Source organism: Schistocerca nitens, chromosome 10 (assembly GCF_023898315.1).
Source record: "Schistocerca nitens isolate TAMUIC-IGC-003100 chromosome 10, iqSchNite1.1, whole genome shotgun sequence".
Taxonomy (NCBI): Eukaryota; Metazoa; Arthropoda; class Insecta; order Orthoptera; family Acrididae; genus Schistocerca; species Schistocerca nitens.
The window spans coordinates 17,144,090-17,432,447 of record NC_064623.1 but is presented as its reverse complement, the minus strand read 5'-3'; the positions used below and the strand labels follow the sequence as shown (position 1 = coordinate 17,432,447).

Here is a 288,358-nt window from a genome sequence, read left to right as displayed (position 1 = left end):
AGGCATACCTACGTTTCTAGCATTTGTAGACTTAGAGAAAGCTTTTGACAGTGTTGACTGGAATACTCTCGTTCAAATTCTGAAGGTGGCAGGGGTAAAATACAGGGAGCGAAAGGCTATTTACAATTTGTACAGAAACCAGATGGCAGTTATAAGAGTCGAGGGGTATGAAAGGGAAGCAGTGGTTGGGAAGGGAGTGAGACAGGGTTGTAGCCTATCCCCGATCGCGAGTAAGCAACAAAGGAAACAAAAGAAAAGTTCGGAGTAGGTATTAAAATCCATGGAGAAGAAATAAAAACTTTGAGGTTCACCGATGACATTGTAATTCTGTCAGAGACAGCAAAGGACTTGGAAGAGCAGCTGAACGGAATCGACAGTGTCTTGAAAGGAGGATATAAGATGAACATCAACAAAAGCAAAACGAGGATAATGGAATGTAATCGAATTAAGTCGGGTGATGCTGAGGGAATTAGATTAGGGAATGAGACACTTAAAGTAGTTACGGAGTTTTGCTATTTGGGGAGCAAAGTAACTGATGATGGTCGAAGTAGAGAGGATATAAAATGTAGACTGGCAATGGCAAGGAAAGCGTTTCTGAAGAAGAGAAATTTGTGAACATCGAGTATTGATTTAAATGTCAGGAAGTGGTTTCTGAAAGTATTTGTATGGAGTGTAGCCATGTATGGAAGTGAAACGTGGACGATAAATAGTTTGGACAAGAAGAGAATAGAAGCTTTCGAAATGTGGTGCTACAGGAGAATGCTGAAGATTAGATGGGTAGATCACATAACTAATGAGGAGGTATTCAATAGAATTGAGGAGAAGAGGAGTTTGTGGCACAACTTGCCTAGAAGAAGGGATCGGTTGGTAGGACATGTTCTGAGACATTGGGGGTGTCACAAATTTAGTATCGCAGGGCAGCGTGGATGGTAAAAATCGTAGAGGGGGGCCAAGAGATGAATACACTAAGCAGATTCAGAAGGATGTAGGTTGCAGTAGGTACTGGGAGATGAAGAAGCTTGCACAGGATAGAGTAGCATGGAGAGCTGCATCAAACCAGTCTCAGGACTGAAGACCACAACAACAAAAAGCAGTTTATACATTGTTTTTTTCGGTTGTAACACATCCAATCAGTGTACACCGCCATACACTTTGTTTTTTCTACCACGACTTAGAGACCTGTGTGAGCTGCTGCTAAACCAAAATTAACAAGTTTCGATCCTCTGGCTCTCACAGATAATTGAACGTCGCGTGGCATAAACTGTACAGCTACCACTCCACAGGCTGGTAGAAATAAAAAACAGACACAATGTTCCTCGTTGACAAGAATGTGGAAGACATCGCAACATATGGTAACTGGAAGAGTCTGCGGTATTGTAGAGCGCTTCCAACCACTATTCGAAGATGATTACCTGTACAGTTAATCTCGTCTTCCCATCGAAAGGGTAGCGGATGTCTCGGTGCTCTGTTTCGAAATGCATTGTTCCTTCATTTTGCAGTCATGTACATGATTACTGTTCCGGTGTTGAGCATCGCCAGAAAGTGCTGTTCACAACACGTGAAAGGCATCCAAATAAGAAGAGGTACTGTTATCTTATTGGTGAAAAACATGTGTAGGTTTCACAGCATATGTAAGTAGGACGAATCTGTAGCAATGAGGAACGCTTCCAAACAACTGTTTCAGTGATGACCTCTACATTTAATCCCATGTTCCACAGCGACAAGTAGCAGATATCCAGTGTTCTGTCAAGGTCACCTCCATCTCAACCGAGTGGTGTCAGTCAGTCATTATGTGGTAATCAACAGCATACCTAGTGGACGGTCGGGATTGGAAAGATGCCATTGATATGGAGCGATGTACTGTAATACACACTGCAGTTGATGGTGAGATCAATTTTAGCAATTTTATCCAGGAGTCGGAGAGAGCAATATCCACCATATTCTGTAACCTGTTTAGAAACAGAGTGAGCTGAGCTAATGGTATAGGAGGGTGTTTTGACCACTCAGTGGAAGTGGGAACATCTTCTCGTAGCTCCACCACCCGTGAACCATGTGTAAGGTCAGCATCAAATGTAGCCTGCTCCTGCAACATGATGACAGTACGAACAGTTATGGTGGTGTTTCTTGCTGCGAAAACTATTAAGACTCAATATCGAAGCAGATCCGCGTCCCCCAGGATCCATTCACGTCTATCACCCAAACTTTCTATCATCATTATTCTGTACCATCCAGCAGAGAAAAATTACGAACTATCTGCGTGCCAGCATCGAGTACATGATGTAACGATCCTATTAAATATACAGGTATTGATCCTTTGCACAGACCAGTGTAAAGTTGCATCGCCTGTACTGTAGGAGGGTGACCATATCCCACAAACTATACAATAAGTCGCAACAGACGCTCCCTGTGACCCTCTGTCGTCGTTTGAAACATTGCTTTTTCTGCTGTAACACGCTTTGTACACTGCCACACATTTTGTTTCTTCCGTCATGACTTTGAGGTCGTGTCAGGGTCTAAACTGACATTAACACGTTCTGATCCGTTGCCTCTCGCAGAAAACTAGACGTCGCACGGAATAAATCATGTTGCTACTGCTGCTACCATAACACACCACACACACACACACTGGATGATTTTAAATAAAAGACAGTTACAACATAAGGAAACTGGAAGAGTTTGGCGGCGTTGTGGAGAGTTTCCAAAACGCTGACCTCTACGTTTAAACTCATCTGTCAGAGTGGTGGAATAGCTGATGGCTCTGCATTCCGTTTCGACTGATTCCTCATATTGCAGTCATGTACGCGATCACTGTTCCGGTGCTAGCCATCCCCAGAAGGTGTTGCCCCTCCACCAAAACTCTTTCTCCATCTCAAACAAGCAATGTCACTCAGTCATTAAGCCGTAACCAACAGCGTACCAGTGGACGGATGGGGTGGACAAGACACCGTCAGTGTACTGTAATAATAAGCATTACAGTTGATAGTGTGAACAATTTTAGCAATTTTACAGTAATTTCTACACAACCAATGATGCGACAGCATGTTTTCCAATTTCTGTACAATCACTAAACCGTTCCTTCTCTAGTTTGCGAATATCATTGCGAATGTAGATAGATGACTGTGCAGTATGTCCATTCATTGTTAATTCTGGAACATATACATCATCAAAGTATACCAGACAGCGCTCCACATATTTCTATCACCTCGAGCATAGTGTATAATTTATGATCTATGTCTCGTGAATGAATTGGAGCTTGCCGAGTCCTTGCCCATCTAAGTGCACAAGATTTCTCCAGACGCGCCCATGTCGAGGAAGTTAGCATCCCTTATCGGTGCATAGTTGTAGATTTGGAAGTGCTGTGCTGTAATAGCAGACGGTTAAGAAGAACAAGAAACGGATGGTTTTTATGCGTGATGGAACTCCAGATGGATGAAGTTCGAAGAATTTTACATAAATCAACTCCGCCATCAATTTTAAAGTATTGTTGTAGTGTCTGGTATCAGTACCAGGCGGGTATTGGTAAGAGGGAACATAAACACACGCACTCCTGAGGCTACATGGTTCTGCACTTAAAGCAGGCTATAATCTTAGGTCGCTTCAGTTTCTATCAGTCATGTGGAATGGAGTGCTGTTATCATTCCAATGTAAGAAATATATTTCCAGTGCACGACATACATCCTCCCTGCAGGCTTCTCCACGATAAACTGCGGCAATAAACTGTAAAATGAAAAACCACTTCCATAAAATATCGATTCTATGTTATACGTGCACAATGTAGCTTTCCAGAGATGTATAGCGGTCATTGTTCACATCCAATCATGGTTCAGAAATTATACTATGTTCGCATCAGCCCCATATAACATGATCGTTAGCCACGGAGAATACCTATTACAAAGATAAACGCATAGCAGCGGCGTCCGACATGCGAAATAACACATCATGCCACCACTGTAAACATCACATCTGTCAAGCAGATATACAGGGTGTTACAAAAAGGTACGGCCAAACTTTCAGGAAACATTCCTCACACACAAAGAAAAAAAAATGTTATGTGGACATGTGTCCGGGAACGCTTACTTTCCATGTTAGAGCTCATTTTATTACTTCCCTTCAAATCACATTAATAATGGAATGGAAACACACGGCAACAGAACATACCAGCGTGACTTCAAACACTTTGTTACAGGAAATGTTCAAAATGTCCTCCGTTAGCGAGGAAATGAAAGTCAAGAGGGTTGAGGTCAGGAGAGCGTGGAGGTCATGGAATTGGTCCGCCTCTACCAATCCATCGGTCACCGAATCTGTTGTTGAGAAGCGTACGAACACTTCGACTGAAATGTGCAGGAGTTCCATCGTGCATGAACCACATGTTGTGTCGTACTTGTAAAGGCACATGTTCTAGCAGCACAGGGAGAGTATCCCGTATGAAATCATGATAACGTGCTCCATTGAGCGTAGGTGGAAGAACATGGGCCCAATCAAGACATCACCAAAAATGCCTGCCCAAACGTTCACAGAAAATCTCTGTTGAGGACGTGATTGCACTATTGCGTGCGGATTCTCATCAGCCCACACATGTTGATTTTGAATCGAGGAAGTACAGTACATACTGACGAAACGAAAATGTGCTCTAACATGGAAATTAAGCGTTTCCGGACACATGTCGACGTAACATCTTTTCTTTATTTGTGTGTGAGGAATGTTTCCTGAAAGTTTGGCCGTACCTTTTAGTAACACCCTGTATACATGGGGATTGCTGTGTGTCAGAAACACCTATCGTTAACTTAGAATCATCTTAGGTATGAAACTGAAGTATCGATTTTATACCCAAGATACGACAAGGGAATGGAGTACATCGCATAAATCTTCGTTCATTTAGAGGAATGTGTCGAAACAGGATGGTCACGTTTGATCACACATGAGATGGAAGTCCCTCTGATGACGGAGAGGTTTGCTGTTAACGATCGCAAGTAGAAAGTGCTCTAAGTCAAATACAGAACATGTGGTTATATACGAATCGAATGCAGGCTATTTTCACGCGACTGATGCATCCTGACAGAATAGTGGAAAAATTGGTCAAATGACCTGCGCCAACATCTCCCTCCTTCTCTCGGATGCATCATCAGTCTGCCATTAAATCATACCTCATTACAGTTCCATCTCAATCGATCACCCCGTCCATTCTCTGTTATCCTTTAAAGCAGATGCAAGTAAGTGTAGAGGCATATGGTTCTCTGTTTTCCTGAAAAGCGCCAAATATAGCAGACAACTCGCGTGTATCACTGTTACCTCAATTGACATACAGTAGAATGCTGCCTTGACAGGAAAAAAATGACTATTTCCCTGACCCCCTTCGCTTCCATGTCGACATTTTCTAGGATTCCTCTTGCTGTCGCATGCTTGTTCCCATGTAGAAGAATTGTTCTGCGCCAACCAGAAGACGTCTTACACGACAGAAGTCGCTATACACTACCACTGTTTTGGAGCCTTAGCCCCATCATCACGTGTATATGAAATATAATGTAAAACAACAGTTGTAACCTACTCCATTGAACACAACAGTTGTAACCTACTCCATTAAACAATATAGAAAGTGTAAAAATTAAAGAGTAACATTTAGAAACTAAAATATCAAATGAAGTGATTGAAAAAGAGTCTCATGAGTATTTTCGTTCCGTCGTTACAGCTTCAAGAAAATGCATTTTTTTTTTCACCAGATGCATTTCGCTTTATTGAGATAAAGCATCCCCAGTGGTATGTAATTGAAGATATTTACAGACCACTCAGGATGCTTTATCTCATTAAGGAGAAACGTGTGGTGGAAAGGAACACGCATTTTCTTCTAGTTGTAACGACGGAACGACAATACCCTCACGTATTGTAAAGCAACTGAGCCGTTCGTGGCTCGTGTTCGTGCCATCTCTTATTTAACATCCTGTTTTTGCCATACTGCCACCTCGTTATGTTAGTTTAAAGTACTGGTGTCACTGAGTTGCTGCTTTGCCTGCCCGTGAGCGGCACCAGCAGCGCTTATCGATATAAGCCCTGCTGTATTATCTTTGCTGGACTGCTATTACTTCCGGGTCGACGTGTGTCGACCAGTCAGTTGAAGCTGCCAGCAGTTAGTTCGGACCTGGCAGTGTTTGAGTTGGCACGCGGCACGAGTTCAGTCGGGGCGCAGCAGCAGTGAGGTCCGGACCGTCATGACTCACCCGACGGTTGCCGACACACACGATTGGAGTGGCGACGATTTTGGTTGGTTGTCGGTCGGTCGTCTTGCCAGACAACGTGTATTCGGCCGGCGATCGCTTATGGTTTGGCTGCGTGTGCCAACCCGTGACTCATCCCTGTTATTGTACAGTCACTGCCGTTAGCATTATCTAGTTCTTCGCGCAAGTGTTCGTGAAACTGTGTGTAATTTGTGTGCTTTTGAATGACAAGTTATTTTAAATATTGTCGGGGTGCTGGCTCTGGGAAGTCGGTCGGTTGGTATGGATCAGCCAGGGAAGCTCCACGCGGTGCAGTGGGCCGGGACCGCTGGCGGTCTCTACGCAGCGTCGGAGTGTGTGGGGGGCTCTGAGCACTATGGGACTCAACTGCTGAGGTCATTAGTCGGAGTGTGTGGGGGCTGTTCCGATTCCTACGAGATTCGTGGCTCACCGACCCAGGACATCAGAGTTGAGTGGTGATTTAATTACTGAAGCCAGTCTGTTCACATTGTGCCGTTGGTTTTCATGGTTGGCTGTTGGGGGGTATTCCCGTGAGCAACAGCGAGTGTTCGAGTTGGCGAAACTTTGGCCACCATACGGTGGAGTTTAACTGAAGTGCAAGTGCACCAGCGGAATTTTCTGCCTTGTGGCCATTAGCGTTCCGGTTACCTGCCCTGGCCGCTGACGTAACATTCAGGCAGTGTCCTGTCACCGTGTTGTCGCTGTCCAACACGTGTGTGTAGTTTTGACAGCTTATGCATACTTGGTTGTAGGCGGCTACGCCTTTTACATTTTGGCTTTGGAGTTCCTTGTGTACTGGTCGGGTGGAAAGCAAGTCCTCTTGTCGGCGGGTCCGTTCACAGTCTCTTGCTTGAGCTGTCGGCGGATCGGATATAGTTGGGCCGACTACCTGTCTCCTCTAAGCGAACGTTAATATTTCGAGTGCAGACTGACCCCCCGGAAACTTCTGAGTGCAGCTGCCTGTACTGCCTGTTCTCATTGGTGTTTGATTGTGTAGCCGATGGTTTGAATTTGTATGCCTTTGGTTGGATTTTAAATAATGGGCCTTCAGCCTCATTTAAAATATATTTTGGATAAAGCTTTGGGCCTTCTGCCTTTTGAAAATTCATTGTAGTTGTGTTTTTCAATCAAGGGCCTACAGAAGTCGTAAAATTAAAATTCCTTACTTGTCAAGTCTTAGATTGTTTGGGCCTTCAGCCTCATTTGAAATATTATTTAAGGATAAAGCCTTGCGCATGCTGCCTTTTGAAAATCACGAGCCTTCAGCCTTTTTAAAAATTAAAGAGGTTGTACCCTTAAGCCATAAGATTGTGTGACATATTCAATCGATTGATAAGCTCGCCAATTTGAGCTGTAATGTTTGGGCAACTGAATCAAGTTATATGTGTTCCAGTGTAACTGACAGCCGGCCATTTCTGGCGCCTTTCCACAATTCCAACTACCTGTTCTGTCCTGCGGATTTAACCAAGTGTTTCAGCAACTACGAAAAATATGGCCACAAATATGAAGAAACAAAAAAATAGGCTACCTAGCAGTAGTCTGACGTCATGACCGTTTCCAAACAACTAGCAGGAAAACACACAACTAAAATTGAGGGCTGCAAAGAACCCCAACTTTCAAGCGCAGCCTGGCAAGAGACTGTCGTCCCAACCACGCCAGCTGGAACGTACGCGGTGTATAAAAATAAAGCCACCATAGCACATTAGGTGGAAGTCACGCGCTAGACCAAAGTTAAGCTAAGTAACGACCCAGCGCTGTAGAAAGTGTAAAATCAACCTTCAGTTCGATACAGTGAAAAACAAGAAAACGCCTACATTCGAGGCCAATACTGACCGAACGCCTGTGCGATCCGCGTGGCTACGGCAATCGCACTGTGTGAGCAGCGGCGCTAAGGGTCGTTAAGTAGTAAACATCGCAAAGGGGGCGCGTACCACGGCATGCAGAGGAGCTAAAGTACTGGTACGTAAGAACGCCAAAGAAATAAAAATTCTGAAGAAATGTAGGTTATAATCGAAAGCAATGGCAATCGAATACGAGAGATGTTCGCCTTAACAAGCAATTAACATAAAACAGCGTGACTAATAACAAAGTAAGTGCAACAAAGATTTGGAGAATGCTAACATATTTAATAGCTTAAGCCAAAGGCCTAGGTCCACAAAACAGCCAAAATCTGTCTCCAATTGCAGAAAAGTTCAAACATGAATGTCTAGTTGTGAAGCTAAAATTAAAAGGTGCAATATCCGAAACATAAAATTGCCATTATCTGCGTCAAACAGCAGAAGCGTCCTAACGTAACAAACGACAAGTATTTTTCCATATGTTTTCTACATTCTTCAGTGTTAAGTATTTTTCACCCATTCTGCTATTTTTTTAACTCTTCCACAATTTTACGTATTTTGTCCAATAATGCAAGATCTGAGTCACTGTTGTCAGCATCGTATCGGCGTCATGAAGGTTTAAGAAAATCAGAATGCAGTAAGTGCCCAAATTATTTGTCACTGGTATTGAAGCACGCCTCTCCAACTCCACTTTAAAAAAAAAAATGGTTCAAATGGTTCTGAGCACTATGGGACTTAACTTCTGAGGTCATCAGTCCCCTGGAACTTAGAACTACTTAAACCTAACTAACTTAAGGACATCACACACATCCATGCCCGAGGCAGGATTTCTCCTCCTTACACGAGGCATCACAACAACGTTTTACCAGGCAACGCCGGTTAACTGTGTATGAGAAATCGGTTGGAAACTTTCCTCATGTCAGCACGTTGTAGGTGTCGCCACGGGCGCCAACCTTGTGTGAATGTTCTGAAAAGCTAATCATTTGCGTATCACAGCATCTTCTTCCTGTCGGTTAAATTTCGCGTCCGTAGCACGTGATCTTCCTGGTGTAGCAATTTTAATGACCAGTAGTGTAGCTAAATCACCACGACAGGAAAATTCTGCGGACAGACGAAGCCCATTTGCATCTTCAAGGACATGTCAATAGGCAGAACTGCAGAATATGCGCAACGGAAAGTTCTTGCGCACATCAACCGGTACCACTTCATTCTGCGAAGGTGAGTGTGTGGTGCGGGTTGACGGTATCGTTTATCGTATGGCCGTATTTTTTCGAGATGACTCCTGTGGGTCCTGTTACCTGTACTGTGACTGGTAAACGCTGTGAGAGTCTCTTGCGCATCAACATCATTCCACCCCTTCAACAGCGTGGATGTGTGGGTAGCATCATTTTTTAAGCAAGATGGCTCTCCTTCGCACACAGCAAATAAGTGAAGCGGGTGCTGCAGAGGCGTTTCGGAAATGCTAGAATCATCAGCAGTCATTTCCTTACAGACTGGTCGTCCAAGGCACCTGCTCTAAATCCGTGTGATTTTGTCTCGGGGTTTTCTGAAAGGTGTCGTGTTCAGCGCTCCAGTTACGAACGTAGCCGAGTTGAAGGCAAGCATTGCACAATGCATTCTGAACGTGACCTCCGAGGAACTCCGATCTGTTGTGGAATATGCTGTTTCTCGATTTCAACTTGTGGCAGATAACGGTGGACAGCAAGTTCGAACGTACATTGCGCCAGTCTCAGGACGATTATAAATCGATGTCGTTTAGCTTTTTATGGGGTTTTTGGGCCCAAGACAATTAAAAACCCATGTCTTTTGCTGTTTATGTTGTTTTTGACAACCGATATCATTTTGTTTTTTATGGGGTTCCTGGCCTCAGGATAGTCAAAACTCGGATTTTTCCCGTTCGTTGTGCGACGAACTTACCTAACCAACAGCACCACACCTGTTGACTGCCGAATTTGTACTTTCATGCACATTCAACAGTGCGGATGGTTTAATGTGCAAGTCAAACCATAGGTGTCATATTGAGATTCATCTGTCATTTGTAGCCGACCCCACATACGTTAAGGCGCTTAAACCGCTATCTATTGGTAACATTTTCGTTAATTTTTTTCCGATAAAGTTTCCCCCTACGTCAATAAGATGCATTCTAAGCAGTGGTTCACTTTCTACAGGGTTTTGAAACCGGAACTTCAATTATGCACACCCTGTATATATTTCGAAAAAAGAGCACATGTGACAGATGCGAAGGAGATACCGAAATACATGAAAACTGATTACGGGAGATTTAAAAAACACAGAACTTAAATATCTAGGTGAAATAATACAATCAAATGCTTTGGACAAAAAGCTAACTTAGCAAGGGCAAGGAAAATGGAGGTGACTTTTCAACTAACAAAACACGTTTAGAGTAGGAAATTTATTTCCATGAATACAAAATTCCGGCGCGACAACACTTATTAAATCTGAATACGTTTCGTTAAACACAGATGATAAATTAGGTGAAATAGAAAAGAAGGAAAGAAAAATAATCAGGAAAATGTTGGGACTAAAATACGAGAACGGCAAATGGAAATTAAGAAGTAATAAAGAAGTTAATGAACAAATACACATACATCTACATCCAGATACATACTCCGCAACCCATTGTGAGGGTGCGTGGCGGAGGGTACCCTGCATCACTACCAGCAGTTTCCTTTCCTTTTCCACTAGTAAATGGAGCGATGGAAAAATGACGCTCTTTACGCCTACGTATGAGCCCTAATTTCTCGTATCTTCGTGCTCGTCACGCGAAATGTATGTTTGCGGCAGTAGGATCGTTGTGCAGTCATCTTCAAATGCCAGTTCTCTAAATTTTCTCAGTAGTGCTCCTCGAAAGGAACGTCCCCTTCTCTCAAGGGATTCCCACTTGAGTTCTCGAAACATCTCCGTAAGACTTGCGTGTTGTTCGAACCTACTGGTAGCAAATCTAGCAGCTCGCCCCCGAATTGCTTCGATGTCTTCCTTTAATCTGACCTGGTGTGGATCCCAAACACTATAAAAGTACTCAAGAACAGGTCGCACCAGCGTCCTATATGACACCACCTTTACAGATGAACCGCGCCGGCCGTGGTGGCCAAGCGGTTAAAGACGCTACAGTCTGGAACCGCGCGGCCGCTACGGTCGCAGGTTCGACTCCTGACTCGGGCATGGATGTGTGTGATGCCCTTAGGTTAGTTAGGTTTAAGTAGTTCTAAGTTCTAGGGGACTGATGACCTTAGAAGTTAAGTCCCATAGTGCTCAGAGCCATTTGAACCATTTGAACAGATGAACCACACCTTCCCAGAAATCTCCCAATAAACAGAAGTCGGCCATTCGCCTTCGCTACCAGCTCGTTCCACGTCATATCGCTTTGCAACGTTACGCCCAGATATTTAAACGACGTTATTGTGTCAATCAGGACACTGCTAATGGTGTATCTGAACGTTACGGGTTTGTTTTTCGTACTCACCCGCATTAACTTACATTTTTCCACACTTAGAGCTACCTGCCATTCATCACACCAACTATAAATTTTGTCCAAGTCGTCCTGTATCATCCTACGGTCATTCACCTTCGACACGGCGTCATCAGCAAACAACCGCAGGTTGCTGCCCAGCCTGTCCGCCAGATCATTTATGTATATAGACAACAGCAGCGGTCCCATCACACTTCCCTGGGGCAATCCTGATGATGCCCTTGTCTCTGATGAACCCTCGCCATCGAGGACAACGTACTGCGTTCTGTTATTTAATATCTGACACACTGAGGAAGGGAAGAGATGCATTCTATGAACACCTCAAAAGGCTAGATGAAAAGAGGATAACAAAAAGAATGTTTAACTTTTTTGACAGGAACCCAAAAGCATCGATGATACGTATCAGAGAAGTTTAAGGAGACCTGAGGGAAATGGAAGTAACGGAGGAGGAAATAAAAGGATCAGGAAAGTTCAGAACATAAGTAAAAGTTTCAATGGCTTCCAGGATAAAACAAAAAAAAATGGTTCAAATGGCTCTGAGTACTATGGGAGTTAACATCTGTGGTCATCAGTCACCTAGAACTTAGAACTACTTAAACCTAACTAACTTAAGGACATCACACACATCCATGCCCGAGGCAGGATTCGAACCTGCGACCGTAGCGGTCACGCGGTTCCAGACTGAAGCGCCTAGAACCGCACGGCCAATAAAACAAAAAAAAAAAAAGATGGAAAGTAGGAAGGAGAGAAAAACGTAGGGAAAGAATGAAATACTACTGCAAAGAAAGAAGTGAGAAAAGGAATCAATAACAATAAAAAAAGAAGCTTTTCACTAGTGATAAAAAATAACAGATAGGAAAAACGTTGTCCGCGGTTTGAAACAGTGACAAAGAGTTGCGAGAAAGTAAAAATAAACTATTTTTTTTTTCTTTTGCTTATGCCGTTGTCCAACATCGGAGCAGAGTCGGATTTGGCATATCCATTCTCTCGCCACCCCGTTACCCAACGGGACGGAATATGTGCAACACAACTGCCTGCGTGTGGTGCTACTTACGAGATGCGACAATAAAGTAATGAGACTGAAGTGAAAAACAAGTTGCTAACCTTTTTAGTCAAGTTTAGTGTTGTCTCCTTCAAAGTAGCTCCCTTCTGACTGCACTCACTTTTTCAGGCGCTTTTGCCATTGATGGTAACATTTCTGGAACTCATCTTCTGTAATATCCTCCAAGACCCTAGTCACAGGTGATTGGACATCTTGTGTTGTTTGAAAATGGTGTCCCTTGACCGCCGTTTTGACTCTTGGAAATAGAAAAAAGTCGTTCAGAGCGATATATAGTGAATAAGGTGGCTGTGGTAGTACTGAAATTTGTTTTGAGGTTAAAAATTGCTGTACTGACAGAGCAGTATGGGATGGTGCATTATCGTGATGCAGAATCCAATTATCAGCATTGTTGACTCAGATACGAAGAACTCTTTTACGAAATCGTTCTAAAATAACTTTGTAGTAATATTGGTTAATTGTTTGTCCAGGAGGCACCCACTCTTTATGAACAATTCCTTGGAATCAAAGAAGACCACAAGCATGAATTTCACTTTTGACTTTGACATGCGAGTTTTTTTCGGTCTCGGTGATCCCTTTGAGCACCATTGCGAACTTTGGCGTTTTGTCCCTGGATCGTACTGAAAAAACCAACTTTCATCACCAGGGATAACACGACTCAACAATTCTGGATTGATTTCCGTTTGCTCTAACACATCGGCTGCCACATTTTTCCGTGTTTCTCGCTGTTGTGGTGTGAGATTTTTGGGGACCATTTTTGCACAAATCTTTCTCATACCAAGATCTTCAGTTATTATTAGACGAACTGTTTCTCGATTGATGTTCAGTTCTTCTGCAATCATTTTCACGGATAATCTTCGATCAGATCGTACGAGTTCACGCACCCTGGCCAAGTTGACATCTGTCTGTGGGGTTGATGGTCGTCCACTGTTGTCTTCATCTTCAACATTCGTTCTACCATCACTAAACATTTTATGCCAACGACAAACTTGAGCTCTTGACATAACCTCCTCTCCAAACTCTTCAGTTTAACGCAAAAAGAAATGGCATACCGTTGCGCAATATTATGCGGTTCCATTTCCGTGACGAGAGACACAAACACATGTTAACTTATTAAAGCACAACTCACGAATGAGCAGTTGCATCGATGTGTTACTTGGACTAGAAGCAGCTTACAGACCAAGGTCAAAGGTATTATGCCTACACAAGCCTGCAGGGTTGCCACATCTTGCAAAGAAAATCAGTCTCATTACTTTATTGTCACAGCTCGTATGTGAACCTGTGCGAAAGTTTTATAAATGTTTGCGAGTCACGACTGAAATATTTTTTACGTGATTACGAACCAGATTTCGCCTTCTTACAGCGAATTCAGTTTACAACTAAATGCCGCGACCACCAGGAAAAATGATGTGCAACTTACACAGGTATTACTCATGCACATACAAAAGATACACGGAACGATACGATGCAGTGTGTTCACAAGAGAGAGTATTACTTATTTACACTGAATAGCCAGAGAAACTGGTACGCCTGCCTCATATCGTGCAGGGCCCCCGCAAGCACATGGAAGAACCATAGCTCGATGTGACATGGACTCGATTAATGTCTGAAGTAGTGCTGGAGGGAATTATTGCCATGAATCCTGCAGGGCTGTCCATGAATACGAAAGAGTATGAGTGGGTACAGATCTCTTCTGAACAGCACGTTGGCAAGGCATCCAAGATATTCTCAATAATGTTCATGTCTGGGAAGTTTTGTGGCCAACGGAAGTGTTTAAACTTAGAAGAATATTAAACTTCCTGGCAGATTAAAACTGTGTGCCGGACTAAGACTCGAGCTCGGGACCTTTGCCTTTCGCAGGCAAGTGCTCTACCAACTGAGCTACCCAAGCACGACACACGCCCCGTCCTCACAGCTTTACTTCTGCCAGTACCTCGTCTCCTACCTTCCAAACTTTACGGAAGCTCTCTTGCGAACCTTGCAGAACTAGCACTCCTGAAAGAACGGATATGGGGAGACATGGCTTAGCCACAGCCTGGGGGATGTTTCCTCAATGAGATTTTCACTCTGCAGCGGAGTGTGCGCTGATATGATAGAAACTTCCTGGCAGATTAAAACTGTGTGCCGGACCGAGACTCGAACTCGGGACCTTTGCCTTTCGCAGGCAAGTGCTCTACCAACTGAGCTACCCAAGCACGACACACGCCCCGTCCTCACAGCTTTACTTCTGCCAGTACCTCGTCTCCTACCTTCCAAACTTTACGAAGCTCTCTTGCGAACCTTGCAGAACTAGCACTCCTGAAAGAACGGATATGGGGAGACATGGCTTAGCCACAGCCTGGGGGATGTTTCCTCAATGAGATTTTCACTCTGCAGCGGAGTGTGCGCTGATATGATAGAAACTTCCTGGCAGATTAAAACTGTGTGCCGGACCGAGACTCGAACTCGGGACCTTTGCCTTTCGCAGGCAAGTGCTCTACCAACTGAGCTACCCAAGCACGACACACGCCCCGTCCTCACAGCTTTACTTCTGCCAGTACCTCGTCTCCTACCTTCCAAACTTTACACAAGCTCTCTTGCGAATCCTTTTTCTAAAGTTCGATTGTTGATCCATTACAGTGTGGGCGGTGCCTACGCTAATACCCAGTAACCGGTGGATCTCGTCCACAGTAACTCTGCGGTTGTCCCAGACCAAAGCATTCACTTCCGCAACCATTTCCGATGTGATGACACGATGAGCCTGTTGATTGACGACTCCATAGAGTGCTGTGTGCACAACGACCATATACGTGAAATTAGAAAGAAGGTCAGCGTTGGCCGTAATAACTGTGATCGTTTCTAACTTTGGTTACTGATAACAACTTGACACCAGTGCCCATGAGTTTAATTTGGACACCGCAGCACTGAAGATGATCAGTATGTGATTGAAAATCGATTTTGGTGTGAGTAAACCATCAATATTACGGCCAACGCTGACCTTCTTCCTAATTTCACAGTGAGCCTGTCCAGGACGAGCTTCGACTGCCAGTGAGTCGCGCCGCTCGAGGAATCGTTTGCGCCATTCCACAACACTTTAACGACTCAGACAGTACTCACCGTACACGGCCTTCATCCTTCGATACATTTCACGGCCTCCAACTCCCTCTGTTGTGTCGATTCCCTAAAGTCTCGACACAATGAGTGGCTAGAAGCACGCGAAACTAACGCAGACGGGCGTAAATTCTGAAACAGGAGACTGGATGAAAAACTATAAAGAAAAGAAGAGAGATTTTAATATACTTAACTTTACTAAATCCTGGTGATACATCTCTTGTAGATAGTAGTGAAGCTATTAGCACTGATACAAATGGCGCCTTGCTAGGTAGTAGCTAGGGACTAAGCTGAAGGCTATTCAATCTGTCTCTCGGCAAATGAGAGGAAACTAGGTACGTCAGATCGCAAGCTATGTCGTCCGTACAACTGGGGCGAGGTCATGTCCGTGTCTTGTGACCTGCCATGTGGTGGCGCTAGGTTTGCGATTACACAGTGGCGACACGCGGGTCCGACATGTACTACAGGACCGCGGCCGATTTAAGTTACCACCTAGCAAGTGTGGTGTCTAGCGGTGACACCACATTCCTCCCCCGCAAATCGGCGAACGGCCGTGAGATAAGGCTTCCGCCCGCCGTGGGGAGGACCCCATGTTGACGTATGCGATGAGGTGGGGAGCCTAACAACAGGCGAGGCTGTGCCACCCGCACCCGGCCATTCGGTCCGAGGGGAGCTAGGAAACGCCGGCAAACCTAGTCCAGGGTGCACGTCAACATGAGGTGTTTGCGCACGTAATGATAGAGGGTCCGCAGGGTCGACCTCCATGTGGTCGGAGCACCCGACGGGCGAAGACGACATCCGGTCCGGAGCGGGCAAGAGGTCCATGGCGGAGGACGGCTGGTCACGGGAAGCAAGCGGCGGCGCGTGACCCAGGGAGGCGCCAGGCGGCTGCAACGAAGCGTCCGCGGCGGGCGGCGCCGGCGGCGGCTGCGGCGGCGCGACGCCATGCGGCAAAATGGAAGGCATCGTCGGTAACACCTGGGGATGAGGCGAGCCAGTAGATGGGTCCCCAAGGCGCTGACCGGACGGCTCCGTCGCTGAAAGCAGACGGGGAGCGGCAGAACCCAGGCGACGACAGAGGCGCAGCTGATTGAGATGCCGACGCACCTCACCAGAGGCCCCCAAAACCAAATACATCGCGCGGCCGAGGCAGCGAAGAATGCGCCCTGCGAGCCAACGCTGTGAACCGCGATAGTTGCGATAATAGACAACGTCGCCAGGAGCAAAAGCAGGAGTCTGCCGCAGCACAGGAACCTGATGTGGCGGATGCAGCAAAGACATCAAAGTTCGATGAGAACGACCATGAAGCAACTCAGCCGGCGAGCGACCATCGCGAGGCTGAGAGCGATATGAGGACAAAAAGAGCAACAAAGCGTCCTCCCGAGAATGCGACTCTTTTAATTTCAACATCTGTCACGCGAATGTCTAGTTGCACACCGCGGGCAAGATTTCACTGCATTTGCTTGCTTACGCGGCGCACGTGGTTGCAAGCTAGGCGGCCGCAGCGAAGTCGGGCGCGAGGGCCGCTTAGCGTCCCGTGCAGCGGGCCGGGCGGGCCGATTAATGTGACACACTGCTGGCGAAGTTTCAAATGATGCCTGAGCAAAGTCAAGTGTGTCTTGCCTGTCCAATATGTCTATCACTTGTTGCAGGGAGGGATTAACTAATTTCAAAATCTGTTCCCTTATGCGAACATCAGAAACGTTCTGTGCAATTGCATCACGCACCATAGTATCTGAATATGGGAGGCCACATTCACAGGCAAACGCGCAGTCTCTAGTAAGGCCTTGCAAAGTTGCTACCCACTCCCTATTAGTCTGACCGGCCGTACGTTTTGTACGAAAAAACGTATACCGTTTGGCAATTACATTTACTGTTTCTTTGAAATAGGCATCTAAAGCAGACAAAATTTCTTCGTAGGACAGAGTTGCGACGTCGCGTCGGGGAAACAATTTCACTATCACACGGTAGGTAGACACACCGACACAAGAAAGCAAAAACGGCTGCCGCTCGTTACCTTGAATTCCATAGGCTGCCAGGTGGAACCGGAACTGATCGGCCCACTCAGTCCAGCTTTCGCACTCGGCCTCAAAGGGCCTAAATGGCGGTGCGACAGCGTTGTGTGGCTGCGGTAGCGATGAAGCGGCGGGTGCCGCATCGGTTTGCAGCGCACGTTGACCCTGGACGAGCTGTCCAAGGGCTTCCAATAACGCCTGCGTCTGCTGATTCTGCAAGCGAAAAAATTCGGACAGTACATCTGGAGAATGCGGCGAAGCCATGACACAAGCAAATTAGAGCAAATAGAACACAAGAACTGCAACGTGGGCGCGGCATCCCATCCTCGTCGCCAAAATATGTTGTGTCGATTCCCTAAAGTCTCGACACAATGAGTGGCTAGAAGCACGCGAAACTAACGCAGACGGGCGTAAATTCTGAAACAGGAGACTGGATGAAAAACTATAAAGAAAAGAAGAGAGATTTTAATATACTTAACTTTACTAAATCCTGGTGATACATCTCTTGTAGATAGTAGTGAAGCTATTAGCACTGATACAAATGGCGCCTTGCTAGGTAGTAGCTAGGGACTAAGCTGAAGGCTATTCAATCTGTCTCTCGGCAAATGAGAGGAAACTAGGTACGTCAGATCGCAAGCTATGTCGTCCGTACAACTGGGGCGAGGTCATGTCCGTGTCTTGTGACCTGCCATGTGGTGGCGCTAGGTTTGCGATTACACAGTGGCGACACGCGGGTCCGACATGTACTACAGGACCGCGGCCGATTTAAGTTACCACCTAGCAAGTGTGGTGTCTAGCGGTGACACCACACCCTCCGCCGCCACTCCTCGTTATTCCTGCACGTTCGGTGGCGGACGATAACTCGTGTGACCACCTTCTCCTCGGCGTGAAACCACACTGGCGGTATGCAACACCAGACGGTGCGCACGCGTCAGTCTCTCTGCCAACAGATGGCGCCACCATAGCCGCAGTTACGTGGTCCCACCTTACGTATAAGGCAAAGTTCCATTTGAATGAACATTTTCAGAAGTAATGGTCAATATTCAGGGACATGACAGGAATGGTCATTCGAAACAAAAAAGTCAAGTAAACATAGGTCCCAAAACGCATACCTTAAGATCTATGAGCAAGCCCTGATCTTCGATACTGGGAAACAAATCTCTTCTACTAGAAGCTTGTTGATGTCCACATTTTGGAAGTGGTAGAATGAACTAAAACAAGAACAAAACGTCCAGTAAACATATAACCTAAAATGCATACCTTAAGAGCTATGACTGCTTGTTCATCTTCGCTATTTTGAAACATAACTCTTCCAATGAACAAGTGCTCATAACTTTTAAGGTATGCATTTTAGAGCTCATGTTTACTGAACATATTTTTCCTTGTTTTGGTCCATACTATCTGTTGTGCACATAGTTCTGCACAGTCAGCGCGTACACAACTTTCCCACCAGAGCGCGCCCCGCTAAGCACAACAGCGCAGGCGCAGCGCTCGTCCGTCTCTGCACTACGAGATGGCGCTGCCTTAGAGATGGACCAAATTCTGCTTCCGCCGATCCGCGTATTAATATGTAACGCAGCCAATGAGATTGCTGCTACCGTACAACCTTTTCTTCTCACGGATCACACTCGCGCAGTGATACCTGAATGCGCGAGGTATTACAACGAGTGTACAGACCTCTGATTAGTCTGTCTGCACAGTCTGCGCCTAATAAGATTACCATATTCCTGTACATAGCTATGAAGATAAATGAATAGACACTTTGTCAAGAATCAGAGATATGTGAGAATAAGGTTAACGTACCAAGACCAAAGGACCTTCAGATTGTCAATTGTAAATAGCATCCAGAATCAAGTTACGTAATGTTTATGCTTGTTGTTACTTTAATAAATGTGTGTGAAAATTAATCAAGTTCTGTTTAAACTTGGTCACCGTCAATCTGCTACTCTAAGCATGCAAGTGGCATTTCTATCGTCTGACCTAACGGCAGAAGATAAACGCGCCACGATAAGACCACGAGACATATTGCTGGCACTCGTCTAGTTCATTAGAGCGACAAGTCAAATAATCTGATGCTGTGTGTACCGAAGGTCTTACAGTACGCACACCACACTATCACTTCCCAAAATATGGAAAGAAATGAGCTTGCAGTAGAAGAGATTAGTTAATACTGAATATCAAGGATTGCTCATAGCTCTTAAGGCAGGCATTTTTGAGCCCACATTCGCCTGAATATTTTGTTTCGAATGATCATTCCTACTCCCCCATGAACCATGGACCTTGCCGTTGGTGGGGAGGCTTGCGTGCCTCAGCGATACAGATGGCCGTACCGTAGGTGCAACCACAACGGAGGGGTATCTGTTGAGAGGCCAGACAAACATGTGGTTCCTGAAGAGGGGCAGCAGCCTTTTCAGTAGTTGCAGGGGCAACAGTCTGGATGATTGACTGATCTGGCCTTGTAACATTAACCAAAACGGCCTTGCTGTGCTGGTACTGCGAACGGCTGAAAGCAAGGCGAAACTACAGCCGTAATTTTTCCCGAGGACATGCAGCTTTACTGTATGATTAAATGATGATGGCGTCCTCTTGGGTAAAATATTCCGGAGGTAAAATAGTCCCCCATTCGGATCTCCGGGCGGGGACTACTCAAGAGGACGTCGTTATCAGGAGAAAGAAAACTGGCATTCTACGGATCGGAGCGTGGAATGTCAGATCCCTTAATCGGGCAGGTAGGTTAGAAAATTTAAAAAGGGAAATGGATAGGTTAAAGTTAGATATAGTGGGAATTAGTGAAGTTCGGTGGCAGGAGGAACAAGACTTTTGGTCAGGTGATTACAGGGTTATAAATACAAAATCAAATAGGGGTAATGCAGGAGTAGGTTTAATAATGAATAAAAAAATAGGAGTGCGGGTTAGCTACTACAAACAGCATAGTGAACGCATTATTGTGGCCAAGATAGACACAAAGCCCATGCCTACTACAGTAGTACAAGTTTATATGCCAACTAGCTCTGCAGATGATGAAGAAATAGATGAAATGTATGACGAGATAAAAGAAATTATTCAGGTAGTGAAGGGAGACGAAAATTTAATAGTCATGGGTTACTGGAATTCGTCAGTAGGAAAAGGGAGAGAAGGAAACATAGTAGGTGAATATGGATTGGGGGGAAGAAATGAAAGAGGAAGCCGCCTTGTAGAATTTTGCACAGAGCATAACTTAATCATAGCTAACACTTGGTTCAAGAATCATAAAAGAAGGTTGTATACCTGGAAGAATCCTGGAGATACTAATAGGTATCAGATAGATTATATAATGGTAAGACAGAGATTTAGGAACCAGGTTTTAAATTGTAAGACATTTCCAGGGGCAGATATGGATTCTGACCACAATCTATTGGTTATGAACTGCAGATTGAAACTGAAGAAACTGCAAAAAGGTGGGAATTTAAGGAGATGGGACCTGGATAAACTGAAAGAACCAGACGTTGTAGAGAGTTTCAGGGAGTGCATAAGGGAACAATTGACAGGAATGGGGGAAAGAAATACAGTAGAAGAAGAATGGGTAGCTCTGAGGGATGAAGTAGTGAAGGCAGCAGAGGATCAAGTAGGTAAAAAGACGAGGGCTAATAGAAATCCTTGGGTAACAGAAGAAATATTGAATTTAAGTGATGAAAGGAGAAAATATAAAAATGCAGTAAATGAAGCAGGCAAAATGGAATACAAACGTCTCAAAAATGAGATCGACAGAAAGTGCAAAATGGCTAAGCAGGGATGGCTAGAGGACAAATGTAAGGATGTAGAGGCTTGTCTCACTAGGGGTAAGATAGATACTGCCTACAGGAAAATTAAAGAGACCTTTGGAGAGAAGAGAACCACTTGTATGAATATCAAGAGCTCAGATGGCAACCCAGTTCTAAGCAAAGAAGGGAAGGCCGAAAGGTGGAAGGAGTATATAGAGGGTTTATACAAGGGCGATGTACTTGAGGACAATATTATGGAAATGGAAGAGGATGTAGATGAAGATGAAATGGGAGATAAGATACTGCGTGAAGAGTTTGACAGAGCACTGAAAGACCTGAGTCGAAACAAGGCCCGAGAGTAGACAACATTCCATTAGAACTACTGATGGCCTTGGGAGAGCCAGTCATGACAAAACTCTACCATCTGGTGAGCAAGATGTATGAGACAGGCGAAATACCCACAGACTTCAAGAAGAATATAATAATTCCAATCCCAAAGAAAGCAGGTGTTGACAGATGTGAAAATTACCGAACTATCAGTTTAATAAGTCACAGCTGCAAAATACTAACACGAATTCTTTACAGACGAATGGAGAAACTAGTAGAAGCGGACCTCGGGGAAGATCAGTTTGGATTCCGTAGAAATGTTGGAACACGTGAGGCAATACTAACCTTACGACTTATCTTAGAAGAAAGATTAAGAAAAGGCAAACCTACGTTTCTAGCATTTGTAGACTTGGAGAAAGCTTTTAACAACGTTAACTGGAATACTCTCTTTCAAATTCTGAAGGTGGCAGGGGTAAAATACAGGGAGCGAAAGGCCATTTACAATTTGTACAGAAACCAGATGGCAGTTATAAGAGTCGAGGGGCATGAAAGGGAAGCAGTGGTTGGGAAAGGAGTGAGACAGGGTTGTAGCCTCTCCACGATGTTATTCAATCTGTATATTGAGCAAGCAGTAAAAGAAACAAAAGAAAAATTCGGAGTAGGTATTAAAATTCATGGAGAAGAAGTAAAAACTTTGAGGTTCGCCGATGACATTGTAATTCTGTCAGAGACAGCAAAGGACTTGGAAGAGCAGTTGAACGGAATGGACAGTGTCTTGAAAGGAGGATATAAGATGAACATCAACAAAAGCAAAACGAGGATAATGGAATGTAGTCAAATTAAATCGGGTGATGCTGAGGGGATTAGATTAGGAAATGAGACACTTAAAGTAGTAAAGGAGTTTTGCTATTTAGGGAGTAAAATAACTGATGATGGTCAAAGTAGAGAGGATATAAAATGTAGACTGGCAATGGCAAGGAAATCGTTTCTGAAGAAGAGAAATTTGTTAACATCGAGTATAGATTTAAGTGTCAGGAAGTCGTTTCTGAAAGTATTTGTATGGAGTGTAGCCATGTATGGAAGTGAAACATGGACGATAACCAGTTTGGACAAGAAGAGAATAGAAGCTTTCGAAATGTGGTGCTACAGAAGAATGCTGAAGATAAGGTGGGTAGATCACGTAACTAATGAGGAGGTATTGAATAGGATTGGGGAGAAGAGAAGTTTGTGGCACAACTTGACTAGAAGAAGGGATCGGTTGGTAGGACATGTTTTGAGGCATCAAGGGATCACAAATTTAGCATTGGAGGGCAGCGTGGAGGGTAAAAATCGTAGAGGGAGACCAAGAGATCAATACACTAAGCAGATTCAGAAGGATGTAGGTTGCAGTAGGTACTGGGAGATGAAGAAGCTTGCACAGGATAGAGTAGCATGGAGAGCTGCATCAAACCAGTCTCAGGACTGAAGACCACAACAACAACATGATCATTCCTATCATATTCGTGAATACTGACCATAACTTCTGACTCACCCTTTATATATTACATTCAGAAACTCTTCTACGGAGTCTGAGGGCATTTCTTGCAGATATGGCTTAAATTCTTGTATGAAGGTAGTTTCATTATCAACCAAATTCTGTACATCACTTGGTAAGTGGTCGAAGATTTTGTTTTTAATTAATTGAAATCTGTTTTGCCAAACGGCTATCCCAGAACCTGGTACTAGCTGCTGGTTGCCTCTCTAACGGCAATGGGCCAACAAGAATTTGATTTTCAGTATTTCGCGTTAATTACTGACAGGATTTAAAACTCTAAAGTGCTGTCGCAATCTACTCATTAAGATGTACAGTCTTATCTGAAAAGGTTAAGACAACTATTACACTTAAAAGCTGGACTTATGTCTTCAGGCAGCGTAACTGACTGGGCACAAACATCCGTACTACATTTATCCAGTATTTGAGGATGAGAGTATTTAGTGACTTCCAACAGACTTTACACAAAATATGAAACTTTCACGAAACTTTTTCTCTCTAACACCTCCCCCCCCCCCCTCAAAAAAAATGATAAAAGAAAAGAAGTTTATCGCTGTTCATGTAGTCAAACTTCAGCAACAAGCTTAACGTTTTAATTTAGCACTTCTTTACTAACTCAATGTGCAACGCGGGTTGCAGGCAATATTCACATATACCACTGAATTTACGTATAAAATTAGATCATCGTACAACGCGTAGTTCAGTATATATGACGTCATAAACATTGTGAAGTGTCATGATTTTGCTTAAAGTGAAGCGCAGACCTGGACTATATTCATCCAGGGTTTCATAATGACAGCATTTAGCGACTTCAACAAACTTTAAGCATAATTTCAAACACTTCCTAAACTTTTTCTGGCTTACATACTTAGAGTCAAGTATTTAACAGATTAACTCATTTGTAAAATAATCGGGCGTTTGAAGCTTTTCATACATCGTTGATCGATTCTTTACAGAATCGGGGGTTAACTGATCTTCGCTAAGCCGCCTCCGCATTCTGGCGAGGCACGCGCTACATCCTCCGGTTGACAGCCGTTCCGGCGTTGCCTCCTCGTCACACGCAGTGCAGAAGCATTAACCGACGGGTCCGATTTTCTGATACCGTACCAGCCCACCGCCTCCCATAGCGACGGCTGGGGCAGAGGAAAGGATGCTGAGAGGGAGGGAGATTCTGACCGGTGTTTGTAAACCGGCTTTGTTTGGGAGCGGCGGGAAGAGAGAGGAAATGCCGATGTTGGCGGGGCGGCGGGGGGAGGCCGGAGGCACGCAGCTTATTGACTTTACCAGCCGCGAACGCCCTGCGCTACACCTCCTGCTGCCATCTGCCCGCCAATTGCCGAACTCGACGTCGCTAGCGCGACCTGTCGTCGAGTTTGCGAACTCCCTGCCGAGGGGGCCGATGAAAGGCTGTGACCGGTGAACCGGACAAATGCTGCCAGCGTCGACAGCGGCCGCGCCAACTGATAAAACGTAAATTTAAATTCACGTCACGTGAACTGTTGTCTGACACCACCAGTTATCGTTCAGCTTCCAACTGGAATTCAAATAAATATTTTGTGCTGCATAAAGTCAATTTTGTTCGTATTATGTTCGTTAAAAAAATGGGTTTTCCGTGCTACAATGTAGATATTCTTAACACGGATACATTACTTTTTTATTTAAAACGCGCCTGCAGTGAGAGTTCTGAAATATTACACAACTTTCATTTGGTTTACAAAATATTAATGACAAGTTTAAAACACGTCACAAATTGGCGTTTCAGTAAACTGAAGCAGCACTTACTGTTAATTTCTCTTTCATCTTTCCTTATGAACGGCTTCATTTCATGTCTCTTCGATTGTTTTCAGTATGAGCTGATGAGAATAACTCCTCCACTGCAATGCGGAGCGTTTTCCTCATATCTACACTGACATTGTTCGTTCATGTTACCACCACACTTTACGTGTGTAGATTTTAGAAAGCTAGTCATAAAATAACTTCCGACTGGCTACTAATAAAATATAAAGACAGGTAACTTATTTATCTGCATTTTGTGTTTACGTGTTAACACTTCTCCACATAGTCAAGCATTTGTCGTGCCATGACCCCAGTTTCCTTATACTTTTTTTAAAAAAAAAATGGTTCAAATGGCTCTGAGCACTATGGGACTTAATTTCTGAAGTCATCAGTCCCCTAGAACTTAGAACTATTTAAACCTATCTAATCTAAGGACATCACACATATCCATGCCCGAGGCAGGATTCGAACCTGCCACCGTAGCGGTCGCGCGGTTGCAGACTGTAGCGCCTAGAACCGCTCGGCCACCCCGGCCGGCCATACATTTTTCTGGGGCTACCAAATCACCGAGTTTATCTGGATTCCACCCGGTTTTTAATGTTTTATTTTAACCCCTAGTAGCAAATATATAAAACAGTATAAAAAAACATCGACTTCCATGTCAAGTTGTTGCTCGGCGATGTCAAGTTTTATCTGGCGCACCGAAATCGAAACTGGGCATAAATTGGAAAAGATAAAAGCAAGTTGGTAACGCGTCAGGCGATCGTCGACTGTCTTGCCACGGCGACTTAGGTTCGCTCGTATACCGTGGCGTGCGATTGTAGAGAACGTTTCGAATTTGCCGAAAGATTGTTAAAGTAAATAGCTTAAAAATACTGCTAAGTGAGCAGCTTAAATCGGAAACGATAAAAGCAAGTTGGTAACGCGTCAGGCGATCGTCGACTGTCGTGCCACGGCGACTTAGGTTCGCTCGTATACCGTGGCGTGCGATTGTAGAGAACGTTTCGAATTTGCCGAAAGATTGTTAAAGTAAATAGCTTAAAAATACTGCTAAGTGAGCAGCTTAAATCGGAAACAAGATCGACATTTTTAGAGAAAAATGCATTTGATAGATGGTGTGATTTCAGGAACAGTCCTTATGGTGATGAATATTCAGAATTTATGAAAGTGTTGCGATACTTTTTCGCAATCTCTGTCCACACTGCAGCTATGGGAAGGATATTTTCCTTATTAAATATACATTTAACTGGTGAAAGAAATAGGCTTTCTGCATAACGTGTAAACAATTTGCTGATCATCAGTTACAGCTATAAAGATCTCACTTGTTCTCAATACCATGATAACATGAGATCCAAGAGTGTTACTTCAGAATGTGTGAGGGAACGTTCACATACAGATTGAAAAACCCTTGGTTTTTTTTTCATTTGGAAATACGGCAGTCCTACCTTGATTAAACAATGTCGCCGCCCAGTGCATTGGCCAGGTGTTGTTAGCAACCGCCGGCCGCGGTGGTCTAGCGGTTCTAGGCGCTCAGTCCGGAACCGCGGGACTGCTACGGTCGCAGGTTCGAATCCTGCCTCGGGCATGGATGTGTGTGCTGTCCTTAGGTTAGTTAGGTTTAATTAGTTCTAAGTTCTAGGCGACTGATGACCTCAGAAGTTAAGTCGCATAGTGCTCAGAGCCATTTTGTTAGCAACCTTGATCTCATCGTAGGTTGTGAAGTGTGAAGGCAGGCCTTCATTTTGTGGAAGAGATGGAAGTCGCTTGGTGCCAAGTCCAGACTATAGCAAGAATGCTGAAAAATTTGCTCGCCTAAAAGTCCGAGTTTTTCCTTCTTTCGATTCACCGAATGTATTTGTTTGGAACTGCCCATCGCAGTTTTGCAAGAATCTCACTATAAATCTATGATGTGTCAGTATTCTCACGCGTTGTTTTCATGAAATCTGTTGAAATTCCTGTGCGGTCCCATAAAAATTGTAATCATCATTCTGCCGGCCGCTGTGGCCGAGCGGCTCTAGGCGCTTCAGTCTCGAACCGCGCGACCGCTACGGTCGCAGGTTCGAATCCTGCCTCGGGCATGGATGTGTGTGATGTCCTTAGGTTAGTTAGGTTTATGTAGTTCTAGGGGACTGATGACCTTAGAAGTTAAGTCCTATAGTGCTCAGAGCCATTTTTGCGTTCGGAAGTTCCTTCCCTCTTCACCGCAGCACTGAAGAAATGTCGAGGCCGAAACCATTCTTTCAGTTCTATGAACATCGGTTAGACGTTTTGGGACCCATCGTACACGAAACTTAACTATAACGTAAGCTCTCTGCGATAACATCAACGACGGTTGTCCAGGAAATCTGAGGTACATCTTCAAAAAATTCTTGTGGACGTCTCCCATGCACATTTTCGTCACCATGCTGCGGAAGTTAGTCAAATCCGAAAGTCTTCGTCGAACACTTTCATCACGCACATCTGTGCAACCAGCCTTTACTTTTCTGCACCACGCCGTCATACACTTGACACTGCCGTCGTAGAATCTCGTCGGCAAAAATTCGCGCGAACAGCTAACGCTTTGATCACATAACCGCTATTCATGGCAACGGGATGTCTGAATTGAACATCTCACAAATGGACATTTATGACAATTTCTAATGGTTGTACTGAAGTGGGAGTGACAAGGGGGGAGGGGGGAAGAGACTACGTAGAACACCTACAGCAGTAAAATCTCCCACGTAACGTTTCCCTATCTTTTTATTAATCCTCTCTCGAAATTTTTTGGATTGTGGCTGCAGTCACCAGGTGGATTTAGTGCACTAATACGACAGGTATGTTTTGTGTGTGCTACTTTGGGATAACCTTTGTCTCTGTTAGTAGCAGTGCGTTTTGTTTTCGCCTCTTGCATTAGACAGTGCTTCAGGTTATCCCAAAGTCATACACACAACAGATACATGTCGTAATAATCCACCCGATAATGGAGGTTAAAATCTCTGAGATGGGTAGTAAAAATAAAATAAGCTGTGACTGGTTATAGCGATCTTGTAGTTTTAATCAATGTAACAGCCCCGTAAAGGCTCATCGACAATGTTCTCGTTTAAACCACCTTTAAGGGGCTCCGGAAAGGCTCAAAATCATGAAAAGTTCAATTTTTACTTTTTTGCGTTTTCTGAATCTGCAGACCTTTTAATAGATATATAATTTATTCAATTCCGAAGACTACAACTATTTTTAAATTTTTTTTTAAATGTGTTCTACATGGGCGTGACCCACTGTGGCGCTGTTAAACTGCTGTCAAATGGTGTTATTATTAACGTCCGTGTTCATCAGGTACATTTTAGTGATGTGAGATAAAGTATGTGTTGTGGCTAACCTGTGATGGTTCAATATATATCGCTGGTGTGATTGTCGATTGTTTCATGTTTATTTACTCTGTCGTTATCTCGAAAATATTCGTAATTAATTCTGTTTCTTGAGTCTCTGTTTTGTTGAAGTATAATAATGAGTAAAAGTAAAGTTATTAGAAATCCTCTGAAGGCTTTTAAGAAAAGGAGAAATGTTGGAAAGCCAAAGGTATTTAGAAATATGGGAATGAAGATAGGTTGTAACATGGTACGAGCGATGCTTGCTTTAGACGAACGCCTTCGGGCTGCAGACAGGGCTGTAAAGAGTCTATAAATAGAAGCAAGAGTAAACAGGAGGAGGAACAAGAGGAAGCTGGAGGAGGAGTTTGCAGAGGATGAAGATAATCCATCCTATGGACCTGGAATGCACTAAAAAGTTAATCCAATCTTTGTCGCTCGATTCCCAAAACTTTTATTTTCTCATACTAATTACATGATTTCTAAGGATCTTCCAAACATATTTGTTTCAAACCTTCAGTAAATGTTACACAGTACCTTCTGCATAATTTAACACAGCCTTTTTCCAAAAACCTGTATATTTTTGAATATATAAATAAAAAATTGCAAAAAAATGTTGTGAATTTTCATTACAATTGAAAAAAAAATCATCTTTAATAACTGAACTAAAATTTTGTAAAATCCCTGTGTTAAGTTGTAGCCCATATTCCAATAAATAATGTGTAAAATGTTCAACTTCCTACCTCAAATACTTTGTGAGGAAAGATGTAATTTATAAGCGTTGTTTTAACATTGCAAGTATAGGGCGTTCCGGAGCCCCTTAAGTGAGGAATCAGGGGATAATGTCCATGTGTCGTTGTTACAGCGCGCACAGACATTTATAATTTCGCGTGTCTCAACGGCATGATGCAAGGGACTCAACTGGACACCCCTTCTGCGACAGGCCAAGTGCCCCTGAGCCAACGGCACCCAGCGTACGCAGACGGTCAAAGTAATAACCGGGTCCGAAGGCTAAGTGCAAATTGAGACGAGTATAGGACGTGTGACGTGACGTGACACGACAGTACAGCGCGACGCGCGCGCTCCGCACATGGCGAGCTGGTGCTGCCCCTATTGCGGCGCTTACACAATACTTCGCACGCGCCGATAGGCGACGCTCTGCGCTGACACAACAGAGGCTCGCGCATCGTATAATCTCAAACTATTGTACATAAACTATTCAGTAAAAATATTTCATTTTTACCTTGCTTGCAGCGTTATATGTCAGCTTCGTGGCGAAGTGCCCATAATCTCGCTAATGGTCATATTTATTGTGGTATACACATATTAGTAAGACGCTACGCAAAATTCGAAAAGTTTGCAATGAAAAATAGGGGTCGTTATGACTTTGCGCTTGGTGCGTATTACAACATATGTTGCTGCGTATGAAATTTAGCTAACATGCTGAACTTTTGTTTGTACTTGGGAGGAGGTCTCTATCTGCCTCCGATCTCGAGAAAATGGATCTTATGTAGCGCGCTCACTTCCGATCTCACGCCCGCGAGAATGAAATACTCGCAATATCTCTCATATCTCCTAAACCGCTCGAGACATCGAAACGAAAGTTTGGCGATTGATAGCACACATGGGGGAGAGTATTTTGCCAATTCGTAACACACTGAACTTTCTTATCTATGACGATATATCAGAAGTTTTACTTTCTATTTTATTTTTTTCATTTCAGAGACCGTAATTCTTTAAGAGTTATCGACAGCTAGTGAAACAACAGTTTCCTAGTATGAAAGTAAACTTGAAATTTCTTCTATTGTGTTACCGCAAACCGACACAATGAGGTTTTCCGTAAGGTATTTAGCTCTCTGGTCGCCAATTACTTGCTTAATGAGGCACTCTATTTCAGAATTCTGCCACAGTAGGTGCTGTAAAAATGAGTTTGTGAAAATTATACTGTGTTTTGGCAAAAGAAGTACAATTAAACCTGTCTACAACAAAAATGTTATGCTTCTTCGAATTGGAATAGATTAACAATTCATACAAAAATAAATCGCCAGTTCTGTAGGAATTCTGGTTGAATCCCATAACCCATCGTATTTTTAGCACTGGCGTACTGGAATGCAAACTTACCAAAGGATTTTATTCCTTTTCTTCATCTGAGCGGTATTAAAATAATGACGAGCGTTCGTTCAGGCGGAATGACACGCAGATGCCAATTCTGGTTACTCACTCAGTTACGCCTTGCCAAACTGCCAATGTGTGATTCGCGACTAAAACAGTTATTATTGAGAAAAGTAAACAATTGATACGTGGCACAACGCAATGGTCAGTGTATCGTCAGCAGCTGAGAATAATGTGCTTTGTGAGAGGAAGAGTCCATGTATTTCGAAAATCATTGTCATGTAAATCTGCCTTTGTCAGCAGTACATTTCAACAAATTAAATATATCAGATCACCACACTCTTTCAGGATACTCACACTTTCGGAATAATACCGACCACTACTTCATTTGTGTAGTCTGTTGTATAATAATTTTATTAATGCTGATAGTCTGTTTGCAACCACTGAAATGCTTTTTCTCGTCACGACGAGCCGATTAAAACAACGTTATTCGTGAGGGCTTCTCGGCTGTTTCTAGCTTGCAGTGGAAATGTAATGTTCACATGTACGTAGTATAATGTCTCTTATTACATCCATATCCAAATAATGATAGTGAAACTTGTATAGTTCATATCAAGGACGCTTTTTTACCAGGAACACAAAGGGGTCATATCTATGGAAATTACGCCTTTTTGACTTTTTGTAACAGATCGTAGGGATACGTCAGCATAACAGGCAGCAAGTACATAACCTTGTTTTATTTTTCTGTCTTGCTTCTAGATCACATGATTTTGTAATATTCCTTACTTCCCTATTCACTACCCCCACGATGAATCGTCTGTCCCTTCCTACGATCTAAAAACATTGTGGAGGCAGAAGATATAATTTCAATGGCTAATGGCTCTCCAGTTATTGAACTGTGCATTGTTCTTGACAAAAGAATAAACAAAACAAAAAAGTATACGGAGATATATGTAACTGAAAACTATTATGTCCTAATGAAAAGAGATGGACCGCTTAAACGGCATAAAACGAAACACTAATCAGTAAAATTCAGCATACCTAGGGTGACCAGATGCAATTCTTTAAAAAGGAGGATAAACAGCTTCAAAAAGGAGGACAAAGGAAGAAAAAAAGAGGACACATCAGACGGGTCAACTGCAGATGACGATACCAACCGTCAGCTTTGGGCAAGTCATGTGACTGCCGGGAATTACCCGTAAAACTAGTAGTTAATTGTTACTGATGGTCAGGTGGTGGTTAACTGAGCAATATAAAAAAATTAAAAACATTGATTGTGGTGACAGTGTGGCGTCAATTGTTTTGTTATGTCAACAACACGGAATTGTTTACAAATAGAATAACGTAAGACCATTCACCTTCCTTCATTCGACGCACCACTACCAACATCTACAATTCAAGCAGCAGCTGACGACATGTAAACTGCACTTTAACCTTCCGAATACAAATAAACTGAATGACTATGAAACAATGAAATAAAACCATGACAGTTAATCTGATGAGTTATTTCTTACCTTCGTTGGCCACTGAGATGTACGTTCCAGCTCCGCATATCTTACATTCCGCTTCAAATTCATTTCTCCCTACCTTAACGCCGGATATTTGCAGGAAAGGACATCAGAAAATGTACACTTTCGTTTAGGCATAGCCAAATATTTTACGTAACTCACTCGGTTAAAAATTACACTCACAAATCACACGTGCACTACAGGAAGCCAAGCCAATACAAAGCGAAGATACGAAACGAAAATTTTAAATAATCGATATTTGCATTCGTTTATAGGTCGATCAACGATAACATCTACGATCCTGGTGCCACCTACTATCACCGCCTTCGTGCGTGTTTATCACGAAGGCTGTGCCAATAGTTACAGTATTTAAGAAAAGAGCAATAGAACGGGACGAATTGTGAATTTAACTGTATTACGCTCAACTTTGCGAAAAAGCCGGACACTGTAAAAATCCGCCCGGACCCCGGACAAAGAGCTAAAAAGGAGGGCATGTCCGGATAAATCCGGCCGTCTGGTCACCCTGAGCATACCGTAAGGCTGACTTTTGGGATGGGTAATACTTCCGCCGCCCATATGCGGGCAGGACTGCCTCTCCCCGCTGCGGCCTCACCCCACCCGCAGTGCTCGCGTGGCGCGAGAAACTGTGCCACAACCACAACGCCGCGCGACCTGGCGCAGGCGCGTGTCGCGTCCCAGTCGCGTCGCGTCGCAGTTCGCGCCGTCCCATTTGAACCTGTGATGTCACAAAAACGCGCGCTGCGCTGAGCCGCGCCACACGCGCTATACGCTTCTCGATTTGCGCCCTGCCTAAACTTCGGGGATCGGGCGAGAAGTAGCGTTTCTAACGTGGCAAGTCCGTTCGCTAAGGAGGCCGAAAACACTCGAAGTCTTAGTAATCGCTACAATGGGACGTACTGTACCACTGTCATGCACTTCGCAGTGGTTTATTTAGCGTGGGTGTTGATGTAAGTGTGAATCTACAGGGCGTGTCAAAACAACACTGATTTCCAGGGTTGGGGTGCTGCCGAATAAAATGAGAAGAACCCCTGTTTTGAATCGTCTACAACGAAGGCACAGAACGATGCAGTTCTTGGGATAAACGCCACCCATGCGGAACCTAACGTGATTTTGCGCTAACCTCAGTTAAAATCCACATACTACATTTCAGCTCCAGATCTAACCTGGAAGTTACCTAAAGGAAAGATAAAAAACGACAGGTATTATCTTCCTTAGTGCGTTCCAAGAGGTGAATACCCTCTTAAAGGGTTTGTTAACCACTTGAGCACCAATGGTTTCTACGTGAAACCACCATTTCATTAATTTTTTTAGGTAACACTGGCTTTCGAATTAAACTACCATTGCTGTTGCAAGGCAAAAACATCTGGCGGAACACTGAGTACACACTAACAATCTTAGGGTTCAAAGCAATAGTTGGCGCTGAGTCGTGCTATGTGATTGTAAGAGACTGTGACATGGTTTTCTTTTGTTGTGACCCTACTGAGGCGACTGACAGTGAAATAAGTTTATCTAAATTGATGTAACGTAAATTTGAGTTTGTTCAACTGCTTTTATGAGTGGTCCGAAATGAAACGACTGGGGCAGATGTAAATTTATTAAATTTATGGCCTAATTTTGCTTGTTACTGAGTACTATAATTTGTTTTAGGCGTTACGAGTTCCTGAAAGTTTCCAAATGTAGGATCGCGTCTAGAAAAATGCGAAATTCCTCTGAAATATATCACATGAAATGCTGGGTGGCTCAAAACTCACTATTACAGTGGTTTAGAAGTGAAACCACCACCTTAAAACAATTGATTGTCCACATTTTGCCAATTTCTTCTTGCATCCGTTACTTTCTGATAATGATACAGCTTAACTGTGTGAAAAATAACAACATACATTTTTTTTCATGTTGTTGGGGCTCAGGGGCTCAAAAAGGGAAGGTAAAATACACTACTGGCCATTAAAATTGCTGCACCACGAAGGTGACGTGCTACAGACGGGAAATTTAACCGACAGGAAGAAGATGCTGTGATATGCAAATAATTAGTTTTTCAGAACATTCACACAAGGTTGGCGCCCGTGGCGACACCTACAACGTGCTGACATGAGGAAAGTTTCCAACCGATTTCTCATACACAAACAGCAGTTGACCGGCGTTGACTGGTGAAACGTTGTCGTGATGCCTCGTGTAAGGAGGAGAAATGCGTACCATCACGTTTCGACTTTGATAAAGGTCGGATTGTAGCCTATCGCGATTGCGGTTTATCCTATCGCGACATTGCTGCTCGCATTGGTCGAGATCCAATGACTGTTAGCAGAGTATGGAATCGGTGGGTTCAGGAGGGTAATACGGATCGCCGTTTTGTATCCCAACCGGTTCGTATCACTAGCAGTCGAGATGACGCGCATCTTATCCGCATGGCTGTAACGGATCGTGCAGCCACGTCTCGATCCCTGAGTCAACAGATGGGGACGTTTGCAAGACAACAACCGTCTGCACGAACAGTGCGACGATGTTTGCAGCAGCATGGACTATCAACTCGGAGACCATGCCTGCGGTTACCCTTGACGCTGCATCACAGACAGGAGTGCCTGCGATGGTGTACTCAACGACGAACCTGGGTCCACGAATGGCAAAACGTCATTTTTTCGGATGAATCCAGGTTCTGTTTACAGCATCAAGATGGTCACATCCGTGTTTGGCGACATCGCGGTGAACGCACATTGGAAGCGTGTATTCGTCATCGCCATACTGGCGTAACACCCGGCGTGATGGTATGGGGTGCCATTGGTTACACGTCTCGTTCACCTCTTGTTCGCATTGACGGCACTTTGAACAGTGGACGTTACATTTCAGATGTGTTACCACCCGTGGCTCTACCCTTCATTCAATCCCTGCGAAACCCTACATTTCATCAAGATAATGCACGACCGCTTGTTGCAAGTCCTGTACGGGCGTTTCTGGATACAGAAAATGTTCGACTGCTGCCATGGCCAGCACATTCTCCACATCTCTCACCAATTGAAAACCTCAGGTCAATGGTGGCCGAGCAACTGGCTTGTCACAATACGCCAGTCACTACTCTTGATGAACTGTGGTATCGTGTTGAAGCTGCATGAGCAGCTGTACCTGTAGACGCCATCCAAGCTCTGTTTGACTCAATGCCCAGGCGTATCGAGGCCGTTATTACGGCCAGAGGTGGTTGTTCTGGGTACTGATTTCTCAGGATCTATGCACCCCAATTGCGTGAAAATGAAATCACACGTCAGTTCTAGTATAATATATTTGTCCAATGAACGCCCGTTTATCATCTGCATTTCTTCTTGGTGTAGCAATTATAATGGCTAGTAGTGTACGTTTCTTGGGGGCTCTTTCTTTTAATTTCTGGCAAGTATCTCTTAAATCTGGTTTGAGTTTTTAAAAAATCCTGTACATTCAATATTATCTTGCAGGCTACGAGGAAACTTGTGGATGTTTTGCCCACGTAAACCATCAACAAAAACCACGTGTGTAGATTATGTAGTGAGAGAAGTAGTGTTTTAGCTGATCAAATAGTGAAGAGACATGGTTAGAAATGACTGAAACACGTCATACTGCAGACTGTCAGTCTTCCGAGGTTGAAAATACTGAAGAAATTTATAATAATGAAGAATTTTCGAGTTATTGTGCCACGTTTGTCAGTTATCACTGAAAGAAACGCTAGGAACTAAAATTACCTTATCAGTTAAAGATAACGCGGTTCTGAATTGGTGAACAAAAGTGATAAGAAACTCTAATTGGTGAGTATTGTTTAAAAGAAATTTCGCATTGTCCATTCTGAGCACGAATTGTATATCAAGAAAAACGAAGTTGCAAAATGTCCCAACAACTGATCGGTTATAATGGCATCATTTTGATTTTTTTCCCTAAAGGCAGACAAAATTTATTTGGATTCAGCACTATTAAATTTTGTAGCTAGGCTTTATATACTGATAACGATACATGCGCAAAAGAATTTACAGTTTCTCATAGTTGAATAAGTCGCTTCAGAAAAGTTGCATAAAATTGCGTTAAGAAAAATAATGGAATTTCTATCGAATGGTGGTGATAAAGACTGAACTATTGATGATTTAATTATAAACGCAGTCTGTAAGATCCTTAAAAGGACGATTTCGCACAAAAGCGGAGAACCAAACTGAGATAGTGATTCACAACAATGGTCATCAGTCCTGATGGTTCATTTTTACCTGTGCAATATGCTTGGTTTCAAGAATCGGCACTAAATTTTGGAGCACGTGTGAAAATATCAGCATTCTACACAGACTGTCTTGTGATACACGCATCGAAGTCTGGAAAAATGGGAAATGGAAAAGTTACACTTTTCATGTCTCATGCTTATTGAAACATCCCCTTAGAAAAATTATAAATGACTGTGCTTAAACTGACACACAATATTTTTAGCACAACGCAATCTGACTTTCAAAAATCCTACAAAAGAATGGCCCTAACAATAACCTATACCTAGAGGTCTGCGCGGATGCGGATATCCGCGGATATCCGCGGTATTTGTTACTTGGCGGATAAAATCGCGACCGGCGCGGATATCCGCGGGTCATCTGCGGATAATGAGCAAGGCATCTGCCCAGTACGTATGTTGCAATGTTAGTTGAAAACTTCAAGTCTGTTGACATTCTTGGACTCTTGCAGGGCCCGGGTAGAGCGGATGTCTGTTGTCCTCAGCCCCTGGCTACGACCGACGTAGCTGTACCCAAGAGACCTGCGCCTAATTCGTTTCCGCCACCGTGTCTTTTGTGTGGCCTGTGAAGTGCTCTCTGGGTGGCAAACCTGCCCACTGTCTACCAGACAGGTGCCCGTTGCAATTTTCCCCTGCCTTCAGTTAGCGCTTTGTAGTGACCGAGTGACAACGTGCATCGTAGCAAATATCAGTGAGAGTTCTTTCTTCAAATGAACACCATATCGATGGATACAATTTCGTGTAAGGTGAAAAAAGGTGATTTTACATTAGTGAAGGAAAACAAATTGAAATCGCCAATTTGGAAAAAATTCGGATACGTATTTGATGGCAACGAAAAGATAAAAGATATAGCGGTTTGTTTTGCATATAAAAAAGTATATTCCTACACTGGACACAAAAGTGGAACTTCAAATTTGCTAAAACATTCGTGTGAGGCTGGACAAAGTAGCATAATTACTTATTTAAATACCAAGAGAGACATGAAAGTTCCTGAAGTTCCGCCAAATTTGAAGACAGCCGAGACGGCACAGTTTCTTATCGATGTGGGGGCCAAGTACGGTGCAGTGAGTGCTAAGGAACTGCTACCTCATCCAACCACCATATCCAGAAATTTGAAGGAAACGGCCGATCGTCTGTGTGAAACTGTCTCCGCAGAAGTGAAGAATATATTCAGAAATATAGGTGGAGCACTAACTGTCGATTTATGCACTGATTCGTACCGTAAAGTAAACTATATGGGAGTGACTGCACATTATGTTAATTATGAAGAAGTGAAACTTGAGGATCGAGTGTGGTTCACCAGAAACTTGAATTAATTAAGATACTACGGTCGTCCGATTTATTCAGATCTGTGAATAACATCGTGTTCGTTACGGATAGAGGTCCAAATATTGTGGCAGCACTTAGCCAAAATAAGAGGCTCTCGTGCTCAGCACACATTCTTAATACTGTGCTGGAGCACACGGCTCGAGGAGACGCGAATGACGAGAAGAGTGACGTGCAGCGACTAAAAATTCCTGTCGAGCTATCACAACTTTCTTTAAAAGATCTGGTCTTCAGAATCGCCTTCAGAAGTCATTGAAAAGAGATATAGACACACGATGGAACAGTAAATTGGATATGTTTGAGTCTATTAATTCGCAATGGTTTGAAGTTCTGTCAATTTTGTCAGAGAAAAATCAAGATAATTCGATTGATTCTATAGACAAGAGGATGTTGGAAGATATAATAACCTTTCTGACATCATTTAAAATAGCCTCTTGTGATCTCGAAGCCTCCAAAACCCCTACGCTTTATTTGTGTGTGTTGTGGAAGTTAAAACTTCTCTCCTTCCTTGAAAAAAATGATAGCGACAGCCCATTTCTGATAGATTTAAAGAGTATAGCCAAATCTATTTTAATTAGCAAATGGGACATAACAGTAACCCATAAACTTGCAACATTTTTGAATCCAAAATATAAAAACCTAAAATTTCTTAGCAGTGCCGAAAAAGATGAAGTTGTAAAGGAAGCGAAAACTTATATTGCGAGAAATTGTCCACAGTCAAAAGATAAGGAGGAAACAACACCTGGAATTCCTGCAAAAAAACAGAAGTCTGACGTACTTTTTAATGAATTTGAAGATTCCTCAGAAGATGAATCGACGAGAGTTCTTGACTTTGCGACAGATGAAATTCTCAGCTATACGAATGATAAAGTCCAATTTTCGGAAGGCATCGACCTGATAGCTTGGTGGCATGGACGTGAAAACGTCTATCCGCGTCTTTCCAAACTCGCCTACTTCGTGCACTGCATTCCAGCGTCCAGCGCGCCGTCTGAGAGAAGCTTCTCTACTGAGGGACAAATAATGCAGGACCGACGCACGTCTTTGAAGCCACAGACGATTGATGACATCATGTTCCTGCATAGTAATCTTCCAAAGTAAAAAGGTACTTGTACAGCTTCTCTTACTTCACTGTATTTTTTGGGCTTATCTTAATTAGTTACAAATTTTCTCATCTGATTCTTTCTTTTACATAATTTGAATCAGAAGCAAGCAGAAGATGAAAATATTTAATCTGAAGCCTGTGAGTTTTTATTGTAATATTTATAGTAAAGAATTTCCTCGACATACTGTTAGTATTTTTACTATTCCGAACAAGAACATTTAAGTAGCATTAGGTAAAAGAAGGAAATATTTAACAAGCAATTTGTTTTGTTGTAATTTTCATATTAAAGAGCTCAATTTTAAGTTTTTACTCTTCGCAACAAGAACATTCAAAAGCTAACACGTCAATATTATTAAACTAGGTAATGAACTACAGTAATATTTGTAGCCGCCGAGCATTGTCGCTCTTTGTGAACAGTGAAACAGCGCGGCCGGACCGGTGGCACGGCGGGCCTTGTAATTAATTACAAATGGGACTTCAAACTACGGCTCACGACCACCAACAAGCTGTGACTGCGATGGCCCGTGAAAGATTATTCTGATCACATTGAAAACTTACAAAATATGCAAATCATTCAAAATAATAATGTGTCTTTTAATTTACCAGCCAATTAGTAAAGATAAGGGCTGAAATTCGTAGCAAAATTGAACATTTTAACTGTAACTCGGTATTTCTTAACAGGGAACAGTGCCTAACATTTGAAGTAATGGGAGGGTGATTTTTATATAGACATCTTGAAATCGTTTTCAGTTCCATTAAACTCTGAAAAAACATTATTTTTTAACTTTGAAAGTATTAACTGCGAAATCTACTGCAAATTTTGTCTTAGTAATTTAGACCAATGTTGAGGATGTTTTAAAGAGTGAAAAACTATGTTTGGTTGAGAATGAAACAGACATTTCATTTATCGCTAGGTCTTAATTCGATAAATCAGCCAAAAGGTGAGGTTCGAGATTTCAATCGTATTTTTAGCTAAAGCTAAATGGACTCCTAATTTCTATAACCGCTGATTTTGTTATCACTCTTCGGAAGACGAGTTATTTCTTCCTGACAACGTCAATTATTGCTGGCAGTTTAACTTTTTCACAGGTGCGCCAGCGTTTTGCAGTGTAGGCCTAATACTGTAAATATTTTCACCCGGAAATGACGAGGACTGAACGCGCAATCTATAATATAATCATCAGCTGACATGAATGGCTTCAAAATTTGACACATCCAAGCACTGAGTACAAAAAAACTGTCGGTAAATGATGCAATGTGCTAGTAACAGCTTAAAACCATCGTCATTTTCAGCTGCCTTGGCACAAGAGCAGCGAAATATAATTGTTTCTATACACGTATTTTCATCATTTAACATTATTACATTGAATTTTATTTTTTTAAATAGCGTTTCCAATCTCACGAGATCCGAGCCGCTACTGTGTGTGCTCCGGAGCGCCAATGCTTTCCTGTTTGGAATGGTCTGCTTTAGAGTAGGTATAGAGCATTTCCTGTGATTTAAGAAGTCAAAAGTAGTTAAGTTGTCGCAGAAATGGCACCCTAACAATAACTATGTCATTACATACCACAATTCTAAGTACTACTGTCTACTACTATTAATTACTCATTCAAAACTTAAATATATGCGGATGCGGATAAGGAAGTTGCGGATGCGGATTAATTGCTGCGGATGCGGATGCGGATTAGGACCTTGCGGATGCGGTGCGGATGCGGATTACACTTTTCTTATCCGCGCAGACCTCTACCTTTCATGAATCACTTACCTCACAAAAATCTTCGTTACTCAAACTACTGCAATCCAGCGTGCGCCAACACTGCCATCTGAATAAAAGATTGTAACTACTGAAGGCACTAACTACTGACAGGCATAGTAAGCAAATGAAAGATTTTGGTAGACAACAAACTATGTATTTACCTTAACAGTGTTCAAAAGTCATAATATATATATCAGTTCATGATATCCAGTCTTACAAATTTACTGTCTCTGATGGACACACGTCCAGATCATCCGCTCTCAAAACTCCGCCATCTCTCTCCCCACATCCACCACTGCTGGCAGCTCACCTCCAACTGTGCAACGCTACGCGCTGTTCACATCCAACTGCCCAACACTAGAATATTCTAACAATGCAAACCAGCCACAGACTGCACACAGCACAGTCAGTGATTTTCATACAGAGCGCTATGTCCTCTTTCAAAATAAATATTTCTCATTGTACAATACTCATTTTTGCCCAAATTTTTTTCATATAACTTCTCAATGCATTCTTTCCCTATTCTTCATAGTTAGTTTTTTTATATAGTCTACCTCCTCTTAAGCTAACTGAAATCTACTGAGCACAGATATATATACTAAGTAACGAGGCAATGCAGCAGCACAAAACAATTAACATAAACAGCAATGACAAAAAAAATGCAAATTGGCAAAGCTAGCAGCAGTAAATCTAAATTAGCAGAACAAATGCAAGATTACAACTAATATGAGTCAATGTGGAGCAACAAGAAATATAAATCAGTAGTAAAAGCAGCTTAACAGAGTAATATAAAGTAAAATTCAGTAGCACTACGCCTGGCAAACAGCAGCAGCAAATGCTATAACTTATACCTAAACATGACAAAGCTCAAGCAGAAAAAAATATTACAGTAAAGATGGCCATGTCTAATACCTATGTCACATCTTAACACTAGAGTGATGCCTCACGATAACTTACTCTAGCAGACAAGTTACCAAATCGTTAAAAATTATTTATGCAATTCCTGTCAAGGGAAATATCTATTTGTGTTCCCTTTTTTTAAGAAAGTAGATCATAAAATTATTGTTTAATGGATCTGTAAACAGAAAATATTTACATTAGTACATCTATTAAATTTTATTTTAACCAATGCTGCAGAGTAGCTAGAAACTAGATATTAAACAAAATAGGCAAATATATATACAAAGCAAAGCATGAAACATCATTCACTAGCCATATGGCATTTCATAAAGCAGTAAAAAAATCGCTCAAATAGAAAGACAGTAGTCATAATCAGGTGTACAGACATAAAATATTTCTCATCACTTCATTAGGAATTTCAGTAAATATCAGAAAGTATGAGCTCAAAACTGTAATCATATGTTTCAAGTATGAGTGTGTCTCATTTGAAATGCTTTCTACAAAGAAATGTCAATAGCGAGGTTGATGGCCTCTTTTTTTTTTCACCTACTGGCTTTTTCTCCAGGTGACTGGCACAGCTGGGCGCCCATAACGCATTACATCAAGGTCACTTAGCTTTCTTACCGAAATATTTACTACAGCAGTTTGCGCCACAGTGACATTCCCTTATAAAAAAAATTTCACAGGTCAAGAATTTGTGTTACAAATGTGTAGAAACAAAATCCTATAAATATAACAGTGTCTAAAAAATTTTCGCTAGCATTGTGATACAGTCACGCATATACACACATTTCATAACTCTTAAAGTACGATTCTTGGTTTCCAACATCCTTTTTCACAAACCAGAGTCCCTAACCTCTATTCATTATTCATATACATATAAACACGTAATCACATTCCTCATATACGGTAGCATCAGCTCATTAATCATAAACATACCTCAACAGCATAATACACATTGTCATCGTAATAATAACATCACAAAACCTCAGCCAAATCTCAAAAACGTCATAGCTTTCTGCAATAATTTCAAAACCTTAAAAAAAATTCTCTGCTCATTTCAATAGTGTCATCTACCTCAAACTTACTTTAAAAATCATGATCCCATACCAAATACATCATTCAAAGCTTTCATAGTATCACAATGGTTCCGAAAAAATATTAACAGTTCACAAAGTACAGACGAAATACAATTGCATAAGTATGAAGTTATCCAACTGTGTAACTGCTTAAACGTGTGTCACTGATGTAGTAAAAAAATGTTTGTTTCTCTGTTAAATAATCAGATAGCTGTTTAATTATGTGTTAGAGAAATATGGTGCCGATGTGTAAGGTTGTATAAGCAAATACCATATTAGCTAGGGCTCCTAGCGCTCACTACATGCTTAGCACACAAAGTAGGCGTGTACCCCCTGAGGATTAATGTAATTATACATTCAAGTGTTACAGATTACAGCAATCGAATGAAATGTATCACTGAAAACTTTCTTTGTATCTTTGTGATTCAAAAATCTTTAAAAATAAATGTTTTAAGTACAAAATTAATCACTCAAATGCGTGTACTGCAGCGCTAAACTGTGCCTCTTATTGTAAGATAATCTCTGTCATTACTTAACGGTAAAAATGTGCCAAGTGTCGTAATTATCGTCGTCCATAAGCGAAGTTCTATAGAAGTCAATGTACTTACCTCATAATAAACAAAAGCGAAATGCTCCTTGTATAGATATTGTAGTTATTACTTACAGTACCGTGATCATGAAAGTACTATACTGTAACGTATTGTTGTGCTACGAAAAAGGCTGTCTCATTGTAGCTATACCACAAAAGTTACTACTAAAACATGTTTTACTTTCCAGAAGAATTCAGAAAAACTGTGCAGATATAAAACAGATACAACGCAAAAGCAATAATATAAATTGTGTCACTCATTAGTAGCGACATGATATAATCGTGTAGCTGTCAAATAAACTAACCACTATGTCATCTGGTATCTCTCAGAAAGCACTTTAAATCCATAATGTACACTCCTGGAAATTGAAATAAGAACACCGTGAATTCATTGTCCCAGGAAGGGGAAACTTTATTGACACATTCCTGGGGTCAGATACATCACATGATCACACTGACAGAACCACAGGCACATAGACACAGGCAACAGAGCATGCACAATGTCGGCACTAGTACAGTGTATATCCACCTTTCGCAGCAATGCAGGCTGCTATTCTCCCATGGAGACGATCGTAGAGATGCTGGATGTAGTCCTGTGGAACGGCTAGCCATGCCATTTCCACCTGGCGCCTCAGTTGGACCAGCGTTCGTGCTGGACGTGCAGACCGCGTGAGACGACGCTTCATCCAGTCCCAAACATGCTCAATGGGGGACAGATCCGGAGATCTTGCTGGCCAGGGTAGTTGACTTACACCTTCTAGAGCACATTGGGTGGCACGGGATACATGCGGACGTGCATTGTCCTGTTGGAACAGCAAGTTCCCTTGCCGGTCTAGGAATGGTAGAACGATGGGTTCGATGACGGTTTGGATGTACCGTGCACTATTCAGTGTCCCCTCGACGATCACCAGTGGTGTACGGCCAGTGTAGGAGATCGCTCCCCACACCATGATGCCGGGTGTTGGCCCTGTCTGCCTCGGTCGTATGCAGTCCTGATTGTGGCGCTCACCTGCACGGCGCCAAACACGCATACGACCATCATTGGCACCAAGGCAGAAGCGACTCTCATCGCTGAAGACGACACGTCTCCATTCGTCCCTCCATTCACGCCTGTCGCGACACCACTGGAGGCGGGCTGCACGATGTTGGGGCGTGAGCGGAAGACGGCCTAACGGTGTGCGGGACCGTAGCCCAGCTTCATGGAGACGGTTGCGAATGGTCCTCGCCGATACCCCAGGAGCAACAGTGTCCCTAATTTGCTGGGAAGTGGCGGTGCGGTCCCCTACGGCACTGCGTAGGATCCTACGGTCTTGGCGTGCATCCGTGGGTCGCTGCGGTCCGGTCCCAGGTCGACGGGCACGTGCACCTTCCGCCGACCACTGGCGACAACATCGATGTACTGTGGAGACCTCACGCCCCACGTGTTGAGCAATTCGGCGGTACGTCCACCCGGCCTCCCGCATGCCCACTATACGCCCTCGCTCAAAGTCCGTCAACTGCACATACGGTTCACGTCCACGCTGTCGCGGCATGCTACCAGTGTTAAAGACTGCGATGGAGCTCCGTATGCCACGGCAAACTGGCTGACACTGACGGCGGCGGTGCACAAATGCTGCGCAGCTAGCGCCATTCGACGGCCAACACCGCTGTTCCTGGTGTGTCCGCTGTGCCGTGCGTGTGATCATTGCTTGTACAGCCCTCTCGCAGTGTCCGGAGCAAGTATGGTGGGTCTGACACACCGGTGTCAATGTGTTCTTTTTTCCATTTCCAGGAGTGTATTTTCAAGTAAACCAAAATATTGCATTAAAATGTCATTAGCAGTACTGGTGCATGTTCTAAGTATGTGAGCCTTATAGTCGTTATGTAATCGCGCAATTAACAAGCAAGAATGTACAAAGAACAACACTGTGTCGTCTTTTCACTATATCAATGCTTTCGTAATTACTGTCTAAATATGTTCCCTAGGTTCTAGACTGGATAGTTAACTTCAAAACGTTGCTGCATGTTATGAGTTTCTAAGTGTGACAAAGCATACTAGTATCATGAAGTGAAATATTTTATGGCAAAGACTAAGTTAAAAAGCAGATTATCTCTCAATAAACGGTTTTACATGTGAAATGTGGTCCAATCTTTTACGCTTTCTAGTGCGCAGAGTTTCAACTTCAACGCAATTATCATGTTGTATACGTCGGTAAGGAATACTAAAATTTTTCTCAAGGTTAGCGTCTATGTTATTTTTCTCTGAGCCAGCCGGCGCACGTGGCTGCCTGCGGTGTGAGTCATTGTCTCTCTCTTTGTTGGCGCGCATCGTTATTATGATTAGGAGATCTAACTTCTACAAATTCACCTTGTCGAGAGGGCACTGCCCTGTTTGAATCCCGCCAGTTCTGGTTAAATTCAGGTCTGTCGTTACGATCATATCGTCTGTCGTCACGTCGGTAGGTTCCATAGTTTCTTTCTTGTCGGTGACGTGGCGGAGAATTTCTCCCTGAATCGTAACTGAGTGCTGAACTGTTGCGTCTGAAGTTATTCTGTCTCCCTTGATAATAATTGTTTTGGTTCTCATATTGTCTGTTTCTATGGTTATCTCTGTCATATTCATTACTAAGGAAATGCGATCTTTCTCTGTAACTATTATTCTGCCAACGGTTGTCATAAGGGTGGTGTCTGTTTTGGTCACGATTTACGTTGTAAGAAAATCCATGTCGTGTCCAGTTATTATTTCTGTCATCGTGGAATTGTGACGGATGTGACCTGTAATTGTTGTGTTCCTGTTTTCGTGTCCTGCGATTGTCAGTGTCAATTTCCAATTCTAGTAAGAGTCCCTGAAAAGCTTCAGTGTCGTCTTTGCAACGTCCTGCCAAAATAATATGTCGTAAATGTTCAGGCAGTTTGATTAAGCAAATGCGGATGAGTTCTGAGGGGCTGTATGGGTGTGACAGGTACTGATTCTTGTGCAACATGTCTTCAAAATATTTCACAAGACTGGAAAATTCAGATTGTTCGAAACGTTTCGTCATTATGATGCTATGTTTTACTCGGTCTTGTGTAGCTTGAGACCAATATGCTGAGAGGAAGGCATGATAAAATTCTCCTTCACTGTGACAATCGTGAATGACCGATCGCATTCTTTCAGCTGGTTCATTCTCTAAGTAGCCACACATAAATTCTAATCTGTGGTCTGATCCACGCTTGTGGATGAATGTCGTTTCCGGAATTCTTAAATGTTTTGAATTTACGTGTAGTAATAAACAGCTTATAGTCAAAATCATCATGTCGGCGAGTCGCATGTCGGTCATTGTTACGTCGTTTCGACGGTTCCATCTCAAAATTCGGTGTACCTTGCCAATTTCTTTCATAATTTCGGAAGTGCCCTGTGTTATTATTTTGTGGCTGTTCCGTATTTCTATGTCCCTCTTCCCGTATTGGGGGGCGAGTGTCCTCTGAAATATGTAATTCTTGTATTTCCCGTGTCAACTGATCTTGTACTTTCCGGATTTCTCTTTTGTACTGTGTATTGATTTGATTCTGTTTGAATTTTCGAATTTGTTCGCACTCTTCTGTGTCATTAAAGACTACCGGTTTTGTGTCATTCAGATCATCATCTACCTTTGTAGATAAGTTAGTGACCTGATCCGAAAGTTCGGCTACTTTCTCCGATAGTGAACACATTTCCTCAGTGTGTTTTTCTGAACCAAGTTTCAGAGTGTCCATTTGTATTAAAACGAATCTACTGTGTCCTTCAAGTTTTCCTGAGTTTTTGCAAGTTGCGTAACCGAATCGGTAGATGCAACTGAGTCAATTTTAGCTTGCAGGGTCTCATGATTTTGATGAACAATAGTTTGCAGTTCTTTTATGGGTGCTTCGTGATTCTGTAATGCATTTTCATGCTGCGAAAAAATAGGTGAAAATGCTCACAAATTTATGTTTTTACGTCATTACAGACTTTTTGACATTTCGATTCGATGTTATGTAACTCAGTAGTTAAATCTTCACGTGTTTGTTGAAGTGTTTCTTTAATTTGTCTCTGATTTTGTTCCATTGCGTCTAACTTTCGAAGATTTTCTTCCATTGTGTCTGACTTTCGAAGATTTTGTCCCATTTGTTTCTGATTTTGTTCAATCGTCGTGTCTAACTTTTGTAGCCTTTGTCCCATTTGTTGCATTAACTGTAATAACAATGCACTGGTGGCTGAAACATGTTCCTCAGTACTATTCTGCAGTGCATTTGAACCGGCAATATTCGCATTTTGAAAAGCAGAAAATTTGTCTTGACTTATTTGAGAAAAATGTGAGGACGCAAAACCTGAATCTACGGTATCTGCAAAATTTTGTCCTGTCATTTCGGATTCCTGAGGTGAGCTGTTGCCGACCGATCGATCGACAATGCTTCCCTGTTCACTAATTGTTTCACTGTCTACACCATTATTTATTGCCTGGTCCATTTCCCTATGCACAGCTACCAAATTACTATTCTGAATATTTATTAATTCATTACACAGTGGCGCTAACACACTACTCTCGTCTTCACTGTCATTTCTTAATTTACTTTGGAGCCTAGTGTTACGTTTTTCACACGCCATAATTATCACGTATTTCACACGATAACAAGAAAAGCACAATTTGAAAAGCAAAGACAAGAAAACATATTAGCATAGCACTGAAAATAATATCTCGTTAATTGCAAGCGCAGCTGCGAAATACATGGTGCAAATCTACATGCATGCCACAACTGTTTTACTGTACAACAATGAAAAACTACTACTAAAAAGGAAATTCTCTCTATAATTACGCGCTAGCAATAAACAATAGCTACACTAATTACACAAACTACAAGGAAAAAATCAGAAGATTCCAGTGAGGTATCCTCGCCTAAGGGTCGACATATGAAACTTCCCCTTAGAAAAATTATAAATGACTGTGCTTAAACTGACACACAATATTTTTAGCGCAACGCAATCTATCAAAAATCCCTACAAAAGAATAGACGTGACTAACAATAACCTATACCTTTCATGAATCACTTACCTCACAAAAATCTTCGTTACTCAAACTACAGCAATACAGCGTGTGCCAATACTGCCAGCTGAATAAAAGATTCTAACTACTGAAGGCACTAACTACTGATAGGCACAGTTAGCAAATGAAAGATTTTGATAGAGAACAAACAATGTATTTACCTTAATAGTGTTCAAAAGTCATAATATATGTATCAGTTCATGACATCCAGTCTTACAAATTTACCGTCTCTGATGGACACACGTCCAGATCATCCGCTCTCAAAACTCCGCCATCTCTCTCCCCACATCCACCACTGCTGGCGGCTCACCTCCAACAGCGCAACGCTACGCGCTGTTCACATCCAACTGCCCAACACTAGAATATTCCAACAATGCAAACCAGCCACAGACTGCACACAGCACCGTCAGTGATTTTCATACAGAGCGCTACGTAGCGTTACCAACGTAAAAACCTAAACAGCCTACTTACATTATCTACCGTTTGTGGCAACAAATCCATTCTCCCTCTACAGGTAGATGCTTCGTCAGACTATACAAGTTCTGAAGGAATTGATTGCCACATTTCGAGCTCATCCTGACAAAGATCTAAAGACACTTCAAATTCCACCTGTGCTGTGTAGCACAGCAGTGTACGTTCTAGATCTAAAGGGACACACATATGAGAGCAACAGGATTTAAAGGGACAGTAGGATGTAAGTGCCAGCATTGGGCCAGGTAACGATCTTATCACATCCGGTGTCAGGTTACATATTCCACTTGAGCGACTTATATTCAAGGCCACTGCCTCTCCCTTTCCCTAGGTTAACTGCTGGGAATTGATCAAGTTCATCCAGGGGAATCCCCAACTCCTCCCCTCTCGACCAATGAGGATGAAGCACCCCCTCCTTCCCTTCCCTATCATCATCTTTTATAACAGGGACTCTTGATTGGGTGGTGCTCACTCAGGAGCTGGGCAGCATAGGGAGAAGTTGTACGCTGTAGCTATTTGTTAATATCAAATTACGTTAAGTCACGTCACTAGTGTTCTGTTTGTTAATAATGTAATATTGCGTCATTCGTGGCACCAGCAGATCATGTCTGGGCAGATATGCAAGTAAGGGAGATCGGAGCTATTTGTTAGATGAGGCAAATTGTTATTGACAATGAAAATTTAACCGTTAGAGCAGTTTCCTAGTTTCTCCACCAGATAGTAGGACTGAGAGTGTCCCTCTTCTCACCCTTTCCATATCGGCCGTCAGTTGTTAATAAGGCTCTAGTGACGGAAAGCTTGTTTTTCTTATGCTGGAGTAAATTTTTTATGCTGTGTGTATTTCTTGATAGTTGGCAAAATTGCGGATTTCAATCACATATAGTAAGAGTTGGGCGTCCAACATTCACTTACATAGTGATATATGTAAAACTTGCAAACAAATATTTTAGATGAATGTTTTCCACATTCAGACATAATGGCTTAGCTTGGGGTCAGTTGTTACAAAGGGGGCAGGGGCAAATTGTTGCGCTGCAACAAGTGCCAGGTGGCTCATCTTTAAAGCGAAAAGCGGCCCAAAAGTACAACATAAATTATATGACGTTGCAGAGGTTTTGTAAGAGAATGGTAGGTAGCTTATTTTGCATTGTTAACGTCACCCACTGAACGTTGTAGATGATTGCTGTAATATAACGAGCACATACTCGCACATCAGTATATTTAAAGTGAATTAATCCGCTCGATCATAATAGAAGTGCGCCAAAAGCGTGTACGGGCCTGTTAAAATTTTTTCTTGTGCTTTAACTTTCAGAATCGGGAGAGATGCTTGTGTCGAGCATTGGGTATAAGCAATCTCGGCAGGTCTTCTCCGACGAACAGGAAGCAGAGCTTGAAGAATACATTCAGGAAGCTACTAAGCTCTACTACGAACTTTCCACGAAGGAAGTGAGAATGCTAGCATATCAATGTGCCGTGAACAATAATGGCAAATGTCCCGTTAGTGCCGGCCGGAGTGGCCGTGCGGTTCTAGGTGCTAGTCTGGAGCCGAGCGACCGATACGGTCGCAGGTTCGAATCCTGCCTCGGGCATGGATGTGTGTGATGTCCTTAGGTTATGTATAATTAGTTCTAAGTTCTAGGCGACTGATGACCTCAGAAGTTAAGTCGCATAGTGCTCAGAGCCATTTGAACCATTTTTTGTCCCGTTAGTTGGAGTGATGCAGAACTAGCTTCAGCTGACTGGTTTGCAGGATTCCTCAAAAGAAAGAAAACGCTTTCCATCTGCACACCAGACACTACGAGCCTTAAGCAGGACTGCAAGTTCCAACAGGCACCATGTAAGCAGAATTTTTACAAGTCTGAGTGAAGCTTATTATCGCTTACAAATTTCAGCGTCGAGACGTGCAAAATGTGGACGAGACTGCGGTCATTACGGTACACATGCCTGCCGAAACTTTAGCATGAAGGGCGTGAAACAAGTCTGTGCTGTAACCTCTGCGGAAAGAGTGACTCTAGTTACAGTTGCCCTGGATGTAAATGTGCGTGGAAACTCAATCCCGCCTCTCTTTATATTTCCAAGAAAGAACTTCAGGGGTTATTTCCTCTGAAACGGGACAGGAGGAAGCGCAGGGTCTGCAGATAAGTCAGGATGGATGACAGGGCAACACTTTCACTCATTGCTGCATCATTTCATTCACCATTGCAGGGCTACAAGAGAGCGACTGGTTCTCTTTGTTCAGCGGCACCTCGATATTCCAGCGTTAGAGGTAGCCAGAGGAACCAGCGTTGTCCTGCTCTCTCTTCCGCCCCACAAGTCTCATAAATTGCAACATTTAAACAGAACAGTGTCTGGCCCAGTTAAAAAGTATAGTAATTCTGCATCAGACGCATGTATAAAAAACAATGCTCGAAACACTGTGACAAAACATGACGTTCCATTTATAGAGAAGTAACTTTTGCTTAGCTCTGCTACACCAAGGAACATCAAGGCTGGATTTCAAGGGACTAGAATACGGCCATTTAACAGAGACATTTGTACAGACGACGACTGTTTGCCCTCTGCTGTGACGGGCCGGCCACACACAAAAGATGAAACTCCGCTTTCTGTGTCTCTTACGAACTCAGTTGGTGAAACCGTTCCCAGCACAGCAACAAGTGTGGAATCCAGCCCCATGCCCTGCACCTCCACACATGGGCAGCCTTAACCACTGAGACCTTTACCGATGGCTCCTACCCTCAAGAACTCAGTAAGAAGGGGTAAACGAGTAAGTGCTAACCCGACTGATTCGCCAGTACAAGTGGCATTGACAGTTGAGGCAAACAAGCGAAATAAAGCCTGCAAGACGACGAATGGTGTTCTCCCGGAAAAATAAGCAAGTTAAAATAGGAAGACGAAAATGTCAGATCGAGGAATCATCTGCTGAGGAAGACAACTGCTGCTGTACTGAATGAATGGGGCCCTCCACCAGCCACATGGCTACAGTGCACAAAGTGTCAAAGACGGGTGCATAACAGGTGTTCCATGCACTACAAGTTTTTTTTTTTATTTGGAAAAACTGCAAGTCCGATAGTGAAATTGATATTTCTTCATCAGAGTAAGGATAACTTCATAAATATTCTGTATGTCAATATCAGAATTGTGTTCAAGTTTTATCCTTTGTTGCAACCTTAAATTGCTTCTCTTGGATTAAACTTATTGATTGTATAAATATGCTGCAGCCCACATGTATAAAAGGAAATGTGAGATAATGTGTATGAAGTCAGAAGTAAAATCTCAGTATAAGAAGAAAGAAGATGTTGTTAACTGCTGTTATAACACATATTTACAATTAGCTAATACACTACACCCATTCGAACTAAAAGCTGCTGAGGAGTATGTTGAAAGTATTGTAAACAAAATGCAAACTGAAATCACACACACGCACCAAAAGAAATTAGAAGCCATGCAACTAAAACTGCATTAGCAGCAGGACAACCAACCATCCAACAAAACACTGTTTTATGGAAGAGTCATTAACCAAACTGATATCACCCTCAGTGAAAAAGAACAACATCTACTCAAGAAAGGGCTGAAGCATAATGTAAAGCCCAGGGTGAGTAACAAAAACCTAGAAAACCTCATCATACACACTAAAAAAGCAGCTGATTTAGCTGACCTAAATAACACTGAACAGATTGTCCTAACACACAACACAAATAAAATTATTCAGAAAAGCTTAAGTAACCATAATGAAACCTCCAAAGCAGTTTATCAAGAGAGAAAGCTAGTAAACAGTATAAACATGAAACTCAATAATAACGATGCCTTTCTGACAAAAGCAATTCTGTAGTAATTATGAACAAAGATGAATACATCACTAAACACTAACTTTTTTTCTGAAAATAACATAACAGAGCTCAAGCAAGAGCCAACTATAAAATTCCAAAACAAAATCAGAAAAATGGTTATTAATGCAATTTCCTTTTCACAGAAAAACAAGAAAAAACATGCATTTTAATGAATCCCACAGCCCCAAGACTGAGAGCCCAAATTAAGACCCATAAACCCCAAGTTCCATTGAGGCCTATTGTTAATTCTAGGAATCCACCTGCTTCCAAAGTCTCCCAATTACTGAACAAAATTCTGAAACAGTACTATACATTTGATAAATCATACTCAGTTAAGAACACAAAGGAATAAGGAACTAAGATTAAAAACATAAATATTCCTGCCAGTGCCAGGTTTGCCTCTTTTGATGTAACTAACCTATTTACAAATGTACCAACTGAAGAAACAATAAACATAATTTTCGAAAACTTAATAAAACATAAAAAATTGTCAATTGCAGAAATATCAGAAGTCAAGGACATGTTGCAGCTAATATTGTCTCACAATTCCTTTACACTCAATGGGAAAGTTTACCAACAGAATGAGGGCTTGCCATGAGCAGCAGAATATCAAGTTTTCCAGCAGATACATTTCTCAATCATCTGGAAAGTAAGTTCTTTAAAGAAAACAATACATTCAAAAGTAAAATAATATATTATTAGAGATATATTGATGATACCTTGCTTCTAATTGATGAAACAAAAGATGAGATCGAAGAATTACTAGCAGTATTCAATTCTTTCCACAAAAACATGAAATTCACGATAGAACTTGAGGACAACAAAAGCATAAATTTTCTGGATCTTAAAATCACCAACCATCAACAAAAACATAAGTTCAGCATACACAGAAAACACACATACACAGACATAACACTAGACAACTCATCATGCCATCCCACCACACAGAAACATGGTGCATTTAGGTCCATGTTACGCAGAGCACACTCTCTTGATCTCGAAGGAAACACCCTCAAGAATGAGATAGATACAATAAAGAGCATTGCCATAAGCAATGGCTACACAGACAAAACAATTGACAATTTAGACAGACAAATACACAAAAGCAAGACAACGAATGACAGCGCCATGAAACAAGAGAAAATATTCGCCAGCATCCCATACCTGGTCCCCATATCACAAAAATAGCTAGCCTTTTCAAAAAACAAATGTAATAGTTTCATTCTCAACTAATAATAAATTAGGAAACTTATTCATCCGTAACACAAAATCAAATATGCAAACATACAACAACAGTGGAGCGTACAAAATATCATGCCCCAGTTGTCCTGCCTACTATGTAGGAAAAACATGCAGAAGCTTCAAAACCCGTTTTCAAGAACAGGTAAATACTTTCAGGCTCAACCACTTTGAAAAATCAGTCATTGCACAACATATGTTGGAAACGAAACACGTCATCAACAATCTAGAAAATAATTTGGTAGTATTACACAATGAAGCCAATGGTAAGACCCTAAATCTGTTAGAACAACTGGAGATACACCTCCACAAAATCAAAAAACCAGAATCGATGTTACATGAACAAACAGATTTCGCAAGCCACAGCTATTTCTGTAATTTTAAAGATCTGTTCTAAAGTTATTTCCTGCATATGTCAATTGTTTAACAATTATATCTTTCGCACTACAAAAAATTCATCTTTAACCACACCATGTACAAAAACAACTGTGAAGTGTTTAACAAACATGTGTTTCCGAAAGTGCCTCTTGGATGAAGTGATATGCTTGAAAACGATGGAGGAAAAAACTTATACTGTTACTAAAACGTCAAAAACGTTTTTCTTGGATTATTTGGTAAGTTTACACTATTCATTTTTTCCACTCTTTCGCACAATTTTCCGCGTCTGACTTACGAAATTCGTAAAATAACATCAAACCTTTTCGTGACAGGAATATGCATTTCATCTCATTCAAGAAAACAAATAAAGCATGTATTAAGACAAATTACACCTGAAGATGGGACCACAGGGCCCTAAATGCATCGTGTACTGAATAAAACACGAAAAAAATTGTGACTGAAAGCGTTTTTTGTTAATTCATACCTCGAGTGTATTGAGTACAGTCACGTTTGAAGCTGCAAAATATGGATAAAATTAAAAAATATAAATTTGTGCTATAGAACCAAACAATGTGCCCCGTACTGTGGTAAGTTATTACTAGAGACCGAATAATATGCATTTGCATGTTGTACATGCATTTGCATAGTTGGCCCCTTTTCACCAGTTATTGCGTATTTTAATTAAAAACTGGCGACGATGCATATTTTCGCTCTGTGTTTACAATATTTTAAAAATTTAGATAGGCGGTCTCTAGCTCGAACTAGTTTTGATGTCTCACAGATTGACCGCGACCTAGACTTGCGTGCAGTCGCTAATTGATAGGCCATTGCCTAGTGAAAGCATTGCAGATGACAAACCAGGCAGACAGAGTCAATGCTTCCGCCGCCCGCGGCCCCAGTTAATCCCCTCCGCTGTCATACCATACGCATCGGCAACAATTAAATTAAACTACGCAAGCTTTTAGTCGCACACCCATTGCTTCAGTTTGGCTTTCTATTTACTCGTACACAGTTGAACGTGTTTACGACGTGTAGCGTGTAAACGTGTTGTGCGCCATGCCGCCCGAAAAATTAAACTTCGTTTCGTGGAACATTTACATGTGAGAGAATTGTTTTATATTGAATTTGCGAGAAAAACGTTTCGTGCAAAAAAAAAAATGTTCCAAATAGACCAGCATGTCAAGACAAGTCTTCACATCGCAGGACTGCAGAACAAAGGACCACGACAACAACTTCTGACAAAATCAAGTTGCAGTAGCAGGGATTTGCCCAAAGGTAACCAGAAAGGTTGGTTTAACATGAATCTATGTTAAGCATTCATTGCAAGCAACATCGCGTAAAAATTTCATACCGAAAATTTACGTAACTGTTCTGCAAGAAATACGCAGTGAACTCGAGGGCAGCATTATCTTGATTTCAGTTGATAAAATTACAGACACTTGTGGCCGTTACATTGCAAATTTAATTGTTGGTGCTTTAAAAGAAGAGTCTTCTTCTTCCTATTTAGCGTCCTGCAAAGAACTTGGAAAAATAAATCACTCTACGATCGCCAGATTGTAGGTATGAGAAAATATTTCCAGAATCTTCTGCAGATGGAAGGGTGTTTCAGATCCTGCTCCCTGTATGATCAAAGCAGGAGAAGCCCTCCGAGTATTTTATCCCAATTTGATTCATGAGACGTGCTTCGCTCATGGAGTACACCGCCTTGCTGAAGAAGTACGTTCTACTGCATTCATCCACAAAGAAAGTGATTCTAAAGGCTCCTGCTCGCATCAAGACCTACAAAGAAAAACTACCAAATGTGCCTTTACCTTCCGAACCAATGGTAACTCGTTAGGGGACGTGGGTCGAAGCTGTGTTGTTTTACAATAAACATTTCGAGGCCATTAGAGGGGTAGCAAAAGACTTCGATAGCGCAAAGGCTTTGGCAGTTTGCCAGTGCAAGGAGGCTTTTAATGATTCCGGTATTAAAAAAGACATTGCTATGATTAGCACTCATTTTTCCCATATACATGTAAGTATTAAAAAGCTTGAAACTCAAGGTTTGGCACTGAATGAATCTATTCAATTAATGAATAAAATTATTGTAGTGAACTCCTCATTGCCGGAGATATTCCCAAGAAAACTTAGAAGAAACATTTTAAAGAATAATCCAGGCTTTGAACCTTTGTGCCAAATTGATAGTTTTACGAGGTGCATTCAAGTTCTAAGGCCTCCGATTTTTTTTCTAATTAACTACTCACCCGAAATCGATGAAACTGGCGTTACTTCTCGACGTAATCGCCCTGCAGACGTACACATTTTTCACAATGCTGACGCCATGATTCCATGGCAGCGGCGAAGGCTTCTTTAGGAGTCTGTTTTGACCACTGAAAAATCGCTGAGGCAATAGCAGCACGGCTGGTGAATGTGTGGCCACGGAGAGTGTCTTTCATTGTTGGAAAAGGCCAAAAGTCACTAGGAGCCAGGTCAGGTGAGTAGGGAGCATGAGGAATCACTTCAAAGTTGTTATCACGAAGAAACTGTTGCGTAACGTTAGCTCGATGTGCAGGTCCGTTGTCTTGGTGAAACAGCACACCCGCAGCCCTTCCCGGACGTTTTTGTTGCAGTGCAGGAAGGAATTTGTTCTTCAAAACATTTTCGTAGGATGCACCTGTTACTGTAGTGCCCTTTGGAACGCAATGGGTAAGGATTATGCCCTCGCTGTCCCAGAACATGTACACCATCATTTTTTCAGCACTGGCGGTTACCCGAAATTTTTTTGGTGGCGGTGAATCTGTATGCTTCCATTGAGCTGACTGGCGCTTTGTTTCTGGATTGAAAAATGGCATCCACGTCTCATCCATTGTCACAACCGACGAAAAGAAAGTCCCATTCGTGCTGTCGTTGCGCGTCAACATTGCTTGGCAACATGCCACACGGGCAGCCGTGTGGTCGTCTGTCAGCATTCGTGGCACCCACCTGGATGACACTTTTCGCATTTTCAGGTCGTCATGCAGGATTGTGTGCACAGAACCCACAGAAATGCCAACTCTGGAGGCGATCTGTTCAACAGTCATTCGGCGATCCCCCAAAACAATTCTCTCCACTTTCTCGATCATGTCGTCAGACCGGCTTGTGCGAGCCCGAGGTTGTTTCGGTTTGTTGTCACACGATGTTCTGCCTTCATTAAACTGTCGCACCCACGAACGCACTTTCGACACATCCATAACTCCATCACCACATGTCTCCTTCAACTGTCGATGAATTTCAGTTGGTTTCACACCACGCAAATTCAGAAAACGAATGATTGCACGCTGTTCAAGTAAGGAAAACGTCGCCATTTTAAGTATTTAAAACAGTTCCCATTCTCGCCTCTGGCAGTAAAATTCCATCTGCCGTACGGTGCTGCCATCTCTGGGACGTATTGACAATGAACGCGGCCTCATTTTAAAACAATGCACATGTTTCTATCTCTTTCCAGTCCAGAGAAAAAAAATCTAAGGCCTTAGAACTTGAATGCACCTCGTATTGATGGAACAGGTGAACTCTTACCAGATACAATAAGTGGCAAAATAGTATTAATTAAAATTTATTGCTGTCCAAAAAAATTATTGTATGTTGTTTTTAAATAAAATATTACGGAGTTTTTGAGCACGCCCCTCTGTATCTCGAAGTTGGTCCTGTACAAATCGATTGTTTCGCTGCCACTCACTCGCATCACATCCGCTTGATACCGACAACAATACCAAAACAGGAACAATTCTTGAAACACGGTACGCGTCCCCATTTTGCAAATTTTTAGAAAATAATCTCAGAAAGGTCCCCTTCCTAACCTCTACCAGAAAGTATTCAGAAAATGATATCAGCGTTCCAAACGTACCGATTTTTCGCGTTGCCGGCGCTCTTCCTCATAATTGATATGCACAGGCTCGACTTTGAGATATAATGCATGCAGTAACTACCATGTTTTTATTGTTTGATCTTTAACCATTTTTCATACATATTTGCGTGCACATAATCCGGTCTGTAGTTATTACATCATGCAAGTTAGCAAAAAATTTAATATAAAGCTTAATAATTTGAACTCATATAATCTGAACTCATATCTGGGACAAAAATTGTTTTCTGAAGATTAAATGATGTGCTAAAGTTACACACTTGCCCCATAGGCACACGTGTTTTGTGTCGAGATATATGAGCTTTCAAAAAAACTTTATGTATGTTTCCATATTTTTCGTGTTTTCCGCAGTTTAACATATTTTCACTCATTTTGGTATTTTGACTTGGTTTACCATAATATTAATAAGTTTTCTAATTACGCAACATCTGCACCACTGTTCCTCACGTCACGTAGATGTCATGATGCTCTCAGGCAATCACAATGTGTCCGAATTTAGTCATCGCTGCTATTACAGCACATCTCCCCAACGCCATCTTTTATAACTGGAACACTTTGGAACTGTGCAGCATACTTAAGGTTTGTAGGCTACGTATATGTAGTAATAACTAATTACTGTAATTCACGTCACCCAAGGCCTATTTGTAAATAACAATTTAACATGTAGTCAGTAAATGCACCGCCACGCACCACAACTAGGCAGATATGTTCCACAATTTTACACACTGTACCCAATTACATGAGTTCTGCCTCAACATCACGTCAACATCATATCACATCACATCAACTTTGTGACGTCATGTTGCAGCACAACATCAAGCCATATCATAGAGTTACGACATCACGTCGCTATCACATTGTATTGCGTTAATGCCATGATGCTCTCAGCCAATCACAATGCAGCATGGGCCACAATTATTTATTATTGCTAGGCCACCACTCTGTTACTAGTGTGTGTGTCACGTCTTAGAGTATAGTTCGAATGGCTCTGAGCACTATGGGACTCAGCATCGGAGGTCATCAGTCCCCTAGAACTTAGAACTACTTAAACCAAACTAACCTAAGGACATCACACACATCCATGTGCGAGGCAGGATTCGAACCAGCGACCGTAGCGGTCGCGCGTTTCCAGACTGAACCGCCTAGAACCGCTCGGCTACACCGGCCGCCCCATAGAGGATGTGTTAGAAATGAACACACTGGTAAAAATAAAGCCGTCACATCATATAAATGATAACATAGCAAATTCTATAAGCGCTCTTGTTTTCTAACTAAAGATATTGTACGTGTAAGAAATACCACACTGGAATAGATTAACTCCTGCCAAACCATAACTTCATTACTAGATTGTGTGATGTCATAGTAAAATTCTGATGCTGCCAACCAAAGATACAATATGTGTAGCACAGCGCTACAAAATATGCCTGTAGAGAGGTGAGCAGTATCTGCAACTACCTACAAAGAAGCGTGTTGCCCGCAGGGTAGCTCACACCTCGAACTCCAACGTGTACGGAGTAGCTGCAAACACTGCGCCCGCCCCCCCTCCCCCTTCCCCTCACCATCAAACCGCCAATGGCCGAGAAAGCAGCGGTGTTATCGTCTCTGGCCTAGTGACTGACACAAAAGACAGAATCTCCAGCCAGTGGTGATAAGGGCAAACAGACCCCAAGACATCGGTGTAAATATCAAAGACTGTTACAAATACACATTTAGACTACAAGGAACTAAGCCAGGATTCGCAGATTGAGCGAACCGAGTGAGATACTGGTAAGGTACGGAAATCTTGAAGTGGCCACGGCCACCATCGAAGCCCTTGCCGCGAACGAGCCTGCCCAGTGCGAGCCAGAACATCGTCCCAGGCGCGGTAGGGAAATTTGCACAATGTATGTGTAATCATTTCTAGTCTGATGGCTGGCACGAAAGGCATTCAATCACTCAGGGAAGAGGCAGATCATCTAGGCAAGCCAGTCATAACCCACGGACACCTATACGCTCACCAGAGGAAATCTGTGGATGCATTTGCGGATAAACGATTCTAACAGTTTAAGCGCCAAGCACTCCCCTATTCTCCATCCTTTCTCTCTCGACCAATCAGGAGCAAGACCCCCTCCTCCCCCCCCCCCCAACCATCGCACTTTTAAAACTAGCATGGGCGACACCATTTTCAGTCAGCAGCACTCCCAGATGGAATGAGACACGAAATTATGACATCCACACAAAATAAACCATGCAGTATTATCAGTTTGCGGAGCTGCTATAAACCTCGTAAATATAATCTTGCAAGAACACTGAGCTGGCAGAATAAAAAGACATGTAAATCACTGATTATTAGTGTGCGACGTCACTATGAGATTCGTAAATAGATGTGGACAATAATCCGAAGTGCCGGGTGATCAAAAAGTCAGTATAAATTTGAAAACTTAATAAACCACGGAATAATGTAGATAGAGAGGCAAAAATTGACACACATGCTTGGAATGACATGGGGTTTTATTAAAACAAAAAAAGTTCACAAAATGTCCGATAGATGGCGCTGGACAGCAAAACGTCAGTGACTGCGCATGACAATCGTGTATAAAAGGAGCTGTAATGAGAGAGAGAATCAGATGCGCCAGCAGTCGCAGCATGTTGACGTTACCTGTAAAGGCGCTTTTAGAGAAGCTGTATTATCAGAATGGGGAATGTGCTAGTTTAGCGTTACGATCCTATCGCCATAGGAAGGGGATTCCAACGGGTAAAGGTCCGTTGACAAATGCAGCTGTGGCGAGAATGATTTCGAAGTTCGAAGCCACGGGTTGTTTAGACGATAGACCCCGTAGTGGCCGACCGAGCACAAGGCGTAATGCTGCTGAGACAGTTCAGGAAGAAATGGAGACTGTATCGGGTTCGTCTATGCACGGGGAAGTCAGCGCTCGTGCAGTAGCACGTCGCACCGGCATTCTATACACTACTGTTTGGTTGGCACTGAGGCGTACCCTCCGATGCTATCCGTACTAAATCCATCGGCATCATGAACTGTTACCTGGTGATTTAGTGAAGCGGAGGGCATTTGCGGTGTGGGCGTTTCAAAAGATGGCGGAAGACGACAATTGGTTGAGTAACGTGTTGTGGACCGACGAAGCTCATTTCACGCTCCGAGGGTCTGTCAACGCCCACAACTGCAGAATTTGGGCTACCGAAAATCCTAGAACTGTCGCGGAAACTCCATTCCACGACAAGAAAGTCACGGCATGGGTTGAATTTACCACATCTACCGTTATCGGGCCTTTTTCTTCGAGGAAATGCGTGATTCTGGTTTTGTAACTGCTACCGTGACGGGTGAGAGGTACGCCGATATGTTACAGAATCGCATCACCCCCAGCCTGGCTGATAAACACCTGCTGGAACGTACGAAGTTTATGCAGGATGGCGCTCCACCCCATATTGCTAGACGCATGAAAGATCTCTTGCGCGCGTCGTTTGGTGATGGATCATCTGCTCAGCAGCCACTTCCGTCATGCTTGGCCTCCCATGTCCCCAGACCTCAGTCTGTGCGATTATTGGCTTTGGGGTTACCTGAAGTCGCAAGTGTATCGTGATCGACCGACATCTCTAGGGATGCTGAGAGACAACATCCGACGTCAATGCCTCACCGTAACTCCGGACATGCTTTACAGTGCTGTTCACAACATTATTCCTCGACTACAGCTATTGTTGAGGAATTATGGTGGACATATTGAGCATTTCCTGTGAAGAACATCATCTTTGCTTTGTCTTACTTTGTTATGCTAATTATTGGTATTCTGATCAGATGAAGCGCCATCTGTCGGACATTTTTTGAACGTTTGTATTTTTTTGGTTCTAATAAAACCCCATGTCATTCCAAGCATGTGTGTCAATTTGTACCTATCTGTCTACATTATTCCGTGATTTATTCAGTTTTCAAATTTATACTGACTTTTTGATCACCCGGTATATACGTTCTCGCCACTCACAAACCAGCCTGAACAATGGGGACAGTGCAGCAAAAATAAACCTTTCCCACATCCAAAGTCAACGAATCACGGCAGCCATGCTACATCTACATCTACATCTACCTCTGCATCTACACGCGTACTCCGCTAGCCACTGAGGGTACCTGTACAACTACTAGTCGTTTCCTTTGCTGTTCCACTCGCAGATCCCGAATACTCGAGCAGTACTCAAGAACAGGTCGCCCTAGCGACCTGTATGCGATCTCCTTTGGAGATGAACCTACCATTCCTAAAATTCTCCCAATAAACCGAAGTCGACCATTCGCCTTCCCTCCCTACCACAATCCTCACACGCCCGTTCCATTTCATTCTGCTTTGCAACGTTACGACCTGATATTTGAATGACGTGACACTGCCAAGAAAGACACTTCCAATGCCGTATCCGAACATCACAAGTATATTTTTCCTATCCATCTGCATTAACTTACATTTTTATACATTTAGAGCAATGTACCACTCATCAAACCCACTAGAAATCTCGTCTAAGTCGTCCTGTACCCTGCTGCACTCCCTCACGCCTTCCCGTACACCGCAGGGTCACAAGCAAACAGCCAGATTGCTGCTCAACCTACCCGTCAGGTCGTTCCTGTTCACAGGGAACAACAGCGGCCTTGTCACACTTCCCTGACGATACCCCTGTCTCTGATGAACACTCGCCGTAGACAACAACCAACAGGGTTATATTACGTAAGAAATCTTCGATCCACTCCCAAACCTGGGAACCTATTCTGTGTGCCCGTACCTCCAGTAGCAGTCTGCAGTGGGCTACTGTGTCAAATGCTTTTTGGAAATCTAGGAATCTGGAATTCGTCTCTTGCTCTTCATCCGTGGTTCGCAGTACAGTAGAGCACCGGTAAATCAAGCCCCAGTCACGTTCGCTCTTATCCAGCCACGAATGTCTCAAACGAGCCCGTACACGCAAAAAAGAAAGCTTGTCAAATTAACCTTACTTTTGAAGCAGACGCTTTTCGTGTTTGCTGTATTTTGTCGCTACAGAGTGGTCCATTGATAGTGACCGGGCCAAATATCTCACGAAATAAGCATTAAACGAAAAAACTACAAAGAACGAAACTCGTCTAGCTTCAAGGGGGAAACCAGATGGCGCTATGGTTGGCCCGCTAGATGGCGCTGCCATAGGTCAAACGGATATCAACTGAGTTTTTTTTTAATAGGAACCCCCATTTATTATTACATATTCGTGTAGTACGTAAAGAAATATGAATGTTTTAGTTGGACCACTTTTTTCGCTTTGTGATAGATGGCGCTGTAATAGTCACAAACATATGGCTCACAATTTTAGACGAACAGTTGGTTTTTTAAATTAAAATACAGAACGTAGCTACGTTTAAACATGTTATTTCGGTTGTTCCAATGTGATACATGTACCTTTGTGAACTTATCATTTCTGAGAACGCATGCTGTTACAGCGTGATTACCTGTAAATACCACATTAATGCAATAAATGCTCAAAATGATGTCCGTCAACCTCAATGCATTTGGCAATACACCCCTCTCAACAGCGAGTAGTTCGTCTTCCGTAATGTTCGCACATGCACTGACAATGCGCTGACGCATGTTGTCAGGCGTTGTCGGTGGATCACGATGGCAAATATCCTTCAAATTTCCCCACAGAAAGAAATCCGGGGACGTCAGATCCGGTGAACGTGTGGGCCATGGTATGGTGCTTCGACGACCACTCCACCTGTCATGAAACACGCTATTCAATACCGCTTCAAACGCACGTAAGCTATGTGCCGGACATCCATCATATCGGAAGTACATCGCCATTCTACCACGCAGTGAAACATCTTGTAGTAACATCGGTAGAACATTACGTAGGAAATCAGCATACATTGCACCATTTAGATTGCCATCGATAAAATGGGGGCCAATTATCCTTCCTCCTACAATGCCGCACCATACATTCACCCGCCAAGGTCGCTGATGTTCCACTTGTCCCAGCCATCGTGGATTTTCCGTTGCTCAATTGTGCATATTATGCCGGTTTACATTACCGCTGTTGGTGAATGACGCTTCGTCGCTAAATAGAACGCGTGCAAAAAATCTATCATCGTCCCGTAATTTCTCTTGTGCCCAGTGGCAGAACTGTACACGACGTTCAAAGTCGTCGCCATGCAATTCCTGGTGCATAGAAATATGGTACGGGTGCAATCGATGTTGATGTAGCATTCTCAACACCGACGTTTTCGAGATTCCCGATTCTCGCGCAATTTGTCTGCTACTGATGTGCGGATTAGCCGCGACAGCAGCTAAAACACCTACTTGGGCATCATCATCTGTTGCAGGTCGAGGTTGACGTTTCACATGTGACTGAACACTTCCTGTTTCCTTAAATAACGTAACTATCCGGCGAACGGTCCGGACATTTGGATGATGTCATCCAGGATACCGAGCAGCATAAATAGCACACGCCCGTTGGGCATTTTGGTCACAATAGCCATACATCAACACGATATCGACCTTTTCCGCAGTTGGTAAACGGTCCATTTTAACACTGGTAATGTATCACGAAGTAAATACCGTCCGCACTGGCGGAATGTTACGTGATACCACGTACTCATACGTTTGTGACTATTACAGCGCCATCTATCACATAGCGAAAAAAGTGGTCCAACTAAAACATTCATATTTCTTTACGTACTACACGAATATGTAATAAAAATGGGGGTCCCTATTTTTTTTAAAAAAGCGGTTGATATCCGTTTGACCTATGGCAGCGACATCTAGCGGGCCAACTATAGCGCCATCTGGTTTCCCCTTTCAAGCTAGACAAGTTTAGTTCTTTGTAGTTTTTTCGTTTGACGCTTATTTCGTGAGATATTTGGCCCGGTGACGATAATTGGACCACCCTGTATAGTGGGAATGGCCACAAATGCAGATAAACGTTTCTAACATTGACTCTGGTGCTGCGTTTAAAGAAGAGGAAACCAAGATGCTGTTCCAGGCAATGGTTTAAATTGAGAAATAAATATAAAAACGAGAACTTGTTGCTGAAAATGTTACACTCAGAACCTGCCCATAATTCCTCTTCATCCATCTTACTGAACTAAGTGATGCCATTTCACTGTCTAAGTGAGGTTTAATAACTGCTTATCTGCTGTATCTAGCAGGCACACCCTCGTAGCCTTCTTGACTGATTTATTATCTTTGGTAACAGTAGTCGTTATGATGACATCACGATCACTAATCCCCATCTCTATACCGACATCATCGATAAGGTCCGGCCTATTTGTAGCTCCAAGGTCTAAGATTTTCAGTTGTCTGTGGGCTGCTGAACTAGCTGCTAAAAACAATTTTCAGAAAACGTGTTCAAAGGTACTTCTCCAGAGTGTCTACCTGCGCCCCCTACAACGAATACATAGACGTCCCAGTATACCCTCGGTAGGTTAAAGTCGCCTCCAATTCGTATTGCTTCATCTGGGCACCTACGCACTACACATTTGAATAACTCCAGGACTGTCACCGCAGAATCGGGTGGCCGTTAAAAACATTCAACAATTCACCTACACCTGTTATACACGACGAGAAACTTCACCGACACATTCAATTTCAACATCAGTGCAGAGAATATTTTTGTCTACATCAATGAACACTCACCCTCCTATGGTGTCTAATCCGCCCTTCCGATAAACATTCCATGACTCGCTAAATATGTCTGAGCCTTCTCTCTTCAGGTTTTAGCCAGCTTTCGGTTCCAAGAATAATTTGAGCACGAGAGCTTTCCTGGCGGGCAGTAAATTCCCGAACTTCGTTACGAATAATCCGACAATTTACTGATAAAATTTTGACAATCAAAGTGTCTTTACTCTGAACTCATTCTAATCTCCCTGTCTGTGAACCGGCTGGTGAGTGTACGTTAGAGTATTTCAGAACTACCTCCTAGCCTAAAAAAAAAAAAAAAAACAATGTGGATTCCAAACACTCTGATATCCGAGCAGCTGCTTCCTTTGTGTAGTGCACCCCTGACCTGCCAAGGGAAGCCCAACAAATCGCAACCCGATAACGCAGGTCTAGAAATCTGCAGCCAAGACCATTACAGAGTCGACCTAGCCTCTGGCCGAGACCTTCCACTTGGCTCCAAACCACAGGACCCCAGTGAACTTCGGGAACAACGCCGCTTCCTCCCACATACAAGGCTAGCAGCCTTCACCACCCCACCAAATCCCTGTATGAACCAGCCTCAGAACCAAGCGACAAGTGTCACTGGTGCCGACGTGAGCCACAACTGCACCTTGCATACTCGATAGCTGCAGGCAAGGCCGCCTCAACTACTCAGACGGGGGCCCCCAACAGACATACTGAGTGCACATTGGCAGCCTTTCCAGCCCTGAACACTATCTTCCTAAGACGTTCCATAATGTGCTTAACGCTGTAGCTGCCCCCGTGTGTCTCCTCAGCTCCTGCTGAAGGAGTGGCCACCCATTCACTCCCAGGGCGAACAGGTGAAGCCAGACACCCAGCGTTTACATTGGCCCTCCGCCTCTACCGACACGAATGTGTCACCCTGCTGCGATGGCAGATCCACCGTGTCAGGTGCACTAGGAGACGCCTTGGCAGCAGAGCTCGTGGACGAAACGAGCGACTCCTGAGGTGTCCCACGAGATGCACCAGATTCTCTACCACTGCTACATCCCAAAGCAGCAGAGTGAAAGCAGCTGACCATAGCCAGAAGCGCATTCAACTGTTCGCAAACAGCTCCTCCTGAGTCTGCACGCAGCATGCACACATCCCACTCATCCTAGCAAGAGTAACTGAATAAGTAAATTATAAAAGCTGACAGAAACCTAGATACAGAACTTGTTACCCTTCTGACATAGTGAACCGTGATTTATTTTCAAAGAATATTCTTAAGAATTTATTTTATTTACTAGCGATTCATCAAGAAGATTAACACATTTAATCACACTATGTAAGAGTGGAAGTAGTTGCCAGGGAGTAACTGATGAAATCCTAACCAAATTCCTTTTAACAAATGGGAATTTTATTCACTTTAATAGTGCCTAAAAGTATTTTTTAAAAGAAACAGATTTAAAATTATAATCAGAAAGCACCCTCTAAACATCAAAGTTACAATTTATTCAGAGGCAGAAAGAAACAAGTTTTGACTATGAGATTTCGGGCAGAGAACCTTGCCGCTCCCTTTTGACACGGCCGTAGTTATGACCGCTCACAACAGCCTCTGAAAGAGTACACTGGTGCAAATCTGCAGCATACCAGATTACTTTAAACTAAGAGTTTTAACAATTTACATAGGCACACAAACTATGCAACAACCCCCCTTCCCCCCCCCCACCTGTAGGAGGGATGGAAATGGTACAAAACACTAACAATTACAATATTAACCTTGCCAGCGAAGGTGCAACTTGATTTTAACTTCTAAGAAAAGTCTTATGGTGAAAGGGTGGCAACTTTATATACTAAAATGATCATTTAAATAAAAGCCCATGAAACGCAATCTTATATAAAAGTCTACAAGGTAGGCCGAACAATAGTTTAGATGCTCTACAGTACACAGATACCGCCTCTCAAGATCATAGGCAATAATATCAAAGTTTCCAAAGATCAAAACATATTTCAGGTATTAGGCCGTTACACTCCAAGCAATAAATTCGTTAACACACCAAATCCGACAAACATGATGGAGGCAGCTACTACCGTACCGTAGATTGATACGGAGATTACCGAACAACTCGAACCGCAGGTTGCTCTAACCCGCCCTTACTCCACAAGGGAAAAACGTACCACCCAATTTATAAACAACCACCTTCCCGCAGGTGGACAAACGGAGAAGAATGGTGGGACGACCCCAAAGCAAAACAGCTGGTGACCTCACCAAGAAAACAAGTAGAATTTAACAAGAGTAAATCAAACAACCTATCACCAATCACTTAACTTCTAATAAACTGCGATTTATCGAGAAGACCTGGCGCAGCACCCCCAAATCGCTCTCCCGAACCGTCCGCTGCCAGCCGCTTCAAAGCACGCAGGAAGGCGCGCCGATCTCCCGTCTCACGGCGTCGCAGCTCGCACCGGCCAGTCCGATGTCGTGGGTTGACTCATGTTGCTCTCGTGTCGGCCGCGGCCCACTGGACTCAGGTGGCGACCTCACATGCGCCGACGTTCAAGACGGACAAGTCATCTCGTGTCTCAGTGCGCGACCGACCAACCGATCGATCCAACCGCCAATGACCATTGCCTGAGCAAACTCGAACAGACTGGCGGCCTAAGGTGCAGACTCAGATGCAGGAACTAAGCTCCAACCGGGCAACCACTCGCTGAGTTCTCTTACTGGCGGAATGGAAAGGCTCATTTTGCCGGATTTAGAAGTTGATCCGAACGACAGACATACTATCACTCCGAACGACAGACAACACTAACTGCCTAACAAATGCGGACGAGAGACAGACTAGCAAGCTGGGGACGAGAGACTGACCCTGACTGACTGACTAGCGAGCTCATAGCGCCCCTTAAATCACGTGAACAGACAACCATTCCGCTTTCCCACCAGGGGGAGACACCAAAGCTGCGATTGCCACAGCTGCCCCACCGCCAGAAGCGGAGGGCGACTGCTTGACACTACGCGCTGCGGCCCGCTCTCCAAAACAGCAGTTTTTAACACGGCTCACATAGCACCAATGGATACTGATGCCTTAATGAACTGTGGAGTTGGCTCTTCAGAAGAAATTGTGCTGGCATACGCCTTCGCCAACATACCGGTCGGCACTAGGAAACGTTGTATAGCAGGCGCTGAACTAAGCGCGCCTATGACGAGAGAAGGCCAAGTAGCCTACACACCCCCAGGCTACGCGCCAATGACGCCCCCTGGGCAGCGAGGTGGTTACACGCCGCCGCCGCCGACCGCGCTGTCTCAATCTCGCAAGCTCAGTACACCAGTACGTAGCATTGGGACACAGTTCGCATTGCACCTCAGTATGTCGCACTGTGCTCTAGCCTTCCGCAGTGATAGTCGTCGCCTCGCTCCTTAGCCAGCTGTGGCGAAACGTTAGTCAATGTATACAGGGTGTTACAAAAAGGTACGGCCAAACTTTCACGAAACATTCCTCACACACAAAGAAAGAAAATATGTTATGTGGACATGTGTCCGGAAACGCTTACTTTCCATGTTAGAGCTCATTTTATAACGTCTCTTCAGATCACATTAATCATGGAATGGAAACACACAGCAACAGAACGTATCAGCGTGACTTCAAACACTTTGTTACAGGAAATGTTCAAAATGTCCTCCGTTAGCGAGGATACATGCACCCACCCTCCGTCGCATGGAATCCCTGATGCGCTGATGCAGCCCTGGAGAATGGCGTATTGTATCACAGCCGTCCACAATACGAGCACGAAGAGTCTCTACATTTGGTACCGGGGTTGCGTAGACAAGAGCTTTCAAATGCCCCCATAAATGAAAGTCAAGAGGGTTGAGGTCAGGAGAGCGTGGAGGCCATGGAATTGGTCCGCCTCTACCAATCCATCGGTCACCGAATCTGTTGTTGAGAAGTGTACGAACACTTCGACTGAAATGTGCAGGAGCTCCATCGTGCATGAACCACATGTTGTGTCGTACTTGTCAAGGCACATGTTCTAGAAGCACAGGTAGAGTATCCCGTATGAAATCATGATAACGTGCTCCATTGAGCGTAGGTGGAAGAACATGGGGCCCAATCAAGACATCACCAACAATGCCTGCCCAAACGTTCACAGAAAATCTGTGTTGATGACGTGATTGCACAATTGCGCGCGGATTCTCGTCAGCCCATACAAGTTGATTGTGAAAATTTGCAATTTGATCACGTTGGAATGAAGCCTCATCCGTAAAGAGAACATTTGCACTGAAATGAGGATTGACACATTGTTGGATGAACCATTCGCAGAAGTGTACTCGTGGAGGCCAATCAGCTGCTGGTAGTGCCTGCACACGCTGTACATGGTACGGAAACAACTGGTTCTCCCGTAGCACTCTCCATACAGTGACGTGGTCAACGTTACCTTGTACAGCAGCAACTTCTCTGACGCTGACATTAGGGTTATCGTCAACTGCACGAAGAATTGCGTCGTCCATTGCAGGTGTCCTCGTCGTTCCAGGTCTTCCCCAGTCGCGAGTCATAGGCTGGAATGTTCCGTGCTCCCTAAGACGCCGATCAATTGCTTCTAACGTCTTCCTGTTGGGACACCTTCGTTCTGGAAATCTGTCTCGATACAAACGTACCGCGCCACGGCTATTGCCCCGTGCTAATCCGTACATCAAATTGGCATCTGCCAACTCCGCATTTGTAAACATTGCACTGACTGCAAAGCCACGTTCGTGATGAACACTAACCTGTTGATGCTACGTACTGATGTGCTTGATGCTAGTACTGTAGAGCAATGAGTCGCATGTCAACACAAGCACCGAAGTCAACATTACCTTCCTTCAATTGGGCCAACTGGCGGTGAATCGAGGAAGTACAGTACATACTGACGAAAGTAAAATGAGCTCTAACATGGAAATTAAGCGTTTCCAGACACATGTTCACATAACATCTTTTCTTTATTTGTATGTGAGGAATGTTTCCTGAAAGTTAGGCCGTACCTATTTGTAACACCCTGTATAGTTGTCATATGGACACGGACAAGAGACAAGAATTAGTACATGTTAGTTGACTGCTGTTAACCACAGCATCACTGAAGTTAAATACTCAATTGCTTACTCTTATAAAGTGTATCTTAACCACGTGTGCATTTTGTGTTGCAGTGAGAGGAAACTGGCCACCGACCTGTCATACCACCCTCTCCTCATCCACCCAGGAGCCACGAAACATTACCGGAGGGCACAGCCACAACAGAAATGGCAACTGAGCTACAGACCACCTGAATTTACACTTATAAAACGGAGGTTAAACACGTTAAATACACAAAAATGAAGAAATTTAAGCAGTATATACTAGTAAGAAAACATAGAAAAAACTAAACGCCTAACTCACTTCCCTGGAGATGTGTCACGGGGACAGCTGGAGCCAGAATAAGTGGCTAACTAGGCTTAAACGAATGCTCACTAAAAAAAAAAAAAAAGAGCAACTACTGCGCTACTGACTGCCTGAATACATAAGTACAAAACGCGAGAATACACCCCTTGAACACAAAACACACACAAAATTCAAGCTGTACAAACTACTACGAAAACATCGGAAAAACTGAATACATAACTTGCTGCCCTGGAGATGTGTCAAAGGAGACAGCTGCAGCAAGATCTATCTCGCTCTATGATAAAAAATGTCACCTTAGAGACTGAGCAGCGTCTGTCGAGAAGCATATCTTCCAAAGACCAGTAACTGTAGCAACAATGTGATTCAAATTGCAAACAACATACTCACAATTGCTGCTGGAAAAAATGGGCTGCACATATCTCGTAACAGTATAATCATCACCATTTCTTCCCGATTCCTACGACCTCAAAAGGCTCCGGGCAGCTGAGAGGTGTAACCGGAACATTACTCTAAGAGTATATTAAATGTGTCGAGCTGGAACTCACAGCCTCAAGGTGAGGACGGAAACCGCGGGAAATACCCGGCCTATGCAAGCTGATGAAGGGGGGAGTTACTGTAGCTGCAGTGTTCGTGTGCACCTTCTGTTGATAAACCGATTCTCCAAAGACTCAGTTACAGGTCACCAACATGATTCAAACTGCTAACAACACACGAACGATGATTACTCGAAAGAAGGGCTGCACATACCTGACAACAGACAATCACGACCTCTGTCAGTGCTACCAACTCAGGGCCACGGGCAGTGACACATGCGGAAACCAGTCCTGGAATACAACCCGACAGCGACGACCATCACCCCTCCTGCTTAACCTGGAGTAAGAGCCAACTCGTTGTCTCCAAGTATCCACGGGAAAAAGTCGTCCTACACAAACTATTACAGGGTGGATTCACCATTGTGTGCGCCCGATCAGATGACTGCAACAAAATTCCTCCCCCCACCTGAGGTAGTGGCGTACACAAGACTGGCTGGAATTCGACCGTTAAGAAATGATACCTCAGCAGCGCACACTCACTAGCGACAGCGGCAGGGACCGTTTTGATAGGCCACCAGCATGGCATCTGTCAAAATTCGAGGCACCCAGAGGAAGCTTCATGAATAAAACGCTCTGATATTATTTTTATTACATGTCTGTGAACTGCTGGATTTACCCACACAGTTTCTTCAACAAAAAGGAATTATTTAGCAGCAAAAACACGGCCTACTTGTACTGTTACAGTAATATCATCAGATGTAAAGCATTGCATGTTAAGATTTTTTCCACGAACCTCTCCCCGGGTCTCGACTGTGGCATAGACACTGATGACAAAGCGCAAATTAGCTAATGTCAGAGTCAGGTTCAGATCCTGCTCTTTCTGGGAGGAGAAGCCCGTACAAGGGATATTACTACATCTTCTTATCGTTCTCTTGTAAGGAAGTAAATACATTTTGTTTGGAAAAATATCCATAATCCTTGCACGTCATATTTTTCTCTAATAGCATTATGCTGAACAGTTTGTTTATGGATAATACATTTAAGACATAGTGCGTGATGATTATATTCCACATTTATTAACTTGTTCTGGAATGGCTCTCTCACTGGTGAGCAAATCCCATAATGTGGTTTTATAAGCTTGCTGGCCACACTTCACAGCAGTGAACCTTTTGTTGCTGTAACACACACCTTACTAAAGAGGCAAACTCTCCATGGCGCCCGTCCCTTAGTTTTAGTGGCACAGCTCGTCACAAACTGAACACAGATCAAGCATGAAAACAGGAAGAAGCTGTACTGGACTGTGAAAAAACCGTTTGTTGATAAGGCGACAAGTCAACCGGAAAACACACCTGGTGTGTCATACACTGCATTAGTAACAGAACGTGTGTCATATGATAGGGATCTCTTATCGACGCACCAAATTTGTACGAGGGTAGGTCAATTATTATCCGCAATTTAGATGTATTTTTGTTTATTTCGGCAGTAGTGTCGTTTTACGTTGATGGCGGATGCTTTGTTTATTTGTTGTTATATCTTTGCAATTTTCAAGCTGCTAGGTTAGTTTCGTTATCGCTGCCGTGCTGTTAATCATGGCTGCTCCGCTGTCTATTTACACCAAAGAAGAGCAACGTTCAGTGATCCGTTTCTTGTGGTCGGAAGGCGTATCAGGGACCGAAATTCATCGAGGACTTTCGGTACAGTACGGGAACAGTGTTTTGCCACAACAGAGTGTCTACGAATGGATCGAAAAATTCCGAAATGGTCGCACAAGTGTTACGCACAATGAAAGAGGCGGGCGACCGTTTACCGCCACAAATGAAGAAACCATTGAGCGTTCACGTGAAATGATTCTCTTAGACAGACGATTAACTATTGACGAAGTGGCACATCGTCTGCAAATTAGTCACGATTCTGCCTACGAAATCATCTACAACAGACACACAGCCTATCTTTTCCAAAACAACTCACACAGTTGCACAAACAAACGCTCTTGGACATCTGCAAAAAACATTTGGATCGCTATTTTAACGAAGGGGAGAACTTCTTACACAAGATGATTACTGGTGACAAAACAGGGATCCATCATTACGAGCCGGAGAGTAAACGGCAGAGTATGTAATGGAAACATCCAAATTCGGCGTGCAAGATCGAACCGTCCGCAGGAAAATTGATGCTAACGGATTTTTGGGCCGCACAAGGTCCAGTACTGGAACATTATGGAGAAAGGGGCACAACAATAAACGGTGTACGTTACAGTGAGATGCTTACTGCCAGGCTAAAACCTGCAATTCGAAGCAAACGCCGAGAATTGCTGTCAAAAGGTGTTGTGTTGTTGCACGACAATGCCCGTCCGCATACTGCTGCCCACACTGCTGAAACGCTCCAGAAACTCAAATTTCACGTACTGGATCATCCTCCATATAGTGCCCATCTTGCCCTTCTGACTATCACTTGTTTGGTCCACTCAAACAGGCGTTAAGGGGCCGTTGATTTGCCTCGGACGAAGCAGTGAGAGAAGCGATGCATTCCTGGCTCGCAGCTCAAACGGAGAACCTTCTTTTATAAGGACATCAGGAAGCTTGTATAACGATGGACCAAGTGCGTTGAAACGCAAGGAGACTATGTCGAAAAATGATGCTCTTGTAAGTTTCCAATTTGATTACAATAAAATTTTATAATTACTTGGCGGATAATAATTGACTTACCCTCGTACGATTGGTAATTGGTGAGATATGCCCCCTTGCCCGACATAGGTATTCGTGTGATCACTCCCAAGGAAATGATGAAAACATAATAGTTTGTCACATAAGCTGCAACAAATGAACGCAACAGTTTCACAGTCACACAGTTTTCCCTGTGACCATCAAAGCGTAAATTTTCGACGTTTTGAAGTTCCGGCCCGTTTTGGAAGTCTTGAGTCTTGTATTTCTTTGTTGTAACATAGTCCGCACCTGTTTATTTGTTTCAATTTCTATGAGAGGTCTGTGATGTATCTCGCCAGCTCTCACTATTCATCACATTTACTTTCGACGGTAATATGTTCGTACCACATGACTGATGGTCTATAACCAATGTATAGTACGACAACTGCCAAGACTACAGAAAGAGAACAAACATTTCAATGACCAGACAGACAGTTCATAATCTTGTGAAAAAATAAACAAACAAATGGCACGAGAGTGTGTTGAACACCGCTCGCTCACCTGGCAGTCCAACATCACGACCACTTACCCACAACGCCACTGTTGATTTAGGCTGCTCCTTATTCCTCTTCTTATTGGTTCAAATGGCTCTGAGCACTATGGGACTCAACTGCTGAGGTCATTAGTCCCCTAGAACTTAGAACTAGTTAAACCTAACTAACCTAAGGACATCACAAACATCCATGCCCGAGGCAGGATTCGAACCTGCGACCGTAGCGGTCTTGCGGTTCCAGACTGCAGCGCCTTTAACCGCACGGCCACTTCGGCCGGCCTTTTTCTTATTCTTGGACCGTTCACTGTATCTTTTTTTTGCAGTTCAGTACACCTTCTTCCTGTTTTCGTGCTTGGTCTGAGTTCAGTTTTTGATTGGCGAGGGGGGGGGGGGGTGTGCGATGGTGAGTTTCCCTCGTAAGTAGAAGAATTTTCCCAAAAAACTAATAAAGTAATGCTGGACGTAATCCCAGTTGTTTCAGTCAACATGCTAGTGTTACGTGAACTCAAATCAGACAACCCTCTTTTTTCCATAGACATTATTGAGGAGTGATATTCATAGACAGTATGATACTTTATGCCACACAAAAAGGTTGCTAGAGAAGAACGTGTCTATCGATCCCTAATTCTCTTATCTTACACCAAAATGTAAGCACTGGACTGTCAGTAAAATACACGCATATGGAAGTAGTTCTTGTGACAGTTACAGCCAGCATCCAGTAAACCAACCTGATAAGTGTTCTGACACTTTCGTCAGACATCAGCAGAAACGCCTGTGAGTGCAGAAGCATCTATAGGATACATGACTGGGGTAAGGAGTGGACCCTTATTCTATGACAGAGCACAACGGTGTTTAAGATGTACACAAATTGGTTTTAATGCAGAATTATTGTCGAGGAAATACACGAATTTACGTAGGTTGTAATGTGACAATGTTAGGACAGTTGTTAAGATAACGCATTTCGTCCTGAGTAATCGAAATAACTGTAAACACAACAATATCAAATTTCTTACCAGAAGTTTCTTTATAAAATTATTCTTACTACTATGTCGTGAAGTTGGCCAATATTACGATAAATCATGCGATTCTGGTTCTAAGTTCGGTACTATTTAAGATGACAATCAATTCGATGGAGGATGGTTAGTTTTTTGTGATAAGCTGAGCAAAAGATTACTCAAGGTTGCTCGAGTTCACAGTGGACACAAGCTGGTGAACCAACAAGTTTACACCTCTGCTCACGGTATTTACCTTAGCTGCGATGAGCTGTTGGCTGCATGTCTGCTCTCATCCTCTGGAATTCATATGAAAGCTAATCAAAACCTTTGCTGATTTTATCAGCAGAAACTCTCCTATGTTTCTCGTTATGCGAGACAACATGCATTCATCCCTAGTCTTGAAATATGGCGATATGTACACGCATGGCTGGAGCAGTGTACATATTACAGAGCCGTCTCAGTTCTCGCAAGAACAATTAACTATGTGGCTGGTTTGTTTCTCCGCTGTCGGAGCTCAACGATGCTACAGCTAATATCAGCCGCAGTAAACGCAGTGTTCACACAAAATTACTCCTCTGCATCGTACAGAACGTTATGTGTACCATTCTGCAATTGACACTGGTTCAGAGGAGAGTCCCTGAAATTTTCGGTCTTGTCTCTCTCGTAGCCAAACTGCCCCCCACCTGGCTCCTTTTGTGCTCCACGTCACAGCTTTTTCTGACCAATAGGAGCATTCCTCATATTTTGTGGAAACCCTCTCTGCCAATCGCAAAGGGCCTACCATTAAACTGTGTCGAAATTTCAACACTGGGTCCTTCCAATCGGACATTTTGTGCCCGCTCCAGATACCTAAAAGTTACAAGCGTACATCACACATGCAGTTCACGTGACTGACTGCATCACTGGTTTTTACGTATCCATTTGGAAATTCCCCAACACAGTTTTCTAAAGCTTCCTTCCGTACCGCTTGCCTGTTCGTTGTCTCTCGCCGGAGGTCGCTTTTAAGAGCTTTCCGTTGTACCCGGCCCGTGACGCCACCACTCGCTTCTGCTTCCAAATGAAACGTTTCCTCCAGCAGCTTGTTTCATCTCTTGCTCATCGACATGCAGGATATAGGTTCGGTGTGTTAATACCATCGATTGAATGTCATCCCTTCGCATTGTATACTCTACATTTTTATAGGCAAATCGGCTCATTTTCGTCAAAGTATGTCAGGAGACAAATTCACCTACCCGTTATGATGTATAAAAACTCTCATGTAAGGTGCGAAATTGACCTTCATTTAATCTGCCACCTTACAGTGTCTCAGACCGACAATAAAATCCCATATTTTGTCGTAACATACCACAAAAATGCCTAACAAACTGCGTATGTGACAAATAGTTATAAATCAGATGAACAGTCATAGGTATTTATTTACAACACCATACTCACATTAGCACTGCACAGTGATGCCGTAATGCATCTGAAAAAACTGTTTCTGCCAGCCATAGCTGCGAGAGCCTGATAAAACATTTTTCCCCATTTTGGGTCTATAGGAAGTAACGGAATAGACGAAATGATTTTCAGTCATCCAGCAGAGTAACTTTGAATTCCACCATTAGATTGACTGCCAGTATTGCTCTTTTCTGTAATAGGTTTGCTGGCCATGGTGACCGAGCGGTTCTAGGCGCTACAGTCTGGACCCGCGCGACCACTGCGGTCGCAGGTTCGAATCCTGCCTCGGGCATGGATGTGTGTGATGTCCTTAGGTTAGTTAGGTTTAAGTAGTTCTAAGTTCTAGGGGACTGATGACCTCAGAAGTTAAGTCCCATAGTGCTCAGAGCAGTTTTTGTAATAGGTTTGCTTGTTAAGACTAAGTTTTAAAAACTAGTGTAGATTATAAATACGTTTTTTAAGTCGAGCATTGAGGTATTGCATCCTGCCATTACTGAATAATCCATTAAAACTACACTCTTCCACAACATATTCACATCCAACTAAAAATATAACACTTATGTATTCGAATTTTAGGATCCACAATCAGAAAAGACATCATAATCAACAACTTCTAAGCTACTAGTATTACTCCCTCAGTAGACAGATTGTAGAACGATCTTAGGGTTATGGATACGATAATTTTAATAGATAACAGTCTAAGTCTGCTCGACGTGCATTTGATCCTTTATCTATCAGGAAGATATAATTTGTTCTATATCGCTGCCTACAAGATAGAATGACAGACCCCCTAGAGATGTGTAGTTCTGTGCATTCTCATATTTACAGTCATTAGAATGTTGCATATCTCTAACACTATGAAAAAATTCTGAGAAGGTATCGTATCCCATATTGATTTGCTTACAACAAATACATAGTCATCAAAACTACATGCACTCCACAGTACAATTGTCAACATCGCTGTTTGGTGATTCATGTTATCGATTCCCACTCATGTTATCGATTTCCAAATGGTTCAAATAGCTCTGAGCACTATGGGACTTAACATCTGAGGTCATCAGTCCCCTAGAACTTAGGACTACTTAAACCTAACTAACCTAAGGACAGCACACACAGCCATGCCCGAGGCAGGATTCGAACCTGCGACCGTAGCAGTCTCACGGTTCCGAACTGAAGCGCCTAGAACCGCACGATCACCGCGGCCGGCTATCGATTTCCACATTAAAGAATTAAAACTATAGTCATGCATTCCATAGCCTTATAATCAATTATCGGGTATGATTACATGAAATGTGTGCACAGCCACACAAGTCAACAGTAATTAATTTTCCAGAAGATCCATTTTAGACCTCTCATTAGTCTGCCTTAGTATTCATAAAAGTATAGGAAAGCAATGAATTGTGTCATAGTAAGGTGATGTGAGCGCCAATAGCAAATTCTTTTTTACCAATGATGCCTGTTATCCAATGAAGCCAAAAGAAACCATCGGGTAAAGACCGTGATTGCAACACGTCCAATCACATGATCTTCTAAATGTGGTTGAACTTGCATTACATTGTGTGTCGTGACGTGGATACCCCAGGGTGATTGGGCGAGGGGCGTTCAGTCCAGCAGTAGCGTAGCAAGTTGTTCTGAGCGAACGTTAGTTTTGGGATAGCTTGCTGCATGTAACTTTGGGGGCTGACATCTAGCGGCCTAACCGAAAGACACACGAGCGTCTGTCACTGCCTGCTGTGGGAAAGCTATTCAAGCTCTCTTACTGGACGCGTACATTAACCACCTATAAGAAACTAAATAAATGATATTAAATACTATTCAATCTTTTTCAAAATCGGATCACTACCTTTCGTTATTCAGGAGAAGATTGCATAAAAATTTCAACATTGTAACTCTAATAGTTTCGGAGATTAAAAAAAAATTACTAAAAATTAAAAAACTGACAATTAGGAAACTAAATTCAGTTAGTAAATATGATAGTTTATCTTGTGGGATAACTGGAAAACATAAACCTAACTCTCAGTGTGCCGAATTAATATATTGAGATTTTCACATTAAAACTTTAATTATTTTTCGTTTTCGTAATATACAAATCAAAGTTATTACTTGTGCCTAAATTGATTGTGGTAGTAACTGTGAGTAAATGAGAGCGTGTATGTGGGGCATTCGTTTAATTTCAGTGTTGCATTATATACCGTCTTAAGTAAGCTGCGAGAGTTAACAAAGCCTGTCGTGGGAAAGTGAGCCTAGGGGATTTACTCACTTTGCTGATGATGTATGTCTAGGTGTGATTGCCATTGTAACAGAGCAGCCAGAAAGTCAGCTGGAGTAAAAACGGTATCTAAATTATTGTCTTTTCGTTTTCTTTTTTTAAACGTTACTTTAATATTTGCGTGTCAGATTGACACAAAAGCGTCTGTGTATAAGGATTGGTGCAGGCCAGTTTTGGCGCGAGTATGATCATGAGCGAGCATTCTGATTGGCAGCGAGTGTGGTCAGCCAATCAGAATTGAGACGGTTCCCGCTCGTTACCTGATAGTTATACTGGGTGTGAGGCTGGAAGAAGGGACTCGGTTGCTAGCTTTGAACGCGGATCGTCATGTTACTAATGCCAGTCAAAATAATGAGTAAGATGAAGAATTTCTTAGTGTTTGAGATATTGGTGAGCTAAGTCGATAGCAATTGCTGTTGAGGACTGCTTATCGAAATTTCAGAGATTTTGACTAAATCTATTGGACAGATATTTGCGTGTGAAATATTGGCCTTCCATAGTATCCACGTGGTGTGTTTCAGTATTCAACCACTGAGCATTTTTGGCGAGCAGCTTCTTTTTTAGAAATCCAGAAGAATGACTGAATGTAATAACTAAATTTAGTGGTGAAATTAATGACTGGGAAAACGTTGTGTACTTCATGTCGGGTTTGGACAGATCTCTGGCTCCTGTGCGTGTGAAATGTATGTATGAGTTGTGAACTGTAAGACAATAGCCAACAGTTTAAATGTGGACTGAATAGTACCTTTTTTTTGGCTATCAAGGTCAGAATAAACATTTTTGTGTGGAAATTTCGGACATTATTTTCCAGAAGCCAATCCATTTCTTACTGTCCGATAAAACTGAATGACAGTTTTTCGACAGAAGTTTCTTTCATAACTAGAGTTGCGGTGCCTCAGTAGCTGTAGATATTAGATGGTGTTTTTTATTAACGCTGCTTTTACATCATCTTGTAAGTATCTACGTTAATGACTGGCGTATTGTGACGAGCCAGTTGCTCGGCCACCATTGACCAGACGTTTTCAATTGGTGAGAGATCTGGAGAATGTGCTGGCCAGTGAAGCAGTCGAACATTTTCTGTATCCAGAAAAGCCCGTACTTGACCTGCAACATGCGGTCGTGCATTATCCTGCTGAAATGTAGGGGTTCGCAGGGATCGAATGAACGTTAGAGCCACAGGTCGTAACACATCTGAAATGTAACGTCCACTGTTCAAAGTGCCGTCAATGCGAACAAGAGCCGCGCGGGTTTAGTTGAGCGGTCTAAGGCGCTGCAGTCAGGGACTGTGCGGCTGGTCCCGGCGGAGGTTCGAGTCCTCCGTGGGGCATGAGTCCTTAGGATAATTTAGGTTCAGTAGAGTGTAAGCTTAGGGACTGATGACCTTAGCAGTTGTCCCATAAGATTTCACACACATTTAAACATTTTTTGAATGCGAAAAAGAGGTGATCGAGACGTGCAACCAATGGCACCCCATACCATCACGCCCGGTGATACGCCAGTACGGCGATGACGAATACATGCTTCCTATGTGCGTTCACCGCGATGTCGCCAAACACGGATGCGACCATCATGATGCTGTAAACAGAACCTAGATTCATCAGAAAAAATGACGTTTTGCCATTCGTGCAACCAGGTTCTTCGTTGAGTACACCATCGCAGGCGCTCCTGTCTGTGATGCAGCGTGAAGGGTAACCGCAGCCACGGTCTCCGAGCTGATAGTCCATGCTGCTGCAAACGTCGTCGAACTGTTCGTGCAGATGGTTGTTGTCTTGCAAAAGTCCCCATCTGTTGACTCAGGGATCCAGACGTGGCTGCACGATCCGTTACAGTCATGAGAATAAGATGCCTGTCATCTCGACTGCTAGTGACACGAGGCCGTCGGGATCCAGCACGGCGTTCCGTTTTACCCTCCTGAACCCACCGATTCCATATTCTGCTAACCGTCATTGGATCTCGACCAACGCGAGCAGCAGTGTCGCAATACGATAAACCGCAATCGCGATAGGCTACAATACGACCTTTGTCAAAGTCGGAAACGTGATCGTACGCATTTCTCCTCCTTACACGAGGCATCACAACAACGTTTCACCAGGCAACGCCGGTCAACTGCTGGGTGTGTATGAGAAATCGGTTGGAAGCTTTCCTCATGTCAGCACGTTGTAGGTGTCGCCACCAGCGCCAACCTTGTGTGAATGCTCTGAAAAGCTAATCATTTGCATATCACAGTATCTTCTTCCTGTCGGTTAAATTTCGCGTCTGTAACCAGTCATCTTCGTGGTGTAGCAATTTAAAGGCCAGTATTGTAGAAGACGTCTGCAGGTTAGGAGGGACCTTGGTACCAACACGATGGCTGTTCAGCCCCTAGTGCACGAAGTATTAAAGCATGTCTAACGAACTGCTTCCAAATCGTTGGACTAGAAACGGAGGACCTGTACGTTGGTCGGCCTGTTCCCTGCATTTGACGTATACTTTTTTGCTGTGGGGGAAAGCTGAAAGGCGTTATGTACAAGGACATACCAACTACACCCGATGATATGCAAACGTATTACTGCAACCTGCTCGGACATCGCCACTGAAATGTTAGGACGTGTGCAGCAGTCATAAAATACGGTACCTCCTAGAAGACTCGCGTAAGAATCCTGCGACAGACACCAACGACATTCTAATTTACCATACTTCCAGTTTGTTAATGTCAGTAGGCATTGTTCCATTTAAAAAGTATATGCCTGCACAGAAAATACATTTTCTAAGTATTATTACAATCTGTTTATTGACTGACAATACGAGTCCCTGACTACCAATCCATTCTGTGGTAATCGCTCATCAATAGCACTTTCCACTTTCGCAAAATTTGCGGCGCACGTTTTAGGTAATTCACTATATGTTTATTTCACACACAGTTTCAGTTTCATAACAACATGAGTTGCCTGTGTGTAACTTGTGTTTACTTTCTGGCATAGCCCGGCGGTCACGTTAATATTTCTGACCGCTGAGGAAACATTCCAGTCGCTCGTCTACGCATCAAGAATTTCAGCAAATTTGTTATCTATAATAAATAACACCGGCGTCTCTTAAATTAATAAAAATTACCCTTGGCACATTCTTTTGACACTGTGGACCTCGAAATACTGAATTCCCTCACGACTTCCGAAATGGAATGCCCCACGCGTCTCTCTCCATCTACCATCCCGTGTTGAAAATCTGTTAACTCCCGTCGTGCGTCTACAATCATGTCGGAAACATGTTCACGTGAATCATCTGAGTACAAATGACAGCTCTGCCGATGTACTCCCTTTCATACCATGTGCACGCAGCGCTACCGCCATTTGTACGACAGGAAGTCAAAATGTAAACGGACTTTTGAGAAAAGGAATATTTATTCTAATGATAGAAAACGGAAACATACATTTTTCTACATAGCCTCCCTGCACTTCAGCGCACTTCGTTTTTTGATCCCACCGGGAAATAAGTTTTTTGGTTGCGCCTGTAACCAATTTTGCATCGCATCATCAATGACTTCCGCATCGGCTACAAGTCTTCTTCCCCTGAGCACTTCCTTCGAAGGTCCCAACACACGGAAATCACTTGTAGCCAGGTTTGGACTGCATGGCGGGTGTTCCAACTATTAGAATCCCAAATCATTTATTGTTTCGGCCGTCCGTTTGGCAGGAAGTGTCCGAGTGTTGTCTTGCTGCAGAATGACACCTTTTCGCAGTTTTCAGCGACATTTGGATATGACTGCAGGTTTCAGTTTAGCTCGCAACACATCAAAATAGTTCTCACTGTTCACAGTTTCGCCCCTTGGCATGAAACTAACGGCTACGACACCTACCATGTCGCAGAACAGTGTCAGCATGATCTAATCAGCTGATGGTTGGCGTTTAAATATCTTAACTTCTAGTGGTAATGAGTGTTTCCAGATCACGCTCGCAGCCTTGCTTTCCAATTAGTTCAAAAGGCTCCGAGCACTATGGGACTTAACATCTGAGGTCATCAGTCCCCTAGGCTTAGAACACCTAATTAACTTATGGACATCACACACATCCATGCCCGAGGCAGGATTCGATTCGAACCTGCGACTGTAGCAGCAGCATGGTTCCGGACTGAAGCGCCTAGACCCGCTCGGCCACAGCGGCCGGCTTCCAATTCGTACTGATGCACCCACGTGTCGTCTACAGTTACGATCTGCTGTAAAAATACATCTCCCTCGCGATAGTAACGGGCCATATGTTTACGAGGGACACAAATCTTTTGGTACCCATCCTGCACACACTTCCGAAGATTTAGCCTGTCGTGTAAGATGGAATACACTGAACCATGACTGATATGTAAAGTATTGGCGATTTCGTCCAGTGCGATACGTCGATAAACAGCAGTCACCATACTGCGATGCATTCGATGAATGATTTTCACAGGTATAACACCGTCTGCAAACAAAAAGCCAATCACTGCCCCTATTTCCTCCTTGCTTTAGATTGACAATGGAGCTGCCATGTTTCACGGTCTGCTACAATGCGATGACTAATGTGGAATAAAAGTAACATACTGTGTAACACTGTTGCAGGCAGCAATACCTCGGCGCTGGGTACTAGCAGTGTTAGCAAGCCCTATGGCGAGAAATTGCAAAAGCCCCTTTACTTTTTGACTTCCCATTGCATACCTTTTAGGTACTAAACTAATCTACTTTCAGAAATATATTATTGTGATAGTTTTTCCCGATCAGTATAAGGAGAAGTATCGAGACTGTAAACAAGATGATATCGAGTAATAACAATTACGACATCTGCATTCATACTCTGCAAACCACTGTAAAGGGCATACATAGCAAAGGGTATGTCCCATACCCGACTTCAAGGCAAAAGCCAAATTTCGTCTTTTAAGTGTAATTTAAGTCTACTTCAAACCCAACTGAAGTCAGGCAATTACAACCATTTTCCTAACTGCAAGAAAGTGCCTGAAAAGTTAAATCCCAAATTTTGTAGTACAGTGATGAAAAAGATCATTAACTTGATTATCAACCTACAAGACTCGTTTCACTCATTTTCACAAGGTAAAGATGTCACTAAATATATTTAGCACCCTGTTTGCATCAAAATACAGCAGAACTGGTGCACCTCAAAATTACCGACTTGAAAACCATGTGACACCGTGAAATGAATACGATGAAGGAAATCTGTTGGACTTCTGTCGTCGTGCACATAGAGACAGCTGTAAAATGAGCTAGCATCTTTATGTGAACGTTTACCTGAGAACAAACTTTCTCCATAATTAATACCGACAAATAAAGAATAAGGCTTGACTATTTAGAATCAAGCAATATATCCTCGATTCTTTAAACAACTAAACTCCCATGTTGTACAACAGCTTCCAACTTCTGATTACTTTACATAATGAATTGAAGTGTTAAATATCTATTTGATGTTAAACATGGTAAGAAAAGGTTTGTAAGTGCTCTCATTAATGAAACACTGGATGAATGCAGTCTACTTAGTTACTGCTCAGTTTTATGTAAAAGTGAGTTTTTTTCACACATCTCAACGTTTATGACTGGATAACTCATGAAAAATGTGTCTTACAATAATAAAATTTCACAGGTACATTCAGTGATATATGTAGATACTGTCTGTAAAATGTGTTGTCAATATACGCAGTAACAAAGTAATAAATTAAAACGTCGTGCCTAATATTAAAAGTTTTTAAGCACCTAAATGTTTTGATGTGTCATGTTCTCAATTATATATCGTGCATTGATATAATTTTGCAGCAATGTGGATACTGTCTGCAAAAGGTGTTACGAATGGAGTTAGCAGTAACGAAGTAATAAATTAAGACATCTTGTCAGAGATTTTAGTGCATGAACAGCAAAAATGCAATGAGTGATGAACTGCTTTCTTTTCTTGATTTTGACGGCGGTATCAGTGAGAAAAAGTTTCGTTAAAGGTTGAAAATATATGTAACATATGTTGAAAGAATCTAAGTTTCGTTTTAAGGGGGCAAAAACAACTGGGGTCATACGCACCCTAGTCAAAACCATAGAACACGAAGACACAGAGGAGAAAAAAAAAAAAAAAAAACCAACCAACTATACGTCAAGAATGTCTGAGGTAATTAATTAGTAAATTAGAGACAAAAGTGGTAGATTAGACTTGCTATTTGGGCAGAAAAATAACTGACGATGACCAAAGTACATAAGATACAAAATGCTGACCGATAATAGCAAGAAAAGCATTTCTGAGAAGGAGAATTTGTTAACATGTATTACAAGTGGTAGGAAGTCCTTTCTGAAAGTATTTGTCTGGAGTGTAGCCCTGTATGGAAGTGAAACATGGAGGATAGCAATTCAGACAACAGAATAGAAGCTCTTGAATTATGGTGCTGTAGAAGAATGATGTAAATCAGATGCGTAGACCAAGTAACTAATGAGAAGGCACTGAACTGAACACGAGGGGGGGGGGGGGGGGGGAAAGGGGACTGTGCAAACACCGAGTGATGAAAAGAAGGGATTGATCAAGAAGACAAATCCTGAGGCATCAAGGAAACGTTAATTTGACAATGGAGGAGTGTGTGTATTGGGGGGGGGGGGGGGGAACCAAGGTATGAATACTCTGCGCAGGTTCAGATGGAGGTTGCAATAAATATGCAGAGATAACAAGGCTTACTCAGGACAGACAAGTGTAGGGAGCTGCATCAAACCGGTCTTTGGACAGTTTGACAGTAATGGAGAAAGTCCATTCCGTTGTCTCATCAAAGTTTTGATGGTGAAAGGTTCTGAAATTTTTCATGTGAATTTTATTTGCAGTTTCTTGTTTGTTAGTGCCTGGTTGGTATTTGCAACAAACTTGTTATCTAAACCCTGTTTTAAATTCAGAGTAAGGACATGCAATCAGTTGAAATAAGGCAGCTAAAGTACACAGATTCTGCAACATCTTAACCCAATGACTGCAACGAGGCAGCAGCTGGTCACAGCAGAGCCTCACATCTGATCCTGTGGCCTGGCGGTGAAACACCAGTTGTCATGCGTGTGGCAGTCGACGTGTTAAGATTTGTTTAAAATTCAGAATTCTGGATAAGACTTGTCTGGCCTAAATCCTGTTTAATATTCTCCTGCTTTTTATGTCACAGGTAATACTGCCATTTATCTGTAGTTATTTATGTCAGTCCTTTGTCCTTTTTGTCTAGGAGGTAAATTAATGCTACTTTGCACGTTGTAGAATGTGTCCACCCCCTTTTTAAATTTCCTTGACTGATGTAACTGGTTAACACATTTCTGCTACCACTCTGTCCTCTCCAGATGCTTTCTTACTTTTTCAGCCTCTATTTTTTTTATGGAAGTAAGGAATAGCTGAGTTTTTGATGGTTTTATCTTTTTTTGGAGGTAAGGAACAAAATGAGATTATCTCGTCAGGTTCCCAAGGCTCAAACCTGTATGTTACATACGACAACTGAAGCTTTTTTAAATAATTTTCAGTACACAGTAGTGTTTTTTGTTTTATCTCTTACTGTTAGCCTACCTTACCAGTCTTATTGCCTAAACTTCCAAAAATATTTTGTGATTAATTCCTGTCTTCCTCCTGTTCCATTGGTCATGTGGCTGGTGTCATGATTGAATTATTATTTGTCTCAATTAGATACCTTGCAACTCAATCTCTAGAGTCACTACTTCAGAACAGTTGAGGATTTCTAAATGTGTGTGTGTGTGTAAGCTACAGTTCCAGCATTATTCTGGTAGCATCAACACCCAAAGTGTGACACAGTTCATAACTGCAGTTCCATGTTAGAAGCATGGTACGCCAAAGTTTGGCAGCAGCCTTAAACAGAAAACTGTAATACTATAGTACGAAGATCACAAACTAAGATTTCATCTTTGGAGTTTTTAATGGAATGGAATGAGCTCTCTCTCTCTCTCTCTCTCTATCTCTCTCTCCTTTTTTTTTTTTTTTTTTTTTTTTTCATGTAGTATATCTGCATAACTTCAAGAAGAATTTTCATTACCAAAATACTTGTTAGAAGATAAATAACTAAAGCTACATTCGATGTGCAACAGCAGAAAATTTTGGGTGAACAAAGTTGTATATTTTCATGTTAATATTATTTCAGTGTTACATAACTGTCTACATGGTGGAGAAACAGTTTGCAATGCAACCCTTGCCTTCAGCAAATGACTGCTACAGATGTTGGTTAGATCACAGCAAAACACGGATGTACCTGTACACCATCACTAAAATGATCAGTGAGAGCTTACCATAAACTGAAAAAAACACATCCACTAGTGAAGGTGTACCGTCACTGCTCCTGGGTTATTAACGGTGCGTCCAACAATGCTACCAAACATCAGCACGAATGTAATTGTAGTCAGCTCATTATTGTTATGTTATTCAGCAGTGCAGTTATGGTTGACAGTAGTGCAGCTGTGGTTGGCAGTAGCGCAGTTACAGTTCACACCAGTGCAGCTATGGTTGAATCAGTGAAGTTCTACAAACATCTTAGAGTGGAACGGGGAAATCTCAGTTATAATTCTATCTTCACGGAGAGAGAAAAGTAAGAGTCCGTTATCAGCATGGCTGAATCACTAAAACCTGGACGAAAGAGGGACGGCAACGACTACAAGTTTTTGAAGAGATATGAATGGAGTAACCAGATTAATACAACCTGTAACTGGAGAAGGTAAGATTAAATACTATGTTTATGATGATGAACTGTATGATATACTGCATGATACTCACGTAATGACTGGCCACTGTGGATGCACCCAAATGATGAAATGCTCTAAGTCAAAGTTCTGTAATATAACATACAGAGATGTTCAAATTTATCTTAGTCTGTGTGAGCCTTGGGTTTTTTATTACAAACGAATAGTAGTGAAGCCAATGCTGTTCAAGGAGCTAAAAATTCCAGACGTCAAGTTGATCTCATTGACTTCCAATCGCAACCAGACGGACATTACAAATTCATAACGGTTTATCAGGATCACCTCACTAAATTCATTATTCTCAGGCCACTGAAGTCCAAAACAGCTGAAGATATATGCGATAACATTATTGACATTTTTACATTGTCAGGCGCTCCCTCAGTCTGACAATGGTAGAGAGTTTGTCAACAAAATAATGAGCAGCTTAACTGAACTAAGGCCCAATTTTAAGATTGTACACGATAAAGCTAGACACAGTCAGAGCCAAGAGAGTGAAGAGTGAGCAAGACATAGAAGATATGCTAACTACACGGATGCAGGAGAACACACTGCGGGTGGAGCTGTGCATTAAGATTTGTGCAGTTAATGAAGAATAGCACTTTACATTTTGGAATTAAAAGATCTCTGTACGAAGCTATGTTTGGCTGTCCTCTTAAGCACGGTTTGCCTTCAACAAGTTTATCTCCTGAAGCATCGATGAATCAGCTGAGTGTTAGCAGTGAGACAGGGACTGAAACTTTGCACAATAATGATCACAGTAAATCTCCACTGCAAGAGGATAACATACCAACAGGAACAGAGGTTGAGAGCAGAGAGAAAGAAAGTATTCTTGACAATAATGACTACTGCTTGACTGATTTAGACGAGTCAAGTTGTGCTATTAAAAAAAACAGAACTGAAGTGTACACGTGCTTAGAAGAACAAACGGAAAGAATGCGACAGTGTTCAGATCGCTGTTTTCCAACAGTGGAAAAGGGCTGTACTGCGAGAGTTCGAGTTCCCGACTTTTATAGCGGAAGAGGAGATGCTAGGTTGATCTCGGGATTTGTCCTCGAGACAACAGCCGATGGCTTCTAGCAAATAGGGATGGTGTGCTGAGCCAACTATATGCATGGTAATAAATCGTTTGCTTTTAAATATTTATGGAAGAAATGATACGATATGCCACTACGACTACAACATTTTGTTTCAGGTCCCAGTTCAGTACTTGCACTCTAAGAATAATCTCAGCGGAGGAAGTTCCGGCAGAGAAAACTGTTGCACCAAGGACAGCTGCGATGTCTCAGTCGATGGGAAGTGACCAGAGGTTCTTCAAATGCAACTGCCAGCAAAAATATCTGATTCTGAGATGCTTTTACAATATGAAAAATGGTTTGAGCAACTCGAAGTGCCACGATGCTTATCATTGCTGCAATAAATGAATTTTACATAATATGACCTTGTTTTCGAAGTATGACTGTTTTGTTATTACAGCCATGGTTCACATTCCTTACCTCTTGGCAGTGAAGATATACATTCACCATTCAGTAGTGATAGTGCACTATCACCAGTGATGGTATACTTTCCCTGAAACTTTCATTATACAGGGTGGTCCATTGATCATGACCAGGCTAAATATCTCACGAAATAAGAGTCAAACGAAAAAACTACAAAGAACTAAACTTGTCTAGCTTGAAGGGGGAAACCAGATGGCACTACGGTTGGCCCGCTAGATGGCGCTGCCATAGGTCAAACGGATATCAACTGCGTTTTTTAAAATAGGAACCCCCATTTTTTATTACATATTTGTGTAGCACAAAAAGAAATACAAATGTTTTAGTTGGACCACTTTTTTCGCTTTGTGATGGCGCTGTAATAGTCACAAACATACGGCTCACAATTTTAGACAAACAGTTGGTAACAGGTAGGTTTTTTAGATTAAAATATAGAACATAGGTACGTTTGAACATTTTATTTCAGTTGTTCCAATGTGATACATGTACCTTTGTGAACTTATCATTTCTGAGAACGCATGCTGTTACAGCGTGATTACCTGTAAATACCACATTAATACAATAAATGCTCAAAATGATGTTCATCAACCTCAATACATTTGGCAATTCGTATAATGGCATTCCTCTCAACAGCAAGTAGTTCGCCTTCCATAATGTTCACACATGCATTGACAATGCGCTAACGCATGTCAGGCCTTGTTGGTGGATCACAATAGCAAATATCCTTCAAATTTCATCACAGAAAGAAATCCGGGGAAGTCAGATCCGGTGAGCATGCGGGCCATGGAATGGTGCTTCGACGACCAATCCACCTGTCATGAAATATGCTATTCAATATCGCTTCAACCGCATGCGAGCTATGTGCCAGACATCTATCATGTTTGAAGTACATTGCCATTCTGTCATGCAGTGAAAACATCTTGCAGTAACATCGGTAGAACATTACGTAGGAAATCAGCATACATTGCACCATTTAGATTGTCATCGATAAAATGGGGGCCAATTATCCTTCCTCCAATAATGCCACACCATACATTAACCCACCAAGGTCGCTGGTGTTCCACTTCTCGCAGCCATCGTGGATTTTCCATTGCCCAATAGTGGATATTATGCTGGTTTACGTTACCGCTGTTGGTGAATGAAGCTTCGTCGCTAAATAGAACGCATGCAAAAAATCTGTCATCGCCCCGTAATTTCTCTTGTGCCCAGTGGCAGAACTGTACACGATGTTCAAAGTCGTCACCATGGAATTCCCGGTGCATAGAAATATAGCATGGGTGCAATCGATGTTGATGTAGCATTCTCAACACCAACGTTTTTGAGATTCGCGATTCTCACGCAATCTGTCTGCTACTGATGTGCGGATTGGCCACGACAGCAGCTAAAACACCTACCTGGGCATCATCATTTGTAGCAGGTCGTGGTTGACATTTCACGTGTGGCTGAACACTTCCCGTTTCCTTAAATAACGTAACCATCTGGCGAACGGTCCGGACACTTGGATGATGTCAGCCAGGATACCGAGCAGCATACATAGCACACGCCCATTGGGCATTTTGATCACAATAGCCACGCATCAACACGATATCGACCTTTTCCGGAATTGGAATACAGTCCATTTTAACACGGATAATGTATCACGAAGTAAATACCGTCCGCACTGACGGAATGTTACGTGATAACACGTACTTATACGTTTGTGACTATTACATCGCCATCTATCACAAAGCAAAAAAAGTGGTCCAACTACTACAAGAATATGTAATAAAAAATGGGGGTTCCTATTTTTTAAAAAATGCAGTTGATATCCATTTGACCTATGGCAGTGCCATCTAGTGGGCCAACCATAGCGCCATCTGGTTTCCCCCAAGCTAGACAAGTTTTGTTCATTGTTGTTTTTTCGTTTGATGCATATTTCGTGAGATATTTGGCCTGGTCACTATCAATGGACCACCCTGTGTGTGTGTGTGTGTGTGTGTGTGTGTGCGTGTGTGTGCGCGCGCGCCTGTGTGTGTTTGTGTGTGTGTGTGTGTGTGTTTTTGTAGCGTAGATTGTTGGCTTCTGAATAGTCCAATTAAAGGTCAAGTTTCATGAAACATCACGGACACTTACTGTTGTGTTCATTTCTTGCTTCTACTTGCTTGTTTCTGTGGAGGAGTACACAAAACACTTATGAAAACTCCTCTAAAATAATGTGTGCCTGTCTAAAAATGTTAATCTGTTTAGTTGACAGAGCATCATTAATAGAAGGCACCCAGAACTTAATTGGTGTAAATATTACATCATATTGTATTAAACATCTCCAGTCCCTGCGAAACATTGTCAGTTCCACAACTAATTAGTTTTGCTTTCATGCATTCTTAGTGTGACAAGAATTTGTGAATTAAAGCAGTAACAAAAACATAAAAGTTGAAACTCAGGTAAGTACAAGCACAATCTACAATCACTTTAGGCTAGATGATTGATGGCACTAGCCAGTTTGATAGAAATCAAATTAAATCAAGAGATTTCTGTTCACTGCCAATGTTAGCAAACAAACAACACTGTTTAGTGCAGATCCATTTACCACCCCCTCAATATAAAAAAGCAAAAGGAACACACAGAGTTAGTGGTTGCTGACATGTTATGCACAAATGAGTTTTAAATTATATTATTTATGTACACAGGAGACCCATTAAGTACTGTGTTCTCTGCCATCTAAACCCAGTAGCAACCACATTCAGTACCAATCAATTTGTTCCACTGAGACAGCAATATACAATTCCACAGTCCACATAATAGAGTCTTTAAATAGTAAAACGTCGCCAGTACGAATATTCTGTGACTTATCCAAAGCATTTGATTGTTTGAACCATGACATTATGTTACAGAAATTACAATTCTATGGTATAAATGGAACAGCATATGAGTGGTTTAAGTCATATCTACAGAACAGGAAGCAAGAAGTCTATTTATATGCTTCAAGTGATTCAAAGGAGTTTGCCACTTCATCTAACTGGGGTGAAATTACATTAGGTGTTCCACAAGGTTCGATCATGGGTCCCCTCCTGTTCCTGATATATGTGAATGACCTCCCTTCTTATGTGAAACAAGATGCTGAACTGACACTGTTTGCTGATGCTACAAGCATAATTATTAATCCAGTAAAGGAAAGTCCGACTGAAAATGATACAAATAAGGTCTCTGGAAAAGTTATTAATTGGTTTTCTGCGAATGGGCTTGCTCTGAACTTTGAAAAAACTCAGTACATCCAATTTTCTGCTGCAAAAATTATAATTCCTTCAATAAACATAACACATCAAAAGAAGTCAGTAGTCAGGGTAGAGCATACTAAGTTTTTGGGTGTACATATAGATGAGAATCTTAATTGGAAAATTCATATTTTGGATCTCCTAAAGGGACTAGGTTCAGCAACTTTTGCAATGAGAATAATTGCCAATTTTGAGGATGTAGAAATTAATAAGCTAACATACTTTGCATACTCCCACTCTCTGATATCATACGGAATAATATTCTGGGGCAACTCAACACTTAGCCAAAAGGTATTCACTGCTCAAAAGAAAGTAGTTAGAATAATGTGTGGGGTTCATAGTCGTACATCTTGCAGGCATCTGTTTAAAAGGTTAGGAATTCTTACAACCACAGTACATTTACTCAGTAATGAAATTTTTTCTCAACAACATGGACCAGTTTAAAATCAGCAGCAACATTCATGATTGCAATACCAGAAAAAAGAAAGACCTACACTATCCTTTACTTAACCTATCTTTGGTACAGAAAGGGGTAAAATAGGCTGCTATCAAACTTTTTGATAAATTACCAGATGAAATAAAATGTCTGACAGACAGCAGTAACAGTTCCAAAAACAAATTGAAATCATACCTCCTTGACAACTCCTTCAATACCATAGATGAATTCTTGAATATGCATTTTGTGCCATTTAAGGAAATGGGATAGATAATAGAAATATTTAGATATAACACTATAATGGGCGGAAAAAAAAATGTTTCCTGTACGCATTTCTTGTGCATTTGACACATTCCACATCACAACGGTTTTCCGTGCTATTGATCAATGGAACACGTAACTAACTCTAGATACTCCAATTAGATGCTTCATTGAGTACTCTTATACTGCATATTTAGAAAGTTTCTACTGTGTATTTAGTCATATTTGACTAAACAGGAGAGGATTGTAAATATAAATTTTAGCTTTCACGATGTATCCAGTTCAGTGACCAAAGCTATACAACTCACAATGGCCAATTCAAAGCTCCAGTACCTCAGTCAGAACACCCTAATGACAAACCCAGAAACTAAGAATTTAATGGCAGGGCCCAAGTGCCACAAAATGATGTCAACATTGTCCATTAGCAAGAGTAATGTGGTTCTGATTGCTTAGAAAGTGATGAAAACACTATTACAACTCTGCTCAAGAATTAGAAGCGATAATTTGACAACTGAGTCATTCTCCATTATGCTCTAGATGCCAGCCTTGTCTTCTGCACACAGTAGACAACAAACCAAATGAATGACTTACCAAAAGCGACAAGTTCAGATTCCGTATGGAACCTTTCTTATCGTGTCTGGTAAATGATATACCCTCCCAATCAACCTGAGGGCTCCTTTTCATTACGCACTTTTTATGCTGCTCACAGAAACACTTATTATATCAGAAACCTTAGGCTGAACAATTTTCACATTGGAAAGGAATTAAATGCATTGACATGAAGTCCAAACCACTCTGATCTGCTGAACATACCACATGATGATTATGTAGTGATAACAGAAAATTTGTGCCAGACCTGGACAGAAAAGCATATTTCTTGCTTATTGTGAGCAGTATTCTGTTTAAGCATCCCCCAAGATCTGACTCTGACCTTCATTGTATAGGTCTAGCACAATTTGTTTTTAGTGTCACTCCATAGTCACTCCAAAGATAGGATAACTTGGACCAGATTCATTAACTTATGTGTCTTTTATGAACTTCCACAGCTGCGACTCTGCAAAATTTTCCCACAACTTTCTTCAAGACTGAATACACCACTCAAGATTCACAACAAACAAAATACACGAAAGTAGTGAGTACCCTTGAAGATCTGATCCAACTTCTTGACCCATCACATGAAAATGGGAGCAACTGAAGTGTATGTTTGATATCTTAGTTCCTGTTACAACTTGCAAACTATACATGAGCTACACAAAGTGAAAAAAAAGTTACCACACAACTATTTAACTATAAGGTAATTCATATTGCTCTGATTAAATGAAACGCTCAAATTTAACTCCTAGTTGAATGGCCAATTTTAATATCAGAGATAGTCTGAGTGTTCACTTCAAGTCTGTCCCCATATATAGGTCTGTGATGCACAGAAAGTGAAACATAGTACATCCACTACCAAAAGCAGATTATTCTTCTCAAACTAACTAGAATACTAACAAGGGAAACTCCCCATCGCAACCCTCCAAAATCAAAACAGTAAACGATTCAAGCTCAAAATGTGCATATCGAGCAAATCTGAATAGCCACTGTGTCATGGTTATGCGGCTGTGGTATTGGACTGCAAAGCTGAAGATCAAGTTCAACTCTCCCATGTTTCCTTGCCATGTCATATACTGTAACTTCAGGAAAACACCTCCAACTGTTATAATGACCAATGGTACTGCTATTTGTACCACATCAAGCTAATATGCATGCAATGTAAACTGGAATTTAGCATCCCGAAAGTCGAAATAAGCCTTCAACAAACTTTACTTTCCCAGGGAAGGTGGTGTATCAAACATGGACCTGAGTTTTTAAAGAACCAGAGGTGATGTGTGAAGGTAAATAACTTTAGGTAGTCATGGCACAGGGTGTATACATCGCCCCGGAAAAAAAATTCCCAGATTTTTCCTGGATGTCTCAATTAAAAATACACTTTTTATATGTTAAGTGACAGAATACATTATCTCAGAACCATAAAACTTATCAACCCTTTGAATGGTTAAGGTTTTATACACCGTAGAACTTCCTGGCCCGTTGGAAACAACCCCTCCCTCAAAAGAAAAAAAACGACACCCCCCCCCCCCACGAAAAAAAAAGGAATACGTGTTTTGGAAAGATCTTCAATGTGCAGCAGCATGTACACTGCATATTTTCGTATTATGAAACTATATATTTGAATTCCACCGAACACAGCACATTTGTTTCCGGAGCAGTGAAATCAAGATCGCGATTCACTTTAGTAAGCCAATCATAGCTGATGTCACGTCATCTTACCAGACGATAACAGCAGATAATCAGGGCATAGGACACGTGACGTAGTCAGCCAATAGCAACCTACATCACTGTTCAGTAGTGTGAACACATAAATAGAAAAAGTTGATGGTTTAAATTACTATACACAGTGTAGCTACAAGATAAGATAAGCTTTCACATATAACATTGGTCTTTTTTGTATCTGTTACACTTTAATATATATCACACAAATGTGCCAGTAACATTTTAAACAAAACATAAACGTCGAGGATCGAAATTTTTCCAAGTGGTTGGTCCTCAGAGTGTTAAGCTTTAAATGAGAATCAAATGCTCCGTGATTTAAGAAATTCAAAGCACATTCTCACGTGTACCGTATTGCACCTTACAAAAATGAAATTTATTTTGAAAGCAACACTTTTCAAGCACCATTCACAATATTTTACTGTGATTTGTTAGAATTTGTTTCAGTAGTTGTCAGAGAGTGCCAGAGAATGGTGTTACTTCACGTGTGCAGTTACGATGATGTAGAAAGCCCGCATGTTCATACCTATATAGCATTAAGAGATCTTACATTACGTCATACATGAAACAGAACATCAGAGGGTATTCCAAAGAGCATCAGAATTTCGTAAACCAGACTAAAATGCATAATTCAGTTGAAAGTGCTCATTCGGATGTCCAGATTCACAAAGAAGTAAGCTCCAATCTGATATAAAGCTTTTATTGTGGTTTTTGGACCGCGAATTTTATTGGGAGTAATAGTACTGTATTATCTCACGTTTGGTTCTTTATTATGGCGTAACACCATATGTGGCAGGAGATAGAAATGGGCACTTGTAATTCAGCAAACAGTTGACACTAGCCAGTACTGTGGAATGAAACACTTCGTTTCAAATAAATTGACTACCTCTGTGGAACAGATTTAAAAAAGCCAAATTTCTTTAGCAAATCAACAAAAATAACTTCAGTATTCTGGAAGGCAATTAATGCTTGACTACCAAAAACCTGTAAATAAAATAAAATCAGGAAACTAAAACTAATAACATATTTTAGCCTTCCATAAATGAGTGAATGTATTTTAATTCACTTGCTAACTCTCGACTGCAGAAATCCATTTTTTGAACGACATCATCTTTACGCCAGTGACTGTTATAAGTTTTTATTACACTATTGCAATTTCAGCCTTAGACCATTATCAAATGATATTATGGCTTTAAGCCATGTCAACGTAATGTTAGCTGACACACTTTTATGTCGTTGTCGGTACTGTTAAATACGTTCCTGACGTCGTTACACAGTGCAAGCACACATATTCAAACATCGTAAAACAACATGTTGTATCACTTGATATTGGCCTAAGGCCAAAACTGAAATAGTGTACTAAAAACTTATAACAGTCACTGGCGTAAAGATTATGTCCTTCAAAAAATTTTTCATGACTGTGAATCCCAGCTACAAGTGAAATCCATTTTGTTTTCATTTCACGTGAGAGTTGTAAACGAAGAAGGAACAGCAAAATCACTAACCCTTAATTTGGGCCACGTGGAGACTATCACCCTCTCCAATGCAACTTAGAATGCTCTGTGCATGTTCGAATCTGACAGCTTGGGCTCGCCAGAAGAATTTTTCTGGCTAGTGTCTGGCTGCTTGTTGCTACTGCTGATACAGCTAACAGCCGTACTTCAAGTAGTCACAAGTGGGAGCAGGTATTGATCATACGCGACTCAACTGCACATGTGCATGAGCCCACTGGCATCTGCTCAAACAAATGTAATGTAAACTGTTGTGATGTCACTGTCATCAGAAACAGTTTGTTGGTATGAAATATTGCATAGTCTTCATCCCAAAGCCTTTGACACACTTTGGTGTTGGCAGACACTTGTGTATATGCACTGTGTTTTGTTGTTGGAAATGGCGCATTTTCTTTGCAACTTAAGTTTATTTTACTTTTCTTTCCCTCATTTATGTTTTATCGCTGCAGTATTATTTTGCAGTAGTGGGCCAAAGTAAAATTCTTTGTTAGAGTATCAGTTCTTATCAGTCAAAATTACAAAAATTTAACTGAAAACTAAAACAATAAAAAATTTCCGGTTTTCTCCCAGATGAAAAAACTCCCGGGTTGTTCCTGGTTGTCCCAGGGCGTATACACCCTGTAACAGAAATTTTGTTGCTACAATTTACAGAATTTTATTGCAAACGTAACAGTTTTCTGAGATTGACACTGTGCAGAAACAAAGCTATACTACTACTGATTCCCCTGCTGAAAGCAACTCCTGCGAGAAAAGCCAACTTATACTGTACACATAGTACATTGTGCTTTTCTTCTACACAGCACCATGACTGAAAACTGGATCCTACAATCTCTAAACTGAAAGAAACTAGACTAATGTTAAGAGTTCCATTGACAGTTGTCACATGAGACAAAGAAAACACAAATATGTCAAGAATAGGAAAGAGAGGCAAACACATTTTCAAATGTACCAAACTGGCGTTCACCCACAGAAGACCTGCACTGGATTGCCAGATAGGGATTTGAACCCTACACCATTTGATCACTATACCACTAGCCCTGTGATATCTACTGCAGTGGAAATCCTCTGCTAGCGGCCCATGTCAGCTGCCTACTAGCAAAGCCTGGATTTGCCACTTTCCAGTTCACAACAGAGCCACTAAAAGCGAACCTGAACACTTGTGCCAACTGTCTGTTTCCCACAATAAAGCTCTTACTTCTCACCATTAAGTTATACTGACAGAAAAATGAGTCAACAATGTTGCCACATTGTGAGACTGTATTCTCTGGTTTGTTTTGGGACATGGGCCGATCCATGCATTTGTAAATGGACGCGGCATCAAAACGGATGGTCACACTATAATTGCATGATAAAGGTGGCTTGCTCAGTATTTGTGTTTTAACAGATATGTTGAAAGAGGTTTAGTAAAAAATGTAAGAATGGTCACACAAATGACAGTTGAACAACCACAGTTAGTGAAGGTGTTCATGATGTCAACAACAGATGACAGTAAGGCTGATGCTGCTGAAATTTTCACATGTCCTAGGTATGATCACATATAAGAATGAAGGTTAACGGAGTTCGAACCAGCGTTGTGCTTCCACTGCATACATTTTTCAAAAGTTGAAGAGTATGTATTGGTATATAAATACAACTAATTAAGATCAATAGCAAAAGTTTCTTCACTACAAAATTAAAGATTTTTAGCTCAGTTTTCCACATTCAGCTCATCACAATGTTGATCTAGAAGGTGTATTTGGCAATAATTTTACATATATTATCTAGCACACGATGTTTATATTATTATTGCTGAAAAATTAAGGTATTTAGTTAGCATACTAAACATTTATGATTGTATCTCTTTCACTGGATACTCTGTATAAGGCAGATATTTAATTCATACAATGTTACAAGAAGAACGCAAACTTTTGATAGTTTGCTCAGAGATGCTTTTTCATGATGAATGATCTACAAAACTTAAGGTATGTAATGAGGCTAAAAAAAAGATTCCGTGTGGTTTTTGAATTGATGAAATATTTACTTCACCTAATTAACTCCTCTATATTTACACTGTAAAATTATCTATAAAAAGTCTGCGTCATATTTCACACTTATGTCAAATAGCTACACATCCAAATCTTATGTGCTACATGATACCTGATCAGAATAAGATTCTCTACTTGCACTTAAATGTTAACCAAACGTGTTAACTGCGTATCCACAACTGCTCTTTATGGAATTTTGGTGTCATAATTCTGATGAGAAAAATAAACAGTATTGCAGTGATCTATGACATAAAATGCCCATTAAAAAAGTGTTTAGTCTAAAAGATATATAATTATATATATAATATATATATATATATATATACAAAAACTTTAAAACATGCTTCAGGTACTTCTGAAACAGGAAGCCGGGAGTGCTTAGGCTTCAATGATGTATAGTATGCAACAAGAAGACTTCCAACAATTAGTCACAAGATCAATGAGATTCTGTTCCTATAAGTGACATTTTAACACTGTAATTAACAAAACACAAATCACTAGTTATATGTATGTCTGCTTTGAAATAATCTATAAGTTTAGAAAAGAGTCACATTATTGTTACACACATCAATACTGTATTCCATATACATTACACTGATTTAAAACTTCTCAATACAGTTACATGATGAAAGGAGAAATAAATTTTTCTACTTCAAAATAGATAATCTCTCAACATTAATTAAAAAAAGATACAATATGAAGGTCCAGAAATTTGTACATGAAAATTGCTTTTTATCAATCCAGGTAAGCATGTTCCCAAGGAGATGGATTCCAAAACAAAAAAATTAACTTGTTCTATTTCCACTGTCATTTGCAAACAAAATCTCCATTATCGGAGAGGAAAGCACATCAATCATGACTGCCTAAAAATTGCAAAAAGTTCATCATAGCAGGTAATATATTCACTTACAAAGAGTATACATTAAATCATGAGTAAAACTACAAAGAAACAGGAAAAATTGAAGAAATTGAAAATGATTTATATTACTTAACTATTCTTCACAAATTATGCACTAAATGATGGCTCAAGTTGAAGCTTCCTTTTATGACTAATTGCAAGAGACAGAAAAAGAAGTGAAAATGCGTAATATTTACACAGGAAGAAGAGCACTGCATTCTCACAGAATGCAGCCCATTCTTATCAAGTTACATTCAGACATACGACAACACAAACATGCCCAACACTCACTCGTAAATGGATACAAATCTGCACACAGCTCCTCAGTCGTAAGATCACTGACAAGAAACCAAAGTACTTATGAACACTGTACAGTAATCTTTCAGTACTGTATCCTGTGCTACAATTCCATCACCCTCATTCAAACATTAAATTCAAAATCCACACTCAACTCCTGCAACTTTTTTCACTCGCAACACTGCAACACAGTTACTGCACCAGCACATCTATTTCTCCTCTGCAGGCAGAGAAGTGCTCAAGCAACTTACAAAACCGTCACACACCAAACATAACAATTCAAATGGCACTAGCTCAGTTATTTTCCAACACATTACACACACAACAGTGTTTAAGGAATGAGACATGAAAGACACAGGCTTTCCCCGACAAGTAAAATGGCTTTCTGTTGAAGAGATCCACACTGGTTGAACTTTCCGCAATGTGGGCGATAGCACTGGGAAGCTCAGAAGGCAGCTCTAGCCCCCGGGAGCCGCCTCCCCATAGCCCCCCATCAGAAATCTGTCTCTGATATGTACTGCCGCCACGTCGCTTGGAACGCAACTTTCAGAATCTTTATCTTCGTATTCGGTAGAGCAGTTGTGAGCATCTTCTGTAACTTCGTTAGTGGAAGAATGTCCACCTGGCAACAACAGATTCATATTTTTAAATTTTCATTGGATCACACTACGAGCACGTATAGCTTAGTTTTCTACAATTATTCAGGGAAATCCAAGATAAAAACAAATAGACCAGAACATTAATAGGTAACGTAAGAGGATCGGGTTGGGCAAAATGAACACACTTGCTTGTGAGGCTTTTCTATCATATCTGGAACAATTTGCAGGGATGTATCAAAAGGAAAATTCAGTTGATGATTCTAAATTTACATGGAAAGAGAATGGCTTATTATTATTTACCACATTTAGTAGATAAAATTCCAAGTACTGCTGATACGAACAATTATCAGTGGAAATTATACCCACCTATAGGTACCGTTAGTTCTTTCCTCAGGGAGGAAAGAGCCAGTAATTTCATGTTTCTCACACAGCATTAAAGCAGTGCCACATTGGCTCTCACCTGCACCAAAGCTAAGATTCAGATAATAGAAAGCAGACTGCACAAGGATAGGATGTGTTTTCAGCTTCTGCAGCTCGTGACAGTTAAATGGATTGCTGGCAGAGTTTAAAGATTTTTCATGTTCACCACACTTCTCAAAAACTGCAAGTAACCAATCACTTCATTGTGGAGAACTGGCAAGCTCTGGCAGTGAAGTGTGAACTATCAACTAATTAGTAATTTAATTAGGCTATAGTAACACTGCCCCCCCCCCCCCCCCCTTTAAATGCACCCATCAGCAAAACTTTGAATTTCACTTCCAGAACATAAGGACTGACCAGCCATAACAACACAGCCCCCCCACCCCTTCAATTTTGACAGTGACAACCTTGGAAATTTTCCGCGCTGCAACCACATCAACGATCATATATGTTGCAAATTTTCATCACACAAAAATTGTCTGCACTCAGTTTAATTGATGTACTGAGAATAACAGTCCTAAGCTCACTAGTACAACAGAGTTACCAGGGTGTATACACAGACAAGAAAAACTAATACCCAGTTTTTCCCAGTTGAAAATAATGTCAAGTGACAATATACTTTCCCTTGGAAGTGTAGAGTGTAACATCCTTTCAATGGTAAAGGTATTACATACCGCCATGGAACTTCCCAGCACCTTAAGAAATGAAACCCAGCAAAACACAACGCATTTTGGAACGGTCTCTGATGTGCCGCAACATGTACCCTGCATATTTTCATATTATCAAAGTATCAATACAAACTGCACCAATTACAGCATGGTAGCTTTCAAAGCACTGAAATCAAAGACTCCAGTGAGTCATATTCAAAGCATAGCACTTGTGACTTCGTTGGCCAATAGCAGCATCACTGTTAAGTAACGCGAACACACAAATAGGAAAAGTTATGGATTAAATTGATACACATTCATTATAGCTATGTGATAAGCTAAGCTGTTATCTCTTATAATATCGGTCACCAAAATTTTTTTGCAATTTTTTCCGAGGGTGTGATTAGATAGAATTCTTAGAGCACAGCTTAAATTTCAACAGCTGAATATTTATGACATGCAAATTATAAATTTCACTGCCATGCACCGAAAGTTTTGTGGACTACCTGGCTGAATCAATGTTCTGACAACGACTTCAACTTTTCCACATAAAAGTCAACTGAGTGTGAAGTTGCTGAAGAGTTCACTTCGCACTTTTTTTTGTAAGGATAATTATAATTTTTGCCACTGTTACTGCATAATTTGTAATCATTGAAAGATCTAAAATAAATATGAAAAAACTAGTGTACAAGCTTTGAGTTTTTTAGCATGTTACCCTTTAAGATATATCAAACACTGATTGGTTGGCAAGTTTTCAATAATTGCATAAATGGCTGGTCTTCTGGGCCCAAAATTTTTCTATGCTGCTAGTTCTCAAAATATTAAGTTATGAATGAGGGTCAAATATTCCACGATTTAAGAAATTAATCGCATATTCTCACGTGTAACATAAATCATCTTGCGTGAAAGGAAATTTACTTTGAAAGTAACGCTTCTCAATCAACCAATCGCAATGTTTTCCCATGACATCTTATAAATCTAAACAGCTGAGACCTCACGCTCATTGAACGCAATTTGTTGTTACACAGTGTTGCACAATCTTTGTCCTAAAATCTTTGACTCATTTCGCTGTCGGTAGACAGCTTGTGTGTGCAGTTCATTTTGTTGTAAATGCCGCATTTTCTTTGCAAATGAAATTTTATTTTGATGTTGACTTCTCGTTTGTGTTTTTTTGCTGCAGTATTATTCTGCAATAACAGGCCAAAGTAAAATTCTTTATTAGAGTATCAGTTCTTAGCAGTGCATATGACAAAAATTTAATTGGAAATTAAAACAATGAAAATTTCCCCAAATTCTAAAAAATTTGAATGTTTTTCCTGGATTTTATGGTTGTCCCGAAGTGCATACACCCTGGTTACTGTATCTGATGTCACAACAGCATACACTATCTGATCAGGAATACTCAGACAGATTTAGTGGACATCAGTATGGAGCATGACAGCCCTTCAGCTTTATGCACATTGAGGTGTCTGAATGTCTATGAAGGAACAGCAGCGATTTCTTCCTCAAGAGCACAATCTAGTCAATGCAGTCATGGAGAATGCAATATGGAGTGAAGTCAATGTTTTAACTCATCCTAAAGGTGCCCTCCTGGATGCAGGTTGGGGCTCTTTGCAGGCCAGTCCATTTCAGGAATGTTACTGCCTACAGACCACTACCTCTCAGATGCTGCTGTATGACAGGGTGCACTGTCAAGCTAATACAAATGGTGATCGTCTCCAAACTGTTCCTCTGTCATACACAGTACTCAATGCTGGAAAAAGTGTTCCTATCCTTTCACACTTTGTTTTTTAACAATAATAATAATAATAATAATAATAATAATAATAATAATGGGACCATACACAACCTGTAGGAAACACTCCCAATCCGTAACACCAACCCCTCTGTACTTCACTGTTCACACTACACATAATGGGCAAGTAATGTTCTCCGCACATTTGCCAAACCAAAAACCTTCCATGCGACTGACACAGGGAATAGTATCATGATTTGTCATTCCAAATCATTTGTGGCCAGTCATCCACTTTCCAGTGGCATTGCCCTTTACACTATCTCAAGCATGGTTTAGCACTGACAACAGGAACGTGTTGACGTATGAGAAGCTGCTCGACCATTGTACCCATTCTTTGAAACTAATAAGTGATTCTTTCCAGTAATTTCACATTTTTTTACAACACACTCCGCAATGCTCGAATGCCTCTGTCCGTCAGGTCTCAGTTTAGCTGTGATTGTTCCTTTGCGTTTCCACTTCATAATCGCATCACCAACTTGGCAGCTTTAGAAGAGTTAAAATGTTCTCAATAGATTTGTCACTCAGTCGACATCCAATGACAAGTCCACATTCTAAGTCATTTAGCTCCGCTGACTGACCTGTTCTGCTGTTACTGCTCCTCTACTAAGAGAACAATAGTCCCTACTTCCTTTTATACTAATCAGTACACCTCTCTGTAACATTTGGTGGTCAATTCGAGATTATGTACAGGCATCTGGATACTTCTGATCATACAGTGTATACAGGATGTTGCTGAAGGATTTTGATGTTGAAGATACCTCCTGAAACACGTTACACCCTGGCAGTTCGCATCAGAAATTTCAGACTTACATTGAGGTATTTAATATCATCATACTGTCACGGCCACCTGCTGAGGAGAGTGCCCGAAAAAATGGCCACAGAGAAAATAGGAAGCTCATAGAATTTTCATTAGTAAATGTCTGATGGTTTCTTTGAAGAACTTTGTGTAAATCGCATACAGTGGAACTCGATTATACATTCTCTGATTTTATGTTTTTCACAATTCCGCGCGATAAATTCGTATGCCCTGGACCGCACAAAAATGTAAAATTGGGGTTTCACTGTAGTTGGAATTTGTTTGTCCATTTTATCTTGCACTGAACTGAAGAAAATATATGGTCACATCACTTTGAACAATTATTCACATAACACTGCAAGATAAGAGAGATAAGTGTGCACTTACAATGTTTTTGTGAAATGATAGACAGAGGAAGAGAATCTTACACAGAATGCCAATCAAAACCGTGTAATGTGAATTCCAAAACATCAAACACTATTGGTAGAGTTGTTATCTGATTTCCAAGAAGATAAAAATCTCAGATGGCACTGGAAATGAGCAAAACTGGTTGACTGAACTTGAGAATGAAATAACAATCTATCTTGACCTTCACATTCGACAAATTTGAATGTTTCCACTGCTGTGGTCTTGTTGGAGAAACATTAAAGGACCATTGCCCCCCTCATGAAACTCTCAAGGAATTTTAACAATTTTAATAGAAGGAACCGTATACTATCCCACTGATAGCAATTCAGTAATTATACAACCGACCCCTTGGAAAACGTACGCTTTTTCTCTGATACAAAAATGTGGCTCTACACCACATTTATTCAAGGGTTTATATTTTGTCCAACCCGTGTACAGACTTTTACTTCCATCAATAAACACAGCCTACATACCTCTAGACGAAACAAGAGTGTGCATCAAAATGTATTTGCAATAGAAACAATCAATTACTGATAAAATTATTTAATTCGATAGATAAAAAATCTACTCACCAAGTGGTGGCAGAACACACACATGAAAGACTGTTGATTGGCAAGCTTTCAGAGCCAGTGGCTCCTTCTTCAGGCGCAAGGATTGAAGAGGAAGGAAAAATGGTAAAGGAAAAGGATTGGAGAGGTCTAGGAAAAGGGGTAGACTTTGGGAAAGTCACCCAGAACCCCGGGTCAGGGGAGACTTGCTGTATGGTATGAGAAGTAAAGTCTGATTGTTGGGGACTGCATCAGACGACATTTGAAAGCCTGAGAGCTTATAGGTGGAAGATGGTGATATGCAAGACAGAAATTATTACTTAAACATTGTGCACGAGTTAATAAGAGTGAAAAGCTGAGAGCATTGTATGTAACAGAGGTGGAGGAGGTGGTGAAAAACAGACAGGAAAGACAATGAAAGATGTAGGAAACTATAAGGGGCATTCAAAAAGAAATGAGCCGAGCCGAGCCGGAGCCATAATTACAGAAACCAGTACCCATATGTTAGAAGTATTGACCCTGGCTGTTGAGACAATTGTCCCACTGTGACAAGGCGGTGAATGGCCGCCTCGTAAAAATCCCAGGGCTGTGATGTTAACCAGTTTCGCATGTACAGCTGGACATCGTTGTCCGAGGTGATTTGTTATGCTGATTTTCTTCTTTGACCAAGATGGCCCCCTTCTGACTCACTTCCTGCAGCACAGGACAACAGTGAATGGCCAGCATTACCCACAAACCTTGATCACACTTCGCCAAGTGATCAAATCAAAACGACAAGGCAATCTCACCTGTGGGGTCATTCTGCTCCATGACACTGCAAAGCACTCCTGCAGAAATTCAAATGGAAGGTTCTCGGCCACCATCTATTTTGTCTGGACCTCTCTCCCTGTGATTACGCCATTTTTGGTTCCCTTAAAAAGGCTCCGAGGGGCAAACAATTCACCTCTGACGACGATGTCCAGCTGTATGTGCGGAACTAGTTAACATTGCAGACCCGGGAATTTTATGAGACAGCCATTCACCTCCTTGTGTCACAGTGGGATAAATGTCTCAACAGCCAGGGTCAATACTTCTAACATACAGGTACTGATTTCTGTAATTATGCCTCTGGCTCATTTCTTTTTGAACACCCCTTATAAAACGGAGTGAATCGAAGAGTATTTACAGTGCAGAAAAGCTGAGATGGAAGAAATTAATATAAATTAAGACCAGGTGGGTGGCGAGAACCAAGGACATGTTGTATTGCTAGTTATTTTTGTTGTTATATTAGCCCATGTAGCCATCATTCCTTCTCATTTAATCCTCTTGTCAGTCTTTATTGTCGTCTGTCTTGTTCAAACTGTGATCAATTTTCTACCTTACATGCTAATCCATTCATTTATTTATCTATATCACAAAGATTAATCAACACTTTGCCCCTACATCTTCTCCAATACCGATTTCCGTGCTTGTAGGTAGGTCCATTTTCATTTTTATTTGCAGATAGCAATTCCATTGTCATTTACGAATGTACATACAATAACTTACGGTTCATCACACTGCATGGCCTTCTCCTGATTGTCTTTCGCCAATTTATTCACAAATCTGAAAGCTATTTTCTTTTCCACCATCCACTTATCTTATTTATACATAGTTCTTTCACATTTTTGTGCGATTGTTTTTTGGCAAACCATTCCGATTGACTTTTATTGCTTTTTCGTATGTCACTTTAATTGCCAAGCTAATTAGTTTACATTTTCTCCTATGACTTTCGCTTTCTGTTTATCCAGTTTCTAAAATTTTGTCTGTTTTCATGACTTTTCCGATCAATTTTTTTCTTTTTATCATTTTTCATATCAATACAGATTGACCACTTATTAAAAATTTCCGTACGAATTTTTCTAATTTTTCTGACGTTTTTCCTTACTTTTTTGTTTTTCTATCTTTTCCACCCTCTGGTTATTTCTTTATTTTTTTGTGCCACTCTCACAATTTCTAACTCTCCAAATTGTCCTCTCTTGCCATGATATATCCCATCTCATATTACATCAGTTCTTTTCGAAAACATGCCTTTGCACTATCAAAACTAAGGTCTCACATTCTGTTTCTTGAAACCTGAGTTACTCCAAAAGGCCTAACATTGAAAGTCCCAGTTTCTGGATGCAATCCTACCCTACACCAGACTCTTCTACACTTTCAAATACAGCAATCTCTTGCTCTTACCTGGTTAACCTGTGAGCTGTATGCCTCATCATCAGCAAATTTCCACTCTACCAGACTTCTCTCCTTCTACAAAATCCTGCAGTTATCCGCCACTCATGTTTCCTTGAATGGTATCATCTACCAAGCCAACTTCAAACTGCATCAACATGCCCGACTTCACTTCAAAAAGTTATCCCACATTCTTCTAAACTACCTTAAAAGTGGTATTTCCTTTCCTATCCCTCTGGAGCTCCCTAAACAGCCACGCCATCAACCACCACTCCTCTCCTACAAACTGAGCTTGGCCAACCTCCTTAACATCCCACAGCCTTTACCACTGCCTCCCACACCAAGAATAACTCGTAGTCCTAAGAACCAGTCACAACAGTACAGTGTCCTTAACCTCTCATCTAAAGCACTCTTCCCTCCTGAATTATCTGTATTATCTAAGGGCATCACTTTCAGCCCTAAACCTGCATTTGATCACACTGCTTTGGTGAATTACCGTATTTACTCGAATCTAAGCCGCACTCGAATCTAAGCCGCACTCGAATCTAAGCCGCACCTGAAAAATGAGACTCGAAATAAGGAAAAAAAATTTTCCCGAATCTAAGCCGCATCTGAAATTTGAGACTCGAAATTCAAGAGGAGAGAAAAGTTTTAGGCCGCACCTCCAAATCGAAACAAAGTTGGTCCATTGTAATATGAAACACAATTTAGGTCGAATGAATGACTATACAGTTACAGTAGTTTGGTTCGAGTCGTAAGCTTAGCAGTTAAGCTTTACCAGGTAGCCATTGCTATGTGTCAGGTGCTCCGTCCGTATTTATACGGGTACCCTTCCTTTTTCATGTGCTTCGTTTGGTTTGAATTGATTGCATATTTTTCTTTGATCTGATAAGTGCCGTTCTCTTTTTTATAGGTGTTTACGTCACTCTATGCTGAAAATGCATTACTGTACTGTGTCATGCATTGTTTGTTGCATTCTCATAATGAGTGTTTACGACCTGTCGCCGCTCGCGGCATGGCTTGCTTTTGTGCGCGCTACCGCTGCTTACAATAAAAAAAGAGGAATCGTCTCATTCACGAAACAATGGCAAGAGACTGCTATTTGTTGTTACTTACACTGATGCTTTCTTTGATAATGATCAACAAGAACCAAATAGTAGACTGCGTATGATAGAAGATGTTCTGAACGAGAGTTTAGCGAAAATTTTTCTCTGTTTGAAAATCTTTGCAGACGCCTCCTTAGTACGTTACATTCTGCACAGAAATTAGTCATCTTTGATTTAAAAATCTAGTAAATTGCTGTGCTTCATTTCTGACTGTATCACTATTAGGCATAAGAATAATACGAATATAAACATGACATGATATGCATATTCTTCCGCGTTTGCTGTTGTCTTGCTCTAGTTTCGTAGTTTATTAGGCAGACAGGATTTAAATGAGATAGCAGCAAACACGAAAGAATACATGGCAAAATGTTTATATTCGTATTATTCTTATAGTGAAGAGAATACTGCATGTGATTCACAATTCATAAAAGTTCCTATTAGAAACCATCTCTTCTCACAGGTAGGAAAAAATTCAGAATGTAATATTGACAAACATCCCAAACAGTATTTCCAGTCGGATTTTCGTAGTACATTGAAATGCTGCTACTTTCGAAGATGAACAATACGGAATTTGTAGTTACTTCGTTTTTTTTTTTTTAATTTATTTACTGAGGTTCTGGCGGCAGTATTTATCTTTGTGCCCGCAAAGCATGCCTGTGTAGTGCTACATATATTCGACGGCAGAAGTTAGTTGTGGCGGCACCTACCAACATGTTTCAGAACTTCCGCTTACTTTGCACTCGATTCTAAGCCGCAGGCGGTTTTTTTGATTACAAAAACCAGAAAAAAGTGCGGCTTAGATTCGAGTAAATACGGTACCTCCTTTCCTTCACATGTAATATCCATTGGAAATATCACTTTGCAACCCAACCTCAAAACCTGACATTGAACCCTGTGTTGAACAGTTCAGAGCACAACCCCAACTTGATACACCACCACTACCTCAAAATCATCCCTTACAAGTCTTCAAAGAATTCCTCACATCCAGCATTGCTTCACAACCCTTCCTCAGGTCCCTACAACATGACCCTAACCTGTTCTCTGCAGAGCTCCAGGCTTTAAATTCCCTAAAAGCTGATGCCTCCATCATTATCCTCCCAGCAGACAAAGGATCTACCACCACTGTAGTACTTGCCCGAAGGGAGTATGTTAGTGAAGGTCTACGCCAGCTGTCTGACACCTCTACATATAGCATCTGCCATCAAGATCCCATCCTTGTGATTCAAACTGATCTGCAGTCCCTACTAACACCTCAATCCGTAGAACTTCTCACCCCACCCACACCATGCACCCCACCTTTTACCTTCTTCCTAAGACCCACAAACCCAATCATCCTGGCCATTCTATAGTTGCTGGCTTCAAAGCACCCACCGGATGTATATCTGCCTTAGTTGATCAACACCTGTAACCCATAGTACAAACACTCCCCTCCCATATCAAACATACCAACCATTTCTTAGATCGTCTGAAATCCGTGTCTGTCCCACTCCCACCACACACCTTTCTTGTCACCATTGATGCCACCTCCATCTATACCAATATCCCCCATGTACATGGTCTGTCTGCTGCTGAACATTTCCTCAGTCAGTGCCCACCTGATTCCAAACTTATGACATTGTTCATACTCAAAATTAATCAACTTTACATTTACCAACAACTACTTCACCTTTGAGGGGCAGATGTACAAACAGATCAGGGGTATGGCCATGGGAACCAGGATGGCTCCTTCCTATGCCTACCTTTCCATGGGTCACTTGGAAGGGGCTTTCCAGGGTCCAGAAGTCTTCAGCCCGTGGTCTGCTTTAGGTACACTGATGACATCTTTAACCTATGGACTCATGGTGCGGCCGACCTGCTAAAATTCCTGGAATCTCTGAATACCTTCTCCCAATTAAATTTCACGTGGTCGTATTCTGAATGCCATGCCACTTTCCTTGATGTTGACCTCATCCTCACCAAAGGCCAGATACACACTTCTGTCCACATTAAACCTACCAACAACAACAGTACATACATTTTGACAGTGCCATCCTTTCCATGTCAAACGTTCCCTCCCATACAGCCTTGGCATCCGAGGAAAACGTATTTATTTGGATGCAGACTCTCTACACCAATACACCACCATTCTCACCTCAGCCTTCAATGCACGTAATTACCCCAACAGTCTAGTTAAAAAGCAGGTTTCCCGGGTCATCACATCCAATCCTGGTATTGCTGATCCCACCACAAAACAGCTACGGAGCACGCCATTGGTGATTCACTATTATCCTGGTCTGGAATGTGTTAATCAGCTACTTCGGCAGAGCTACGAGTTCCTAAAATCGTGCCCTGAAATGAGATCCAGTCTGCCTGAAATTTTGCCCACCACACACAGAATAGCTTTCCATCGCTCACCCGATCTCCACAATATTCTTGTCAGATCCTATGCTCCTTCTGCACCGATCTCCCTACTCTATGGCTCCTACACCTGCGACTATCCCACTGCAAGACTTGCCCTATGCACACTCCTACCACTACCTATAATAGCTCTGTGGTAAAACATATACTATCAGAGGGAGAGCCACTCGCGAAACGACACGTCATATACCGGCTATTATGTAAACACTTTTCTTCCTTCATCGACTTGACTACTACCAAATTATCAATTAGGATGAATGGGCATAGGCAGAGGGTATATACGAACTCACAATATCCTGTTACAGAGCATGCTCTACAACATGACATTCCTGACCTCGGCACCCATTTCTCCACACGTGCCATCTTGATTCTTCTGCCAGTGGGAACTAGCACTACAACATGTCCTTGGTTCTTGGCACCCACCTGGCCTTAATTTTTGTTAATTTCTTCTGTCTCAGCTTTTCTTCACTGTAACTACTCTTTGATTCACTCTGTTTTAGTTTTCTACATCTTTCATTGTCTTTGCCATCTATTTTTCACCGTCCCATCTCACCTCCGTTACGTACAATGCACTTAGCTTTTCATACTTATTAACTGGTAGACGATGTTTTAGTAGTAATCTCTGTCTCGCATATTAACCTGTCTTCCACCTTTACGCTCTCAGGTTTTCAAATCTCGTCTGATGCAGTCTCCAACAATCAGTCTTTCCTTCTCATCCCATACGGCCAGTCTCCCCAAGGTGACTTGCCCAAAATCAACCCCTTTTTCCTAGACCTCTCCAGTCATTTCCCCCACCCGTCTTCTTTTCCCTTCAACCCTTCTGCCTGAAGGAGGAGCCACTGGCTAGGAAAGCTTGCCAATCACAACAGTCTTTTATGCGAGTGTTCTGTCGCTGTTTGGTGAATAGATTTTTTATCTATCCAATTAAATGAAAATATATATTACACTACATTCATAACTCAACAATACAGTACAAAAACTTACCTGTGGCGCCCCCGGTGTTGGTACAGCTGAAGAAGAGTCAGAAGTTGGCGAAGAGCCTTCTCCTCGAGTTCGAGAGTCTGTACTTTTGTTTCCACCGTCATCTGGCGGTATGCTTCCCGGCACTGGTCTCAGGACAGGAATGCTGTCCCCTGCACCGGCACCAGGTAATGGTGGTGTATACGATTTCTTTTTCTCCTTGTCCTTCCCAGTGTGGCTGCCAGGAGGACCTTTCTGGTCTTCGCACTGATCCACAAACAGCTCAGTGACCCGCAGCAGCTCGTGGGTCACACCCCAGACAAAGTGCGTCAAAGAATCGCCCAATTTTGTGACCCCACCTAGTACCATATGGTTTGTCGTGGCAGACTGTAAAAAGTACAAAACACAATGAAAGCAGTATTTCTACACACACATTAATTGGGAATCAAAAAACTATAATCCACGAGTGAAGTGGTCGGATAACACACAACTGAACCTACACAGAGTAGAATGGTTCCTCTACGGACACAACACTTACGACTTCTCAACATTACAAACAGCCCACACATTAAATAACAAAGCTTGTGGACAAATACAGAGCTCATAAAACACACACAGACACTCGTCAACACTGACGTTTCATCTCGTGCGCACAAATAGTAGTACTATGGTGTTCTGCCTTATGGCAGGTCTTGTCATGGGTTGAGCCTCTTCCACTTTTGTCTGTCTATAGCCAGTCTTTTCATTTCTGAATATTTGTCTCCTTTGATATTGTCCAGCATTTGGTATCTTCCTTTTCATCTTCCCCCTTTTTCCTCCACCATTCCTTCTATTCCTTCCTTCAATAAACAGTCCCTCCTCAAACAATGTCCAATCCAGTTCCGTTTTCTCTTTCTGATGACTTTCAGCATGTTTCTTTCTTCTCCAACTCTTCTTAATACTTCTTCATTCCTTACTCGGTCTTTCAATTTCACATTTTCCATTCTTCTCCATATCTACATCTCTAGTGCCTCCAATCTTCTTTCATCTTCCTGCCTCAATGCACGTAACTGGACACAGGAATTTCCTGCCTTGGCGATACCCTGCCCAGTTTCTGAACATGCTCTACAGTGCAGTATGAACAGCCATTTTGATCCTCCCACTTAATACTGGTTTCCTTGATCTACAGAGATGGGGCTTTCTCTTCAACCTCACTTTGCGTAACTACCATAACTGTCAACTTTCGAAAAGGGATTTCAGTAAAACCCATGCACGACAAACACACCCCCGCTAGATGAAAACAATAATATTACTGGGCTGCAAAATACAATAATTCATGCTTTAAACAGAATACTTCAGTGAAATCCCATCTACTTACATCATAGGCCAATGATTTGTAGAGGAACATAACAATAAAGAAGAAATACATGTTGAACAGCAGCAGGCGTGGTGATACTGGTTTGGAGCATACATGAAAGGACTTCCTTTCACCAGACACGGATGATCTGAACTATGGCCTATTTTTCTTTACAAAGCTGAAAACACGTTCACACTCTTCGCTGCTATGGGGTTGGGTGAGAATTGACAACATTATTCTGGAAATTCGGTTATACTTAAAAAGTCCATCGGCTCCATGAATTCGTGACATTTGTGCCCAACTGGAATTACTTGCAGGAACTTTATTTACAGCCATAGTGTCATCTACCTGAAGAGGAAGCTCAATCACTACCTCATTCTGTAGTTTTACTCTCTTCCTTGCATAACATAATACAAAAGTTTTACACTAAAAACCAAATGGAAGAAAACTGTGAATCTTCAATTTTGTCTAGTCTCGCAACTTGAGCATGCTTTGACACATCATCATTGTGTGGAAACTTGCTGATGATGTAGCCACAGGCAGTACAAAAGTAGTTTCTCACTAACGAAAAGAAAAGGGATTTATCTGTTTGCTGGAGATCATTCACTATGTTTGAAGTCTGACTGCCAATAACAAACTCATCATCGCTTCTTTGATTTTGAATCAAGTTGTATTTAACTTCAGGTAATGAGGAGCTTTTGACAATTTTGGGATTAACAAACTTCATGAACATCTGCTTAGCAAATCCATTAGAAGTTCTAATAAAAGGTGGACTTGTGGGGAAGAATTTGTCAAATACAGGAATAGTCACATTAAGCAAGGCACAAAAGGCCTTGTTCAAGTTTGAGGACAGGAACAAACAATTTTATCCTCATGTGTTATAGCAGAAAAGTCTTACTTTTCAGGATGAGTTTCTCAATTTGGAAGAATATGCTATTCTTTTAGGGGCACGTGCAGTGGCAGAATCAAGAATTCTCTTCTTCTGATACTCTTTGGATCCACTGTTTTCCACTCTAAGTATTCTGAAAGATGTCAAGCTTGTGAAGATTTTTAGGTACATAATAATACTTCCTCTTTGAAAGAAAGAAGGGGATTTCACTGGTCCAGTAGTCTATCCAAACATCTGCCTAAACATACCCACCTAGTCCATTAATCGTGACCGGGCCAAATATCTCACGAAATAAGTGTCAAACGAAAAAACTACAAAGGACGAAACTTGTCTAGCTTGAAGGAGGAAACTAGATGGTGCTATGGTTGGCCTGCTAGATGGCGCTGCCATTGGCCAAACGCATATCAACTGTGTTTTTTAAAATAGGAACCCCCATTTTTTATTACATACTCGTGTAGTACGTAAAAAAAGTATGAATTTTTAAGTTGGACCACTTTTTTCACTTTGTGATAGTCAAAAATATATGGCTCACAATTTTAGACGAATAGTGGGTAACAGGTAGGTTTTTTTAAATTAAAATACAGAACGTAGGTACGTTTGAACATTTTATTTCGGTTGTTCCAATGTGATACATGTACCTTTGTGAACTTATCATTTCTGAGAACGCATGCTGTTACAGCGTGATTACCTGTAAATACCACATTAATGCAAAAAATGCTCAAAATGATGTTCGTCAACCTCAATACATTTGGCAATTCATGTAACGGCATTCCTCTCAACAGCTAGTAGTTCGCCTTCCGTAATGTTCGCACACGCATTGACAATGCGCCGACGCATGTTGTCAGGCGTTGTCAGTGGATCACGATAGAAAATATCCTTCAACTTTCCACACAGAAAGAAAACCGGGGACGTCAGATCCGGTGAACGTACGGGCCATGGTATTGTGGTTCAACGACCAATCCATCTGTCATGAAATATGCTACTCAATACCACTTCAACCACACGCGAGCTATGTGCCAGACATCAATCACGTTGGAAGTACATTGTCATTCTGTATGCAGTGTAACATCTTGTAGTAACACTGGTAGAACATTATGTAGGAAATCTGCATTCATTGCACCATTTAGGTTGCCATCGAAAAATTGGGCGCCAATTATCCTTCCTCCCATCGGATACATTAACCCGCCAAGGTCACTGATGTTCCATTTGTCACAGCCATCGTGGATTTTCCGTTGCCCAATAGTGCATATTATGCCAGTTTACATTACCGCTGATGGTGAATGACGCTTCGTCGCTAAATAGAACACATGCAAAGAATCTGTCATCGTCCCGTAATTTCTTTTGCGCCCAATGGCAGAGCTGTACACGACGTTCAAGTTGCCGCGATGCAATTCCTGGTGCATAGAAATATGGCACGGATGCAATCCACGTTGATGTAGCATTCTCAACACCAACGTTTTTGAGATTCGCGATTCTCGCGCAATCTGTCTGCTACTGATGTGCGGATTAGCTGCGACAGCAGCTAAAACACCTACCTGGGCATAATCATTTGTTGCAGGTCGTGGTTGACGTTTCACACGTGGATGAACACATACAGTTTCCTTAAATAACGTAACTATCTGGCGAACGGTCCGGATACTTGGATGATGTCGTCCAGGATACCAAGCAGCATACATAGCACACGCCCATTGGGCATTTTGATCTCAATAGCCATACTTCAACACGATATCGACCTTTTCCGCAATTGGTAAATGGTTCATTTTAACATGGGTAATGTATTACGAAGCAAATACCGTCCACACTGGCGGAATGTTACGTGATACCACGTACTTACATGTTTGTGACCATTACTGCGCCATCTATCACAAAGTGAAAAAAGTGTCCAACTAAAACATTCATATTTCCGTACGTATTACACGAATATGCAATAAAAAATGAGGGCTCCTATTTTAAAAAAAGCAGTTGATATCCGTTTGACCTATGGCAGCGCCATCTAGCAGGACAACCACAGCGCCATCTGGTTTCCCCCTTCAAGCTAGATGTGTTTCGTTCTTTGCAGTTTTTTTGTTTGATGCTTATTTCGTGAGATGTTTGGCCCGGTCACTATCAATGGACCACACTGTATACATGCTTCAGAACTTTCTGAAGGTGTCCTTTTCTTGTAACACTCTTCTCTAAGAGATAAAATATATCAACAAGGATCTAATCCACACTTTTTTCAACTGCTAGATTAATCAGCTGGCAAATGCAACTTATGATGGCAATACCTGGTTGAACTTCATTCAGAACTGCTGAAACCCCATTTTTGTGTCCTATAATAACAGGAGCATTGTCGGACCAGAAAGCCACACAGTTTTTAATTGGTATGTAATGAGAATTCAGCTGTGATAACATCAGGTTACCTAAGTTTCGTCCTGTTGTGTCGCTGTCTAGTGCTGGTATGTGTAGCACTGTGCTCACTATTTATCTCCACAGAATATCAGAGAATGTAACAGCAACAGAATACAACTTGGTATCTGTATCATTGCTTTCATCCATTGCCAAAGAAAATGGTTCGTTGTTAACAAATTCAGATGATGCATTTTTTGCCATGTCATTTTCATGCAACCACTACCACACTTCTTTGTAACTTCTGATGTGGGAAACATCATCTTAAATAAAGCAAGAGCATTATCAGCTGCACTTAAGGGCACACGTGGGTAAGTGTAAGTGTGTGTGTGTGTGTGTGTGTGTGTGTGTGTGTGTGTATGAGAGAGAGAGGGGGAGGGAGAGAGGGGGGAGAGGGAGGGGGGGAGGGAGGGGGGGGAGAGAGAGAGAGAGAGAGAGAGATTGTCACTGGCAACGTTTCCAGACTCGGCAAAAAAAGTTTCTATTTCCTTGTTATCTTCCTTCAATTTAACCTAACTTACATGTTTACCGCACTTCACATGAGTTAAATCATTTCTTCCACTAAGTGCAATATTAATATCACACCCAAATACTGCACAAAGGAAAATTTTTCTCCCTTTCTTGGTTATTGGTATGCTCGGAAAATCAACAGAACAATTTTTTAAATGTCTGTTAAGTGCTGTTTCTTGTTGGATTTATTCATGAATCCTACAATAGGAATATAGCATATGAAAATGTCAGAACAAATGTCTAGATAGGTACTGAACATCAAATGGAACCTGGATCACTGATGTTACATAAAAACACTTCATGGAAACATATTAAAGTACACAGAGTATTAAACTATTACATGAACATGACGCCAACCCTGTGAACAAAGAATATGCACATGGTAAAACACGCACGCACGCACGGACGCACGCACGCACGCACACGGAACAAATGTAATTAGTCCACCCATGGTCAAAAAATATGGGTTAAATTACAACAACCAAAAAGAGCGGAACAAAGAATTTGCAGAGCAGAGCCTGTTGACACCTAAGACACATGGAAGAACTGCCATCCCAGTTTTAAATTCAATTCCAATGACGGAACAAACATCACGGTTGAAAGTACCAATCAGATCAAAGAACGAGTTAGTGACTATCATAGACTTGCCTTCGACCCAGGCAAACAATTGACTGTATGGAAGCGGGTTGGTTATCGAATGTTAATGTTTCAAATTTTTGCCTGTGAAGTTGTAAAATGACATCGTCCATCCTTAAAACTGTAAAATGCTGCAATTCCCATAAATTTTTCGGATAAACTGTAGAAGTTGGCAGTTTTGCACTACACTTTATCTCTTTCTCTCATTTTCTTCAGTTTGGATGTTGTTTCTTTACTTCTTTAGTCAATAATTTACTCTCTTACTATTATCTTCATGTTTCTCTCAGTCTATCTTTTTGGTTTATCCCCATCTCCTTTTCCACTCTTTCCTATTAATTTCAGGTCTCATTTCTCTTCCTGTAACTTCATTCTTTCCTCTCACTCTGGCATATCAGTAGCTGAGCATCTTCAATTTCATTTATATTTCAAAACTCTGCTCTTTTACTGATGGTGAATCTACCTGTAAGTCCTAAAAGCTAGATATTCAATTGCTTCTCCACTTTTCCTCACAAAGTCCAAGTATCCTTCAATTTAAAATATTTCTGGCCGAAGAACAATGATAAAGACCAGTTAAAAAGGATGTTGAGTTATGGTTCTGTGTTTATTTCATTCCCACAATAGTCAAATCAGAAAATTACCACACAATCATACAAGAATGTGACATGAAACCTTACCTGAGATATGTATGTAGGAATAATCAGCAGGCGGCGGACATTCTGACAACGCGCAAGAGCAGTATCAAAGCCTGGTTTGACATCGAAGTTGACGAGTTCCAGCGTAACAAGCGAAGGGAGCGTCCGAACGCTGGCCAACAGAGCGAATGTGGGGCAGCCGTCGCCCTGCCCCTTCTCCAGCCTAAGCCGCTGCAGTGAGTGCAGTTGCGATAGCGTCTGGTTTCCGAACGATTCTGGCAGGTCACAGCACTCTCCCAGCTCCAGCGTCTCCAAAGTCTGGAGTGAGCCCAGCACTCCGCAGCCAGCGTGGCCCAGGTTTTTGACCATCGTCAGAGACTGCAATGGGCAAATGGAAAATCGTATAACAGTGTATGTGCAAGGCTCTCTAACATTATCTCACGATGTTTATGAACAATTTGCCTCCATCTTGATCTGTCCTGTTACTGTTTCCCAGTTTTTTCCTTTAGCCTTCAGATCTGTAGTGTGATCCAGCCTTTTTTCCCTAGATTGTTTGTCCACCTCTAATTTACAAATAGCTCACTAAGACAGTTACACAGAAAACTATGTGCTGAACATGGAATCTTAACAACAGAGTAACTCAAGACTTTTTTTTTATAGCTGTCCATAAATATTTTACAGGGAATTAGCTTACGAAGCTGCGATGCAAAACAGCTACAGCTACATCTACTGGACACATATATACCCCTGTGAATAAATTTGTTAAGATACATGTTTAGGGCAACTCGAAGTTTTAAGTTGAGAGTAAATCATAAGGAAACTACAGAGACATTCTTAGAAGAGGATTAGAGGGTGGAGGCAAGAAACAATCTCCATCTGGCAGAGACTGCTAAAAGGAAAGGGTTGTTGCTAAGGTAGTAGCTTGTGTCTTCCTTACTAATTTCAGATATAAAATAATTTAATAATTTCTCCTAAGACCATACCTAATCCTAACCCCATATAAAATGTCCTGAAAATTTGTGACTGAGCATTTTTAATAGCTATAAAATACCTGTAAGATTTAAAACAAAAAAATGTGGGGCACATGCAATACGTAATCAATGCACATGTAGTTCATCAATTGATTTTTAGGACCAGACTCAGTACCTTCAGTGCGGGAAGATCTGGGTTCGATTATCAGTACCTTTGCTGATTTTTTCTGAGTTAGGGCTGTCTGGTACAGGCTCCACTCAGCCTTTGAGAGACCGAGTGAGGTACTGCTCAAATAAAGAATCAGCGGCATCATCAGGATTCATCTACAGGCAATAATGGTTGGAGGGCCTGGTGATACACTGATCATATGTCCCACGATAATCGAGAGCTTCTCGTGTTGCATTGTAGGCAGCTGTCAGCCAGACAGAACTAGCCTGATGCCAAATCTGTGGGTGATGTTCATTGCTAATTTAAATAATAATTCTTATTTGAGAAGGAACTTAATGACACATTCCAATATAAACTGGCTGGACACACTGCAGTTAAATAAACTGAGGTGTTAAACAATGGCCCTGGCAATGCTAATACTGTTATGTTTGCCCACCAAGTGTGGCACTTCTGGGATGAAAATATTGGTGATGTGAAGATTTAAGCTTTCTTTCAGTTTGGATCTAGGGAGCCAAGCATTCAACAGAAAGTTTATAAATTATACTTGGCATGAATCTCTCTTACAGCACTTTTAGAGATAAAAAAATTCTTCATTAAACCAGAACAATAATTGCACAACCAGGTGGGGCATCACATGATGGTTGATAAAACAATTACACTCAAGAAATGGGGGAAGGGGAGACAGAGCTTGATAAAATCAAAATACACATGCATTTTTTACTGCTGTTTAATTCAATAAAGAAGTTTTTGGATATGACACATAAGCAGTATTTATTCTCTTCAGAAATTTTATAAAGGCTGTGCTGAATCAATAAACTCCTAGATGTAAAAAATACCTTGGGTATCAGAGCAACAAAACGGCCTTGCTGTGCTGGTACTGCAAACGACTGAAAGCACGGGAAAACTACAGCCGTAATTTTTCCTGAGGACATGCAGCTTTACTGTATGGTTAAATGATGATGGCGTCGTCTTGGGTAAAATATTCTGGAGGTAAGAAGTTCCCTATTCGGATCTCCGGGCAGGGACTACTCAAGAGGACATAGTTATCAGGAGAAAGAAAACTGGCATTCTATGGATCAGTGTGTGGAAAGTCAGATCCCTTAATCGGGCAAGTAGGTTAAAAAATTTTAAAATATGGATAGGTTAAAGTTAGATATAGTGGGAATTAGTGAAGTTCGGTGGCAGGAGGAACAAGACTTCTGGTCAGGTGAATACAGGGTTATAAATACAAAATCAAATAGGGGTAATGCAGGAGTAAGTTTAATAATGAATAAAAAAAAAAGGAGTGCGTGTAAGCTACTACAAACAGCATAGTGAACGCATTATTGTGGCCAAGATAGACACGAAACCCATGCCTACTACAGTAGTACAAGTTTATATGCCAACTAGCTCTGCAAATGAAGAAATTGATGAAATGTATGATGAGATAAAAGAAATTATTCAGGTAGTGAAGGGAGATGAAAATTTATTCATCATGGGTGACTGGAATTCAACAGTAGGAAAACGAAGAGAAGGAAATTTAGTAGGTGAATATGGATTAGGGCTAAGATATGAAAGCGGAAGCCACCTGGTAGAATTTTGCACAAAACTTAACTTAATCATAGCTAACACTTGGTTCAAGAATAATCAAAGATGGTTGTATACATGGAAGAATCCTGGAGATACTAGAAGGTATCAGATAGATTATATAATGGTAAGACAGAGATTTAGGAACCAAGTTTTAATTTGCAAGACATTTCCAGGGGCAGATGTGGGCTCTGACCACAATCTACTGATTATGAACTGTAGATTAAAACTGAAGAAACTGCAAAAAGGTGGGAATTTAAGGAGATGGGACCTGGATAAACTGACTAAACCAGAGGTTGTACAGAGTTTTAGGGAGAGCATAAGGGAACAATTCACAGGAATGGGGGAAAGAAATACAGTAGAAGATGAATGGGTAGCTCTGAGGGATGAAGTAGTGAAGGCAACAGACGATCAAGTAGGTAAAAAGACGAAGGCTCGTAGAAATCCTTCGGTAACAGAAGAAATATTGAATTTAATTGATGAAAGGAGGAAATATTAAAATGCAGTAAATGAAGCAGGCAAAAAGGGATACAAACGTCTCAAAAATGAGACTGACAGGAAGTGCTAAATGGCTAAGCAGGGATGGCTGGAGGACAAATGTAAGGTTATAGAGGCTTATCTCACTAGGGGTAAGATAGATACTGCCTACAGGAAAATTAAAAAGACCTTTGGAGAAAAGAGAACCACTTGTATGAATATCAAGAGCTCAGATGGAAACCCAGTTCTAAGCAAAGAAGGGAAAGCAGAAAGGTGGAAGGAGTATATAGAGGGTCTATACAAGGGCGATGTACTTGAGGACAATATTATGGAAATGGAAGAGGATGTAGATGAAGATGAAATGGGAGATATGATACTGCTTGAAGAGTTTGACAGAGCACTGAAAGATGAGTCGAAACAAGGCCCCGGGAGTAGACAACATTCCATTAGAACTACTGACGGCCTTGGGAGAGCCAGTCCTGACGAATCTCTACCATCTGGTGAGCAAGATGTATGAGACAGGCGAAATTCCCTCAGACTTCAAGAAGAATATAATAATTCCAATCCCAAAGAAAGCAGGTGTTGACAGATGTGAAAATTACCGAACTATCAGTTTAATAAGTCACAGCTGCAAAACACTAAAGCGAATTCTTTACAGACGAATAGAAAAACTTGTAGAAGCCGACCTCGAGGAAGATCAGTTTGGATTCTGTAGAAATGTTGGAACATGTGAGGCAATACCGACCTTACGATTTATCTTAGAAGAAAGATTAAGGAAAGGCAAACCTACATTTCTAGCATTTGTAGACTTAGAGAAAGCTTTTGACAATGTTGATTGGAATTCTCTCTTTCAAATTCTAAAGGTGGAAGGGGTAAAATACAGGGAGCGAGAGGCTATTTACAATTTGTACAGAAACCAGATGGCAGATACAAGAGTCAAGGGGCATGAAAGGGAAGCAGTGGTTGGGACGGGAGTGAGACAGGGTTGTAGCCTCTCCCCGATGTTATTCAATCTGTATATTGAGCAAGCAGTAAAGGAAACAAAAGAAAAATTCGGAGTAGGTATTAAAATCCATGGAGAAGAAATAAAAACTTTGAGGTTCGCCGATGACATTGTAATTCTGTCAGAGTCAGCAAAGGACTTGGAAGAGCAGTTGAGTGGAATGGACAGTGTCTTGAAAGGAGGATATAATATGAACATCAACAAAAGCAAAACGAGGATAATGGAATGTGGTCGATGCTAGGAAATTAGATTAGGAAATGAGACACTTAAAAGTAGTAAAGGAGTTTTGCTATTTGGGGAGCAAAATAATTGATGATGGTCGAAGTAGAGAGGATATAAAATGTAGACTGGCAACGGCAAGGAAAGCGTTTCTGAAGAAGAGAAATTTGTTAACATCGAGTATAGATGTAAGTGTCCAGGAGTCGTTTCTGAGAGTATTTGTATGGAGTGTAGCTATGTATGGAAGTGAAACATGGACGATAAATAGTTTGGACAAGAAGAGAATAGAAGCTTTCGAAATGTGGTGCTACAGAAGAATGCTGAAGATTAGATGGGTACATCACATAACTAATAAGGAGGTATTGAATGGAATTGGGGAAAAGAGGAGTTTGTGGCACAACTTGACAAGAAGAAGGGACTGGTTGGTAGGACATGTTCTGAAGCATCAAGGGATCACAAATTCAGCATTGGAGGGCAGCGTGGAGGGTAAAAATCGTAGAGGGAGACCAAGAGATGAATACACTAAGCAGATTCAGACGGACGTAGGTTGCAGTAGGTACTGGGAGATGATGAAGCTTGCACAGGATAGAGTAGCATGGAGAGCTGCATCAAACCAGTCTCAGGACTGAAGACCACAACAACAAAAACAACAACAACAACATCACAGCACATTTAACCCAGTGTATTCCATTATCTATACTCTATGTTTCATTTAATATGTGACCATTAATACTTGAAAGGATGGTTCCTGGAGCAGGCTGACTGTGATCACGGCAAAAAATGGAATTTAAAATAAGAAAACATGGTACCATTAACATTACCAGTTGTCCCAGTGTGTTTGCTTATCTTAATTCACAAATCAGCATCTTCTATTCGCTCATTTGTTCTGATGTGTCCCTCACTTGTTTTCCTTATTACTGGATAAGGGAGGAAATTTTACACCAAAAACTTGTAGGTCCTGTCATTATTTGTGACCACTTTCACTTAATAATCCAGCTAACAATGACAGAAGACTACTCTTCGTCACTGTCTATGGATCATCCTCTTTTTACATCACTTAGTACTATTTCATAGTCGATGTTTCATCATATTTCTGTTTTGAGTTTACGGAATAGATTTAAATTGCACTACTGGTGTAAACAAAAATAGCTAAATGAATAACTACGGTATCACTCACCAGATGCTTCAGATTCGTAAGCTCCTTCAAGCCATCCAAATTGCCATTCAGGTACATGCCTGATAAATTCCTTATACGCAGTTCTTGCAGATTTTTTAACTGACCTATACTGCTGAGGTTAATAGACTGATCTCTGCAAAAAAAAGTACAATATTAGAAAAAAAAGTCTTAAGTATTTATGTGTCACAATTTAATAACTGCAACAATTACCCATTCTTAGTTTCACTTCCCAGATTCTTAATAATGGTAGAAATAAATAAAAGAGGAAATTCAGAAATAGGTAGGTGGCAATACAATAGTCAGTGCTCTCATGATACAGGATGAGTGAGGTGTTCAGAACATTACTGATTTGCTACCTCCTGAACAACCTACCTCATCCCACAATTTTATTTTCCACACTCTCTATTTGCTCCTGGCAAATTAACACCTAGCTTTGAATTCAGGAGATTAATCAATTTATACGTAGGTATCGTTCATCCACTGGTCAGTATTGCCCTGGTGAGTATCGTAAATACCCGAGGATAATACAACTCTGAATATAAAACGACCTCCCTTCCCCCACTTTTTTCAGAGCTTCCTTGAGAACAATTTATTTTTAACACATTCTAACCAAAATTACAAACTTTTTACTGGCATGAAGTATCTGCCTGAAACGTTAACATTATATGTATTATTAACTTAGGCTGCTTACTGACTGCCTACAATTTGATAATACAAAGAGAAATAAAATAGGTCCTGAGAACACAGCTGTTTTTTGCCACATACAAATAGAATTTCACTTCTATTCTGACTGGAAAATTTTACAATGTTTCTTGCTTCCAGGCATACTGTCTGTCCGCTCCTCTCTCATTGGCTGCATAGAACCAGCAGCTGACACAACCCCTTTCATTTCCACCATACCTCACGGTTAAATCTTCACTTTTACCGTCTCCGCACAAATGTCTACTACTGTTGCACATTTGTTCAATTTTGAAGTCGATTCAAATGGATTCGGACAAAATGTAGTTTTAGCATGGTTTGTTGTTGTTGTGGTCTTCAGTCCTGAGACTGATTTGATGCAGCTCTCCATGCTACTCTATCCTGTGCAAGCTTCTTCATCTCCCAGTACCTACTGCAACCTACATCCTTCTGAATCTGCTTAGTGTATTCATCTCTTGGTCTCATTCATAAAAAGCCAAAGTACACGGTAAAGATTCCGTCAGTTGGCAGAGCGACTAAATTTGCTGCCTGCTCACCATTCCCCATCCCACACTCGTCCGAGCTGGTGTTACTGCCCCCCCCCCCCCCCCCGCCTCTAACGCTTATGCAGTGCTGGGCTTGAGCAACTGAAACACAGACTGCAACAAATCTTCTAGGATGCAGGTCACAAGCAACAAGCCAACTAACACATACATAAAATATCACAATCACAATTCAATTCAATTCTCAAACTTTTGTTCTTCTCGTGATCTGTGATGTCTATTGGTACTATCTCCATGACTGGTCTTGCAGGTGCAATTTATTCTCGTGGTAACAATCACAGTCAGTTTAATTTGATTTGTTTCTTTTTTTAGAGATTTAATTCAGATGAAATCTCATTTCATCTGAATATCGCCTTCTTGTTCTAAAGCTGTTAAAAGGTGGTAATGCTTTTACCTGGTGTTCTAATACGCGAACACCGGCCACATTTCTTGTTCACAACCCATTCAGTAAACATTACAATCTCTCGTAACCAAATAAAATATTGACCTCTGTTCGAATCAAGCAAAGTTTTTTGAAGGAGAAAATTTTCACCTTTGAATATTACTGTTTCTTAAAAACCATGATAAATGTTTGTATATGGTATCCATACATGTATGAGAACTTTTATTGCAAACCCGTTCAGTTACAACAAGAGTTTATAAGATGATAGAATTTAATGCTATGTTCTCCTGTGTTTCACAAAAATTTAAGCAGAGCAATAGTTTGTTGTGGCTGCTAGTTCCTAGTTTCCCGGGCATCCCCTGCACTAGCGCCACGCGAGTCAAATGTGTGTGTGTGTGTGTGTGTGTGTGTGAATTCACAAGGAACCAAACTGGTGGGTCATCGGTCCCTAGACTTACACATTACTTAAACTAACTTATGCTAAGAACAAAACACACACACACACACACACACACACACACACACACACACAGAAGGAGGACTCTAATCTCCGGCGGGAACGGCCGCGCAGACCACGCAAGTCAAATTTCACATGATTGTTCGAGCAAATATCTACCCCGCCTGAGCATGAATATCATTTGCTCGACCTACTCTTCCAAATTCTTAAAAATAAATCTGCATGAGATGTCAATAGCCAAAGCTTCATTTGTAAATGTAAAACAACCCCTACATCAATTTATTAATCAAAATAAAAATGATGATTTCAGCAAGCATAGATTAATCTGTGAATATAAGACTGCCCTTTATTTTTCGACTGACAATTTTAGGAAAAATTTTGGAGGAAAAACACCATGTGTAAACTGTAAGAATACAGTCCTGAAAACTTGTACAATGCAGATGTGACGGGATTGTTTTATCAACTGATGCCAGAAAAGACCATGGCCTCTCGAGGAGGAAAATGTAAAGGGGGAAACAAGTCTAAAGTACACCTAACCTAACGGATGATTGGCAAACCCTTGGTGCTTAAAAAATATAAGAAGCTTACCAAGTAAGAGGATATATACATTTTATTTTACCTTCCTTTATTTATAAGTTAATTTAGTACAGTATAGTTTCAGCTGTAATGTTCTGCTACAAGCATATTGTAAATATGATTTTTTTTATTGCAGTCCATTAAAAGACAAATCGAAAAGCATGGATGACATCTACTCTTTTTAGTGAGTGGCTGCTTTCACTTGATAAAGAGATGTCAATGAAGAATAAGAAAATTGCACTGCTGGTGGATAATTGTAGTGCGCATAACAACTTGTCAGTGTTGAAGAACGTTGAACTATGCCACTTCACACTGATCTGTACTTTGATTCTTCAGCCACAAGATATGAGGATAATTAAGAACTTTAAGACAAACTACCATTCACGTTTAGCGCAACATGTGATCGCAAACACTAAAACGAAGGTGAGCAATCTCTACAGTTTCAATGTGAAGCAGGCATGTGACACGATTGCTAGTTCCTGGAACAGTGTGCAGCAGAATGTGATTGTGAACTGCTGGCAAAATGCAAAAATTCCAGCAAGTGAAGATGTTGGTGAGAATGTAGTAGTGGATGAAATAATGCAGGATGATATTCAAAGTGATCTGGAGATTTATTCAGCAGTTATTGGTAAAACCATAGATGACAAACTGCCTATTGGCTTCTGTCTCGGGTTCTTCGGCCGACGTTCATCTAATGATTTTCCTGACGTTTCGCCAGCACGAGTGGCTGGCATTGTCAAAGCTTCATTCTCCACTGCCGGAGGTGAAGCTTTGACAATGCCAGCCACTCGTGCTGGCGAAACGTCAGAAAAATCATTAGATGAACGTCGGCCGAAGAACCAGAGACAGAAGCCAATAGGCAGTTTGTCAACAAGTGGCCACGAAAGCCTTAACAATTTTGTAAAACCATAGATGCTTCAGTATTTGAATACTTGTCAGTGGATGATGACGCGTTGGTGTTTGAAGCATATACCGACGAAGCTATCATCAAAGAGTTAAAGGGTAATTTGCCTGTTGAAGATTCTGATGATGACAATAATGTGGTAAGTGCGAATCCCTCTTCTCTGATGGAGCTAATAGGTTCAAATGGCTCTGAGCACTATGGGACTTAACATCTGAGGTCATCAGTCCCCTACAACTTAGAACTACTTAAACCTAACTAACCTAAGGACATCACACACATCCATGCCCGAGGCAGGATTCGAACCTGCGACCGTAGCGGTCGCAGACTGAAGCGCCTAGAAGCGCTCGGCCACACCAGCTGGCAGCTAATAGGCAGTTGGAAACCATGCAGTAAGTAGCATCTTCAATCCCCAGTGTTTCAGTGCAGCAACTGATTGTGTTAGAGGAAATAAAGACAATATTCACAAAAGAATCTCGAAGAAAAAAGAAACAAAGGAAAATAAGTGAATTTTTCTGTACACGAAAGTAAGATATTCTACAGGTACAGTATTAATAAAAGAAGTGAACAAAATGTGTTTCATTATTTGTCTTTTAATGTTATTTTTCATCAGAAAAGTACTACAGTAATGTACTAATCATCCACGAAAACATGACTCTTTGCTCAGAGTCATGATAACAAAACCTCATTATAACAAGAGCCCTGGTACAACAATTTAATTTTCATGCCCCATGAAATTCGTTATATTGAGGTTTGACTTTATACGAACGAGTGCAACAATGTTCTGGTGTGCTTGATGGTCTGTGCAACATCAATTTGTGGGTGGTATCCCCACATGCCATGCAATACAATGTAAGAGTCAGCTGTGGGAGCAAGCATCTCGGGACAAAGAAAGGAGTATATTTGCCTGCTAGCTACAGTTCAAAAGTTAATCAGATTATGTTTACATGCTACTCAACTTCCAGAAGTTAAAAACGGAATATTGGAAAAAATTCTTCAAAATTCTTCATTGTTATGTTTACATATTAAGGGCTGAAACATTTTTGCTGGATCAGTCAAACACTGCATCTGCAAATCAACTATTCCGATTCCTGATTTAGTCAGCCCAATGGCTGATTCTCTTCAGTTAAATATTAATAGTTAGACAATTTCACACTCAGCCTAATATTTCTACTTCTGCTTCCCTGCATAAAAAATTATTCCATCCACATTCTGCAAAACTTTTTAACAGCAAGACGTAATTTGAAAACAGAACCATGATTCAAAAACAGTTGTGCACTTACCAGGGGGCAAAAATAGATGGTGGAAGTTGCAGTCTGGCAAATAGAACCGCATCTCTAGAATCGATATTGGAGTGTGATTCTTAAAATTAAGAGTACTCTACGAAGTTTCGGGATTGCAGCTGGATAACGTCGACCTCTTGCCATGTTATTTTGGCTGAGAACAAATTCAGCCTTCTTCAGGTGTTCGTGCTGTAGATTGCTAGTTCGCATCGCTAAATGTATACCAAAAATTGGCGTGAAGGCGCATGCGCAAAGGCAGCTACTACATGAGCAACCTCTGTCGAATTTTGCATCCTCTTCGAATATTGTTCTATCTATGGAGCACAGGCACATGCACAATGAGATATTACACGTGTGCTCCCGGTCAGAATATGCACTCACTTATGCACTCACTGAGTTGAAATTCAGTGGCAAAATTAAATGTTGCTGGAGGTGTCACTGGCTGTGAGGTGTTTTCTTTCTGAAGAAATCAAAGAAATCACTGGGTCCCATGCCTTATCAAGCTGAAAGATGCCATCACAGTTAATAAGAGCTTGTGCTAAACATACTTCCACTAATTCCTAAATAATTGAATCCCAGAAGGATCTTGTCAAGGCCAAGGTTTCCATGGCAGAATAATCCATGGAATGTCCCATGGAGATACAATGTCCAGCATGCCGAGTTAAATGGGCTGTGAACGATGAGTGTGGCGGTCATGTCCGATTCATCTTCACGCACTGTTTGACCAATGTAAGCTTTGACACACTGGCACAGTATTCTGTAGGCTCCAGCCTTCTTTCTGCAATCCCAGATCACTGTGACATGATGTTTACTTAATATTCAGCCTACTTTCGATGATATATCGGAAACTTTATGGAAGACTTTGAGGGGAGAGCACCTGATTCAGCAGAACTTTCTGAAAATATGTGGATCATACTGGCACAACAGTGAAGAAGAACTTTCACAATTTTTGAAGTACATGAATTCTATCCATGAGAATATCAAATTTAAAATGGAAGTGGAGAAGGGTGGCTGTCTTTGTCAGTCATACAGTGGATAGACTATTGGGAAATTTCTTTTACCATAGGCCCACACATATAGACATGTATTTGGAAGTACCTAGCTGCCATCACCCATCATCACAAACTAAGTGTTTCCTTCGAACATTGGTGCAGTGGGCACATGTTGTGTCTGATGGAGACAACCTTGCAAAGAGGCTGGAACACCTACAATCACTGTTCAAAGATAATGGATATTCTCCACAACAGATCAGTATAGCTTTCAGGAGGAAGAAACATTAACCATCACAAGATCAGTAGGAAAAGGAGAGATTCACGTCTGGAGTGTTCCTCACGTTAAGTCGGCAGTATTTTGTCGAAGTTGGGCCAAATATTAAGGAAACATTATGTCAAAGTAATCTTCCACCTTCCTACAAAAACTTGTGATCTCAGTTCAGCAAAGGATGATATGGGATTGGAGTCTACAGAATACCTTGCCAGTGTTGCAAAGCCTACAATGGTCAGACAGAGAGTATTCCAGTCAACATTGTCGAAAGCTTTCTCTACAAATGCTAGAAACACAGTTTTGCCTTTCCTTAGCCTATCTTGTAAGATATTGATATAAGAAGTATTGTCTCATGTGTTCCTACATTTTTAAGGAATCCAAACTGATCTTCCCTGAGGTCGCCTTCCACCAGTTTTTCCATTCATCTGTAAAGAATTTGTGTTAGTATTTTGCAGACATGACACCTGTCACCACCTGCTTTCTTTGGGATTGGTATTATTATATTCTTCTTGAAATCTGAGGGTATTTCACCTGTCTCATACACCTTGCTCACCAGATGGTATAGTTTTAACGGGGCTGGCTCTCCTAAGGCTAGCAGTAGTTCTAATGGAATGTTGTCTACTCCTGGGGCCTTGTTTCGACTTAAGTCTTTCAGCGCTCTGTCAAATTCTTCACACTGTATCTATTCTGGATTTTTTCCCAGATTTCCCTGATTAAAAATACACTTTTCCCAGGTGAAAATACACTTTTTCCGAACTAAGCGACAATATACTTTCCCTTGGAGCTGTAGAACTTGCAAATCCTTCGAATGTTAAAGGTACTATATACCATCATAGAACGTCCTGGCACTTCAGGAAATGAAACCCAGCAAAAACACAACATACTTTGCAATTATCTTTGATGCGCAGCAGCACATACACGTCATGGTCCATCACATTTCGGGCTTGCAGCCGGATCACGTTGACATCTTGGCACGATATTTCGGCTAACAAACATGCAATCATCTTCAGGTGAGTACGAGACTGAAGATTACTGGTGCGCGTCGTTCTATATATACCGAAAATTAGCGCGGCGGCGCCTGCGCAGTGGAGAAGGCTAATACCGCGCCCCCTATCTAATTTTGGCGCGCTCTGCAGCAGAAGCGGGCCGCGCATGCGTAGTGGTGTACCTACATTTGCGCTATCTGTCGTAAAGCACCTTCGCGCAGCTGAGGCGCGGTAGTCAAAAGTATAAAATCAATTTTCGTCAGCCGCCGCACTAGATGCAGACCCATGTCTCTGTGAAGCGATTAAAGAAATTACAGGATCCCATGCTTTATCCATCTGAAAGCCGCCGTCTCGATTAATAAGATCTTTTGCCAATCGTATCTCCACGGACTCCTTGATAATGGATTCCCAAAAAGATCTAGTTGTCGCTAAAATTTTTGTTCCACAATAATCCATGGAGTGTCCTGTCGAAGTACAGTGTTCTGCTATGGCTGATTTGTTGGGCATCTTTCCTGTACTGTGCGAGTAGTTTGGCCAATGTAGGATTTGCCACATTGACAAGAGATCTTATAAATACCCGCCTTCCTCAGACCCAGACATGATTTGCCAGCCAATGACAGCAGATATTCAGAGCATAGGACTTGTGATTTAGTCATCCAATTGTGACATCACTGCTTGGGAACAACAAATACAAAAAGTTGATAGTTTGAATTAATATACATTCATTACAGCTGCATGACAGGCTAAGCTTTCACCTGTAATACTGGATGTCAAAACTTTTTGCTGTTTTTTTCTGAGGGTGTGGTAGGCAGGATCCTTAGAGCACAGCTCAAATTGCAGCAGCTAAATATTTCTGACAGGCACAATTAAAAATTTCAGCTGCCATGCACCGTACATTTTGTGGGTTACCTAGCTGAACAGCTGTTCTGACAATCACTTCGACTTTTCTGTAGAAAAAATAATTACGTGTGAAATTGCTCAATAATCTATGAAAGAACTAAAATAAATATGAAAATAACATTGAAGCTTGGTCTTTTTTTGGCATGTTACCCTTTAAGATATATAAAACACAAATATGTCAGTTATGTTTTAAATAATGGCACAAATGGCTGGTCTTCTGGGATCAAAATTTTTCTAACCAGCTGGTCCCCACGGGATTTAAGAAATTAATCGCACATTCTCACACGTAACATAATTTATCTCGCATAAAAGGAAATTTACTTTGAAACTAACACTTCTCAAACAATCGCACTATTTTCCTGCAACCTGTTTTACATGTAAACAAGTGACACACAAGACTCATTGAAAGCAGTTTGTTGTTACAAAGTATTGCACAGTCTTCATCCCAAAGCCTTTTCACTGTCAGCAGATGCTTGTGTGCACAGTTTGTTTCGTTGTAAATGGCACATTTTCTATGGAAATAAAAATTTATTTTACTCTTATTCTCTCGTTCATGTTTTCTTGCTGCAGTATTATACTGCAGTAGTGGGCTAAAGTAAGATTCTTTGTAAGAGTATCAGTTTTTACAAATAGAAGTAACAAAAATTTAAGTGGAAACTAAGACAATGAAAAATTCACCGACTTCTAAAAAATTCCTAGGTTTTCCCCAGATGAAAAAATTACTGTTTTTTTTCCAGGATTTCCCATTTGTCCTGGGGCATATACAACCTGGAGTATTTTATGATTAAAGAGACTGTCTCTCTGGTCATGTGCAAAATGATTTGCTCATGCTATTGTTAGAATAAGACATGGGATAAACATTAGGTTTTGCCAAGAAACAGGCACGAATTTCGACTAAAATGACGCTCGTTTTCTGGTTCCTAAATACAGGATACAACACTAGTATTTCTATTCCTCTGGCATATGTCCAGATTTTTGACAATAGTTTAAAACATTTGAAAATTTATGTTTCAGTTTCTTTATACCAGCTACATTTCCCTCTCCTATTCCATTTTCATTCATATTACTCCAGAGATCACTGAGGTACTGTTACTGTGCTTTTTCAGGTATGGGACTGTAGGCGAGTTTATCTCAATTCCCTCAGTACTCCGTATGCTCTTTTCATTGTTTTGTGTACTTCTCTTCCTGATACAACTGTTTGCTTTTATAGTCAACCAGTGGAAAATACAAGATGGAATGGTAACAATATGAAAACGATAGACTGCTACTCACCATATAGATGAGGCATTGACTGTCAGACACAACTGCTAAATATTACTGGCTATTGAACTAAGTCCTCCTCCACATATGGGCATAACAAAACAAAAATTCTGTTTTGTCTATGTCTGAGGAAAGACTTAAAAGGGAATGGTCCAACTGGACATGTCAAAGCCTACCCTCAAGTTTTTTATGCAGGAATAATACACCAAAGGAAATGCAGTCCGTATTATAGCTGCTAACATGCACTGGGGAAGAAAAAAAAGGTGTTATAGTTTCTCTACTTTTCTGCATGAAGAACCAAAGCTGTACAGCCCTAGCGCATGGATCAATGAATAAGCAAAGGCAGCAGTGACAAGATGACGTAGCGCCGTGTAGTGCAAAGTCCAACGTGCACACATAAGTGAATTTTAAGCACTTAAACCATACCAAAAGCATCTCAAATTATTTTCTAAATAATTTGTAGTTCATATCGACAACTGTTGAAGATGCAATCATTACAAAAGTCACTAGCAGAAGAAAGAAAATCAAGGCTGTGTATGATGGTACATTACATACATCAATTGGGACTTCAATTTGTTGACATTAAATATTTCATAACAATTCCTGCAGCACATTTCTTATAATTTTTAAATAATGTATATTTTGCTAACAATGAAACAGTCCTCGTTTATTCCCTGTAGTCACCACAAACATGTGATGTGTGTACTAGATGAGGAAAACATTCTGCTTACACCTGACAAAATTAATGCATTTGGGCACTCAGAAGTTACTAGTTTTATTTAGACAGAACTGAAATTGAGTAGGAAATGCTCGTGGCTGTTGTTTTGCAGTTGTGCTGTGTACTGGGCGTACTTAACACATTTCGTAATATGTGGTGATGCAAACTGCCAATGCAGATATGCCTGAAGTTTAACAATGCTGTTCCACTAATAAACCTGAAATGTTACAGAGGTATCGGAAATTATAGTGCCCTCCCTGCAATTTTTTGAAAAAGGCTTTACGCTGTCGAAATTTTTCTCATCGAGAGGCTGAATCACGCACCATTAGTTCTGGGTGGAATCTGACTTACATTAACAGTCTTCTTGTCATCGTCCTAAAGGGGTGTCGTAATGTCCAGGCCAAGAGTCTAACAAAAGCAAAGAATTATTTTCTGCAAATGGTAAGCAGACATTTGAGATGGAATACTTAAAACTGCTGTCTTCCATTTTTCGAAATTTTGCTATGTCAATCACAAGACTTCTGCTAATAAACAGTCTTTTTTTTGTAAATTTTTAACCTAATATGCCCTGATATTCCTGAAGAAAGAAATAAAACTATGGAAACAGTAATCCCCTGATAGGAATCACTGGCATTATTATATTACTAATGTGTCATAGCATTATCAACTGCACAACTTACTGTCTATCTATCTTCTTTTTTTTTTTTTCTTTTCTTCATTCTAAATGATAAGGTGCGGTTTGCAAATTGTTCATTCATGAAACCTGATTGACTGGCTTCACACACAGGATTTTAGGGGAGAAAAGAAGTTTCCTCTTCACTTCCACTACAAATTTCTCTGCACTATGTGATCAAAAGTATCCAGACATCTGGCTGAAAATGACTTAAAAGTTCATGGCACCCTCCATTGGTAATGCTGGAATTCAGTATGGTGTTGGCCCACCCCTAGCCTTGATGACAGCTTCCACTCTTGCAGACATACATTCAGCCTTGATGAGAGCTTCTACTCTTGTAGGCATACATTCAATCAGGTGCTGGAAGGTTTTTTTGGGGAATGGCAGCCCAGTCGTCACAGAGGGCTGCACTGAGGAGAGGTATCGATGTCTGTTGGTGAGGTCTGGCACGAAGTCGGCGTTCCAAAACATCCCACAGATTCAGGTCAGGGCTTTGTGCAGACCAGTCCATTACTGTCATGTAACCACTCTGCCACAGGCCATGTGTTGTGAACAGGTGTTCGAACGTGTTGAAAGATGCAATCGCCATCCCCGAATTGCTCTTCAACAGCGGGAAGCAAGAAGGTACTTAAAACATCAATGTAGGCCTGTGCTGTGATAGTGCCACGCAAGACAACAAGGGGTGCAAACCGCCTACATGGAAAACATGACCACACCATAACACCACGGCCTCCAAATTTTACTGTTGGCACTACACACACTGGCAGATGGTGTTCACTGGGCATTCGCCTTACCCATATACCCTGCCATCGGATCGCCACATTGTGTACCGTGATTCGTCACTCCACGCGACGTTTCTCCACTGTTCAATCGTCCAATGTTTACACTTCTTACACCAAGTGAGGTGTCATTTGGCATTTACCGGTGTGATGTGTGGCTTATGAGCAGCCGCTCAACCATGAAATCCAAATTTTCTCACCTCCCGCCTAACTGTCATAGTACTTGCAGTAAATCCTGTGTGATGGTCTGGATGAATGTCTGCCTATTACACATTACGACCCTCTTCACCTGTCGATGGTCTCTGTCAACAGGCGAGGTCGGCCTGTACGCTTTTGTGATCTACGTGTCCCTTCAGGTTTCCACTTCACTATCACATCGAAAACAGTGGACGTAGGGATGTTTAGGAAATGTCACGTACAAGTGAGACCCAATCACCAGACAACGTTCAAAGTCAGTGAGTTCCGCGGAGCAGCCCATTCTGCTCTCTCACAATGTCTAATGACTCATGTGGTCACTGATATGAAGTATGTGGCAGTAGGTGGCAGCCCAATGCACCCGATATGAAAAACGTTTGTTTTTGGAGGTGTTCGGATACTTTTGATCACATAGTGTACCTATTAATGCCATCTCTATAGAGGTTTACTTGAGGTGTCCTTCATAATTTTGTGACTTTCTTTTTGTATAATTTCCTAAATCTATTCAACCACATTGAGAAATCAGTAATATTATCTTCTTTGTAATTCAGAGTACCATAAACCGTTTTGCCATTTATGAAATTTACATTTTACAAAATGAAACAGGCTTTGTACACTGTTCCAATTTAAGCATTTTGTCCTTCCTCTGGTTAACCAAAATATTTACAGCATTGCTTTCTCCATGAAAGCTGTTACTATACATGTTTTCTTTGGGCTTGGAAAATACTCTTATTTCTTTTGTGGAATTTAATTACCACAACAATCATCGTTCGAAAAGTCCGAAGATGCCAAATTGCAAGCAATATTGGATGAAGATGATACTGCGTCAGAAGCAAATGGCAGCAATGCTAAATGTTCAGTATTTAGTATTCAGTTTATTCACCATTGACCACTTACAGCGGAATAGGTCTGAACATTAAATATACAATTAACAGTAACTTTACAATAAAGTTTTTACAATTTAATTCCTTTTCTTTTAGGAATATTCTTATATGCTAATGTCAATGATTATTTCAAAATATTCTGTTATCTTATAAAATGGGTATTTGAGTAACCAGTCATAAATCTTACGTTTGAAAATATTACTGGTCAGTGACCGAACAGATGCTGGAAGTTTATTGAAGAGTTTTAAACCCATTATTTTGTGTGAGTTTGCAGTGTTTGTGAGTCTGTGTCTTGGTACGTCGAAGTCCTGTTTGTCTCTGGTGTTGTGGTGATGTATGTTCTCTCTGGTCTCAAACTCATTTAAGTTGCTTTTGACATAAAGCAGAGCTGTGTAGATGTATAGATTCACAACAGTTAATATCATGTGCTTGATAAAGAGGGGGCGGCAGTGTTCCTTGGGCTTAACTTTGCTCATTATTCTGATTACTTTTTTTTTTTTTTAATTTTCAGAATTTCACTGACAAAGCAAGAATGTCCCCATAACAATATGCCGTAGGAAATGTGTGACTGAAACAGGCAAAAATATACCACCTTTAGATACTCATCAGTGACACAACATCTGTCTGTCTCCATTTGAGATAACACACTCTTGCTATTCTCTTGCAGATATGACTAATGTGTTCCTCCCAGTTTAATTTTGAATCAATGTGGAGTCCTAACAATTTGACTGACTTGCTTTCAATAGCTGTCGTTAAACCGAGAATTAGTTCTCATGCAGGATTACATAGGAGTTCATTAGAACAAAACCAATTCATTACTAGTTCTAGTTTTTCCTGTGTTGCCTGATGCAGTTCTGTTGCATCATAGTGTGTATTGAACAATGTTGTGTCATCTGCATCACACACAATTGAATTTGCTCCTACATGGTAAGGTAAGTCATTAATTGCAATGATGAACAGAAAAGGACCTAGGACCGAGCCCTGAGGCACTCCAGTCCAAACTTCCTTCAGCGAAGAGTATCCATGTTTAATTGACACAAACTGTCTCCTGTTACTTCAGTATGATTCGATTACATCTAAAGATGGTTTGTGTATGCCATAAAATTTCAGTTTTGCAAGTAGGGTGTTAGATGGTATGCAGTCGAAGGCTTTGCTAAGATCACAAAGTACAACTGATACTAGATCCTTATTTTCGAATGCAGTTAACATCTGGTTAACAACTTCAGTGACAGCAGTAGTGGTATTTTTACCATGTTGATATGCAAACTGTCTGTTGGAGAGGAGATCATGCTTTTCAAAATAGTTATTTAGTTGACCGTACATTAGATATTCAAAAACTTTAGAGAAAATTGGGACAATAGAAACTGGTCGATAGTTTTGGGGCAGATGCTTATCTCCCTTTTTAAAGACTGGTATAACTTTAGCAGTTTTGAGTGCATCTGGGAAAACTCCAGATTCTAAACACATGTTAAAAATGAAAGAAAGAGGCTGACAGATAAGGTGAATTATTTTTTTCACTGCATAGTTAGAAAACCAGTAACAGTCCATACTTTTGGAGTAGGTGAAACTTGTCACAGCTTTTACAATATCCTCTGGGGTGACAACTTTCCAGTGGAAAGTATACCTCCTATGGGGCACAGCACCAAGATGATGTAGTGCACAAGTGCCATTTTGCTTGATTTTGTTTTTCAGCTCACTCACTGAGGTTAGGAAGTAATTATTTACTTCTTCTGGGACCAGCACTGCATCTTGTGTATGGGTTTGTGAATTAAATTGGTTGATGATGTCCCATGCTGCTTTACATTTGTTGGGAGCACTTTCAATGTAATGTTCACATGCCTGCTTTTTGGCGAAGGACACTTTGTCTTTGTAGATTTTTTTTACATTTTAGATAAGCTCTATAAGAAGTATTATCTAGCTCAGGTCCTTGTTTACAAGAATTTTTATATATTCTGTACAGTCTGAGCATCTCCTCCCTAGTGAGAGCTAGCTCATCTGTATACCATTTTAGCTGTTTGTTTTTCTGTTTATGCTTAGGGCTACTTTTGATTAATGGTGAGCAGGAGTACCATAACTCTGTGAGTATTTTCAGGAAGTTGTTAAACACCATTTCACCAGCTCCCTTCTCAGGTTGTGTGTTGTATACAAAGTCCCAGTTAACATCAGATAATCTGTCAATAAATAAATTAATATATTCATCTTTCTGTCCTCTTACGCATGTGGCATTAGACTTGATTCTGACTGATTTGTCTGATTTAGGCAAATGATCACAGCAGAATGTTAAAATCAATGGTTGATGATCAGCTAGGGCTCCACTGGCAAGTCCGACATCATACATATCTCTAGAAAAATTTACTATAATATTATCTAAGCACGCATTATTCCATGTTGGTGTGTAATTTGTACATTGTAAATTTAGTGATCTTAAGATATCAAAAAATGTTCTAGTACATGTTAATCACTGTTGGCCACTTCAATGTTGAAATCGCAACAGATAATTAGTTTTATTTTAGTATTTTCCTCATAAGCACCTCAAATCTTTCGAAAAATGTATTTACGTCTCCTCCTGGTGATCTATATAAGCTAACAATTACAGTATTCTCTGTGTTTGGTCTTATACAGCTAAATTCTCCATCTAGTTCTGCACAGTAAGAGCTAACATCTATTTTGGTAAACATTATACTATCTTTAACAAATATTAGGACACCTCCATTCTTTCTTTCACTTCTACACATAATGTCTCCAACAGCATACCCTTGAGGAATAAAATATTGTACTTGATCTTCTGTCAGCCAATGTTCTGAGATACAAACAACATCAACGTTTTCAATACTGCAAAAATGTTCTAATTGTAATACTTTGTTCCTAATGCAGTGAATGTTCATTTGCATCACAGTAACAGATTTATGTTTATTGTTTATTGTCTGTGAACAATCTCTCATTCGAATGTCGCTTTCAGCATCTAGTTCAAGTACAGGAGGGTTATTACCCGCCGATTCACTGACTTTTATACTAAAATATGACGTACATTCCAGGTATTACTCAAACCGCTACTTTCGTAGATTGTTTTATTCCGTGTGAGTCTTTCTTTAATTGTTTCGTTGACACGTTCGCACACAAACTTTTTTCCTTCATAGTTTAGGTGGTGGCCATGTCTGGCGTGAAGGTTACACTGCAGTTTACTTACGCCGATCACAGCACAATTTGCTTATTCAGAGCACAGTTACTTTATTTTAATATTTGTTCTTCGAATTTCTTTATTAACGCACGAACTATAGATTAGATCGTGCCTATGAGGCAGTGTAGCAACAACTGTATTCCCTGATTTATTTTTTTCTAGAAAGTTCTGAAGCACTTTTAGACAGACATCTGCTTCATTTTTCACATCATCATTTGATCCCGTTATGCATACGACAAAGTCATCATCTTGCGTGGATTTTGTTTGAATGCAATGGTCTAAAACGTGTTTAGTTCCCGCTCCAGGTTTAACAACACTAGTCACTGCTATGTCTCGATTTATTTCTCGAAACATACTAGATATATTCCTGCCATGGCTGTCTGTTAGAGAAAGTACACTGTTCTTTTTACCTGATGTCCCCCGTTTATCATCATTTTTCCCAGAGTGATTATTCGTTTTCAGCGCATTGTCTTTTGAATGGTCTGGATCATTTACACTGTCTTCAACACCGTCACTGGACTGCAGAACACCGTATTTGTTTTTATCCGTAAATGTAACTGCTGTTGCAAAGTTCGTTGTTATTTTTCCAGCTAAAGTTCTACCTTTGTGTCTCCCTTCTTTCCACATGGACGATTTGTATCTTAAGTCAAGTGCCACTTCACTTGATTTGTTCTTCGACCGTAGTTCCTGATTTTCATTCCTGAGTGTAGTGAATTCGCTTCTTAAAGTGTTGACTAAGAATTGTAGACCTGAAACTCGTTCTCTTAAATTTGTTATTTCGATGTTACAATTCGCGCAAACTCCCTTTTTTAGCACACAACTGTAACTTTTTCTCGTATTAGAGTTACACACTTCTACACTCGCGGCCATCTTGAATAAATCAATGAAAACAATTTCTGACCGTTTGAAAGCTATGGGAAAGATCCAAAGGTGTGGAAAATGGGTACCACATGAATTGAATGAAAGACAGATGGAAAGCCGAAAAAACATTTGTCAAATTTTGCTTCAAAGACATGAAAGAAAATCAATTTTGCATCGAATTGTTACTGGCGATGAAAAATGGATTTATTTTAAGGATTCAAAACGGGAAAAATCATGGGTTAATCCGGGACAACCATCAACATCGACTGCAAAACCAGATCAATTCAGCGAGAAGACAATGCTCTGTGTTTAGTGAGATCAGAAAGGTGTGGTGTATCATGGGCTTCTAAAACCCGGTGAAACTGTGAATACTAATCACTACAGACAACAAATGATCAATCTGAACTATGCATTGACCGAAAAAAGACCAGAATGGGCCAGAAGACATGGCAAAGTAATTTTTTTACAAGACAATGCACCTGGACACAAAGCAAAACTGGTTCAGAATACAGTCAAAACACTTGGCTGGGAGCTGCTACTCCACCGCCGTATTCACCAGACTTGGCCCCTTCCAACTACCATTTGTTTTCATCAATTGACTGAGGAACACTTCAATTCCTATGAAGAAGTCGAAAATTGGGTATCTGAATGGTTTGCTTGAAAAGACGAACATTTCTATTGGCGTGGTGTCCACCAATTGCCAGAAAGGTGGTAAAAATGTGTAGAAAGCAATGGTAAGTACTTTGAGTAAAATGTTTTTACTTTTCAATTCAAAATTAGTGTTTCATTTTCACAAAAAAACACACATTTCATACCGGTACACTTGGTAGGTATTCAGGAGAAGTAGGTGATTTCGAATGCACACCATGTTGTTGTTCTTTCATCTTCGCAAGGTTGAAAACATCAATAGGGTTTCACGTTACTGTGAAACTCTGGAAACTGCACAAGAACGATGATATTAGGAAGCATAGACTAAGAAATCACAAAGAAAATTTATTCAGTTTTATCCCCATTGTTAACACTTACGCAATACTGCAAAGACAACTGGTAATTGTTATGGATATTGAATGAACTGCAAATTCAAGTGAATGGTGACTGAACAATTGTGTCAGAGAAACTTTCAACGGAAACTGAAGTTCACACCATGGCAGCGGTGTACATTTTGCCAGCCGCCTAGTGAGCTACAAATTTGGCAAACTTCAACAAGAAATATAGATAAATACAGTTGCAGTATGTCTTAGCAGCTAATACTTTGACAGTGTTTATTAATCAGCATATTCTTGCTGTATAAAAACAGTTTATGGCAGGTTTTGACATGTTGGATTGGACAGTTCCCTTTTAGTCTAACAGCTAACAATATCTTGCTCTCTTTCTCCACGGTGTCTGTTTGCCACTCACTGTCTATTCTATGAGGAGTAGCAATCTATCCTTTCCATATTATTTTATAGTCAGTTACATTACTTTGTACAACTTCTTTCTGGTCTCTTCACGTATTACATTCTTCAAATGATTATGGATTGTGTCACCTATGTGCTGAAACTTAGGCCTTCTCCACACACACACTGGTAGCTGACGCCATATCTGAGATGTCCAAAATGCAACATTTTCATACATCTCTGCCTATTAACTATAATTTTACATCCAAAAGCTAGTAATTTTGTTCTTCCTACTGACACACTGAGATTGTATTTCCTACACAATTCATCTAAAATACACACATTTTTGCAGTTTATCTTCATTATTATGGATGACTGTTATGTCAACAGTGAAGAGCAAGAAGTTAACACAGCATCTTCAATTCAAAGGCATTTTGAAATACACTATACTATCGCTAATCTGACCCTCAGCAATCTTGCGTCTCAGTAAGCTGGCTTACATCCCCGCAAATTACGCATGCATGACAGTTAATTATTGTACACAACAATGTTTTTAGTTAATTATAATGTTAAAACAATGCTATACGTATTTAAAATTGTGACTGTCTTTATAGACCAGTGTCACGGCTCCTAAAAAGATAAATGTTACGCTATACCTCAAGTAGAAACTCGAAATTTTAGGTAAGTTGTACCAAGGTTCTCTGCAGAAAGCTGCAGAGTACAATATTGGATGGGCAACAACTTATGACATCGAAAAGAAAGAATATGTTATGTGACAGTGCACAGCCCAAATAGATAATAAGTTGGGAAAATGCAAGGTAGTGTGAAAGAGTGCGAAGGAATAAATGGATGCAGCTGTTTACAGATGATTCATACAACATAGTAAATGAATTCCAGTCAGTGACCCATAAACAGAGGAAAAAGCATTTGCACTTAAACAATTTGGCAGCAATAACTTGTTTGGGTTGATATCAAACCAGAAAAAATAACACAGCATGAAGCAGCCAAAAGTCCCTGGGGAAAATTGCCCAACTAGCGAAAAATATGCAGAAGAGTTTGTAAGGAAAGTAAGGAAGATAACACAGGAAGAAGATTTAACTGGTGATGCCTTGTACAAGGCTGATGAAACTGGCCTCTTTGATAACATGTTTCCTTGAAAAAACAATTAGCTGCCAACAACGAGAAGGAATCCCATATGTACAAACAACAGAAACACAGTGTAATATTATTAGCGTGTTGTAGCACAAATGGCAGTCATAAACTACTGTTCATGTTGATTGCTAAATCTGAATATCCACTGTTTTCAACACAGCAAAAGAAATACTAACAATGCAACATTCTGCACATAAGAAAGTGATGATAGAAAGAGAAATGCTCTCTCAGTGGTTCCACATCACATCACATTTAGACCAGCTGTGAGGAATGAGCTGAAGAAATTTTGCAATCAATTAAAATGTCATTACAGACATGCACTTCCTGTCTCCTTGTACAATGAATGTGCAGCAGAAGCATGGGGTAAAGTGCAGAATTCTACCATAATGAAGAGCTGTGGAAAAGTATGGCCATTCACTTATGCACAGCTGGAGCCAATAATGAGCGCAGCAATGGGCCGGTCACTGTGGAATCAATTGCCAACACTACATTAAGATGTTTCACAAGCTTCCAGGAAGAGGAGAAATTTATGAGTAAGACTATGTTAAGTGGCTGAATCAAGAAAACTGAGACCACACATTAACAGTTGAAAAAATAATCGGAAGTGTGGAGGAAAGTAATCAAGAAGAGGACATGGGAGATAGGAGCTGCAGACACCTTTCTGGAGTACATCATGCAGCAACTAGATACTTGCAGTACCAATGTAATGCTCCTAAAGTGGATGCCACCATCAAGTATCATCATTTCAACAAATATAAATTCAGGACATTTCATAGAGAGTGATACTACTGTATCAGTACACACTTCAGGACTAAGTTTTCTCTGGAAATGAATGTATGTTTGGATTAAAGAAAGTACAGTCCAAATGCTGAAACTAAATTTCATACACTTTCAATAATCTGGCACTTGTGCTGATCTGGCGTGCATGCGCGCACACACACACAGAGAGAGAGAGAGAGAGAGAGAGAGAGAGAGAGAGAGAGCAGCCATATCATCATGACCACCAACCTAATATTGATATAAACCCATCCAAGCGGTACCAGAGTCACCTGGCGAGGAATGACTGCTGGTCAGACACATGCACAGAGCATGCAGTATCAGGGAGTGTGCTGTCCGTTTGTAGAATGGGGAAGGTGGGCGATTGATCTGAGCTTGACTGAGGGCAGATTGTGATGGCTCGAAGGCTCGGTACGAGCATTTCAGAAAGTATATGACTTGTCGGGTGTTAGAGTAGATCTTGGTGAGTGTCTTCAACACTGGCAAAACCGTAGTGAAACCACGTTCAGATGTCGTGGGGTTGGACGGCCACCTGTCATTACAGACTTCAGACACTGTAGACTGAACAGACTGGTAGAACAGGACAGGCGGAGAACTGTGACAGAACTGACATCAGACTTTAATGCTGGCAAGAGTACAAGTGTGTCTGAGCACAGAATGCACCGCACACCAAACGATGGGCTTTCGCAGCTGACAATTTATACATGTGCCAATTTTAACACCATGACATCGGTGACTATGACTGAAATGGGCATGTGATCATCAGCACTGGACACTGGCACAGTGACAGATCGCTGCATGATCTGATTGATCCCATTATCTTCATTTTCCAGGGAAACTGCTTCTTGACACCTGTACTGCAAGATGGAGACAAACTGGTGGCAGCTTCATCAGGCTCTGGAGAACGTTCACGGTGGCATCCACGGGTCGAGTGGAGCTCATGCAAGGCACCATGACAGCCAAGGAGTATCATACATTACTTGCAGACCATGTACACCCTTCATGACAATCACGTTTCCCGATGGCTGTGGCATTTTTCAACACAATAATGTGCCACATCACAAGGCCTGGAGCATAATGGAGTGGTTTGAGGAACTCAGTGGTGAGTACCAATTGATGAGATGCCCCCCCCCCCCCCCGCCCTCCAAACTAGCGAGATCTGAACCTAATCAAACACATCTGGGATGTGATTGAACATGACGTCAGAGCTCCCCTCCCCAGAATTTACAGGAATTGGGTGGTGGTGGTGGTGGTGGTGGTGGTGGTGTGTGTGTGTGTGTGTGTGGTGCCAACTTCCTCCAGCAACCTACCAGGGCCTCATTGCTTCCATGCCACAACACATCATCACCATTGTTATCCATGCCAAAAGTGGACGTACCAGCTGTTAGGTATGAGGGTCATAATGTTCTGGCTGATCAGTGTACATACAAAGAATGGCTATATTAACGAGAGTGTAGAGTATACAAACAAATATTCTAAAACCTTTACTAGGTATCCACAGGCGTATTTGGCTACTGCGAAAAAGCTGCGAACATGTCAGTATGTAAACAGTGAAGTACACTGTACATTACTGTAATCATGCTTTTCCCAAATTATTGGGAGCTGATACAACATTTGAGGCACTGTCATTTATATTTGAAGATCAACCAGTTTACCCAATGGTGCAGCCAGAACAGTATGCTACCTTCAGGACCAATGGAGAGAGACCGTTAACTCACTTAATGGACAGCGCGGACAGTGTCGTGAGCTGGGGGCACTGCTGAGCCACACGCTCGACGACGGCTGCAGGGCAGCGGCAGAGCTCCACTGACTCCAGGCAGGGCACGCGGCCTATGTTGGCACAGAATGCTGCCCACCACTCGTCAGCACGGCCCGCCGGCACCAGCATCTTCCTCATGTCCAGGTGGCGAGTGCCACGCTTCGCCAAAGTAGCCACACATCCTTTCCAGTCAGCGACAGGCGAATTTTTCAGCCGTACTGTCTGCCACTGCAAAAGAGGAAACGAGGAATAATGGCAGCATGGACTACTAAAAAATGCAGTGCTTCTGTTAAGTGTAATTGTGACACGTTACTATAAAAAGGTTGCATCTTTCGATGACACACAAAATTTTCTGTAGCTGCACTCGAAATTATGTGGACATTTCATGAAAGAGCTATCACTTTCACAGATTTACTAAAACTGTGGTTCTTTAAGTTCTAATGATGAAATGAATGTCCAACCAATTTTCAGGCGTACAATTGAGCCAAGATTAACTATTCTTTTGATATTTCAGCTAAAATCCTTACAGCAATCTGTGTAAGTTGATGCTATCCAGCTACACATCCAAAAACTGACTGAACATTTCGAATACTGCTCATGGCATAACTGCCAACTTTCAAAAACAGAAATCCAGAAGATCCCAAATCAATAAAAATTTAACGGGTGCATGCGTTGCAAGGTGTTCAAACATAGCATGAAAAGACTACACAGAAAGAGATTACAGATAATGTTAACACATATAATGTAGGTTACATTTTAAGATCACTATTTTCGAACTCTGAACTAGGTACTTACACAAGTTACTTGCTGATGAGGGTTCATTTTTTGTCACTTAACACTGGGAACAGTTTACACACTACACAAAAATGAGCTTTTCTGCTATTACACATTGCACAGGATAGATGAAGATGAGTAGCTTTCTTCAAGAATTTTGAAGGAAAACTATTCATGTAACATGGACTGCTGATTCTTGTTTTCAGAACAGAAATGGATCCCAGAGTTTCATTCTACATGGAGGACCTGAACTGATTGGGATTCTTGTTCACCAAGGAGAACACACGCTCACACTCAGCACTGTTGTGTGGTAGAGTCCAAACAGAAAGCATTAGCCTGGATAACCTATCCTACTTTGGAACACCATCAGCTCCACGAATGCTCATAAAGCGAGCCCGTTAGGTACAGTCTGTCAAGTTCTCACTCTCAATAGTAGCAGAGTCATCAACCTGCAAAATGAATCCATTTTCCTACTGCTATCCTTCATTTTCATATTGTAGATGTGTTTAAAGGATTTAATATTATTTATTAATTCAGTTCTTCCTCCGTAAACAATGATTATATCACACGAACACATGGAACAGAACACGAGTGTTTCATCTTTCCGTGATTGCATAACATCCGGAAATTCAGTAGAATATGAATCCCTGAAAGACTGATGATATCGTTTCTTAGTTTAACTCATCATGAAAACACTAAATCACACCAAAATTCGTCACACAATTGCACGAATACCAGAACAAACAGCAAACACCGCATAGAAGTGAGCATAAACAAACCTTTCCCACTAACATGCAGTTGAAGCACAAAGAGAATGCAGCAATAAACTGTGAGACTTGATTATCGATAGAACGTTCGATCAACTTTCACCAGCAGTGTTTCAAACACATAGAGTTAGCGACAAAAGCGCAGCAATATTCTGGGAGAAGGGATTATCGATAATATTGTCGGTTGACATTCCGTCGAATTTCAAACGCTTGCATCTCAGAATAGCAGCTATTATCGAAAGTCAAACCTGGAATGCGACGGGTGGGAAATAGCCTGGGAGTCGAACATCTGGGAAAAAAATTATGTTCATCTGGAAAACCTCAAGACTGCCCCAAAATCTGGAAATCTTCTGGGAAAACTGGCAGGTATGTCATGGTCTTCCCCAAAAGTATGGCACCAAGCAAGTATTCGAACTGTAAAGGTTCTCCTTAAGCTATACCTGTAATTTATTGCACCAGCTACCTTCAAACTGATACAGAACTAAATTAAATATTTTCTGAAAGTATTTTTTTGGCATATAGCTTTATACAGAAGTGACACTTGAGTGGTAAGCAATGCAGACAAGAAGAGAATAGCTTTTGAAATGTGGTGCTGAGATTAGATGGGTATATCAGATAACTAAAGAAGAGGTAATGAATGGAATCTGGGAGAAATGAATTTTGTGGCACACATTGAGTATAACATGGGATCAGTTGCAGGACCTTTCTTGGGTATTGAGGAATAGATAATTCGGCAATAGAGGGAAGCGTGGGGATGAAAGTTGTAGACCGAGGAAAAGGCTTGACTACTGTAAGTAGTTTGAAATGGGCATAGGCTGCAGCAGTTATGCAGATATGGAAAGATTTGCACAAGATAAGACTAATGTGGAAAGCTGCATCAAGCTGGTCTTCATACTGAAGACAAAAACATACTGAATACTCGTACATAAATTCTCAATAATGGCCTTCAATGACTTCATAACAACTCCCACCTTAATTAAATGTTCACAGTTCAATTAGTTATGTCAAACAAATACAGTAACATCAACAACAAATTCTGCACACAAACATGGGTCAATTAATAGAGACGAATGGCCTCAATATCTAAATGACGATACTGATGAAACATTTTTGAGCTCCTGAAATAGTTAACCATCTGTGTTCACTGATAATCATGGGAGGGAAAAGGTCATCCTGTTGATCTACCTGGCATATGCCAACTTACGGCTGTCTTATGGTATAATGTTCTGTGTAATCCCTTATGAAATAAGTATTTTTTTGCAACAAACAGTGCAGTGTTATCACTGTCATCTGTTCAATTTAATAATGAAATTTTATAAAAAATTAAGAAAATGACAGGTACAACATTAGATGAAGGATTTAGGGGTTGGAGGGGAGGGGGAATCTGTTACTAATCGTAAGTGTGCAACTACTCAGAAAAGTGTGCAATATGTGGCAAACAAAAATTCTTATTTTTTATCCAATATGACAAAATTTTCAAAAAGAAGAAAAGTAAATTTTAAATCTGAATTGACATCCTTTCCACAGACAATTATTTAAACAGCGAGCCTGTGAGCATAAATACAAAGGTATCATGCATTCATAGGTAATAAACTGACTGGTTCCACATTATTTTGAACAGAATCACATGAACAATCTATAGCAGATGGAATTAACTGAATGACTAAGATATCTTTCAATAGCCAGAAAACAAACTTTCCCCAACAAGTGTAACATCCACAACACATGCCGCTACAGGCTCCCCAACTGACGATAATTTATGACAGGAAGTGAAAATCATAACGCACTTTAACTTAATTAGTTCCACTATTTTTCAACATATTTCATGGCCTGCAATTAACAAGGGCAAGGCAGTCTGTTAGATACATCAACAACTATAAACCTCAAGAATCACATGTGAACAAAATGAGGTACACCATTAAAGCACCTTTATAAGTACGAACAAAAACCCGGGCTCAACGGACCTCAGTAGCGATTCTTCACATAAATATAGCATGAAAGCAACTGCAATTTGGCAGGTGTGTGAGTGGGGTGTAGTGAAGCTTGTTTAAGTTGTTGCTTTTTTCCCCCTTCAAAATCTTGTAAAAAGTATCATTCATACATAAAAACCAAGTTATAAGATTTTCATTCGTTTTCTTGTTCCAGCCGATGACTCAACACTTCTGGTATTTGGTGAATTGTCAAGCTGAAGTTGGTAGCCTTAATGAACAATTCTCAAAGAGTAATTCAATTATTATGTTGACAACAACTGAAGGTTCTAATGACCTCGATTGACCCCCCCCCCCCCCCCAATACGATTTCTCGTTCAGTGAACTGAGATACAGTTTCATACATGGTATCTGAGAGCTTGAAAAGCAAAGGAAATCAACTGACTTTCATATAACAACAGTTATTAACAATCTTGAGTGGTAAATGAGAGACATTTTCTAAGGGGAATTCAGAGGAATGAGTAAATTCAATAAAATTACAATGGCTGATTCTCACAGTATTTCAACTGTCCACACGCAGTGTGCTTTCAGTTGTCCGAGACTGCAGTCGTGTGTGTGTGTGTGTGTGTGTGTGTGTGTATATTGCTGATAAAGGCCTTAATGGCCAAAAGCTACAATTGTGAGTCTTTTTGTTGTGCCTATCTGCGACTCACCATTTCCGCTGTATGGTGAGTAGCAACTTTCCTTCTCATAATATTGTTACATTCAATCCTGGATTTTCCATTGTTTAAGTGTTCTGGAAAATACATGCCAATAATAATACCCCCCACAAATTGGTGGAAGAAAAAGGTAAATTGCTTACTACATTTTTGCTGTTCACGCAGTCAAATTTCATAATCAGGCATAATGTTTTAATTTATTACTTCTTTACTACCTATTCACAAAACAGTTTGCAGATAGTATCCCCATATACCTCTGAATGCACCTGCAAAATTGTATCTCTGTAAGACAAAGAGTTCAGGAGACACGACATCACAAACATTGAGATTCACGAAAAACTAGCTTTTGCTTAAAATGTAGCATAAATTATATATGCCACATTCTTCCAATGTTTCATATTGAGAGCACTTAGTGACTTCCAAAGAACTTTAAGCATAATTTCAGCCCTTTCCTGGACTTTTCCTCACTTACATCCTTAAAGTCAAATATTTAACACATTATCTCATTTGTAAAGTAATCAAATGTTTTATGCTGTTTTATACATGGGAATGCAATTCTTTACAGAATCAGGGGTTTACTGGTATTACATAAAATAAAAACTGCTGTTATGTTGTGAAGATGACAAAAGATCTCCATGACGACTGATCTAGGCCAAATCAAAATTACTTTGATGTTTGTAACAGATTTCTCATTATCCTACCCTTCATCACACTTTACTGGTCCAGCAAGACATTAATGCTTCACTCTTCCTGAAGTCTTCATCTTCCACATCTAAGGATGTTAAAAGTTTTTAACGAATCTAATCAGCTGTTGATTTCTTTTCTACATCAGTTCAGCAGGTTAGTGAAATCACAACAGTTCAATGAGAGCCAAGCAGAGGAAGGTGGGCACACACTTATTTGCTGATTCAGTCCTTAAACCCTTCTCACTACAACGATGAACAGCGCTCAAAATACATTGCAAAATGTCGAGCCTCATTTGACACAATTTTTTGTAATTCTCACATGCTCCATTCTTAAATCTTGCTGTACTAGGCATCAATGTTTCGTACTACTGCCATCTATGCCAACCTGTGTTAACTTGGGTATTTAACTGTAGCAGTTGTGTTGAGAGAATGGATGTAATTATTACGGTGAAATTAGTGGGTGCGAAATGGTTAGCTGTTGATGCACAGTTCTTTCTGTGGGAGAGATTGTAGAGCTTTTAGAGGAATTTCTAAGTGAAATCAAGAGTGACAATGATTTTGATGATGACAATGATTCATTTGTAGACAATTCGAGTGAAATGAGGATGGAAATAGTTCACCCTGCAGAGTTTCAAAAGTTTTGTATTGTAATGCTTATGTAAATATATTAGAATGAAAACAGTGATGTCTTAATGTATATCCTAATTGTTGGTCAGTGACCTCATTAGTATCACAAAGACATAATTTTCTGTGGCCCCGAGTGGCAGTGATTTTTAAAAAAGAACACAGAGACACCTTTGGTCTGCTCTCTGGAGTGTAAGGGGTAATTCCCAACACTTCGTATATTTTGGAGTCTGCCATGCCTCTCGTCATCACAATACGCTCTATTCCTGAAAGGAAAGTGATTATTCATAAAGGATGCCAATACCAGGGAAGATCTGTCTCAGTTCCATAGATGTGTAGCAACACATGAAACAATACTGACCACCTTACAACTTAAGATAGATTGAAGAAAGATAAACCCACATTTACAGCATTCGTAGATTTCGGAAAGATTACAGAAAATGTTACTACTCAAGTTGCTGCAGTATAGAAAGCCTATTCTTCAGAACCTTTCATTTAAGAAGACACTTTAGAAAGTGATTCCAGGCCCCACACTCGCTAAAAGGAGCTCTAGCATGACCTTTGGTTGTTTAAGAACTGCTTTTCAATGTTTTAGCGGTATGCTATTGACGCCAGAAAGTTTTACAGTTGACATGAACAGTGAGGCACATTTCCAAACTTTGAAGTCAACAAACAAACAAGAGATATTCTAGTCACTCAATTTTACGCATTGTGTTTCTTAGTTTATTCAATTTCTTCTCCTGCTATCTTTTTGCAAATTTCACTGATTAATTTTTGATATGTATTCCTGAAGATTTAAATCTCAAGACACGAGAGTACATTAACATATTATATGCATCACTTGTAAGCTCAACTTTATTTCAACTGGTGGTGTGGGCGGGGTGACACGGCGACCACTACTATCTACAAACTGACACTTGCAGTTTCTTATTTGCTTTGTACTTACCAGTGAATCATGCGTAGCTACGCTACACCAAAGTCGGCAGACCCTCGCAGCGCGTAGCACTTCTTGCACCTTGAGATACTCAAATATGTGCAACATGGCATTGTATGTTTCACAGACGTTGGCCATGTATCTCGACATGAATGCTTGCAGGGGTTCGGCATCACCGTTGGCAGCATCCACCGTACGTGGCTTCTTTGACACTCCAGCTGCTTCCTCTGGTGGCGAGGCGGCGGCCTTCCGCTTTCGACTCTCTGCTGCGGCATCCCTGTAACAATTTGCACACACAACTTGTTAACAGATTGTCATCTTCCTGTATGTGTGATTAGGGTTAAATATAATGGTTCCACAGACAAAACTAACTGCACATATGTACAACGAGAAATTGCATGCAGTCTGGTACATCAACACTGTGAGCAAGTTACAGAATATTATTGACTTCATTACTTCCTGACTGCAAATACACTTGTACATTCCTCTGAATCTCTGAATGGTATACACTTTGCTAAGCCTGTACTACAATGCTTTCAGTAGGAGTATGATTCCCCCCCCCCCCCCCCCCCCCCCCGTAGCCTTTATATTTTCTCGACAACATACAGTGGGTAATTGTTTTTTGATTCGAACACTATAAAATTACATTTTTTAAATGTTTGTAAAAGTGGATTTATAAGTTATGTTTTCAGTCTGGAGGATGATGATCGCTATTTAATTATACACAGTTATAGTTGTTACAGCCATGTTGTTAAACCTATATGAATGCAGCACAAATAAATAACTGTGCCACATATGAAAAAATCTTGGCACAATTGTCACTACTTGAGAAGTATATGGTTTTTTCTATAGATTTGAGAGTACATATGTACAGATAATTGTAGATTATTTCTACTTTTACAGTTAAATCACTACACAGAATTACTGTAGCTATGTGGAAAAAAAACAACATCAGCTGCAGATGTTAGTTCAGAGTAATTCTTCAAATTTTCTATGATCACTAACTGAACAGGTCTACACATATGTACAAAGTAATGTTATCATAAAAGAGTTATCTGGAATAATGTTCCCCCAAAAAGCAGCTATTCACTTTACCTCCACTACTGTATTCGTCAATGTATAATCAAGATAACTCAGTTACAAGATTTGAAAGCCTGGATTTTTAGAGGTTTCTGTAGTAAGAGAAGAGTGAATACTAAAACATCAGAACACCAGTTTTAAATTATTTTTCTAAATATTTGTAGAGCTCAATAATGCTCTAATTTGTGACAGTCACAGAAATGGTATCTACCTTTAATCAAATTCCTGTAATGGATTACTGCTGAAATCTGTGCTCAAGAAGCGTCAACAAAATGAAGTCCAAGTTGTTAAGTGTGTGAACGTGCCCCATATCAATCAGCCATAGGTGAGTGGGCATGGAGACAAATCTTTCTTGTAGCCATCATGGACTTTCCATTGTAATATTTTCTTCACTTTTCTTAACCGCTAACTGACTTCCTCTCAACTACGGGACTACCGAAGTTCTCAAAGCAGAGAGTTGACCTTTACTTGTTCATTTTTGTATGTGCCTCTCTCAGGACGACAATTCCCACAATTCACAAATGCTCATCTACATCCAAAACTGTACTAAATTGTCTATTGCCACCACCAGACATGTTACAAGGAAAGAAACACCGAGTAATTACACCCGCTACACATATTCCACGAGAGTTTAAAATTGTTTGTGACATACTGCAGATTTTCAAACCCCAGTTGCAGTCTTTTCTCCTGACAAACTCCTATTCTACGGTTACATATATTTTCAGAATATAAATCCCTATGGAATTGTGAAAATACTGCCTTATATGTAAGTTATCTTGGGCTACTTATTTTTGGAGATAGTAAATGTAATTTACTGGCCAAATAGACTAGTAAAAATTCTGCTCAAACAAAAAAATCTTAAAATTTGTTTATCTGGTCCAGCCACAGTGATTTGAGCACTTTCTCAAATCATTCCAGGTAAACACTGCGAAGATTCCATGTGAAGGGTCAGGACCTACACCTATTATTTTCCATTAGTACCATTAGGATTAATGATGTGATATTTTTACTGCTCCTGTCTTCATTATTAATTCTGCTCTGATTTTTTACCTCATAATGAAGATTTGACATGTAATAACTTGTCTGTCCATGCCAATATCTTAACAACAAACACCCAGTTCAACAAAAATACATAAAAACTAAACACAACTCTAAATGCATTAATTTAAGTGTAAGATGACTGTTATACAACAGGAGAAAAAAGTTTCCACTGAAATTAAATACTAGCCTCCTTTCATGAAGTATGCCAAGCAATATCACTATTAAACAAACTGTACTTTCGTGTACAAGTTCTAACCACAGAAGCAATATTACAGCTTTTATTCTTAAAAATTTCCTTCATACGAGTTCTTCATTTCACGGTATTTTAACCATCAATATCTGGCTGGCTGAAGACTAATGCAGGAAGTATATTTTAATTCTCCAAGCAGTTCTGTAAAGTTTTGCTTATCATTGTAATACTTTGGGCAAGAACAGGATATGGCCTCTGCCACTGCCTCTATGAGAATCAAGTTTTTCAAACTAATATAATTTTCAATACAGACAGACTACACATGAAACACACAGGATGAAATGCTCTCCATCTTCAGACTGTGTCGACAGTTAAAATTCTAAATTTTTTTTTTTTTTTTTTTTTTTTTTTTTTTTTTTTTTTTTTTTTTACGGACAGAAATTCTGTGCACTGTTGCTGCCTTGCACATACAGGACAGAACCCTTGACTCATCCTGGCAGTCAGAAGTTTTAACCCCTAATGATGGCAGAGACAGTTGCTGAAAAATTAAGAATTTTATCTCAATTGAGGCAGCATGGAAACCAAGAACATTTTATGCAGTTATGCTGATGACAAACTCAGAGTGCATGCAGAAAAATCATTTTTTGTGCATCTCTCTAAATCATTTTTCCTCCAATTAAATCAATAAAAGCATTAAAGGAAGCAGTCCAAACTTTGGATATGGCCTAAATTTGGGCTAACTAGAAATTTGGTGCTGCAGTCTAGCACAAACAATGTAAAACAGTGTTTCAGGCCACTTCAGTTGTTCTATATAACTGTCACAACAGTTCACCATCCCACAAGATTGTAGTCAACATATACTCTATTTGGATCATCCTAAAACTTTTGCAGTTAAGCATTCATTATTTTTTCATCCAATTTCTGTGTTTATGGATAGTCCTCTCTAGTATGCAGTGTTAAGGGTAAAATCTTTGCTTTCAGAATATTTTCAGTTTTAATAGCAACTTTTTTTTCACTGTTTTCTAATTAATCTAGAAATTATGTACTAGTAATGGCCTAAATTCAGGCTATTATGTGTAATCTAAATTTGGGCTGTAGCCGGATTTTGTACCATTTTGTCAATTCGACTATCCTGTGCTGTTTTCTTCCTAAAATTCCAAGGAAGAAGCTAAAATACGTCCCACAGGACATGAAGAAGAAATGGTATGAAACAGGTGTGAGCAAGGTGATTCCCCCAGCCAGTGGTAAAACTATTGGGACAACCTTATTACCTTTATATGAAGATGGTATCTGTTCTTTTGGACATGTCCAAAAGAACAGATACCATCTTCATATAGATAAGGCTTACTGGCCAATGATCTTCTTCAGTGCATATGCACTCACATTGCCCAAACTCTTATGGGAATTGGTAGACTGACTGCCACGAGTAATGAGTATGGCAGGCAGGGGCACTACAAATGTAGTGTATGGAAAGTAAGTTGGAAGTGTGGGTCTCACAGGGAGTGTGCCTGAGATAAGTCCCTGCAGCCGCACTGTCTTCTGTGTCCTCAGTGGCTCAGTCGGATAGAGCATTTGCCATGTAAACAGTAGATCCCGGGTTCAAGTCCCATTAAGGGCACACATTTTCAACTGGCACCATTGATATTTATCGACGCCTATAAGCAGCTAAAGGTCTGGATTTCATTGTAATTTCATTATTACATTCAGTCTACTTTAGATAGTCATACGCTGGGTAAATCCCATTCATTAGCCTCAACCCAACAGGTCTACATCAGCAGTTAGCCCATACAACACTGCTCCTATGCCCACGTCAAACAAAGTAAATAGCAACCGAGGACATAAAGCTGTAGGACCTATCCTGATAACTAATGCTCCTTACAAAAAGATGTCACAAAAGGTTTTTACCAAAGAAGAAATTTCTACTAATCCTTCCAAATGAAATGCTGCAAAGAACATACCGAAGTTTGAAAAAGAAAGTGACATCTCATTCAAAAAGTGGAGGTTGCGAAAGTATAGAAATAAATAAATGATACAAATGGCAATGATAACAGATACAAATAGCAATGAACAAAAAAAGCAAGAAGATAAGATGAATCCCAGGCAGATGAATCAACTGCACCACTTGATAACAACCTGAGTGATTTAGACTGCCCTGCTGAAAACAACAAGATAGACACTAGCTTTTTCACTTATATCTGAATATTTTAAGATCTCAACACTCTGTTGTGTCAACTTACCAATATTTTTTAAAATAAAAAAAATAGTGAGATTATGTTACATCTCGCCATAATAGTTTAAATCAGGACATTTCAAAGTATTCGTTACTACAACATACTTAGACTTATTTTTCTATAGAATGTAAGTTCTGCCTTAAATGGCAAATAGCAGCCCAAATTTTGACCACTTGCTCTACTGATATGTCTTGTACACAAAGGGATGCATCTAATGAACAAGCAGGTATAACTAACATCTTTATGTGGAACGTAAATTTGCAACACAGGAACAATGTTAATGCACAGCCACTTCAACCTTAAATCCATACTGTCAGCTGCTAAGTATCAATGTGCTGGGCTTTGATACATAATTCAATTGCAATATATGGTATTGCAAATAATTAACAAAAGACTTATATGTACATGAAATAATCTTCCTCCTTTAAATGCAGTTGGGAACCACATTCATTCACACTAATCTCTGCCATTGGCTTTATAATCAACAACACTGTTGCAGCACTAAACAAAAATTTTAACTGGTCTGATTAATAACAGACTTTTCTGCAAAATACTGAAAAACTGTTTCCAAAATAAATAGCCAGTAGATGATTTCTAACTGTCACATATAACATTTACAACTATGGTTAAGGTATGTTGCAGTTCCTGATCACACTGCAAACCACCAAACTGGAAACAAATTACAGTCTGAAGACAAACTTCATCCTCATTCTTAGTCCCAATTCAAGGTTCAACAACACATACAAAACAAATGCCTAACTGGAAAGCCAAGGATTATCTCCTACAAAAACAAATGAATGTACATAACAAAGATATAAGCTACATGGAGTCACAGAATATGAGTAGTAACAGAGAAGACTCATTTATCACTTTTTTCTGATGTAATGAATGCAGGCATTCATCAAACTTTGAGAGCAAAGTATCACCTGTTTCTTAAACATAAAGTTCCCTGAGCACAGTGAGCATGTGGCTAGAAAATGTTGTTATACTAGTTGTGTCACATATTTTAAGTTGTTTTACATTTGACAATTAAAAACTGCTTTACATCACCCAGTGGAGAAAATTCTATTCATTTCTCAACCCTGAAATAAAGGCAAAAGAGGTTTTTGTCAATTATGTAAGAAATATGAAAATCAGCTTCACATTCACAGTAAACTTTGAATGATAATCTGCAAAATATACAGATGTCAGAAAATGTAATGCTTTTTTTGTATCATCCAATGCATTAACTATAAACAATGGATAGTTCAAGATGGAACAACAACAATATGAAAAGGATAGATTCCTACCCACCACATAGAGAAGGTGATGAGTCACAAACAGGCACAAGAATATTGGAAATACATGAGCAGCACTCTAGCCTGTATGTAGTGGGGGCATGGATGAGGTGTGGAGTGGGGGAGGATAGCAGGGTCGAGGTGGGAGAATACGCTTGTGCTACCAGTACGAAGGTGTAGGGATGTCGTAGAGGCAGCATAGGGCTGCTATGTGTGGCATTGCGAAGGCTGTGCTGGGGAAGGAAAGGAAGGAGAGAAGTAGAGAAGGATAAGTAGAGAAGGATACAGGACTACACAAGTGTGTCCGTGGGATAGAAGACATGAATAGTACTGGAGTGGGAGCAGACATGGGGATAGACAGATGAAGGACAAGGACTAGCAACATTTGAGGCCCAGAGATTATGAAAAAGAAGGATACGTTGTAGGGAGGGTTCCTACTTGCCCAGCTTAGAAAAGCTTGTGTTGGTGGGAAGAATGCAGACAACATAGGCTGTGAAACAGTGGTTGAAGTGAATTCAGCAAGTAGGTGGCAGTGACCATTCATGTGGACAGACAGCTTGTCAGTTGTCAAGTATATATACAACACAACACAGTGATTGTAGCTAAGACGATAGATCACATGGCTACTTCCACAGGTGGCTCTGCCTTTGGCAGGTAGAAGATGACTGTGACAGGAGTGGAGTAGGTGATTGGTGGAAGCTGTACGTGACAGGTCTTTTACTTATTTCTATTGCAGGGATATGAGCAATGTGGGTACGTGTTGAGAGCAAGGGTGTAGTAGGGACAGACAAGGATGCTGCGTAGCTTCGGTACGTCGCGGAATATTGCTGTGGGTGGTGTGGGCAGATTTCAAATTTCAGGGCACAAAATATCCTCCCCACTTTTCCCACGGTGGTATTCTATCACCCACCCAACATACACAATATCCTTGTCCTCCCTACTTCACCTCTGCTCCCAACATAACTCACGGTTCATATACCCGCAATAAAACGAAATGGAAGACCTGCCCCATACGTTCTCTCACTATCACCTACTCCAGATGTCACAGGTGTCTTCTACTCCATCAAAGGCAAGTCCACCTGTGAAAGCAGCCGTGTGATCTACAAACTTAGCTGCAACCACAGTTCCACACTAAACGTTGACTTGAAAACTGATGAGCTTCTCTTCATTCTTCAGTTTCAACATTTTGTTGACAGGGAACAGCAATTTTATTTTAATTCCTTAAAGTGTTTCTTAATGTTTCTGCCAACAGTTGCAATTATTTATTAGGCAACTAGTTTCGAGCCCTTACAGGTTCATTTTCAAGCACGGACCACAGAGGCTGCACTGACAGTGCTTGATCTTAATAACATTGAGTGCCAACACATGCTCTGTAAATGTTAGCATGAAGAATGCCACTATACACATACACATGTTAGCAAGTCAAAATCAAACTGTGATTTTGAATTGGTGACAGGCATGTGTGTATTGTGGAATTCATCCTGCTAACATTTACAGAGCATGTGTTGCCACTCAATGTTAGTAAGATCAGGCACTGTCAGTGCAGCCTTACTGGGCCAGGCTTGAAAATAAACCTGTAAGGGTACAAAACTAGTTGCCTAATAAATAACTGCAACTGTTGACAGAACCAATAATAAACGCTTTAAGCAACTGGCAAGCTGTTTGTACGCATGAACAGCCACCTCCAAACTGTAGCCGAGAAATAGCTGAGCCACCAAGTTGCTGAACATGTAACCCAATGCAAAGTAATTCACTTAAATGATTGCTTCACAGCTTGTGATGTCTGGATTCTCCCTGTCAACAACAGCTTTTCTATACCAGGCAGGTGAGAGCCCTCCTTACAACATATCCATCATTCCTGTAACATCCCTGGCCTCAATATTTGCTAGTTACGGTCCTCCACCTGCCTATTTCCATGCCTGCCCCCACTACGGTACTAGTACTACACTCACCTTCTATCCCACCAATGTCCTTTCTGCTTCTCTACGTCTTCCTTCTCACCTTCCCCCTTCCCCACCCACTGCCTCTTTGATGCTACGCCTAGCAGCCCTATCCCCTCCTCTCCACATCCGTGCAACCTGCCACAGGCTGCAATAGCAGCTTTTCCACCACTATCCTGCCCTCCTCCCTTATCCACACTTTTTCCTTACCCTCAATACACACCCCAGACTGCTACTCAAATGACACAAAGTCACAGTACAGCCTTCACCCCGGACACAGTGTGTGTGTGTGTGTGTGTGTGTGTGTGTGTGTGTGTACGAGAGCGAGCGCGCTTCTGGATGAGGACTCCGGCTGAAAGCTGAAATATTTCTAGTATTCTTTTTCACTGTGCCTCTGAAAACTGAAATATTTATGCTATTTTGTCAAAAAATGACATTTTGAGCCCATGGCTATGTACCAGCAACCAGCCACTTTTTACAATACTATTTATTTATTTAAACAGCACCATTACTGGTTTCGAACTGACAGGTTCATCTTCAGACGTCTAGTTCAAGTTTCGCCTTTTGTTTCCCCACCTGATGGAACTTCTCTGGGGTGGTGGTGCCCTACAACCAAAACAAGATGTGAGACAACGTCTTTTGAACTGTAATTGTGCCTCACAAAGATTTTAAGTGATGTAAACAGATCATCATTAAAAGGAAGATGTTTCGGTTACTTACGATGAAGAATCTGCGCCATTATGTTACTGTACTGGAACATAATGGCGCAGATTCTTCATCATAAGTAACCGAAACATCTTCCCTTTAAAAATAATTTGTTTTTGTCACTTAAAAACATTGTGAGCCACAGTTACAGTTAAAAAGATGTTGTCTCACATCTTGTTTTGGTTGTAGGGCACCAGCACTCCAAGGAAGTTCCATCAGGTGGGGAAACAAAATGCGAAACTAATGTAAAATGTGAACTAGCCGTCTGAAGATTAACCTGTTGGTTCAAAACCGGTAATGGTGCTGTTTAAATAAATAAATAGCATTTTACAAAGCGGCTGGCTGCTGTAACATTCTGTGTTAAGAGTCAACCTGTTGTTGTTGTTGTGGTCTTCAGTCCTGAGACTGGTTTGATGCAGCTCTCCATGCTACTCTATCCTGTGCAAGCTTCTTCAACCTAAAAAATGAAATATTTCTTGTATTCTTTTTCACTGTGCCTGTCTGAGTCAACGCCTACTCTATGTGGTGTGTAGCAATCCATCCTTTCCATATTGTTGTTAGTACACTAATTACAGATGGCTAACTGGTGAATTCTCAAAAGCGGTTTACGATAAATTACTGAAGAATGGTATGAAGTGATGGGATAAAAATCCATTTTGCGCGTAATGCCAAGAGGAGATGAAAGAAAGAAAAGTGTGAATCCCGGTACCATTTGAGATCATTGCAAATGGTAAACAACTACCTTTACATATAATGGTGCTTTGTCTCTCATGAACAGCAGTCCTGTCTCATGTTATCCAAACCATTTCTTCTCTATTTTGCCAGAGACAGAGGTCACAAATAAACACATTCACTCACACTTGTTTTGGTATAGGGCACCACCATCCAAGGAAGTTTCGCCATTTGGGGACACAAAAAGTGAAAGCTAATGTACAAAGGGTACTAGGAAAATTTTGTAATAAAGCTTTAGTTATTTAATTTTTTTGAAGTAATTTTCGTCACACTGAATATACCTCTTCATCCTCTGAAACCAATCACTAAACCAGTTCTCCCAAGTTTTTGTAAAGAGAAAAGCACACTCATTGTCCACACCCTCAGGAGGTCCTCATCACTTGCAAACTGCACTCCTTTCAGATTCATTTTCACATGCAGAAGCAGTACAAAGTCTCAAGGAGCAAAGTCTGGATTGTAAGGAGGGTGCTCAAGAAGTTTCACTCCTGTACCCCACAAATATTTGTTGCATGCTTTGGCACAGTGAGCTGGAGCATTGTCGTGTTGGAGGAACCAAGTGTCCATTCTTGATTCAGTCGCACGTTCTTCAAAAATTGGATGACCTTTGGCAGGCACTGCTCAGTGTACCTCTTAGCTGTGACTGTCTTCTGTGTGTCCAAAACAACACACTCCACTATCACTTTCTTCTTCAGACAGCAACAATAAGCCTCCTGTGACTTATTGCTGCATCGTATTACCAAACTTTCCTAGTACCCTTTGTAAAAGGTATTTTAATGTGTACGAGCTGTCTGAGATGAATCTGTCAGTTTGAAAGTGGTAATAGTGCTACTTCAATAAATAAATAGCATTATAAAACTTGGCTGGTTGCTGTCATCATATCTGTATGAGTCTACTCTATATAATGGAAGCTAATTTGTAGGTTAGTTCATGTATCTGCCAGTCTGCTGCAATATTTGAAAACAGCAGTTTCCACTTTGAGGAAGAATAAATAATTTGCATATGTTTATGTTCTGCGTGATTTTAAATTGCAGTTTAGACTATGAACTCATGATTTGCTATCACATCCTTTCCTCATCTTTTAAAGACCCTTCAACAAAATTTTCTTTTATTGAACTACTAATCTGTACTGAAAGACCTGAGCCAAATCGTCACAAATTATACTCAGTTAGTTGAAAGACTGCATTATTTCTGCAATGACCATATATTTGTGTTTATATCAAGCAATACTGGTCAAGTTTGGTTGCTTTCAAGTGGCCAAGTCCCTGAATATATGTCATTTGATATACAAACAGTTTCTCAGCATGAGTGAGAACAGGTACTGAGCTCCATTTTGCAGTACTCTGCTTACATGTTCACAGACTGTTCACAACGCAACAAAATTAGATGCCCAGGTTGTTGTTTTTATGTCATATGAAATGCATGGGTTAATTTAGTTCTAAATGGCTGTGGTTTAAACAAACACAAATCTGAATAGGTTAAAAAAAAATCAGCCAACCAGTTGCAAAACAAAGGTTTATTTGCCCTTGACCTACGTTTTGGTATTTCTAAAAATCTTCTTCAAGAGTGGGCCCTAAAATGCATGTAATCGGTAACAAAATTATTTTTACAAACATATAGTTGGTGACAGTTTTTAATTAATGGGCAGACATATATTTCAAAATCTTAAACGTGGCTGGGATACAGCAACCCTGTATATCTGAAGAGATTGAAAAAAATTAGCCGACCAGTTGCAAAACAAAGGTTTGATAGCCCTTAATCTAGGTTTTGATATCTCTAAAAATATCTTTTTTACAAGCACACGTTTTTAGAAATATCAAAACCTTGGTCAAGGGCTAATAAACCTTTGGTTCATAACTGGTTAGCTGATTTGTTTCAACCTCTTTAGATTTACACAGTTGCGGTTTCGCAGTCGTGTTTAAGATTTGCAACACAAATATACACTCTCAGTAAAAATAATGTTGCCCTTATAAAATTTCAAATGACTATGGAACCAAACCTAAAGAAACTAATCATATTTAGATACAAGAATCATCCATTTACATTGTTGCAACACAAAACAAACGCACCTGCTACAAACAGCCAACAAATATATCTAAATTGAGGGAGCATTATTTTTTACTACATTTTTATATAGCGTACATTACATATTACCTGAATGATTTCCCCCCCTCCCCTCCCCCCCAGAGCGATAATTTATTTCACTAATTTTTCAAAAAATTGTGTAATTGAAGACAGTACATGCCTCATCACATACGGGGATTCAAGAAAAGAAAACTTCTGCAATTTATTCCATATCTCAGCACAGTGAACACATGTAACTGTGTGTGTGTGTGTGTGTGTGTGTGAATGCCAAAATACGGTTGATTGATTCACTTTGTCACAACAGATCTTTTTCTACACTGTACCACAGAACCTATTAAATTAATAAAACATAACAACAATGGTGGGACAACATGGAAATTGGTACCGCCACAAATTTCAAAGAAACATAAATATCTGAAATACTATGTGGGTGATGCAAAATAATTTGTAAAATGCGGTCCATATGGGGACTCTTGTGTCATTGCATTCACGTTTCTAAAGTTATTCTACAATACGAATATTCTGTAGAGTCAGAACAGGAAAGAAGGGAAGGCCTAAAAAACTATTTTGGTTTTCTCTCATAGTATTTTATCACAGACAATTATGGAAGAAATTCATTTTTGAAAAAGTCTCCTTGCGCTACAATCTAATATATGGAAGAAAATAATTACTCTTCTTAAGAGTGCGGTATAAGCTGTTCCTATACCAGAATCTGGTTTTCAAATCTCATCTAGTGCAGTCCCCAAAATCAGTCTTTCCTTCTCATCCTGTCTGGTAAGCCTCTGCTGACCCAGAATTCTGGTTGACTTTTCTGAACTGTATTCCTTTCCCTAAACCTCTCCAGTTCTTTTCCTTCACCCCTCTTCCTTCCCCTTCAACTCTTCTGCCAGAAGAAGGAGCCACTGGCTCCGAAAGCTTGTAAAAGCTAAATCCTTTTGGGTATGTTCCCCTGCCACCACTAGGTGAGTAGATTTTTTATCTATCCATTTAAGTTATATTATCAATAATTGATTATTTTCATTGTTATAATGTGCAGAGATAGGTAGTATTTTCAATAATAACATATGATGAGACTGAAAGTCTTGGCACTGAGTACATCAAATGCATTGCTTCACATGTTCATTTACTAACGGAGTTCACTGAACTCAACTCAGTATCTCTAACACTGTTCAATTACTCCACAGCTGTTGCAAGTTATTTAGGAGGCCATTCACTTCTAGCAATAATGTATTTTAACATCACCAGGCTATGAAGCACTAGGCACTAAATTATCCCTCAAGACCATGAACTATGTCTCAGATACAGTGGATTGACAAAAATATGGAAAAACCAAAAGCACAAACATTACCGTGCATTCATCCTAGTGCTCACCAAACCAGTCTTGGATGATATGAGCTGAGTGAACTGGGGCCCTGCCATCTTGGAACACAGCCTCACCATTGGGGAACAAACATTTTACCATAGGAAGAACCTGATCAGCCAAAACGGTCACATAATCCTTGGCAGTAATGTGACCTTGCATAGTAGGGTCTATTGAATACTATGATATGACTGCCCAAATCATCACTGAGCTCCCATCATGTTTCCCTCCTGGGGTGTAAATTTGGCCAGAAGTTGGAAACAGTGTGAAATAAGACTCAATCGAACAAATGACTTTCTTCCATTGCTTCCAGCTTTTATGGCTTTGGCATCACGTTTTCCTGTTCTGGACATATGCATAATTGATGAGTAGGTTTGTAATTCCAGCTCACCCTGCTTATGTTTCATCACAATCCTCTTCAATGACCTTCGATCACAATCCCTCAAAACACACTTTGGATCCGTTGTGATGATGTTATTCTGCTTTTCTGTATGTGGTATAAATCTTCGATACAGTAGCTCTTGAAATGCCAACACTTCGACCACCTCAGTTATGAAAGCTCCCACCATACGAGCACCAACAATATACCAACATTCGAATTCATGTAGCTCCATCGTAACGCACTTGCAACTACACAGAACACTGTTCTGACACTTACAACATTTTGCAGATACTGCACAGATGTCGTTTGTGGTCAAATACAACAGCACAACCAACAGGCTCGGCTAGAAACTACATTTATGTTCGAGCACGCATTTCTTGTAGTATTTCCATGTTTCAAACCACTCCCTGTATTCAGTATCACAACGTGAATAAATGTGAGTTCCGAAAGAATGCAATCCAAAGTTTCCAATATAAAATTTCGTTTTACTGCAAATAAACATTTTATCATTTGAGTGTACTATGCCAAAACTGTTCTGTAACATCTTGGGCAAGTCACAGTAAATGTCCAAAACATGTGTAACAACTTATTTTTAAGCAGTCAGAATTTTCATACTTGTAAAATACAAAAGAAAATGTATATTACACAGTATACACATCATCTGCCACAAATAATTATCATTTAGTCCTTGAAATCAACTAGATGCTCTTTCACTGCAAGACTGTGACTGAATTAATGCTCTTAATGGTAACATACAAAACTTCAGCAAACTAATGAGATTTCACTATACAATGGTGGTCTCTGGAATTAATTCTTAAATTTAAAGAAAATTGCCAACATATTTAATCACTTACAGTTTATACAATTACAGGAAGCATAGCTTATAAAAAATATACTGCCTGTGTACTATGCCTTGAATACGAAAGTATTCTGTAAGTCACTATCCATATATAAAACACCAGAAACAAAATTTCAGTGCCAGATATCAAGCTTCTTCCTCTATACCAAAACTAATGACAGAGGTATCTTATTTTTAAGTCTACAATGTGTCCTTTTAACACTGCAGTTTTCATAGACATGGCTACCAGTTACAATTAATCAGAACATATTGAGAGTTATTTTGCAGGAATGAGAAAAAGAAAACAAATACTGTTGCAACAACAGAGAGGTAGTGACAGGTTGGTTGGATAGGGAAAAGGAAAACTGTAACCACCATTCATAAACATTTGGGAGTATCTGTAAAAATAAAACACACAAATTAATACATTCAAGATAGCAAAACATCGCACAAATAAAAAAAAAGTTGTTCTCATTGCTAATGGAAAGATGCTCTGGAAGAGAATGAATTACTAACAGTATTGATACTCTTCAAGGTACACTCCAGGACTTCACAAATAATTTGGCGAGAGAAAACAAATGTTTTTTCCTCTCTCACTGGTCACTTAAGAATGCCTATGGTACCTGGTATATTCAGTGCCATGTCAACAGAAACAGACTGTCATGACACGACTGTTGGAAAGCTGTCCAAGTTTTCCCTCTGTGAAAGGCAAATAGTACTACCCAATATTACAAAACCCTTCTACAATGCACAAAATATAAATCTGGAACAATTAATTTTCATTTGTTATCCCATCCCCACCCGAAAAAAAAAGATGTAAGCCATTGACCAACTATCACTGCAACATTTCTGCTTAGTACATTTTATTTGTTTTACTTTACGAACATATGTGCAATGTTGAAAGAAGCTGAAACTCCTAAATTATTTTGAAATTTGTGACATACTAATCATATCCCTACCATTAATATTTTCATTTTAACTACATGGTGTACATAATCATATTAATGGTGTCCTGGCTGCAAGTAATTGGATGATGTCATAAAGCTATATTTCCACCAAAACTTGAGATAAATACAGGATCTTACCACCATCTTAATGACTAAATATTGAAGAATTTTTTAATGTGTGATTTCTAACTGAATTGTGACATTTCATGAAAGCACAGGTTAATGCCATTCTTTACAGTTACACTGCCAAACTCGACAGGGAACATTAGGGCAACCACCAATAACATCACACAACCTCATTGGGCATGGTGGTTGGAATAGAACTACAGCATTAGTGTATGTGTTATTACAAATAAGAGTTCACAATGAGTGCGTCACAGGTTGGAGTAAACTGAGATAATGGCAAATTATATTAATTGTTGGTATTAACATAGCCTTGTGAATTCACTTAAATTTTTAAGTTCTGGTTTGTAAAAACTGCAATGCTAAATATGAAGTAGTAAGAGTAATCAGATTTATTATACAGTGTACGTAAAGTCCGGGAACACTTTCAATTATTTATTACACAAGAACCAAACACTGTACAGACATCATACTTACGTCATTTTGAAGAGAAACCCTGAAAGTTTGGTTTCATGTATACCACCACAGCGTAGTTTGGTAATTTGCCGATAGTCAGTGCTAGTCGCAAACATTGCAAGTTCAGGTGCAGAGTGAACTTTCCGTGTGTTGAAGTTCAACAAAAACAAGTGTGCTACAGCTGTTCAACGGATGTTTAGAACCAAGTACGGTAAGAAGCCACGAACAAGGAAGATAATTTACCATTGGCACAACAAATTCGTTACGACGGGTCGCAAAGAGAAGCGGATACCCCAGTGTGAGTTAAGTGAATGTGGAGGGCGTACAAGAGCCAATCATAAGGATTCCAAAGAAATCGGTGAGTCGTGCATCCCGTGAATTTGAAACGGCTTCAGTGACTGTGTGGAAAGTCCTGCGACAGAAGCTGTCTATGAAACCATTCATATTGGAGCTAGTGAAGAAGCTCAATGACGACGACAAAGACAAGCGTTTTGAGTTTTGTTTGCAGTTGCAACAACTGAATGAGGATGGGGATGGCATTGCTGATTGCTTAATTTTTAGCGACAAAGCCACTTTTCTCACTGAAGGAAATGTGAACAGCCATAACTGTTGAATCTGGGGTACAAAGCATCCACACAAATGCATTGAATTTGAGTGTGATTCCCCCAACGTAACTGTTTTTTGTGCCTTGTCACGTCGAAAACTGTACAGGCCATTCTTCTTCGCCGAGAGCACTGTCACTGGATATTCCTACCTGGACATGTTGAAGCAATGGCTGATGCCTCAAATGCAATCAGACTATCCGTTCATCTTTCAGCAGGTTGGGGCTCCACCACATTTTCATCGTGCAGTTCATGAGTACCTGAACAAAATGGCCTCCCGTCTCACCAGATCTCACTCCGTGTGACTTTTTTCTGTGGGGACACATTAAAGATCTGGTGTATGTACCGCCTCTACCACATGACGTAGCAGAGCTCCGGGAGAGAATACAGGAACTGACTGACTGTCACAGTCACAGTCAAGGACGGGTATGGCAAGAATTCGATTATCATACTGACGTCTGCCGGGTCACTCCTGGTTCGCATATCGAATGTTCATAAAAAAAACTTTCAGAATTTCTCTTCAAAATGCAATATGTATGACATCTGTACAATGTTTAGTGCCTGTGCAATAAATAATTGAAAATGTTCCCGGACTTTATGTACACCCTGTACAGACTACAACAAAGTACGCATTATTGTATCTTCAAAAGAAAGGAATTATGTACAGAAACACATGCAAGATTGCTAAAATTCTTCCTATAATGACAGAGCGCACACCACTTATGTCAGTCTGTCAGCATAACACATACTACAAATATTCACACCATTCAGTCATTCACAGACTACTGTATGTTGTGCAGGTGTGATAATGTATACAAGATGAAAACAGATAAAACACAATCTTTATGTAACAGGAAAAAGCTAGTTTGCATTCAGGTTTTACTGTGACTGCTACTTGATCCCTAATTGCACCCTTACAGTATGACATACTATATCAGTTGGTCAACTCAGTGACATAACTTACAACTTACTCCATATCTGTCCTTGTGCTGTGCAGGAAGGCAAACACAACAAAGGAGCACCTGTGCAGCCCAATGGAAAATGATTTGTATGTTTTGAGCAATATGACAGATGCAGATTTGTGTGGACTCAAATGGATCTTATTTTGAAGGTAACCATAACTGGAATGTAATTAGTAACAACACACACTGTCAGCCTCAGTCTTGTATCTGTTGTCTCACATATTACATACAACTCTTTCTGGTGGAGCACAGGGAAAGGTCTGTATTTTCATGAAACATGTCACAACATAAAGATACCATATGTAGTGTGAAAGTACAAGAAGTGGCCACTACTGATAGATAAATCACATCTGTTTTGTAGGAGTGTACTGGGCCTCACTGTAACTTGTGGTAGTAACACCATAAAAGCGTTGATTAAGTTAGTATTATAACTGACCACTTTATGGTCAACAACTTCCCTATAAAACACCATGTTTCACAGTACAAACTGCGCATGCTGCAGTAGCTTGTGAAATTTGATTATGCTTAATTCCCACATTTGTTAATCCCACCAAACGCAACTGGGTGTCACTGAGCACCAAATCAGAGATAAACAAACTGCTAACTTGTGATACACAGCAATTGTGTTCCCGTGTATTGGTATTTGATGCTATATGGCTGAGACCAGATGCCACATACTACTACAATGAAGTGGAGCTTTACTGAAAGTACTACACATGGACAAAGGCACAATGTCTGGTCCACGTGCTATTATGATCAGGCTGATCAGTGTAGACTAGCCACAAGGTTAGTAAGATTGCCACAGTGCACGGTTACAATGGATGTAGTATGCCCATGAACCAACTCACCAAAGCCATAACATAATTCAGCATTCTCCAGTCATATAGCTTGCCCAGAGATACAAATTACACATTAAAAAAATGTAAATGCAATAGCTGCAATTTTTTTATTAAAATCCTAACACAGGACTCTCAAAAAGATGGCAGAAGGGCATATTAAGCTTAAATGATAGTCAAATATCTCAAGGGGATGCCATGTACACAAAATGTGCTACATTATGCTCTGCTGTATGCCCAAAAGTTCATGCCCCCCCCCCTCTCTCTCTCTCTCTCTCTCTCTCTCTCTCTCTCTCTCTCTCTCTCTCACACACACACACACACAAAACGAAGCACAGTATTCTTGTTTTTAAAAATTAACTAGCAGAATCAAGACCAATAACAGGAACATACAGATACCACCGCTACAGTTATTGAAAATTGTATTTGACAACTGGAAGAAACTAACACTTAAAAAGCATGTCAAATACTTCACTACCACATCCTGTTTTTGAATAAAAAAAGATTTAAACTTGGAAACAAATTTTGGTGCTTAATAATGATACAAATGTGCTTGGGGTTCCCATTAAAAATTATGTTTAGGGCACAACCACCACCACCACCACCACCTCAAACAAGCCATACATACACCACAGTACCAAGTCACAGTGGGTTTGACACTTTCATCTTGGGTTAAAAACAAACTGGGTAGGAATGACGGAAGGCTCTCCACAATATGTATTAGTGTTAGGATGCAGATAAATGTGTTTTTGGGACATATTTCAACTTATCTAAAAATAAATTTAGTGAGCAGATGAAAATAAAAGTAACCAATTTATTTTACACAGCCACAGTGACAATTCAACAAGTGGTATGAGGTCTTCCTTCGTTTTTGCACAGGAAGGATGAAAAACATTGGATGACCAAGAGGATAAGCTGGGTTTAAACCTAAGATTGCATCAACAGTAGTAATGTATCTGATATAACAATATCTTTACAGAACACAAAGAAAGTCTTACACCAATACAAGGAAATTATATTTTTATTTCTGGTCTGTTCATCCAGATATATACTACGAATGTAACTAAACTTACTACTTACAACATGTGCAAATATTGTTTAATACTAAGAAGAGTTATGATTCCAACAAATAATTGTGCGACAGGCGACAGAAGAAACTCTTAAACAATGTCTGTGGACACTCACATGCCAGTGGCCGCTGTCGCCGACAGGACAAATCCTCCAGGACTTCCGGCAGGAGAACCATTCACCAGGAGGATCTGCTGCTTGTCCTGGTTCATGGGCAGGCTCGCCCCCATGCCCGGAACACTGGCCCCCGGCGACCCCAGCACGGGCACCAAAAGCACTCCGGGCGGATTCTGGGCTCCGATCAGGTACGCCGTCTGCGTCGAAGGGGGCAACTGCGAACGGATGTCGCAAAGGGGGGTCATGCCCCGGGAGGCGGAAAATGCCGTGACCGCATCGGGGCCTGCTGGACGGGTGGTCAGAGTCGCCCCGGCAGGAGACACGGAGAGCACATTGTGCTTAGGCAATACGATGTAGCGTCGCCCGCCGGCTCTCATCAGCCCTTGGGAGACAGGGGGAGGGGGTGGCGGGCAACCGGTCAGTGTCGCAGCAGCGGGGGACACCGCCGGGAGTGGGGGCCTCAGGCAGCCCCCAGGTCCTGACACGCGTATCTGGGACGAGGGTGGCAACCAAGTAGTGACAGAGCCCACAATGGACACCGTAGTTACCGCATTCGTCAGTGTCTGCGTAGCTCTGTCGGCCTGGTCCAGTTTGACATATGTCGGCACCATGACTAACTTCGGAGAGGGAGATTGGGAAGAAGCGGCCCCCACGAAGGACGTTGTACCAGTCGTACCCGTAGGAACGGACGAGCACAGGGAGAGAGAAGCCACATTAGGAGCAGCGATGCCCACAGGCGCAGTCTTACCATCCTGCCTCGGCAGTCGTGCGAGTGGGGGCGGAGCACCGGGTCGTGCCGAGGACTGTTCGGTCTGCACGTATGTCGGCACCATAACGAACTTCGTAGAAGCCGACGTGGCCGAGGTGGGGACGGCGCTAGTCATCGTTCCAGTCGTATTAGTGGATACAGAGCAGCACAGAGGGGCACAGGCTGCAGTAGGGGCAGCAAATGGTGCCAGTGAGGTCTTATTGTCCTGTCTAGGAAATCGTCTCAGTGGGGGCAGTACGCCACTTGGCTGTGCACCTCTCATTGTAGAACTGTTAACAGAACTGTGACCATTTTTTGGGCCTTCTAGGGAACTGATGGGTGTTAAAGGAGGGGGTGCAGCAGTCACGACTGTCGTGGTCACGGAGGTCGACTTCTTATCCTTCTCGAGCTGGCAGTTCTAAATTAATGAAATAAAATAAATTAGCAACATTCACTGGCATAGCACAACACCATTAAAGTAAAGCTGTATTAGATAAAAAACTAAGAGTAATCTGCATTTTTATTTTCATTTTTTATTTTTGATTACATTTAGTGTTAAGATATTAAGAAAAAAGGGGTCTATTTGCTGCTAAAATATTCATCACAAATTGCAAATGACAATAAAGCTTTTTTCGGGGGAAAATAATGCTATATTTTCTGTAGGTATACAGCAGTCAATAAATGAAATTTATCCCATTCTGACGATTGAATAGGTTTGTCTGAAACACACAAACACAGACCTGCTATTGCCACAATGGTTTTCTATGAAGACTAAAGATTGAGTAATAAGACCGGCACAATACAAAATGCTCCCAAACTGGGTCATGCTCATACTACACAAATCCTGCATTACATGACATATGTTCATATAAGTGATTGTATGGCCTGAAGATGGGTTAGTGTATCTAGCACATAAACCAATAGGAACAAACAGCCTTCTGCAACAATGCACACCTGTTTGTCAGTCACCACAAGCCTAGGTATACTTTCACTTGCAATCTGGAGGATCAATCACTCTCAGATACACTTCATAATATAAATATATTTATCTACACACACACACACACACACACACACACACACACACACACACCTACGGTGCAGCCAGAATGCGAGAATGTAAAACTGAATGATGGCATCACATCAGCACTTCTCTTTAAATCTACAGTAGATACAGTCATTTCAAATTATATACCGTTTAAGAACTATGCATGTAGCAAGCTACAATTACATCATTATCAAAGAAGAGCAACCTATATGTGGTCCATTATAAGAATATAAAAAGTAAACACTAAGCTAAGCTTAGAAACTTACTGGACCCTCCTGACAGATGACATGTGCCAAGCTCAGTCTAATGTACAATACTAAAAGCTATCTGATCTCACATTACAGACGAAACCAAAGCTATAGTCACTTGTTCTCTCATCCACTTCCTAGGCCTCAGCCTAGCACATCCATTTAATATCAGGAAGATAATACATTCTGGCACACCTTTCAGTGCTAAATGAAAGAATAATATTATTGCTTCACACTCAAAACTACAGTTTCACTCTCAAAACTACACAACGTAAAGAGTAAGGAGTCTTAACTAACCTTACAGATGTAGTTACGCATGCTGGTGTTAATAGACCCGAGGCCCACACACTCCGAGTGGTACAGGCAGAGACAGAGTTGGCACTGCAGCGATGGCACCGTCCCCAGCAAACCTGGGCACTGGATGGTACAGACTCCGTACTTCTTTGCCGGTCCCAAAACTGTTTCACCGGTGGTCACACTCACCGTCGCTGTGGCTGTCGCTCCTGCATTTACTGTGCAAACCCTGTAAACCGGGGGTTCTGTTCGGCGCTGGCACGTCGCTGGTCCGTTCCCCTGAATTTCAGATCTCGAGGGAACGTAGGAATGAAAGGTGGAAACACGGGGGATGAGTGTGAAAGGATAACTCTAAAAAGAATATGTACACTGAGCTAAACATAACCGACCCAATACTTTTTAATGCGCGTAGGAAAGACCACATTTTCCATGCAAAGTAAAATTGGACCGTTAAATAATGCACACGTGAATGAAAGGAACTGGAAAGTCACATTCGACAAAGATACAGAACTGAGGCAGTGGACTTAAACAGAAAGCAATTCTGTGTTATAACAACAGGTCTGATTAGCTTTGGGCATGGAGAAATCAGCTGATATGCAGTACCTCATTTATTTACCAATCGAGTGCCAGTAAATACAAATAAACACAACCTACTAAAAACTTACTGGTAGTTTTTAAATATACTTAAAGGCAGAAGAGACATTTTAAGACAAAAATCATTCAGCATTAACCATCAGACAAATGCTATGGTAAATTGTTCACACATATAGTATTATCATACTTCAATATAAAATGGCTGTCTTTATAATTTATTTATATCTTTACAAGTGAAGCTAGATATCTACTGTTAGTCTCACTATGTTGGCAATTTTCTGCTATGAAATTTTTAAATCTCACAAAACTTTCAAAGAGAATGCAGCTACAAGAGATTCCACTTATATTTGTTCTGCATCAAAGCTGTACTAAAGAATTTAACAAAAGGGTTACCACCATAACTGATGCATCCAAAGGAAAGGGAACGATTTGTATATTATTTCACCATGTGTCAGTATGTACGAAATCATTCCTAAGCACAGTATGCACCCATATATCTGACAATAGTTGATCGCCTACTGCATACAGAGCTCAAAATATACCATAAGTCTATAAATTTAGTAAAACAAAATTGGTGAGACTTTTAGTCAAAAAAGGAAGTTCTGTTTTTATACAACAGCCACACTGAACTTTTAACAGTTATCACAACTCTCAATTTTTTGTTTCATGCCAAAAATGTGTGTGGTAAACAATCTCAAATTTATACGCTGGACAGGATGCTGAAACATTTGAGACTGAACTTCATACCAAGAAACTGTCTCTGACAAAGAAAAAATGTTGACAGTGTATTTTTTTTTAATTACTGTGTTCAGTGTATTGAACTATACAAAACGTCTTTAGAATGTAAGCAATACAGCTGATATAAAACAAAAAGAACCAAAATTAATCACCGAGTTAAATCTAACTATGAATTATGAGAATATTTGTAAATTAAGACTGCATGACTTATGAAACTTTGGGTAGCACTGATCCACTTACACAATAACAAATATAATCCCACACTAAATACTATCAAAAGCAACACTGGCACTTCGTACACTCTAAAATCTGAAGTGTAGAATGAATATGCAAAAGGCATTGTACAACATGCCTTCCTGTATATAGCATTCTCTACTAACTGTGTTTTATCACCTGACAAATATTTTCAGAACCAAAGTGTGCATAATTTCAATGTTATGGGTGTATTTTCTGCTGGCAATCTGAATTAAATAATGCTCTACAAATGAAATTAACTACCATATTTTAGACATCAATAAAATGGTCAAAAAACTAATGCCTACAATGTATTAAATTGCTGAATATACAACTAGTAAACTAGTATTCACACGTATCTCCTCCTTGTAAAAAGGCGAGGGAAGCAAGCACAGCTTATACTTGATGGGGCACTATGTATCCTACTGCAGCAGTGTTTATATCAAACATTGCAATTCTCAATTTGGTTAGAGAAAAAATATTCATCACTAGTATTTGTAAGATAATGGGAGGAAAAGTGGCACTCGATCATCAAACTATGCACCAAATCCCTACACTAAATTTCAAACCTGTCTTCATTGTGTACTCGATCAAACAAGTTAAGACACTGTCAACTGCGACTGGTCAGTGAGAGAATTGCGAAGTTCAGCTACGCTACTCCGTGCTATATGAGGGTAGGCTATGGGTTTCACTCTTACACTTCCTTTCATTCAACAGCCCTCCATAATAAGACAACAACAAAACTAGACTGCAAAGGCACTCATCACAGTTAACCACGCAAGACTAATACATGCTCGACACACGGTTTAAAATCAGAGGGGGCAAATGGCAAACAACTTCTGTGATGCGCTTGCGGTCATGTAGCATTCCCACAATGTCCTCCTCGATGATCACTTACAACAACAGCACAAACTAACTTTGAATGACACACATTCAAAATTTAAAGCGAGAGTCATAACGTGCAGAGACAAAAATCTGCAGCAATGTATGCAGATTAACAATGTTTTCATTGCAACACACTGTTCTTCATTGAGTAATTAGAGTAAGTCAGTTATAAAGGACATGTAATGGGGGAGTTTGTGGTTTAGTGCCACAGTTGCATAAAGTAGTAGAAGAAGCAGACTATGAAACATAACCAGAGTGACAACAGTAGGAACTGAAACTCTCACACTTGAATGATTGTTTGGGCATAAGGCAGGTGTTCTGCAGGACATGATCGTGGACGGAAGATCTAGAGGATACTTGCAGGCTAAGAATCAGTGTTCGAAAAATGGTGGAGAGTTATGATTAAAATTTCATGTGACTAGAGATTCAGCACTGTTACAGATAGCAGAAGGATGCACAAAGAAAGTATGATGGTCGAGCAGTAAAGTGAATCTCTCCCTCCCCCTTCTTTTAAAAAACGATAAGTTTAGTATTTTAGCTGTCTCACTGGTGTGAACAGATGAAAAGCAAACTTTTTTTTTTTTTCACCAGGAACAGCTCTGCAAATACGGGTGACCCAAACAACGAACAGCACATCTACCAGAGCATAAGAAGAGTCAATACAAGGCACTGAACATGAAAATGACATATCTCTCACATACAGGCCACCAACAACTGTGTACTGCACTGCTGATTTATCTTAGAGTCAATTCTTTTGTAAGAATAAGCTGAAATTCTGTTTTTCCTTTTCTAAAATTTGTGCATTTTATGAACGCATGGGACATTCATCGTTTGTGTGTCCGTTAAGGAACAGATAAGTGAAATCGTGTTGAATGTTACCTTTGTGATGACTTAGGCAGAAAAAACTACAACTCTACTCAATAAAAACACAAAAAGCACAACACAGAAGCTCATTTATGAATTGTCACACAATGTGCAGCATCTATTAAAATCCCATCCCCTCTTCATTTTTAGTCATCTCCTACAAAACTACTATGACAGATGTAATGATAACTAGCACATTACAAACATGTTACAATTTCACATCCCCACACACTAATTCACCAGTCTCTGGTTGAGAGCTGCACAGTACGTGTCCAGCAGCCCACCTACAGATTATTTTACACTGATACATATAGAAGAATCAGATAACACAAAGGTACTCACTTTGGAGGGACCGCCACCTGGCCACCGCCCTTGCCCCCACGCGGTAACCTGCCGGGTCCCCTCGACGGTGTAGACTGGAGTGCAGGTGCGGCTCCCGGGCTGCTGAGGACTTTTGTAGTGGAAGCCCCGTCCTTGTCTTTCCACATTGGTGGCAGCATGCCTATTTCCATGTTTCCACCACTGCCACCTGCTTGTGACGTCACACCTCGGTTCACACCGCCCCCTCTGGGAGAAGTTTGACCTCTGCCGCGGCCTGACCTCGGTGACGTTACCTGTTGTGGAAAGTCCTCGTTGAGTCAGAGATGTGAACATTACATTTACTTAAACCCCTGGAAGACAGCCGTAACGCAATTACTGTTGCCACATGTTCGATGAATTCTCACATGATACACTGAAAGCACAAACAGTGGTCACTGCTCATAATTAAAGCATCATAACTGAGTCCAACAGAGCTGCAAAAACAGGATGTACAATAAATGAAATATTCAAAAGTATTACTAATCAGTGTCTCGGCAAATGGTCCACCAATCATTCAATTCTGTACAAGACCTGATACACCACAATCAGTAACACAGCACCAGGGGAAAGGAAATACGTGACACTAATTCTACAACTACCTGGGTGCACATATTGATGAGAACTTGAAAATCATATATTATACATCATCTCAAGCACTTACTTCAGCATCAATAACTCTACATGTCATTGGTTATTTTGGAGATGAAAACATTAGAAATTTGTTGTACTTTACATACTTCTATTTATTTTCTGAGGCAATCCCACAAAATGTACTCATCACAAAGACCTAGTTCCATCAGTTCTTTGTATCTACTAGTGCACCCAGCTTTACTGTTATTCTGGCGTTTTCATTGCCAGAAAATTTTACAGCAATACTTCTGACGTCCTTCATGTTAACAGTAATGTTTTACGGCATATCAAAATAGGCAGGTGTCTGATCTCCATTGCACATACAGTCTAACAAATAGTCATGCTGTTTGTACAGATCCATTACATGAGACCGAAATTCAAATAGTTTCTCATAAAACAGATCTGGAAGTCACTGAGCTGGTGTTCTGCACCATAACGTAAACCCAGCCCTTTTCATTTTCCTCACATACAGGCATTCACTGTACCTGCTTTGAATTTCGTGACACATACATGAGGAGAATGCCTCTTATCTCCAATACCTTCACTTCGGTAGTTCATCAAATATTCAAGAAATCTTCACTGTGTTTCTCTTGCAAGTACTGACCAACACGGCACTCCAATTCAGGAAACCTACCCTGCTTTTATCCCCTGATCCCCTCTGGCTGGCGTGTATAACTGGTTTTATTTAATTTGTTATTTATCTAATGCCATCTATGAACATTCACATCTGTGACACTGAATGTCATTCCTAATGCACAGCTGTCTGTGGCCTCTGTTTCACGAATCACCAGCAACTTAAGATTAATGTCCTATTTCCTGCGCGAACAAACTGTGTGTCACAAACTCATACAGCTACATTTCTCAACAGTCATGGCTGTAATTTGCATCCATTATAAATTACAGCAACTTACAGTTCTTAAGTGCTGATAACGTAAGCAAACTGAATGAAAACAATGTTAGCCCTCACAGCTCCCTGTGGCTGACTTGAGAAACTCTTACCACTTCGGATTAACACTTTAGCCAACTGAAAATAAACAGTGTTGTAGAATGATTGAATCTCACATTTTATTTCTCATTTGTTATGCTGCATTTCAAGTATTCTGTGCGAACTTATTTTTGTTAGCATAATTTGTCTCCTGTAGAAATGAGTACTATTGTTGAGTATTTGTCCATTTTAGAGGTGATTCAATTCGACTACAAATAGGGAAGGGGGTAGATCTATATATTATTATTCATCAGTCTTTCCTTCTCATCCCGTCAGGTAAGTCTATCCTGACCCAGGGTTTTGAGTGACTTTTCCGAACTCTACTCCTTTTTCCTAAAGCTCTCCAGTTACTTTCCCTTCACTCCTCTTCCTTCCCCTCCAACTCTTCTGCTGGAAGAAGGAGCCATAGGCTCAGGTTGCTTGCATAAGTAAAACCTTTTTAATAGATGTATGTGTGTTCTCTTGTCACCACTTGGCGAGTAGATTTTTTTATCCATACTACTAAACCTTATTGTCAAATTTATTTACAGACTGAGCACTGAAGCAGCAACGCAAATACTATGATTGCGTAAAAGTATGTTTCCCTAAAGCTACAAACAGAGGAAACATAGCTGTTACAAATACTGTTCAAAAAACAAATGCAGCAACCTCTCACCTACTTCAATATATTATGCCAAAAAATTGAAACATTCACAACACAATTCGTACAAGTTTTGTGCAGTCTGCCTGCTATGTTTGAAATCGGCACATGAAAGGCTTACACAATCTTTCAGCATTGCAAGTATGTTGACCAAACAAGGGCTTCTGCAGATAAAACAAGATGGAAACTGGAGCTAGCAAAATCAGCATAATGAGATACACGGCCAAAAATTTCCAAATGCAATGGCTGCAGAAAATTTATTTGTTGGTGAACAGTATATAGCCAAACAATGAACTCAATTAGGTTAACTGTGCTGAAAACTCTGAGCCTTAATCTGAAATGTCTATTGCAATTTCCCCGACCAAGATACCAGTAGGAAACAACAACAACTGAGTCTCACAGTTCTTTGCTTTCACAGAGTCGCCTGCACACTACTTGCTTGCTTATCACACCCTGTATGCGTGATGATGAATTTCAACTGTTGCTGCTTCCTCTGACATCCTGTATGTTAGAAACCTTTTCATAGACTGTAGAAAAAATTGACATGATATACATAAACAAAAAGAGTCAGATTTTGAAAATACAATGTAATTGGATTGATTAAAAAATCTACTCACTCAGCAGTGGCATGAGAACATACGTATAAACGGTATTACAGTTTGTAAACTTCTGCAGCCAGTGGCTCCTCCTCCTAGCAGAACAGTTGAAGGGGAAGGAAGAGGGGTGAAGGAATATGTTTGGTGATGTTTAGGGAAAGGATAGACTTCAAGAAAGTCACCCATAACCACGGATCAGGGTAGACTTATTCACCAGAAATCCTTTTCCTTCGCCCCTCTTCTTTCCCCTTCAATCCTTCCACCAGAAAAAGGATCCACTAGCTCCAAAAGTTTGCAGACATGTTATACAGAAAGATTAGGCACAATTTTAGATAAGGCAAAAGTAAAGGTGCCAATCTATGACATGCAGATGGGAAACACCTTAAATTAGCAACTACAAAGAAGGAATGTGTCAAATGCCTGGATGACAGAGAACATCTGCCTTGAAGTGTGATGAGGTGGAAATTGATGGGAAAAATGTGTGCTCTAGAAATGAAGCCAGAGTTGGAGAGGGCAATGAATGATCTGAGATCAAGCAATTCAGAAGTCAATACACACCTTCAGAGCTTCTGAAATGTGTGAAAGACACAAGAACTAGAAAATTATTTGAGCTAGTGTCAAATATCTATGAAACGGGTAGATTATTATCGGATTTACAAGGAAAGCCATCCCATTACCAAAGAAGTGAAGTGAGTAACTGTCAAAGCTATTGAACACTGACCATCATATGACACTTCTAAAGCACAGTCCAGAGAGCAGAAATAAAAAAAAACTTAAGACATTATTGGCTTTGGTGACTGTGGTTTCAGGACAGGAAAATATATTTGAGAAGTATGAGGGGCATGCAATAAGTAATACAACACCTTTTTTTCTCAGTCATTTTGGTTGAAAAATGTGGATTTTGTTGGGGACATCATGAAATATTCCCACTTCAGCCAATATAGTTTCATGAAGTTCTGACTGGTGGTGGCACTATATGTAGCCTTCAAAATGGTGTCTGTACTATAGGTGCTCCAAGCAGATAGCTGTAACTGAGTTCCTTTTGGTGGAAACCAGAGCATGGCAAGTATTCATAGGCCCTTGCAGGATGTCTACAGGGAGCTGGCAGTGAGACATTGGGCCAGGCACCTATTATCATCGCAACAAGGTCACGCAAACCTGTCTGATCTCCAGCATGATGACCAGTTACCACAGCTGTGACTCCTGCAATGTTGGAACGTGCAGACACACTCATTCAAGGCGACTGATGGATCACAATCAAACACCTCATTGCTCAACTGGAAGTCTCTGTTGGTGGTACTGAGACACTCATTGACCAGTTGGGGTACTCGGAGGTGTGTGTCCACTGGGTTTCCTGCCCCCCAACGGAAGACCATAAAGAGCAACACAGGACCTGTCGTGCACAATTTGCTTGCGTGTTACAGGGCTGATTGTGACAACATTTTTTTTTTTTTGTCAAACATCATCACTTCAAACAGAAACAAAACAGCAAACCCCGGAGGGGCACCACACCTCCTCTCCTCCGAAGAAAATGTTAAAAATGCACCTTCGACCAGTAAAGTCACGGTGAAGGTATTTTGGGACTCTGAAGAGGTTATTCTGTTTGATGTTCTCTCACACAAATCTGTGCACCCGAGAAGAGTTCACAGAACGTAGCTGGACTATTCCTCCTCATCCACCAGACGGCCTGAATCTCACATCTTCCGACTTCCATCCATTTGGCCCAATGAATAATGCTCTCCACATGAAGTAGTAAGTGGATTATGAGGAGGTTACTGATACAGAAAGACGGCTCCAATGTTGTCCGGTAGAGTGGTACCGTGGCACGCCCTCCCAATAATGTGGCATAAGGCCACAATAGGATTTTGTAACCAGAAGAGTGGAGAATAATATGGTGTACTGGAAAACTGAATAAAACTAACCTGCTCTCAGAAAAAAAAAAGTGTTGCATTGCTTATTGAACAGCACTTGTATTTCATAAGGGAAAGAATTGGGATACTTTTTAATCTATGGCAGGCTTACAGAACGCTTTCAACAACGGGAAATAGTATTTTCTTAATCTTCAGGCGTGTGTGACTAAAGTGCAGAGGCATAAAAATAATCTGGTCTTTACAAAATGCAAATATGTATAATAAAAAATAGAAGATGCGCAAAGACAAGTTTGTGTTAAGAAGTATGTAAGGAAGAGATGCGACTTACTACCACTGCCATTAAACTCATGTGTCAAAGATGCACGATCAAGTAAATGAAATAAAATTCCAGAGGACAAAAAGCACACATGGAACATACACCACTGATGAGGCTGTCAGACAATAAAATTCTCATGGAAGTAAGAATGACTCTGAATATTGCTGAAAAGAGAGCACACTTTGTGCACTTCATAATTTAAGAATAAATGAAGCTATTGTGCCTATCTGCAACTCAGCATCTCCGCTATATGGTGTGTAGCAACTTTTATTCTCTAATATTGTTACATTCCATCCTGGATTTTCCATTGTTTGATAAAACAAAGAAAAATAATAGACAGGAGAGCAGTTACTCGCTTAATGTCAACATTGGCAACAACAGAAGCTTATAGGTGCAAAATTATTCTATCTAGAAAGTGTAACTATACACAATGACTAAAGAAAGGCACGCAATCAAAACAGATTTTCCAAGTAGAAGACTACCAGGTATAAGGTACTCAGGAATAATTCTGTGGAAAACTGTAGGCAGAGAGGGGGGAAGAGTAGAGGACACCAAAGACTAGAATATGGAAAACAGATTATAGATGCAGCTGAGTGTAAAATTTACAAAGCAATGAAATGATTTGTGATAAAGGAAAAGATGGAGGATGGTTTCATACAGGCTAAGAGAGAGAAAGAGAGAGAGAGAGGTAAAAAGTAACCAATCTAACTGCCACTTATAGTAAGCACTTCCCACATACCTCACACCTCGTCAGTAAGCACACATACCCTTCAGTGTCTTCTAATGCCAAATGAATACATCTACGCAGGTTAAACCAAAAACCCAGTGAAAATGTTTGAGATGATGCACTGAGAGCAAAAGACAGCATAAAAGCCAAAATCCTAGTCATTCCTACGTTTTATTTCCCTTTTTACCATTCTGATGTTACTCAATGGTGAGTGGAAGCCTATTTAAAGATCCATTCCTTAAATGGAGACATTAACAGAAATTACCTGTGGTTAAGAGCAATTGAGGAAGAAAGGATAAAGACTGTAAAGTGTGTGTGTGTGTGTGTGGTGTGTGTGTGTGTGTGTGTGTGTGTGTGTGTGTCTATTGTTGACAAAGCTCTTAATGGCTGAAACCTTTAATTGTGAGAGTCTTTTGTTGTGCCTACCTGTGACTCAGCATCTCTGCTATATGTTGAGTAGCAACTTTCCTTTTCTAATATTGTTACATTCCATCCTGGATTTTTCATAATTTTATTAAACCAATTTTATATTCATTCATAAAAACGAAAGCATATAACTGAGGAAATATATTGTGCTTTAGTTAAGTCCCATAGTGCTCAGAGCCATTTATATTGTCCTTTGAATCAATATGTGGGGCAAGGTTTATTGGTTTCAACAGCAGAGCAATGTTAATGAAAAGGTAAGTATCCATCTTTGAGTCACGAACTAGGGCAAAGCTTTTCACATACAATCAACAGAACTCTAAAGAAAAATACAAGGACCTAAAAGTAACAACAAAGCTGAAATTACGATCAAACAGAAAGCTTCATGGGAAAATGAAAACAGCTACTGATGTAATAATGAAAAGAAGACTACAGTGATTTGGGCACATACACTGAATGGATAGTAATAGACTAACCAAGGAGATCTTAAACTAACTAAACAGCTACAAATCGAATCTAACCTGGTTCACTGAAAATGACAAAGATATGATAAACACTTGAATTAGAATGGACACAAAAGGTAACAGAACATTTTTTAGAGAAGCAACATAAAGAGAGGATTACACAGAAAGAAAAAAAGAGGTCAGGAAATGGAAATGGAGAAAACGAATGACACTCCTTGGAGGATGAAGGAAGTGTGGGACCACAGAAAATTGGATACAAAAAGAATCATGGCCTATTTTTATTTACCACACCCTTCAAAAAGGTTATTTGAAAAAGAAATCTGTACTCCACGTAACACGGAAGAACTGCACCACATTCTAGTACCATTAATTACTTAAAAATCAACTATCACAATTAAATATACACAAGCAATGTGATGAAGTCTATCGTATGTTGCTGATGGAGTATGACAGGCAATACTCTTAAGTGGGCTGAGAGGCAAAATGTTAGAATGTATTTACCATGTTTCATGGCAATTTTGTGGCATAATTGGACCACATCTGGCATAAAATGGTTAAAACTGGAGAAGACTTTCATGAAATGGGAATATCTGCACAAGACGTTATTTTATACACCCTTCTTTTTGAGACTGCTGTGCAGGTGGCTATAAAGGTACTTCAAAAGCTGAGGAAAAGAAGATGAATATGGGGACTGATGACAAACAAGAAAAAGATCAAAACTTGGCAGCACAAGTGATAAAATGAAATTTCATACACAGAACTGGCAAAAATCAACAGATTGAATGCTTTCTGTTACCCAGGAGCATCACTGTGACACAGAAGAAAAACCACAGTTAATCATATCCTCAAAATTGGTCAAAGGTAATGGACAACACATCTGAATTCTGTCTTCTGAAACAGAAACTAAGACAAAAGACTGAATGTCTTTTACATATATAAAAGGCATTAGGTGGAGGAGAGGGGAGGACGAGAGAATTCATAACACTGCGAATGTCCTTTTCTACGTCTGTCCATCTACACTCCGCAATGTCGCCTTACTGTGTCTGTGTGGGGCGGTACTTTATGCACCATTAACACTCCTGCCCTCCCCCTATCCTGGTACAATCACAAATGATGAGTGGAAACAATGAGTTTTAATAAGTGACCATTTGAGCTCAAATGCCTCAAATTCTCATGGCCTTTTTGTGAGATGTATGTAGGAGGAAGCAATATATTGATTAAGTCTTCTATGGCTTTGCAGTCTCAGGGGAGCGGGAAAAAAGTACTATGATACACTAATGTCTTTCTTTTAGTTTCTGCTACTGCAGTTGTACAACACTTTTGTGCTTACTAAATGAAACTGCAGAGAAACTCTCAACAATTCATTGGATCTTCTCCATATTTCCAATCCATTATTTATGCGATACAAAGAAAAATGTAATGACAATGCTTTTATACATCAAAGCAGATAAGGTTAGATCCGTCTGACTCAATGAATAGAGAAAAATCTGCAAGCAAGAAACACATGCATTGTGGACTCGAACTCGACGCTCATGTATTCTCGACACAAGAATGGAAAGGAGTGAAGGTCAACAATATGTAATATTGTAATATTACTTCAGGAATAAACATGAAAAATGTTGCCTACCTACAGACAATATAAACAATTTTCAGGAGCTTTATTTAAAAGTCACACAATTGTCCACCCCTGGTAGCTGAGTGGCCAGCGCAACTGAACGTCAATCCTAAGGGTTCAATTCCCGGCTGAGTCGGATACTTTCTCTGCTCGGGGACTTGGTGTTGTGTTTTGTCCTACTCATCATCATTTCATCCCCATCGACGCACAAGTCGCCGAAGTGGCGTCAAATCGAAAGACTTTTACCCGGCGAATGGTCTACCTGTCGGGAGGCCCTAGTCACACAACATTTACATTTAGTCACACAATTCATATGCTGGTATATCGCTAACACCATTTCATGGTAGAAAAGAGAGAGAGGCATTTTTGTCTGCATTTAAGTGAAAGAAAGTAATAATTTTGTAGGTAATCAAGAGACATGTTTAATACCATAAAGAGAAAGATACGGCAAGAGGAAACATTACATATGACAACAGATATATTGGCAGAGAAAAGACAATTTGGAGAGGAAGACAGAATCTTTTGCTTGATATATTCTGTTTATCAAATATAATACTGTAGCTGGTAAGCAAAAATCCTCTCCATTTCTGTACTGTTGTCATGGAGAGAGAACAATAGCAAGTACCACCTCACCTAACATACTGAACTGGGTATAGCAAGTACCACCTCACCTAACATACTGAACTGGGTAGTGACAGGGAAAAAACTGGCTAGTTGAATAAGCCACCCAGAATTAAACACAAACAAGTGTGCTTCAAAAAAATGTCACCTGTTATTGAGCACCAATCTCAGATGGATGGTCGAAAGCTCCAATATCTGGTTTAGGCACTGTCAAGAAACAAAATCCGACAGGAACTAGGACAAATAGCCATTTTTGTGGTGCAGAAAAGGAATAAAAAAAACTCTTTTTAACACGTCATGCAACTTTGAACATTTAGAGCATTCTAAAATCAATACTATAACTTCCATTATACAGTGTCAATCAAAACGGTTATCTACTTCAAAATTTTTTTTACAATTTCAGTACATGTGAACATTTTTGGGAATTTAACTGAAGTAATTTTCACAAATCTACATAGCATTGTCCAGCAATAAAGCAGAAAGCTTACATATTCTGAAAATAATATGTTCAGTGGCATTCATAAAATGAGTTTCAATTTTTTTTTATAACAACTGGGTTATGAGTGCCCATGCAGTGCAGTACAGGGGTAAAGAAAGGTACTCACCTTTATACGAGGAAATGAGCGAGCGAGTTTCAGGTGTGACTGCGAACGCCCTGCGTGTTTGTTCAGCCCGCTGGGGCCAGCGATAGCTGGAGGGATTTTCTGCTCCACAGCTCCTGAAGTATCAGCAGGGGTGGCGCCCTGGTCTCTGTTGACAGAGCCTGAAGAACTGCTCTCTGACAGGCCATCGGTTTCCTCTTCCACAGACATTGGCTCCTGTTTGATGTTGGACGGGCCAGAAGCAGATGACTGGTCTGATACAGGTGACATTTCACCAGCAGAAGCTTTCAGCTTCTGAATACGCTTCACAGATGAGGCAGTAGGTGTAGAAGGTGAACCGGTATCCTAAACAAAGTACACCAAAATTAGTTTAGTGATAACCAAAATTAAAACATCTGTTGCAAATGCAACGCCAATAAATATGATAGTCTTTATGAGTGTCCTGGGAAGTAACTGAAAATTCCTCCTATTCTGAAAACTTAACTTCAATCTTCTCAAAATGCCATCCCTCAAAAGTCATATGCAGCAGTAACTAAGTGAAAGCTCCATAATTTACGTATCTTGTGGAGTTTGTTCACACATCGTCGGGTGGCTTGAGGAGTATGGATGTATATGTAGAAATGTTTCAAAGAATACTAGACAAAAGTGCCAACCAACACAAGTGTATATTGCATTGCTGCACGTTATATATTTTGTTAAATTCAAAGACAAGAAAATAAATACAATAAAACGAACCAATTTATATACCAGACCTAATTTTCTACTGGAAAATATGGAACTAGTTGTTGGCAGCGACTGCTGCATTTGAAAGCGGAAGAGATAATGTAATCAAATTACTCCTTCATAAATTGATAATTAGCACTGCCGACCCCTTCATATAGGTCCCATAAAAGGAACCTGAAGGGCACAAATGATGCAGCAGGATGCTCACAAATTCAAGGAGAGATTTACTGAGAACTGAAAGAGTTTGTACGCGATTTAACGACTTAGAGAAAGCTTTTGACAATGTGGGAAAATCACATAAATAAAATAGTGGACAAGACGATCACTTACAAACTCACTATATTGGGCAGGAGGTATGTGGGAAACACGTGGAGGTTTTCAGTAAGACAGAAACAATGAGAAAACAAATGGGTAGAATTGAAGGAAGATGTAGAATAAGGCCACTGTCTAGCAACAACACTCTTCAATATGACAGAGTATTGAGAAGATATGATTGAGTGTTGTTTACTGATCGACAAAGAGGCAAATCCAGGATGGAATCTAACAATACCAGAGAAGGAAAAGTGCAACTCACCATATAGCTGAGGTGCTGAGTCGCGATAGGCACAACAAAAAGGTCAGCTTTCGGCCATTAAGGCCTTTGTCAGCAGTACACACACACACACACACACACACACACACACACACACACACACACGCCAACGCAATTTGCACACACATCTGCAGTCTCAGAGAGCTGAAACTACACTGCAATTGGCAGTGTAGTTTAAGCTCTCTGAGACTGCAGACATGTGCGCAAGTTGCATTTACGTGTGTGTGTGTGTGTGTGTGTGTGTGTGTGTGTGTGTGCGCGCGCGCGCGCGTGCACATGCATGTGTGTTTACTGCTGACGAAGGCCTTAATGGCCGAAAGCTATAATTGTGTGAATCTTTTTGTTGTGCCTATCGTGACTCAGCATCTCCGCTATATGGTGAGTTGCAACTTTCCTTCTCTGGTATTGTTGCTATGGAACAAGAGATATCTGTAGAAAATGTGGGTTCTTCTGGCCAAGGATGAATAGGAGCTTCAAGAAATGGTAGAGGAGATCAGAATTATGAGTAAAAGATTATGAAATGAAAAATAAATGTAAAGAAAATGACAGTAGGAAAGAATGAAAGGTTAAAAATAATGCTCCATGGAGACAAAATGGTACATGTGTCAGATTTTTTAAAGTACATAACAAGTACAATAGAAAGCAATTACAAATGCATTAAGAACAACAATGGCAAATCTGGCATTCTCTGAGACAATGATTTTCAGTACCTATGTGAACATGAGATTAAGAAAAATAATTGACCAGGCAGAGTAGGATTCATGCACTGAGGGTTGCATACAAACTTAATTATGTGTAGAGACAGTTCACCCATTCTGGGAAACGAGAATCATGACCATTTTTCCCTGTTATCAATAATGATACTGTCAAGATATAATTCCCATGTATTCCAAGATTTTCAAGAAGGTTTTAATGTCAAGTTTAACATCTGATGACGAATGAAGTTTTTTTTGTTTAATGTAATTCAAGAAAACAAATTTTGAAATTTCCCTTTACCTGTACTGTGAAATCTTGCCTCTTGTCGAGGGAGTTTGTGAGTATCAAAATATGTGACATAAATGCCCATATCTTTTGACTGCATGGACTTGGAAGTTTCAATTTGTTTACACCTCCAAGGAACCATAGACCTTAGTATGCGATACAAATTTAAACATCTATCCATTCCGGAGGAAAAAGGTTTTTTAAAATTCAGACAGACAGGTGCACGACAAAGTGATCCTATAAAGATTCCATTTCACCGATAGTGGTACGGAACCCTAAAAATTATGAAGTGTATTATCTAAAGTGGCCTACTATAAGGCAAGAACTTGAAATGTGGAAAGAAGATAGGAGGGCAATGAGGGCTTTTGAAACATCTAAATAGTAGAAACTGGAAAAAGTCGCTAGGCAACAAATGAAGAAATCCAATTATTGGACATAACTAAACATGGAAAAAGAAATGGGATTGGGTGTATACTGAGATAGCATTGTTGGTTGGTCGATTTGGGAGAAGGGACCAAATAGCAAACTCATTGGTCCCATCACATTAGGGAAGGATGGGGGAGGAGTCGGCCATGTCCTTCACGGAAACTATGCCGGCATTTGCCTGAAGCAATTTAGGGAAATCACAGGAGAACCAAAATCAGGATGGCCAGACACTGGTTAAAACCATCGTCCTCCCAAATGCGAGTCTAATGTTCTCACCACTGTCCCACCTCGCTCCGTCTGACATAGCATGGCTGGATTTTGAAAATCACTTTAGGCAGTGGCACAAAAGGACCCAGATCTTAGGAAACCTGCTTAATAGTTGCAAAATCTACAAACTGATGAATGAACTGACAAACTACAGAAAACGGCAAGGACCTATTCGTCACATGCAGAAATCTCACAATGGTTAGGGGCATTTCTGGAAGGAAGATTAGGGCTTAATGTTCTGTCAAGGACGAATCATTAGACAGAGACCAATCTCAAACAGGAGAAGGGAACTGGCCATGCCCATTCCAAAGGAACTACTACGGCATTTAGCTTAAGTGATTTAGAGAAACAAAGGATTGGTGTCTGGAGCAAAATTTGAACCACCGTACTCTTGAATGCAAATCCAAGTGTCTTACTACTCCACTTGTTGCCACTATTGGATTCTTCTGCAAAACTCATGAGGGCATGGTCCAGCATATCGAGCAGGAGTCTCTTCTACCTTCAACCAGTATGATTATGCTGGTTTGTCACTCTGCAGTAAGATCCAGGTGCAAGGCTGCCATTTCAATCAATACAGCTACATCTAACCAGCAATTACCATGCTGAAAATCACTTCTGACCGGTTAGATGATGCTGCTGCTGATGATGATATCTTTAGATTCACAGAAATTAAATCTACCAATGTTAATTGTAATGACAATTAAACATTCAACTCTCTGTTCCCAAGTAAAACAATATGATACAGGCTGACTACAAGTTTTCTAGGCATGGAACACAAGTCTGCATTACACTGAACATGATAATGGGTACAGCAAGCATGTTCTTCAGCCGCTCTCCTGGCATAAAATACATTTACTTTGGTAAAAGCAGTTTCTAAGCATGTGGGTCAATTTTTAATCTTTACAAACACTGCTCTTGTGCCTGAATAACCATGACAAAATGTAGAGAAGACTCTTCAAAAAACAAATGTTTACCTCCTCCTCTCTGTCACCAATTTATACTGGAATTGCAAATGACAATTATATCTGTCGCTCACAGTAACTAATTACTGTGTGCATTAGGGCAACAGAGATCCTCTACCGGATTTGCTGGCAATGAACATTATTGTGAACTGACCTCACAATTTACCTCCTCAGTCCTTGAGCTTTTCTCATCCAGTTATCTTTTGATTTAAAGCAGGTACAGTTATTTTACAAGTTCCTTCACCCACTGCTTCTTGTTTTTACACCCAGCACTGCTTTTTGCATTTACACCCAGCAAAAGACTTCCCTGGCCTTTCTTATCATAGCTTATCTTCATAGCTTTGACGCGAACACACTCTGGCATGCCATCCACCTGTTCTGCCCACCTACGTTCAGTTAAGTCTCATTTCTGCGAATGGCTGCAAATACGGCTGGCCACAGTGAGCCGTCAGCAGGCAGCTGCATCCAGCTGTAGCGGTGGCAGATAATAAGGTGTGACACATGGGACATATAAGGTATCATTTGTTTCGTTCATGGGCTCTGCAACTGAGGCACCTTACACCATACCAAACACTGGGGTCCACAATCCTTCAGAGCAGTGGGTTGTAATGAATTTACGTCAGTCAAGGCAGAGTGTCAATGTGGGGATGGACTGTCCAGCCCTGCCCGTTGATCTAGTGAGTGGACTAGTGGCCACTCCTTCAGCGTAATTCAAGCAGGCTCACGAGGAGAGGGGTTTATTAGTTCTTGGGAGATACAATGTTAGGTGCATTATGAAGCCCATTAGAAAAACAGCATCCAGGGCTCGATAGAAATCCAATGTGCGATTAGTACGTTTGCCAAGAGGCCTCATATAAGATGTGAAGGGCACCTTCCCTACTGCTATTAAGCGTTTCGCTGCTACGGAAGTGCTCACTGCATTCCGTGCTGAGGCACCTTTTGTTATGACTGTACTTCTCATCAAATGTTGGTGCCTTTGCTGAGACGGTATTCCAGCAGATACGGAATATTTACCATCCGATTTTTCGAAAACTATTAGGCGAAAAAATTTGACTTTTGCACATCTCACAGTCTGGTAGTTTTGCTCAATGAATGGCCAATTTCTTTTTGTTGTATGCCAGAGTTACTGAACTTCATAAAATTAAGTAAAACATTTGCAAAATTTTAGAGATTTTCCAGAGGTAAAAACACATTGCATAAACTTTGCATATGGTCGATTTTAGCACATACATCACAATGAATGAAATGTTAGGTAAGATATTGAAATTTAAAGCAGAATGATATCTCATTTTGTTCTTGAGGTATTGTCTTTTATACCTGAAGGAAAATCACGCGTGACGCGCCCATTCACAGTGTTGCGCATCACAAATCATGTGGTCATAACAATTGTCCTGTCCCATAAAGGATTCTAGATATCAACATGAGATTTTCTGCAAATGGTTGCACACAAAGATGCACATATGCTGTAGGATAAATACCAGAAACTTCTTTATTCACAGAGATATTGAAGCATCCCATTGGCAGCAGTGAGAGGCCACCAGCTCAGAATGCATACAGATGTCTGTATGCACTGTAGGAAAACAGAAGTGTCACATGTAAGCATGCCATAGAACCTGGAGATTGTTGTAGCAGGGCATGCATACATGCTAACAGCAGTGAAAGGGTTAAGGGTTCAAGATGCAGTCATCATTTTCACATTTTGGCACAACTGATGCCTGTCACTTGGATTCTGAGGCCATTTTCAGCTCGTACAGGCAGATGTTGGAAGTGATGAAGACTGCTGGCCTCACTTACAAAGTGCGAGCAGAGATCACAATTTGCAGTATTGTACCCAGAACTGATCAGGATCCTTTGGTCTGGAGCCGAGAGGTCTCACCTGGAGGCTCCACTGATTCTGCGACTGTCTTGTCTGCAGATTTCTGGATCTGTGTAATGAGGTGGAGAATTCTACGACCCCCTTGGGATGTGAATCACACACAGAAAGCACCTATCAGGTAGCAGAGTAGATGTGGAGCACACTGCCTCGGCAGTAAAGCTTCACACCTCCTAGGGGCAGGTTCATCCAGTTTACAACAGTGGTGTTAGCCGCAATTTGTGTCAGCCTTAACGAGTGGGTGTTTTGGCTGACAAGTAACTGTCTGTCATATTTCCGAGCACGATTGAATTTTTTACTTCCTGTGTGTAAACTGATTGAGCCTGGTGCTGAAGGTAAAACGACTGCTTGTTTTTACACATCAGCGTTCCTCTAGTTCCCTACTATTAATTTAATACAGGTGTATTACCAAAGTGGTATTTTTTAAATTTGCAGAAATGCCACGTCGACGTGGATGTCGATATAAGCCAGACAACTTCTGCTACATCTGTGGGAAGTTCACTTTTGCCAGAAATAGGAAGAAAATTTCTTCAGTCATAAAGAAAGCATACAAACATTACTTTGGAGTAGAGGTAAGAGACCAAGATAAAGAATGGGCACCACATTTCTGTTGTGCTACATGTTACTGCAAACTAATTCAGTGGTGGAAAGGTAAAGAGAATGTGGCGTTGTTTGCTGTTCCGATGGTGTGGAGGGAGCCTAAGGACCATGTCTAACAAAAATTCAGGGTTTTACAAACAAAAAGTCGAAGAGGAACATTGTTTACCCAGATCTGCTTTGCGAGAATGCCAGTGCAGCATTCCGACAACCTTCCAGTACCTTCAAGAGCTCGAGGTCAAATTCCGAGTGACAGTGAAATAAGTAGTACTGAAGAAATCACAGATGATGATTCTTTATATCACTGCACAAGTGAGTCATCGCCACATTTTTTAACACAGGCAGATTTAAATGATTTAGTATGTGATCTAGGACTAAGTAAACAAAAGGCACAGCTGCTTGGTTCAAGATTACAAGAGTATAATCTACTGCACCAAAGTACTAAAATCAGTGTGTTCAGGCACAGAGAACATGCCTTTATTTCTTATTTTTCAACTGACGAAGCACTGACATTTTGCAATGACGTTGCTGGCCTGATGAAAGTGCTAAACTTCACTTATATTTCACAGGAGTGGAGACTTTTCATAGATGCATCGAAAACAAGTCTGAAGGGTGTTTTGCTCCATAACGGAAATAAAATACCCTCTGTTCCAGTAGCTTACGCTAGTTTGACAAAAGAGAATTACGAATTCGTACAAAGGATGCTAAATTCATTAAAATACAATGAACACAAATGGAAAATATGTGCAGATTTCAAGGTAATTGCTATGGTACTGGGAATGCAACAAGGCTACACAAAGTATGCCTGTTTTCTTTGCGAGTGGGATAGTCGAGACCGAAATTCTCACTACGTGAAAAAGAAATGGCCAAGGCGAAGGTGGAAAGTTGGTGAAAAGAATGTACAACGTGAAAGTCTGCTAGCTACTGAATATATACTACTTCCACTGCTTCACATCAAACTTGGCCTGATGAAACAATTCGTGAAGGCCATGGATCCAACAGGCTGTGGGTTTGCATATCTAGCTACCAAATTCCCCCGTCTTTCAGCTGCAAAAATAAAGGAAGGCGTATTTGTAGGCCCACAAATCAGGGAGCTGCAGAAAGATGCAAATTTTGAAGCATGTTTAACTGATAAAGAAAAAACCGCATGGGACTGTTTCAAGATGGTGTCAGAAAACTTCCTCGGAAGAAGAAGAGCTACTAACTACAAAGCAAAGGTGAAGGATATGATCAAAGCATATCAGGATTTGGGGTGCAATATGTCTTTGAAGGTACATATGATGGACTCTCATCTGGACTACTTCACAGAGAGTTGTAGTGATGTATCGGATGAACATGGGGAAAGATTCCATAAAGACATTTATACCATAGAAAGGCGCTATGAAGGGAAGTGGGTACCTTCTATGTTAGCAGATTATTGCTGGAATATCATTCAAGAGAAGAAAGATTCACAATACAAGAGAAAAAAGTGATGTGCATTACAAGGCAGTGGCTCATTGTCAATTTTCTGTAATTTCTCATGTCAAATAAATGCTTCAAAGTGTATACACAAAGGTTACTGTGTTATATGTTAGATCCCAACCTCCATTAATGTGATGAACTTATAACATCATAAAGATGTGCATTTGTTTGTCAAATTTCACCTCACGTTTGCTGCACTATATCAGAAACTGAAAAGAGAAATAAAATTGCGATTACTCATAAACTATCCCTGACAGAAAAAAAAAACAAAAACAGTTTTCAATTCAGCACTCAAAATACAACTAGGATCACAATATTTCTTATCAGAAATAGATTTTTTTTTTTTTTTTTTTTTTTAGAACAGTGTTATATTTGAAGTCTCGTGAGTGAGTTTGCCAAGTTTCCATCACTTCCAACAGGTAGTGTGGATGCAATACAGTTTCAAAATGGTGTCTGTAGGTGATGTACATTACAAGCAACGTACCATCATGAAATTTCTCACTACGGTTAGTCACTGGGCAGAGAGAGTGAGGTCATCAGAAGATGGGGCTCAGCGGAGATCCACAATCTGCAGTGGACGTGGAGACCATACACGGCTGTCACACCTGACAGCCCTGACCTAGCCCCCTCGGACTTCCACTTGTTTGGGCCATTACAGGATGCCATTTGTAGAAGGCATTTTGGGGACGATGAGAAGGTGATTCGCACAGTGAAGCACTGGCTCCACCACCAGGACAAGAATTGTTACTGACAGGGAACACTGGCCCTTGTTTCACACTGGAGGGAGGCCACAGAATGGAATGGAGATTATGTGGAAAAACCGGGCGTGTAGATAAAACACCACTCTTTCAGGTGTGTAATTCTCATTACATTCAGTAACGAATTTTTGAAGGGGGGGGGGGGGGGGGGGAAAGTGGTGCATTACTTTCTGGGCAGCCCTCATACATTTCGTGTAAGAAAGGAAGTGACCAGTAGAATGCAGGTGTAGGTCTCTAACAGGATTTTTCATTCAGAAATTAATAGTTTCTTATCACTTGATTTTGTGGTAGTCAAGGTCTCAGTATCTCTGCCCAGGGTCTCTCCCCCGAATACATGACAACAGAGCTGAATAAATCATCCCCAAACATTTCAGAGGGACTCTCATATTTCTAATCTCAGAGAGAGAGAGGGGGAAAAAACCCTGCTATTTGGTAACATTAGTATCACGTAAGTTCCACTGTGCAATTAACTTTTAACAAAATTTTCATAGACGTGACTTCTCTGCAGTGGAATACATACTGCACCAAACATGTATGATGCATTAAAATGGTGTGTTGGAACCAGATGTGAACCCAGATACTGTCCTTCTACAGGAAGTGCACTACGAATTATGCTAGCAACACACAACTAATTGACTGAGAGCTTCAGCTTGGACTGGTTCCTCTCCGTACTTTCTAAGCCACAAAGAGGTTACCTGACACTGCCACATAACTAACACCCTATGAGAAGGGACTGTATTGATCTCGACTGAATCGGAGCATAGGGATGTAACTGAGACAAGTTTTTAATCTTCACTGAAACAGTTACTAACTTCAACTAGTGACGAGTCCGCACAGGATGCTCAGATAACAAAACTGTTTGTGCTCTGCAGATAGGCTTATACAATTCCCTGTGTAATTTTCCACAAATGTTTCTCACATTATAGCAATTTGGGACCTAATGAATTACTTCTCTCCTTCCTGATTTCTAAAACTTTCCAACATTAAATTAATCATTTTTAAGAAATCAAATCACACAATCAAATTTTAAATTACAAAAATATGAAAATTGGTATGTTACAATATTTCTCCACAGCAGTAAACTGTGTGTATCAAAATATCCTGTTACCTATAATAGGCTATTGTGGATGTAATGGCGCAGTACGAGACTGGTTTGATTCTCATTCAGAAAAAATCATGCTAACAGTGTCTTGATGTCATTTGCACAGTGAATAATGAAATTGTGGTCAACAACATGCCCTTCCTGCTATGAACTATCATACTGTTTAGGGCTGGGAGAAGAAATAAAGCACAACTAGAGAATACGTGATCTGAGGCTTTCCCAGTTAAATATGCTGCTTTTATTATTTTCAGATATACTTCTGGATTCGATCATCTTAAGCCCACAATATTTCAGCAGACTGCCAATTCGTCATCACCTGGTGGTCCTGATGGAATGAAGTGTCTGAGGCAGGCTTGTAGCATTTATACCCTCAGCCCTCACTGGTTTGCACGTGGTCAGTCCTGGGGCCGAGTGAGGCTGTGATGGCAGCGAGTCTCACTAGCATTCTATCAGCCATCCTTTGGTGGAGCTGCGTATCTTGGCTACCACTGATAGATTTTGGGACTGCATTTTCAGGAGCTGTAAATCTGGGCTACCATTGATAAATTCTGGGACTGCATTTTCAAAGAAGCAATTTAAATTTGTGTGACAGGGACAATGGCTTCCAACTGAGCAAGGCTGGGAGCCAATACTAAGCTCATCAAAGCAAAACGTGACACACAGACACAAGATGCAACAGGGACGGTGGGTGGAGTGTTCCCTCCACCATCGTAGCCACATGAACACTACCATGGAGTATGGCGGGGCTGGCAAAGCCTGAACTTTGGACTGGCAGGTACAAATACTGCCAGCCCACCACAGTTTCATTACATCAGCATCACCTGATGATGGTGAAATGGTTGTGCACAGAAATATGTGGCCTTTCGAAGATTGGATTTGGCGGTACACTCAAGAATCGTGGAAGCAGCATTTATTGTAGAAAATACAAGTATTGTTATTAAACTAAAATAAAAAAAATTGAAAAGTAGCATATTTTAAATATTACTTGTTGGCCTTACACCAATACGTTTGCTTTTGATCTGAAAAACACAGGTTGTTAACAAAAGTTTGCCATCAGGAAACTTTAAACAGAGTAGAAGGTTTTATGAATCTTGAGGCATGTACTCATAAAAACATAAATATATGAGGTCTGTCTAAAAAGTATCCGACCTTCGATTTTCCCATGCAAAATAGAGACGACAGTGCGGCGTCACTGTACACAGTAAAGGAAGACCTTTATGCGCATGCGTGAATTTTGTACCCGCCTTCCACTGCGTCAGTAGCTGCCTGTTGGTCGCTGAGTGCCGTGCTACACAACATGTTCGTTGGATTACCAATTCTCTCAAGATGACTGAACGTGTTGAGCAAAGATACTGCATCCAATTTTGTCAAAAGCTTGGTGATTCTCAAAGCAAAACAATTCGTAAGATTCGGCAGGTGTCTGGAGAAGATGCAATAGGTGTAACACAAATTAAGGAGTAGTTCAATCGATTCAAAAATGGCCGCACATCAGCGGAGTGACTCGCGTTCTGACAGGCCCCAAACTGCTTGGAGTGCAGCAGTTGTTGAGAGAGTGCAAAATTTGGTGATGGCAGATCGTCATTTGACAGTGCAGGAGATTGCCCAAGAGCTTGGAGTGAGTAAAGATTCTTCACATGCAATTTTGCATGATGATTTGAACATGCACAGAGTGGCTGCGAAATTCGTGCCCAAGTTGTTGTCGCTGGAACAAAAACATATCTGTTTTGGTATTGCACAAGACCTTCTGGACACCACCAACACTGGTCCTGGGTTTCTGAACACCGTGATAACTGGAGATGAGTCATGGGTGTACAGGTACAACACAGAAACAAAAAGAGAGTCTTTTGAGAGTAGAGAAGAGGTAATGTGGAACATGACAACAGAGCTGAACACCATTACAAAAGAAGACTTCCAGAGGTGTTTCCAGCAGTGGAAGGATCAGTGGGTTAAGTGTGAGCAAGAACAAGGGCGCTACTTTGAAAGGGATTAGGGTCCCAACCCCGTCAGGTATTCGAAATATTTTTTCTGGCCAAATGTCGAATACTTTTTAGACAAGCCTTGTATATTTGTAAGTGAATCACATCAAAACAAAAATTCAGTTGTTAAAACTATGAAATTTAAAACAGAGAGAACAGCCTGCCAATACTTATCTTCAGGAAATGGAATTCTAAGTACTGTTGACAAAAGTAGGAAAAAACTCCCCTAACCTTTCATAAACTTGTCAATTGTTTTGGCTGTGTAGACACAAACAAATACACAAAAGTAAAGCAACAAATGGCCACACTGTGAAAGAAGAGAAAATATTTGCCAGTATCCCATACCTGGGCCATATATATTGTAACAGTTGCATTCTCAACTAATAATAAGTTAGGAAACTTACTCGCCCATAACATAAAGTGAAATACACAAACATACAACAACAGCGGAATGCACAAAGTATCATGCCCCAGGTGTTCTGCCTACTATGTAGGGAAAACAGGCAGAAACTTCAGAACTCATTTTCAAGAGCAGGCTCAACCACTTGGAAAAATCAGTCATTGCATAACATATGTTAGAAATGGAACATGTCATCAACAGTCTAGAAAACAATCTGGTAGTACTACATAATGAAGCCAAGACCCTAAATCTGTTAGAACAACTGGAAATATACCTGCACAAAATCAAAAAACCAGGATCTATGTTAAATGAACAAACATATTTCGCAAGTCAAAGTTATTTCAGTAATTTTAAAGACCTATTCTAAAGTTATCTCCTGCGTATATCAATTGTTTGATAAGTGTATCTTTAGCACTACGAATAAATTCATCTTTGACCACACCATGTACAAAAACATCTGTGAAGTGTTTAAAGACATGTGTATGCAAATGTGCCTCTTGAATGAAGTGACGTGTGAAAACAATGGAGAAAAAATATTTGCTGTGCTAAAACATTAAAAATGCTTTTCTTTGATTATGTGGTAAGTTTACGCTGTTTGTCTTTTCCACTATTTCACACATATTTTCTGCATTTGAGTTATGAAATTCATAACCTAACATCAAACCTTTTCGTGACAGGAATATGCATTTGACCTCATTCAAGAGGAAAAAAATAAAGCATGTATTAGGACAACTTACACTTGATGATGGACCCAGAGGGTCCAAAGTGCACAGTGTACTTTAAAAAAAAAAAAAAAAAAAAAAAAATTGTGACTGGCAGTGTTTTTTAATTCATACCTCCAGTGTATTGAATACAGTCACATTTGAAACTGCAAAATATGGATAAAATTAAATTAACACTTGTAAATTACTCAGTATTTAAATGGGATTGCATGCTATCCCATTTATGACATGCAGGCTCAAATAACTAGGTTTGCTAAGGAAACGATAGATAACTATTCACTACTTACAGGCATCACTGGGTTGCAGACACACAAGGAAAAGGACACTTGAAACATTTAAGTTTCAGACAAAGTTACTCCTCAGATGTCTAACACACACACACACACACACACACACACACACACACACACACACACACACACAAACTCATACATATGGCTACTGTCTCTAGCCACTTCAGGTGGGCCTGAGAAACCGGAGACAGCAGTCGCGTGCGCGCGCGCACGCGTGCAATTTGTTTTTGTTGGGGGTGTTGGTGTTGGTTGCTGTTTTGTAAATATTTGCAGTCAGACCTTAAGAGGCTGGAGACAGTAGCCAGGAGTGTGAGAGTAGTAGTTGTTGCTGTTGTGTCAATCTGTGAGAGTTCTACTTCTGAGGAAGGACTTTGTCCAAAAGCTTAAATATTTCTAGTACTCTCTTCATTCTGTCTGTGTGTGACCCAATGCGTCCTCTGTGGTGAGTAGCAATCTATCCTTTCCAGATTATTGTTATTCCATCCAGGACTTTCAATTGCACAATTTCACTACGTGTTAACACAAAGCATTGTAATTTACCTTGGGTGTTACTGACGTACGTCTTGCATCCCTGATCACTTCTTTATCTGGATCATTTATTCCAAGAGGCTCTTTAGTAAAAGTGAAGTTGTCCAGAGTTAAATCAGTGCCTTCAACTGCAACAGAAATTAAAGATTTAATGAAACCTACAGGAAGTGTTGACCACTTCAAATATTTACTTGGTATGTAAGTGTTTCCTGCTGAAGTTAAATCTGTATGATGGTATTCCTTTCATATTTAGTTACACATAAACACAATCAGTTCCTCATTAGCATGACCTGATTGCCTTAAGCAGTGTATAATCCAACATATTTCTTGCACTGGATTTTTATTAAGTGCAACAGCAACCAGTATTGCAGAGCATTAATACAACAAACAACAAAATGTGGAGAATAATAGGAAACTGAACTCAACATTTTTCATCAAGCATTTTAGGAAGTGTAAGGCAGTAAGTAATTTGTTTTCATTACTGGAGAAACTTTGAACTACTTACACCTAACTAACCTAAGGACATCACACACATCCATGCCTGAGGCAGGATTCGAACCTGCAACCATAGTGGTCGTGCGGTTCCAGACTGAAGCGCCTAGAACCGCTCGGCCACACTGGCCGGCCCATATTTTCAATGTAAACCACATTAAAAAAAAAAAAAAAACATGTGAAAGAACAGCACTCACAGACCGAGAAAGAGTTTGGAACAAGCAGCAATAAAAGAATAGTTACGTTCGTTGCAAAAATTTTCAGATTTTTTTTTTTTTTTTGTTTTGATCTCAAGAGAAAATCGATAATCCTATGGAACATTGTGAGGGACAGTGAAAAAGAGCACATCAATCGGAATAATGATCAAAAGAGAGTAAAAGTTAAATTCATGCTGTAATGTATAGGCTCACATTTTTTTTTTTTTTTTTGAACTGTTTCCATTTGTATTGTGCACCAGTACCAAATGGGGTATTTTTTCAGTCAAAGTAGACTCAACAAATTATTCTAGTTCCAGATATACTCCCAGACAAATCTGAAGAAAATCACAAAATGGCATACCATAACAAACGATAATATTTTGATCTTGAGTCGTAACAAGTAACTACAGTTTTTTCCCTTACAAATTATTTTTGAAAAAATTAAAATACTCCAAGGATGCTGCAACCATACTGAAACATGTTCAGCATACAGCATAGATATTAATAGCTGTATTTTGTGACAGTGGTCCTCTAAAAATAATTTTTTTTCCATATCCAAGTATTTTACTTAATTTTTCCTTTATTACAGCATTCTTTCCAAGCTTCATGAATGTCTTTCATATTGTTTTGAGCTACAAAGAGATTCTACATAAAGAGGGAGGATGAGCGGGTTATTAACTTTTTCGCTTTACTGTCTGCACCACATTATTTTTGAAAGTGTAGTAATCTGAAGAACAATGAACATTACAGAGTTTGTTCCGTCCTATTGTTTTTCACTTGTTGTCTTGGTTACAGCAACATTTTGTAAGAAATGCTGATGAGATTGGTGAGTAGTAATGAACACTAGTTTAAAAACCCATGAAAGAATTACTTACGATTCTCCATCATCTCCCTGTTAGAACGCACTTTCTTCCCAGATGGGGTAAAATAATAGACATCTGCTAGTCCTTTTGTGGAACTACCACCAGCACTTCGGAACACGATCTCGCGCTTCCAACCTTTAAAGAAACATAAAAGAATCCAATAAGCATTTGAGCAATTACAGTTATCCTCATAAATCAGGCGGATAAGTGAACTGTTCCTGACAATTTTACAGTAATGCTGTCGATGACAGAGTATCAGCATGTGACATATATGGGCAATAAAATCAACAAATTTAAACAATACGGCATAATTTGATGTCCTTCACACCATGTTCTGAGGCATCAAGGGATCACCAATTTAGCATTGGAGGGCAGCATGGAGCGTAAAAATCGTAGAGGGAGACCAAGAGATGAATACACCAAGCAGATTCAGAAGGATGTAGGTTGCAGTAGGTACTGGGAGATGAAGAAGCTTGCACAGGATAGAGTAGCATGGAGAGCTGCATCAAACCAGTCTCAGGACTGAAGACCACAACAACAACAACACACCCTGTTAAGTTTTGAAAATAAAAATTAACTTTTTTTTTGCCAAACAATATGAAATGCAGAACGAAGGTGCATAAATTTGTATCTTGTCTGATTACACAACATAGTCAAATGGTTCGAATTTTAAGATTTAGGGGAAAAAAGTTTTGCAATTTACTGAGAGTACAGAAAAAAGTGATAAATTGTACCGACAAGATGTGACTGTTTCTGCTGCTTAAAATTACTGTACATAAATCAGCAAAAGCCCAAAGATATCATTCGTGCAAACTACAAAGATGTTAGTATTTGATGACATGTAACATTTTAAAATAACTGCAGTCACAAAGCCTTTACTGAACACTCCCCTATCTTTTAGTTCATATTTACGGACTCATTTATTACAATTATGTGCACCATTATGTGTATCAGTGCATCTGTATGATCTGTTCAATTTCTGTCATGTGAGACACTTAAGAATCTCCTGCTTTCTATGTCACATTTTCCTCCTATGATGGATCTGGGAGATGTGTTATTTTCTACCGGATTTGTCCATACCAAATCTAATGAGGGAGGTTGTAAATGTTTTCTTATATTTTTTTGTCAGAATATTTTTTGTGAATTGTAATTTGCCTTATTTTGTGCTAATTTGCTTATATGTCCGAGTGACAGCATATTGATTAATATTATTAGATGTAACGAATAATATCAAAGAGACTGGTCACAAGTGGAAGCTTGTGTGTTGTGTGAAATGTCTTTGACGCTGGAGTCGTCTTTGACCGTAGTCAGTCGGCAGTGAACACTCGGTGTGTGATGGTGGAACAATGTGCAGGTCCCCGTTACAATAATTTGCAAGTGACCAGCAAAAATGAGTTATTCTACTACTTTTTTTTATATAAACACCAAGACGGAAGCACATTCGGAAAAATGGTATTTGAAGCACCAAAAATGAGGCAAATGCATTGAACCAGGACATTTCCGCAGTCGACGAAACAGCATTAGGGAATCATATTTTCACTAGACGACTGAAGCCAACACAAAAAAGTCAAATATCATCTTATAAACATCCACGGAAAAGTAAGTAGTCACGAAATGTGCTAAATTCAAGTATATAAAAATAGTGAGCATATTCACTCCCCACCCCTACTCTTTCATTATATATTTTTTTCTTGGTTCCATTGTTCACAACTTTATCATAAACCACGAAAGAGTGTACTGGTATTACAATGTATTCTTTTCCTGTGACATGAAACTGCTTGTTGCTTGCAAACACACCAGCCGACGAAAGGATCAAGTTCGGTAAACTTCTGAACGTATTAATTCCTATTCTTTCTGTACGCTGAATGAGTATCGGTATGCGAGCAACAGCACGAGTATCTAATATGTTCCAAAATGCCAAGCACACAAATGGCATTTTCTATTCCTCGTACCTTGGGTTCTATTGATGATAAAAAGATAGGATCAAACGTTTTGGATAGCCTTTGGTCTAAGGACCATTTGTATCCCCAACAGAAGGATCGCCTTAGTGTCACATCCAATAATACAGGGTTAAATTATGAATTTTACACACTTCCTCCTGCTTAGGCTAATGCACCATGAGAATCCCATGACAGCTATGCATAGCAAATGGCTCTAATTTTTACAATGTATTCCTAAGATCTCAACCTTGAAAAATTTCTTGATTTCTTAATCTGTTTCCAAGATAAAGAGGTTCAAAGTAACCCTACTTATACATGTAAAATCCGGTAAGAGGCAAAATCTAAATAAGAAATAACTACACTAAACTGCTCAAATTTTAATGGTATATTCTCTAGACATTTATATAGAAGAGCCATCTCCCCATACCAAGGTTCACAGTTATACTACTTGCACACACAAAAAAAAAAAAAAATCTGGCGTAACTTATAAAGTGACGCAGCATGGAGAAATATGCTGCTAAGTGTCTCCATTATCATCTGAGAGCCCCATGTTGTAGCACTGAAGCACACGCAAAAAAAAATTTTTTTGCATGTAAAATCCAGTCTGTAAAAATAGTTTTGCGATATTTAAATTTCACATAAGTAAATTGTTTAAATTTTACTGACCAATATATTTCTTTTCTTATGAGTTACATGCAAAGCTGCAGAAGTGAAAAGATGGAAGCCACCAGAAAAATTCTCCCATCGGAGCTCCAAAAATGTGAATTCCTGATTAATTAAAGGCCTGACTGAAAAATATGGTATCAACTGACTCATTCTACCTTCCTCAGCACTTTTAAAAATTTTAGCATGCAAACACATTCAAATTTTTTTATGCTGAGAGAGAAGACTGGCAGTGGCAAAGAGACAGAAAAGTAATAAATACTGAAAGATAGTAGACAGCAGTTGTGTTACAGAAACAATGAAAGTGTGAGGGAAAGAGAACACAGTGTCAGTGGAACACTGTTGACATTGACAGAACAGTGCTAAAAAAAGAGTGAAGGAGACAATGTCGGGGAGGGGGGAGAGAGAGAGAGGGGGGGAGGGGGTAGGGGGGGAGGGAGGGAGGGAGGGAGGGAGGAGAGGGGAGAGAGGAGAGAGAGGAGGGAGAGAGAGGAGGGGGAGAGAGGAGAGAGAGGAGGGGGTGAGGAGGGGGGGAGAGAGGAGGGGGAGGGGGAGAGAGGGGGAGGGGGAGAGAGGAGGGGGGATAGAGGAGGGGGGATAGAGGAGGGGGGAGAGAGGAGGGGGGAGAGAGGAGGGGTGGAGAGAGAGTGAGAGGAGGGGTGAGAGAGAGGGGGGGAGAGGGAGAGAGAGGGGGAGAGGGAGAGAGGGAGAGAGGGGGGAGAGGGAGAGAGGGAGAGAGGGAGAGAGGGAGAGAGGGAGAGAGGGAGAGAGGGGGGAGAGGGAGAGAGGGGGAGAGGGAGAGAGGGGGAGAGGGGGGAGAGGGAGAGAGGGGGGAGAGGGAGAGAGGGGGGAGAGGGAGAGAGGGGGGAGAGGGAGAGAGGGGGGAGAGGGAGAGAGGGGGGAGAGGGAGAGAGGGGGGAGAGGGAGAGGGGGGGAGAGGGAGAGAGGGGGGAGAGGGAGAGAGGGGGGGAGATGGAGAGAGGGGGGGAGATGGAGAGAGGGGGGGAGAGGGAGAGAGGGGGGGAGAGGGAGAGAGGGGGGGAGACTGTAGTAGTAGGACAGAGTGAAAGAGACTGTGGTTGACACAGGAGATGAAGACAGAGCGACACAAAGAGATGACAATGAGTTGGGCCGAATGAATGAGTGAGAAAGAGCAACTGGGAGTAGATGGGTATGAGCAATGCGAGTGACTTACAGTCGGGGAGCATGTGGGAGTTCAAGGTGAGTTGCATGTTAAAAAACAGGCAAAAATGTTTGTATGCTAAAAATTTTTAAAGCTGCTGAGGACGATACAATGATGCAGCTGGTAACCCTCCCCATTTTATGTCAGAGCCTTTTAAATAAACAGCAAAATATTCACATTTTTTATGCTCCGAAAGAAGCATTTCCCTGCTGATACTAAGAATGCCATGAAAAACACAAAAATCTAGGTCACTGGGTGATATCAGGTGTGTAATAAATGTGTATGCTTAATGATGACAAGTGTCTTGGGAAATTTTGCATTTATACACACTCCTCACACTACCATACAGTGCACGGCGGAGGATACCATGTGCCATTCCGCTTACTGTACCAGTCGCAAATGCAGCAAGGGAAAAACAACTGTCTATGTGCCTCCTGATTTCTTGTCTTCATGGTCCTTACTCACGAGTACCTATTTTGAAGGTCAGCACATACAAGGTGTGATTGGAAAGTTTTAAGAATGGGCTTGTAATTATATAATGGTGATACTTACATGCTACTGTGATGCATCTCCTTCAAAATAGTGTGTTCAACCTACTCTGACTGTGCACCCACTTCTGGAAACATTCCTTGAAGTTTTTTTCCGTGAAGAGTGTTAAGGACGCTCTCCCTATTTGTCTGGATGTCTTCAGTCAAGTCAAATCGGTTCCCTTTCAGTGAAAATTTCAGTTTAGGAAACAGGTAGAAGGCCGCAGGAGCCAAATCAGGGGAATATGGTGGCTGTGGAAGCACAGGAATTTTGAATTTGGTCAAAAATTCAACGATGGAGAAGGCGCGATGAGCTGGAGCACTGTCATGGTGTAGCACCCAAATCCTGTCTTTCCACGATGCAGGCCTTTTCTTCCTCACCTTTTCGCACAAACGCTCAAGGGCACATTTTTAGCATTCCTGGTTAATTGTCTGTCCTCCAGGGGTAAATTCATGATGCATAATACTGATAGAATCGCAAAAAATCACCAACATTGTCTTCACTTTCGACAAACTTTGCCGTGCTTTTTTCGGTGGTGGTGAACATGGAGTCTTCCACTAAGAAGACTGCACTCTGGTTTCAGTATCATATCCATATACTCATGATTCGTCACCTGTAATTACCCTATTTAACAAATCTGGGTCTTTTTTAGTCTGATTAGTCATTTCTTGGCACACTTCAAATCGGTATTGTCTCAGGTCATTTGACAACACTTTTGGAATGAATTTTGCGAACACTCAACGTATGTTCAGATCTTCAGTTAAAATTGCCTGAACTACATAGAAACTTAAATTAAGTTCATCAGCCATCTCTCTAATTGTAAGTCAAGGACTGTCGCGAACTTCCACAATATTTTCATTCGTTTTTGAGGTGGAAGGATAACTGGACCATGGTTCATCTTCAAATGATTTGTGACCATTTTTAAATCTGTTAAACCAGGCAAAAACATCTGATTGGCTCATACAATTATCTCAAAAAGATGTTTTTAATAGTCCGTAAGTCTCAGAAGCTGATTTCCCGGTTTTAAAACAAAATTTTACACAAACTTGTTGCTCCATTTCTACGTCCATTTTCACGCAGACAGAATCCAGCAACAAGCTCTAACAGACGGGCACTCAAACAGCTGCCACAATCAACTGAATAAAGGGAATGCAGTTTCCTGTCAGAGGGCATTCAAGGACAAGGCAATGACTCACTCCCCACCCTCCGTGTACCTGCCCACCAAACCAGTAAGCAGTAGCGGATTCATTCTTAAAACTTTCCAATCACACCTCGTATCAATCAATTACTAATTCTGGCGTGGAGTGTCACTGAACAATAACCTGACTTGGTAGGCAATCTGCATTAACTGGATGGATATGGTGTTATGGGCGCTCAACAGTGTAGTCTTTAGCGCCCGAACGGAAACAATAACGAACGAGTGTCACTAAAATGCAGCAAGTGCAAAAATAGGACTAAAATTATAGGTGAAAGTCTACAGAGGCAGTTTGCACGTCAACAGTAGCAAAGAGGAAAGCAGCACATAATGAGGAGAACTGCAAGAGAACGGAGGGGAAGGGGTTAAAATGAAACACATAGCGCATGGTTGGAACTGGCCTATTACAAGAATAAAAAGGAGTGGTAAGCCACTCGGCAACACACTAAATATTCCAACCTAAAATTTTTGGCTGAAGCCCAGAAACTTCACAGTACCTTAAAACTTTCTTGACACTCGCCTCGTCATCGGCTAAAATCGAGGGCAGATCCCCACTAATATTAACTTCCTCCCTGACAGAACGATATAAATCACACTCAACTAAAATGTGGCGTACAGTGATTCGTATGCCACAGGCATCACACAGAGGGGGTTCCCCTCGCCGTAGTAAGAAGGCATGCGTAAGAGGACAGTGCCCTATGCGAAGACGTGTAAGGGTCACTTCGTCACGCCTAGGTGACCGGCAGGAGGAACACCACGGCTGGATGGTGGGTTTCACCAACCGCAGCTTATTTGCCCTAACCGCCAGCCATTCCTCCTCCCACAATTGCATATACTTCCGCCGCAGCACAGAAACGACACCTTGCAAAGGAAGAGAACATTGTGTCACCTCCGGTAACCTGCAGGCGTCCTTGGCAGGTCTGTCAGCTTGTTCATTTCCGTGTATGCCCACATGCTCTGGCACCCAGCAAAAGGACACTTGCTTGCCCTGTCTTTGGAGGATGTACAGTTGGTCGTAAATCAGCTGTTCCAACTTCTCCGCTGGGTACAGGTTCTGCAGTGATTGTAATGCGCTCAGTGAGTCAGAGCAAATTAAGAAGTGTTTGCCCTGAGTAAACCGTATCTGCTCCAATGCCTTCAGGATCGCGTGAAGTTCTGCGGAAAAAACAGTGTATTCCTGGGGAAGGCGTATCCTGATGACACGGTCGGGGAACACAACTGAGCAGCCAAGAAAATCCCCCTGTTGGGATCCATCAGTGTAGACTACTGTAATATCATGATGTCTGTCTAAAATGTTAAAAAACAAAGATTTGAACGTAAAATCTGATGTACTGTCTTTCTTAAAATTTGCCAAATCTAAAATCAGTGTGGGCCTCGGGAGGAGCCAAGGTGGATATCTGCTCCAACCTCGACGTGAAACATTAAAACCGGCCACACCCATCTCTAAAATGCAATCCTTTGCACAAATCCCATAGGGCCTTGTGGCTCATTGCCGGTTGCGAAAAAGCCTTTCCAGTGGAGGCCGAGCAACAGTGTGGTATGCAGGTGTGTATGGTGTGGATAATGTTTGATAGGCCTGGCGCACCATTAGTAGACACCGCCGGAGGTGAAGTGGCGGTTCACCTGCCTCTGCACAAAGGCTCGGTATGGGGCTGGTTCTGAACGCCCCAGTGGCCAACCGAATCCCCTCATGGTGCACCACATCCAACAGCTTCAAATAAATGGGTCTTGCAGACCCATACACTGTGCATCCATAAATCAAGCCGGGACCGCACGAAGACTCTGTAAAACCGGAGCAGACAAGTCCTGTCTGCTCCCCATGTGTGGTGACTACGACATTTTAAAATAGACAGCGCCTTAAGAGACCGTTTTTTCAGTTCCTTAATGTGTGGCAGCCACGTAAGCTTAGAATCAAAAGTGAGGCCCAGAAACTTCACCGTGTCTTTAAAATTCAGAACGGTGTCACTCATCCTCAACTCAGGCAAGTCAAAAATGGAATGAGAATGGTTAAAAAGAACACACACCGACTTATCAGTTGAAAACTTAAAACCACTCTTCAGTGCCCATTCATCCAAACGTCGCTGCAAGGCTTGAAGAAGAGCAAAATACAGAGAAATCGTCCACAAACAAGGAACACTGCACAGGACTTTTTACAACAGACGTAATGCTATTAATAGCAAGAGCAAAGACCATCACACTTAAAACACTAACTTGAGGGACACCGTTCTCTTGTTCAAAGCGACTAGACAGTACGTCTCCGACTCGGTACCGAAAATAACGTGGCGACAGGAAGGACCGAATAAAATTGGGAAGACATCCACGAAAACCCCATTCGTGGAGCTGCCTGATGATAAGATGCCCACAAGTAGTGTCGTATGCCTTTTCAATGTCAAAAAATATTCCCAACAGGTGATGCTGGCACAGGAAAGCCTGTTGTATAGCCGCCTCCAGGAGGGCCAGGTTATCAAAGGTGGAGCGATACCTCCTGAACCCACACTGAAAGCGACTAAGGAGTTGTCTGGATTCTAACATCCAGACAAGGCGGCGGTTGACCATCCGCTCCAAGATCTTTCCCATGCAGCTAGTGAGGGCAACACTACGGTAACTACCCGGGCACGTGCGGTCTTTCCCAGGTTTTAAAAGAGGAATTAAAATTGCTTCACGCCACGAGTCGGGGAAGTGACCAGACATACAAACCAGATTAAAAAGTCGGAGGAGGATTTCTTTATTTCTCCCTGTGAGGTGCCGCAGCATGCTATAGTGGAATCTATCCTGACCAGGGGATGTATCACGAGCCCCACACAATGCAGAATCCAGTTCCCACATGGAAAATGGGCAGTTGTACTCTTCTGTATTGGGTGAGCGGAAGTCAAAACTGCTCCTCTCAGCAGCCACTCTGTGGGGCTGGAAAGCTGGATTCTGACTTGCAGTTGCAGTAATAGCTGCAAAATGAGCCGCCATAGACTGGGCAATATCTTTTGGGGTCGTTTGGAGAGTACCATTCCACATTATAGCAGCCATAGGGCACCTCCCACCTCTCCCAGAAATCCTCCTTATGGTCTCCCATACAATGGAACTTCGTGTAGAACGATTAATGGTGTTCAGGAACTGCTGCCACGACCTCTTCTTGCTCTCTCGTATAATCCGACGACACTTTGCCCTTGTCACCCGAAAGGCTGCAAGGTTCTCTACAGTTGGCCGGCATTTGAACCTACGCAGAGCTGCCCGCCTAGCCCTGACTGCAGAGCGGCATTCGTCGCTCCACCAAGGGACAGGCTGCCGCTTCAGTTGTCCCATGGAGTGTGGGATGGACGCTTCACTGGCGTGGTGGATCACTTCAGTAATATGATCCACCCATTCCTGGACACTGACCCGATGTTCAAACTGGGCTAGTCGACTATACAGTGCCCAGTTGGCTCTACGGAGCACCCATCGAGGTGGTTTCCTTTCCGGTTCCACTGCATGTGGCAGGTGAATCCAGATGGGGAAGTGATCACTGCCGTGTAAGTCATCAACCACTTCCCATGCAGCAGTGTGGGCGATGGCTGGAGAGCAAAGCGATAGATCAATGGCAGAGAACGACCCAGTTGCAATGCAAAAATGCGTGCTTTGACCTGTATTTAGCAAATAGGCACTGGAAGACAGAAGAAGCCTCTCGATTGCTCTACCCCTGGGGCAAGTACTCACAGAGCCCCAAAGCATACTGTGTGCATTAAAATCACCACAGAGGATGAAGGGGTGGGGGAGCTGTGTAAGAAGATCACGGAGAGCCTCTTCGTCGAGCACATCATGTGGGGGCAGGTAAAGCAAACATACTGTTAGAGTATGACGCACATGTACTAATATTGCAACTGCCTGTAAATTCGTCGTGAGGGAGAGAGGCGAGGAGTGGTAGTCGGTGTTGACGAAGATACCTACTCCTCCTCGAGCTCTCTGTCCACTCAGGTCGTCCTTTTTGTGGAGGAGATAACCACGTAGCTCAGGGGTGTATGTTTCACTGAAATTTGTCTCTTGCAGACATACACACATAGGTCTATCCTGAATCAATAGACGTAGTTCCTCCACATGTGTCCTGAACCCTTGCAGGTTCCATTGCAATATGGGAGCCATCACGGTGGTTGTATTTTCTGCCTCTCTTTCCGGCGAGGTGGGGAGACTGCAGCGGGTGGAGGCTCAGTCTTGGGGCGAGATGATTGCCCCATATTCTCAGACTCCATCAGCTCTGGGGAAGAGTCTGATGAAGCGTCTAGTGGGACGACATTAACATGATCCGAGGGTTTACCAGCCGATTTAATCTGTTGGTGCTGCTTGATGTGTGCTTTCCTTTGTTTAGGCGGCTTTGCTAGAACTGGAGCAGGGGTGTTTATGACCACGCTGGGCTTTGGAACAGCCTCAGCAATCGGAGATAACTGGGGCTCTTCAATGTTAGCTACTGTACCTTTCTCTGCTGTTCGAGGAGGGGCTACAGGCTCTGATACACTTGCTGCCTTGCAAGTGCACTGACACATGCAGGTGTTTGTGCCAACACTAACAACCTCCGTCTGTGTAGATGCATCGACTTTTGGCTCTGAACAATGGAAGCAAAAGATGTAACGAATGTGGGTGGCTGCATGGCCTTAAAGATCTTTTTGGCTTCACTGTAAGGGATACGCTTAGTTGTTTTTATTTCTTGTATTTTACGTACCTCTAGGAAGATTCTACAGTCCCTACTCCAAACAGGGTGGCTTTCAGAACAGTTTATACATCTGACAGGCGACGAACAGTCAATTCCGTCATGGGCAGCCTTACTGCAGTTGCCACACATCGCTTCTCCTTTACACCCTAGAGTAGTATGCCCAAAACGCTGGCACTTAAAACAGCGCATTGGGTTTGGGACATACGACCGGACGTTTAGTCGAAGAAATCCTGCCTTGACGTGTTCTGGGAGTTTGGGGGTATTGAAAGTAAGAATGATGGAGTCAGATTTCACCAGGTTCCCATCAACCCTTTTCATGATGTGCTGAACGTCAACAATTCCCTCCTGAGCCCACTCACTCTTTAATTCTTCTACAGGAATGTCAACAAGATCCCTACAGGTAACAACACCCTTACTGAAGTTCAGGGTGCTGTGAAGCTCTGTATCGATCGTGTATTCTCCCAAGCTTTTCGCTGTTTGAAGGTTAACTGCTTGCTGAGCAGTTGATGTTTCAACAAGCAGTGTCCCATTCCGTAAACGCTTCACTGATTTTAAAGTGCCAGCTATTTCTTTTAGACTGGATATAGAATGGCGAAACCTTTTCAAAGGAACCCTCTTTCCTTTTTATTATTAAAAACATATTCTGGTTGTCAGTATGTGCTCTGTTACTCTGAACTGCTGTACTTTTGCTGACGCCTGAGTCAGGAGGACTGGCTAACCGAGCCCTCTTGTTGGATTGAGCGGTAGTGCCTACCAGCGGTCCACCCATCCCACTGGCCAGCGAAAAATTAGGAGGAGGAAAAGAGGAAGAATTCGTGGTATCCATGGTCGTCCCACGAGCAGCTAGGGAAACTTATGTCCATCCAGACAGAGCCCCGCATGCCTGGATAAGCCTTGTACAACTGAGGTGCGGCAGGTTCCCCAGAGGTTGCCTGCTAGCGACTGTTCCACCTCAACAGCCGTAGATCACTGGAACCCAAATACAGCGGTGTATTGCAGTTTTTGTCAAAACATTATGAGCAGAAACAGGTTTGTGCTAATACTTTCAAACTTCCAGCTAAATGGCAATAGGCAGATGAAAGCTAAAGGTGAGACAGGGTCTGATCCATTATTTAAATTATGGCCTGTGTATGAGAAGACATTTCAGCGGTGCAAAACTGGATACCAACCAGTGTAAAATCAAAATTGATTAAGAGGTATGTCCATTTCAGGAACGTCTTAGTTTCAACAAGGGTCAAAATGTTCACTGACCAGTACTATACCAGTGTTTCACTAGCAACAGCTTTTGGAGCAAAAAGCATTGGTCTCATTGGCACTATCACCAAGAACAGAAGAGGAATGCCATCTGATCTGAATGCTACATCACTTCAGCAGAATGAAATGATTTTCCGCCTGAGGAAGACATTGAATCCTTATTATGTTAAGACAAAAAAATATGTTTTCATAATAAGCACAAGGCACAGGGGAGACACGATTTCCTATGTTGACAGGAGAGGGGTGGAGAAAAAAAAATAAATAAATAAAAAATAAAAATAAATAAATAAAATAAAATATCAAACTAGCAGCCAACCTCGATTAGAATAAGAACGAGTTTGGTGTTGATCTAAGCGACCAGATAATATCATACAGAATTTTTGACCATTGCTCTGTGAAGTGGTGGAGAAAACTTGTCCCTTTCACTTTCATATTTCTCAAGGCTATTCCCAAAGCCTGTATACTGTATATACGGGTAATGAAAAAAGAATATCAGTGCCAGCCAGTTTATTATTGCTGTTTGTAAAGACCTTCACATGGCATGCAGTACTGATCCCTAACCTTGCCCAAGTTATGCTAGTATTTCACGACTAACTAGAAATCTTTTCCTGGAGAAAATACCAATACCACCAGGAAAAAAGAGGAAAGCACAGAAAACTATCAGTGTGTGCTCAGAAAGGGGCATGAAAGAAGATGGCACAGCCAAGTGAAAAGACATGTCTTTTCGGTGCTGTGTATGTAAAGTGGGGTTTTGCATGCAACCACGCTCCCAGGTCTACCGCACAAAGCAAGACTACCTGTCATTCTCCTTTATCTACTTTTCAGTTTCACTGTATATAAAAATGAAATTGTCATTTTCTTAATGTGCTGTAAAGGAAACGGTGCAATATTTTTTTTTAAATCCTGAAAATGGCATCTTTCTTTTTACCAGGTGTTGACAGATTCGTGAGAACAAAAATATATCTAACATTTTCTTAAACAGAAGTTAATAAACTTTTTTTTTCTTTCTTTCTTTCAAACTATAGAAAATAGTTTCAGGTCTGCAAATTAGCTTGGACCTGAAAGTCGGAAGTACTGGGAAAATGCCCAGCAGTGGGGCACGGAGACTGGGATAAGAGGCTAGCACAGGGTAGGTGGTGTTAAATAAGTGACTGGCACTCTAAGTGGTAACATCAAGTTCTTTCTCTGGATATCTAACAGCTGATTGCAAATGGCACCTGTAAAGTGTGGTCAAAGTAACCCTGCATGGGTATGCTGTTAAATACAAGGGATATCTTCCTTTGAGCAATAGATACAGGGTTAATATTTTCCTCGAGATTCTGACACAATGAAGGTGGCCTGCTCACATTCTTCAAAATGTGCTCTAATTAAGTCTTTGAAGAAAAGGTCTGACACACAAATAGCAATACTGTTCATCATAAAGGCGACAAATAAGGTTTTCACCAAGACACTGACCAGATCAGTCAAAAGAATCCATTTTACATTCTTTGACCACAAATTTCTAACTGTTGCTGCTGTATGGGGAGCATGCTAGTGTCTTAAATGTTTTGTGAAAACACGAGTGTTCATTTCACTAACAAAAGTAACTGTACGATAACTTAAGCCCCTTTTACATGACTGACTTTCTTGTCTCCAATGACTAATCGAGTCCGTGTGTCTACTGCAAGTCCTTTGATGTTTCATTCCCGTACTGATCTTGTCTGTTTTGAGTAGTCTTCTTCATTTACATGCCGGTACCAAAATTACTGGTGTTATGAGAGCTGTCTGATGTGCAGTTTGCCATCTGAATGGTGAAAGTGAGATTACGAGGGACTATCCCTTTTACGGAAAAATCGAAATACAGTAACAGAATGTAAAACAAGTTATGACAATAGGGTTTATTAATGACCAACACAGAATTCGTAGTTGAAGTCCTTGTCAAAGGTCATGCGATAAATTTTTCACACTCCTGAGAACTGAAAGAACAGGGAAAGTGTCAGCCAAACATTTCACAATGTATACACTTATTTGCTCAAGAAAATATATATTTGCAAACACGTCAGACAACGTGTAAATAGTGTGTTTTTGCTTTATCTTTCCTATTGTTTTAATTCCAAGTGTCAAATAACAACAAAAATTATTTTTCTAATCCAATGGCCCTCATTTTCTCACTGTTCAAATAATTTATCTATTTACATTATTATTTACACACAGTGTAGGTTTTTTTTCTCTGTAAAGCACAAACACTTTTGCTTTCAGATACTTCGTCTCACTTGTAGGAGAACACTAGTAGGAAAAAATACAAGGCCCTTGTGCAGCTTTTCAATGTATCATGAAAACAAAGCAAGCAACATAATAAAAGATTAAGAAGACATGAAAGCATAAAATCCCTTTCTATAATAGGAGTAAGCTTGACCAGAATATGAGCAGACACCGCCATAGTCCCTTGTCTCTGCACATCCAGCATTCTCAGAAATTTAGAACTCAACACAATCTATAGATCACTGACGTCGCACACACACTCGTGTCATAATTGATTGCTGATTTACACAAAAAAGCTGGGATTGTGACATACACACGAGGGACTACTTTGACGATAACAGAGGACATTACGGCATAATTATAGTTTCCTGATTTTTTACAATAAAATTCTTGGATATTTTGGGTAGTAACTCATAGTTGGAGAGGCAACAGTCTGGATGATTCAATGATCTGGCCTTTGTAACAAAGCCAACATGGCCTTCGTATGTTGGCACAACAAACAGCTGAAAAGCGAAGGGAAACTACAGACACCATTTTTTTTTCTCTGAGTGTATGCAGCTCTTTTGTATGGCTTAATAATGACAGCAACCTCTTAAGTAAACTATCCCAGAGGTAAAACTGCTCTCTATTTGGACCTCCGGACGGGGACTTAGGAGGAGGAAGGGAAATTAAATCAATAGATATAGTGGGAATATACAAACTCGATAGAGGTCTGCAGGAGCAGATCTAACAATGAATAACAAAATAAAATGCAGGAAAGTTAGTTACTGTATACAGCATAGTGAATCAATTATTGTACCCAAGATAGACACGAAGCCAACCCCCAGCACAGTCATTTGACTTTGGAAATTATTCAGATAGGTAAAGGAGATGAAAATTTAATTGTAATGGGGTACTGAAATTTGGAAATTCATGGTAAGTTCTATGGGACCAAATTGCTGAGGTCATCGGTCCCTCAGCTTACACATTACTTAAACTAACTTACACTATGGACAACACACGCCCATGCCGGAGGGAGGACTTGAACCTCCGACGGGGGGAGGGGCTGCGGAGCTGCACAAACCATGGCAAGGTGCCTCAGACCACACAGCTACCGTTCATGGCATGAAATTTTGTAGTGAATAGGAAAAGGAAGAGGAGGAAAAATACTATGGGATCATGGACTGGGAGAGAGAAATGAGAGGTGAACCATGTAGTAGAATTCTGCACACAGCGTAATTTAATCATTGCTAGTATTTGGTTTAAAAATCATGGAAGAAGGTGGTTTACATAACAGAGACCTTGAGATACAGGAATGTTTCAAATCGATTATCTAGTGGTTCAAGCAGAGATTTTGAAACCTGCAACCATTTACAGTGGTAGATGCGAATTCTGATCAACAACTGGCTGAAACATGGGAAACGAATGCAATAATAGACGAATGGGTAGCTCTGAGAAATGAAGTTATAGTAGCACAAGCTTAGAGAGGTCAAGTAAAAATACTTGGATAACACAGGAGATATTGAACTGACAAAAGGACAAAATATAAAAGGGAATACAAAGGTCTAAAAAATGAGTGACAGAAAGTACAAAATGGCTGAGAAAGAATGGCTAGAGAACAATCACGAGCACAGATGGCAGGCCAGTACTAAGGAAAGAAAGTAAAACTGAAAAGTAGAAGGAAAATATAGGTCTACAGAAGGAAAACAAACTTGATAATAATTTTATAGAAACGGAACAGGAAATATATGAAGATGAGATGGGAGATACGACACTGAAAGAAGTATTCCATATAGCTCCAAAAGACTTAGTGCAAACAACGCCACTGGAGTAGGTAAAATTTTCCCAGAATTAATGAGCTCCTCAGGAGCCACTGCTGCAAAATATTGACATGAATTACTTACAGAGGAATGGAGAGATTGGTAAAAACCAACCTTGAGGAACAAAGTTTGGGTTCCGGAGAAATGTAGCAACACACAACACAGCACTGACTGTTTTTTGCCTTAGAAGATACATTGGAAAAAGGCAAAACTATATTTTTAACAATTGTAGGTTTAATGAAAACTTTTAACAATGCTGACTGGACTTCACTCTTTAAAATTCTGAAGGTAGGAGGGATACAGTACAGGGAAGGAAAATTTATTTTCAACTTGTACAGAAATCAGACTGCATTTATAAAGAGTTGAAGTAAATCAAAGGAAAGCATTGGTTGAGAGAGTGGTGAGACAGGCTTGTAGCCTATCTCCTATGTTATTCAATCTGTACACTGAGTAAGCTGTGAAGGAAATTGAGATAAAACTTGTAAATGGAATTAAAGAGTACAGGTAGAAGAAACAAAAACTTTAAGGTTCGCTGATGGTATCATTATTCTGTAAAGAGACGACACAGGACTGGAAGTGCAGATGAATGGAATGGATGGTCTATTGAACAGAAATCATACAACGAACATTAGCAGAAGTAGAACAAGGGTGTCAGAAAATAGTCAAATTAAATCTGGCAATGCTGAGAGAATTACATTAGGAAATGAGACAATATGAGTAGTAGGTGAGCTCTGCTAATTCGGCAGCAAAATAACTTATGATGGTCAAAATAAAGAACAAATAAGAGGCAGACTGGCAATAGTGAGAAAGGCATTTCAGGAAAGAGAAATCTGTTAAAATCTAACATCAATTTACGTGTCGCTAAGTCTTTTCTGGAGGCATTTGTCTGATGAATAGCATTATGTGGAAATGAAGTGTGAATGATAAGCAGTTCAAACAAGAATAGAATACATGAATGCTTTAGATTAGATGGGAAGATTAACTAATGAAGAGATACTGAATTGAAGTGGTGAACAAAGAAATGGGGAGAGGGGTGGTGTAAAAACTGTAGAGGGAGATCAAGACTTTAATGCAGTAAGCATATTCAAATAAGATGTCTGGACTGGTAATTATACAGAGAGGAAGAGGCTTGCACAGGATAGACTACCAAGGAGCTACATCAAACCAGTTTTCTGATTAAAAGCAACACCAACTACAACAATAACAACAAGATTGATGAGGGAAGGCTTCGAGAAACTGAGAAACTGGAGGGAAATAAATTAATGCGTAATCATTTCTTTTGTGTCATTTGATTGCTCCCATTTTTGTTAAAAGTCTTCTGCTATGCTACTGAGTATACACAGACATAAACTGTCATCAGGATTCCAGTCCCAATGTACCCTGCAGCAGCTGTTACTTAGCTCAGTGTTATTTTCATGACTAGTAAACCCATTACATGATTTTACCCCAGCAAAGACAACATATTTGCTTTTTTCCACCTCTACACCTGAACTCAATTACCCCCTACCCAAGAAGGTTTTCTGCCTCAATGGCGCTCAAGATTTCCAGGACTGTTATAGCATAGTGTGAATTCTGAATATGATGTATAAAGCTGCTGTCCTTGAGCAGAAATGTCAAGCTTTTAGAATGACCACAAGACCCACAGTCTCAATGCTTCCAACATTTAATGGTCTGGATTGCTTCGGCATGCCATACTGATAACTGCACCAAATATTTTATTATTTAAGTTGGTGTCACCATTTAACTGAGTGTCAGTTTTATCTTCACCTGGACTAATCTTGGTGGATGTGATACGTTAAAGTTTCAAGTTGAGACAGGCTTATTATATTCCTTAAAGCTACCCAAATATATTACTGCAATTTTACTGGCACTTTAAATTTTCATATACCACATCATATTGAAGCAGCTGTAATTTTTTTCTCCTTACAAAATTATGAAGCTAGTGCAGTTGGCTTTAATCACCATGAATTTCACAATTAACCTTCATCCTATAATATCATGGATTGTTTCCTCTCAAGCCATCAGTCTTTCGACTGGTCTGATGTGCTCTGTATTTTACTATCTTTTAAGTCATTCAAAAAAAGCTAAACTTAGGATGCCGAGCACCAACCAGGAGTAAGTGAAACTACAGTAGTAAGTTACTAAGAGACAAGAAACTTCCAAAATTTATTTACTCCATTACTGGTGGAGAGCACTACTGAAGAGTATGCAACTATGTTAGTAAGATTTACTCCTAGGCAGTAATAGGAGTACAGTAAGAGAGTAAGGTATGATCTTTGAGATCTGTGTTTTAAGTGTTGAATTCTATGGATTATCTGGACGACAAGGAATATATGGAGATGGAGGAAGAAGTGAACGTCCCAAGAATGAGGGTTGTAATGGAAAGAAGAGACCCATTTGTGATAGCGACGGTGATTTCAAAGAGCAATTTGGGTTTTGTAAGGAATCTTTTGAGTCGCTGCTCGGCATGGTGGAGCTGTTACTGCAGCATAATTCTGACAGGAACCTTGCTTTGTCTCCTAGGCTGTAACTTCTTTGTGGACTGCAAATCTTTCGCACAGGTTCTTATCAAATCGTAGATTAATAACAATCGTACTACTGCTGGAAGAGCTTTTAACAGTGTGATAAACAGTGTAATTGCTACTGTATGTGTCCATGCCACAGAGCAAAGAAAATATATCAAAGAACAAAAGGGAATTCTATCGAACAGGTGGATTCCCAAAAGTCATAAGGGCCACAGATTGTGTACATACACCCATACTTTGTCCTTCTGGAGCACAAGCAGAACTGCGCAGAAATCGTTATAATTTCTTTTCTATCAATACACAAATCATCTACGATGCCAATATGAAGATTTTGAACGTGATAAACCGTTGGCCGGGTTCCACGCATGATGCACGCATTTGGGACAATAGTAGAGTTGCTGCAGAATTCGAAAATGGACAATATGATTGGTGGTTTGTTGGGTATGGTGGATATGCTGTCTCTAAACATCTTATGACACCTGTGTTCCAAACTGCGCTACAATAGAGCGAGCATTCAGTGTTTGGAAGAAATGTTTCCAAGTTCTCACTAAAACAATGTGATTTAAACCAAAACAAGTGTGGGAATGTTATGGTGGCTGCTGCAGTTCTACACAACTTTGGAATATAAGTTGGAGATGTGTTGCACCCTGATGCTGTGGAGGTGAACAACATCAAACAATATGCATTTCAGCCAGCAGCATGCCAAGCCGTCAGAAGGTCTATTATACTTAATTACTTTAATTAAAATTGTACCTAATTTGCTACTAAAATCAGAACTTAAGTGTTAAGACTTTTCCTTCTTAAATGAATAAATAAGCCACCGGATTGTCACTATTGCAGTGAAAAGTGACTCATTTTATTTATCCGTAACTTTATAGTTACATTCTGTTTTTCTTTCTTTCTTATTTTTTTTTGTTGCTAGGGGATTAACAGTCCCGTTTTATTTCTTAATTGAGTATACAAAGTCATAAAATGTTTAAATTATTTCTAAAAAAAGACTTATTTTATAGTATTGCAAATTCAGATAAATATTAGAATGTGGTAATAACAAAAATTAGTACCGATGCTGAAATAATAAACACAAATATTATACCATACAAGAAACAAGTACATATTAACCACTTGAAAAAGTATCAAGGAAACAGAAGATGTTTTATACATATAAATATTTCCTTATTTATTCACAAAAACCCAAATTTCTCGAGCACACTGGCTGAAGAACTGAAACCTGAAGTTTGCTCCATTAAGTTCTTGAACTTACTCATAATTTCCATTTTAAGGTTATGCTCTTCTTCCATGATTTCTCTTTGTCTTTCTATTAATAACATTTTTGCATTGTATTGTCCTCATATTAAACACATTTTTAAGGAATGAAGCTTGACTGTTTTTTTCAACAACTCTTGGTTCTTCACTACAACTGCATATTCTCTTCCTCTTTTGCTGGGCACATCTTCTGATACGCTCCCACCAGAGACTGCAGGCTGAGGTTCGTAGCTATGGGGTAAAGTTCCACCTTCTGCACTTTCATTGCTACCTTCAGTGCAGTTATCATCATCGAAGTTGCTTGAAAATATCACATTATCTTGAGATGTGTCAATGTTGTTAACTCCAGCTATCCCCTTGAAAACTTGGATCATACGAACAACCAATTGGCTTCTATTGTCGCTCTTTGTCTCACCTCACCTACTCCATCGTCAGTTTGAAATTGTTCTCGATAACATTTAGCTTTCACTTTCTTTGCTTTCGCTTTCATGTCCTTTCAAATTACTAAAAAGCTGCTCTTGTTACCTTTGTGTAAGAGATTCTGCGTTGTATTCAACGTGTATTTTTTCCCAAGCATCCTTCTTCCTTTTTAGCACATTGACATCGCGCTTTTTAGATTCAATAGCAGTTATGTACTTTTTCATTATTTCAGCAAACCACTCTTTTTCATTTTCTGATATGTTTTTTGAACGTTTCTTGGCTACCTCCATGTTGCCACTAGCTCGTATCCCAGACTGGTGCTTAAATTAATACATGTCACCAACCAAAAATGGTCGTTGGTAGCTGTAGATGGCGGGGTTAGATTTGTCCATTAATAGCATGTTTGTTTTTCATAATACACAGATCTTATCATTAATTAGTACAATAGCATTTACATTTTCCAATTTTAATAATTCAATTTAATAATCCTTTCTAGCTTTTAAAATTATAGTGATGAACATAAACTACACAGAAGGTTATGCAATAATGTCTGCCGACAATCAGTATTTTCCGAGAGAGAATGTAATGCACGCGCCAGCAGGGTACAGAAATGGCTTACTTCTTCAGTAAAAAGTGTTACTACTTTAGTTACAACTAAAGAAGTAAATAGAAATTGAGCTCTCCAACAGTTACTACAAGAGTGTATGACTACAGAAGTAATTTACTAAAGTAGGCCAGACTAAAGAAGTAAGAGTTACTACAAGAGTAATTTATATCAGCTTGGTGCTCGCCACTCTTAGTCTGATGCCCAACAGCACAATTAAATGCCTACACAGCAGCAAGGTTAATCTGGCATTACTGAAGGGGGAAAAAAATGGAAGTAGTAAGGACACATCTGCATCTTGTAAACCACAATATAAAATTTATTTTTTTCATTACATTGTAGCTAGTTATGAATAACTTAAAACACAGACTGTATTCTCTCTCACAAATTATTAGTCATGGCAATTTTTTCCCCTATAGATGAATGACAACACAAGTCATTGTTGCATAACATAGCAAGCACTAACTAATGGTGCATAGTCATTCTTGTGATATATTAGGAAATATGTCAGCCGAATCACAATGCTTTGGAGGACTGTGACTGCTATCAGTTACTTTTGTAGGTCCACGAGAGTAATGACTGGATTTTAAGTTAGAGAGAGAGAGAGAGAGAGAGAGAGAGAGAGAGAGAGAGAGAGAGAGAGAGAGAGAGAGAGGTTCAAATGGCTCTAAGCACTATGGGACTTAACATCTGAGGTCATCAGTCCCCTAGACTTAGAACTACTTAAACCTAACTAACCGAAGCACAACACACACATCCATGCCCAAGGCAGGATTGGAACCTGCAACCGTGGCAGCAGTGCAGTTCCGGACTGAAGTGCCTAGAACCGCTCGGCCACAGCAGCCGGCCGGATTTTAAGTACAAATTATGTTTCCACTTCACAATACAATTGCTACTTGTGAATCTGGGCCTGCACACCTTATTTGAAACCTTTTCTGATATAATGCAATAACTTGTGGTCCCCCCACCACTCAATTCTTTCTATCTACATCTACATCTACATGGTTACTCTGCAATTCACACTTGAGTGCCTGGCAGGGGGGTTCATCGAACCATTTTCATACTACTTCTCTCTACCATTCCACTCTTGAATGGCACGTGGGGAAAAGGAACACCTAAATCTTTCCGTTCGAGCTCTGATTTCTCTTATTTTATTATGATGATCATTTCTCCCTACGTAGGTTGGTGTCAACAAAATATTTACGCATTTGGAAGAGAAAGTTGGTGATTGAAATTTCATAAATAGATCTCGCCGCAAAGAAAACCGCCTTTGTTTCAGTGACTGCCACCCCAACTCGCGTATCATATCAGTGACACTCTCACCCCTATTGCACGATAATATGAAACGAGCTGCCCTTCTTTGCACTTTTTCAATGTCCTCTGTCAATTCTACCTGGTAAGGATCCCATACTGCGCAGCAGTATTCCAGCAGAGGACAGACAAGCGTAATGTAGGCTGTCTCTTTAGTGGGTTTGTCGCATCTTCTAAATGTTCTGCCAACAAAGCGCAATCTTTGTTTCGCCCTCCCCACAATATTATCTATGTGGTCATTCCAATTTAAGTTGCTCATAATTGTAATTCCTAGGTATTCAGTCGAATTGACAGCCCTTAGATTTGTGCGATTTACCGTATACCCAAAATTTATCGGATTTCTTTTCGTACCCATGTGGATGACCTCGCACTTTTCTTTGTTTAATGCTAATTGCCACTTTTCGCACCATACAGAAATTCTCTCTAGATCATTTTGTAATTGAAATTGATAGTCTGATGATTTTACAAGACGGTAAATTACAGCATCATCTGCAAACAATGTAATGGGGCTGCTCAGATTATCACCAAGATCATTTACATAAATCAGGAGCAGCAGAGGGCCTATGACACTACCTTGCGGAATGCCATATATACCTTCTGTTCTACTCGATGTTTTACCGTCTATCACTAAGAACTGTGACCTCTCTGAGAGGAAATCACAAATCCAGTCACGCAACTGAGACTATACTCCATATGCCCACAATTTGATTAATAGTCTGATTAATATGGAATCGATCTGATATCCCTTGTCGGCAGCACTCATTACTTCATGGGAATAAAGAGCTAACTGTATTGCACAAGAACGATATTTTCTGAATCCATATTGGTTGTGTGTCAATAACACATTTTCTTCAAGGTGATTCACAATGTTCGAGTACAGTATATGCTCCAAAATCCTACTGCAAATTGAGGTCAGTGATATGGATCTGTAATTCAATGGGTTACTCCTATTTCCTTTCTCGAATATTGGCGTGACCTGTGCTACTTTCCAGTCTTTAGGAACAGACCTTTCGTCAAGTGAGCGGTTGTATATGATTGCTACGAAAGGCGCTATTGTGTCTGCATACTCTGAGAGGAACCTGATTGGTATACCATCTGGACCAGAAGACTTACTTTTCTTAAGTGATTTGAGTTTTTTCGCAACACCTAAGATATCTACTTTCAAGTCACTCATGTTAACAGCTGTTCTGGTTTCAAATTCTGGAATATTTACTTCGTCTTCATTCATGAAGGAATTACGGAAAACTGTATTTAGTAACTCCGCTTTAGTGGCACCATCATCGGTAACATTTCCATCGCTATCGTGCAATGACAGTATTGACTGTTTTTTGCCACTGGTGTACTTTACATACGACCAGAATCTCTTTGGGTTTTCTACCATATTTTGAGACAATATTTCATTGTGGAAACTATTAAGAGCAACTCACATTGACGTCTGCACTAAATTTCGAGCTTCCGTGAAACTTAGCCAGTCTTGGGGATTTCGCGTTCTTCTGAATTTGGCATGCTTTTTTCGTTGCTTCTGCAACAGTGTTCTGACGTTTTTGTGTACCATGGTGGACCAGTCCTGCCTATTATTAACTTATGTGGTATGAATCTATCTATTGCTGTCGATACTGTATTTTTGATTTTGAGCCATACTTACATAATTTGAGCCACACTTACAGAATTAGCTTGGAAGGAATGGAGACACTCTCTTAGGAGGGCATCAAGCGAATTTTTATCTGCTGTTTTAAATAGATATATTTTGCGATTATTTTTAGTGGTTTTGGTTGATATGGTTTTGAGCCTCGCTACAATGACCTTGTGTTCACTAATCCCTGTATCCGTCATGATGCTCTCTATTAGATCAGGATTATTTGTGGCTAAGAGGTCTAGTGTGTTTTTGCAACCATTTACAATCCATGTGGGCTCAAGAACTAATTGTTCAAAGTAATTCTCAGAGAAAGCATTTAGTACAATTTCGGAAGATGTTTTCTGTCTACCACTGGCTTTGAACACGTATTTTTGCCAAAAAATTGAGGGTAGATTGAAGTCTCCACCAATTATAACTATGAGTGGGGTCATCATCATCATGTTATCTGCTATATTAGCAGGTTCTTAAACTCTCCATTTTCTGCGATCCATTGCTTCCTTCTTAAGGCTGCTGTATGTTGTACTGTCCATCATGTCATCCAGTATCTGGAATCTCTTCCTTCCTCACTTCCTTTTCCCTTCTACATAACCTTCTAAAACTGTTTTTATCAGTCCGTCATTCTTTCTTAATATACGCCCAATCCAATTTATTTTTCTTCTCTTTATTACACGTAGTAACTTTCTTTTCTCTCCCACTCTTCTCAGTACCTCTTCATTTTTTACTCTGTCCATCCAACTTATTCCTTCCATCCTCGGCCATGTCCAGATCTCAAAAGCCTCCAGCCTGTCTCTGTCTTTCTTCCTCATAGTCCATGTTTCAGTGTGGTACTTGTTTGTAATGAGATTCAAGTTTTCTTTGAAGTGTTCAGCTATTATATCATCTGAGTCGGGGGGTCGGTGGAAGGAGCCAATTATTATTTTGATACGGCTGTTGAGTATAACCTCTACCCATAGTAATTCACAGGAACTATCTATTTGAACTTCACTACAAGATAAACTACTACCAACAGACACAAACACACCACCACCTACTTTATTTAATCTATCCTTTCTGAACACAGTTTGCACCTGTGTAAAAATTTCAGCAGAATTTATCTCCGGCTTTAGCCACCTTTCTGTGCCTATAACAATTTCAGCTTCAGTGCTTCTACCCGTGTAGCTGCCTCCTGTGTGTAGTGGACACCTGAGCTATTTAGCGGAACCCGAAACCCCACCACCCTATGGCGCAAGTCGAGGAATCTGCAGCCTACACGATCACAGCTCATTCAAACAGGACATAATCAGAAACACTGGTGCACTACATACCTTTGAATGCACAACCTGAGATCAGCAAGTGCATACGGAGGGGTTTCTGGCGACTACTGAACACTGTGCCTTTCTTATCAGGTTGTGCTACAGTCCATCAGACTCTTCAGAATAGTTTTTCATGTTACCAGCTACTATACTTAATTTAAATCTAAATATGATACTGAAACAAAATATACTTTTAAACCGATTCATTTTGAACCCATTAACTCAACTGTAATGCCAACAACAAATCCCCAGAACACACCATCCTGCAGTTATCACATGTTATCACAGGATCAAAATCCAAATACCAAATAGTACAGGTTCATCACTTACCCATGTCGAGGGGTTTTCGGAATGCTGGGTTGGAGAGATCGATGCTCAGCTTCTTAGAGGTGCCACTCCTACTTGTGGATGGTACAGGGGAGCCAGAATATTTCACCTTCTGCTTGCCTTTACTGGATGGAACATTCAGATGTGATGCTGGCGGTGACAGTACATCCTTCCCACTGTCATAGTGCCCAAACACACTGCTGCTGTTGCTGTCATCATCGTGGGAATAAGTCCGTGCTGGATCATATTCTGTGGACATAGTGAGTGTAGAGCTTTCACAATGATATGTAAAATTTCATGAGCTGTATAATGACAAAATGATACACTATGAAAAGTAGTACACATAGTTCAAAAAATAAAGTTAAGTCTTCATTTTAAATGTGCTGTATTTGATGATGAGAGCCAATTACACCAAAGATGAAAGAAGCACCTCTGAGAGAGAAAACTGAAATAGGTTTAGAGCTTCGCACGCTATCTATGTTACACAGCATTAAAGACAGAATACACACTGGACTGAACAAAGAAAAAAACTTAGCCACGGCCTTGTCTAAGAAGTCATTCTGGCACATAACTGAAATCTTTTGCGGAAAGCTTGCCAACCTTAAACTTAAAAAGGTGGAGGGGTAATAACAGAGCCAGTTCACTCGTTAGCATACACTTACTGAAACTACTACATACAATTTGTTCAAAATTTGCTTTAGGACTGGCAGCTGCAAAAGAAGCAGTGGGGGTGAGGACCATGAGGAAGGCACAGCAAGCTTAGGGCTCATAAGAACGAGACCAGCCGCTACCCGCAGTTGCCAGACCTTTTCATTTCTTATATTTGCAAGGTTAGCATTGTATCCTTTATTATTACTGTTGTTAGTTCTATGACAGTGGACAATGTCAGAAGGAAGTCGTGTGTGTGTTGCATGTTTACAATGTCAACAGTTAATCTTGATAATACTCCCAATCATTGTGTAGTTGTTGACAAGATGTCTAACATGGCAAAAGAAGGTAATGGGCTGATTGGCTTGAGCACTGAAATATCAAAGTGATACATTTTAAAAGGTTGAAGAAAGATTTGAGTTTACCATACTGTCTACATCAAGTCATTAGAGATAGAAAAAAGTGGAGCTTACAGACCTGATGTCTGTCCATAAACCACAGTTCCCTGTACACAAAATCAGAAAACTGGAAAAAACATATGGTGTACAGTTACACAGCTGTCACTCACATTTTAATTCGATAAAATTTATATGTATGCAAATTAAAGATTACATTTGCAACAGCTACAGCAATTATAATAATAATTTCTGTGGTCTCAGCATATCTTTCCAGTAACTAATTCCTTTTCGCTGCTCCCTTGTCTTCCTTATCACCCAACTTTCATGCTCACCTGGTGCAGATGCACAACAATCAGTCTTTCCTTCTCATCCCATCCAGTAAGTCTTCCCTGACCTAAGGTTCTGGGCGATTTTTTTTTTAACTCTCCCCATTTCTTCACCAGTACTTTTCCTTCATCCCTCTTCCTTTCCTTTCTGTGCAGTCAAGGGGAGCAACAGGCTCTGAAAGCTTGTGCAAATATCTTTCACATGCTATCTCATGCTGTCACTCGGTGAGCAAATTTTTTATACATTCATATAATATTACTTTTCCAAGCACTGATTATTTTCTTTTATACAACAAAAACCTGTAATTTCACAACACACTTTTGCACTATAATGTTCTGTCAGGAAAATTTTTGTGTTATGTTCTCCAACATTTAATACTTACACCTTAACCTCTTCGTGAACTCATCATCGATCTTAATAATGTGGGATATGATAACGAAATGGAAAGTGATCATCATCTTGATTCTGTTACCAGCTGGTAGTGTGTGGAGTGATTGATGTCGAGAAATTCATGAACAGAGTAGAACTACGTTTCTACATTATGAAATAACCTCTTTACAAGAATGTATAAGTAAAACAGCATTCTACCCTTTGGATAAACAAAATGATGCTGCACTGCTATTAAGAGACTGGCTTTGTATTCCAGACGATACAGGATAGAATCTGCATTCAACCATCATGATTTATGTTTTCTGCTGTTTCCTTATATTACTTCAGGTAAATGCCAGGACAGTTTCTACCATAAGGCCACAGTCAATTACCTGTCCGACACCTGTCGAACTAGACCTGTAAGTATGTAAATGACTGTATATTCGAGGGATGGAACTTTAAAAGTGGCATCTATTTATTTACAACTTATACAAAGTAGATACACGCTTCAACGTTTTACTGTCTTTCAATGTAGTCATCAGGATTGTGTATAACGTTAGTTACAATGATGTGCCACTATTACAGTTCCGACCCACACATAATCTGTAATACTGTTGAATGTTCAGTATCACTGTAAAAGTGATCCACAGAAAAATACTACTACTACTACTACTACTAATTAATTAGAACAAAGGCAGCTTTCAAAAATATTGCACTGCACTGAACGCTGCTGTAGCGCCGAGGTATTAATGGCCACAATGGCTAAAAAAAAAAAAAAAAAAACAGATGTGACATTAATGGAAAATTGTTAGTTACACATTTGGAAACTCAACCACATAGTAATAATTTTTTTTAGAAACCCTAATAATTCATTAAGTTTCTGTATCTCCTTCCTTGCAACTGGAGGTCCATGGGACTTTGGCTGTTCACTTATGTAAGATGACATCGTAAGGATGGCTGTAGATGTTTCATTTTCTTAAGCAATTATCCATCAAGTCTTGTGCCTCCACTTCATCACTCCACTTAATATAAAGATGTAGAGTTACGCAACAGTGGAGCATCTACTTTTGCACATTTGACTGAGCACTGACGTATTTGAAGACGACGGTACATGGTACCATATGTGCACAAATGAATTGAAATAACTGCAACATATCACAAAATTAGTCACTCGCATGAAATGATTCTTGCTACTTCCTGGGATACAATTTCCATGCAATTCTTCTGGATTGAACATCATGCTGTGTACCAGGATGTGGTGTACAACACAGAAGAATTTTATAGGAACTAACTCTGGACACAATACTATCTCGATTATATAGAATTATGTAAAAGAACTTGATCCCCTTCTAGCAGCAGTTCATTGCAGGTCAGAGGCTGGTAATTTATGCTAATCATTTGAATTCAGTCCATGACAATTTATTGAAGAACTATGGGACAAATTTTATGCTCAAAATGATGACCTTTTCTGAGATCAAAAACTACCATTAGGAATCACTGTAGATTCTGCAAGCTGTGATTCTATGAAAACTTAATTCAATCTGTCTGTTATTCACAAAGCAGTATATACACTGGTGTCCAAAACTGAAGCAACAAACTGCTGTTTCCCTGTCTTTCACAAGGCAGTACATACATTGGTGTCCAAAATTAAAGCAACAAACTGCTGTTTCCCTGTCTGTTATTCACAAGGCAGTACATACATTGGTGTAAAAAATTAAAGCAACAAACCACTGTTTCCCCTTCCTGTGACTAAGTCACAATATAATCTCACAAACTATCAAACAGATGTCCTAAAGATCATGTTCTGCATGCAGATGGAATTTCAGCCAATGGATTACCATGACAACGATTACGTCAGGGCTCCTACGAAACGAGATAGTGTTGCTGGGTACGAAACGAGATAGTGTCGGTGGGTAGCCCCACATTCACAATTGCTGTGTACACGGTTATACACGGTGCAGTGTGGCAGAGAGAAGATGCCTACCAGACACTGCGGTGGACGGCCATAAAAAGAAAGGAAGCAGCACACTAGCAAACTGATTTGGCCCAGTAGCTTAATGTGAATCATTCGGTTGTTTCTTGGATGTGGTAACAGTTTGTAGAGACCGAAAATGTATCTCAAAGACCAGGGCAGAGCCCATTACGTGCGACTTCAGAAGTGAGGACCATTATTTGGCTGTAAGGGCATGACATTACTGCCTTAATACTGCACCGCAACTGTCATGTGAGCTCGCAGCATCCACTGGATGTGTTGTATCGAGGCAAAAGGTGTGCAGGAGGCTTCGACAGAGACATGCTCTGTGTCTTACCTCTGATACGTCTTCACAGAAGGGAACTTCTAAGGTGGAGTCATCTACATGCCACCTGGACAGTTGGGACAGTGGTACAATGTTAGTTTCACAGATGAGTTCTGATTTAGTCTGGAGAGCGATTCTCGATGGACTCGCATCTGGAGGGAACATGGAACACAACTTCTGGGCACAAACACTGTGGAAAGAGACCTATCGAGGAGGTGTGGACAGGGATTATGTTTCTCACTCAAACCCCTCTTCATGAAATTGTACGGACGAATCTGAAAGGTTTAACTGCTGCCAGGTATCTTGAGGAGATCTTGGGATCTCAGTTGCAGTTGTTGCGAGGTGCTGTGGGCCCAGACATCATATTGATGGACGATAATGCTCGAGCTCATATGGCACGGGCAGTTTATGTTTTCTTGGAAACTGAAGATATTGCATGCGTGGCCTGCTCGCTCTCCAGATTTGAATCCCATAGCTCTCCAGATTTGAATCCCATAGAGCATGTCTGGGATGCACTAGGGAGACGGCTTGCATCACATCAGCATCCACCAGTCAGTCTCCAAGATTGCAAACAGCTCTGCAGGAAGAATAGACATTACTGCCTCAACATGAAACAGATGACGTAATTCACAGCATGCTCTGTCATTGTCAGGCCTGTACTGCTGCCAGAGGTTGTCACGCCACATACTGAGTACATTACCCAGTTGTCAGAATGTGTGTGCAAATTCGTTAAGTTGGAAAAAAACAAAGAACATTTCTGTCTACCATTATGCATGTTGCAGCTGTTTGTATTCTGTACATTTTTTACATTGTTTCTACTTTACTATCACTGTTTTGTGGCAAAACAAACACAACCTAGCAAGATTTCCTTTAGTTGCTTTAATTTTGCACAACAGTGCCGCAGACTCAGATTTATTATTATTATTATTATTATTATTGTATATATGAATGATGTACCAGAAAACTGTAAATGTGCAGAATGGAACTTTGGTCTAACAAACATAAAAACATAAGAATACGTACCACTGTGCATGTGGACACAGAAAGATACAATATCCTTTGATTACTCCATTAATTACAACAAAAAATCACAACCATATTGTGTGTCCAGAATGAGATTTTCACTCTGCAGCGGAGTGTGCGCTGATATGAAACTTTCTGGCAGATTAAAACTGTGTGCCCGACCGAGACTCGAACTCGGGACCTTTGCCTTTCGCGGGCAGAAGTAAAGCTGTGAGTACCGGGCGTGAGTCGTGCTTTGGTAGAGCACTTGCCCGCGAAAGGCAAAGGTCCCGAGTTCGAGTCTCAGTCGGGCACACAGTTTTAATCTGCCAGGAAGTTTCATATTGTGTGTAGTTGGTACGAGCACAGGGTGGATTTTCGACATCTATGTGATTACTTGGCTATTCACAATAAAGTGCCTGGCAGAGGGTTCAATGAACCACCTTCAAGTTGTTTCTCTACTGTTCAATTCTCGAACAGCAGGCGGGAAAAACGAGCACTTAAATTTTTCCGTGCGAGCCCTGATTTCTCTTATTTTATCGTGATGATCATTTCTCCCTAAGTAGGTGAGTGCCAACAGAATGTTTTTGCAATCAATGGAGAAAACTGATGATTGAAATTTCCTGAGAAGATTCCATCGCAACGAAAAACGCCTTTGTTTTAATGACTGCCACTCAAATTAAAGTATCATGTCTGTGGCACTATCTCCCCTATTTCGCGATAGTAAAAAACGAGCTGCCCTTCTTTGAACTTTTTCGATGTCATCTGTCAGTCCCACCTGATGCAGATCCCAAACTGCACAGCCATACTCCAGAAAAGGGCAGACAAGCGTGATGTAAGGAGTCTCTTTAGTAGACTTGTTGTACCTTCTAAGTGTTCTGCCAATGAATCACAGTCTTTGGTTTGCTCTACCCACAACATTTATCTATGTGATCGTTCCAATTTAGGCTGTTTGTAATTGTAATCCCTAAGTATTTAGTTGAATTTACAGCCTTAAGATTTGTGAAACTTATCGTGTAATCAAAATTTAGCAGATTTCGTTTAGTACTCATGCGAATAACTTAACACTTTTCTTTATTCAGGGTCAATTGCCACTTTTCGCACCATACAGATACCTTATCTAAATCATTTTGCAATTCGTTTTGGCCAGCTGATGACTTTACAAGACAGTAAATGACAGCATCATATGCAAACAACTTAAGAGGACTACTCACATTGTCTCCTATGTCGTTAATATAGATCAGGAACAATAGAGGGCCTATAACACTTCCTTGGGGAACACCGGATATTACTTGTTTTAGTCAATGACTTTCAGTCTAATACTACAAACTGTGACCTTCAGTTAAGGCAAAAAATCTATATAAATGTGTAAAAAGCCAACTGCCTGATTAAGATTGACTGGAAATAAATGTAAGCTAGCAAAATGCTCCTTAAACCAATTCAACCACACAAACTATTATGGGATAGGATTTATACACCACAACAAATCTTCACAGCAGAAGATAAATACTGTTTATTCCATTTCCATCTCCATATCCTAAAAACTATTTACTCAATTCCATTACTCTCAAAATTAGATCTACAATGTGTCATTCGGTGACATAATGCGTAATTCGATTAAAAATGTGATAAAACCCCAACTCATTTAATTAACTTGTGGCTGTATCTCTTAATGGGCAGTTGAGCATTTTCCTCATGTTGCTGATGTACACCAGTTTCGTGCCACAAAATGGAGCCTTACAGCTTCAAAATCGATTGCAATCACATTGTAAATAAAAAAAGTACAGCAATGTGGATGTAGAAATAAGATGGGAAAAAATAGCATCTGATATCCCCAGCATCTTCCGCACTATGGGAGCTACAGATTTAGGGGACAGCTGCATACTTCGTCCCAAGTTTTCTGTCAGGAGTAGATCACAGACTTGTCAACAGTGGCTCTAAAAACTTCCTAGACTAATAAAACAGTAATTTAACATTTATTTTGTCTTTGGTCCTATGGATGTTAAACTGAAACTCCCATAGTATACACTCACATTACTTTCATTTTTCCTACAGTGATTACTGAGTCCAGAGTGCAGGAACAAGTTAGCCTTTGTGCCACATAATGCATTATAAGTGCCAATTATTACAAAAAGTTTACTGGATCAACAATTATTCTGATACTTTATGTCACAAATTTATACAGATGATACACTGTGTGTCAACAAACCAACATTAAGGCAATGTAACTGCCTTTGCCCGGTAGAGTGAACTGAAGTCTTAGCCAAGGTGGCAGTGCTGGGGGAGGAGACAGCAACAATGCACACTCCGTACTCTCAAAAGTCAAGTATTGTCACACACTACACATCTCCATGGCAATATGCTATGTACCATGACAAACCTAGACCAGAACTTGTATGACAATACATCTCGAACACTGTAATTGGAACACTTGGAATGTGTACAATATTAGTTTACATACCACCATTTAAAATAGCATCGATTTTCAGATTAGCAAAACAGCCCAGCATTTAAGGTATCAGACTGACACACAATATGTCTCGGGTTCAACACAAGTCGTGTGAATTTTGTTTTTCACAGTATCAAAATTAGTTGGTATATATGACTGAATATATGAGAGATACTAATTTATGTTAGACACTGATTCATGTCTGCAAAATTAACATCCATTTTCTTTTCATATTGACGTAAATTAAATGTCACTGTGGCAAGATATGTTTCATACAACGTTCATGCTGAAAGAACAATTTGTCACCAACGTTTCTATGACAACTATCACACAAAAATTTAAAATTGTAAAATAATAAATTCGTATCTGCATGCTGCATTTTAAATATGAAATCAATTTTACTTTACATATTATCTATTTTGTAACCAATACAAGAAAGGCGGTCATCACCTGCTGATTGCAGTGAAAGTAGCACAAGAATAAAGAAAAAGGGAGAAAAAATTACTGCATTACACAAGGATCAAACACGCGCTCCAGCATACTAGCCTGGAACTTTACACACTATACTACCACAATGTTCCTCAAGATATGCCATTGTTATTACCAATATGTAAATTCATCTTGTCCAATTCCAATTTCCTGGGATATTACATCCCAAATGGCTCACCAACACAATATAGCTGGCACCTAAAACCACATCATCATTTAACCCATTCTCCGATTCCAACCTTGTACCCCGCCCCCTTTATCCATTTTTATTTGCTAGCCCTGAACCCCAGATCTGTATGACTTAACCTGTAAAGTTCCCGTAAAGTTTGATATTTCATGAATTGCCCATAATATCAAAGAATGTGCTGCACAGTAACATATTTATCAACATCTTCAATGGTACATTTATTGTGTGCTTTTTGTGGTAAATACTTCACAAGAGGCACTGAGAATCATAAGGCTCCAAAGCAGAGACACAAACAGATGTTTGTCAAAATCAAATATGAAGACAAACCGTCAGTCTCGTAGGTCCGACTTGTTTTTTAACCAAGTACCAACATCCTGTATTTCCTATGAAAAAATAATCTAGCATATTTGAGCTATGAAATGTTTAATTAGGATTATATTTATTATTACTGTTAATTCACAAAATGTGCATATATAGCAAAGGTAGTCACAATGAGACTTGTGAGCCACATGCAGCTATTGCATCAGTATAGTGGGGTTCTTGAAATCAAGTGTAAAAATAGAAAAATAAATAAAATAAAATTATAAGTACTTATATAAAGCCATGCCCACATCGAATGTGCCACGCACAAACGATGTAGGGCAGCACTGAATGGAGCAGCGTTTGTAGGTATGCAGCACTGTTCACTGTGTGCGACCATCATCAAAAAATGGAAAACGAGAAATGCCAACTGAACAGTGCCCCACAGGAATGAGCCATTTCCTCTGATGAACTGACACTGTGTGGAACTTGTTTTTTGTTGTGCGGAGTGGCACGGTTTGCCATCCACACCCGACGTGCTGTGTTACATCAAACCTCTTTTGCTTGTTTTGCACAGCATAGTGCAGCCGATGTGGATGCAGCTCAATACTAAAGGCATCCCTTGCTCCAACTCACAATTGTGCAAACCTGTGGCTGCTTTTCTCCATGCAGTGACACTACTGAAGTAAACTTGTGGTTATTGCTGGTGTCCTAACAGCTACAATGTTTTCTAGGAAGTGTAAACCCAAAGAAGGGAACAGAGTGAGAGTAGGACGAGCAATTCCTTTTTGTAGAGGGGAACAGTAAATCGATGTGACACTTGTGTCATGTGACACTGACACAGCACAAGGCAAGTAATCTGAAATGTCATCCAGACTCTAACCACAGTGGCTTCAGCAGAGGCATTCATCTCGGTTCTCAGTTAAGGAAAGTTCAATTTTCATCATGAAAGGAAAAATTTCAAGAACAGAGCAGGGTTATGACCATGTTTACCAGGGAGCAAATTTAACATCTGGAGCTAGCTTCATCTTGGCTTTTTCGAAGGGCGAGTTTGTGAAGGTCAATAATGTACAAGTTGTTTCTATTTAGGTCCCAAAAATAATAAAACTACAAAAACTGGCTGACCAAATGCTTGCTTTTAGAAATACAATAGAGAGGTGAATGCTGTTCTGCTGTTAGTGACGATGTTGTAAGTAACTTGCAAAAAAATGTGTGACTGCTCAGCAATGAGTCTGGCTCTGGATGATTCTACAGATACCCAAGATAAACTGGAACTTGCCATATTTGTAAGACATTTATTAAATGATTTAAAGACGGTGAAAGAGCTCATAGACCTTGTTACACTGAAGAGGTTGTACATTACAGAAATTCTGGATGGTATTTTAGTGAAATATTCACTGCCTACTGGGAATATTGTATCCCACTGCATTATACATTGAGAATATTTAGCTTCTAAATATTTTCAATATCCACATGTTATGCAGGTGGTACCAAAAATCCTGAGCTAAATTTGCTTAAATGCCAAAACACACCAAACTGTTCAAATCTTTCATACTAGTAATCAGTAATGATGAAGTTCCCTCAGTTTAATGAGCCACAGTGGCTTTTAGATAAGGTCTTCTTTACTAATGATGTTCAGCATTTACAAAAACTACACACATCGTTACAAGGAAGCAAAAAACTTATTTCTGATTTACTGCAGTCTGTGTTCAGCTTTCACAAAAATTAAGACTTTCGGAAAGACCTTAAGACTAAAACATTTGTTCATTTCATATGCTCGAAGAAAACTACTGAAAGACTCTCTTTCGTTCAGGTGCAAATACAAGATTGTTTAAGTAAAATGTCTGTCCTTGATGAAGAAATAAATGTCATTCTTGCAAAGTCCTTTGCTTATTGATGTGTTGGAAGATGGATGTCCCATTTCACCATCAATGATTAAAGATTCAGCAGCTGTATAGTTGGACCTACTGGAACTTCAAGAGGACAGAGGACTGAAGGGCCTGAAACGTAATGGCTATCCAACTGCTGAATTTTCAAATAATGTTCCAGAAGAAAAATATTTGTTAACAAGAGAGAGTGCCTAGTCACTGATCTATATTTTTTTGGACCACTCATATGTGTGAATGACTACTCAACACTGAAGTTTATGAAATATAAATATCGAGCTGTTTAGCTGATGAACATTTCTGTGAACTTACGTGAACTGCACTCGCTTCTCTGCCAGATTAAACAGCTCACAACAAAAGCACATTATCAAAGAAGCACATCAAACTGTAACTTCCAATTTCTCATTCTGTAATAAAATAGTTCAATGATGTTATGTTTAAAATATCACTTCTTCATTGATGCTAATTACTAGTCACTCTGTAAGTTTGCAGTTGCCACAGGTAAGGTAAGTAGCCACCCCTGATGATAGGCTATAGTGCGCGTCATTTATGTTGGCGGCCGAGTTTAGGTTCATTCTGCGCATCTGACGTCACAAAACACAATCAGCCAATGAACAGAGAACAACGTTGCCAGATCTCGACTGCAGTGCACAGCACGGACGAGTGTCTTCAGTTTTAGAAACGTTCAGTCATAAATAAAGTTATAGAACAAAACCAATGTCTTGATAGCACACTTTCTTTTATAGAAAGTTTGGAAAAAGCATTCTTTATACTAATTGCTTCATATTCTATTAATTAATTAAACCAAACAAGCAATAAGACTCCTAATTCAGGTGATAACAAGGAAAGGTGTTTGTATCAATCTCACGAACTGCTTTTTCGCAATAAAGAACAGCGGTAATTGTTTATATCCTATTGTACTTTGACGAAGCGTGAGTAATTCAGTCATACCAGCTGTGTTTGTCAGTATTTTGCATGACGTGTTAGAGTCCTCATGGAGTTATATTGTGAGACGAGTTCCGTTAGTGTAACGGTTAGGGTGTCGGACTACTAAGTGAGAGGTTATGGGTTCAAACCTTGTAAGGTGCTAAATATTTTCTTCATTTAAAAACATTATCCAAGTGTCTTACTTCACGAATTTTATTCGTTTGGATGCAATTTTTTGAAAGGTATGGCACATACACAATGGCACTCATGTTCTCTTTCTTGTTTTTGTTCCACAGTTGCAGTTTTACCAATGGTATTGAAATATATTCCTCTTCTGCAACTGTAGTAAGCGACTTATTTAGACCAGACGCGTTTCTCTCTTTTGAAGCATCTTCAGTGGACAGTATTTTGTCTCCTCCATTGCCAAGTCACCTTTCGTAGTTTTGTGCTGCGGTAACACAATATTCAAGTTTGTGTTGGCTGATCAGTGTTTTAGCAAATAAATGCTGTTTGTGTGTGTCACACACAAAAATTATATTTGACATAGCTCAGAGCACTTCACTGATAGACGGGATATTCAAGTCCTAATATTTTTGTAAGTCCACAGTTTTGTTTAATGTATTTTGTCTACTTCCTTTTGATTGATTGAAGTGCTTTAAAATAAAGCCAAACATGTCCGGTGTAAATAAAACTTTTGTTACAGTCGCGAAAGATGGAATATTTCTCAATATTACATACGACACCTATGTGGTACTTAAATTAAACGAGATATTGTTATACAGTAAATTTTATACGAAATTTAGGTATCTTGTCCACATTTCATTCTCAACATTGTGGCAACTAAAATCGACCATACGGAAAGTATACTCTATGGACTTTTACCGCTGCAAACTCTTCAAAATTTTGTGCAATGGTTTACTATATTTAATGCTGCATAATAACTGCGTTGAACATCAAAACAAAATTAAGTCATTTATGGGGGGAAGGTATCAGTCAAGAAGATGTGTAAAAATCAAATTTTTGGGCCAAATAGTTTTTGTGGAATCGAATGATAAAGAGTGTCAAAGCAGTCGGAACACCATGTGACTGCACAGGCGAGCAGTGCAGTGACAAAATCGCGCACAGCACGGAATGCAGGGAGCACGTCTTTGTAGCAGCGAAAGGGTTAATGCGGTCGTGGTGGCTTTACTTTATGAACTGCGCGCTCCCCCCTAAACGTAAGCTTGTGAACTATGCTATACTATGGCGCTGCTTCTTTTGGCGCATGCGTCATGTGCAACTGGCAACGCAGCAATCTCCTGCGTCTGGGCAGGCATGCGCGAGCCGCCAAGATAAAAGAATTGAACTATAGTGACATAGTGTCATTTGAAACTTGTAAAGTTTGTAATTAATGTGGAACTGGAATCGGCACACAAAGGAAGATACTAAATACAAACACACACAATTATGACCTACTACAACACTTGAAGGTCCTCGGTATTATCATTTTCATTAAGTACAATTTGTGATCTGGGGATAATATAAAACTGCCAATTATCTCTGAAAATACTACTACTACTACTACTACTACTACTACACACACACACACACACACACACACACACACACACACACACACAGGGCCGGCGCAAGGCACGAGCAAAATGTGCGGCCGCATGGGGCGGCACTTTCTGAGGGGTGGCAAATCTGCCCCCCCCCCATTTTTTTTTTTTTTTTTTTTTTTGTAAGGATAAACTCAACATTCATGCCCAAGAGGGGATTTGAAACCAAACCCAAGAGGGAGCGGCTTCGGGAACTGTGGCATGGCGCCTCGACTACCTGCCAGCCGCCCCTGTTGAACATGGGGAGGGAGGAGGACTAATTTCTTTCTTGCCACTGTGGCAGCACTGTCGTGTTTATACCGGAGGAACAGAGAGGGGGAAGCAGTCTGGCGTACACACCAGTATTCTTATGAGTGGAGTGCTGCCAGCCTGTTACGCGCCGTGTGTTTACTCACAACTAATTTTGCAGAAGACGAAATCTAATTTGGAAATTCGAATACCATGTTCAATACTGTGGTTGCATGTTAAGCAGGAAGCAATTTTGCTAAGCCGTTCAATCGCAGTTTCCCAGTGTTCTATTCTTCCCGCATTATGGAAAAAATTGTTGAACATTACTACAGTCAATCATGTCCAACACCTACAATGGCTAGAAGTATTCTGAATGGGTAAATACGCTGCGAGTAATTACAAGGGATAAAGACATTGCTAATAAGCCTGGCATAAGTTGGGTTTCGATGTATTTTTGAAAATTTTTGCTATCCGTATCTGAGTGATAGTCGGACGCTTTGGTTTTTGAGCCATGAAACTCCTGTCTCCGCCTGCATGAACAACAATTAAACCCTGACCAGCACTTTTGTTTGACAATACTACTTGCACACTATCACTTTGCCAACATTTATTTACTGTATAACGCATGTGAATCCATGTTTCATCTTACTAAAATACTGGTCGCTTTGATTCTGATGAAAACCTGAGAAAGTATGGTCTTTTAGCAACAATGCCCTCTTGTACGCACAAAACAAAACGTTAATTTTGACACCTTCTAAAACAAAAATCCATAAACAGAACATTGCTTCTAAGGGTTTCCTTGCTAGCTTTGAAGCTCATTTCTGTTTGACAAAAGTTGTGCAGTTTTTGCAAAGTTCGTATTTCTTTCTATTGTTCATAATGCCATAGAAATTGCTGCCTGATAATACATTTATCAATATCTTCGGTCACATACTTATTGTGAGCTTCTTGCTTCTTCTTCTTGGGCACTAGTTTAACCATAGCCTCGCTGTACCTTGTCACGTGACCTAGTTCCTGGTACAGCTGCGTCACCACTTTGCCTTTCCAGGCAATAGGTATTGTTGCGTTCTCTACAATGAAAACTACAGAATTCGTTTCGGTAGTTGGCCGAGGGAGTCAAGATTGGTCAGAAGCACTTTTTTGCGCTTCATAAGAACAAAAGAATTGGTGCGTCCAAATTTCTTGCAACTTGGGGTGTAATAGGTAAGTACTTTTCATATAACGTACAATTAGTATTGCGCAAGCACATTACCCGTAAGTTAGAATTTTTCTCCTTCAAGGTTACAGAATAGGAAAATTTATTTTTCTTATGATCTGTTACTTCAAAAATTGACAAGTCAGCAAATAAGCACGCGTCATCCCAATAGCTACAATGAAAATAAGGCGAGGAAAGGTGAAGTGATACGGCTATGACTAATTTGTTAGCCCTTATTCCATAATCAGACAGGAAAGAAGTGACACATGGAAATTACGACAGATGTCGAGTGTCAGTTCTTTGAAATGAACAACCGTAGTGCAGTGAGTTAATATATTTTGACTAGCATTAGTACCTGTCGATGCCCGGGTGTGCATTTATTGCATTATTATTATACTCCATCTCCTTATTCTTCCCCTCTCCTTTGTCTTCCGCCCCACTCTTTTTGACTGTTTCACCTGCGTCTGTAGTGAAATTCGACCTGAAATTCAATTTCAAGCGGCTCAATTCTTATGACTTCATCTCCTGAACAGTATATCCTACAGTAATATAATTTTCCATTTACGTGCAATGGAATCTCAGGAAATTGTCTGCGAAGTGTGTTGCAAATAAAGTTAGTACATTGACATCAACAGTTAGTTGCATGTAATTGTTCTTTACAGGCTGGATCGAAACATGTCCGACAGTAGAAAAAGACTGCATGGCAGTGAATATAGGAAAAGACGGGCGCTGAAGGAAGATGACGATAAGAAGCAAAAGGATGCGCTACAACGATATTTCAAGCCAAAGAGAGAACGACCTAGCAGTGGCGAGGGTGGAACAATAGATCCTGAAAGTACAGAAACTAGTGAAGCTACTGCAGCTACATCTTTATCTTCAGGACATGACCAGAAAGTTGACGAACACAGTACTGCGACCACCGCATACAGTAGCCATGCTGACAGTGGGCCATCCACATGTTCAACAGACCTCGTCTGGACTCAAGACCTGCTTTGTGACGAAAGCTCCGAGATCGAAACATACGGCAGAACTGAAATTAGGTGACCTGATTCGGAAAATACCGGAGGAACATCGACTGAGGTACTCACCACCAGAGAAGGGATTGAAGGCGAGCCTAAACTGGAAGACACAACTGACTCAGATCCCAGAAGATGGCCGGAAATTATTACCGACTGCATTCGAACGACTTTGGTCATGCGAGGTCCTCCCGAGCTCATTAAGGAAGCTGAAGAATGTCCTAAAAACGCGGACAACCGGTGTTTCAGCCCTGTGCACTACAGCTATTCTTTGAAAAATTTAGAAGAAGCAAATAGACATTGGATGGTGTACTCAAAGAGGAAGTATGCTGTGTTCTGCTTTTGTTGCAAACTTTTTTCGTCATCTACAGTAAAAATTGCAAAGAACGGTATAAGCGACTGGTGGCACCTTGCTTCATATCTTGAAAGTCATGGGAAGTCTACCAAGCATTTAAATTCACATAAAAAGTGGATTGTGTTTTCCGAGGGTCTGAGTTGACAAACTGTCGACGCCCATCATCAAAGGCTTCTGAATACTGAAAGCGAATTTAGCAGCTCGCACGGGGCGGCACTTGGGCTTGCGCCGGCCCTGTACATACATGATGTAGAAACTAAATTATGTTGCCAACCCCAGATAACAGAGCAACAAAACTATGCTTTGTGCAATGGGGTCAATGGAAATGAATATCCAAGAAATTGGTGAAACATCCTTTCATGAACATTCATACATGCAGCGTGTGCCAACAGATATAGATAAAGTTGGTTCAGTATCAAATCAGTATAAGCCAGGCGATGCACACACGTGCACAAAATCTAAAAATCAATGATGGTGTGTTTTAGGTACCTCAATTCTATTTATCTCAGCGTTGTTTGCCTCTTGCCGTAACTTATACAACGACCAACTGACTCAGCTTTAAGCATCCAATTGCATGTTCCGTCATTTTTTTTTCAATCTGCATGTCACTGTTTACACCTCATCATCAATAAATTCACTGATGTTAATAACAAACAGCAAAGGCTTCCCATTTTCTACAACCATCTTCCGTGCTTGCACAGCCAGGTAAGAAAGCACACTACTCTGAACTCGGGCCTGGCTGTACCTCGTCACGCTCCCACTAGGGCCGAGTCTACGATTCGCTTCAATAAGTAATACATACGAAAGAGTTATGCAATATTCCACTTATAACAACAATATAAAGCTGAACATCTCATTAGCAATAATACAACATGTAAATACAACTTCATCATCTTGCAATTCACTTCTCCTTCTAGTGTTTTAGACCATAACCTTATCTACACACATCCAAATGACACTTTCTTAAAAATACCAGGTACCAGGTTAATAACATATCATTAAATCAAAAACCTTCCAAGTCTCCATACTTGCATTCTAAACCAGCTTCTATAAACCAGGTATTACTATTAAATACATCATTTACTAATACGAAAAGAATGCCATTTAGAAGATGTTATGTCAATATTGTTACCATCCAGTGCATTAAACTTTGAACAATGTTATATTATCTTTGTGAGGCGTGCCTGCTAGAAGAACTATTGGGCCATTCCATGGAAACTTAAAACAAGAAGGGAAATTTTTTCTGTAAGTGAAGGTCGGTATGCGTTAAATTTGGCATAAAATAAACCTAAATTTCTGAAATTGTGTAAACAACATCTCCATTATCATTATATTACTGCAAGGTAACAGCAATTACTGAAAGAACTGTCTAGGCAGCACCATTTTAGGAAGATTTCTTACAGGTAAGTTTTGAATAACTTTGAAAATTAATCTTTTTTTTGCTTACATTTAGACTCTTAGCTACTTTGCATTTAATTTACTTGTTAATTTTACATCATACTATACCTCACATTGGAATTTAAATTATCATGGTTTGTGTGTCCTATTCCAACACAGAAAAAAGTGGATCTTTTGTATTGCATTCAGACAATTAATATTTATTCACGCTGTTTTATAATAAGTGTACTTTATGTGATAAACGTCCAACAGCAACCCATCCTCAAATAACACAAAACCACAGCGCTGGAAAAAGCTTTTAATAACTGTCCCATTCCGTAACAGATCAATATATGTGGACCATGAACTTATATAAAGCCGCGCCCACATTGAACCTGCCACGTACAAACAATGTTAAGCGTGCAAGACTTCATTCACCTTCTTATGTTGCACCTGGTTATTCTACCCCACAAACTAAAGCAAAGGCTGTCAAAAGGCATGGAAGTCACTTCCTATAGGTCCAAGGAAGATTCGCTGTGTGACCAGAGTTCTTAACAACGCTCATTGTGTGTCTATAACCCCAGAAATAAAACAGAAACAGAGTAGCAATTCCCTGTGTGAGATTAATGATTTAATCAAGCAATTTTATCAAAGGGATGATATATCACTGCAAGCTCCTGTGAAGAAGGATGCTGTGACAACAACAGCGAATGAAGAAAAAGAAAAATTTCAAAAAGAGATTTATACACACCACTATTTCAGAGGCATGTTAAATATTTAAAAAGGGAAACCCTGATAAGAAACTGCGGAAATCAAAATTCTTTTCACTGGGACCAAAATTTGTCCTTCCAATCAGTGAAATACCTCACCACAGCTGCTTGTATCACTACCATAAGAACGTCAATTTACTCTTGACTACTCTATGTGGGTATAAGGAGGATATTCCTAAAACATCAGCAGTATTAATCACTACATTAGCATGCAATCCCGTAAATAAAATCTGCATGTGAAGCACATGGGATAGTTGTGGTAAAGTAATTATTTTATGAAATGTGAGTCCCTTTTACGTCACATAAGTAAAAAATTAAAAACCGATGAACTCCATATAGTTTTTCATACTATTATATTAATACTTGATATGTGGTGATTAATTACTGAACTTGTGAGACAACACATTTGTAAAGTTTCACAGAAGTCAGATGAAACTTTTGTTTTGTATGAGTCTCTTTCCGTCACAGGACAATTACTTCATATTTTTACTTCAGTTAACAAGATAATTTAAGTTATCTGTTAAAAATAAAATAAACATCTAAAATTTGTTTTACGTGTTATTTTTGTAACAAAACAGAATGAACAAAATCTCCCAAACGTCACATTCCATCACTTGGAATGACCCTATTACAGGAGTACCATGGATTCTTAGCAAGAGTATTTGGATTTTGTAACATTATTAAATTTACTAGTAGTAGTTGTCTCACTGTTACAAAGCAGATAACTTAGCATTTTCAGATAAATAATCTCTACATTTATACACATACTACGCAAGCCACCGCATGGTGCATGGCACCTTGTACCACTACTTGTACTTTCCTTTCCTGCTCCACTCATAAATAGTCAGGGAAAAACAATTGTCTATATTCCCCTTGTATGCAAAATGTACACTGGTGCAAGTAGAACTGTTCAACAGTCAGCTCCAAATTTTGATTCTCTAAATTTTTTCGATTGTATTTCAGGAAGAGAATGTCGTCTTCTCTTCAGAGTGTCGCATTTGAGTTCAGAAATTATCTCCATAATACTCACCAGCCGAAAAAACTGCTGGTAACAAATTTAACTGCCTGGCTCTGAACATTTTCAGTGTCCTCTATTAATCCTACCTCCTGTGTATTCCAAACACTTTAACAGTATTCAAGAATGGGCCGTCTCCACTAGAGAGGACCACTAGAGAGGAGCAAAATTTTTGTAAAATTCCCTCATTAAACATTTGCCTTTCCTACTACAACAAATCCTTTCACAGTCATCCCATTTCATATAGCTTTGCTGCATTATGCCTACATAAATAATGGGCATGATTGATTGAGCGGGATTATGGGACTAAACAGTGAGGTCATCTGTCCCGCAGTTCACAAGTTATTTGCGTAAGATAGACTGCCCGTTAAAAGTGGGAGGATCCAATCAAAAGGGTGAAACTATAAAGTGAGGAAGCTAAAAGCACACAGATCAGAAGGCATAAAAGGGTAGGCCAAATCCAAATCTGGAAAAACTAAGGGACAAAAGAGTGATATTTGCACGGAGAAGAGGTCGTAAGTCCCAGACCTAAAAACCATGAACAGAGGTCCCAACCACAATCATCCGGGCCCTGCTCCAGGAGTGAAGCAAAACCTTATAACTGAAAATAAAAACCATTCTCACACAGGAAACTAAGGAGCCTGTCAAACAGCTGTGAATCATCTGCTAATATTAAAGACAAGGAATCTGGAAGACTGTACTTAGTACAAAGGGCCAAAATCAGGGGCCATTCCATCAATATATGAGATACCGTCAGTCTGGCTACACAACCACATTGTGGGGGTGACTCATTACACAAGAGAAAACAACAGGTGAGCCTAGTATGACCGATGCGTAGACGGCATTAGACAGTGGACTCCTTCTGAGAGAAGTGGAAGAAGAGCACCAAACTGCAGTAGTCTCCTTGCAGAGTTTATTACTGAAAGCAGTAGTGCACCAGATGTCATTCCACTTTTCGGTAAAGAGAGATTTCGTGCTTATCCGCATATCTGCAAGTGGAATCATGAAGGAATGTAGGGTAAGTATCTGCCCTCTACCCAAATGGTCAGCCAATACATTCCCTGGGATGCCCACGCGACTTGGGACCCAGAGGGTGGCAATGGAGCACACAGCAGCACGGCCAAGGGGAAAGAGAAGGTCATGCATAGCAGAGACCAAAGGGTGAAGAGAACAGCATCGGTCTATAGCCTGCAAGCTACTCATTAAATCAGTAAATATTAAAACATTTTGGAGGGAGGCCTGAGAAACAAAATGACGGATCCCGTTAAGGTGCAGCAGCTCTGCTGCAAACATATTACACGATCTCAGCAGTAAATCGTATTCCATGTCAGTAGAAGACATAAAAGCTTTATCTATCATTTCGGAACCTGTCATGCAGCACAATGCTAATAATGTATTTGAACATTAGAGAATAGTTTTTCCTACTAATCTGCATTAGCTTTCATTTTTCTACATTTAGAGAAAGCTGCCATTCATCGTAGCAACTAGAAATTGTCTCAAAGTCATTTTCAGTTCTCCAATGACAACAACTTCCCATACATCACAGCGTCATCAGATCACTTCTATACTATGTATAGAACAAGAGCAGTCGTATCACACACCCCTGGGGCACTCGTGACGATACCCTCGTCTCCGATGAGCACCCGCTGTCGAGGACAATGTACTACTTTCTTATCATTTAAGAAGGCTTTGAACACTTTCATATCTGAGAACCCATTCCATATGCTGGGACCTCTGTACACAGTCTGCAGAGGTGTACTCTGTTGAACACTTTTTGAAAATCTAAAGGTATAGAATTTGCCTTTTGCCCTTCATCCATAGTTGACAGGGTAACATGTGAGGAAAGGTCAAGCTTGCTCCCCCACGGGTGACGCATTAAAATCTGAACTGATTTGTGGACAGGGGCTTCTCTGTCTCAAGGAAATTTACTATATTCTAATTTAGAATGTGTTCAAGAATTCTGCAGCATATTGATGTTATGGATATGGGTCCGTAATTTTGTGGGGCTGTTCTTTTACCCTTCTTATATACATGGCAAAAGATTTGCGATAAATGCGATCCAAGTAAAGCGCCAATGCTTAAGAATATTCTCTGTAAAACCAAACTGGGATTCTCTCCAGACCTGAGGACTTATTTGTTTGCAACTCTTTCAGTTGTTTTTCAATGCCACATAAATCTATTCCTATGTTCTCCATGCAGAAGTCTGTGTGACGGTCAGGCAATGGCATTTTACATGTGGTTCTCGGCAAGATATTTTCCTAAAGCACAACAGTGGAAGTTTTACACTTAAAACAGGGTCCTACGAACAATATGATTCATATTGACAGGTTGTGTAGGGCATGACAACAACTACAAAATACGTAAACAGAAATTTTACACATGCTTACACACTTCATAAGGATGCTAGTAATCAAGGACTCAGCAGCCAAGCTAGCAAGTGCTTGGTTTCTTAAGTGGAAGGTCCATTGATCGAATCGCGCTTCTGGTGCCCTTTCTTTTATTTCATTTCCATGTAATTCTAACAGGTACATACAGTAAACCAAGAAATTGCACAAGAACGGCTTACAAATGTAACTCAAGTTTGTTTTGCAATGGAAAAACTGAAAAAACCGTGCACATGCAAAAATTCAGTGTTCATTGTAAGTTTTGTACATTGCAATTAATATTGTTTCTTTTGTTTATGCTATCAGTATCGCCCTAATTCATACAATACTCCACAGGTCACACATTGTACGTGCCACACATGTAGAAAATGATAAAAATAGGGAAAGAGGGGAAGAGAGAGAGGGTGGTGGCAGGTTGCAGGCAGGGATATTCGACCCGTGGACCTCGCGCTCCTGAAACTATTCGCTAACATAGTTGTCTGTGGACTTCTCAAGTGCTAGTGACCACACAAAATATATAAACACACATAAAAGTTTCTAAGATGGTTTTCTCGAAAACGGGTAAGAGTGACATCTTCCTATTTACATATGTTGAAGTCACTGTCATTCCCTACACATCCTGTCAGTATAAATCAAACTGATGTTGCAAAGTTTGTACGGTTCCCTTATTAGCGCACCTATCTTTTCACACACACACACACACACACACACACACACACACACACACACTGATTTATGACTGTCATCATTTGTGCGTTCTTTTTTTATACTGAGAGTGCAACAGTTTGTTTCCTCAGACTTCTCCAAAGTTTGTTGTTCAACCATGATGAATCTTTTCCATCATTAATCCACTTATTCGGCACACACTTCTCCAGTATGTGATTTACTACTGGTTTAAACTTTGCCCGTCTATCATATCGGAAGTAAATTAAGTTCGTTCACTGTCTAAGCAGCAATATTCTGGTATGGAAGATATTTTACGTTAATACGATACCAGTCATATTTTAGGATGTACCATTTAGGAGTGTCAGTACAGAGATTATCACCTAGAATGCTATGAGGGTACTTACATTACAAGCTTATGAACATAAGGTTCTACATGGGCCCTCTCTCTGAACAGGCATCTACAATTTCACTGACCATGTATTAAAACACAGTGAAAACCAGCTTTTACACTTTTCAAGGGACTTGGAAAAAAAAAGTGTAAAATGTGGGAAATAACATTTTAAGCTCTAAAAGGTATGTATAGGGTACCCCCTTGCATTTTCACACTTTGTGTATGATCAGGGTGTATATGCGGCCACGGAAAAAAAATTTTCGGATTTTTCTCAGATTTCCCGGTTAAAAATACACTTTCTCCCAGGTGAAAATACACTTTTTCCGTCTTAAGTGACAATGTATTTTTCATCAGAACTGCAAAACTTATCAATCCTTTGAATGGTTATGGTTTTGGACATGGGCATAGAATTTCCCGGCACTTTAGAAAACTAAACTCAGGGAAAAAGACATGTTTTGGAAATATCTTTGATGTGCAGTAACAAGTAAACTGCATATTTTCGTATTACGAAAGTATACATTGGAATTCCACCAAACACCGCATGTTACATTACGAATCACTGAAATCGAGATTGCGATGTGCTTTTGTAAGCCAGTCAGAGCTCATGTCATGTCATGTAGTCCGCCAATAGCAACATCATTGTTAAGTAGTGGTAACACACAAGTTAATGGTTTAAATTAATATACACAGTGTTGCTACAAAAAAAGAAAAGCTTCCACATATAGTATTGGTCTCTAAGATTAATAAGCTGCAAGAGAAGCTAATCTTTAGCATATAATGTTTATTTTTTTGCGCGTTTTACACTTTAAGATATATCACACAAATGTGCCAGTAAAATTTTTAATAATGACATAAATGTCTGATCTTCAGGGTTCGAAATTCGTCTAAATGGCTCGTCATCAAAGAGTTGATTTTTAAATGAGAATCAAACGCTGTCTGATTTAAGAAATTCATGGTACATTCTCGAGCATAGTCCAACTTACATTAAAGGATATTTACTTTGAAAGTAACGCTTTTCAAACCAGCATTCGCAATATTTTTCTGCGACCTGTTCGAAATAGGTTCGTTTCAGCAGTTGCCAGAGAGCGCCAGGTAACAGGCGACACCGCGCTTGCGCAGCTACCATGGACGTAGGAAGCCCATATGTACGTACATGTAAAACACTAAAAGATATTACATTATGTTGTAAAAGCAGCAAGACATCACAGGGCACTCCAAGAGCATCAGAATTTCGTGAACCATACTAAAGTGTGTGCATTTTTAAACTGCAACTTCGTATGTCCATATTCCCAATGAAGAAAACCTCGACCTGATATTAATGCCATACGTGCTAGAAGATGACAATGTGCACTTGAAACGCAGCGAACAGCTGAAACTGGCCAGTACCGTGGAGTTAAAAATTTCATTTCGAATACATTGGCTGCCTCTGCGGAAAGGGTTCATAAAAGCCCAATTTCTTTAGCAAGTAGACAAAAAAAAACTTAATTGTTCTGCAAGGCGATTAAAGCTTGACTGTCAGAAAGGTGGAAACAAAATGAAATCTGAAACTAATAATGTATTTTAGCCTTCCATAATTATGTGAATGTATTTTAATTCACTTGATACCTCCCAGCCACAGATATCCATTTTGTTATTTGACGTGAGAGTAAACGAAGGGGAAACAGCAAAATCACTAAAAGTAAACACGGGTCACGTGGAGACTACCCACTATAACTCAGGCTGCTCTGCGCATCAGTCCCAGATCTATGATATTTGCGAACCGGGTCAATACTAAAAAAATCAAATTTTCAAAAATATGTGCATCTTGTAGGGCACATCATTCTGAGAAGTTTGAAACACAAAACATATGTGTTCGAGAAAATGTCAGACATGTTATTAGGACTTAAGTGTGCCAAAAAGTGCAGTGCCACGCCTCTTCATACAGCATTCTTCTATCGCACGTCACTGTATTTCGCTCTGCGGAATTGAAACGTGTATATTTTGTAAGCGATGCCATTAAACTATATTCAGGACAGTGGAAATTGAATTTTTCTTTTTTTTAAAAAAAAATTGCCATTAATAGCGGATCGTATTTTTTGTAATCGGGAGAACAACTCTTCAGAAAATTTGCACTCTTTACTGTCTATTAGCTAGTAACTTGCTGTTTTGTGTGACATAAAATTAAATATAGGGTACATAAAACCAATATAGACAAGAGACAAGCAAGAAAGTACCCATTTATTCAATCCTTACCTCCTAGCATTTTTCTCTCCCTAAGCTTGCTACAGCTTTACATGGCTTGCTTTCCTTTCTGTGGAAGAATATATTACCTCACCAAAGTTCGTCAAACGTTTTGCTACATGAAAAATTGAAATTTCGTTATTTAATACTGAAAAAGCTGTTAATACAAATAATACCTAAGACTGGTGTGGTTTCTCAATCAGATTACATCTATTTTGTCACTGTATGCTAGATAAAAGAAAATAGGCCTTCCTAATATTGCAGCAATTTTGTAACACACACCAAAAAAGTGAGACTGGTCATTCTTATAACAAGACAGAATATAATTCATGAAATACCAATATCAAATGCCTATTAGGCCTACTATAAGCAAAAAGCTTTATGTTAGGAAATAGTTTCACATTTCATTCATACCCACCAGTTTCTCAAGCATGAGATTGAGTAGTAGTATTACAAAATTTTTATATAAATTTGGAATCATCTTATTGTTCCATAATTTGTGTGATATCCCCGATCCTTCTGCTTCCTCGTTCTAACAATCGAGTCATCACCAATTCTGCGGCTATTCCTGCCACTGTCAAAATTTGTTCGGCGATTAACTTCACTAACCCTGCCAGAATCACCGGTTTAGTTACCCCGTGATTATTCTGTGGTTAGGCGTTGTTACATATTTGTAAAAAACGTTTTCTGCGTTACTTCCAAAATAGAACTTAAGCAGCTGCTAGCCGGGGCTGTACAACTGGTCCTTACTGGTGTAGCGATCTGGCCAAAAATTTACTGTCAAAATTTCATTCTCTTTGAAACAAGAAGATAATATGTAATCTTTCTCACTTGTTATTCCTGTAGTCGTTTATTTCCATTCTGGTAGACTGAATCTATGGATTTCGCTAGTAATTATAACAAAAGCTGATCATTTGAAAACCCAATCAATCACATAATAGGACAGTGATTGGCATTCATACGTTCAGCTTTACTCCGCTCAGCTCATATAGCCCCATCCCCTTTTATCTGCGGAAAGTTTATTTCTAGATGCGACGAGGATTCTCCTGACAGAGACATCACGTACACTATGCACGCATTCAAAAACAAACTTACGATTCATTCAGAAATGAATTTAAAATGTGTTCAAAAATGTTCAAAAACCAACAGGGATGCGTTTCAAAATCATATAAATGTTCGATAGATCAACATGCACTGGATGCTAGGCGCTTTGTGAAACAAGTGTTTTTTCCTCGAGAATATGAATTTGGCACCCCCCTTTTCCCAGTAGCACTCTAGCTGCTTGCTGCGACTTCTTGCAGAGCCAACAGCCACATTCCTGTAGCTAGAAGCAGGAGAATCTACTGCTCAAACATGACTCAACTACACATGCGCATGAGCCCGCTCGTAACTGCTAACATGAATCAAATGTAAACAGTTGTGACTTCACGCTCATTGGAGGGAATTTGTTGTTATGAAGTATTGCATAGTCTTCCTAAAGCCTTTGACACATTTGCTGTTGGCAGACGCTTGCATGAGGACTATGTGTCTTTGTTGTATATGGCGCATTTCCTTTACAATTCAAGTTATTTTTCTTTTTGTTTTCCCTCGTTTATGTTTTAGTGTTGAAGTATTATTCTGCAGTAGCGGGATACAGTAATATCCTTTGTTAGAGTAACGGTTCTTAGCAGTCAAAATTACAAAAATTTAACTGAAAACTAAAACAATGAAAAATTTCCGGAATTCTAAAAAATTCCCCGGTTTTCTCCCAGATGAAAAAATTCCCAGGTTTTCCCCAGATCTCCCGGGTCGTATACACCCTGATGATATATGTACATCTAATAAAGGTGTATTATCTAATAAAAACCGCTGATGTAACAAACCGATAACTGTCTGGGAAATAGGAACATTTGGCTCAATTTCATACGTCATAATCGGCGTTTTTGAAATTCTGCAGCTGTCATTCATTATTTAAATAATGTAATACTGCACTAGTTACGTATTTTTTCATGCTTAGCACAACGCGTTTCGAGAAATTTTTTCTCGTTGTCAAGTGCAAACATGTACATAAATATTTTGTGTGGTGTTTCAATATGTGTTATTCTGTATCTCTTGCTCTGTAGTCATCTTTATGACGTTATCCGGTACTGTGCCTCATTTGGAAAACCATACACATGTAATGCAATGAGATCAGAGATAGAAAAGATTAATATGATTTTAGTAAACTGCAGGAGCATCCAAGGAAAGGTCCCACAATTAGTATTGCTTACTGAAGATCAGTATTCATCCCCATTCCAAAGAAGAGAAGTTCTAAAGAATGCTCAGATTACCGAACGATCGCACTTATCTCACATGCTAGCAAAGTCATGTTGAAAGTATTACAAAATAGACTTCACCAGTATCTACATCGAGAGCTACCAGAAGAACAAGCTGGATTTAGGACAGGAAGAGGAACTAGAGATCAAATTGCTAACATTCGGTGGATTGTGGAAAAAGCAAGAGAATTCCACAGAGGTGTGTACCTCTGCTTTACTGACTACGTCAAAGACTTTGACTGCGTCAATCACAACAAATTATGAAACGTACTGAAAAACATGGGTGTACCAGATCACCTCATTCATCTGATACGGAGTTTATACCTTGACCAAGAAGCCACAGTGAGAACTATGTATGGAACAACGAAACGGATAAAGATTCAGAAAGGGGTCCAGCAAGGCTGCATACTGTCTCCGTACTTATTCAATCTGTATGCAGAACATGTTATGAGGAATGCGAGGCTAGATGAAGGAGAAACAGGAATTAAAATAGCTGGAATAAATGTAAACAACCTCAGGTACGTGGATGATACGATCCTGTTGGCAGAAAGTGAAGAAGAATTGACAACACTCTTGCTGAAGGTGAAAGACGAAAGTGAAAAGGCCGGTCTTAGGCTGAATGTGAAGAAAACGAAAATTATGGCAACTACACCTACCAATTCGTGGGATATAGGAGGAGAAACCATGGAGGTAGTAACCACATTCAGTTATCTCGGTTCCCAGATCTCTGCTGATGGCGACTGCAGCCATGAAATATGGAGACGCCTGTTGCTTGGTAGACAGTCGATGTCAAACCTTGATAAGGTTATAAGGTCCAGAGATATAACACTAGCAACAAAAATCCATAATGTGAGGGCTATGGTCTTTCCAGTTGTGATGTATGGATGTGAGACCTGGACCATTAGAAAGGCTGAACGGCGAAGAATTGACTCCTTCGAACTGTGGCGTTGGAGGAGACTTCTTAAGAGTTCCATGGACTGCAAAGAGAACCAACAGATCAATATTGGAGCAAATAAAACCAGATTTCTCCCTGGAAGGTCTAATGTTAAAACAAAAGCTGACCTACTTTGGACACACAGTGCGAAGGCATGCCTCGCTGGAAAAAACATTAATGCTGGGGAAAATTGAAGGAACTAGAAGAAGAGGATGTCAGAGGATGAGATGGATCGATGGCATCACAGAAGCAAAGTGTTCTGAACTGGAAGGTCTACGGGAGAAAGTGCAAGAAAGGAAAAAGTGGCGTGATTTGGTTCATGGGGTCACGAAGAGTTGGAACTGACTAAACGAATAGAGAGAGAGAGAGAGAGAGAGAGAGAGAGAGAGAGAGAGAGAGAGAGAGAGAGACTGAAGATTATAATGCATAGATAGTATAGGGAACAGAAACCTGGTTCAAGCCAGACATCAATGACAACGAAATTCTAAGTTCAGACTCGACGTTTATCGGCAGGATAGGTTAGTCGCCTGTAGTGGTGGCGTGTTTATTGAAGTAAAAAATTCGATAAAATCTAGCGAGTTTATCACCGATTCTGAATGTGGATTCATCTGAGTGAAACTGAGTATCAAAGAATGGTCTAAAATGGTGATTGGATGCTTTTATAGACCACCTGGGTCAGGATCTGTAGTTGTAGAGCCCTTTAAATACAACTTTCAGAACATCATTAGTAATTTTCTTGATCATGCCATTGTAATAGGAGGCGACTTCAACTTGCCAGGTATAGATTGGGAGTGTTATGCCATCAAAACTGGTGCCAGAGACAGGGAATCATGTGGCATTGTTCTGTATGTCTTGTCCGAAAATTACCTTGAGCAGATAGTTATAGAACCAACTCATGAAGGTAATGTCTTAGACCTGAAATTATCGAATCAGTCAATGTAGAGGAAGGTATCAGTGATCATAAGGCTTTGACAGCATCTATGACGACTGGTCCTACAAGGAATGTTAAGAGAGGTAGGACGACATATTTACTCAGCAAGTGTGACAGGGTACAAATTTCAGAATATCTCAGCAGTCAGCATCAAACATTTGGTGATGAGGACGAAGATGTGGAGAACAAATGGAAAAAATGCAAAGGTATCGTTCAATACGCCCAAGACAAGTATGTACCGAGTAAGGTTTTAAGGAATGGGGAAGATCCACCATGGTTTAATAGTCACATTAGAATAGCGCTACATAAACAAAGAGCTCTTCACCTCAGATTCAAAATAAGTAAGAACCCAGCTAACAAACAAACACTGAATAAAGTGAAAATGAGTGTAAGGACAGCAATGAGAGGAGCATTCAATGATTTTGAAAGTAAGACGTTATCTACTGACCTGAGTAAAAACCCTAGGAGATTTTGGTCGTATGTAAAATCAGTAAGTGGGTGAAAATCATCTATTCATTCTCTCAATGACCACACAGGCAACGAAACAGAAGATAACAGATATAAGGCCAAAATACTGAATTTGGTCTTCTGCAGTTGTTTCACAATGGAAGATCTTAACACCGTCCCTCCTTTCGATTGTCATGCACATGATGAAATGGCTGATATTGAGATAACCAATCGCGAAATTGAAACCAGCTACAATCGCTTAGTAGTGGAAAGGCTCCAGGACCAGGAGATACGTGTCAGATTCTATAAAGATTATGCGAAAGAACTTGCTCCCCTCCTAGTAATAATTTATCGTAGATCACTTGAGCAACGAAAGGTACCAAATGACTGGAAAACGCGCAGGTCATTCCAGTTTTTAAGAAAGGCCATAAGACAGATTCACACAATTAAAGACCTATATCATTGATGTCAATCTGTTGTAGAACCATGGAACATGTTTTATGTTCAAGAATTTTGACGTTCTTAAAAAAGAACACCTCATCTATAAAAATCAACATGGATTCCGCAAACAGAGATCCTGTGAAACTCAGCTCGCTCTGTTCCTCCACGAGATCCACGAACAGTGGACAAAGGCGCTCAGGTCGATGCCGTGTTCGTTGATTTCAGGCAGGCATTTGAAACTGTCCCGAATTGCTGCTTAGTGAAAAAAATACGAGCTTACGGAGTATTGGAGCAGACTTGCGATTGGATTCAAGACTTTCTTGCAGATACAACTCAACACGTCGCACTTAACGGAACTTAATCAACAGATGTATATATACATACTAGTAGAAAGTGTCGGATGCTCTTTATGGGTATTCGCAGATGAAGCAGTTGTCTATACCAAAGTAGCAACGTCAGGAGACAGTAACAATTTGCAGAACGACCTGCAGAGGATTGATAAATGGTGCAGACTCTGGCAGTTGACCCTGAACCTAAATAAATGTAACATATTGCGCATACATAGAAAAAGAAATACCCTACTGCACAGCTATACTATTGATGACAAACAGCTGGAGACAGCATCTGCTGTAAAATATCTAGGTGTAACTATCCCAGAGCGACCTTGAATGAGATGACCATATAAAACAGACATGCAAGAAGTAGACACCAGATTCAGATTCACTGGAAGAATCTTAAGGATGTGTAACTCATCAATGAAAGAAGTGGCTTATAAGGCACTTGTTCGCCCAATTCTTGAGTATTGTTCACCTATCTGGGATCCCTATCAGGGAGGACTGATAGAGAAGATCCAATGAAGAGCTGCGTGTTTCGTCACAGGATCGTTTAGCTGGCGAGAGAGCATTACGGAGATGCTAAACAAACTCCACTGGCAGATGTTTCAAGAGAGGTGTTGTGCAGCACGGAGAGAGTTACTATTGAAATTTTGAGACAGCACTTTTCAGGAGAATTCAGACAAGATATTACTTCCTCTCACATACATTTTGCGTATTGACCACGCGGAGACAATTCGAGAAATTAAAGCTAATACAGCGGCTTACCGACAATCATTCTTCCCCCGCACAATTCACGAGTGGAACTGGTTTGGAGGGATCAGATAGAGGTACTACAAGTACCCTCCGCCACACACAACTTGGTGGCTTGCAAAGTATGATATAGATGTAGATATACTGCTTCCTGCAGTCACATACTGCAACTGAGTTTGAGAAGGCAAAACTGGGGAATACTGATCCTGCCAATACCAAGTGTCTACTTCGAGAAACACAGAAGCGTCCAAATCCACCCATCTGCTTTGACCCACGACATCACAAATATGGCGGAAACAACCATGCACTAAGACTCCTACATGGCGTCTATGACGTCATTATGTAAACATGCAACAAATATGAAAATACATTGAAAAACCAAAACACACACGTTCCACAAAAATCCTAATGAAACTAACGGGACAAGTGTGGGAAATTGGGGGTTTTTGGCTGCGGACAAAGTAAACATAAACAAATTTACACACACACACACACCAACATACCAAACCACACAAAACAACGGAAAAAAAACTGACGACACAAAACTCCCCAAATTCTACTAAACGCAAAAATCCTCCGGAATCGGGCACTTCCCTTGACCCATGGGTGGGTTGAGTCTTTCTTTTGGTTGTGTATCTTTTGGTGTGTGTGTGTGTGTGTGTGTGTGTGTGTGTGTGTGTGTGTGTGTGTGTGTGTGTGTGTGTGTGTGTGTGTGTGCGCGCGCACACACGCGTGCGGTGGCCGACCTAGGTTGCGGCACTGGAACTTTGTTGTGGTAAGTTATTTTTCTTGTTTTTTGTGTATTTGTTGGGCTCAAGGGAAGTGATCCGTTCCAATGTGTGGGTGTGGCTATTCCAATGTGTGGTTGTGGCTGTGGGTGTTCCGATATCGGGAGTTGCTGCTGAGTTATACAGATCAAGGGATGTGTTCGATCCAATTTGTAGGATCAGGATCTGCTGTTGAGCTGTATGGGAATGCCACACCCACACATTGGAACAGAACACTTCCCTTGAGCCCAACACAACAAATCCGAAGAAATTCTGGTCGTATGTATAGTACACAAGCGGCAAGACGCACTCAATACCTTCGCTACGCAGTGCCGATGGTGCTGTTACCGACGACTGTGCCGCTAAAGCGGAGTTATTGAATGCAGTTTTCCGAAATTCTTTCACCAGGGAAGACGAATGGAATATTCCAGAATTTGAAACACAAACAGCTGCTACCATGAGTTTCTTAGAAGTAGATACCTTAGGGGTTGCGAAGCAACTCAAATCGCTTGATACGGGCAAGTCTTCAGGTCCAGATTGTATACCGATTAGGTTCCTTTCAGATTACGCTCCCTACTTAGCAATCATATACAACCGCTCACTCACCGATAGATCTGTACCTACAGATGGGAAAATTGCGCAGGTCGCACCAGTGTTTAAGAAGGGTAGTAGGAGTAATCCATCGAACTACAGACCTATACAATTGACGTCTGTTTGCAGTAGGGTTTTGGAGCATATATTGTATTCAAACATTATGAATCACCTCGAAGGGAACGATCTATTGATACGTAATCAGCATGGTTTCAGAAAACATCGTTCTTGTGCAACGCAGCTAGCTCTTTATTCGCACGAAGTAATGGCCGCTATCGACAGGGGATCTCAAGTTGATTCCGTATGTCTAGATTTCCGGAAAGCTTTTGACACCGTTCCTCACAAGCGACTTCTAATCAAGCTGCGGGCCTATGGGGTATCGTCTCAGTTGTGCGACTGGATTCATGATTTCCTGTCAGGAAGGTCGCAGTTTGTAGTAATAGACGGCAAATCATCGAGTAAAACTGAAGTGATATCAGGTGTTCCCCAGGGAAGCGTCCTGGGACCTCTGCTGTTCCTGATCTATATAAATGACCTGCGTGACAATCTGAGCAGTTCTCTTAGGTTGTTCGCAGATGATGCTGTAATTTACCGTCTAGTAAGGTCATCCGAAGACCAGTATCAGTTGCAAAGCAATTTAGAAAAGATTGCTGTATGGTGTGGCAGGTGACAGTTGACGCTAAATAACGAAAAGTGTGAGGTGATCCACACGAGTTCTAAAATAAATCCGTTGGAATTCGATTACTCGATAAATAGTACAATTCTCAAGGCTGTCAATTCAACTAAGTACCTGGGTGTTAAAATTACAAACAACTTCAGTTGGAAAGACCACATAGATAATATTGTGGGGAAGGCGAGCCAAAGGTTGCGTTTCATTGGCAGGACACTTAGAAGATGCAACAAGTCCACTAAAGAGACAGCTTACACTACACTCGTTCGTCCTCTATTAGAATATTGCTGCGCGGTGTGGGATCCTTACCAGGTGGGACTGACAAAGGACATCGAAAGGGTGCAAAAAAGGGCAGCTCGTTTTGTATTATCACGTAATAGGGGAGAGAGTGTGGCAGATATGATACGCGAGTTGGGATGGAAGTCATTAAAGCAAAGACGTTTTTCATCGCGGCGAGATCTAGTTATGAAATTTCAGTCGCCAACTTTCTCTTCTGAATGCGAAAATATTTTGTTGAGCCCAACCTACATAGGTAGGAATGATCATCAAAATAAAATAAGTGAAATCAGAGCTCGAACAGAAAGGTTTAGGTGTTCGTTTTTCCCACGCGCTGTTCGGGAGTGGAATGGTAGAGAGATAGTATGATTTTGGTTCGATGAACCCTCTGCCAAGCACTTAAATGTGAATTGCAGAGTAGTCATGTAGATGTACACTAAAAACAAGAAAAATAACTTACCACAACAAAGTTCCAGCGCCGCAACCTAGGTCGGACACCGCACGCGTGCACACACACACACACACACACACACACACACACACACACACACACACACACACACACACACACACAAAACCAACAAAAAAATACACAACCAAACGAAAGACCAAACCCACCCACCCCAACTTCCCCACTCGTCCCAAAATAAAATACCCATAAACAAAAAGCATATGCAAAATAAAAAAATCTCAATCGCACACTACAACTCAACAAAAACTGCAACAAAATAGAACCTCCAGAACTAAATCACAAACCAACACACTCTTCCCCCCCTTCCCCATGCTACAGTGGAACCCGGTTCTATAAACTCCCCAATTAACCCCACTAATTCCACCTTAGACTGCTCCTCCACAACCCTAAGAACACATTCCGAACACCCCCCACCCCCCTCCCGACACAGACCAACCACAGACAGACTTACTCCTCCCATACTTCCTTTTCAAAAACTGTGACTCGTCCACCTCCACCACAACCCCAGGCCCACCCAACCTACCCCTGTACTTAATAAACTCAGGACAAAACGAAAACCAGTCCAGCACACACCTCTCAATCACACCAGTCTCATGCGCGCAAAAACTTTGTGAGACGATCTATAAAAAAAGACTTCTCGAACAAGGAACCGCAACGTACGGAGCGCCATAGGTTATCCCTACAGCACCGCCACATATAACCGTCCCCTGGTCCGAGATGCCGGAACTTTTGCCAATGTCATTTCATGCCGACAAACAGCACTTAACCACCTCTGGAATCAACCCAAATAGCTGTAGAAATTTTATCAACTCCAACGGAGTCGCGCCCATCATAGCATGCAATCGCAGACTATTAATTTTATCAGTCATATCCATACCTAACAAATGCAACAACAAATTAATTTACTCAAATTAACACACGTTAACTGAAACCAAGTCTGCTCCAAATACAGCCAAAACGAGAACTAGCCAAAGAAGCAGTAACACCAAACTGAACCCAATACACAACACGAAACCCCTAAACACACCACCAGAGGGCACCACGAACCGCAACACGACACTTACAAACACGCCACTCACAAAACAAACTCCGCGCCTTCAAGACATCACGCACCTCAACAGCCTTACGTCAAGGGTCAAAGTTGACAGGTGGGATCGGACGCTTCAGTCGACCCCTACTTTGAACTATGGCATAAAAACTGGCAGACATAAACCACTCATCAGTATCCAACACTTGTAAAATATGCACAGTGTCAAGGTTTCCTGTTACTTTCATGACACCATATTCACAGTTTTGCCAAATCACAACCCAAAGGTCTCATTCCAACCTAACTTAAGTCCCGTGGCTGCACTACATGTCAATCTGACAACACAACTTAGTAAATTTATAAAATAAAAACGATCAGTTTTCTTACATCTCTACTTGTGTATATGTGATGTTTCACAACATCGGTCAAAGTCAACATCTGGTATAAGTATGGTTAACCCACCCACAAACTGACTGCTTACCTGGCTCCGTCTTCGGAGATGATGGTATTTCATCAGAGCTTAGGCAACAATCATCATCTGTAGTTTCACATTTTTCTGCAAATAAAATGATGCATAGAATCAAAATGTGCTGAGACACATGAAAAACGTAGAAAGTAATTAATATTACGTTACATCATGAGGACTCAAGAAATTTTGCTTGAATCGACAAATTAATAGCAGCTAATTAAAAAGCAGTGAATATGAAAAGTTTGTTCACAAATCACATTATGCTCTCATATTCATTTTAGGCAATGCATAACTGAAGCAGAAGAAATATTTATGACATAATTCCCACACTCGATAAATCATAAGAATAGAAAAAATATCAAACACCTTAGGAGAGTTATATCATGTCACCAGTGAGTAACCTCAATGAAGAATTTACAGGTGTATGTTTTTATTCAGTGCAAAATGGTCTAATGTAAAGCAAACATTTAACTTCAATGAAATATATTCCAGTTATCTAAATATATGCCATCGTCGAGTGTTTTTTAACAATTTAACTATTCTTATACGGCATAAACCAGGAATCAAAAGCCATCATTAAAGTATCTCAGTAAAATACTAATGCTGAATTTACAGAATTATGGACACTTCACTTACGTATGATGGCTATCAAAGCTTCTATATAGTCTTGATCTGAAGAAGAGTCTTCGAATCCACAGAATTCAGATGTGTCGGACAGCACACTGGTATCATCGGCAACAGATTCTGCTACCCTCTTGTCATCATCCTTAAGTACACTCGGTTTTGTTTCTGGTTCCTCTACCTGGCCTTCGTCGGCAGGATTGCTAGCAGATGGTGCGGATATCCCATCAACATCACTTGCATCGTTCTCTGATAAACTACAGGAATCCGAGAGGTCCAGGTGCAATTTCCACTTATCACCAACACGCGGTACTTTCTCCCCATGCCTTTCTTCCCCCTTAACATTAACACTGGACACTTCTGTAGCAGTTTTAGGGGCATTTTCTCTGATCGCATCCTCTGTTTCGCCAACAGCACCGTTATGAAGTTCAGTGTCCTTTGAGGGAACCTCCTTCTCTACACTACTACCGTTGGAATCCGCATTACTGGAGTCCTCTGTGCTCCGCCGACTAAGCGTGGATCGCGACCTACTGCGCCTTTTAGAACTGGCTGCCTTATCTGCGGATGGTTCTGCATCCATGATGCGTAAATATGAAATACAATGAACTTCTAAGGAGTAATAAAATTTACCGCCCTTTTTTACATTTAAGCGCGAGCTTTGCTCAACGTCATCACACAATGCAACATTCACTTCTCACCACTTAGAAAGATATAAACAGTTCGAATCACGAAGTATCATTATCGCAGAACTGAAGTTCGTTTACCAACACTTCTCCACACTACAAAGTTTGTACACAACAAATCATTCACACATTCGCCGACGCTCAACTCTCCATTTTCTACGTTCCAACGCTTGAGAACCGTGTGCAAAGATAATCGTAGAGATATTTCACTACGTATCCTCGGGAGATGGCAAGCGTCAACCGCGCTTACACATCACGTGACGGCCGCTGCGCTTTCCTGTAACGAAAACAGAGCATTAGAATAATAGACAATGAGGCTACATATACGACGCTTCGTTGCTTCCCCAAGACAAGGTGAAATGCTGTAGTTTATTCTGAATATTACATAAGTTAGCGATATGTACCTTGCTTTCACATAACGAAACAAATACAACTGCACAGATTACAACCCAATGTGGAATTACATTATTTCGAAACTCGTTCATGGCGCCACAACGTGAACAAACACATCTTCAGCGGCTTGGCGCGAGAGCCTACGCGCTACTATCAAAAGTCTCGTGGAGAACCATTATTATTATTATTATTATTATTATTATTCTGTTTGCCACTACTTCGTTGGCAGTTAGCATACTTATCTTTGCTCGTGCACAAAGAAATCATTGATTTGCTGCGACGCGCATGCATTACGGCTACTTAAACCTATTAATATTTGGTAATGTGTATTGTTTAGGTAGTGACAGCGAAATTTAGAGTACATGTTTGGGAGATGCCGATGGGGGGAAACAAAAATATTTTCTTGAAAATCATGTTAAAACTAAACACGAACACAACTCTTTCAAAAATAATTTATCCTCATGTACTCAAGTAATTGGAAAAACAGACTTTATTTAGGCACTTGTAGAACGACCTGTTACACATGGGAAGGTATCTGGTGCAAAGGTTTAAGTATAACAAAATCATTGCCAGTGTTACAGAGATAACACATTGCTCATTAACATACAGAAATAAAATGTTTAAGTGTGTACTTTTTTCGTTGCACAATTTTAAGTAGCATACAAACCACCATAATCTGCAGGCACAGAATGCATTTTATGTATATTTATTGCTGATGGTATGTATCACCCTGAATGGCAAGGTATGATTGGTAAGGTAGTGATGAAACTAATTCGCTTTGTAGGAACCACTGCGCTCCAATAATCCGGAGTAATTGGATTCTTATTTTGGAGTAGTAACATTCAAATCTCCACTTGGCTAGCTGGTTCATCTAAATTACAAGATACAAATGGTTTTCTTCCCAATGCATTTGCAATTAAACAGGCATCTCTGAATGACCTTCACATAAATGGGATGTTAAACTTTAACCTACCAACATACACACGTCTTGAAAGCAGATACGTGTCTCAAACAGAAAATTGCATTATGTTAAACACCATATATTTGTATTAACAACCTTTCAGATGTTGAATAGTGTTGCTTACTGTGATGTAAGAAAGCCATATTTTCCAACACATATAACAGTGTTGTTGTTTGGTTTGGAGTTATTTGTCAGCAACTGATGATTGAATATTACTCTGAAACATTACACAGTAGTGCATAGTGCATTATTTCAATGCTAATTACATCTGTGATGAATTTAATGAAATAAAAATATAATGAAAAGGACAGTTGCTTTTCATCATGGAGTGGAGATGCTGATTTAAAACAGTGAAAAATAATTTTAAGAAACTATCTAAAAAGGCATGGCTTCCTAAAAGGATAAAAATATCTTGTAAACAGAAAAGGGAAGGAGTAATGATCCAAGATTTTCAGTCTCCACAAATGTCATAATACACAAGAATAAAACATGTTCCAAAATTCTGTAACGGACTGACATCAGAGATACAGACCTGTAGTTCTGTGCACCTGTTTGACAACCCATCTGGAAAGCAGGAATGACCTGTACCTTTTTCCAATTATCAGGAACACTTCACTCCTCCACAGACCGACAGCACACTGCTACTAGAAGAAGAGAGATTTTTTCTGCATATTCTATGTAGAATCTTATCAGTATCTCGTCAGGTCCAGTGGCTTCCTCTATGTTGAGTGATTTCAATTGCTTTTCTGGTCCATGGTGGGTGATTTCAATATCAGCCATTTTGTCATTCATGGCATGAAATGACTGGTATAAATAATGATATTCCTATGAATTATGATGAAAAGCAGTCTACCAAGTGAGAAAAGTAATGAAGATATGCAGATGGTAGGTGCAGACAGAATTTCCTACACATTGTCCGATAAAACCACCAAGGAAGCACTTTGTTCAAAAGTTTGCACATGGCCATCAACACTATGGTATTAAGATAAATGACAGTATAATTATTGCTTCATACCATTAATTTTATTTTGTTGTGTTAAATTAATAGGATGAGAATAGATTTATGTTAGCCCACTCAGTAATTGAAGACCAAAGTCTTCAAAAAATATGCTAAACTACAGGATGCATAGCACGCTTAAGCAGGTTAAGATTAACCTGCCGTTTCAGAGAATAGCTCATATTAGGGGTAATAATAATAATGTCGTGTGGCTAGGGCCTCCCGTCGGGTAGACCGGTCGCCTGGTGCAGGTCTTTCGAGTTGACGCCACTTCGGCGACCTGCGCGTCGATGGGGATGAAATGATGATGATTAGGACAACACAACACCCAGTCCCTGAGCAGTAAATTCAGGTTATGGGGAATATGCTCCATACCACTGCATGCTGCTGTTGCCAATTCATTCACTTTGGATGTAGTAGTAGTATACATTAGCCAATGAGAATTACTGAGTCTAATTACTTGTTTCGGTGGAATGTACAAATTGATTAATTTGGTTTTCGAGTAGATAGTGCAAGACTGACAAATTACTGGGTGGGCTTTTATGAACTAACTTGGTTACTGGTTTTCATATGTATTTTCTGTATTGTATATCAGCCTTTCTAGGGATACTGTTTTGCATTCCAATGTCATAGTTTGACTGCAAGTTGGGTTTTTTCATATTGTCGCATTTCCTGAGGTTATGTCTGTACAAGAACCTAAGAGTAAAGTTTAAATTTTACATAATATTCTGTTTTATATGACAACATTATGCACAATATATTCCATTATGCTGCTGTGCAATTTCATGCACTTCGTATCATGATGATATTTTGCAAACACTATATCCTTATTGGTTCTGTCGCCTTGTCTGTTGTTGTTGTTGTTGTGTTGGTGGTCTTCAGTCCAGACACTGGTTTTATGCAGCTCTCCATGCTACTCTATCCTGTGTAAGCCTCTTTTATCTCCGAATAACTACTGCAACCTACATCATTCTGAATTTGCTTAGTGTATTCATCTCCGTCTCCCTCTACGATTTCTACCCTCCACGCTTCCCTCCAATAGGCTACTAAATTAGGGATCCCTTGATGCCGCAGAATGTGTCTTACCAACTGATCCCTTCTTCTAGTCAAGTTGTGCCACAAGTTCCTCTTCTCCCCAATGCTATTCAGTACCTCCTCATCAGTTACGTGATCTATACATCTAATCTTCAGCATTCATCTGTAGCACCACATTTTGAAAGCTTTATTCTCTTCTTGTCTAAACTGTTTACCGCCCATGTTTCACTTCCATACATGGCTACACTCCGTGCAAATACTTTCTGAAAAGACTTCCTGGCACTTAAATCTATACTCGACGTCAACAAATTTCTCTTCTTCAGAAACACTTTTCTTGCCATTGCCAATCTACATTTTATTTCTTCTTCACTTTGACCATCAGTTATTTTGCTTCCCAAATAGCAAAACTCACCTACTACTTTAAGTGCCTCGTTTTCTAATCTAATTTCCTAGCATCACCTGATTTAATTTGACTACATTCCATTATCCTCGTTTTGCTTTTGTTGATGTTCATCTTATACCCTCCCCTCAAGACACTGTCCATCCCATTCAGTTGCTCCTCCAGGTCCTTTGCCATCCCTGACAGAACTGCAATGTCATCAGCAGACCTCAAAGTTATTATTTCTTCTCCATGGATTTTGATTCCTACTCCAAATTTTTCTTTTGTTTCCTTCAATGCTTGCTCAATATTCAGGTTGAATAATATCAGGGACAGGCTACAACCCTTCACACTCCATTCTCAACCGCTGCTTCCCTTTCGTGCCCTTCAATTCTTATAACTGCTGTCTGATTTCCTTACAAATTGTAAATAGCCTTTTGCTCCCTGTATTTTACCCCTCCACCTTCAGAATTTGAAAGAGAGTATCCCAGTCAACATTGTCAAAAGCCTTCTCTAACTCTACAAATGTTAGAAATGAAGGTTTGCTGTTCGTTAACCTGACTTCTAAGATAAGTTGGAGGGTCAGTATTGCCACACTGTGCTCCAACATTTCTATGGAATCCAAACTGATCCTCCCCAAGGTCAGCTTCTACTAGTTTTTTCCATTTGTCTGTAAAGAATTTGTGTTAGTATTTTGCAACTGTAACTTATTAAACTGATAGTTCAGTAATTTTCACACCTGCTTTCTTTGGGATTGGAATTATGATATTCCTCTTGAAATCTGACAGTATTTTGTCTGTCTCACACATCTTACTCACTAGATGGAAGAGTTTTGTCATGGCTGGCTCTCACAAGGCTATCGGTAGTTGTAATTGAACGTTGTCTACTCTTGGGGCCCTGTTTCAACTTAGGTCTTTCAGTGCTTTGTCAAATTGTTCACCGAGCGAGGTGGCGCAGTGGTTAGCACACTGGACTCGCATTCGGGAGGACGACGGTTCAATCCCGTCTCCGGCCATCCTGATTTAGGTTTTCCGTGATTTCCCTAAATCGCTTCAGGCAAATGCCGGGATGGTTCCTTTGAAAGGGCACGGCCGATTTCCTTCCCCATCCTTCCCTCACCCGAGCTTGTGCTCCGTCTCTAATGACCTCGTTGTCGACGGGACGTTAAACACTAATCTCCTCCTCCTCAAATTGTTCATGCAGCATCAAATCTCCCATTTCACCTTCATCTACATCCTCTTCTATTTCCATAATGCTGCCCTCAAGTACATCGCTCTTGTATAGACCCTCTATACACTACTTCCACCTTTCACTTTCCTTTCTTTGCTTAGGACTGGTTTTCCATCTGACATCTTGACATTCATACCGTTGGTTCTCTTTTCTACAAAGGTCTCTTTAATTTCCCTGTAGGCAGTATCTACCTTACCCCTAGTGATATATGCTTCTACATCCTTGTATTTGCCCTCTAGCCACCCCTGATTAGCCATTTTGCAGTTCGTGTCAATCTTATTTTTGAGTTCACCTGTTTCATTTATTGCATTTTTTATATTTTCTCCTTTCATCAATTAAACCCAATATCTCTTCTGTTACCCAAGGATTTCTACTAGCCCTCATCTTTTTATCTACTTGATCCTCTGCTGCCTTCACTATTTCATCTCTAAAATCTACCCATTCTTCTTCTACTGTATTTCTTTCCCCTGTTCTTGTCAATCGTTTCCTAAAGCTCTCTCTGAAACTCTCTACAACTTCTGGTTCTTCCAGTTTATCCAAGTCCCAGTACCTTAAATTCATATCTTTCTGCAGTTTCTTCAGTTTTAATCTACAGTTTATAACAAATAAATTGTGTTCAGTGTCCAAATCTGGCCCTGGAAATATCTTACGATTTAAAATCTGGTTCCTAAATCTCTGTCTTACCATAACATAATCTATCTGAAACCCTCTAGTGTCTCCAGGCCTCTTCCACGTATACAATCTTCTTCCATGATTCTTAAGCCAAGTGTTGGCTATGATTAGGTTATGCTCTGTGCAAAATTCTACCAGGCAGCTTCCTCTTTCATTCGTTACCCCCAGTCCATATGCACCTACTACTTTCCCTTCTCTTCCTTTTCATACTACCGAAATCCAGTCCCCCAAGACTATTCAATTTTTGTCTCCCTTAACTATCTGAATTATTTCTTTTATCTCATTGTACATTTCTTCGATTTCTTCATCATCTGTGGAGCTAGTTGGCATATAAAGTTGTACTACTGTGGTAGATGTGGGCTTCATGTCTGCCTCGGCTACAATAACACGTTCACTATGCTGTTCGTAATAGCTTATCTGCGTTCCTATTTTTTTTATTCATTTTAAGCCCACTCCTGCATTATCCTTATTTGATTTTGTATTTATAACCCTGCATTCATCTGACCAGGAGTCTTGTTCCTCCTCCTGCGACTGAAATTCACTAATTCCCATTAAACCTAACTTTAACCTATCTATTTCCCTTTTTAAATTTTCTAACCCACCTGCCCGATTAAGGGATCTGAAACTCCAATCCGCAGAACACCAGTCTTGTTTCTCCTGATAATGATGTCCTCCTGACTTGTCTCTGCTCGGAGATCCGAATGGGGGACTATCTTACCCTCATAATATTTTACCGAAGAGGAAGCCATCGTCATTTAACCATAGTAAAGCTGCAAGCCCTCGGGAAAAATTATGGCTGTAGTTTCCCCTTGCTTTCAGCCACTCGCAGTACCAGCAATGTAAGGCTGTTTTGGGTGATATTACAAGGCCAGATCGGTTAATCATCCAAACTGTTGGCCCTGCAACTGCTGAAGAAGCTGCTGCCCCTCTTCAGGAACCATGTTTGTCTGGCTCCTCAACAGATATGCCTCCGTTGTGGTTGCACTTACAGTATGGATATCTCTATCACTAAGGCATGCAAGCCTCCCCACAACAGCAAGGTCCACAGTTCATGGGAGTGGGGGCATCTTTTCATATTCACTTCCCAACATTTGCTGCATAGTTACCAAGTGCAGCATGCAACGGAAAAGCCTCCGACACTGTAAGTGCATTTTAGCAACTGCTGCAAGGAGAGGAGCAAGTCCACCTCTCTTGTGCAGCCACACAATGTACGCTTTCTGCCTCATGTAGAGATTCTACAAAAGTAAAACTTGGAGGTAGTGCTTGTAATGAACCCAGAACTACTGAATTTACCACAAAGAAATGAAATGTAACATAACAAAGGTGAAAAACAGCCTTTGCCAGTGATGACTAAAATGTTACTAGACATAATACTGTTTGATCAATAAGGTTAGCAGCAACTGTAGACAAAACGCTGGTGGCCTGAGATCTTCATTAACTCAATCATTCATTCGTTCATTCATTCATTCGCACATTGTGTTCCATAAATCCCATCATGTAAGAAAGCCTTTCAGGGATGTGGACTGAGTGAAGCTGCCACTCCTGGCTACTACCAATAAATTACAACTAGCACTAACATACTCACAATGACAATTGCAGGAATAATATCTAGATTACTTTTGATACATATTTTTGGAGAAAATGAGCTACTCTGAAAAAAGACACGGCTTCTCTCATATTACTTGACTGCTGTGTTCGTCTAATACTCCACACACAAATTAAGTGGCTGTGTTTCTGAACCACTATAGCTGTCTATGTGCTAGAAAACTTAAAATCTGTGTAATATGGATATTAGAGTTAACCAGAATTTATATTCCTGGTTTGAAATATTCTGATAACAGATGTGGCTAAGAAGATACTCTTAATTTTGAATATCTGCAGTGTTCCAATTTCCCGGCTGACAGCTCCCAACAACTTGTTAGAGACTTTTGTATCAGGATAGAGAACTGCTTTCAGAATCCTAGACAAGGACACTTGGTCTATATGGACATTTTCACTTTTAGTAATGTGTTGTGAATTTCACAGTTTTCTGTTCATCCTAACTTCACTGTTGTCATTAATCACAAATACAGTTTGTTAGTAAATGCATTGGGCACACAAGGGCAAAAATGCCAGGGTGTCTGAAGAAACTTGTGCAACAGTTTTGGTTATCAGAATCATATAATACTCTTACTGCTTGCTTATGTCAGATAAATACAAATACAAATATATCACACCCCCCTCACGCACCTCTCCCTTACTGATCACAAAGATGAGATTATACTAATTACAGCAAGCACAGAGGTGTTACACAATTGTTCCTCCTGCACTCCATACGAGAATGGAATGGGAAAAAGCCCTAATAACTGGTACAATAGGAAGTACACACTGTCAGGCATTTCACAGTGGTTTGCAGAATATGGATGTAGACACAGATCTCATGTTAGAATGAGATAATAGCGAGAATTAGCAGTGTTCTAACTTTAACAACTTCATTAGAGCTACCCCAAGTTTAGGCATTTCATCTCACAGATTCCACAGGGTGGGCATATATCCAGATCCACTGCTAACAATCTCTTAATGTGCAATGGATATGTTGGAAAAGCACTCGATCCAAATATCATTCTCACAGGCACAAATATGTAACTGATAAGAGGCTGTCAAACTGCAATATGTGAATCAACTGTCCAAAATTCTTGTCGACTACTGTGCACGACTTTCTGTAGCTTTAGTACAGATCTGAGTGACAGAATGATCAGTCAAGAGGCAATAGGGGTCCCATTTCTATAGTTGTGCTACTGTCCACCATCCACTGATCACAGATGTGCGACTTTGTTCGGAGTTTCTTCAGACTTACATTCTGTTATTAAGTTAGTTCAGTCACAAAAAATAGCACAGACATATATCAAAATACTTTTGACATTTGTATGCTTTTCATACTGTGGCAGAGCCTTTCATCTACTACAAAGAAACTGCTCGTGTGGCGAAATCACAGCTGGAATCAGCTGAGGTTCATTTCTTGACCTGGCTTGCTCGCGTGCCCAAGCTAACTTGCTTAATATCTTTGGGGCAAACTAAAGGATTACGTACACTTCACCACTCTACTGTAACAGTTAAGCAACAGACATTATCAGTTGTTGAAGCGGCATGTGTCTCTTGTGGGCAGAAACATTTTAACTGCATCATGATGCTAGATATGTTTGGTGCAGTCTAAAGTCAAAATGCATACCATTGGCTACTGAAACTAACTTCTAGCATTAAACAGTATAGCCACATCAACATTTACACAAGTCCTGACAGTAATAAACTTCGTTGTTAAGAGGTGTACTTGCTCCAGCTATCTGCCTGACACAAAACACATGAACAAATCTGTTTTCTGTCCCAATAAGGATGATTGTCCACTGTGTATGTTAAAAGGTATCCCATTTCACTACTGAGTATAGCATTCAGAACGTTATGAGCTGGCAGAAGGCAAAGCACACAGTAAGGTAGTTGCCAGATTAGAGACAACACACGTCAAGGTACCAGTTAAAGAATATTATCTTAATAGAAGTTTTACATAAATACTCCAACTATTAGCACACTGTACCACATTTATACTTGAGGAGTGAATATCAGTGGGGTGGAGGGGGGACACGCGCAAAATAGTTGTTGGAGCAAGTTACAATGTAAGACGCCTATTTGAGTGAGACTTTTAGTCAAACCGTGTATCTCAACAGGTCAGGGTGTTTATTTCTAAAGGAACTGGAGACAATTGACGGTGTCCCTCCCCCCCCCCCCCAAAAAAAAAAGCAAACGGTGTCTCATCAATTTCTGGACATCCCAGCAGACATTTGGGGACCCTTTTTGGGAGAAAACGCCACAGCTTTTATAGGTTTTTCACTTATATTTGACAAAAGCTCAGATGTACTCAAATAAGCACAGCTTGCAAGTATTGTGCACAGTGCCAACACGGAGTTGTAAGAAAGCATTAAATGTCTCAGTTATACCACAACCAGACTTAATTTTTAATGTGTTGGTGAAGCAATAGCAAATGTGGATTCATCATGCAAAGAGTTCCATTATGGAATCAAACATGGTGCCACACTAATGACTGAGCATAAGGGAAGCCTTGTCTCCCATTTTAAAAGTCGATAGAGGTTATGGGTATTTTGTTAGTCATTGTTTTATTTATCAAGATGCATTACATTCTAAAACAGCAAATATCAGGGATATCAAGAAAGTGTGTAGAGAGGGTGGACACGAAGTTTAGGGTTTGACATTCTGTCAGCAATGAGGCCACTTAAGGCCGTTCAGCAGCTCAGATAGGGTAATAAACGAGAAGGAAATTACCGGTGTCCTTTCAAGGGAACCAGTCCAGCATTCTCCTTAACTGATTAGGGAAACCATTGAAAACCTAAATTCATATGGGGATTTAGATCTCATTCCTGCTGAACACAGGTCCTGTGTGCTAACCACTGTGCCACCTGACTTGTTTTGAAGTGAATAAATTTTAGTGGACATCACGACCCATTTAACATTCTTATACCCTGACTTTTTAAAAATTATCTGAAGGTACTACTTCTGGTGATAACCAAGGTAACATAACCAGTTTATCAAATATTTTGAAATAAGAGCTGAACATTTTAAAATGGAGCCAAATTTACACAGCACTTCATTTTAACCATCACCCAATGATGTTGCTCCATAATCTCAATAATAGTGTAGCCTAGCCTCAGCAATTACTCATCTAGATATAGATAATTAACAAAGATACAGATAGGAGGATGAAATATTTGGATTAACTGTAACATTCAATAGTGTTACAACAACTCACAAGCAAATTGTCACCTTTCAACCTATCCTAGACATTAGGCTATGTTACACATCAGTATGACACCACAACCCACATTCCAAAAACTAACATATATAGAAAAGAAATATTGCCAGTGTTCTATTTTTTTCTGTTTTCACACATGTGACGTCACATCAGCATGCTGGCATGTGGTATCAGTAAGTTCAACTGACTCTCAGATTCTGTGTGGTAGAATATTTACTGCTAATTGTTTCCATACGCCACACAGCACATATGCATAGACGAAAAATCAGCTGGTATGTTAACTTTACAGCTGTTCGTTATTAGTAATGTGCTGGGTTACAAAAGACTGTCGGAAGTACAACAAAATTAGAAATTCGTTTTCTTTGGATATAATATGCATTTTTATCCACAGAAACATTACTTATTGTTGGTTTAAAGTAACATCTACATTCTTTCTATTGCTAGCATGTTAGATCTTATTTCAGAATAAATTATACAACTGACCTTGCAGTTATGATGGCATTCTGTAGCACAGAGTATTAATATATAGACAATTAACAGCACAATCTAGGTCAAAAACAAACACAAAATGTTCATTGTTAGTATAAGAAGAAACACAAATTTTCACTTATACTGTATTACTGAAAACATGCACATCAATATAACGAATAATAGATGGTTGAAATATAATGAATAGTAGATGGTTGAGGCCATGGTAGAAGCATTTACTGTATTACTATTTATTGTTATGTGCAATAGTGTAAATGCATCTTAGTTTCCTTGGAATCTTGTTCCATCATTTAATAGCATGCTAAATTGCCTTTTTTTCCAATTATACCAATTTAAAAAGTTGCCATTAAATAGAACGGGTACTGCAGTTTATTAAACTCATCTTTTCTCATCAGTTTTCTTATTTTGAAGTTGGTATTATCGATGGTAAAAAGCAATGTATGTTGTTTCGTGAATAAAAAAAAATTGTGTATTACAATTAGAAACACTGACTTGTACAGAGATAAATAGACCACAGAACTTGTGACAAGGTGTTGCCCTGATACATAAAGAAAATAGAAATAACTGTTAATGCATCATAGCTAGGTGTATAACTAAACTGCTTTGAGGAACACAACAGATACAAACATGTTCTGCACAGCAAATTAAGACAGTTTTAGTTATAGCAAACCTTCAATAATCAAAATATGTTTACTTTAGATTAAGAGAGACATGGGTTTCTTCCAGCTTTAAAAAGAATTTCAATCTCTCAGCCATATCTTCTATGCAGCAGTGTGTGAACTGAAGTATACCAGACATAAAGCACTCAGCAAACAACTTCCGATGGTAACTTGTAGAATTAAATGAAACTTGTTACCTAATTATACATATCATAATAACTTTGTTTATATATTACAAGAATACAGAATGGTTGGCCAGTAACTACCTTCAAGAGGCAAAATTCAAAATACTGCCAAAAGAAACAATAAAAAGTAGAAAAAAACTTAACCTAACCTTCAGAATTGTTAGTTTCTTCCTCAGGATGGAAATATGATAGGTTGGAAAGGAGGGCTTGTCAATTAGACCCAGGATGACAGAGAGAGAGAGAGAGAGAGAGAGAGAGAGAGAGAGAGAGAGAGAGACCTGTTGAGACGATCTTCATCTATCCATGTTCTCACAACAGGTAGATTCCCATCAAACTCAGGTCTGAATGCCTGGCCCTTCTTTCTACATCTACATGTGTCCCATTATACCAGTAAATTGGGTTTTTTACCTTTCTATTCATATACGGAGTGCTGGAAGAACGATTGTGTGAATGCCTTTGTGCAGGCTATTATTATTCTAATCTTGTCCTCGCAATCCCTGTGCAAACAATACATAGGGCATTGTGATATATATTCCTTAGTCATCATTTAAAGCAGATTCTAGAAATTTTGTTGGGAGACGTTTTCAGGATATTAAGTCGATGTTCACGAGCCAACATGAACAGCAAGTGTCCCAGCACACTTCCCTGGGGCATACCCAAAGTTACTTGTACATCTGACGATGACTCTCCATCCGTGATAACATGTTGTGTCCTCCCTACAAAAAAGTCCTCAATACAGTCATAAATTTCACTTTATACCACATACAATCAAACTTTTGACAATAAGTATAAGCATGGTACTGAATCAAATGCTTTTTGGAAACCAAGAAATACTGCATTTACCTGACTGCCTCGATTCAAAGCTTCTAGTACGTCATGTGAGAAAAATGCAAGTTGAGTTTCACATGATCGATGTTCTCAGTATACATGATGGTTAGCATGGAGGTCATTCTGCTCAAGATATCCCATTATGTTTGAGCTCAGTATATGTTCTAACACTCTAAAACATATCGATATCTAGGATATTGGGTGTTAGCTTTGTGAATCACTTCTACTACCCTTCTTGTATACGTGTGTGATCTGAGCTTTCTTCCAACTACTGGGCACAGTTTTTTGTTCATGGGATCCACGAGTGATTATAGTTAGAAGAAAGGCTAACTTAACCATAAATTCACTATAGACTTGGATAGGGATTCCATTGGTCCCCATCCCCAGAGCTTTGTTCAGTTTTAATGATTTCAGTTGTTTCTCAACACCACGGATACTAATACTAATTTCACTCATATTTTCAGTGGTATGAGGATTAAACTGGGTTTTACTTCATAAAGGAACATTTGAAAACACAGTTAAGAATTTCAGCTTTTGCTTCGATACCCTCAATGCCGTTCCTGTCTCATTCACTATGGACTGGACACTAACTTTGGTGCCACTAATAGCCTTTACATATGACCATAATTTCTTCGGGTTTTGTAAAAGGACATTCGACTATATTCTGCTGCGGAAGTCACTGAAGTCTTGACGCATCGCTCCCTTGACAGCCAAATGAGTTTCATTCAGCATCTCTCTATCTACCATCCAATGCTTTCTTTTCCCCCCTCGTTATGCAGTAGTCTCTGTCTCTTTTAGAAGTTTCCTTACACTGACTAAATACCACGGAGGTCCCTCCCATTATGAACTGTTCTACTGGGTACATATCTATCCAGCACATGGTCAACTATTGTTTTAAACTTAAGCCACAGTTCCTCTACATGCTCCTGCCCTGTGCTGAAAGTTTCAGCTTCCACACTGGAATATGAAACTACTGATATGTTTATCTACTGTACTGAACATACATATCTTCCTGTATGTTTCAGCTGCCTTCTGTTATTTGGTAATCATTATTATGAAACTGCCCCATGATCACTGATACTAGTTTTGATGTGGACATCCTCAAAGAGGTCAGGACTATTTGTTGCCATGAGGCCCAATATGTTTTCACAAAGAGTGGGGTTCAGAACTATCTGTTCTAGGTACTTTTCAGAGAAGGCATTTAGTAATTTTCCAAGGACATCTTATCACAATCACCACTAACAAAACTGTAATTTTCACAATTAACGGTTCGATTATTAAAGTCTCCATAGATGATTACAGTATAACTGGGGAACTTACGTACAAGCACACTGAGGTTTTCACTGAAACTTTTGGTCACATCAGGAGATGGGGCGGGTGGGCGATAGAGGGATCCAATTACAATTTTCTGTCTACCCCTCATACTGAGTCTTGCCCAAACAGTCTCACATGCAGTTCCAATTTCTATCTCACTGAATTTGAGTTTCTTGTCTACTGGGAAAAATACTCCACCCCCATTTCCCATTTGGCTTTCCTTTCAACATACAATTAAAATTTCCCCAAAACCTCACTGCTATCAATTTCCAGTTTCAACCAGTTTTATGTACCTGGTATTATGTGAGCTTCACTGCTTTTCAGGAGCACTGGCACTTCATTGTGAATGCTTCAGAAGTTAACCACTAGGATTTTAATACTGTCTCCTGTGGCAGGTACTTTCAGTCTTACATGTATACTTCTATATTTCCTACAGCTCTCATTATCTGGATCAGATGGAGAGTCACCTAATCAAAAAAATCCAAGGATGCATCCCACACACAGTCTGCTACCTGGGTAGCAGCCTCTGATGTTTAGTACACACCTGCCCCACTTAGGATGGCCCTACAGTCCTCAACCCAAGCCACAATCAGTACTGAGGACAATGCTGCATTTTGTGAGCTTCGTTGAAGCTCCATGTGCAAGTCTGGTCTTCTCAACTTTCTCTGCCAGTCACTGGAATGATCAAAGTATAACCTCAAACGACATGTATCATTTGTTCCAACATATGCCACAATCTGCAGCTGGTTGCATCCGGTTCCCTCAATGTCTGCTGGAATAGCCTCTTCAACATGTCGAATGAGGCCCTCGGTGTACACACTGAGGGCATCTGGTGTCTTCCTATCTCTTGTTGCTATTTCCCTAATGGATACCATCATTCACCATACGTTTGGACTGCCGATAATTAATACACCCCTACCATTTTGCATTTGCCTCCTCCTGACACGGAACAAAACAGGTGAAGTGAGTCCCACTGGCTAAATTCCAGTTTCAGTGAAAGACATCACCTCGAATTCATTGGTTAGGGATAGCAAAATAACAGTTCTAAAAGCGATGTATAATCATTTTTCTACTTTTAAATGTATCTCTCAGCTGCACTGAGAATTTTGGCTCCTAAAGGTAAGTATTCATTTAGTTATAAGTTGCAGAGCCTGCTGAGGAGGGCAACCCTTCAGGGATTTGGAACAGTTCGAGAAACACATTAACATGAGACAAAGACACAGAAACTTAATGTGTATGCTGTGTTCACAAGAAACTATAACTGTACTGATAACACTATTCATACTCATGTCATCTAAACCTAATCAAGTATGTTAGTAAGAAATTTGCTGCTCTCAAAAATGATGCTTCTTCCTCAGTTTTACTATATATGGCTGCTATTAGTATCTAAACATTTACTTAATTACAATGGCATTTTTCACAGTAACATTTATTATTATTATTATTTTACATTTATAAATACTGAGTCCTATTTACAGCTCCTTGTTACTTCGCACACAGCTTTGTAAGAAACATTGTTATTTGCCATGCAGCTAACAGGAACTTTCAGTCTCTGCATTCAGTTATTCAGATAATTTGTAGAAAGAGTGGCTCCTTTTCTTTTGAAATGCCAGAGATTCCCAATTCCTTACTTTATATTAGATGGGAACTTACTGAAAATCTTCACAGCCAGAATACTTAACTCCGTTGTCTTCTTGTAATACTATAGGTTTTTCAACTGACTGTTCTTTCTGATATGATGGACTATTTTTAAGAAATGGCAGTTCATTTTCAAGCCACATTATATCATTATAAGATGCCAATAGTTCCAAATTTCTAACTGAATCTTTTCTTTAAAAATCACTTTATGAATATTAATAGCCAAGGAGACATGCAAACATTCTCTCTCTCTCTCTCTCTCTCTCTCTCTCTCTCTCTCTCTCTCTCTCTCTCTAATGGAAAGAAACCCATTTTTGTAATAGTAAGTTACCCATACTGTTGTAGACAGATGTTACAACCGCTGTACAAATAACATGAATCTCTCACAATGCCCCACAGGTAAAGGAAAAGTCTAATTTGTTGTAATGCAAAATAGTTTTACAGAGAGTTCTGGTTCTTTAATTACAAACCTGTTACATTAGTATGCAGGTCTCCTGCAAGCAAAATTCTCTATGATAGACCAATGAACAAGTATTCACAAATTTCTGACTGAAGTGATACAGTATGATGCCCCCCCCCCCCAAAAAAAAGAAAAAAAGACTGGTAGTATCAATTCACCATAACACAATTTCTACTCAAAACATCACCAGAAGCATCTAAAGTAGTAAGAGCTACATTAAGAAATGAGCTTTCCAATAATTTATTCACAATTGCAACACACATGCAAAACTGAATCGCCCCAAGAGCACAGCAGAAACGTTAACTTTGATTATATTAAACTGCACTTTCAGTTCACATAACATACACCAATAACAATCAAATCCCAATTATATATCTTTTCCAGTGGCAAAAGGGCACTAAATACTCATTAATTAATTTTTATGTATACACACACACACACACACACACACACACACACAAAGCCTACTGTTTCACCCAAAAAAAAGGCAATTAAAATTTCATCACCCTGAAAATATTTACAAGCATTTAATACTCTAGTAACATTTCACTCCTACAGATAAGTAATTTAATGTTTGTGTCATACTCATAGTTTCCAGCAATTCTACAGTGAAATATATGTGCATTGCTAAGTGCAGCTATTTTAAGTTCCTTACTGACTCTTGCAGCTAACATATCACTCCAGTTGCTACTACCAATAGGAAATAAAACCTAACTTTAATATTAAAATACATTAGTGTTAACTTTTAGAAAACTTGACTATCACTAAATCTAAAAAGTGCAAGAACTTACAGAAGTAAATTTGTGTATTCTTTGCTCCAACATATGCAGTGCCATACACAATCTACCTCATCATCTTGCAACACTCACTGTCAGCCAATCAGAGGAAGCATAACAACAGCCTATCACAGGCCAGAACCTATCAGCCACTAGGCAACTCACTGCCAACCTTGGAAACAGCAAAGGCCCCAGGGTATTTGAATGGAATGCAGACAGATTGATAGCAATCACTCCGACAGTTTACCATTAACAAAAGAGTAAACAAATGAATGCAAATTAAGAAATGGGAACAGTATTTCCCTTTTCTTTCTGAACAGTGAGCTTTGCAGTTGTTGCCTTCAGAAAGTCACAAAATTAGTTACGAATTATCCATTGAAACAAAATTAAAAACAACTTCAATGAGAGAAGACATCAGAAAAGAACTCAACAGTTTTCAATTGATCACATACCTTGTCTACGTCTAAACTATTTTTTAGTAGCAGATACAAATTCAGTCACATAACAGTAAAAAAAATTTTAAAAAATCTAGTAATAATTTGCCTTCCATGATAACTGCACACAAAACTTTCATATATGAAAGGAGAATAAAATGAGCATGAGGACGAAAATTACAACATGTACTTCTGAGAAAACTCAGTGTTGTATTAAAGGTATACATTTTTTATTACTCTTGTTAGTTGACCAATGCCCAAGAGAGAAAGGAATAAAGTGTTTCCTATTCAGAGAATATTAAAAAACCAATCACTAATATTGAACATCAATATCAATAATAATAATAATTTTAAAATTGCCACAATAATGAACTCTACACAATCGATATATTAAGGTGCTATATCTGAACATACTCTACTTAGCAGTGATTTACGTATACCACTGTTGGAAAAAAACTGTGTGTTCAAAGTAAAGTGAGAGCAGTGATTACATGAGCCAAGTGTTTCAAGATCTAATGAAGAAAAGCTTTACAAACTTTATACTTTTACAGAACCCTCTCAACATTAATGAACTTAATGAATTATAGAAAATTGAAAGTTATCATTCATCAGAAGACTGCTATTGTAGATTTAGAAATCACATCAAAATACAGCATGTGTCCTGGATATTGTAAACAAAATCAATGCAATAAAAATTTACACAAAAAAATATTTTTCAGTTTCTTAGAGAAGTTAACAGAGCATAGACAGCAGTCCATCTGGTTGTGGGTTATAGCAACCAGTGCAAGTGGAATTGAAAAGCTCCTTATATTACCAAAACACAACTAATCGAGCCCCTTTCAAGTTCTACACAGAATCTGTGAGTGACTTAGCTCACTCTTGACATCCCTTGAATATAGAAATGTCTCAAGTTACAGGGAAAGAGCACTGGTAACATCCCTTAAAAACTTTTGAACTATAAGACTGCCAGACAGTATCACTTGCAGTAATTAGCAAAAAAGAATCCTACACAATAGAGTTCAAACACACTAACTGGCCTGGAACAAAGTACATTTATCAATAGAAATCAGTGTGGTATCCAAAAATATTGATCTTCTGAAACCCAAAATGTACTTCAAGACTTTCTTGTTGGACTGAAAATTTCTTAACTATAAAATACATGTCAATATTCTGGATGGAAAGGTATGTAAGGACACTGAAATAATATCTAATGTGCTTCAGGGGTTGTAATAGGAATATTACAGTATTTTTACACTTTAATCAGTTAACAAACAGTATTAGTTTTATTTACAGATATTTCACAGACAGAACAGTTATCTATAGGGAGAATAAATGTTAAAAGTAATTTCCCGTAAGTCCTAAAGAAAATGGCAGTTTGGTGCTATGACAAGCAATTAACTCCTGATTTAGAGAACTGCTAAGATGTAAAAGGGGCGTGCTCTGAAAATTTCATGAGGCTACTCATGTACAGCATATAAATCAATGCAGTACACTACAGCACTCTGCAAAACTTTATCCAGTCATGCAGAAACAGCTCCCCTGGGAAAGTAATTATGTGGTTCACCTGTCAGGTAGCTATTTAAAGATTGAATTTTTCAAAAAGTTTGTTGCAAAATGCACTCAATCTGAGTAATAGCTAGGCCTAGTACTGAAGACACCTGTGCCCTGTTTTGATATACTTGAATGTTGTCATGTGTTGGTGCCAGGCTACACAGCGAAAACATTGAGAGTTTGCAGCATATTCAGTAGTTAAAACTTTAATGCCATTTTGCAGCTTCTTGCAACTGCAACTGTGTTAACCCACATTGATTGTAATACATTTTGAGAAAAATGCTTTCTCTCTTACCAACATCTAGCATAAGATGGGCTATATTGCTAAGATGTCCTTGGCAGACTTTAGAAAATGTCCAGAAAGGTATGGAAGAGAATCATCAATTGTTACGGGGAGTCAGAAATTATTTGATGGTTCACAGCAACAACTGAGTACATTGATATGGCACTATTTACACAATGATCATTGCTTCTAAATCATTTAATGCAATTTATGGTACCACACTATGAGGATTAGTTGAAAAATAACCTTAATTTTGCAAATCATATGATGCTGTGTGTCCATGGATGTACTTACATTTTGACTCATTAATTATTCTATCTAAGGCACTAAATAAAGCCAACATCACTCAACAAATCAAGAGGGAAACTAGTGCTTTTATTCCTTCGTACTGGCTGATTTTAGTCACACTGCAGTTGTGGCACACACACTGCATCCAGTTAACCCTTTTTGCAGGTGCATTTTTTGTAGCAACTCAGTGAAGGTAATTTTTATGCTATCATATTAGAATTGTGATCAATTGGCTGTATTTTTTTTATAATTTTATTTTTGTGATTTAGGACCAAAAACTATGGTGGGACATATATCACCATGACACCTTTGTGGGGTATTGAAACTACAGCGGTAAATGGATTTTCCTCTTCCCTTTTGTGAGCCGTTATATGTTGCCATTTCACGTAAAAAAAAAAATTGTGAACAATGTTTCCTGTGTTCCATTAAGGAGATTTCTTGCGGCTGCACACCCGAAACTTAATGGAACAGTCTTTGCGCCGCCAAAACCTGAAGATTCACAGTGTTTCCTGTTTTTATTTTATGTTTTCTTTTACTTTATTTACAAACATCAGTGATAAAACTTATTTACCACAATTTGAAAACAATCCTAGAAACTTTATTATGCAATAAAGATATGAGCTGATACAGATCACAATGTACATTGTGAAGCAATTTGTTCCAACAACTGTAGTGATCCCACAACTTATAGAATCTGATTGTTGTAGCAGTTTTCATACACCTGGTGCAATGTACTACCAAAGATGTCTGGGGTAGACAGAGGTGGTAAACATATTCCCAAAAGCTTTGGTCTATCCCTAAGTTAGTGGTAAGAATATTTCCCAAGGATACAAATGACAGATTAATTCTGTGGTAAGTATACTTCCCAAGCCCCTCCCAGAAATTACTTTGGTGGTAACCATACTCCCCAAGAACCATTAAAACACCATTGTCTGGTGGGATATATACTTCCAACAGTCCTGAAGGCTATATTTCACAACAAATAGAAACTAAAGCTGGTGCAGCAGGCTGAAACTAGGTGCCAGGAGCATACAGAAGTGTTAACAGATATTCCCATAAATGCTGTAAAGTAACATACTTAGTGCTAAGTATGTCTCCCACGGCCCACGAAAGAGTTAAAATCCATGCAAACAACAACAGAAACAGTTCTCCAGAACAGGTGCAGAAAAGATCAAATTGTGTACCCCACCAGATATCCAGAGCAAGTTTCTAGCACCCACCAGATATCCAGAGCAAGTTTCTAGCAATATGCTATCACCCTAAAAATTAAAGATCATGTCTGAAATAATTAAACTGCAAATTTGAAGTTACCTGGGTGAATAAGCAGAAAAATTGCCATGCAAGCTGTCAAAGTGGCATCAAACAGGAAAGACGGCACCAGGCTGGGAGCCACATGATGTTTAAATTATAACTTAAAATCACACACAAAACTCTGTGAGTCCATCACTGAAAGAGTCTTCAGGGATGTGGCCTAATCATCAAATACAATGCTACAGACAAGCAAAAATAAAGAAAGGAAAGAAGCTTATCAGTCTTGTGATTCAACCCATAGCAGTTATTAAATGTAACAAAGAAAATTCCACTGCCAACACAAAGTCCTTTATTAAAAACAGTACCAGTGCCAGAGGAATGACTTCCACATTCGGACATTTTAATGTTGACAATTACAGCAACTTTTAGGAAGGCGATAGAGTACGTTGTAGGCCTATGCAGCACATTTTTTTGCTAAGTGGCTGTTATTTTCAACATTAAAATGTCCGATGATAGAGTTTAATCCTCAGACTGGCAGGGCATTGCGGTAGAGGTGGAATTATATTTATTGCATGGAAATAGCGAAGGCTGGAGGCTGTAATTCTTCAGCAGAGGTAACTAGAAAACAACATTGACTCATTTTGAGAAGGGAGGAACACAATCACAACCGTCTCATCAAAGAAACTGACTATAATTTTAGGGAAACTACAGAAACACTAGATCTGGATGGTCACACAGAGATTAGATACCCTCTAATCCCAGAGTATCAGTACACAGAACTGCTGAGAACTATACACACTGCATTTGTATACTTGGCAGAAGAACTAAGTTCACAAAAAAACACCCCTGAGAAAACTATAAAATTACAAAGAGACAGAGCAGCTGGCCAGTGTTTGCTCTGGTCCTTGTCAGCAGGTAGGTCTGCATCATCCTGGGGTCTGAGAGACTTGCCACTCATTTCTAACATTCTCCAACCTACCCCTGAGGAAGGAACTAATAGTTGCAAAAGCTAGTATCAGTTTCTTTTTCATTTTCAAATGACTATTGACAGTATTGAACTTTCACACCAAAAGGTAACTACTGGCTAGCCTTTACGTCTCTCTCTAATTTTATAGGCTCAAAAAGGCAGATACACGGACTAGTGCATTCCATTAGGAGCACAATTCCAGTACTCCTAGATTTCAGAATTCCATATTCTTCCAACAGGATATATTGCCATGTAGAAGTTGGGATGGGGGTGTGGAGGCAACAAGCCACTCAGAATGAAGGGTAGAACAACTCCTCCCCTTTTGACCTGTTCCTCTTGTCCCCCCGTCCTCTTCTAAAGCCAATATTTTCTCTTTGGCACCTTAATATGTCCTCCTCAAATTGCACCTTGTTTTACAGGAGCAAATCATTATTGACCATACAAATACAAATGCTGCTTAATATTTGCACCCCACTAAAGCGATGGACGTAGAACATTGTATCACATTCGGCAGTCTAAGGTTCATTTCACAGAAGAGTCGCAAATACAAAAATCAGTGGATGTCAAGAGCGAATTTGGCAAGCTCAGATGCTGTAGACAAGATTGATTTCATACTTTGCTCACTTAATGCTCATAGGGAACAAATTATTTATCCTTACCTAAATTAGAGGTATCTATCTCTTCTGTTGCATACTTCCTAAATAACCCATATACAAACACAGGCTATGTGTACTTTAAAATAAAACAGAATATTTTCCACATTTAGTGGTCACAGCCGAATAAATGTATGGTATATATTCCTGCTGCATGCTTTCCTGCTGTATACATTCTAGCAGTTTCTAAACTATTCTCTTATTACACCAAAAAGGGAACTGCAACTGTTTCTCAGGATGCATCCCAACATCTACGTTTTTAACAAGTCGATCATCAAAGAAATGTGGCAGAAACTGGGAATCAAAGAAATTCCAACATTACGTACTACTATTAATTAGCCAAATCTTGGCTAGTATTGTATGGGACTACGTAAATATCAAATCAAGGCTCATTCTTACAATACAATAAAAATATTGTTGAGTAATCTTTTATAAAAGCTAGGATGACTTACTAACTCTCATGACAGAGCTTATAAAAGTATCCCATTATACCATCACAGATTTGTGATTACGTTCTTTTACAGTATAACAGACGAGTTCAATACTTGTTTTTGCACAAGTAACAGCACTAGCGCATTAGTCTGAAGTAGACATTAGGGGGTAATCCATGGTTGAATCGTATACCACATAAGCAGAATGTGCCATTTCTGATAATTAAAGATTATACTTACAAGTATGTAAGTACCTAAACATACAGTAGAGATATGCCCTTTTTCAGTATATTGGTAGATTAACGTTAACAATAGTATACAGTATGGTGTGGTTAAACTTTAAGAGTTGGCGTGTATAAAATCTTGAACAAATACAATTTTAAGGGAGTCCAACAGAAAGGAAACACATAACTGTATTATTAGCTATAGATTGCTTAAATGCACGGGAACATCTATACCTTCAAGAGAGAACTGTAAAATAACAAGACAATGGTTGGCCAATATGCCTACTTACCACACCTTCAGGTGGGAAAATTGCAAATACTGCCCACACACACACACACATTATTTTTTTCTTATTTTAAATGTGTACGATATATTGACACTAGATGGAATATTGCTTCCTGAAGGTATGTACTAGCCATCTTTCCTTTCTCCTAACAGTTTTGTAGTGTTCTCGTGTGAATTTTCATTTTGATTTCATTTATTCACTCAATAAACAAAACTAGCTCTAATCCACTGATTAAAAATTCATATTATTACTACTGGTAATTTTCTCATGGTAGAATGATACATCTGAATGTCTCAAATGTTGTACGATTCTGATTTCTCTCCACTTGAAACATTTCTTGAGCACATACATTTGTTAGAAACAATCTGTGGAGGAGCCATGCATACAAGTGACTCAACAATACAATGGAAAACTTCCACCAAAATTACAAGACTCAAATTTACATGAGGTCCATTAGCATATTGAGTTCCCATACTTCATTTTGGAGGGGGCTCATTTCTTAGTAAAACTGGTATTGATGGAGAATACCGCAGCTTTATTGCGTTTTCATGAGAAAGAGATTCTGAACCCACTGATAATCTGGGCTCACATCTTCCTAAATTAATCAGATGCCTCTTCCTCTATTGATATTTATGCATTGCAAATTCCGACTGCAGTAGATCTAAGCCAAAAAAATTAACGAACAGTCCAAATGAATTACACTATGCTTTCTGACTAGATACTTCACATATTGATTTCTATAAATGATTGATATAGAGAATAGTGGTAATACAGAAACGAGACACAATTCTAAAACACGTTTGGCAATATATTATTTGCGGTATATATAGCTATAATATCGGACATGTAAAACATAATAAAGTGCAAAATCGGGCTCTCAGTTTACGAGAGTATTTGTTGAGTAGCCAAACAGGAACAATGAGTACGACAGTTATTTCTACTAATTTGACCCATTGAAATAATGTAATTCATTCGCCCTTTCTGTCTGATACCGCAGCAGTTTCGAATTTTCTTTTTCGGCGAATTTTAGCACCACCAAATATTGTATGCATTATTTTGCATTGGCATTCACACATATTTGAAGCCCGTTGCATTAAAATTAACAAGCATGTATTTGTGTACCTACTTACAAGCGACTGAACACGTTTTTGTTCTTCACTCGACACCTTTTAAAAAAATCGGGTACGCCAAAACTCTCCTGTATACTGAACACAGCACCACAAGACAAAATGGTCCGCTATTCAACCAAATTTTGCTTACTGCACGATCGTTCCAGGGCTACCTTTTACACGTTGCCAACGTTTCAACGCTGAAATCGGACGGAAGACTACGAAGCAAGGGTCCCAGTAACTTCAGTTCTGACATGAAATCTGGATGTCTGTCCAGAATTTAACGTGTATGAACTTTTGCTGCTTCACCATTCACTTTACCTAAAGGAAACTCATTCTTATTTAATAACTTTTTATTTCCTAACGGATTAAAGTATGTTTGAGGGCAAACTAGTCACAGAGCAGGATGCAGATAAAAGTGGACACGTTTTCTAGAATGATAATTCGTTTATAATGCACTTATTTGCCTCATTATTTACACACTCTAAGAAAACAGCGTTGCCATTCTTCCCTAGATGCTTTAAATGGTGAAAGCTTCCATTGTTCTGTGAACAAAAAATCATGACTGTAATAAACCTATATATTTACTATGTCCACACAAAAAAGAAGTTACCAGAAGCAAAACGTAGAGAAAATATACATTTCTGCAACATGAGAAGGAGCAGATGCATGTATACTCCTTACCACAGGTTGTCAAAGTCACTTAACAGCTATGAACTGATGGGGCACAAATTATTTAATAAGCTTCCACAATATGTACAAGATCTACCTGAACAAGCATTCAAACAAAAACTGTACAAATGGCTAGTTGCTCATCCATTCTATGACATCAATGATTATTTCAAATGTAATATAATTTTGTAGTATTAATGACATGCCGCTTGTTTTCTTTGATTTAACATTTATATTGTATTATATGCCTGACATTGTCTATTGCTGTAGTGGCCGAATGACAATAAAATTACTACTACTACTATTA

The 288,358-nt window shown here is 40.4% G+C and overlaps 1 protein-coding gene across 2 annotated transcripts; it reads right to left on the bottom strand.

Moving 5' to 3' along the window:
* Positions 1-98,983: 98,983 nt before the first annotated feature.
* LOC126210592 (uncharacterized) lies at positions 98,984-287,511 on the bottom strand. 2 transcript variants are annotated; one of them, XM_049939860.1, is made up of 16 exons: positions 287,401-287,511; positions 262,420-263,364; positions 261,796-261,870; positions 226,886-227,131; positions 202,039-202,161; positions 200,487-200,602; positions 186,817-187,158; positions 177,306-177,577; positions 173,652-173,877; positions 171,311-172,476; positions 152,354-152,618; positions 145,869-146,137; positions 124,309-124,441; positions 118,769-119,104; positions 112,360-112,722; positions 98,984-101,091 (listed from the first exon to the last, which is right to left on the bottom strand). In XM_049939860.1, the coding sequence occupies exons 2-16, from the start codon at positions 262,982-262,984 to the stop codon at positions 100,963-100,965; spliced, it is 4,626 nt and encodes a 1,541-aa protein (XP_049795817.1). In that variant the 5' UTR covers positions 262,985-263,364; positions 287,401-287,511; the 3' UTR covers positions 98,984-100,962. The 2 variants fall into 2 exon arrangements, with proteins under 2 accessions (XP_049795817.1, XP_049795818.1); XM_049939861.1 differs by lacking the exons at positions 171,311-172,476; positions 173,652-173,877 and having other exon boundaries at positions 99,014-101,091.
* Positions 287,512-288,358: the final 847 nt, after the last annotated feature.

Excerpts from the sequence above, each read along its gene's own strand:
- LOC126210592 (XM_049939860.1), bottom strand. The coding sequence starts at position 262,984 with ATGGATGCAGAACCATCCGCAGATAAGGCAGCCAGTTCTAAAAGGCGC. Across the intron at positions 227,132-261,795 it reads ATCTCCGAAGACGGAGCCAG|AATATGATCCAGCACGGACT; the intron begins GTAAGCAGTCAG and ends CTATGTCCACAG. Across the intron at positions 200,603-202,038 it reads CAGGGAGATGATGGAGAATC|TTGAAGGCACTGATTTAACT; the intron begins GTAAGTAATTCT and ends TTTCTGTTGCAG.